This window comes from Oncorhynchus mykiss, chromosome 20 (genome assembly GCF_057628025.1).
Source record: "Oncorhynchus mykiss isolate SJ-2025 chromosome 20, ASM5762802v1, whole genome shotgun sequence".
Taxonomy (NCBI): domain Eukaryota; kingdom Metazoa; phylum Chordata; class Actinopteri; order Salmoniformes; family Salmonidae; genus Oncorhynchus; species Oncorhynchus mykiss.
In genome coordinates, this window is record NC_143041.1 from 26,179,445 (window position 1) to 26,467,802 (window position 288,358).

At 43.1% G+C, this 288,358-nt stretch overlaps 6 protein-coding genes, 5 long non-coding RNA genes and 8 other non-coding genes across 32 annotated transcripts; all 19 read left to right on the top strand.

The window, feature by feature from the left end:
- The first annotated feature begins 6,097 nt into the window (after nt 1–6,097).
- LOC149974482 (eukaryotic peptide chain release factor GTP-binding subunit ERF3A-like) lies at nt 6,098–17,784 on the top strand. The gene is made up of 14 exons (XM_090211927.1): nt 6,098–6,532; nt 6,864–6,905; nt 8,372–8,641; nt 8,777–8,810; nt 8,987–9,064; nt 9,241–9,421; nt 9,796–9,950; nt 10,180–10,320; nt 10,559–10,652; nt 12,041–12,121; nt 12,501–12,674; nt 16,570–16,659; nt 16,809–16,977; nt 17,135–17,784. The coding sequence occupies exons 1-14, from the start codon at nt 6,334–6,336 to the stop codon at nt 17,185–17,187; spliced, it is 1,761 nt and encodes a 586-aa protein (XP_090068053.1). The 5' UTR covers nt 6,098–6,333; the 3' UTR covers nt 17,188–17,784.
- A 136-nt stretch (nt 17,785–17,920) lies between these two features.
- Nucleotides 17,921–27,445, top strand: LOC149974483 (ribosomal L1 domain-containing protein 1-like). 6 transcript variants are annotated; one of them, XM_090211931.1, is made up of 6 exons: nt 17,923–18,010; nt 18,523–18,887; nt 20,568–20,709; nt 25,991–26,092; nt 26,306–26,401; nt 26,827–27,445. In XM_090211931.1, exons 3-6 carry the CDS (start codon nt 20,636–20,638, stop codon nt 26,837–26,839), a joined length of 285 nt encoding a protein of 94 aa, XP_090068057.1. In that variant the 5' UTR covers nt 17,923–18,010; nt 18,523–18,887; nt 20,568–20,635; the 3' UTR covers nt 26,840–27,445. The 6 variants fall into 6 exon arrangements, with proteins under 6 accessions (XP_090068062.1, XP_090068057.1, XP_090068060.1 ...); XM_090211934.1 differs by lacking the exons at nt 25,991–26,092; nt 26,306–26,401; nt 26,827–27,445 and adding exons at nt 22,460–22,549; nt 22,765–22,860; nt 23,286–23,442; XM_090211932.1 differs by having other exon boundaries at nt 17,924–18,010; nt 18,523–18,652.
- Nucleotides 22,996–23,123, top strand: LOC149974484 (small nucleolar RNA ACA64). The gene has a single exon (XR_016489723.1). It is a non-coding gene; the product is annotated as a small nucleolar RNA ACA64 (small nucleolar RNA).
- Nucleotides 26,537–26,664, top strand: LOC149974485 (small nucleolar RNA ACA64). The gene has a single exon (XR_016489734.1). It is a non-coding gene; the product is annotated as a small nucleolar RNA ACA64 (small nucleolar RNA).
- Nucleotides 27,446–29,026: 1,581 nt separating the features above from the next.
- LOC149974486 (uncharacterized) lies at nt 29,027–31,341 on the top strand. Its single transcript, XR_016489239.1, has 4 exons — nt 29,027–29,093; nt 29,532–29,633; nt 29,847–29,942; nt 30,368–31,341. It is a non-coding gene; the product is annotated as an uncharacterized LOC149974486 (long non-coding RNA).
- Nucleotides 30,078–30,205, top strand: LOC149974487 (small nucleolar RNA ACA64). The gene has a single exon (XR_016489745.1). It is a non-coding gene; the product is annotated as a small nucleolar RNA ACA64 (small nucleolar RNA).
- A 1,226-nt stretch (nt 31,342–32,567) lies between the features above and the next one.
- On the top strand, nt 32,568–34,152 carry LOC149974488 (uncharacterized). Its single transcript, XR_016489241.1, has 4 exons — nt 32,568–32,634; nt 33,073–33,174; nt 33,388–33,483; nt 33,909–34,152. It is a non-coding gene; the product is annotated as an uncharacterized LOC149974488 (long non-coding RNA).
- On the top strand, nt 33,619–33,746 carry LOC149974489 (small nucleolar RNA ACA64). Its single transcript, XR_016489756.1, has one exon. It is a non-coding gene; the product is annotated as a small nucleolar RNA ACA64 (small nucleolar RNA).
- Nucleotides 34,153–36,108: 1,956 nt separating the features above from the next.
- LOC149974490 (uncharacterized) lies at nt 36,109–38,423 on the top strand. The gene is made up of 4 exons (XR_016489242.1): nt 36,109–36,175; nt 36,614–36,715; nt 36,929–37,024; nt 37,450–38,423. It is a non-coding gene; the product is annotated as an uncharacterized LOC149974490 (long non-coding RNA).
- Nucleotides 37,160–37,287, top strand: LOC149974491 (small nucleolar RNA ACA64). The gene has a single exon (XR_016489768.1). It is a non-coding gene; the product is annotated as a small nucleolar RNA ACA64 (small nucleolar RNA).
- Nucleotides 38,424–39,649: 1,226 nt separating the features above from the next.
- Nucleotides 39,650–41,234, top strand: LOC149974492 (uncharacterized). Its single transcript, XR_016489240.1, has 4 exons — nt 39,650–39,716; nt 40,155–40,256; nt 40,470–40,565; nt 40,991–41,234. It is a non-coding gene; the product is annotated as an uncharacterized LOC149974492 (long non-coding RNA).
- Nucleotides 40,701–40,828, top strand: LOC149974493 (small nucleolar RNA ACA64). Its single transcript, XR_016489776.1, has one exon. It is a non-coding gene; the product is annotated as a small nucleolar RNA ACA64 (small nucleolar RNA).
- A 1,956-nt stretch (nt 41,235–43,190) lies between the features above and the next one.
- Nucleotides 43,191–44,808, top strand: LOC149974494 (uncharacterized). Its single transcript, XR_016489238.1, has 4 exons — nt 43,191–43,257; nt 43,696–43,797; nt 44,011–44,106; nt 44,532–44,808. It is a non-coding gene; the product is annotated as an uncharacterized LOC149974494 (long non-coding RNA).
- Nucleotides 44,242–44,369, top strand: LOC149974495 (small nucleolar RNA ACA64). The gene has a single exon (XR_016489781.1). It is a non-coding gene; the product is annotated as a small nucleolar RNA ACA64 (small nucleolar RNA).
- Nucleotides 44,809–46,725: 1,917 nt separating the features above from the next.
- On the top strand, nt 46,726–54,192 carry LOC110513322 (ribosomal L1 domain-containing protein 1). Of its 4 annotated transcripts, none has more exons than XM_090211928.1 (7): nt 46,726–46,798; nt 47,237–47,338; nt 47,552–47,647; nt 48,073–48,204; nt 51,032–51,180; nt 52,719–53,471; nt 53,798–54,192. In XM_090211928.1, the coding sequence occupies exons 4-6, from the start codon at nt 48,193–48,195 to the stop codon at nt 52,936–52,938; spliced, it is 381 nt and encodes a 126-aa protein (XP_090068054.1). In that variant the 5' UTR covers nt 46,726–46,798; nt 47,237–47,338; nt 47,552–47,647; nt 48,073–48,192; the 3' UTR covers nt 52,939–53,471; nt 53,798–54,192. The 4 variants fall into 4 exon arrangements, 3 of the variants coding, with proteins under 3 accessions (XP_090068054.1, XP_090068056.1, XP_090068055.1); XM_090211929.1 differs by having other exon boundaries at nt 46,735–46,798; nt 53,352–53,471; XM_090211930.1 differs by having other exon boundaries at nt 46,734–46,798; nt 53,352–54,192.
- Nucleotides 47,783–47,910, top strand: LOC149974496 (small nucleolar RNA ACA64). The gene has a single exon (XR_016489792.1). It is a non-coding gene; the product is annotated as a small nucleolar RNA ACA64 (small nucleolar RNA).
- A 7,318-nt stretch (nt 54,193–61,510) lies between the features above and the next one.
- On the top strand, nt 61,511–62,858 carry LOC149974497 (uncharacterized). Its single transcript, XM_090211937.1, has 2 exons — nt 61,511–62,152; nt 62,586–62,858. Exon 1 carries the CDS (start codon nt 61,638–61,640, stop codon nt 62,142–62,144), a length of 507 nt encoding a protein of 168 aa, XP_090068063.1. The 5' UTR covers nt 61,511–61,637; the 3' UTR covers nt 62,145–62,152; nt 62,586–62,858.
- Nucleotides 62,859–66,977: 4,119 nt separating this feature from the next.
- On the top strand, nt 66,978–68,560 carry LOC149974498 (tumor necrosis factor receptor superfamily member 17-like). Its single transcript, XM_090212733.1, has 3 exons — nt 66,978–67,215; nt 67,493–67,636; nt 68,018–68,560. The coding sequence occupies exons 1-3, from the start codon at nt 67,098–67,100 to the stop codon at nt 68,311–68,313; spliced, it is 558 nt and encodes a 185-aa protein (XP_090068859.1). The 5' UTR covers nt 66,978–67,097; the 3' UTR covers nt 68,314–68,560.
- Nucleotides 68,464–199,596, top strand: LOC110499160 (sorting nexin-29). 6 transcript variants are annotated; one of them, XR_016489449.1, is made up of 22 exons: nt 68,464–68,924; nt 69,615–69,679; nt 71,342–71,394; nt 71,528–71,652; nt 75,527–75,707; nt 75,815–75,885; nt 76,354–76,623; nt 76,792–76,886; nt 76,995–77,161; nt 77,303–77,397; nt 77,762–77,816; nt 79,146–79,230; nt 80,914–80,977; nt 81,168–81,296; nt 85,563–85,651; nt 148,355–148,461; nt 163,121–163,237; nt 164,135–164,190; nt 167,292–167,373; nt 183,236–183,376; nt 192,103–192,242; nt 197,911–199,596. XR_016489449.1 is itself a non-coding variant. In XM_090212732.1 (22 exons), the coding sequence occupies exons 1-22, from the start codon at nt 68,918–68,920 to the stop codon at nt 198,038–198,040; spliced, it is 2,328 nt and encodes a 775-aa protein (XP_090068858.1). In that variant the 5' UTR covers nt 68,464–68,917; the 3' UTR covers nt 198,041–199,596. The 6 variants fall into 6 exon arrangements, 2 of the variants coding, with proteins under 2 accessions (XP_090068858.1, XP_036811879.1); XM_090212732.1 differs by having other exon boundaries at nt 79,146–79,234; XR_016489446.1 differs by having other exon boundaries at nt 76,792–77,161; nt 79,146–79,347.
- The last annotated feature ends 88,762 nt before the right edge of the window (nt 199,597–288,358 follow it).

Consider the following 288,358-nt stretch of genomic DNA (forward strand, 5'->3'; position numbering starts at 1 on the left):
CATAACATTATGCAGCCACCACTATGCTTGAAAAGGAGTGGTACTCAGTAATGTGTTGTATTCACAAGAGGCTACTGATGTCACGGTCGTCGTAAGGAGGAGACCAAAGAGCAGCGTGATATGCGTACATACTTCTTTAGTTAAAGAAAGAACACTGAACAAACTTAACAAAACGTGAAGCTAATATGGCTAGTGCAGACAGGCAACTAAACATAGAATAACAACCCACAAAATACCCAAGGAATATGGCTACCTAAATATGGTCCCCAATCAGAGACAACAATAAACAGCTACCTCTGATTGAGAACCAATCTAGGCAACCATAGACATATAAACACCTAGACTAGAAAAACCCCTAGACAATACAAAAACTAAACAAACCACCCTTGTCACATCCTGACCTAACCAAAATAATAAAGAAAACAAAGATAACTAAGGTCAGGGCATGACAACTGAGGGGAGGACATCTCATAATAATGGCTGGAATGGAGTGAATAGAATGGAATGGTATCAAACAGATGTTTCATGAGTTTGATTACCATTCCAATCATTCTGTTCCAGCCATTACTATGAGCCCGTCCTCCCCAATTAAGGTACCACCAACCTGCTGTGGTTGTAATGGATTTGCCCCAAACATAACACTTTGTGTTCAGGACAAATGTTTTATTGTTTTACCACATTTGTTGCAGTATTACTTTAGTGCCTTGTTGCAAACAGGATGCATGTTTTTTTTGTGTTTTTTTTTGTTCTGTACAGGCTTCCTTCTTTTCACTCTCATTTAGGTTAGTATTGTGGAGTAACTATGTTGTTGATACATCCTCAGTTTTCTCCTATCACAGCCATTAAAGTCACCATTGGCCTCGTGAAATCCCTGAGCGGTTTCCTTCCTTTCCAGCAACTGATTTAGGAAGGACACCTGTATCTTTGTAGTGCCTGGGTGTATTGAAACACCATCCCACGAGTTATTAATAACTTCACCATGTTCAAAGGGATATTCAATGTCTGCTTTATTATTATTTTTTACCCATCTACTAATAGGTTCCATTCTTTGCAAGGTGCTTTAAAAAAAATCTATCTACCAATAGGTGTTGTTCTATCCAAGGCATTGAGAGAACCTCCCTGGTCTTTGTGAATCTGGATTTGAAATTCATTGCTCAACTGAGGGACCTTACAGATAATTGTATGTGTGGGGTACAGAGATGAGGTAGTCATTGAAAAACAGTGTTAAACACTATATTTTACACAGAGTGAGTCCATGCAACTTAAGTTTAAACTTGAACTTATTTAGGCTTGCCATAAAAAGGGGTTGAATACTTATTATATATTTATTTTTTATCAGTGTATATATATATATATATATATATATATATATATATATATATATATATATATATATTATATACAGTACCAGTCAAAAGATTGGACACACCTACTCATTCCAGGATTTTTCTTTATTTTTAATATGAATACATCAAAACTATGAAATAACACATATGGAATAATGTAGTAAACAAAAAAGTGTTAAACAAATCAGAATATATATTTTCTATTTGAGATTCTTCAAAGTAGCCACCATTTGCCTTGATGACAGCTTTGCACACTCTCAGCATTCTTTCAACCAGTTTCACCTGGAATGCTTTTCCAACAGTCTTGAAGGAGTTTCCACATATGCTGAGCACTTTTAGGCTGCTTTTCTGTCACTCTGCGGTCCAACTCATCCCAAACCATCTCAATTGGGTTGAGTTCGGTGATTGTGGAGGCCAGGTCATCAGATGCAGCACTCCATCACTCTCCTTCTTGGTCACTCTCCCCCACAACCACACATGCTGAGATCATCTGTTTGCCTACTCTGCATCTTACAAAGACACAGCGGTCATTTGGACTCATCAGACCAAAGGACAGATTTACATCGCTCTAATGTCCATTGCCTGTGTTTCTTGGCCCAAGCAACTCTCTTATTATTGGTGTCCTTTAGTAGTGGTTTATTTGCAGCAGTGATAGACACAGTCTCCTCTGAACAGTTGATGTTTAATGTGTCTGTTACTTGAACTCTGTGAAGCATTTATTTGTGCTGCTATTTCTGAGGCTGGTAACTCTCACAAACTTATCCTCTGCAGCAGAGGTAACTGTGTTTTCCTTTCCTGTTGTGGTTCTCATGAGAGCCAGTTTCATCATAGCGCTTGATGGTTTTTGCGACTGCACTTGAATAAATTGATGGGGTCAACTTGGGGTCATGATAGGGGCTGCACCAAATGATTGATGTAGTTTAATAATTGATTATGCATATGTTGTATTAATGGAAGGGGCAAGGGCTATAAGACCTCTCCCCCACTACATTTATAGGGTCCTGGACTACAGATTAGCAATATATACAGTGCCTTGCGAAAGTATTCGGCCCCCTTGAACTTTGCGACCTTTTGCCACATTTCAGGCTTCAAACATAAAGATATAAAACTGTATTTTTTTGTGAAGAATCAACAACAAGTGGGACACAATCATGAAGTGGAACGACATTTATTGGATATTTCAAACTTTTTTAACAAATCAAAAACTGAAAAATTGGGCGTGCAAAATTATTCAGCCCCCTTAAGTTAATACTTTGTAGCGCCACCTTTTGCTGCGATTACAGCTGTAAGTCGCTTGGGGTATGTCTCTATCAGTTTTGCACATCGAGAGACTGACATTTTTTACCATTCCTCCTTGCAAAACAGCTCGAGCTCAGTGAGGTTGGATGGAGAGCATTTGTGAACAGCAGTTTTCAGTTCTTTCCACAGATTCTCGATTTGATTCAGGTCTGGACTTTGACTTGGCCATTCTAACACCTGGATATGTTTATTTTTGAACCATTCCATTGTAGATTTTGCTTTATGTTTTGGATCATTGTCTTGTTGGAAGACAAATCTCCGTCCCAGTCTCAGGTCTTTTGCAGACTCCATCAGGTTTTCTTCCAGAATGGTCCTGTATTTGGCTCCATCCATCTTCCCATTCATTTTTAACCATCTTCCCTGTCCCTGCTGAAGAAAAGCAGGCCCAAACCATGATGCTGCTACCACCATGTTTGACAGTGGGGATGGTGTGGCCAGCTGTGTTACTTTTACGCCAAACATAAAGTTTTGCATTGTTGCCAAAAAGTTCAATTTTGGTTTCATCTGACCAGAGCACCTTCTTCCACATGTTTGGTGTGTCTCCCAGGTGGCTTGTGGCAAACTTTAAACTACACTTTTTATGGATATCTTTAAGAAATGGCTTTCTTCTTGCCACTCTTCCATAAAGGCCAGATTTGTGCAATATACGACTGATTGTTGTCCTATGGACAGAGTCTCCCACCTCAGCTGTAGATCTCTGCAGTTCATCCAGAGTGATCATGGGCCTCTTAGCTGCATCTCTGATCAGTCTTCTCCTTGTATGAGCTGAAAGTTTAGAGGGACGGCCAGGTCTTGGTAGATTTGCAGTGGTCTGATACTCCTTCCATTTCAATATTAGCACTTGCACAGTGCTCCTTGGGATGTTTAAAGCTTGGGAAATCTTTTTGTATCCAAATCCGGCTTTAAACTTCTTCACAACAGTATCTCGGACCTGCCTGATGTGTTCCTTGTTCTTCATGATGCTCTCTGCGCTTTTAACGAACCTCTGAGACTATCACAGTGCAGGTGCATTTATACGGAGACTTGATTACACACAGGTGGATTGTATTTATCATCATTAGTCATTTAGGTCAACATTGGATCATTCAGAGATCCTCACTGAACTTCTGGAGAGAGTTTGCTGCACTGAAAGTAAAGGGGCTGAATAATTTTGCACGCCCAATTTTTCAGTTTTTGATTTGTTAAAAAAGTTTGAAATATCCAATAAATGTCGTTCCACTTCATGACTGTGTCCCACTTGTTGTTGATTCTTCACAAAAAAATACAATTTTATATCTTTATGTTTGAAGCCTGAAATGTGGCAAAAGGTCGCAAAGTTCAAGGGGGCCGAATACTTTCGCAAGGCACTGTGTATGCATTATAAGGTTTAATATTGTTACACAGTTCTTTTCTAGTCTCTGCCTCTTATAAGAAACGGTCTGAGAGATGTGTGAGTTATTGCAGCCAAAACAGGGTGTCTGTGAGAAAGCACCTCAAGGCAAAAATGAGATTCATAGACACAGAACCCTGCAGGGGAGTGAAGGAGATAAGAGACAAGTCAGACACACCACTGTAAGCCACACAGGAGTGGAAAATTACTGCTGAGCCCTTAGAAAATACTGGAACTATTGTTCTCTCCTGCAAGTTTGTATAATTGTATATGCATGGGTTTGGTCTGATGAGTAGAAGGTGTTGACGTAGACAGTTTCATCACTAGGGGTTGACTGCAAGCATATTAAAGCAACTTGGACCTTTCCTATTTTGCAGAACTTACTCTGAAACATGCGTGCTATGTTCCCGTTGTCAACTTCTGTCTGCAATTGCATTAATAAAAGGTTTGATTGATATACTTAAATATATTGTCTGATTGCTGATTTCACCAATAAGCAAATTACTGACAAGGAACAAGGAACATTCCCCAACAAAATTGTCAAAGTTCTTGAAATTTTCTGAATTGACTGACTTTCATGTCTTAAAGTAATGATTGACTGTTATTACTCTTTGCTTATTTGAGCTTTTCTTGCCATAATGGACTTAGCCCTATTTGCTAAGAGACCATCTTCAAATAGGGCTATCTTCTGTATACCACCTCTACCTTGTCACAACACAACTAATTGGCTCAAACGCATTAAGATGGAAAGAAATACTGTAATTGAACTTTTAACAAGGCACACCTGTTAATCGAAATGCATTCTAGATGACTACCTTATGAAGCTGGTTGAGAGAATGCCAAGCGAGTGCAAAACTGTCATCATGGCAAAGGGTGGCTACTTTGAAGGATCTCAAATCGCAAATATATTTTGATTTGTTTAACACTTTTTTGGTTACTACATGATTCCATGTGTATTATTTCATAGTTTTGATGTCTTCACTATTATTCTACAATGTAAAGAAAAATCCTTGAATGAGTACTGTAGGTGTGTCCAAACTTTTGACTGGTATGGTATACATATCTTTTTAAAGTGTATTTTCCTTTATTATTTTCCATTTACCCTACCACCCTTCCCAGAATTGGAGTAAACTAATGAACATCAAAACATAGTCTTCTGCTTTCCGATTATACATACTATATACATTTTACGTACAATCTATTTTACAATAATATTTCTCTACCCTCAACGTCTATTTCCGATGTCCATCCAGTTTGATCCATCTATTTGCCATATATTTTTTAACTGGGCTGTTTCACAAAAGTTCTGAACCTATACACATATTACAGACACAGTATATTTTACATTAGTAATCTTGTTGTTTTTAGTCCCACCATTCGGTCCATTCAACCCCTCCCATCTATTTCTTAACACCATCCATTTTGGATTTCCATTTGCCATATTTTTTTCAACTGTGCTGTGATGCTTCACAAAAGTTCTGAAGCTTTGTATTCTCATAGTTTCTACAGATTGTAAAATTAAAAATGTAAATGTTTGCTAAAATTATTATATTTTTGATCGATTGACTATGACTTTTGAAATCACCCAGTATTGCTATCTGCAGAGTTAGCGCCAGGTAAATGTTGCAATTCTTCAGCCATTCCTGGACCTTTGACCAAAAACAAGCTACATATGGACAGTACCAAAATAAATGATATAATGACACTGTCTCTTCTGTTGAATAATTATTGACTCAATACATTTAAACTTTTATTCATTTATTTGAAAAAAAATCGAAAAACATAAATCACCTTTGACATTATGGGCTATTGTGTGTAGGCCAGCGGAGAAAAAAAAATCTCAATTTGATCCATTTTAAATACAGGCTGGAACACAACAAAATGTGAGAAACTTCAAGGGGTGTGAATACTTTCTGAAGGCACTGTATATAACTTGTTTAAATTATTTGTTTAATAAAGTAAAGGATGTCTACACATGCTCTGATTATTATACTGTTATTAATTTTCATATTTACTGGTATACTGAGTCTAAAGAGAAAACGACGAAAAGCTTTATATTCAACCCCACCTTCCAGAATGCATTGTTCTGTAGTTGCAGGGGTCGCCCCCTCGAGTGGTCCTCCTAGCGGTTAATTCTGGAACTGTAGGTTCACGTCTCTCCCTCTCTCGTCGGTCTTGCCTCCGTGCGTGACACCGGCGCACCATATGCCTCCCAAAACAAGACACAGTGAATAAGTAGCAAGATAACATAGCTAACGGACATCAAACCAGCTGCATTATTCACAGTCAAGCTAGCTAGCTATCTTAGCTAACTGTGCCATGGACCCGCGAGACACAGCACCAGATTCGTGGGAGCAGGAGGAGGATGTTAAGGCCCGAGCTACCGCGGGGCTCCAGTCCGCTCTCGCCGCTCTCAGCGTCAATGCCAAGCCATTTATCCCGAATGTCGACGCGGCGGTGTTTGTGCCGACTTTCCTTCAAAGTAGCCCTACGGAAATCTCCAATTCCGATGGTCACGGTAGGTCAGTGCGTGCTTGTGGTGGAGTGTTGGATTAACGAGATGTTGACAGCTGCTGTTATTGCCAGGGGTTAACCAAGTTAGCCAAATAGATAGCTAGCTTGAGTTTGTAGCTAGCAAGCTCACTGGGCTAGTGTTGTAGCTATGATATTGCTCAACACTAATGTGACAGCTTTGACATGATGGTGCAAATTTTACAACTTGGCCTACTGCTCATAATGCTATAATTATTGTTAAGCCATCACCCGTACTTAATCTGATATGGTGATTCCTAAAAGCTCCAATGTCCATATAATGCCAATGATGAATGCAACAACTTGTCTCTTCACAGGTGCTGAGCCAGTTGCCAGCATGGAGGTTTTAGAAACAGTTGGTATGTTTTGTGTCTATTACTATATTATTATGTAATTAAAAAATTTTCACACTCTGCCTTGTACTTCACACAATGTTATTGTTTGGACAATCACAGACAGTATCAGATTTGTTTGTTGAAGGTGTGTATCACAGGTGTTTTTTTTTTTAAAGGCCTTAGGTATTTTTACCTGTAGAAGGTTGCCTTGCCAACTCCCACCCAACTAATACCAGAAGCAATTACAAATGTCCTTCAGTCAGTATTGTTTACCTTGCATTCATTCAGAAATTGAAACGTCTCTTCAGGCCTACTGTTCACTAGGAGGTAGCCTATGCCTGAAGGCCAGCTCTGGGAGACATGACAAGGTCCAACTGGGAAGGTTGTGCATGTAGGGAGTGGGAGCTACTCCCTACATGCACATCTATAGCATGATGCAACATCACAGGCCTATGCTTAAAATAGACTAGTACACTGGATCATGTGGAAACAGATAGAAAATATGTTGTTAGACTGGTATAACCAAATGGGGCACAGTCCAGTTCTTGATTTTTCAGGGAACGTTTCTGTAGAAATGTACTATGTTGACCAGCCGTATATGTGCTGAGGTCAGGTGTTTACATTTGGCAAGAGAGCACTGCCACTGTGCACATCTACTCAGGTTACATTGGCCTGATTTATCTGTTAGTGTGACACCTGGCTGCAACTGCAGCCTGCAAGAGAGAGAGAAGACATGATGGGAAGGGAGTTCTGAGTGATTGGTGAAGTTACCTTGTGGGTTTATATTTCAGAACAAAGATGCCAACGTTTTCTGTGGTATTGCATGCATGCTTCTCCGAGCAGTTGTCATCATCATGACTATTCTCCAATGCTGATTGTGAATGACAAGCGTTGATAAGAGAACAGGCATTGTACATGATCGGTCAGATGTTTAATTTCATGGATAAGGAGGTGCAGGCCTCGTTTTTATGCTGCTATGGGAAGAGTTTTTGTACACGCTAATCTACTGATTTGATTAGCAGGTTTCTACATTTGCATCAGTGCTAGATGCACTTTAATTTCTTTAAAGAATGAATTTAATTTGTTCAATATAAGGTTAGCTAGCTATCACTACTATCACTGCAACGCTATATCACTATTAAATAATTATATTGAACATCCATGGCATAGGTGACAACTATGCAATAAATGTGTAATAAGCCAATTTCATTGTTATATTGTGTGAGGCCAAAGAGCATTGTTTGAAGAGAACAGCCAATCACTGTACTCTCCAGCACACAGTTTAGATGCTCCCAGATTCTCCATCAAAACCCTGAGGAAAAAAAACCTCATCTGAACAGTGTGCCGGTACTCTCCTTTCTGTTCACAAGCGATCTCATATACCCATAATGCACCTGTGAAATCTGCTGGCTGTGCGGACTACCTTAAACAAAAGAGAATTGTTTCATGGTTTACATCAGTGGTAACCGAGTGCCGTTTGTGTCGTTTAGCTCCGGTGGAGAACGGAGGAGGGACAGAAGCAGACATGGCGGTGGAGGTGGAGACGTGGGAGCAGAAAGAGGAGTCCGGGGAAGGAGAACCAGGAGGAGGAGGAGCCTTGGGAGGAGAGGGAGGTTCCAGTGAAGAGGCACAGGGAAGGGAGGAAGTAGAGATGATGGAGGAGGAAGAAGAGGAGGAGTTGCCCGTGCTAAAAGTAATCCCGCTCCCACCAAATGCCCCGAAGAAGGAGCATGTCAATGTGGTGTTCATCGGTCATGTGGGTCCGTCCCTATTGTATACTATTACCTCATGGTTTTCTTTCGTACATTGTTTGTTCTCCCTGGGCACAGGGAAATGGCTCTTAGAAATTGCCTGTGTGTTCATTTGGATTGAGGATTATTTTTTATTTTTTTCAGATGCTGGTAAATCAACTATTGGGGGACAGATCATGTGAGTAATAACATGGTTATCAATAACTATGCCTACATTCAGGTTACTGAAGATGGCTTATCATTTTCTTCTACAGTATGATAACCATTGCTATTAATGCCATGGCTACCTAAAAAATAAAATGTTTTCCTATATTTATCAGATCAGACAATGTCTGTTTTTCTTTCTTATCATAGGTATTTGACAGGTATGGTGGAGAAAAGAACCCTGGAGAAATATGAAAGAGAAGCAAAAGAAAAAAACAGAGAAACATGGTGAGCTTACCTTCTGTTGTGACTAGATTCAGTTATGTGTATGATTGAAAATAATACAAAATAATTCTGAAAAAGTTTGCATATTACTTTTTCATCTTGGTACGACATGAGAAAATATGGTAGCCTGTTTTTAATCATACATTTTAGGCACTCAGATTAGTTTTTCTGCTCCCCAGGTACCTGTCCTGGGCACTGGACACTAACCAGGAGGAGAGAGACAAGGGGAAGACGGTGGAGGTGGGGAGAGCCTACTTTGAGACAGAGAAAAAGCACTTTACTATCCTGGATGCCCCCGGCCACAAAAGCTTTGTCCCCAACATGATTGGTGGTGCATCACAGGCTGACTTGGCAGTGCTGGTGAGTTTTCCCAAACAATGCTTAGCAGAAGGCATTGTATTGTTCACTTTTCATATCTGCTGGGTCAAGGCAAAACAGACCCATGTGTCCCTGTTAGTTAGGTAGTTGGAAAGTTGCCATTATCAAATCATAGTTTATTGGTCGCGTACAAGTTGACTGGGCCTGCATTATTTTTATAAATAGATTTTTTTTATGAGAAGAAGAGGACTGACTTACTTTATAATGAGAGGGTAGATTCTAACATGCATTTTAGTTTTGAAAACGACACTAGATAATGACAGACAGTATGTACAGTACATTATGGTGTACCCTAGTTGTTTATCAGTATCTTCTGCACCCTATGCTAGTCTAACGTAACCCTATGTTGTGGTCAGGTGATCTCGGCCAGAAAAGGAGAGTTTGAGACAGGCTTTGAGAAGGGAGGCCAGACGCGGGAGCACGCCATGCTAGCCAAGACGGCTGGAGTCAAGCACCTCATCATCCTCGTCAACAAGATGGATGACCCCACCGTCAACTGGAGCTTGGAAAGGTGACTCAGTACAATGTACCGACATGCATCTTATATATAATTTATATTTAAAGCCAAATGCAGAATCTACAGTATCCCATCCAATGTGTTCATTGACCCTCATGCTGCATGGCTGGTTATGACAGACAGTCATAGAATAGGAAAGAGATTGTGTTCCTCAATTAGTCAACATTGTAACATTGATATTTAACTCAGTAAAATAACCCATCCTCCTCCCTCTCCACTACAGGTATGAGGAATGTAAAGAGAAATTAGTGCCATTTCTGAAGAAGGTGGGCTTCAACCCAAAGAAGGACATCTACTTCATGCCTTGCTCTGGGCTAACGGGAGCCAACTTGAAGGACCCCATAGAGGAGTGCACGTGGTACACGTAAGTCAACCCCCATTCTGTTCTCTGCCAAAAGTACATGAAAGTCAATCGCTTTGTGGGTGCTGAGTGACGGTTGCTTGTCAAGTCTTCATTTTCATATCAGTCCATCAAATCAATGTAGCTCTGCTAACTTTTCTGAAGCTATAAAAGTTCTCTATTCCCACAATAATTTAAAATCCATAATATGTAGTATTAGAAAATATAATAATTTATTGTCCTAATTATTCTTTGTTACAAGGGGGTTGCCATTCATCCCACACCTAGACAGCCTGCCAAGCTTCAACAGAATCACAGACGGCCCCGTCAGATTACCCATCGTAGACAAATACAAGGTGAGTGCAACGGCTGTCATGAGTTATCCCAGTTACATATCTCTAGCTCTGTATTGCACTTAACAGCATAGCTAGCATACATTTGAATCAAGTCAGGCCATTTTATTCTGTAGTAATTAATAATCCATTATTATCTCAGAGTTTGCCAACGTTTTATGAAATTACTTCCAAAAGATAACGATAACGCAGGACTATGCAGCTGCTACACCACACACACACACACACACACACACACACACACACACACACACTCTGGCCTTCCAACATCAGCGTGTCCTTCCAAGTCCTCCCTACTGTAGCCAAGGACTGCAGAGCACAGCCATTTTCTCCACAAGACAATTTAGCTTTCTGGCACCGGTGTCATCAGTGCGTGGGTGTGTTTTGGAACATGTTAGAAGGCAGGGAACGTGATGGAATTAAGATATTGTATAGCTGTCTCAGCAGGTTTTCTACACACATACACACTGCAGGGTGTTATGAAACCCAGGAGCTCTAACTAGGTCTTCTATTCAGTTGATATAATGGAATTATGGTCCAGTTAATTGGGGGATGGTTAGATTGTTAGACTAGCTGGCAGTGGGCCTGTTCTAACTTCACTACAGTACAGTAGAACAGGGGGTCAACAGCTTAGTGCTAGGACACTGAAGATATGGCATCTTAGGTGGTAGCATAAAAAGGAAAGGAACCAAAAACTTTCTGGCTTTTTAACAACCATTTTAATCTCCCAGCTGGAATCCATTTTAGTTTTAATTTCATTCATTCATTCATTCATTCAATATCAAGGTGATCTTGCAAACTCCAGTGTCCTTCCTAACCCTTAGGACCAATCTGTTGATGTGCCTTAGAGCAAGGCACTTAACCCTAATTGCTCCAGGGTCACTGTTGTTAATGGCAGACCCTGGCCGTGACCCCACTCTCTGAGGGTGTCTCAGGGGGAGTTGGGGTATACAAAAATCAAATTTTGAAATAGGACAAGTATAAGCACCCACCAAATTATTAACACCTCTTAGATGGGAGCAGAGGATGAGAACAGGGAAAAAAGGATGTAATGTAATAATACCATTTTCTTTAACTGATAGTAAGTACCCTTGTGGTAGCCGGAATGGCTCGTAGGAACAGGAGCCTCCTGTTTCTGTAGCATGAGGCAGCTTGATGTACAACACCCCCTGGAGAGGACGCGGGTCTATTGCAGGTTCTTCTCCCTAAACTATCTCGCTGAGTGCAAAGCAGAGACGGATCGGGTCCCATTTTTACAGTCTTTTGTATGACTCGGCCAGGGATAGAACTCACAACCTTCCAATCTCAGGGAGGACACTATAACCACAAGGCCACTGACTTGAACTGATAGCTTAACCTTTAACCTGGTCTTGGTTGTGCTCTTTGCTCAGGATATGGGCACGGTGATCCTGGGGAAGCTGGAGTCTGGTTCCATTGCCAAAGCCCAGCAGCTGGTCATGATGCCTAACAGGGTAAGGCTCTCCATAGGTCATTCATCTGTCCTGCTCCTGGAGAGTATACATTACACAAGTGTACAGCAGCCCCTTTCACAATTTACATCTACTTTTTACTAACTTGGCAGATGCTGCGCAGAAGAACCTCTGCTAAATAATTAAAATGTAAATTGTGAAAGGGACTCCAGACTTCCGACATTAAAATGCACATCTGTTTATGATTCTCCAACATGTTCGCACCTGTGTTAAAGGCGTTACTTCAGGTTCTAATGATTATATTTCCCTTCCCAGACCCAGTTTATCTTGCCATTTAAGGATACTAATATAATACTTGATGTATAACATATACTGTATATATAGCACTATGATACATGTGATGTGTTATCCCTACCCCCAGCACACAGTGGAGGTGCTGAGCCTGCTGTCTGATGAGGTGGAGACAGATGAAGCTGTTCCTGGGGAGAACCTGAAGCTAAGGCTGAAGGGCATCGAGGAAGAGGAGATTCTGCCTGGCTTCATCCTCTGTAATGCTGAGAACCTCTGCCACTCCGGACGCACCTTTGATGCCCAGGTAGCCTACGCTCCTTAGGACAGGTCTAAGGTCCTCTGTAGCTTGGTCGGTAGAGCATGGCGCTTGCAATGCCAGTATAGAATTTGATTTGTTATAGTGGGTTCCATCCCCGGGACCACCCGTACGTACAATGTACAGTGTATGCACGCATGACTGTAAGTCGCTTTGGATAAGAGTTTGCTATATAAATGGCATATATTATTATTGTCTAGGATCATCTTAAGAAGATACGCTGCATTATAGAAATGCTAAATGATAGTGATACTAGGCAGGGTTGGGGAGTAACTGATTACATGTAATCTGATTACAAAACCCCCCAAACTAATCAGTTACGTTACCGGCAAAAATATTGTCAGATTACAGATACTTTTGAAAAACTAGTTAATTACTTATTGGACTACTTTTGAATTCAGAAAGAATGTTTGCGGAAAAATACGTTATGACCAAAGTTCCCTCTAAACTGCGGGTGTGCCCACAGAGAGAAGCATGAAATTGAACTTCACAACTTTTTAGAGCAGTGGTCACCGACTGGTCGATTTCCAAAAACCCAAAGATAAAGCCTTGTGTTCTTATAAAAAAAATGGTCTCGGGCTGTTGGCTGTAGGTGCACCCGATTCAGCTGCCCTGCGCTCCAGGTAGGCGAACTGTTTCGATTTTGAACAATTTCCTTTGTCTGAAGGTACAAACTCTGCCTTTCCGGTAGGCCCAGAGAGCAAATCAAGTGCACAATAGCTGTACCGCTGGCCAATCGGATGGCTCAGATGACCGTGTCTGCTGGAACGTAGCACACATAAAAGAAAGCTACAGCAAAGTTAATACTGTGAGATTTCAAAATGTTTAAAACCATGACTAGAGAGAGACTGTCAATGAATACAGCAAAGAACTGCTGTTTTTATGACTTCATGTTTAAGTTCTTACGCAGAACTGTCAACTTTGTATAGCAGCACACCACTTTTATAAGCAATAAAATGTGCGTTCTTCTTATTTCCACTCAGCGCAACAACAAGCACTGCAGCAGTAATGAATGAGCTGGAAAGTGTATGTATAGGCTTGCGTTGTTATTATTAGTTGCTTGGGTCTTTCTTATTTATATTTAATTGTTAAAAAAACAAACATATATATATATATATATATATATATATATATACACACACACAGTTAAAGTCGTTAGTTTACATTAGTTAGTTTACAACTTAGGTTGGAGTCATTAAAACTCGTTTTTCAACCACTCCACAAATTTCTTGTTAACAAACTATAGTTTTGGCATGTCGGTTAGGACATCTATGTGCATGACACAAGTCATTTTTCCAACAATTGTTTACAGACAGATTATTTCATTTATAATTCACTGTATCACAATTCCAGTGGGTCAGAAGTTTACATACCTTAAGTTGACTGCGCCTTTAAACAGCTTGGAAAATTCCAGAAAATGATGTCATGACTTTAGAAGCTTCTGATAGGCTAATTGAAAATAATTTGAGTCAATTGGAGGTGTACCTGTGGATGTATTTCAAGGCCTACCTCAAACTCAGTGCCTCTTTGCTTGACATCTCTTTGCTTGAAAATCAAAAGAAATCAGCCAAGACCTCAGACACAAATTGTAGACCTCCACAAGTCTGGTTTATCCGTGGGAGCAATTTTGAAACGCCTGAAGGTACCTTGTTCATCTGCACAAACAATAGAATGCAAGTATAAACACCATACTGCTCAGGAATGAGACAAGTTCTGTCTCCTAGAGATTAATGTATTTTGGTGCGAAAAGTGCAAATCAATTCCCGAACAATAGCAAAGGACCTTGTGAAGATGCTGGAGGAAACAGGTACAAAAGTATCTATATCCACAGTAAAACAAGTCCTATATCGACATAACCTGAAAGGCCGCTCAGCAAGGAAGATGCCACTGCTCCAAAACCGCCATATAAAAGCCAGACTACGGTTTGCAACTGCACATGGGGACAAAGATCGTACTTTGTGGAGAAATGTCCTCTGGTCTGATGAAACAAAAATAGAACTGTTTGGCCATAATGACCATTGTTGTGTTTGGAGGAAAAAGGGGGATGCTTGCAAGCCGAAGAACACCATCCCAACCGTAAAGCATGGAGGTGGCAGCATCATGTTGTTGGGGTGCTTTGCTGCAGGAGGCACTGGGGCACTTCACAAAATAGATGGCATCATGAGGAAAGAAAATGATGTGGATATATTGAAGCAACATCGCAAGACATCAGTCAGGAAGTTAAAGCTTGGTTGCAAGTGGGTCTTCCAAATGGACAATGACCCCAAGCATACTTCCAAAGTTGTGGTAAAATGGCTTAAGGACAACAAAGTCAAGGTATTGGAGTGGCCATCACAAATCCCTGACCTCAATTCCATAGAAAATTTGTGGCAGAACTGAAAAAGCGTGTGCGAGCCAGGAGGCCTACAAACCTGACTCAGTTACAGCAGCTCCGTCAGGAGGAATGGGCCAAAATTCATCCAACTTATTGTGGGAAGCTTGTGGAAGGCCACCTGAAACGTTTGACCCAGGTTAAACAATTGAAAGGCAATGCTACCAAATACTAATTGAGTGTATACTTCTGACCCACTGGGAATGTGAATAAATAAATAAAAGCTGAAATAAATCATTCTCTCTACTCATATTCTGACATTTAACATTCTTAAAATAAAGTGGTGATCCTAACTGACCTAAGACAGGGAATTGTTACTAGGATTAAATGTCAGGAATTGTGAAAAACTGAGTTTAAATGTATTTGTCTAAGGTGTATGTAAAATTCCGACCTCAACTGTGTGCTGTGCGCATTGTTTAACGGTTATGGTATGAAGGTTTGGCTTGGAGAGTTGTTGTTGCCTGATCACAGACAGATGTTGTGTTGTGCACTGAAGTAAACAAGCGAAGGGAAAATGTGAAAGTAGGAGAGTGAGTAGATGCGAGAAGGAATTATACCACAAGCAACGTGATGATGCTGTTTGTATGTGGCTGCAATGAAAGTGAACTTTGTGTGCGGATGATCAGGGGTGTATTCATGCTGCCGATTCTGTTGAAAAAATATTTAGTAAATGGAAGCAAACTAAACGAAATGGGGATAGACTTACCTGAATTTGTCCAATAGTAACTCTTGTTTTGGCAACAGTTTGGACTAATGATTATACCCTAGATCAGCTAGATGCAGGCAAGAGTGTGCAAGGCGGTATTGACAGTGTCACTGTCTGTCACCTTGATTACTCCAATTTGTCTCTCATGTGCACCTACGTTATATATATATATATATATATATATATATATATATATATATATATATATATATATATATATACTTTAATTTGTAGGCTGTTGTAGCATCCTCATAATGGGTATAGGGAAAATTTGACTATCATGTAGTAACCTTAACCTATCGATGTTACATTGAGCTGGGTGAATGGAAAATGAATGACAGTCATCAATATGCTTTAATAGAAATAAGGCCATGCTCATTAAAAAAAGTTTCCTCCCTAATCTTAAATGGCACCAACCGCCACTGGTTTAAAAACATATTTTATGACTTTTTGGCTGTGCCAGCTAGTGACCGCTCTGCAGAGCTGCCTCCAGAAGAAGATTAATGACGTAAAATGTTAACCTACTGATGACACACCAAATGTGTTTGATGGATTATTTTTGTCTTCTAATGTCTCTTAAGGGAGATGTAATCCAAAAAGTAACTGAAAGTAATAAGACTATGGTACTGAGCTTGGGTAATCCAAAAGTTACATTACTGATTACAATTTTGGACAGGTAACCCTAATGGTTTACAGTTACAAAGTAACCTATCCAACCTTAATGCTAGATTGAGCTGACTAAATATGTAAACTCCAGTACTTACACCTCTGCTAATTTCTCTACCGTTTTTTTACTTTGTTTTTAGATCGTCATCATTGAGCATAAATCCATAATCTGCCCAGGTTACAACGCAGTCCTACACATCCACACCTGTATTGAAGAAGTACAAATCACAGTGAGTTACTAAATTACATTAGCTTGTTTACATCTCCTAACCTGACCGGGTCTCTATCCAATTATAGTTTGCCAACCACAGGTATCTTCTCTGTCAGTGAATAATGCTCATTAGTAAATAAACTGTTTTTAATTAAATTCTCTCATCAGGCCTTAATTTGTCTAGTGGACAAGAAGACAGGTGAGAAGAGCAAGACACGACCTCGCTTTGTCAAACAGGACCAGGTGTGCATCGCCCGGCTTCGGTGTGCCGGAACCATCTGCCTGGAGACCTTCAAAGACTTCCCACAGATGGGGAGGTTCACCCTACGAGATGAAGGTAGTGTGCCTGTGTGTCTGTTCCTGTGATATTGTTTTTCCCCATTTATTGTTTCTATTGATGAATATGAAGAAGCTTCTACTTGATATATTAGAAAACTATTGCCAAATGGAATACTAACTCATTTTTATAACTATGTAATTGCCTCCCTTTTCAGGCAAAACCATTGCTATTGGCAAAGTGCTGAAGCTGGTACCAGAGAAGGACTAATGTGAACCAGCATGGAATCCTGGGACAGTTGTCATGACAGAGGAAGCTGCTGACGCCGACTTAGCCAGCCACCCCCTCTTACATACCACTCTCTCCTGAAGAGTATGAGGAAGAGAAGGAGGAGGAGAACAAATCAAGTTTGAAAATAAAGAAGAAACTGTAAAAAGTGACTGAATCAGTTTTTATGATGAACAATATTAAAGAAAGACAAGTCCAGTGTGTCAGCTTTCTCATATTGAGAGCTCAGCTATGCCACTAATGTAGCCGCTACCCTTTCCTAAGCCAACCTCACTCTGCGCTGGTCCACCTTTTGTTTTGGAAATGGGAATGTATGCAGTGTTACTTTGTTTGGAAAGGAAGGGACTGGCGTTGCATCCGGTTGCATCACTTTGGACCAGAGTTAGCTAGTTATACCCATTCAAATCCAAAATATTATACCAAAATGTTAATATTTTGGTTGTAGACATCCCCATACCAAATCCTATCTGGTATGTTCACACACACAATCAAACAAACATGGTTCCTGTTGTGATCATGTGTTGTCACGTTACCAACAACAATGAAAATAAAGTATCAAACTGAGGAATAAAAGTAAAAGCTCTGTTTATTCTCAATTTCTTAAAATGTTCATTTAGCCTATTTGAATCTTGTATGTAGAAAGAAGTGTGGAGAAATTGTCCACAAACTTCTTGCAAATAAAGTTGGGATGTTTCAATTTCAAGAGTGACGTAACGCAATCGATTTGCGCATGCGCAGCCTGGAAAAACGTGAAGAAAGAAGTATGGCAGACAAACCGGAGGATTTGCTTCTGGACCGGGTGCAGGTAATGTTTTAACGCAACTTTCATAAGGGCTTCTTCGAAAATAGTATAGTTGTTATTTGCGTGCTAGGAAAAGTGGGGGTGATATCAGTTGGTTATATTGTGTAAACCACCTTTCTTTGGAGTTAGCAACTCGCTGGCTAGCAAGCTAGGTTGCTTGTGCATTAGGATAGTACGACACGAGGCAAGTCACTCAGTTATTTTATGTATCTCAACGAGGAACACTGTGAATATATTATCAAGGATAAAAGTTGTACACCCCCCTCAATTGGTTATCTTGGTGAAAGTGCCGTTGTAGCGACCCTTCTCAACTCTGACTTGTAACGTCGTTAGGCGCAAAGTGAAAAAGTTGTAACTAGTTAAAGTTAGCTAGCGTTTCTGCGTTAGCTTTCTCAGCAGAGCTAATGAGACTGGTTATTTGCATTTGATAGATCTATTTGCACAAAATAACCGAAATATGAATTTGTCATGTTGGAGATTTTCTAAACACGTTCTCATTGTATTGCTATGTAAAGAAGGCTGTTAAGAGCACTGCAGGCTTTCCTGAAGACCAAATCCACCCCAGACTCTGCTCCTGGACGAGAGTCAACACCTCTCCCTCTTAACACTATGGAAGATCCTCAAGCAGATCCAGACCATCCCCGTGTGAGTCCCTTTGTCCACACAGTACAGAGCAACATGGCTACATAATACAAGAATATCTATGGAAACAGTGTCTATGGAAAAAGTGTGTTTCTCCAGCAACACACTATTCTGGAGTATAGGTGGTGAAGCTGTTGTACTAATCACAAGTCACTCAGCCCCTTGCCTCATGGCATCTACACCAGAGATGACCCCTGACCAGATCCAACAGTTCTGCAAGAAGGAGAGGGGGGTCGAGGTATTTCTAAATACTAAAATTGTATTTATACAAGGCTTTTCTAGACACTAAAAGTGCTTACCTTATCCTCCAATCGGGGATGCATGCTAGTCACCTTCTGGCGAAATTCGCTGTTTTGAATCCAAAATAGGATACCTATGTGATCCAATGAGAAAAGGGGGGGCTTTATTGAGTGATGCGCAATACTGGCTGTATCCAAGGCTCGACCAATCGTTCACATAACAGAATGCAGCATGTGACTGAAGAAAGAAGAGACAACCAATTTGCTAGTTAAAGCATCAGCGTGCACTCTGGAAAGACAGAGGGAGGGTGGAAAGGCAGTTTGCCAGTTACAGCAGTGCATCCCCTGAATGATATCAAACAGGTAGGTGAGAAGTCTGACCACGGCGGCGAGAAGGTGTTGCTGTAACCGAAAAACAACTGGCATTTGGAAAGTTTGAGGTGGGGGAGAAAGTGTGGTGGAACAAGTGTTATTATTATTGTTAAGCATCTTGCTAGCTGGATCGATTTCTCCGTTAGCTAGCTATAGTATTAACTAGTATACGACTCCTGGCTGTTCCTGAAGTTATAAGACGTTAGTTGATTACTGGATCCTGGCAATATGTGTGAAATGTTCCCTCAAAAGTATGTGGTTTGTTTTCAGGATGAGAGAATTAGGCGAAAATGAGGCATTGCTTGTTAAACAAGTGTATTAGTAGCCGGGGGCTTTAATGCAGGGAAACTTAAATCAGTTCTACCAAATCGCTATCAACATGTTAAATGTGCAACCAGAGGGGAAAAAATTATAGATCACCTGTACTCCACACACAGAGACGCGTACAAAGCTCGCCCTCCATTTGGTAAATCCGACTCTATCCTCCTGATTCCTACTTACAAGCAAAAGTTAAAGCAGGAAGTACCATTTTTTTTCATTAAAAAAATGGTCAGATGAAGCAGATGATAAACTACAGGACTGTTTTGCTATCACAGACTGGAACATGTTCCGGGATTCTTCCAATGACATTGAGGAATACACCACATCAGTCACTGGCTTTATCAATAAGTGCATTGAGGACGTCGTCCCAACAGTGACTGTACGTACATAGCCCAACCAGAAGCCATGGATTACAGGCAACATTCCCACTGTGCTAAAGGGTAAAGTTGCCGCTTTCAAGGAGTGGGACTCTAACCCGGAAGCTTACAAGAAATGCTGCTATGCCCTCCGACGAACCATTAAACAGGCAAAGCGTCAATACAGGGCTAAGAATGGTCCACACACACCTTCTCACTATTGGTTAGTCTGTAAGTAAGCATTTCACTGTAAGGTCTACCTACACCTGTTGTATTCGGCGCACGTGACATATAAACTTTAATTTGATTTATTCAGGGATGAAGTGGAGATGGGCCTGGTTAAGCTTAAGCTGGATGCCACTATAGAAATGAATGGAACACCACACTTTTTCAATAAAACGTGGTATGCCAGATGTACTCTGCCCGAAAGAGATCAATTATGCCAGCAAAGGGTATCTTGCTCTGCTGGCACATTGTAGAACAGATGTCCACAGGCAGAAAGTATTCAATGTAATGTGTAGCCCAAAGATATTGATTTTTGTGTTGAATTTGACCGTAACGTGTGTAAGGGGGGGTTATTTTTTACACGAGACACAACTCATCCAGGCATATCCCTTTGTCTTTCTTTAGGTGATCCTTTACAAGACACTGAGTACAAGCCCTTTGAAGCCGAACGACGGCTGCTGGGGAACTTTGACATGTTTCTTTCAGACGACCGCTTTCGCCGCCTGCTGTCCTCGCACATCGGCAAGCACTTCTACGAGAGAAAGAAGTAAGCTTGTAAATATTGTTGGTTGATCACCTTGCCTATTTTAGTCAAATGAAATCTATTTAAAGACTCATTTTTGCACTGGTTCGGAACCTGGTTCACTCTCAGTATGAATTTTGGTTTAACTCCATTGCTATATGAAACTCATTCCAGTGAGGCAGGGGAGTGGCATCCTTTTTTTGCTGTCTCCCTGTTCACTCTCTGGGAACATCAACATAGCCCCTAGTGCTGTTCCCTGGTTTTGAAATACATGTCCTCTTATACAGTTGGAAGTCGGAAGTTTACATACACCATAGCCAAATACATTTAATCCTAGTAAAAATTCCCTGTCTTAGGTCACCACTTTATTTGAAGAATGTGAAATGTCAGAATGATAGTGGTTTATTTCTTTCATCACAGTCCCAGTGGTTCAGAAGTTTACATACACTCAATTAGTATTTGGTAGCATTGCCTTTCAATTGTTTAACTTGGGTCAAATGTTTCGGGTAGCCTTCCACAAGCTTCCCACAATAAGTTGGGCGAATTTTGGCCCATTCCTCCTGACAGAGCTGCTGTAACTGAGTCAGGTTTGTAGGCCTCCTTGCTCACACATATTTTTTCTATAGGATTGAGGTCAGGGCTTTCTGATGGCCACTCCAATACCTTGACTTTGAGTCCTTAAGCCATATTGCCACAACTTTGGAAGTATGCTTGGGGTCATTGTCCATTTGGAAGACTCATTTGCGACCAAGCTTTAACTTCCTGACTGATGTCTTGAGACGTTGCTTCAATATATCCACATCATTTTCCTCCCTCATGGTGCCATATATTTTGAACAGTTCTATTTTTGTTTGATCAGACCAGAGGACATCTCTCCAAAAAGTACGATCTTTGTCCCCATGTGCAGTTGCAAACCGTAGTCTGGCTTTTTTATGGTGGTTTTGGAGCAGTGGCTTCTTCCTTGCTGAGCGGCCTTTCCTGTTGTCGAAATATAATTAGTTTTACTGTGGATATAGATACTTTTGTACCTGTTTCCTCCAGCATCTTCAAAAGATCCTTTGCTGCTGTTCTGGGATTGATTTGCACCAAAGTACGTTCATCTCTTGGAGACAGAACGGGTCTCCTTCCTGAGCGGTATGACGGCTGCGTGGTCCCATGGTGTTTATGCTTGCTTACTATTGTTTGTACAGATGAACGTGGTACCTTCAGGTGTTTGGAAATTGCTCCCAAGGATGAACCAGATTTGTGGAGGTCTACAATTGTTTTTCTGAGGTCTTGGCCGATTTATTTTGATTTTCCCATGATGTCAAGCAAAGAGGCACTGATTTTGAAGGTAGGCCTTGAAATACATCCACAGGTACACCTCCAATTGACTCAAATGATATCAGTTAGTCTATCAGAAGCTTCTAAAGCCATGACATCATTTTCTGGAATTTTCCAAGCTGTTGAAAGGCACAGTCAACTTAGTGTATGTGAACTTCTGACCCACTGGAATTGTGATACAATGAATTATAAGTGAAATAATCTGTCTGTAAACAATTGTTGGAAAAATTACTTGTCATGCTAGATGTCCTAACCGACTTGCCAAAACTATAGTTTGTTCACAAGACATTTGTGGAGTGGTTGAAAAATGAGTTTTAATGACTCCAACCTAAGTGTATGCAAACTTCCGACTTCACCTGTAAGTTTAAATGTGCCTTTAAGCTAGCCCTTACAGAGTTCTAATCTAATGGAGTTTACATTTTTTTTTTTTTTTTAAATCTCCCCTGCTTAGGGAGCCTTTGTCATTGAACCTGCAGAGCAAGAAGCTGGCCTTGGACATCCAGGGAACAACAACCTCCATTTCTAAGAAAGGCTGCTACTGGTGAGGCCTGCTCTCTGACTTAGTCAGTAAGTGCGCCTCAGCAAACCCTGTCCTTGTTGGACATGGGCAATGATGGTGCCATAGTGACTCAAAATATATCCTGACAGATCTCCCTCTCTCTTGGAGCCTGTCTCTGTAACTGACACACAAGGGCAATTAATGCACATTCATTTATATACACATTGCCTCCTGTAAAATGTTATTGTTTGTTTTAGCATGGCTTATGTGGCCCACTCTGGGATGGCTGCAGATGAAATAACAGAGAATATTGATTCAGCTGTCAGCACCATTGTGACAAAACTACGGGTTAGGTGAGTTTACTGCCAGGATGTCTTCCTGATCTCCCTAATCAATTGTACCCCGTCAACACCGATATTTACACTTTTATTATACGTTAAATGGTCAGGTATACTCAATGTTTATTAATGCTAAAGAAATGTGTGGGCCCAGTCTGAAAATCACCTTTGATATCTCTATTGTCTGGGGTGAGATTACAGGGCCTATAGTACTGTGGTACGTTAAGCTTATTGCCTGCTCTGTATAGCAGTGTGATTAAACCCATGTGCCTACAATCCTGACAAAGAAAGGCCTTTAACAAGTGGCCGCAATCTGAGTGATACGATACACAGGGTAGAAATGGCCGTAACATTGAAAATGTTTTCTTCACAGAAATAGTTTTGACCTGAATGTATGAGTCTTTGTGTTCTTTGAGTATAAAGTGTTGTCTCTTTTGCAGAAAGGACCGTTGATAAAGGTCATCCACTTGAAAAGCCAATCAGTGCCTCTGCCCATCTACACCTCTAACCTGAGTAACCTGACCCTTATAGATGAAACACAGAAACAGACCCGCGCAGCCATGGATGCCAAGGTAGGACTGCTACACACAAATGCTTGTAAATTGCTTTGGAAGATTATATTATTTGATCAATGATCTATTTTTGTCAAATTAAAGGACTCGTCTTTGCACTGGTTCGGAACCTGTTTTACACTCTATTAATTTTGGTTTAAATCCAGTGCTATATGAAACCCATTCCAGTGAGTCAGGGGAGCGGTCTCCATTTAGTGCTGTCTCCCTGTTCACTCTCTGTGAACATCAACATAGCTCTTAGTGCCACATATGGACTATTGAGGTCAATTGCAGACCTCTCTATTATTTACATGCATATGTACATGCATGCAGTACCAGTAAAAGTTTTGACACACCTACTAAAGGTTAAATAAACCTAAAGGGTTTCTTTATTTTTTACTATTTTATACATTGTAGAACAATAGTGAAGACATAAACTATGAAATAACACATGGAATCATGTTGTAACCAAATGTTAATTAAAACTTCTTGACGCTACCCATCCCTGTCGCAGGATCATTTTAGTCAGCAGCTGCTGAATAGCATAGCGCCACAGTCAAATAATATTACTAGAAAATATTCATATTCATGAAATCACAAGTGAAATATATTGAAACACAGCTTAGCCTTTTGTTAATCACCCTGTCGTCTCAGATTTTGAAATTATTCTTTACAGCCAAAGCAAGACAAGCATTTGTGTAAGTTTATCGATAGCATAGCATTATGCCTAGCTAGCAGCAGGCAACCTGGTCACAAAAATCAGAAAAGCAATCTAATTCAATCGTTTACCTTTGATGAGCTTCGGATGTTTTCACTCACGAGACTCCTAGTTAGATAGCAAATGTTCATTTTTTTCCAAAAAATATTGTTTTTGTAGCCGAAATAACTCTGTTAGTTCTTCACGTTTGGCTGAGAATTCGACCGGAAATTGCGGTCACGACAACGGCAAAAAATATTCCAAATTAGCTCCATAATATCGACAGAAACATGGCAAAACGTTGTTTATAATCAATCCTCAAGGTGTTTTTCAAATATCTATTCGATAATATATCAACCGGGACAGCTGTATTTTCCGTAAGACCGGGAGGAAAAATAGCTACCTCTGTCTATTACACAATAATTACTCTGAGAGCCCTCAGCCGGACACTTACGCAATGTAGTCGTTTACACTCATTCTTCAACATAAAGGCGTGAAACTACGTCAAAATGCTGTAGACACCTTGGGGAATACGTAGAAAAAGGAATCTGGTTGATAGCCCATTCACTGCTCAATAGGGACGCATCAGAACGCAGAGCTTTCAAAACATGAGTCACTTCCCGATTGGATTTTTCTCAGGCTTTCGCCTGCAATATCAGTTCTGTTATAATTTTGGCCCATTCCTCCTGACAGAGCTGCTGTAACTGAGTCAGGTTTGTAGGCCTCCTTGCTCACACATATTTTTTCTATAGGATTGAGGTCAGGGCTTTCTGATGGCCACTCCAATACCTTGACTTTGAGTCCTTAAGCCATATTGCCACAACTTTGGAAGTATGCTTGGGGTCATTGTCCATTTGGAAGACTCATTTGCGACCAAGCTTTAACTTCCTGACTGATGTCTTGAGACGTTGCTTCAATATATCCACATCATTTTCCTCCCTCATGGTGCCATATATTTTGAACAGTTCTATTTTTGTTTGATCAGACCAGAGGACATCTCTCCAAAAAGTACGATCTTTGTCCCCATGTGCAGTTGCAAACCGTAGTCTGGCTTTTTTATGGTGGTTTTGGAGCAGTGGCTTCTTCCTTGCTGAGCGGCCTTTCCTGTTGTCGAAATATAATTAGTTTTACTGTGGATATAGATACTTTTGTACCTGTTTCCTCCAGCATCTTCAAAAGATCCTTTGCTGCTGTTCTGGGATTGATTTGCACCAAAGTACGTTCATCTCTTGGAGACAGAACGGGTCTCCTTCCTGAGCGGTATGACGGCTGCGTGGTCCCATGGTGTTTATGCTTGCTTACTATTGTTTGTACAGATGAACGTGGTACCTTCAGGTGTTTGGAAATTGCTCCCAAGGATGAACCAGATTTGTGGAGGTCTACAATTGTTTTTCTGAGGTCTTGGCCGATTTATTTTAATTTTCCCATGATGTCAAGCAAAGAGGCACTGATTTTGAAGGTAGGCCTTGAAATACATCCACAGGTACACCTCCAATTGACTCAAATGATATCAGTTAGTCTATCAGAAGCTTCTAAAGCCATGACATCATTTTCTGGAATTTTCCAAGCTGTTGAAAGGCACAGTCAACTTAGTGTATGTGAACTTCTGACCCACTGGAATTGTGATACAATGAATTATAAGTGAAATAATCTGTCTGTAAACAATTGTTGGAAAAATTACTTGTCATGCTAGATGTCCTAACCGACTTGCCAAAACTATAGTTTGTTCACAAGACATTTGTGGAGTGGTTGAAAAATGAGTTTTAATGACTCCAACCTAAGTGTATGTAAACTTCCGACTTCACCTGTAAGTTTAAATGTGCCTTTAAGCTAGCCCTTACAGAGTTCTAATCTAATGGAGTTTACATTTTTTTTTTTTTAAATCTCCCCTGCTTAGGGAGCCTTTGTCATTGAACCTGCAGAGCAAGAAGCTGGCCTTGGACATCCAGAGAACCATCCAGGGAACAACAACCTCCATTTCTAAGAAAGGCTGCTACTGGTGAGGCCTGCTCTCTGACTTAGTCAGTAAGTGCGCCTCAGCAAACCCTGTCCTTGTTGGACATGGGCAATGATGGTGCCATAGTGACTCAAAATATATCCTGACAGATCTCCCTCTCTCTTGGAGCCTGTCTCTGTAACTGACACACAAGGGCAATTAATGCACATTCATTTATATACACATTGCCTCCTGTAAAATGTTAGTTTGTTTTAGCATGGCTTATGTGGCCCACTCTGGGATGGCTGCAGATGAAATAACAGAGAATATTGATTCAGCTGTCAGCACCATTGTGACAAAACTACGGGTTAGGTGAGTTTACTGCCAGGATGTCTTCCTGATCTCCCTAATCAATTGTACCCCGTCAACACCGATATTTACACTTTTATTATACGTTAAATGGTCAGGTATACTCAATGTTTATTAATGCTAAAGAAATGTGTGGGCCCAGTCTGAAAATCACCTTTGATATCTCTATTGTCTGGGGTGAGATTACAGGGCCTATAGTACTGTGGTACGTTAAGCTTATTGCCTGCTCTGTATAGCAGTGTGATTAAACCCATGTGCCTACAATCCTGACAAAGAAAGGCCTTTAACAAGTGGCCGCAATCTGAGTGATACGATACACAGGGTAGAAATGGCCGTAACATTGAAAATGTTTTCTTCACAGAAATAGTTTTGACCTGAATGTATGAGTCTTTGTGTTCTTTGAGTATAAAGTGTTGTCTCTTTTGCAGAAAGGACCGTTGATAAAGGTCATCCACTTGAAAAGCCAATCAGTGCCTCTGCCCATCTACACCTCTAACCTGAGTAACCTGACCCTTATAGATGAAACACAGAAACAGACCCGCGCAGCCATGGATGCCAAGGTAGGACTGCTACACACAAATGCTTGTAAATTGCTTTGGAAGATTATATTATTTGATCAATGATCTATTTTTGTCAAATTAAAGGACTCGTCTTTGCACTGGTTCGGAACCTGTTTTACACTCTATTAATTTTGGTTTAAATCCAGTGCTATATGAAACCCATTCCAGTGAGTCAGGGGAGCGGTCTCCATTTAGTGCTGTCTCCCTGTTCACTCTCTGTGAACATCAACATAGCTCTTAGTGCCACATATGGACTATTGAGGTCAATTGCAGACCTCTCTATTATTTACATGCATATGTACATGCATGCAGTACCAGTAAAAGTTTTGACACACCTACTAAAGGTTAAATAAACCTAAAGGGTTTCTTTATTTTTTACTATTTTATACATTGTAGAACAATAGTGAAGACATAAACTATGAAATAACACATGGAATCATGTTGTAACCAAATGTTAATTAAAACTTCTTGACGCTACCCATCCCTGTCGCAGGATCATTTTAGTCAGCAGCTGCTGAATAGCATAGCGCCACAGTCAAATAATATTACTAGAAAATATTCATATTCATGAAATCACAAGTGAAATATATTGAAACACAGCTTAGCCTTTTGTTAATCACCCTGTCGTCTCAGATTTTGAAATTATTCTTTACAGCCAAAGCAAGACAAGCATTTGTGTAAGTTTATCGATAGCATAGCATTATGCCTAGCTAGCAGCAGGCAACCTGGTCACAAAAATCAGAAAAGCAATCTAATTCAATCGTTTACCTTTGATGAGCTTCGGATGTTTTCACTCACGAGACTCCTAGTTAGATAGCAAATGTTCATTTTTTTCCAAAAAATATTGTTTTTGTAGCCGAAATAACTCTGTTAGTTCTTCACGTTTGGCTGAGAATTCGACCGGAAATTGCGGTCACGACAACGGCAAAAAATATTCCAAATTAGCTCCATAATATCGACAGAAACATGGCAAAACGTTGTTTATAATCAATCCTCAAGGTGTTTTTCAAATATCTATTCGATAATATATCAACCGGGACAGCTGTATTTTCCGTAAGACCGGGAGGAAAAATAGCTACCTCTGTCTATTACACAATAATTACTCTGAGAGCCCTCAGCCGGACACTTACGCAATGTAGTCGTTTACACTCATTCTTCAACATAAAGGTGTGAAACTACGTCAAAATGCTGTAGACACCTTGGGGAATACGTAGAAAAAGGAATCTGGTTGATAGCCCATTCACTGCTCAATAGGGACGCATCAGAACGCAGAGCTTTCAAAACATGAGTCACTTCCCGATTGGATTTTTCTCAGGCTTTCGCCTGCAATATCAGTTCTGTTATAATTTTGGCCCATTCCTCCTGACAGAGCTGCTGTAACTGAGTCAGGTTTGTAGGCCTCCTTGCTCACACATATTTTTTCTATAGGATTGAGGTCAGGGCTTTCTGATGGCCACTCCAATACCTTGACTTTGAGTCCTTAAGCCATATTGCCACAACTTTGGAAGTATGCTTGGGGTCATTGTCCATTTGGAAGACTCATTTGCGACCAAGCTTTAACTTCCTGACTGATGTCTTGAGACGTTGCTTCAATATATCCACATCATTTTCCTCCCTCATGGTGCCATATATTTTGAACAGTTCTATTTTTGTTTGATCAGACCAGAGGACATCTCTCCAAAAAGTACGATCTTTGTCCCCATGTGCAGTTGCAAACCGTAGTCTGGCTTTTTTATGGTGGTTTTGGAGCAGTGGCTTCTTCCTTGCTGAGCGGCCTTTCCTGTTGTCGAAATATAATTAGTTTTACTGTGGATATAGATACTTTTGTACCTGTTTCCTCCAGCATCTTCAAAAGATCCTTTGCTGCTGTTCTGGGATTGATTTGCACCAAAGTACGTTCATCTCTTGGAGACAGAACGGGTCTCCTTCCTGAGCGGTATGACGGCTGCGTGGTCCCATGGTGTTTATGCTTGCTTACTATTGTTTGTACAGATGAACGTGGTACCTTCAGGTGTTTGGAAATTGCTCCCAAGGATGAACCAGATTTGTGGAGGTCTACAATTGTTTTTCTGAGGTCTTGGCCGATTTATTTTAATTTTCCCATGATGTCAAGCAAAGAGGCACTGATTTTGAAGGTAGGCCTTGAAATACATCCACAGGTACACCTCCAATTGACTCAAATGATATCAGTTAGTCTATCAGAAGCTTCTAAAGCCATGACATCATTTTCTGGAATTTTCCAAGCTGTTGAAAGGCACAGTCAACTTAGTGTATGTGAACTTCTGACCCACTGGAATTGTGATACAATGAATTATAAGTGAAATAATCTGTCTGTAAACAATTGTTGGAAAAATTACTTGTCATGCTAGATGTCCTAACCGACTTGCCAAAACTATAGTTTGTTCACAAGACATTTGTGGAGTGGTTGAAAAATGAGTTTTAATGACTCCAACCTAAGTGTATGTAAACTTCCGACTTCACCTGTAAGTTTAAATGTGCCTTTAAGCTAGCCCTTACAGAGTTCTAATCTAATGGAGTTTACATTTTTTTTTTTTTAAATCTCCCCTGCTTAGGGAGCCTTTGTCATTGAACCTGCAGAGCAAGAAGCTGGCCTTGGACATCCAGAGAACCATCCAGGGAACAACAACCTCCATTTCTAAGAAAGGCTGCTACTGGTGAGGCCTGCTCTCTGACTTAGTCAGTAAGTGCGCCTCAGCAAACCCTGTCCTTGTTGGACATGGGCAATGATGGTGCCATAGTGACTCAAAATATATCCTGACAGATCTCCCTCTCTCTTGGAGCCTGTCTCTGTAACTGACACACAAGGGCAATTAATGCACATTCATTTATATACACATTGCCTCCTGTAAAATGTTAGTTTGTTTTAGCATGGCTTATGTGGCCCACTCTGGGATGGCTGCAGATGAAATAACAGAGAATATTGATTCAGCTGTCAGCACCATTGTGACAAAACTACGGGTTAGGTGAGTTTACTGCCAGGATGTCTTCCTGATCTCCCTAATCAATTGTACCCCGTCAACACCGATATTTACACTTTTATTATACGTTAAATGGTCAGGTATACTCAATGTTTATTAATGCTAAAGAAATGTGTGGGCCCAGTCTGAAAATCACCTTTGATATCTCTATTGTCTGGGGTGAGATTACAGGGCCTATAGTACTGTGGTACGTTAAGCTTATTGCCTGCTCTGTATAGCAGTGTGATTAAACCCATGTGCCTACAATCCTGACAAAGAAAGGCCTTTAACAAGTGGCCGCAATCTGAGTGATACGATACACAGGGTAGAAATGGCCGTAACATTGAAAATGTTTTCTTCACAGAAATAGTTTTGACCTGAATGTATGAGTCTTTGTGTTCTTTGAGTATAAAGTGTTGTCTCTTTTGCAGAAAGGACCGTTGATAAAGGTCATCCACTTGAAAAGCCAATCAGTGCCTCTGCCCATCTACACCTCTAACCTGAGTAACCTGACCCTTATAGATGAAACACAGAAACAGACCCGCGCAGCCATGGATGCCAAGGTAGGACTGCTACACACAAATGCTTGTAAATTGCTTTGGAAGATTATATTATTTGATCAATGATCTATTTTTGTCAAATTAAAGGACTCGTCTTTGCACTGGTTCGGAACCTGTTTTACACTCTATTAATTTTGGTTTAAATCCAGTGCTATATGAAACCCATTCCAGTGAGTCAGGGGAGCGGTCTCCATTTAGTGCTGTCTCCCTGTTCACTCTCTGTGAACATCAACATAGCTCTTAGTGCCACATATGGACTATTGAGGTCAATTGCAGACCTCTCTATTATTTACATGCATATGTACATGCATGCAGTACCAGTAAAAGTTTTGACACACCTACTAAAGGTTAAATAAACCTAAAGGGTTTCTTTATTTTTTACTATTTTATACATTGTAGAACAATAGTGAAGACATAAACTATGAAATAACACATGGAATCATGTTGTAACCAAATGTTAATTAAAACTTCTTGACGCTACCCATCCCTGTCGCAGGATCATTTTAGTCAGCAGCTGCTGAATAGCATAGCGCCACAGTCAAATAATATTACTAGAAAATATTCATATTCATGAAATCACAAGTGAAATATATTGAAACACAGCTTAGCCTTTTGTTAATCACCCTGTCGTCTCAGATTTTGAAATTATTCTTTACAGCCAAAGCAAGACAAGCATTTGTGTAAGTTTATCGATAGCATAGCATTATGCCTAGCTAGCAGCAGGCAACCTGGTCACAAAAATCAGAAAAGCAATCTAATTCAATCGTTTACCTTTGATGAGCTTCGGATGTTTTCACTCACGAGACTCCTAGTTAGATAGCAAATGTTCATTTTTTTCCAAAAAATATTGTTTTTGTAGCCGAAATAACTCTGTTAGTTCTTCACGTTTGGCTGAGAATTCGACCGGAAATTGCGGTCACGACAACGGCAAAAAATATTCCAAATTAGCTCCATAATATCGACAGAAACATGGCAAAACGTTGTTTATAATCAATCCTCAAGGTGTTTTTCAAATATCTATTCGATAATATATCAACCGGGACAGCTGTATTTTCCGTAAGACCGGGAGGAAAAATAGCTACCTCTGTCTATTACACAATAATTACTCTGAGAGCCCTCAGCCGGACACTTACGCAATGTAGTCGTTTACACTCATTCTTCAACATAAAGGCGTGAAACTACGTCAAAATGCTGTAGACACCTTGGGGAATACGTAGAAAAAGGAATCTGGTTGATAGCCCATTCACTGCTCAATAGGGACGCATCAGAACGCAGAGCTTTCAAAACATGAGTCACTTCCCGATTGGATTTTTCTCAGGCTTTCGCCTGCAATATCAGTTCTGTTATAATTTTGGCCCATTCCTCCTGACAGAGCTGCTGTAACTGAGTCAGGTTTGTAGGCCTCCTTGCTCACACATATTTTTTCTATAGGATTGAGGTCAGGGCTTTCTGATGGCCACTCCAATACCTTGACTTTGAGTCCTTAAGCCATATTGCCACAACTTTGGAAGTATGCTTGGGGTCATTGTCCATTTGGAAGACTCATTTGCGACCAAGCTTTAACTTCCTGACTGATGTCTTGAGACGTTGCTTCAATATATCCACATCATTTTCCTCCCTCATGGTGCCATATATTTTGAACAGTTCTATTTTTGTTTGATCAGACCAGAGGACATCTCTCCAAAAAGTACGATCTTTGTCCCCATGTGCAGTTGCAAACCGTAGTCTGGCTTTTTTATGGTGGTTTTGGAGCAGTGGCTTCTTCCTTGCTGAGCGGCCTTTCCTGTTGTCGAAATATAATTAGTTTTACTGTGGATATAGATACTTTTGTACCTGTTTCCTCCAGCATCTTCAAAAGATCCTTTGCTGCTGTTCTGGGATTGATTTGCACCAAAGTACGTTCATCTCTTGGAGACAGAACGGGTCTCCTTCCTGAGCGGTATGACGGCTGCGTGGTCCCATGGTGTTTATGCTTGCTTACTATTGTTTGTACAGATGAACGTGGTACCTTCAGGTGTTTGGAAATTGCTCCCAAGGATGAACCAGATTTGTGGAGGTCTACAATTGTTTTTCTGAGGTCTTGGCCGATTTATTTTAATTTTCCCATGATGTCAAGCAAAGAGGCACTGATTTTGAAGGTAGGCCTTGAAATACATCCACAGGTACACCTCCAATTGACTCAAATGATATCAGTTAGTCTATCAGAAGCTTCTAAAGCCATGACATCATTTTCTGGAATTTTCCAAGCTGTTGAAAGGCACAGTCAACTTAGTGTATGTGAACTTCTGACCCACTGGAATTGTGATACAATGAATTATAAGTGAAATAATCTGTCTGTAAACAATTGTTGGAAAAATTACTTGTCATGCTAGATGTCCTAACCGACTTGCCAAAACTATAGTTTGTTCACAAGACATTTGTGGAGTGGTTGAAAAATGAGTTTTAATGACTCCAACCTAAGTGTATGTAAACTTCCGACTTCACCTGTAAGTTTAAATGTGCCTTTAAGCTAGCCCTTACAGAGTTCTAATCTAATGGAGTTTACATTTTTTTTTTTTTAAATCTCCCCTGCTTAGGGAGCCTTTGTCATTGAACCTGCAGAGCAAGAAGCTGGCCTTGGACATCCAGAGAACCATCCAGGGAACAACAACCTCCATTTCTAAGAAAGGCTGCTACTGGTGAGGCCTGCTCTCTGACTTAGTCAGTAAGTGCGCCTCAGCAAACCCTGTCCTTGTTGGACATGGGCAATGATGGTGCCATAGTGACTCAAAATATATCCTGACAGATCTCCCTCTCTCTTGGAGCCTGTCTCTGTAACTGACACACAAGGGCAATTAATGCACATTCATTTATATACACATTGCCTCCTGTAAAATGTTAGTTTGTTTTAGCATGGCTTATGTGGCCCACTCTGGGATGGCTGCAGATGAAATAACAGAGAATATTGATTCAGCTGTCAGCACCATTGTGACAAAACTACGGGTTAGGTGAGTTTACTGCCAGGATGTCTTCCTGATCTCCCTAATCAATTGTACCCCGTCAACACCGATATTTACACTTTTATTATACGTTAAATGGTCAGGTATACTCAATGTTTATTAATGCTAAAGAAATGTGTGGGCCCAGTCTGAAAATCACCTTTGATATCTCTATTGTCTGGGGTGAGATTACAGGGCCTATAGTACTGTGGTACGTTAAGCTTATTGCCTGCTCTGTATAGCAGTGTGATTAAACCCATGTGCCTACAATCCTGACAAAGAAAGGCCTTTAACAAGTGGCCGCAATCTGAGTGATACGATACACAGGGTAGAAATGGCCGTAACATTGAAAATGTTTTCTTCACAGAAATAGTTTTGACCTGAATGTATGAGTCTTTGTGTTCTTTGAGTATAAAGTGTTGTCTCTTTTGCAGAAAGGACCGTTGATAAAGGTCATCCACTTGAAAAGCCAATCAGTGCCTCTGCCCATCTACACCTCTAACCTGAGTAACCTGACCCTTATAGATGAAACACAGAAACAGACCCGCGCAGCCATGGATGCCAAGGTAGGACTGCTACACACAAATGCTTGTAAATTGCTTTGGAAGATTATATTATTTGATCAATGATCTATTTTTGTCAAATTAAAGGACTCGTCTTTGCACTGGTTCGGAACCTGTTTTACACTCTATTAATTTTGGTTTAAATCCAGTGCTATATGAAACCCATTCCAGTGAGTCAGGGGAGCGGTCTCCATTTAGTGCTGTCTCCCTGTTCACTCTCTGTGAACATCAACATAGCTCTTAGTGCCACATATGGACTATTGAGGTCAATTGCAGACCTCTCTATTATTTACATGCATATGTACATGCATGCAGTACCAGTAAAAGTTTTGACACACCTACTAAAGGTTAAATAAACCTAAAGGGTTTCTTTATTTTTTACTATTTTATACATTGTAGAACAATAGTGAAGACATAAACTATGAAATAACACATGGAATCATGTTGTAACCAAATGTTAATTAAAACTTCTTGACGCTACCCATCCCTGTCGCAGGATCATTTTAGTCAGCAGCTGCTGAATAGCATAGCGCCACAGTCAAATAATATTACTAGAAAATATTCATATTCATGAAATCACAAGTGAAATATATTGAAACACAGCTTAGCCTTTTGTTAATCACCCTGTCGTCTCAGATTTTGAAATTATTCTTTACAGCCAAAGCAAGACAAGCATTTGTGTAAGTTTATCGATAGCATAGCATTATGCCTAGCTAGCAGCAGGCAACCTGGTCACAAAAATCAGAAAAGCAATCTAATTCAATCGTTTACCTTTGATGAGCTTCGGATGTTTTCACTCACGAGACTCCTAGTTAGATAGCAAATGTTCATTTTTTTCCAAAAAATATTGTTTTTGTAGCCGAAATAACTCTGTTAGTTCTTCACGTTTGGCTGAGAATTCGACCGGAAATTGCGGTCACGACAACGGCAAAAAATATTCCAAATTAGCTCCATAATATCGACAGAAACATGGCAAAACGTTGTTTATAATCAATCCTCAAGGTGTTTTTCAAATATCTATTCGATAATATATCAACCGGGACAGCTGTATTTTCCGTAAGACCGGGAGGAAAAATAGCTACCTCTGTCTATTACACAATAATTACTCTGAGAGCCCTCAGCCGGACACTTACGCAATGTAGTCGTTTACACTCATTCTTCAACATAAAGGCGTGAAACTACGTCAAAATGCTGTAGACACCTTGGGGAATACGTAGAAAAAGGAATCTGGTTGATAGCCCATTCACTGCTCAATAGGGACGCATCAGAACGCAGAGCTTTCAAAACATGAGTCACTTCCCGATTGGATTTTTCTCAGGCTTTCGCCTGCAATATCAGTTCTGTTATAATTTTGGCCCATTCCTCCTGACAGAGCTGCTGTAACTGAGTCAGGTTTGTAGGCCTCCTTGCTCACACATATTTTTTCTATAGGATTGAGGTCAGGGCTTTCTGATGGCCACTCCAATACCTTGACTTTGAGTCCTTAAGCCATATTGCCACAACTTTGGAAGTATGCTTGGGGTCATTGTCCATTTGGAAGACTCATTTGCGACCAAGCTTTAACTTCCTGACTGATGTCTTGAGACGTTGCTTCAATATATCCACATCATTTTCCTCCCTCATGGTGCCATATATTTTGAACAGTTCTATTTTTGTTTGATCAGACCAGAGGACATCTCTCCAAAAAGTACGATCTTTGTCCCCATGTGCAGTTGCAAACCGTAGTCTGGCTTTTTTATGGTGGTTTTGGAGCAGTGGCTTCTTCCTTGCTGAGCGGCCTTTCCTGTTGTCGAAATATAATTAGTTTTACTGTGGATATAGATACTTTTGTACCTGTTTCCTCCAGCATCTTCAAAAGATCCTTTGCTGCTGTTCTGGGATTGATTTGCACCAAAGTACGTTCATCTCTTGGAGACAGAACGGGTCTCCTTCCTGAGCGGTATGACGGCTGCGTGGTCCCATGGTGTTTATGCTTGCTTACTATTGTTTGTACAGATGAACGTGGTACCTTCAGGTGTTTGGAAATTGCTCCCAAGGATGAACCAGATTTGTGGAGGTCTACAATTGTTTTTCTGAGGTCTTGGCCGATTTATTTTAATTTTCCCATGATGTCAAGCAAAGAGGCACTGATTTTGAAGGTAGGCCTTGAAATACATCCACAGGTACACCTCCAATTGACTCAAATGATATCAGTTAGTCTATCAGAAGCTTCTAAAGCCATGACATCATTTTCTGGAATTTTCCAAGCTGTTGAAAGGCACAGTCAACTTAGTGTATGTGAACTTCTGACCCACTGGAATTGTGATACAATGAATTATAAGTGAAATAATCTGTCTGTAAACAATTGTTGGAAAAATTACTTGTCATGCTAGATGTCCTAACCGACTTGCCAAAACTATAGTTTGTTCACAAGACATTTGTGGAGTGGTTGAAAAATGAGTTTTAATGACTCCAACCTAAGTGTATGTAAACTTCCGACTTCACCTGTAAGTTTAAATGTGCCTTTAAGCTAGCCCTTACAGAGTTCTAATCTAATGGAGTTTACATTTTTTTTTTTTTAAATCTCCCCTGCTTAGGGAGCCTTTGTCATTGAACCTGCAGAGCAAGAAGCTGGCCTTGGACATCCAGAGAACCATCCAGGGAACAACAACCTCCATTTCTAAGAAAGGCTGCTACTGGTGAGGCCTGCTCTCTGACTTAGTCAGTAAGTGCGCCTCAGCAAACCCTGTCCTTGTTGGACATGGGCAATGATGGTGCCATAGTGACTCAAAATATATCCTGACAGATCTCCCTCTCTCTTGGAGCCTGTCTCTGTAACTGACACACAAGGGCAATTAATGCACATTCATTTATATACACATTGCCTCCTGTAAAATGTTAGTTTGTTTTAGCATGGCTTATGTGGCCCACTCTGGGATGGCTGCAGATGAAATAACAGAGAATATTGATTCAGCTGTCAGCACCATTGTGACAAAACTACGGGTTAGGTGAGTTTACTGCCAGGATGTCTTCCTGATCTCCCTAATCAATTGTACCCCGTCAACACCGATATTTACACTTTTATTATACGTTAAATGGTCAGGTATACTCAATGTTTATTAATGCTAAAGAAATGTGTGGGCCCAGTCTGAAAATCACCTTTGATATCTCTATTGTCTGGGGTGAGATTACAGGGCCTATAGTACTGTGGTACGTTAAGCTTATTGCCTGCTCTGTATAGCAGTGTGATTAAACCCATGTGCCTACAATCCTGACAAAGAAAGGCCTTTAACAAGTGGCCGCAATCTGAGTGATACGATACACAGGGTAGAAATGGCCGTAACATTGAAAATGTTTTCTTCACAGAAATAGTTTTGACCTGAATGTATGAGTCTTTGTGTTCTTTGAGTATAAAGTGTTGTCTCTTTTGCAGAAAGGACCGTTGATAAAGGTCATCCACTTGAAAAGCCAATCAGTGCCTCTGCCCATCTACACCTCTAACCTGAGTAACCTGACCCTTATAGATGAAACACAGAAACAGACCCGCGCAGCCATGGATGCCAAGGTAGGACTGCTACACACAAATGCTTGTAAATTGCTTTGGAAGATTATATTATTTGATCAATGATCTATTTTTGTCAAATTAAAGGACTCGTCTTTGCACTGGTTCGGAACCTGTTTTACACTCTATTAATTTTGGTTTAAATCCAGTGCTATATGAAACCCATTCCAGTGAGTCAGGGGAGCGGTCTCCATTTAGTGCTGTCTCCCTGTTCACTCTCTGTGAACATCAACATAGCTCTTAGTGCCACATATGGACTATTGAGGTCAATTGCAGACCTCTCTATTATTTACATGCATATGTACATGCATGCAGTACCAGTAAAAGTTTTGACACACCTACTAAAGGTTAAATAAACCTAAAGGGTTTCTTTATTTTTTACTATTTTATACATTGTAGAACAATAGTGAAGACATAAACTATGAAATAACACATGGAATCATGTTGTAACCAAATGTTAATTAAAACTTCTTGACGCTACCCATCCCTGTCGCAGGATCATTTTAGTCAGCAGCTGCTGAATAGCATAGCGCCACAGTCAAATAATATTACTAGAAAATATTCATATTCATGAAATCACAAGTGAAATATATTGAAACACAGCTTAGCCTTTTGTTAATCACCCTGTCGTCTCAGATTTTGAAATTATTCTTTACAGCCAAAGCAAGACAAGCATTTGTGTAAGTTTATCGATAGCATAGCATTATGCCTAGCTAGCAGCAGGCAACCTGGTCACAAAAATCAGAAAAGCAATCTAATTCAATCGTTTACCTTTGATGAGCTTCGGATGTTTTCACTCACGAGACTCCTAGTTAGATAGCAAATGTTCATTTTTTTCCAAAAAATATTGTTTTTGTAGCCGAAATAACTCTGTTAGTTCTTCACGTTTGGCTGAGAATTCGACCGGAAATTGCGGTCACGACAACGGCAAAAAATATTCCAAATTAGCTCCATAATATCGACAGAAACATGGCAAAACGTTGTTTATAATCAATCCTCAAGGTGTTTTTCAAATATCTATTCGATAATATATCAACCGGGACAGCTGTATTTTCCGTAAGACCGGGAGGAAAAATAGCTACCTCTGTCTATTACACAATAATTACTCTGAGAGCCCTCAGCCGGACACTTACGCAATGTAGTCGTTTACACTCATTCTTCAACATAAAGGCGTGAAACTACGTCAAAATGCTGTAGACACCTTGGGGAATACGTAGAAAAAGGAATCTGGTTGATAGCCCATTCACTGCTCAATAGGGACGCATCAGAACGCAGAGCTTTCAAAACATGAGTCACTTCCCGATTGGATTTTTCTCAGGCTTTCGCCTGCAATATCAGTTCTGTTATAATTTTGGCCCATTCCTCCTGACAGAGCTGCTGTAACTGAGTCAGGTTTGTAGGCCTCCTTGCTCACACATATTTTTTCTATAGGATTGAGGTCAGGGCTTTCTGATGGCCACTCCAATACCTTGACTTTGAGTCCTTAAGCCATATTGCCACAACTTTGGAAGTATGCTTGGGGTCATTGTCCATTTGGAAGACTCATTTGCGACCAAGCTTTAACTTCCTGACTGATGTCTTGAGACGTTGCTTCAATATATCCACATCATTTTCCTCCCTCATGGTGCCATATATTTTGAACAGTTCTATTTTTGTTTGATCAGACCAGAGGACATCTCTCCAAAAAGTACGATCTTTGTCCCCATGTGCAGTTGCAAACCGTAGTCTGGCTTTTTTATGGTGGTTTTGGAGCAGTGGCTTCTTCCTTGCTGAGCGGCCTTTCCTGTTGTCGAAATATAATTAGTTTTACTGTGGATATAGATACTTTTGTACCTGTTTCCTCCAGCATCTTCAAAAGATCCTTTGCTGCTGTTCTGGGATTGATTTGCACCAAAGTACGTTCATCTCTTGGAGACAGAACGGGTCTCCTTCCTGAGCGGTATGACGGCTGCGTGGTCCCATGGTGTTTATGCTTGCTTACTATTGTTTGTACAGATGAACGTGGTACCTTCAGGTGTTTGGAAATTGCTCCCAAGGATGAACCAGATTTGTGGAGGTCTACAATTGTTTTTCTGAGGTCTTGGCCGATTTATTTTAATTTTCCCATGATGTCAAGCAAAGAGGCACTGATTTTGAAGGTAGGCCTTGAAATACATCCACAGGTACACCTCCAATTGACTCAAATGATATCAGTTAGTCTATCAGAAGCTTCTAAAGCCATGACATCATTTTCTGGAATTTTCCAAGCTGTTGAAAGGCACAGTCAACTTAGTGTATGTGAACTTCTGACCCACTGGAATTGTGATACAATGAATTATAAGTGAAATAATCTGTCTGTAAACAATTGTTGGAAAAATTACTTGTCATGCTAGATGTCCTAACCGACTTGCCAAAACTATAGTTTGTTCACAAGACATTTGTGGAGTGGTTGAAAAATGAGTTTTAATGACTCCAACCTAAGTGTATGTAAACTTCCGACTTCACCTGTAAGTTTAAATGTGCCTTTAAGCTAGCCCTTACAGAGTTCTAATCTAATGGAGTTTACATTTTTTTTTTTTTAAATCTCCCCTGCTTAGGGAGCCTTTGTCATTGAACCTGCAGAGCAAGAAGCTGGCCTTGGACATCCAGAGAACCATCCAGGGAACAACAACCTCCATTTCTAAGAAAGGCTGCTACTGGTGAGGCCTGCTCTCTGACTTAGTCAGTAAGTGCGCCTCAGCAAACCCTGTCCTTGTTGGACATGGGCAATGATGGTGCCATAGTGACTCAAAATATATCCTGACAGATCTCCCTCTCTCTTGGAGCCTGTCTCTGTAACTGACACACAAGGGCAATTAATGCACATTCATTTATATACACATTGCCTCCTGTAAAATGTTAGTTTGTTTTAGCATGGCTTATGTGGCCCACTCTGGGATGGCTGCAGATGAAATAACAGAGAATATTGATTCAGCTGTCAGCACCATTGTGACAAAACTACGGGTTAGGTGAGTTTACTGCCAGGATGTCTTCCTGATCTCCCTAATCAATTGTACCCCGTCAACACCGATATTTACACTTTTATTATACGTTAAATGGTCAGGTATACTCAATGTTTATTAATGCTAAAGAAATGTGTGGGCCCAGTCTGAAAATCACCTTTGATATCTCTATTGTCTGGGGTGAGATTACAGGGCCTATAGTACTGTGGTACGTTAAGCTTATTGCCTGCTCTGTATAGCAGTGTGATTAAACCCATGTGCCTACAATCCTGACAAAGAAAGGCCTTTAACAAGTGGCCGCAATCTGAGTGATACGATACACAGGGTAGAAATGGCCGTAACATTGAAAATGTTTTCTTCACAGAAATAGTTTTGACCTGAATGTATGAGTCTTTGTGTTCTTTGAGTATAAAGTGTTGTCTCTTTTGCAGAAAGGACCGTTGATAAAGGTCATCCACTTGAAAAGCCAATCAGTGCCTCTGCCCATCTACACCTCTAACCTGAGTAACCTGACCCTTATAGATGAAACACAGAAACAGACCCGCGCAGCCATGGATGCCAAGGTAGGACTGCTACACACAAATGCTTGTAAATTGCTTTGGAAGATTATATTATTTGATCAATGATCTATTTTTGTCAAATTAAAGGACTCGTCTTTGCACTGGTTCGGAACCTGTTTTACACTCTATTAATTTTGGTTTAAATCCAGTGCTATATGAAACCCATTCCAGTGAGTCAGGGGAGCGGTCTCCATTTAGTGCTGTCTCCCTGTTCACTCTCTGTGAACATCAACATAGCTCTTAGTGCCACATATGGACTATTGAGGTCAATTGCAGACCTCTCTATTATTTACATGCATATGTACATGCATGCAGTACCAGTAAAAGTTTTGACACACCTACTAAAGGTTAAATAAACCTAAAGGGTTTCTTTATTTTTTACTATTTTATACATTGTAGAACAATAGTGAAGACATAAACTATGAAATAACACATGGAATCATGTTGTAACCAAATGTTAATTAAAACTTCTTGACGCTACCCATCCCTGTCGCAGGATCATTTTAGTCAGCAGCTGCTGAATAGCATAGCGCCACAGTCAAATAATATTACTAGAAAATATTCATATTCATGAAATCACAAGTGAAATATATTGAAACACAGCTTAGCCTTTTGTTAATCACCCTGTCGTCTCAGATTTTGAAATTATTCTTTACAGCCAAAGCAAGACAAGCATTTGTGTAAGTTTATCGATAGCATAGCATTATGCCTAGCTAGCAGCAGGCAACCTGGTCACAAAAATCAGAAAAGCAATCTAATTCAATCGTTTACCTTTGATGAGCTTCGGATGTTTTCACTCACGAGACTCCTAGTTAGATAGCAAATGTTCATTTTTTTCCAAAAAATATTGTTTTTGTAGCCGAAATAACTCTGTTAGTTCTTCACGTTTGGCTGAGAATTCGACCGGAAATTGCGGTCACGACAACGGCAAAAAATATTCCAAATTAGCTCCATAATATCGACAGAAACATGGCAAAACGTTGTTTATAATCAATCCTCAAGGTGTTTTTCAAATATCTATTCGATAATATATCAACCGGGACAGCTGTATTTTCCGTAAGACCGGGAGGAAAAATAGCTACCTCTGTCTATTACACAATAATTACTCTGAGAGCCCTCAGCCGGACACTTACGCAATGTAGTCGTTTACACTCATTCTTCAACATAAAGGCGTGAAACTACGTCAAAATGCTGTAGACACCTTGGGGAATACGTAGAAAAAGGAATCTGGTTGATAGCCCATTCACTGCTCAATAGGGACGCATCAGAACGCAGAGCTTTCAAAACATGAGTCACTTCCCGATTGGATTTTTCTCAGGCTTTCGCCTGCAATATCAGTTCTGTTATAATTTTGGCCCATTCCTCCTGACAGAGCTGCTGTAACTGAGTCAGGTTTGTAGGCCTCCTTGCTCACACATATTTTTTCTATAGGATTGAGGTCAGGGCTTTCTGATGGCCACTCCAATACCTTGACTTTGAGTCCTTAAGCCATATTGCCACAACTTTGGAAGTATGCTTGGGGTCATTGTCCATTTGGAAGACTCATTTGCGACCAAGCTTTAACTTCCTGACTGATGTCTTGAGACGTTGCTTCAATATATCCACATCATTTTCCTCCCTCATGGTGCCATATATTTTGAACAGTTCTATTTTTGTTTGATCAGACCAGAGGACATCTCTCCAAAAAGTACGATCTTTGTCCCCATGTGCAGTTGCAAACCGTAGTCTGGCTTTTTTATGGTGGTTTTGGAGCAGTGGCTTCTTCCTTGCTGAGCGGCCTTTCCTGTTGTCGAAATATAATTAGTTTTACTGTGGATATAGATACTTTTGTACCTGTTTCCTCCAGCATCTTCAAAAGATCCTTTGCTGCTGTTCTGGGATTGATTTGCACCAAAGTACGTTCATCTCTTGGAGACAGAACGGGTCTCCTTCCTGAGCGGTATGACGGCTGCGTGGTCCCATGGTGTTTATGCTTGCTTACTATTGTTTGTACAGATGAACGTGGTACCTTCAGGTGTTTGGAAATTGCTCCCAAGGATGAACCAGATTTGTGGAGGTCTACAATTGTTTTTCTGAGGTCTTGGCCGATTTATTTTAATTTTCCCATGATGTCAAGCAAAGAGGCACTGATTTTGAAGGTAGGCCTTGAAATACATCCACAGGTACACCTCCAATTGACTCAAATGATATCAGTTAGTCTATCAGAAGCTTCTAAAGCCATGACATCATTTTCTGGAATTTTCCAAGCTGTTGAAAGGCACAGTCAACTTAGTGTATGTGAACTTCTGACCCACTGGAATTGTGATACAATGAATTATAAGTGAAATAATCTGTCTGTAAACAATTGTTGGAAAAATTACTTGTCATGCTAGATGTCCTAACCGACTTGCCAAAACTATAGTTTGTTCACAAGACATTTGTGGAGTGGTTGAAAAATGAGTTTTAATGACTCCAACCTAAGTGTATGTAAACTTCCGACTTCACCTGTAAGTTTAAATGTGCCTTTAAGCTAGCCCTTACAGAGTTCTAATCTAATGGAGTTTACATTTTTTTTTTTTTAAATCTCCCCTGCTTAGGGAGCCTTTGTCATTGAACCTGCAGAGCAAGAAGCTGGCCTTGGACATCCAGAGAACCATCCAGGGAACAACAACCTCCATTTCTAAGAAAGGCTGCTACTGGTGAGGCCTGCTCTCTGACTTAGTCAGTAAGTGCGCCTCAGCAAACCCTGTCCTTGTTGGACATGGGCAATGATGGTGCCATAGTGACTCAAAATATATCCTGACAGATCTCCCTCTCTCTTGGAGCCTGTCTCTGTAACTGACACACAAGGGCAATTAATGCACATTCATTTATATACACATTGCCTCCTGTAAAATGTTAGTTTGTTTTAGCATGGCTTATGTGGCCCACTCTGGGATGGCTGCAGATGAAATAACAGAGAATATTGATTCAGCTGTCAGCACCATTGTGACAAAACTACGGGTTAGGTGAGTTTACTGCCAGGATGTCTTCCTGATCTCCCTAATCAATTGTACCCCGTCAACACCGATATTTACACTTTTATTATACGTTAAATGGTCAGGTATACTCAATGTTTATTAATGCTAAAGAAATGTGTGGGCCCAGTCTGAAAATCACCTTTGATATCTCTATTGTCTGGGGTGAGATTACAGGGCCTATAGTACTGTGGTACGTTAAGCTTATTGCCTGCTCTGTATAGCAGTGTGATTAAACCCATGTGCCTACAATCCTGACAAAGAAAGGCCTTTAACAAGTGGCCGCAATCTGAGTGATACGATACACAGGGTAGAAATGGCCGTAACATTGAAAATGTTTTCTTCACAGAAATAGTTTTGACCTGAATGTATGAGTCTTTGTGTTCTTTGAGTATAAAGTGTTGTCTCTTTTGCAGAAAGGACCGTTGATAAAGGTCATCCACTTGAAAAGCCAATCAGTGCCTCTGCCCATCTACACCTCTAACCTGAGTAACCTGACCCTTATAGATGAAACACAGAAACAGACCCGCGCAGCCATGGATGCCAAGGTAGGACTGCTACACACAAATGCTTGTAAATTGCTTTGGAAGATTATATTATTTGATCAATGATCTATTTTTGTCAAATTAAAGGACTCGTCTTTGCACTGGTTCGGAACCTGTTTTACACTCTATTAATTTTGGTTTAAATCCAGTGCTATATGAAACCCATTCCAGTGAGTCAGGGGAGCGGTCTCCATTTAGTGCTGTCTCCCTGTTCACTCTCTGTGAACATCAACATAGCTCTTAGTGCCACATATGGACTATTGAGGTCAATTGCAGACCTCTCTATTATTTACATGCATATGTACATGCATGCAGTACCAGTAAAAGTTTTGACACACCTACTAAAGGTTAAATAAACCTAAAGGGTTTCTTTATTTTTTACTATTTTATACATTGTAGAACAATAGTGAAGACATAAACTATGAAATAACACATGGAATCATGTTGTAACCAAATGTTAATTAAAACTTCTTGACGCTACCCATCCCTGTCGCAGGATCATTTTAGTCAGCAGCTGCTGAATAGCATAGCGCCACAGTCAAATAATATTACTAGAAAATATTCATATTCATGAAATCACAAGTGAAATATATTGAAACACAGCTTAGCCTTTTGTTAATCACCCTGTCGTCTCAGATTTTGAAATTATTCTTTACAGCCAAAGCAAGACAAGCATTTGTGTAAGTTTATCGATAGCATAGCATTATGCCTAGCTAGCAGCAGGCAACCTGGTCACAAAAATCAGAAAAGCAATCTAATTCAATCGTTTACCTTTGATGAGCTTCGGATGTTTTCACTCACGAGACTCCTAGTTAGATAGCAAATGTTCATTTTTTTCCAAAAAATATTGTTTTTGTAGCCGAAATAACTCTGTTAGTTCTTCACGTTTGGCTGAGAATTCGACCGGAAATTGCGGTCACGACAACGGCAAAAAATATTCCAAATTAGCTCCATAATATCGACAGAAACATGGCAAAACGTTGTTTATAATCAATCCTCAAGGTGTTTTTCAAATATCTATTCGATAATATATCAACCGGGACAGCTGTATTTTCCGTAAGACCGGGAGGAAAAATAGCTACCTCTGTCTATTACACAATAATTACTCTGAGAGCCCTCAGCCGGACACTTACGCAATGTAGTCGTTTACACTCATTCTTCAACATAAAGGCGTGAAACTACGTCAAAATGCTGTAGACACCTTGGGGAATACGTAGAAAAAGGAATCTGGTTGATAGCCCATTCACTGCTCAATAGGGACGCATCAGAACGCAGAGCTTTCAAAACATGAGTCACTTCCCGATTGGATTTTTCTCAGGCTTTCGCCTGCAATATCAGTTCTGTTATAATTTTGGCCCATTCCTCCTGACAGAGCTGCTGTAACTGAGTCAGGTTTGTAGGCCTCCTTGCTCACACATATTTTTTCTATAGGATTGAGGTCAGGGCTTTCTGATGGCCACTCCAATACCTTGACTTTGAGTCCTTAAGCCATATTGCCACAACTTTGGAAGTATGCTTGGGGTCATTGTCCATTTGGAAGACTCATTTGCGACCAAGCTTTAACTTCCTGACTGATGTCTTGAGACGTTGCTTCAATATATCCACATCATTTTCCTCCCTCATGGTGCCATATATTTTGAACAGTTCTATTTTTGTTTGATCAGACCAGAGGACATCTCTCCAAAAAGTACGATCTTTGTCCCCATGTGCAGTTGCAAACCGTAGTCTGGCTTTTTTATGGTGGTTTTGGAGCAGTGGCTTCTTCCTTGCTGAGCGGCCTTTCCTGTTGTCGAAATATAATTAGTTTTACTGTGGATATAGATACTTTTGTACCTGTTTCCTCCAGCATCTTCAAAAGATCCTTTGCTGCTGTTCTGGGATTGATTTGCACCAAAGTACGTTCATCTCTTGGAGACAGAACGGGTCTCCTTCCTGAGCGGTATGACGGCTGCGTGGTCCCATGGTGTTTATGCTTGCTTACTATTGTTTGTACAGATGAACGTGGTACCTTCAGGTGTTTGGAAATTGCTCCCAAGGATGAACCAGATTTGTGGAGGTCTACAATTGTTTTTCTGAGGTCTTGGCCGATTTATTTTAATTTTCCCATGATGTCAAGCAAAGAGGCACTGATTTTGAAGGTAGGCCTTGAAATACATCCACAGGTACACCTCCAATTGACTCAAATGATATCAGTTAGTCTATCAGAAGCTTCTAAAGCCATGACATCATTTTCTGGAATTTTCCAAGCTGTTGAAAGGCACAGTCAACTTAGTGTATGTGAACTTCTGACCCACTGGAATTGTGATACAATGAATTATAAGTGAAATAATCTGTCTGTAAACAATTGTTGGAAAAATTACTTGTCATGCTAGATGTCCTAACCGACTTGCCAAAACTATAGTTTGTTCACAAGACATTTGTGGAGTGGTTGAAAAATGAGTTTTAATGACTCCAACCTAAGTGTATGTAAACTTCCGACTTCACCTGTAAGTTTAAATGTGCCTTTAAGCTAGCCCTTACAGAGTTCTAATCTAATGGAGTTTACATTTTTTTTTTTTTAAATCTCCCCTGCTTAGGGAGCCTTTGTCATTGAACCTGCAGAGCAAGAAGCTGGCCTTGGACATCCAGAGAACCATCCAGGGAACAACAACCTCCATTTCTAAGAAAGGCTGCTACTGGTGAGGCCTGCTCTCTGACTTAGTCAGTAAGTGCGCCTCAGCAAACCCTGTCCTTGTTGGACATGGGCAATGATGGTGCCATAGTGACTCAAAATATATCCTGACAGATCTCCCTCTCTCTTGGAGCCTGTCTCTGTAACTGACACACAAGGGCAATTAATGCACATTCATTTATATACACATTGCCTCCTGTAAAATGTTAGTTTGTTTTAGCATGGCTTATGTGGCCCACTCTGGGATGGCTGCAGATGAAATAACAGAGAATATTGATTCAGCTGTCAGCACCATTGTGACAAAACTACGGGTTAGGTGAGTTTACTGCCAGGATGTCTTCCTGATCTCCCTAATCAATTGTACCCCGTCAACACCGATATTTACACTTTTATTATACGTTAAATGGTCAGGTATACTCAATGTTTATTAATGCTAAAGAAATGTGTGGGCCCAGTCTGAAAATCACCTTTGATATCTCTATTGTCTGGGGTGAGATTACAGGGCCTATAGTACTGTGGTACGTTAAGCTTATTGCCTGCTCTGTATAGCAGTGTGATTAAACCCATGTGCCTACAATCCTGACAAAGAAAGGCCTTTAACAAGTGGCCGCAATCTGAGTGATACGATACACAGGGTAGAAATGGCCGTAACATTGAAAATGTTTTCTTCACAGAAATAGTTTTGACCTGAATGTATGAGTCTTTGTGTTCTTTGAGTATAAAGTGTTGTCTCTTTTGCAGAAAGGACCGTTGATAAAGGTCATCCACTTGAAAAGCCAATCAGTGCCTCTGCCCATCTACACCTCTAACCTGAGTAACCTGACCCTTATAGATGAAACACAGAAACAGACCCGCGCAGCCATGGATGCCAAGGTAGGACTGCTACACACAAATGCTTGTAAATTGCTTTGGAAGATTATATTATTTGATCAATGATCTATTTTTGTCAAATTAAAGGACTCGTCTTTGCACTGGTTCGGAACCTGTTTTACACTCTATTAATTTTGGTTTAAATCCAGTGCTATATGAAACCCATTCCAGTGAGTCAGGGGAGCGGTCTCCATTTAGTGCTGTCTCCCTGTTCACTCTCTGTGAACATCAACATAGCTCTTAGTGCCACATATGGACTATTGAGGTCAATTGCAGACCTCTCTATTATTTACATGCATATGTACATGCATGCAGTACCAGTAAAAGTTTTGACACACCTACTAAAGGTTAAATAAACCTAAAGGGTTTCTTTATTTTTTACTATTTTATACATTGTAGAACAATAGTGAAGACATAAACTATGAAATAACACACATGGAATCATGTTGTAACCAAATGTTAATTAAAACTTCTTGACGCTACCCATCCCTGTCGCAGGATCATTTTAGTCAGCAGCTGCTGAATAGCATAGCGCCACAGTCAAATAATATTACTAGAAAATATTCATATTCATGAAATCACAAGTGAAATATATTGAAACACAGCTTAGCCTTTTGTTAATCACCCTGTCGTCTCAGATTTTGAAATTATTCTTTACAGCCAAAGCAAGACAAGCATTTGTGTAAGTTTATCGATAGCATAGCATTATGCCTAGCTAGCAGCAGGCAACCTGGTCACAAAAATCAGAAAAGCAATCTAATTCAATCGTTTACCTTTGATGAGCTTCGGATGTTTTCACTCACGAGACTCCTAGTTAGATAGCAAATGTTCATTTTTTTCCAAAAAATATTGTTTTTGTAGCCGAAATAACTCTGTTAGTTCTTCACGTTTGGCTGAGAATTCGACCGGAAATTGCGGTCACGACAACGGCAAAAAATATTCCAAATTAGCTCCATAATATCGACAGAAACATGGCAAAACGTTGTTTATAATCAATCCTCAAGGTGTTTTTCAAATATCTATTCGATAATATATCAACCGGGACAGCTGTATTTTCCGTAAGACCGGGAGGAAAAATAGCTACCTCTGTCTATTACACAATAATTACTCTGAGAGCCCTCAGCCGGACACTTACGCAATGTAGTCGTTTACACTCATTCTTCAACATAAAGGCGTGAAACTACGTCAAAATGCTGTAGACACCTTGGGGAATACGTAGAAAAAGGAATCTGGTTGATAGCCCATTCACTGCTCAATAGGGACGCATCAGAACGCAGAGCTTTCAAAACATGAGTCACTTCCCGATTGGATTTTTCTCAGGCTTTCGCCTGCAATATCAGTTCTGTTATACTCGCAGACAATATTTTTACAGTTTTGGAAACTTTAGAGTGTGTTCTATCCTAAGCTGTGAATAATATGCATATTCTAGCATCTTGTCCTGACAAAATAGCCCGTTTTACTTTGGGAACGTTATTTTTCCAAAAATGAAAATAGTGCCCCCTAGTTTCAACAGGTTTTAAACAAATGAAAATATTTTCTATTTGAGATTCTTCCAAGTAGCCACCCTTTGCTTTGACAGCTTTGCACATTCTTGACATTCTCTCAACCAGCTTCATGAGGTGGAATGCATTTCAATTAACAGCTGTGCCTTCTTAAAGCTTAAGTTGTGGAATTTCTTTCCTTAATGCATTTGAGCCGATCAGTTGTGTTGTGACACGGTAGGGGTGGTATACAGAAGGTAGCAGCCCTATTTGGTAAAAGACCCAAGTTCATATTATGGCAAGACCAGCTCAAATAAGCAAAGAGAAACGACAGTCCATCAATACTTTAAAACATGAAGGTCAGTCAATATGGAACATTTCATGAACTTTGAAAGTATCTTCAAGTGCAGTCGCTGTGATGAAACTGGCTCTCATGGGGACTGGAACGGAAGACCCAAGACCCATCTGCTGCATAGGATAAGTTCGTGAGAGTTAACTGCACCTCAGATTGCTGCCCAAATAAATACTTCAGAGTTCATGTAACAGATACATCTCAACATCAACTGTTCAAATTGCTGCAAAGAAACCACTACTAAAGGGCACCAATAAGAAGAGACTTTCTTGGGCCAAGAAACACGAGCAATGGAAATCCTTTGGCCAGTCCAAATAGGAGATTTTTAGTTCCAACCACCATGTCTTTGTGATGCAGAGTAGGTGAATGGATCTCCGCGTGTCGTTCCCCTCGGGAGGCATGGACGAGGAGGCGTGAGGTGCTTTGCTGTTTGCTGTTTTGAATCCAAAATAGGATACCTATGTGATACATATACGTACTACCTCAATAAGCCTGACTAACCGGTGTCTGTATATAGCCTTGCTACTCTTATTTTCAAATGTCTTCTTACTGTTTTATTTCTTTACTTACCTACACACACACACACCTTCTCACTATTGGTTAGTCTGTAAGTAAGCATTTCACTGTAAGGTCTACCTACATCTGTTGTATTCGGCGCGCGTGACAAACTTTAATTTGATTTATTCAGGGATGAAGTGGAGATGGGCCTGGCTTAAGCTGCATGCCACTATAGAAATGAATGGAACACCACACTTTTTCAATAAAACGTGGTATGCCAGATGTACTCTGCCCGAAAGAGATCAATTATGCCAGCAAAGGGTATCTTGCTCTGCTGGCACATTGTAGAACAGATGTCCACAGGCAGAAAGTATTCAATGTAATGTGTAGCCCAAAGATATTGATTTTTGTGTTGAATTTGACCGTAACGTGTGTAAGGGGGGGTTATTTTTTACACGAGACACAACTCATCCAGGCATATCCCTTTGTCTTTCTTTAGGTGATCCTTTACAAGACACTGAGGACTGAGTACAAGCCCTTTGAAGCCGAACGACGGCTGCTGGGGAACTTTGACATGTTTCTTTCAGACGACCGCTTTCGCCGCCTGCTGTCCTCGCACATCGGCAAGCACTTCTACGAGAGAAAGAAGTAAGCTTGTAAATATTGTTGGTTGATCACCTTGCCTATTTTAGTCAAATGAAATCTATTTAAAGACTCATTTTTGCACTGGTTCGGAACCTGGTTCACTCTCAGTATGAATTTTGGTTTAACTCCATTGCTATATGAAACTCATTCCAGTGAGGCAGGGGAGTGGCATCCTTTTTTTGTTGTCTCCCTGTTCACTCTCTGGGAACATCAACATAGCCCCTAGTGCTGTTCCCTGGTTTTGAAATACATGTCCTCTTATACAGTTGGAAGTCGGAAGTTTACATACACCATAGCCAAATACATTTAATCCTAGTAGAAATTCCCTGTCTTAGGTCACCACTTTATTTGAAGAATGTGAAATGTCAGAATGATAGTGGTTTATTTCTTTCATCACAGTCCCAGTGGTTCAGAAGTTTACATACACTCAATTAGTATTTGGTAGCATTGCCTTTCAATTGTTTAACTTGGGTCAAATGTTTTGGGTAGCCTTCCACAAGCTTCCCACAATAAGTTGGGCGAATTTTGGCCCATTCCTTCTGACAGAGCTGCTGTAACTGAGTCAGGTTTGTAGGCCTCCTTGCTCACACATATTTTTTCTATAGGATTGAGGTCAGGGCTTTCTGATGGCCACTCCAATACCTTGACTTTGAGTCCTTAAGCCATATTGCCACAACTTTGGAAGTATGCTTGGGGTCATTGTCCATTTGGAAGACTCATTTGCGACCAAGCTTTAACTTCCTGACTGATGTCTTGAGACGTTGCTTCAATATATCCACATCATTTTCCTCCCTCATGGTGCCATATATTTTGAACAGTTCTATTTTTGTTTGATCAGACCAGAGGACATCTCTCCAAAAAGTACGATCTTTGTCCCCATGTGCAGTTGCAAACCGTAGTCTGGCTTTTTTATGGTGGTTTTGGAGCAGTGGCTTCTTCCTTGCTGAGCGGCCTTTCCTGTTGTCGAAATATAATTAGTTTTACTGTGGATATAGATACTTTTGTACCTGTTTCCTCCAGCATATTCAAAAGATCCTTTGCTGCTGTTCTGGGATTGATTTGCACCAAAGTACGTTCATCTCTTGGAGACAGAACGGGTCTCCTTCCTGAGCGGTATGACGGCTGCGTGGTCCCATGGTGTTTATGCTTGCTTACTATTGTTTGTACAGATGAACGTGGTACCTTCAGGTGTTTGGAAATTGCTCCCAAGGATGAACCAGATTTGTGGAGGTCTACAATTGTTTTTCTGAGGTCTTGGCCGATTTATTTTAATTTTCCCATGATGTCAAGCAAAGAGGCACTGATTTTGAAGGTAGGCCTTGAAATACATCCACAGGTACACCTCCAATTGACTCAAATGATATCAGTTAGTCTATCAGAAGCTTCTAAAGCCATGACATCATTTTCTGGAATTTTCCAAGCTGTTGAAAGGCACAGTCAACTTAGTGTATGTGAACTTCTGACCCACTGGAATTGTGATACAATGAATTATAAGTGAAATAATCTGTCTGTAAACAATTGTTGGAATCTGCCCTGCTTAGGGAGCCTTTGTCATTGAACCTGCAGAGCAAGAAGCTGGTGATACTGTGTGATTTATTTAGAATTCAAGGCACACTTAACCAGCATGGCTACCACAGCATTCTGCAGCGATACGTCATCCCATCTGGTTTGGGTTTAGCGGGTCATTTGTATTTTCAACAAGACAATGACCCAACACACCTCCAGGCTGTGTACGGGCAATTTGACGTAGAAGGAGAGTGATGGTGCTGCATCAGATTACCTGGCCTCACAATCACCTGAACTCAACCCAATTGAGATGGTTTGGGATGAGTTGGACTTCAGAGTGAAGGAAAAGCAGCCAACAAGTGCTCAGCAAATATGGGAACTCTAAGACTGTTGGAAAAGCATTCCAGGTGAAGCTGGTTGAGAGAATGCCAAGAGTGTGCAAGGCTGTCAAGGCAAATGGTGGCTACTTAGAAGAATCTAAAATGTATTTTGATTTAAGTGTTTGTGTTACTACATGATCCCATATGTTTTATTGATTTGATGTCTAGTAAAGATAAAGAAAAACCCTCGAATGAGTAGGGGTCCAAACTTTTGACTGGTACTTTGTGTATATAAACATGCGAGAGCTGGATCTCATCAATACCTGTGTCTTGTTTATGAAATTTCAGAAAAATGCGCGGAAACAGAAGTCTGCAAAGAAAGAACAGAAGTCTACAGAAAAAAACTCTGGTGCTGACAGGGAGGAAGAGGTTCCCATAGTAATGCCAAGGAAAAAGGCTAAAGTGGAGGTCTGTACCCCGCTAGTGTCAAACCAAATGCATTTAAATATTATTAGTTCATCAATTAACTATTTTTGTCAAATAACATTTTTCAAAGGACTCTGTGCACTGGTTTGGAACTTGTTTCACTCTCCTTATGAATTTTGGTTTAAATCCAATGCTATATGAAACTTATTCCAATGAGGCAGGGGAGCGGTGTCCCTTTTATGGTGTTTCCCTGTTCACTCTCTGGGAACACTGCCCCCCCAGTGGAAGTTAATTGACCGACCTCTGTCTCTACAGAAAGACTCCTCTCAGTACTGTGCAAATTGTTTTCTTCTCTCTGATCCGCGTAGAAGCCGACCAAGAAGGGACTTGTGAAGGTACCCAAACCAACAGGAGGAAAGGTATAAAATAAAAAATGACCAAGAAGGCTGCAAAAATACCCTCACAAAATATGAAAAGAGAAGTACCTAAATTTGAATGTCTGTTTGTCAACTCAGTGGAACACAACTCTCCTTTCTCTCCTCATTGCTACCTGTGTATTACTCCCCCCTTCTCTAAATGGAACTCTGACTTCATTATACTGATATAAAAAGGACTGGTTCTAAATGTATATATACTGTCAATGTTAATTGATCCAAGGACAAACTCGTGTGTTGCAAATCTTTGTCTGCCCCATAAAAGGGTCTTGTTCAAAATCATCTTTTGTATAAGCCCAACTTGTAAATTAAAATATTACCACAAAGTATATTTCATGTCTTTGTTATCCACAATGGCATTGTTTTCTATTAGCGCTACTCATTTTCAGCCGGCTACTTTCTCCACTTCATATTAACTAGGCTCCTTTTCATTTAAGTTTCAAGTTGCTAGTCCCTTGAGTTCTCTCCCGTTAGAATGAAGGATATTCATCTTCTAGCGATCTATTGCTAGGATAGGCGCCAGTCACAAAGCGAGCGATGACTGGGAAACTGTCCCGCCATCCGGTACAATTTGAGTGCTGCACTGTGGTTGGTTGCAGTCAAATTTCTTTACACAGAGGGAGAGGATGCTTGGGAATTTGCACTTCCCATCTAATGCGAGTGGGAATGATGAGTCAATCCACTCAGCCTGATTTAGAATTTTGGCACATACATTTCTTTAGTGTTAACCCAGTGGTGGGCCGTCAGGGCCAGCAAGGCCTTCTCTGCTGGCCTAAACATCATCAGAATATAATTTTTTTTTAAATATATTTTCCCACAAATATGTATTAAATTATTCCCCAGAGTAAGAGTTATACTCTTCATAGCTTTCCTCTTGGTTGCACTGCTTCCAGCCCCAGGTTGAGATTTGGAGGGCTGTTCTTTATTAGATCTTTTATCCAATCATATTCAGCCATCATGTGTTGCCAGGGGTCTAAAATCTGCCCTCAGGCCTTCAGAATCAACAGTGCGGGCGCTTGTATCTTAAAGTGAATGGAAATTAAAATTTAGTGTCAACCAATCAGCTTTAGTTGGCTATTGTACGCCTGCTGGCTGGCTCCAGTGTTACACAGGAGCCAGCTAGCAGGCGTAGTGCGTGCACGTCTTTTGATTGGATTACCAATATTGAGAGGCAGGTCCTATGGGCAGGTCTATGCAGAACTAGGAAACTGAATTTGATTAACAAATTAATTTGTGTACTACTAAGCTGTTTTCAACCCACAATGACGGAAGGAGGAGAAGATATCGATTTGGTCGAGGATATAATTATAACGCCATTCTCAAGACGAACTTTTCAAGAAAAGTTAGACATTGTAAGGAGAGGTCGCCCGACGCTACAAAGCCTGTCACAGGCGGGAAAGTAGTTTGTTCGCCACTTTCAAAGTTCCAACTACTAGCGCTATCAATGGCTCACAGGCTCAGAAGCACTGCAAACTGTACTGCTGGGAATGCATATTATTACAATTGAGCGAGAGAGGCGCAGGTTCAGTCAAATCTACGATGACACAGCGCGCATCTCAAGTTCACCCAGCGCACGCAGAGGCCCAGAACAAGGAGACCCTCGCACATACTACCAACAACTCCACAGCAATATTCTGGACAACATTCTTTGCCAGATACAAAACAGGTTTCAACACCACGAAAAATGAATGTTTCTCTCCCTCCTGGACCCCCAGCACTTTCAGACCTAACGGAAAAAAATCCCGCAAACAGCCTTCTCCAGCTTAACAGAGTCACGGAACACTGTTCGACCTATCCAAGCTAAAAACAGAACTGACTAATGTATGCTATGACTGATTTTGAAGGGAAAAGTCCCTCTGATCTCGATTTCCTTAAGCAGAAAAATCTGAATGAGGACATGGGGCAACTTTACACATTGGCATGTGTGACAGTGACTATCCCTGTGTCCATGGCTTCTGTCATGGTCATTCTCGGCCTTAAAGCGAATCAAAACATATTCCAGAAATGCTACTGGACAGACTCGGCTTTCAGCATTAGCCTCCATGTCGATAGAAAAGGACTTATTGGTGCAACTAAAACGCACAGATAGACTGTACAACAGAGTCATTGAAGTCTTCTTGAGGAAAGAAAGGAGGATGGATTTTGTGTTCAAATAATCAGTCTTTGGTGAGTAGGCATACAATGCATTTTATTTTTTAAATGTGTATGTATGTTTCGCATTTTGTTAATATTAAATAGCCTATGTTGCAAATTATTTGTTTACTTTTATTTTCAGTGAATAGTTGTCTTTATCATCACGGTGAAACTGCTTTGGGTGCGACAATGCGCTGTTTAGTGAACACACTGTATTTAAAAAATGTTGGATTTAAAGCTCAAAGTTTGTGGACCAGAAATGGATAGAAGAAGAATATTAATATAACTCTGTTGCACTCGACTATGTTCTTGCCTATTAGTTGAACTGTACTGTATTGTACTCTTCCCCTGCAATTCTCTGAATAAAAATGTCCATTTTAAGGTGACGCAACGCCTGGTTATACTGCGTTTCTGTCTAAGTGTATAGTGTCTAGAGCCATGGCATCATAATGATGGTAATAAGAGGTGGATTAATTCAGGTTGGACTGTGTAGGACCTCACTGAAGGCCCAGGCCCACGGCACGCCACTGTGTTAACCTCTCCGGGATATGTAGGACTGTAGCGTCCCACCTAGCCAACATCCAGTGAAAATGCAGAGCGCTGAATTCAAAATTTGTTTTCCTCAGCCATCCACACGCAATACCCCACAATGAGTGTAAACATGTTTGTAGAAATTTCAGTGACTGTATTGAATGAAATCTACATTTAGAACAAATTCTTATTTACAATGACGGCCTACCCCGAACGACACTGGGCCAATTGTGCGCCGCCCTATTGGACTCCCAATCACGGCCGGTTGTGCTACAGCCTGGAATTGAACCAGGATCTAGTGACACCTCTTGCACTGAGATGCAGTGCCTTAGACCACTGTGCCACTTGGGAGCCCCGAGTGGCGGTGAACATTAATCTTCAAGTCTTTCCACTGATTTTCAATGTTAAGCCTGGGCTTTGGCTGGACCACTCAAGGACTTTCACATTCTTGTTCAGAAGTCTGTTTGGGGTCATTGTCCTGTTGGAATGTAATTATTTGCCCAGGTCCAAGGTTGTTTGCATTGAAGCAGGTTCTCCTCAAGGATTTGCCTTTATTTGGCTCCATTCATTGTTCCCTCTATCCTTACCAATCTCCCAGTCCCTGGTGCTGAAAAGCATCCCCATAACATGTTGCTACCACGACCATGCTTCACTGTAGGGTGGTGTTTGAAGGGTGATGAGGTGCGCCTTGTTTTTTCCAGACATGGTGCTTTTCATTCAAGCCAAAGAGTTCAATTTGCCTCATCAGATCACAATCTTTTGCCTTATCAGTCTTTCACGTGCAGTTTTGTGAACTCCAGGTGTGCTGTCGTGTCTTTTTTTCAGGAGTAGTTTCAGTCTGGCCACTTCCATAAAGCCCAGATTTGTGAAGTGCTGTAGAGACGGTTGTCATTCTGGTAGGTTTTCTCATCTCAGCCAAGGAACTGTTATTGGTCACCTCCCTGACCAAGGGCCATGCCAGGTTGCACAGTTGGGTTGGACAGCCAGCTGTAGGCAGTCTGGGTAGTTCATTTTTCCATCTCCCAATTATTGTTTATATGCCTCATCACAATTCTCTCATGTTATAATCATAATCATAATCATAATAATCATACGACTCCAAGTTGTAGTGACGTCTCAATGATGATTAAAGGAAATTGGATGAATCTGGGCTCAATTTGGAGTGTCGTAGCAAAGGGGTGTGAATGCTTATGTAAATGAGATTTCAGTATTTAATTTAATACATTTGCAAACATCTTTTCACTGTATGGGGCATTATGTGTAGATTAGAATGAAATTTAACACATTTAATTCCAGCTGTAAAATAACAATGTTGAGGTAAGTCAAGGAGTAGTCTGTAACTACTTTTCTGAATGCACTATATATCCCTTTGCCATTCATTAAACCGAACCTTTGATGTTGGAGTTTGCCAGACAGTGACTGGTTTCGTCAGTCAGTGTAGCCTACCGAATCGCATCAGTGAGAGCCGTTAATTTGGCTCCCTAATTTGCGTAGGCAATTGGTAGGCTTTTAGCAATTATCTGCAGATAAATTATGAAAACATTTGATGAAGATGGTAAATCATCACTGCAAGAACAACAGGTAATGGAGAGCTGTGTTCGACTCATATAATATTAGGGCCCTCGCGGAATCCAGTCATTAACAGAATTCAACAATATTCATATGTATTGACCTTACTAGGGAATCAACTAAACGCATTGAAATGTATTTGTTTAATCATAAGACATGAACAGAATGAAGCAGTTTGTATTTCCTGCAACTTGCTGAAGCGGCAACGTCGGTGTGTGTGTGGTGCATGCGTCTACCACTTTGGATAGCCGTTAGTGATTATGCTAATGAAAACGGTCTTCTGGTAGATGGAAAGGCCTTCTCAATTATATGTTAGGCTAATTTGTAGTTATATTTTCTTCAATCCAGTGGGTATTTGTTTTGCAAACTCTACCATCGTGTGTGCTACAAAAATACTGTTCAACAACAGCCTCTTGCTAGGTGTGCGTTTAAATTAAAAGGTAACTACATCCAAAATTAATTTCTCAGATTTCTTCCCAGACCTCAAGTGGTTTAAGCATTGTTGTGTTGTGGACTTAGAACTTCCACTTTGGTTGTTTTTATATTAAAATGTGATTTTGCCAGCGAAGACCTGGAAAAACAAAACAGAAAATTGGGAAGACGAAACGGAATCAGGCAACAAAACGTTTGATAGGGCCCTAACTAATGATGATTATTAATTTAGTCTATGTAAAATTAGAAATATATAATATTTAAGATTAATATAACCAGTTTTTTATTTTATTTGATTCAACCTTAATTTATGTTTCACGATAAGGACTATTAATTATTTTTTTAATACAATACATAATTTGAAGAACACATTGTGGCCATTCATGTTTTGTATTACAATTGTAAATAAGATCAGCTCAAAGAGAAGATGGGTTTAATGTTCTTACCTAGTAAATAATCCTGATCATATAGGCCTAGACCAATGGTCACCAATCAGTCGATCGAGATCTCCGAGGCTTTCCTAGTCGATCACCAAACATTTTTACAAAAAAAAACAAAGCCAGGCTTTCCTATTGTATGTATTTGTTTCCTGCTGTTGGCGATAGTTGCACTTGATTCAACAGCCCTACTGTCGGGGAAGGTAAAGTGTTCCATCGAATTAACATGAATTGAAAGAGAACTATAGTGAACAGAAATAATGCAGTGTTACTTGAGTTCCCCATCAGCTGGAAGACAGTATGTCCCCTTTTCTCTGTGGTGGGAGGGAGAGCGGAGGGACGGTAAATCGGGTGAGAGGCAGCCTCACTGCTGCTTTCTCCCTCCCCTCAGACTGACCATCAGATGCAGGCAATCAGTCCAGTAAAATACAAAAATAAGCTATTTATTATGCTCACTCAGCTGTGCCTCAAAAGTAATATTACTAATTACAATTGCTCTATTACTAGTGTAATATACCTACAATTTTGAAATAATTTCAAAATGGTCTGAGAAGAACAATATTGGCAGGGCAATTCAAGCTTAGACAATATGCATTGATAATGTATTGGGCATATAGCCTACTACAAACCTCATTGCTACAGAACAATTTTTAATAAGTTGATGTTGCATAGGCTTACATTTTATAAAGTAATGTTTAAAAAAATGCTTGCATTTTGACTCAAAGTGATCTTTACTCGGAAAAGGTTGACCTTTGGCCTAGATGATATCCAAAACAACTAACAATACACTGAATTCATACATTTTTATTCATTTAAATTGTCTTTCTACATAATACCACAACCAATCTGGAAGGTAAACTTTATAAAGTACCCAATCATTTCACTGTATTTCTGATGATAGAATATAAGGCATTAGTATGTACCGGAGGCCACCAAAATAGAGCTCCTTTAGCCAAAAATGTCAGACCGGGGAAGACAGGCTTTTTTCTATTTGGCTGGCAACTCCTACTTGTGGAGACCACTGCAATGGGCTCACTGTTAATTTTTATGTAATGAATAAATAAGGTTTTTATGTAATATAAACCCATTAAATTAGGCAATATCTGTCTGTACAGGTATTGTGTGGTTTTGGTTCACCTCCGATGCGTCAGCCTTGAGTGATGTTTTACCATGGTAAACACTGTCCAAATACAATAGACTGTTTGGTATTAGATGACAAGGCTATTGTTGATGAGATCATAACATGGTTGTGCAGCTGCTCCCTGATCCTTACAGGCCATGTTTGCCTTTCTAATATCACAGACTGGGTTGTTCACTATAGTGCTCTTTTAAGTGCAATGTCTAACATTGATTTCTAAGTATAATTTCTGTAATATCCATTTGAAGCGAAGTAATGTATTTGTTCAGCACTGTTTTCACATGAATGTAAAAGCTGCCGGAGTTAGCTAGCAAGTTTTGACAATACACGCCTACAGGTGCTCCACTTCTGTCTAGTATTGAACTACCCCTCCCTATTTGATGTGGGTGTGGTTAACTGGGTGGAAATAGATGGGATGAGGGGAGTGGGGTTTTAGGAAACAACAGAGCAGTCATCAGTAGGGAGGTTGTAGTTGGTAAGCATTAGAAATCTTATATTGCAGAAGAAAAAGTATACATGTTAATGCAAGTTAGTTGCCGTTGTCCAAGAGGTCATGAAGTGAAACACAAATTGGGTCTCCAAAATATAAATCTATTTCACATTGAGGAACAATTGCAGTTTAGTAAGGGCAGCTTTTCACTCGAGCACCTGATTTGGACAAAACAGTCATCACATCATCATTATGAGGATGGCATCATCAGAAGAGCTTCCACGAACAGAGGATTCTGTGAGGAGAGTCCCGTGTCCAGAACTTGACCCCAATACTCCAGAACCACCTCGCTGGGCCTACATACACAAACCTATCATCGTCATGGTGATGGGAGCCCTGATGCTGGGCGCTGGTGCGGTGCTGATTCTCCTCCACTCGTCTGGTGTGACAGACACCCCCCATGCCACTGCCCCGGTCTGCCTGTCCATTGGAATGATGTTTGTAGTGGTAGGGCTGGTCTGGATACCCATCCTGAAGGAAAAGCAGAGACGTATGGGGCTGGGGGCCAGGAGCACAAGCAGGTCCCTCAGCAGTGTGTGATGGAAAGGGTAAGGGGTGATCCATTCTTCAGACATTCTGTAGGACATTTGGTTTAGTGTGGTTGGAATCCTAATTTTGTCTTTTAAATAATATAGACTTTTAATTTTTATTTATTAGAGACACTTGGATGTTTTTGGATAACAGGTTATACTGTCATTTACTGACTAATTTATTTTTCACAAGGGCACTTCAGAAAGGACCATTCTTTTGCCTTTTTAAGAAGCACCTTAAAATTATTTCTAAATATCTGATAAAGTATCATCAAAGAAGATCATGTCTCGTAAAGCTGTACTAAAAACCCAAGGTGAATGTACTTTGAACAATTGTACTGTGTGCTCTCAGTATGTTGCGTCCCTGTGACTGTGCGCTGCGTTCTCCAACAGTCCAAAGGCGCGTCATCGCACATCACCTTGTGTCCGCACCGGAGTCGGCACTTTTGGAAATTACATTACTTTCTGGACTTCAAATTACTTTTTGAAAAGGAAATATTGCACTTCCGTTACCATGGCGCAAATACAAGAAAGGCAAGTGGAGGTCGCGGAGAGGAGATATCAGGGAGTTGGTCGCTGTAAATGTGCCTTTTGGTTTGCGGTGAGCCACGACGTAGTTGGAGTGTTTATATTGCTGACCGGGGTGTTTGCAGACATATTCTGCCACGACTTGTTCATCTATGCAGGGGCTGTCATCATCTTCCTCAGTCTCATCTGGTGGGTGTTCTGGTTCTCGGGGAACATCGAGGTGCCACCTGAGGAACTGGAGGATGACGTTGGCTTGGTCAAACTAAAGAACAAAGGGATCAGCGGTGTTGTCCAGAAGGTTTCCAACCGTCTCACTAACGGAATTAGGAACTCATTCCGAAGGAACGGGAGGGTCAAGGGAGAGGGGCCCCGAACAACGGATGGAAATGTTACCTCTAACCAGCAGCAAGCCCCTGTCACTCTTTCCATTATTTATCAGAACACAACAGAAGCTTCATCTACTGAACTTACCAGACAGACATTGACAATATGACTTTACAGGTAATTTCGTTTCAAATGTAACTACTGGCAACATCGTAATAATAATGTTCTGTTATAAGCCCATAATAGACATTTTTTTTAACTGAATCATAATGTAATGTTTCGGATAAGCAGGCAAAATAAGCCTATATTTGCCTCACTGGTAATGATTAAACAACATCAAGGTCACTGGAAAGAGTCCAAATGTCTCCCTATCTGCTATCTTGTAGATAAAATGGCAGACTTTGTACCGTGCATAAGTGGTATATGATCATTTTGCTGATAATGGTGCCAAAAAATGTGCACATGCAAATTTATTTTCATATGTTTTGATTAGGTATAATTGTTGCATTAATCCTTACAAATGCTCCTCAAAATAATTAGACCTTTTTAGGAAAGAATAGAATCCCTTTTAATTATTTAGTATACTAATGTTATTTTTTCCCCAATGCAGGTTCAGAGCATTTTCTCTGGATTCAAGAGCAGTCTGCAGGAACCTGAAGATGTATTGCACACTGTGACTGTACCAACAAAGTAGCTGATTAGAGTAATGAGATTGATTGCACTCAGACGCTATATAATTGTTCATAACATGGCATTTGATAATGTCATTGTAAATATAACACTATTTTGTACAATAACATATCTCTGCATTTATTTCTAAAGTCATATTTTGTGAATTGCTTATAAACTATTTATAGCCAAATAAAATGTACAACAGATCAAAGTTTGTCACATGCACAGGATACAGCAGGTGCAAACGGAACAGTGAAATGCTTACTTGCAAGCTCTCTTCCACAATGCAGTCAAATATAAATATCAATATATACTGAGTGTTCAAAACATATACATTAAGAACTCTCCATGACATGGACTAAGTAGGTGAAAACTATGATCCCTTATTAATGTTACTTGTTAAATCCACTTCAATCAGTGTAGATGAAGGGGAGGAGACGGGTTAAAGAAGGCCTTGAGACGGGTTAAAGAATTGCCTTGAGAGACAATTGAGACATGGATTGTGTGTGCCATTCAGAGGGTGAATGGGCAAGACAAAAGTTTTAAGTGCCTTTGAACAGGGTAGGAGGTGTCAAGCCAGGCACATTGGTTTGTGTCAAGAACTGCAACGCTGCTGGGTTTTTCACACTCAACAGTTTCTTGTGTGTATCAACACTCACTGATATATCCATCATGTTTGTCAACATTTCTCAAGCTTTTGACATTTTGGTTGAAATTGATTGACAGCAATATTCACACTTTGTCTCTGATTTTTTAAGCAGATTTAAGTCAGGACTGAGACTGGACCATTTTTTATTTGTAGTTATCCACATATTCTAAGTCGGAGCCGTCCAGAGTAGTGACGGGCGGGCAGTGATCGGTTGAAGAGCATGCATTTAGTTTTACTTGCATTTAAGAGCAGTTGGAGGCCACGGAAGGAGAGTTGTATGGCATTGAAGCTCGTCTGGAGGTTAGTTAACACAGTGTCCAAAGAGGGGCCAGAAGTATACAGAATGGTGTCGTTTGCTTAGAGGTGGATCAGAGAATCACCAGCAGCAAGAGCGACATCATTGATGATTACAGAGAAGAGAGTCGGCCCGAGAATTTAACCCTGTGGCACACCCATAGAGACTGCCAGAGGTCCGGATAACAGGCCCTCTGATTTGACACACTGAACTCTATCAGAGAAGTAGTTACCGGGTTTGCGATCCACTTGAATCAAAATGCAACACTTCAAAATGTCCAAATGTAGCTACATGTCTTCTACAAATTGTACTCTAACCAGTGATGAACACATTATTCCCAGATTCAGTGTGTTTGTTTTAGCTGTGTTAGTTCTTATAGTCTGACTAAGAGTACATATATATATATACCTCTCGCCTGACAAATCTTCAAGGGCCCCCAGTTCACCAGTACTTTTTTTATACTTCATATCACTGTAATCTGTTTCCAGGTCATGTGACTGTACCTGCTTCAGTCTTGATGGTGAATCCTGCAGCCTGCTTGATGGCAGACAAACAGATCACCCTACAGGGGGGATACAAACACAAGCATTACAATACATAACACATTTTCACACACAAAACATCAGTAAATCATATCAGTTTTAAAATAATATAATCGCCCTGTGGCACCCCCATAGACTGCCAGAGGTCTGGACAGCAGGCCCTCCAATTTGACACACTGAACTCTATCAGAGAAGTAGTTGGTGAACCAGGCGAGGCAATCATTTGAGAAACCAAGGCTGTTGAGTCTGCCAATAAGAATGTGGTGATTGACAGAGTCGAAATCCTTTGCCAGGTCGATGAATACGGCTGCAGAGTAATGTCTCTTATCGATGGCGGTTATGATAACTTTTAGGACCTTGAGCGTGGCTGAGGTGCACCCATGACCAGCTCTGAAACCAGATTGCATAGTGGAGAAGGTACGGTGGGATTCTAAATGGTCGGTGATGTTTAACTTGGCTTTCGAAGACCTTAGAAAGGCAAGGTAGGATAGATATAGGTCTGTAGCAGTTTGGGTCTAGAGTGTCTCCCCCTTTGAAGAGGGGGATGACTGTGGCAGCTTTCCAATCTTTGGGAATCTCAGACAATATGAAAGTGAGGTCGAACAGGCTAGTGATAGGAGTTGCAACAATTTCGGCAGATCATTTTAGAAAAAGAGGGTCCAGATTGTCTAGCCTGGCTGATTTGTAGGGGTCCAGATTTCGCAGCCCTTTCAGAACATCAACTATCTGGATTTGGGTGAAGGAGAAATAGGGGAGGCTTGGGCGAGTTGCTGTGGGGGGTGCATGGCTGTTGAACAGGGTAGGGGTAGCCAGGTGGAAAGCAAAAATGCTTATTGAAATTCTCAATTATAGTGGATTTATCGGTGGTGATAGTGTTTCCTAGCCTCAGTGCAGTGGGCAGCTGGGAGGAGGTGCTCTTATTCTCCATGGACTTTACAGTGTCCCAGAACTTTGATACAGGATGCAAATTTCTGCTTGAAAAAGCTAGCCTTAGCTTTCCTAACTGCCTGTGTATATTGGTTCCTAACTTCCCTGAAAAGTTATTCAATGCTAATGCAGAACGCCACAGGATGTTTTTGTGTTGGTCAAGGGCTGGAGAAAACCATGGGCTATATCTGTTCCTGATTCTAAATATTTTGAAAGGGGCATGCTTATTCAAGATGGTGAGGAAGGCATTTTTAAAGAATGACTAGGCATCCTCTTCTGACGGGATGAGGTCAATATCCTTCCAGGATACCCGGGCCAGGTTGATTAGAAAGGCCTGCTTGCTGAAGTGTTTTAGGGAGCGTTTGACAGTGATGAGGGGTGGTCGTTTGACCGCGGACCCATTACGGATGCAGGCAATGAGGCAGTGATCTCTGAGATCTTGGTTGAAAACAGCAGAGGTGTATTTGGAGGGCAAGTTGGGTAGGATGATATCAATGAGGGTGCCCGTGTTTACGGATTTGAGGTTGTACCTGTTGGGTTCATTGATAATTTGTGTGAGATTGAGGGCATCAAGCTTAGATTGTATGATGGCCGGGGTGTTAAGCATGTCCCAATTTAGGTCACCTAGCAGCAATGCTCAACAACCAATTTGACAAAACTTAAAGAAGTTTGAAAAAAATAATGGGAAAATGTTGCACAATCCAGGTGTGGAAAACTCTTAGAGACTCACAGCTGTAATCGCTGCCAAAGGGGATTGAATACCTACACTAATATATATATTAGTGTTTTATTTTTCATATATGTATTTTTTACATATGTTAGAATTAAACTTTGTCACACGAGTATCTTGTGTAGATTGTTGACAAAAAAATGACAATTAAATCTATTTCAATCCCACTTTGTAACACCACACACTTTGGAAAAAATCTATGGGTGTGAATACTTTCTGAAGGTATATATATGTATATATATAACCAGGTAGGCCAGTTGAGAACCAGTTTTAATTTACAAATGCGACCTGGCCAAGATAAAGCAGAGCAGTGCGACACAAACAACAATATAGAGTTACACATGGAATAAAGAAAAGTACAGTCAATAACACAATAGAAAAATCTATATACAGTGTGTGCAAAGGAGGTAGGATAAGGGAGGTAAGGCAATAAATAGGCCATAGTGGAGAAATAAATTACAATATAGCAATTCAACACTGGAGTGATAGATGTGCAGAAGATTGATGTGCAAGTAGAGATACTGGGTTGCAAAGAAGCATTTTTTTATTTATTAATGACAATATCGGGATGAGGTAGTTGGGTGGGCTATGTACAAGTGCAATGATCTGTAAGCTGCTCTGACAGCTGATGCTTAAAGTTAGAGAGGAAGATATATTTTTATTTATTTTTTATTTCACCTTTATTTAACCAGGTAAGCTAGTTGAGAACAAGTTCTCATTTACAACTGCGACCTGGCCAAGATAAACGCATAGGAATTCAACACATACAACAACACAGAGTTACACATGGAATAAACAAAACATAGTCGATAATACAGTAGAACAAAAGAAAACAAAGTCTATATACAGTGAGTGCAAATGAGGTAAGATGAGAGAGTTAAGGCTATAAATAGGCCATGGTGGCAAAGTAATTACAATATAGCAATTTAAACACTGGAATGGTAGATGTGCAGAAGATGAATGTGCAAGTAGAGATACTGGAGGGTGCAAAGGGGCAAGATACATTAATACTGTATGGGGATGAGGTAGGTAGATAGATGGGCTGGTACTCAGTGTATTTACCTACTTTCTGTGGTGAATAACACCCTCGTGCTGTGGGTATAGTTCCTCTCTCGTTCTGAAATCTCACCAGTCTCTGTGTAGCAGAGGGATTTCCCCTACATTACACATTATTTACATATTATGTATTCTCTTTTAAAACCAGAACCACATAACTGCCCAGTCAATCTCAGTCACTGAAACTGGAAAGTACACCATTTTAGCATCTATTTCAGATCTTATTCTTGATTGTCTTATACTGTATTGCTATGTCAGAAGGACAGTGTGGACTGGGATACTACTATGATGGGCTAGTCGAGGAGTGTAAACAATGCTATTTACGATGCAATTCACCACCCAGAGTTTGCACAACATACTGTACTCAATGTAAGTACAATACTGTTTTAACATTTCAAACTTTTGATCATTTGAGTTCTGAAATTATAATGCAGCTGTATATGAATAAACATGATTGTATTTGTTATTGTTATAGAATATCTTTAAGCATTGTTATAAATATTGGCATCTGAATTGTTATGTGAGACATTGTATTCTTAGTCCTTATACTCAAGCGAAGGAGGCATAGACAAATGAAGCTGGCCCAGTGAATCTGTAGGATAAGTACGAGCATTACGGACATATGTTTTTCTGTTAACCTGTCCAGCATCAGAGAGCAAAGCCCCAGAGCCGTTCAACATTCGTCTGACCCTGGTCTGGCTGTTTGTGTTCCTGTGTGCTTTTACTACTCTCCTGCTGCTGCTGCAGGTACTGAGGAAGAAGACATGCAGACGTTTCCCAAGGAACAAATGTAAGATAAAACACAAAGAAGCATAGGGAGGTGGTATGTGGTTATATAGTGATGGTCTGTTATCAGCAGACAAATTACCGTATCTGCCTGTCAGTCATAATATGACAACGCTTGCTTCACCTTTCATATGATGGGAAATTATTATACAGTGATTCGCTGTTAGTAGCAGGCACACAGGTTACGTCTATCTGTCACAATATGTGACCATGCTTCCACATCTGATTGGTGATTGATTCACTCATTTGTGATGAATGGAAATTCCCCTCCATGAATGATAAGTCAAATGTAAAAAATGCATATCCTTGTGACTATACCCAATACATTGCCTACCCCTATATCTCTATCATACAGTATGTAACTCACGTCAATGTTATCCCCCAGTATCACGACTACAGGAAGCAGAGTGTCCTGGGACTGAGAGGGTCTCTGATGATTTCCCTGAGCAGACAGTGGTTATCATGGGACAGGACAGCTTGACGAGTGGAGCTGGAGCCATGGTTCTCCAGGAGGGAACAAACTGCCAGACTCCCGACTGCAACTCCAACCTGCCTGTTCCTTCCACTGAGGAGGGTACCACCATACTGGTCACAACCAAGACAGTACAGATCTTTAACCACACAGATGACATTACAGAGGGAAAGACATTGGGGTTGTGGAGGTCTGGCTTTGCAGCTTGACGTCTCTATTCCCCCCCCCCCCCCCCCCCCACACACACACACTGCTTGCCATAGAAAGTGAAAACTATCAATGAATGTGTTTGAAAACAAGTGAATGTTTAACAGAGATTATATTAATGAACTACAGATCCCACTACCCCCTACCCTATCATATGACAACAGTGTGTCTGGTCATGTGACCGGCAGTGCCGACGATGTTTCGCTTTGCAGGCAGTAGCACAATAAATGTATTTTATTACAATTTAAAGATTATCCAGAGCTACGACAGTCCAGTCACTGAAACTACAAGTGCTTATGGGTTTGTAAATCAAACATTTGATCTACAAATGTGACTCGGTTTAACTCTTATAGCGATAGTGATAAACGGCTACTCGCAGGCCTCTGTAGTTCCAGCCGACATGCGCAACAGTGGGCCAAGGACCCCGGTTGTGTTGATTGGAAGAAGGGAGTGCAACATCATGGAAGTAGTTCTCTCTGCCTCCCAGGGTTCGGTTCGTACAGAATAGCAATATAATTCTGGATTTCCACCATGTCGAACCGAAGAGCTATGAACTAGTTTACTTGTGGTGTGTCAACAACAACACTAACGACTCGGACTGACAGCATGAACGGTGAGTTGTAGCTAGAAACAAAATCACTTTTTGTTCCACCATCACCAATTGAAATGGCTTTGGTTTATTACAGGAATTTTGTATGTTTTGTGCACATATAGGCCTATTAAAGCAATGCGGTTTAGAATGAAGGACAACGCATCATTCTCATAATGAGTTCAGGCAGGCGTAAAGGATAGATAATGACACTTCCCGCGGGTATCTTGAATCTCCTCATGCAAATCGAATGATGGCTTGACTGGATGACATCCTAGTAGTCATGAATAAACGTTGATACATCAAAGAGAAACCCCTCTAACCATATTAGACCTTTTTTGTTATTGCTCCTGAGTCCTGCCCAACCTCATCTAGCCCATTACTTTCTCCAAGGTCGTGCTTTCTTAGCAAACTGCATGTATTTGTTGGTGAATACTTATTATAACAACCTTTTCTTGTTATTATAGTATCTCCAAAATGTGTTATGTCACTTTCCTACAAATAAATATATTTGACCAAATCATATTCTTCTTTGTGGAACACATCATTGTATACATTTCTGATAAGCTTGATGAAATAGTTGTACAGCTCTGTGATTTAGCCAGAGATTACTTGTCCATTATGCAGGCTAGTCACTCTTAGGCCAGAAGTCTGAGATGAGATTACCAAACTGACAGATGGTCTATTTTGTATGATCGCCCTCCTCCTTTCCAGGCCCTCAGCAGAATGACGCAAAGAGACAACACCTGCTAGAGAGGCTGCTGGACGCTGTCAAACAGGTGAATGGTAATCTCGTTTAACCCAGAACAGAAGTCTTGCATAATTGGTCAGCTGCTCGATTAAGTTCTGGGTCCATACATGTTAAGAGAAGAGATTTAATGAGGAGTGGAACCAGAACGAGGAGCTCCACTTTCTCTCTGCAAGTTACCGGCTAAATGTCCCCTTCCGAAATTCGAAAGATGTTAACACCTGCAAAATCGTGATTTGTCCAAATAACCAGTGATGGAAAAACCCAAACATTGGAACTACTACAGATCCCACGCATCCCATTCCTTCCCGACAGATTCTATGGTTACGGTACCAGTTATGTTTACGTAGGTCTGTCCACCAGAGATTAGGTGAGGGGTCACAACAATCATAACAACAATCATCAGCAACATTTATACCTCAATGTATGTGTCATAACAGGTTATGTTAGCTGCACTGTACATGTCATAACAGGTTACGTTAGCTGCACTGTACATGTCATAACAGGTTATGTTAGCTGCACTGTACATGTCATAACAGGTTATGTTAGCTGCACTGTATGTGTCATAACAGGTTATGTTAGCTGCACTGTACGTGTCATAACAGGTTATGTTAGCTGCACTGTACGTGTCATAACAGGTTATGTTAGCTGCACTGTACGCGACATAACAGGTTATGTTAGCTGCACTGTACGTGTCATAACAGGTTATGTTAGCTGCACTGTACGTGTCATAACAGGTTATGTTAGCTGCACTGTACGTGTCATAACAGGTTATGTTAGCTGCACTGTACGCGACATAACAGGTTATGTTAGCTGCACTGTACATGTCATAACAGGTTATGTTAGCTGCACTGTACATGTCATAACAGGTTGTTAGCTGCACTGTACGTGTCATAACAGGTTATGTTAGCTGCACTGTACGTGTCATAACAGGTTATGTTAGCTGCACTGTACATGTCATAACAGGTTGTTAGCTGCACTGTACGTGTCATAACAGGTTATGTTAGCTGCACTGTACATGTCATAACAGGTTATGTTAGCTGCACTGTACATGTCATAACAGGTTGTTAGCTGCACTGTACGTGTCATAACAGGTTATGTTAGCTGCACTGTACATGTCATAACAGGTTATGTTAGCTGCACTGTACATGTCATAACAGGTTATGTTAGCTGCACTGTACATGTCATAACAGGTTGTTAGCTGCACTGTACGTGTCATAACAGGTTATGTTAGCTGCACTGTACATGTCATAACAGGTTATGTTAGCTGCACTGTACGTGAAAGGACAGGTTATGATAGCTGCCCTGTATGTGAAAGGACAGGTTATGTTAGCTGCACTGTACGTGAAAGGACAGGTTATGATAGCTGCCCTGTACGTGAAAGGACAGGTTATGTTAGCCGTCCTATTGCCCTCCTCTACTATGGATAATCTCCACTGAAGAGGAGTGCATTACAGCTGTGTTCAAATTAGTCATGTAATCATAAACTCATAATGATGTGCTTTCAGTGTAATTACAGTGAATTTATCCACTCTCTACAGTTTATAAGGCATAATACTGTGCACATTGTGTTGTTTCTCAACCTGGTTTGATGTTGTGGACTTTAGCTGGCAGGCTACCATTGAGGAAGTAAAAGTGTTGCATCATAGTTATTTTGCTAGCCATGTCATCTTCATTCTTCATGTCTGTTCAGTGCCAAATCCGCTTTGGAGGAAGAAAGGAGATCGCCTCAGATTTAGACAGCAGGTACCAATGTGCTTTATTATTTTAAAACTGATATGATTTACTGTTGTTTTGTGTGTGAATGTGTAATGCGTTTTATGTATAATGTGCGTGTGTGTGATGTATTGTAATGCTTGTGTTTGTATCTCCCCTGTAGGGTGATCTGTTTGTGTGCCCAGTTTGAGGCTGTCCTCCAGCATGGCCTGAGGAAGAGTAAAGGACTGGCTCTCACTGCTGCTGCCATCAAGCAGGCCGCAGGATTCACCACCAAGACTGAAGCAGGTACAGTCACATGACCTGGAAACAGATTACAGTGATATGAAGTATAAAAAAAGTTTTTCCAGGAAGTACTGGTAACCATTATCTGCACTGGGGGCCCTTCAGGGGCCCTTGAAGATTTTGGTCAGGCGAGAGGTATATATATATGTACTCTTAGTCAGACTATAAGAACCAACACAGCTAAAACAAACACACTGAATCTGGGAATAATGTGTTCATCACTGGTTAGAGTACAATTTGTAGAAGACATGTAGCTACATTTTGAAGTTTGCATTTTGATTAAAGTGGATCGCAAACCTGGTAACTACTTCTCTGATAGAGTTCAGTGTGTCAAATCGGAGGGCCTGTTGTACGGACCTCTGGCAGTCAAACAGGGTTCAATTCTCAGGCCGACTTTCTTCTCTGTATACATCAATGATGTTGCTCTTGGTGCTGGTGATTCTCTGATCCACCTCTACGGAGACGACACCATTCTGTATACTTCTGGCCCTCTTTGGACACTGTGTTAACTAACCTCCAGACGAGCTTCAATGCCGTGGCCTCCAACTGCTCTTAAATGCAAGTAAAACTAAATGCATGCTATTCAATCGATCACTGCCCGCCCGTCCAGCATCACTACTCTGGACGGCTCTGACTTAGAATACGTGGACAACTACAAATTCCTAGGTGTCTGGTTAGACTGTAAACTCTCCTTCCAGACTCCCATTAAGCATCTCCAATCCAAAATTAAATCTAGGATCAGCTTCCTATTTCGCAACAAAGCATCCTTCACTCATGCTGCCAAACATACCCTTGTAAAACTGACCATCCTATCGATCCTCGACTTCGGCGATGTCATCTATAAAATAGCCTCCAACACTCTACTCAACAAATTGGATGCAGTCTATCACAGTGCCATCCGTTTTGTCACCAAATCCCCATACACTGCGACCTGTACGCTCTCGTTGGTTGGCCCTCGCTTCATACTCGTCACCAAACCCACTGGCTACAGGTTATCTACAAGTCTCTGCTAGGTAAAGCCCCGCCTTATCTCAGCTCACTGGTCACCATAGCAGCACCCACTCGTAGCACCCACTCGCTCCAGCAGGTATATCTCACTGGTCACCCCCAAAGCCAATACCTACTTTGGTCTCCTTTCCTTCCAGTTCTCTGCTGCCAATGACTGGAACAAACTGCAAAAATCACTGAATCTGGAGTCTCATACCTCCCTCACTAGCTTTAAGCACCAGCTGTCAGAGTAGCACACAGATCACTGCACCTGTACATAGATGGGCTGTTTACAGATGGGCTATCTACCTACCTCATCCCCATACTGTATTTATTTATTTATCTTGCTCCTTTGCAGCCCAGTATCTCTACTTGCACATCTACCATTCCAGTGTTTAATTGCTATATTGTAATTACTTCACTACCATGGCCTATTTATTGTCTTAACTCCCTTATCTTACCTCATTTGCACTCACTGTATATAGACTTTTTGTTTTCTTTTTTTCTACTGTATTATTGACTGTATGTTTTGTTTATTCCATGTGTAACTCTGTGTTGTTGTATGTGTCTAATTGCTATGCTTTATCTTGGCCAGGTCACAGTTGCAAATGAGAACTAGTTCTCAACTAGCCTACCTGGTTAAATAAAGGTGTTCTCAACTAGCCTACCTGGTTAAATAACGGTGAAATTAATAAAAGAAAGTGTAAAGCAGCACTTTTTATGTTAATCACTTCTTGATATCACACTGAAATCAATAGAATGGGGGCGAACATTTGTGGTGTAGGGCAGTTTAAACAAACATTATTCAAAGGCCACACGGAATAACCTATACATGTTTGGTCAGATGAGAACTTGTATAAGGCTTATATCTATATGTTGAGATGGCGGGAGGCTGCCATCATGGAAAAGGGAACAAACCACTTTTTCTGTTAGGTAACGTCAGCAAATCACGACCCGCCATAGGATATAAACAGTGACAACGGTTGGCTGCTATTTAAGTGGTAATTTGACTGTAAAATCAGTGTATTGGTGTGTGGCCAGCAACTTATATAGCGATACCGCCCCAAACTATTTGTGCCATTTGAGAAATAAATGTATAGCTGCGTTGTAAGTCCTGCGACCCCCAGTGAGTGTGACAAAAATGAACAGTACAAAGCCATAGATATTGATCTGTTTTAAGCAACTGATATTGTGTTGACTATAAACTTTTTTTGAAGGATGTGTAATTCCCCCGAATTACCATGTGGCAAAACGTCAGCTTGTGTAGTGTAGTAATGCATACTGTCCAGATCATGGAAAGTAACATAATATACATTCATTCGATATGGCAAAAATAATTCAATATCTTCATTTAGGATGATAGCAAATGGCGCAAACGCTCTGATTTTTTTTCAATATTCACATATTTCTCACTAGTTTAACCATTTTAGAGATTTAAAAAATGCTCTTAATTTAACTGGGGGACTCATTCATTCGACTTCCCTAGTAACAGCTTAATATTAGTAGAGTTCAAAAGCTACTTGCACTCAAACCGTGAAAAGGAATAACCAAAGGAGGCCAAGATGCTAAAATAATATACTTCATTTAATCGATGCTCGAAAGAATAGAAAGGGTACAAGTGCAAGGTGCTATAAAAACAAGAAAAGGAGCATACCTAATATTAGCCTAGGAAACTGGAGACCTGAGAATACTTTATACTCACCTCAGTAGGAGATAACGGCTGTGATGAGTGTCTACTCTCCACGCAGGAAACAGATGCTGTAGGACGACTGAGAGAGAAACCAGGTGCAGATACTGTCTGTGAAACCAGAGGGTTATGCAACAGATTTAGTCAAAAATGACAAGAAAGAAAATTCTCTCTCTTTCTGAGGGCAGCCCAGCACCTGTTGTGGTTTCTTAAAAGAAGCAGTGGTAAAATTCAGACAGATAATTCTGGCTGAACAAGTTGTAAAAGAGGTGTCCGTGGACCAGATGTTGTTAGGGCTGTCAAACGATTCAAACATTTCACGATTAATCGCAAATTCTGAATTTGCTCAAAGTAAACTGTAATTTAAGATGTTTCATACAAAGATCATCTTTAATTTGTCTAAAGCAACGGTTAGCAACATTTGGTAAAGTGAGAAGGCACACTAACCTCAATGTCAACTAGTTTTTTACATTGCATTGTTGTTTTTAGACATAGGTTATGTATTTAGGAAATTACAAAACTTCAAGTTTCTAGATCATTTTTGACTTCATTGGGCCTCTCCATTAGCCCTTCCTGTCCCAGTTAACAAAGCTTTGGTGATGATGGAGAGAGAACTCTGGGACACAGCTACCATACTGAGTGTTTAATAAGTCCAGTGCTGCGGAGTGAAATAGGCTGTTGTATTACACATTGTTCTAAGGCCATATGGTAATGCTATGCTAAAGAGAGACCTCCATCGCAGTTATTCACACTAATTATCAAGAACGTGAAAACTTACAGCGAACAGACTTTCAAACTGTCTTGCAAGTTGGGTGTTATATAAAGAGTGAAAACTGTTGGCCAATAGGTGATGTGTTGGGTGACTCTATCTGGGGAGTTGTTGAGGTCTTGAGAACAAATAGGAAAAGGAGGAAGGTGTGAACATGGCTAATTAGTCAGTGGATGAATATGATGGTTTAGAACTGTGATTACTTAGACAATCTTTAAGCTTTTACTGGCTGCTGTCTGACCTTTTGATCTCTGACCTTTGACATGGCCATTCAGAAGCTTCAGTTGGTAAGACATGGCTTTAATTGTGTAGAAATGAGTTCAAATTCTAGCTGTGTTAGAGGATATAGATTTTGGGAGTAGCAAGCAGTGGACATTCACTTTCTTTTTGGTGCATCTCTCTTTCTTTCTCTTTCTCTCTCTTCTCTCTCTCAGAGCTGACGTTCTGGCTCTATGTGAAGGAGCATCTGAACCGCCATGAGCTGCAGCGGTTCTACTCCCTGAGACACATCTCCTCTGAGCTGGGCCGTGGCCGCGCCTGGCTCCGCTGTGCCCTCAACGAACACTCACTAGAACGCTACCTACACATGCTGCTCGCAGACGGCATACGCCTCGGGTGAGAGTGTGTGTCTGTTTGTATGTTTGTATTTATCTCAGGTCTGTGTGTGGGTGTGGAGTCTGGACCTTTCTTGCCAGTATATCTTATTTCTTTGTGTTTTCTAGTACTTTCTATGAAGACTGGGCGTTTATTCTGGATGAGGAGCGAGCCAGCATGCTGCCCACCATGGCTGCAGGTGAGAGCATGACTCGGATTCCTGTGGTGAAACACATTCATGTCTCTACCATTCAGAGAGCTACTTTGCAGTAAGCCATGAGTCACAGTTGAGTCACTTACTCCCTGTGTGATATGCAGTCAGTGGTGTAGTGGAGGGTGAACGCACTGTTTACTCAGCTTTTTGGTATTTTGCGTAAGCGTTTACCCACCAATACGGGGAGATGCATTGAAAGTATAGGGAGTGTTATACTTAGTGTTATACTTATATACTTATGTTATACTTATCACCGCGACCTGCAATCTGAGTTTACCCACCTACTGTGTCTAGTGCAGTGCTGATGGATTTGGATTTATGTAGCACTTTTCCAATTCTCAGGGAGCTTTACATTGTTAGTTGGGGAGAACCAACTCACGTTATCCACTACCATTAGTGCTGTGTGAACGACTAGTAACTAGACCTTCTCCTCTCTCTCCACCCTTCACACAGGACTAAACTCCATCCTGTTTGCCATCAACATCGACAACACAGACCTGAACGGTGTGCCCCGGGCGGGCGGCTCCTCCTCCTCCGTGAGCCACCTCCTGAAGGAGTCCACCCAGGGCATAGGGAGCCTATGGAAGGAGTCCACCCAGGGGGTGAGCACTCTGCTCAGGGAGATCAGCACCGTCACCGCTGTGGTGCCAGGCTTCACCCCTACCCACTGCCCCGACGGATCATCAGACCCACTGCCTGTCCTGCCACGCAGCGCCTCCGCAGGTAGGGAGGAGAAATTACAATCAACTCAGACACTGAGGGGGACAGTGCATATAAACTATTATTTATATTCAGTTCTATTCATATTATTACATATTATTATTACTAAGGAATAATACGCCAACAAACATAGAGAGCAAACTGACAACGTGTTTTCTCTCTCCTCTCCAGACTCTGGCCTGAGGAAGGAGCGACGGAGGAAAAAGAAAATCACCAACATCATCTCCTTCGACGACCTGGATGGGGGAGCGGAGGACGAGGAAGAGGTGGGGGGGGGGACTGTCACCCTCAGGAAGAGCACCACTGCTCCTCAGGTCAGTCTGGAGGAGGGTATTTACCCACTGGAGTCCTCCTTCTCCCTCTCGCCTCTCCAGAATGGGCTGCCCGATCCTGGGATAGTCAGCTGGGCCGGGTCTCCTCCTTTCTCCAGAGCTCTGCCTGACACCAAGATTATTGATAATGATGATGAGGAGGAGGAAGAGGTATACAAGAGTAGGCCACAGCCACAAAGCCCCTTTCATAACACGGCCAACGCTGACCAGTGAGTAACCATGGAGACTAAGGATTATACATCATCTAGCACTTTCTTAACGATACAATAAGCAGGGAGAGAAACTCCTAATCAAGAATTGATATAAACAGGTGTACTTTATCTGTGTTGTAACGTGTGTGTCTGTTACAGAGTGTCAACGTGGGGCGCCCTGCAGGCCATAACTGATAATGACAGTTCAGACATCCTCATTCCTGTGGCCTCCAGCCACTCCTACGCTCAGCCAGGTGAGGCTCCTCTCCTCTACAGCAGTGTTTCTCAACCCAGTCCTCTGAGCCCAACAGTCATTTCTTACATAACCACAGAATTTTGGTTATAATGTGATGGTTCAAATGTGTTCATTTTTGGGGATAGTTTCTATAGCAACAGCAGACTGGTGTTAAAAGAGAATAGTGGGCGAGGTTGCTTAGTGATAAAGCTCATGAGAAAACTGAAGTGTAAATTTACTAAGCTTTTGTAGAATATGGAAAGCATTAAACCCAGACAGATACGTCAGCATTGAGGTACTTTCTCTCTCTCTCATTGTTTTTCACTTTCATTTTGTTTCAATCGGCTCAGTGAAAGATACGGTTGCATTTCCTGTACAAACAGATTCCACAGGTCCAGTCAGCGACTACGAGACGACCAGATCCCAGCTACAGTTCAAGTAAGTTGTCAGTCCATTTTACATAAGCATCATCTTAACAAGGGTGGGAGGAAAATTGCACTCAGATCAATAATTTTGAGTTCAAAGCTCATCACTAAGCTAAGGACCCTGGGACTAAACACCTCCCTCTGCAACTGGATCCTGGACTTCCTGATGGGCCGCCCCCAGGTGCTAAGGGTAGGTAACACCATATCCGCCACGCTGATCCTCAACACGGGTCCCCTCAGGGGTGCGTGCCCAGTCCCCTCCTGTACTCTCTGTTCACTGACTGCACGGCCTGGCACGACTCCAACACCATCATTAAGTTTGCAGATGACACAACAGTGATAGGTCTGATCACCGACAACAACGAGACAGCCTATAGAGAGGAGGTCAGAGACCTGGCCGTGTGGTGCCAGGACAAGAACCTCTCCCTCAACATGATCAAGACAAAGGAGATGATTGTGGACTGAAGGAAAAGGAGGACCGAGCACGCCCCCATTCTCATCGATGGGGCTGTAGTGGAGCAGGTTGAGAGCTTCAAATTCCTTGGCGTCCACATCACCAACAAACTTACATGGTCCAAGCACACCAAGACAGTCGTGAAGAGAGCACGACAAAACCTATTCCGGCTCAGGAGACATGGGTCCTCAGATCCTCAAAAGGTTTTACAGCTACACAATCGAGAACATGGTTGCATCACTGCCTGGTATGGCAAGTGCCTTGCGGCCTCCGACCGCAAGGCACTACAGAGGGTAGTGCGTACGGCCCAGTACATCGGCCCAGTACATCACCGGGGCCAAGCTTCCTGCCATCCAGGACCTCTGTACCAGGCGGTGTCAGAAGAAAGCCCTAAAAATGGTCTAAGACTCCAGCCACCTAGTCATAGACTGTTCTCTCTACTACAGCATGGCAAGCGGTTCCGGAGCGCCGAGCCTAGGTCCAAGAGGCTTTGAAACAGCTTCTACCCCCAAGCCACAAGACACCTGAACATCTGATCAACTGGCTACCCAGACTATTTGCATTGTCCCCATACTCCTCCCCACTCTTCTACACTGCTGCTACTCTCTGTTATTATCTGTGCATTGTCACTTTAATAACTCTACCTACATGTACATATTACCTCAATTACCTCGACTAACCGGTGCCTCACTATTGTTATTTTACTGCTTCTCTTTAATTATTTGTAACTTTTATTTTTTGGGGGTCTTTTCTTAAAACTGCATTGTTGGTTAAGGGCTTGTAAGTAAGCCTGTCACTGTTGTATTTGGCGCATGTGACAAATAACATTGGATTTGAGTTATTGGATGGAGATATATACGTAACCTCTCTCTGTCTGTGGTGTTACAGCTTGGAGCCCAGCCCGCCGGTCCAGAATGCACCTCTCTCCAGTGTACTGTCCAGTGCCACCCCTGGTCTACCAGAGTCAATGACAGTGGGTGTGTGTGGTATACTGTACATGTGTTTGGTAATAAGAAGGGAATCCTGTATGATGATCATTTGGGCTGCAGGTAGCCTAGTGGTTACAGCGTTGGACTAGTAAAACCGAAAGGTAAAAATCTGTTGTTCTGCCCCTGAACTAGGCAGTTAACCCACTGTTCCTAGGCTGTCATTGAAAACAAGAATTTGTCCTTAACTGACTTAGTTAAATAAAGGTAAAAAAAATAAGAATAATCCCTTATTCAACCAGGTGATGGCACTGCTGAGTCAGTAAGCCTCTGTGTACTCTAACGGCAGCCTACAGTTTACTGTAACAAAGGATGATATGAGTGAAACAGAACGGTACACTCAGAAAAGCATGTCTTACTTGATAGATTTCATTTCTGTAAACAACACACACCATTAATTGACATTTCGTCCGCTCTACTGTCTTTCAAAACTTCCTGGAATGTAAAATGCCCTGATCCAGTCAACAGTTTACACACTGTCTGTTTTCCACTCCAGAACGTGATTTGCGTAATTTCCTAAAGCTTAGCAGAGGGTAGCTCGGCTGATGCTCATATTGATGCTGTTTCCTGTGTGTGGAACACACTAAGCCTGTAATGTGAGTTAGGGCAGGGGATCTGAGTGGGGCGGCACATCTAGACCCACAGGCACATCTATGGTCATGACTCACGTCTATAGTCGAACACTCACAGATTAGGGGCTCTCAAAAGAAGAGAGCTGTGTGTGTGTATTTGTGTTTGTGTGCTTTTGTGTTTGTGTGTACAGATAGAGAACATTGTGTGCAGTAAAAAAACAAAAAACATAATGGAGTCTGCCGTTTAACTGGATCTGTAATGGGAACCATTGTCCAAATCCATACACTGCCTGCATCACACACAAACCCACATACGCACAAGCACACACACACAGTTGTAGTGCAACAGAGGGGCGCCTCTCTATAAAGCTCCTTAATGGATTGCTGGTGCTAGCTTCCTGTGGTGAACGCATGGTTGTTGTAAATGTCACACCTATTTCTGGAGCACTGATGTAGAATTGGGAGCTCCAGATATAATGGGGCTCTCCTCTACCTTCTTCTTCATCATCCTCCTCTTCACCTCCTCAACCAGGCACTTTGGGTTGTAAAACCTACTTTTTGAAATGCGTCTGGGGCCAAAACGAGCTCCACTTCTTTGCGCTTCCCTGCTGTTAATGTAGCCAAGAGCTGATCTGCATTATTCATTTGCTTTTAATTGAGTAAATACTTTGGTATTCATAAGGCTGCCGTATCTTGGCCCTTTTTCCATAGACCTACTTCTCTCAGTGCAGTGCTATATATTAGCCTATATCCATCATGTGACTAGAGAGCTGTGCTGTGACTATGGTGCTAAAGTGTGTTTGTATCTGGGCAAAGGTAGTATATTAGTAGCCTGGCTGGTCCCATGCTCTATGTTCTGGAGCTAACTCATGTGTAGTCATGACAACGACAGAAGAGTTGGCTACAGGCAGCACAGTACAGTATGGAACCAGGTTAGTATTTAGGTATCAGTCAGCTCCGCTAATGATGAGACTTAAATATGAGCCGAGCAAAAGAAATGTGAACAGTTAACACTTGTACAGAGATATATATCAATTTGTTTGGGTCTGTGTTTTGTTTGTCTCAGTGTTGTTAACGGTCTCTGTCCTCTGTCCACAGTGGAGCTCCGCCAGGCCATAGTGGCCATGATGAACAGGAAGGATGAGCTAGATGAACTGAACATGTGAGATCCTCTCTGCTAATGTTGGTGGGATGAGTTGATCTTTAATGTGAAAAATCAAGGGGAATTAAGAGCTATGTATGTATGTGGGTTTTCTGAGAGTTGTGAGCAGACTGTGAATGCCAGTGTTCTGTGTGTGTGTGTGTGACTGTATGCTAACAGTATTGTGCTGTTGTGTCCTCCGGGGCTCCAGGTCCCTGCGCAGCCTGCTGGATGGGGAGATGGAGCACTCTGCTGGGCTGAGACAGGAGACAGACGCCTTGAGGAGACGCCTGGATGAGCTGGAGGAGAGACACACAGCCAAGGTCCAGGCTCTGGGCAGGTGGGTACCAGATCGCTGGTGGTTGTTGTTCCCAGTGGCAGCTTCCCATGGCTACAGTAGGAATATTGGTGGTTAGAGACAGACAAACCCACACTCACTGGAAACAGTCTTTAGAGGTTCAATATGTGTGTTTTTAAGTGTTGAGTATGCTGCAATGTGCACTTTTTACATTTGAGTGGTTTAGTCTTTCCACTCCTCTATGCCTTCAAGACAAACTGGAAACTCCAGCCACTCAAACTCAAGTGCTATCCTCCACCCAAATCTGGCCTGATCTGATCAATAGTAGCTAAAAATACTGGCGCTGGTAAGTAAGCCCTTCCTGTGTTTGTGTCTAACAAAGCCCAGTGGACATGAGCTGGGCTGAGCTGCTCTCATAGAGGTACCCATATTGATTCAGCACAGTGAGAGGAGTGGGTACTGGACTGGTTAAGACGTGGGCCACACACTGACTGAGGCAGTGCTTCTGACGTGCATTCTGAAAGTATTCAGACCCCTTGACCTTTTCCACATTTTGTTACATTACAGCCTCATTCTAAAATGCAACAAAAAAAATCCTCATCAATCTACCCACAATACCCCATAATGAGAAAATACAAAATAAAAAAAATATTTACATAAGTATTCAGACCCTTTGCTATGAGACTCGCAATTGAGCTCAGGTGCTTCCTGTTTCCATTGATCATCCTTGAGATGTTTCTACAACTTGATTGGAGTCCACCTGTGGTAAATTCAATTGATTGGACATGAAAGCCACACACCTGTCTATATAAGGTCCCACAGTTGACAGTACATGTCAGAGCAAAAACCAAGCCAAGAGGTCAAAGGAATTGTCCGTAGAGCTCCGAGACAGGACTGTCGAGGCACAGATCTAGGGATGGGTACCAAAACATTTCTGAAGCATTGAAGGTCCTCAAGAACACAGTGACCTGAGCAATCGGGGGAGAAGGGCCTTGGTCAAGGAGGTGACCAAGAACCCGATGGTCACTCTGTCAGAGCTCTAGAGTTCCTCTGTGAAAATGGGAGACCCTTCCAGAAGGACAACCATCTCTGCAGCACTCCACTAATCAGACCTTTATGGTTGAGTGGCCAGACGGAAGCCACTCAGTAAAAGGCACATGACAGTCCACTTGGAGTTTGACAAAAGGCACCTAAAGACTCAGACCATGAGAAATAAGATTCTCTGGTCTGATGAAACCAAGATGGAACTCTTTGGCCTGAATGCTAAGCGTCACATCTGGAGGAAACCTGGCACCATCCCTACGGTGAAGCATGGTGGTGGTGGCAGCATCATGCTGTGGGGATGTTTTTCAGCGGCAGGGACTGGGAGACTAGTCTGGATCGAGGGAAAGATGAACGGAGCAAAGTACAGAGAAACCCTTGATGAAAACCTGCTCCAGAGCGCTCAGGACCTCAGACTGGACACCTTCCAACAGGACAACCACCCAAGGCGCACAGCCAAGACAACGCAGGAGTGGCTTCGGGACAAGTCTCTGAATGTCCTTGAGTGGCCCAGTCGGAGCCCAGACTTGAACCTGATCTAACATCTCTGGAGGGACGCTCCCCATCCAACCTGACAGAGCTTGAGAGGATCTGCAGAGAAGAATGGGAGAAACTCCCCAAATGCAGGTGTGCCAAGCTTGTAGCGTCATACCCAAGACGACTTAAGGCTGTAATCGCTGTGAAAGGTGCTTCAACAAAGTACTGAGTAAAGGGTCTGAATGCTTATGTAAATGTAATACTTCAGTTTAGTATAAATGTGCAAAAATTTCTAAAAACCTCATTTTTGCTTTGTCATTATGGGCTATTGTGTGTAGATTGATGAGGGGAAAAAACAATTTAATACATGTTAGAATAAGGCTGTAACGTAACAAAATGTGGAGAAAGTCAAGGGGTCTGCATACTTTCCGAATGTACGGTATGTAACACTGACTGACTGAGGCACATGTTTGCACGCACGGACACATACACACATGCAGGAAATCCTATTCCCTACCAGCATGGAGCTCCGGCCAGTCTCCCAGTGACGTTAGCAGAGCAGAAACTAGAACTCACACAGGCTGGCGGGTAGGCAGGCAGCCAGGAGAGAGGGGGCCTGGCCAAGGAGAAAGTGGTCCTCCTCTCTGTTTGGTGGGTGGTTAGAAGAAACCCACTGAGAGAAGACTAAAGAGGTTGTGAGTTTTTCTTATTGTCATTCAGCGTTTCCTGAAGGTTGTTGGGAATGGGGTATTTTGATGTACTGTAAAGACAACACCTAAGGTTTGGGCGGTTTTACTGTAGTTGTTGAGAGGATTTTAGTTGTTTTGCTGCTTTGTGAAGTCAATTATCCAGCTGTCTCAAGGGGCTACTGTACAGTTGAAGTTCTCCCACTTTGAACAATCTTCTACTGTACACTGTCTGCCTAACTTTACTGTGCTGTGGGCATTGAGGAAGAATGTTTATGAAAGGAAAACCAAAGTACATGTTTGAAGCATTGTTTGCAGAGCATATAAATAAGTGGTTCTCAAACATCTCAGTGAATCCCCTGAACTAAGTCACCTGATTCATCTAGTCAAGTGCTTGATGATTAGTTGACCATTTGTATCAGGTGTGCCATCTGTGGAATCGTTAAAATACATTGAACGAGAGGTTTGCGAACCCCTGCTCTAAATTGCTCTTAAACATCCTTTATTTTGGCTTTGTTTTGTTTTATCCTCTGAGTGTATTACTGTAATGTTTTCTCTAACTGGAGCAGCTTTATAGCATATGTTTTTTTTTATTTTTTAAGCTGTCCAATCCAAATAAAACCTCTGTGACCTCTATCCCAGAAGCCCTCAGTAGAGGTCACAGGAAGTTGTGTTGCATCTCTTCCTGCCTCTCACTCTCTCTGATATCTGGGCTTTTCCTCACCCCGTCTGAGACTCACTCCACTGATCCAATTTCACTAATGGGTTTAGAGAGCGTCCATTTAGACAGAGAGCTTTTTAGGCGGAATACCCTCCATGTTAAACGCCCTCAACGACACGTGCCAGTTGTATAATACACAGGAAGGTCAGTGCTGTAGGATGCCTTTGAAACTTTCAGGGACACTTGCACCGTAATGTACAATGATGAACCCATATAAAAACATTCTACAGTTCCAGGGAATTGAATTTGGTCAGATACTGTGGATTTGGGTGGGGTTTGTGTAATAACACAGCCTCTACATTATCCTCATAGGATGTTCTCTACGTTGTCTTTCCTTTTATATGACTTTACAGTAGAACAGACAGTGATAAACTACATAGACCCTCTTATTATATAGATATACCTGTCTGTCAATATGGAATTTCTCTCTGTTTCTACCTCTGGTTCTGTGTCTTTAGTTGCATCATTGTATCTCTACCTCTAGATGTAGAGGAGATGCGTGTTTCAGTCCAGTTCCTCAGGCGTCGGGTTCCTGAGCGAGCCATTTATAGTTTATATATCCTGCAGTACACACCCTGCAGTCAGCCTCTATCTCTCCAATGTAACATTAGACATGTACAGGAGGCGTGTGTGTGTGGGCTTACACACACAAAGCGGACCTGTGTGTATGTGAGACGGGCTTACATGAGTTAAAGCCAACCTGTGTGTTTGTGTGTGACTGTTAACCTGCCTATGACTCAGCAGGAGGGCACATTCTGAGAGATCGATGAGACGCACCTGAGCCGTGGAATCCCCTCCCTCGCCTCCGGAATGCCAGACCATTTATTACCTTTAATTAAATGGCAGCGGAATTGTGTCTCGGCTCGCCGACTCTGATAACAACGGCCCAATCGTCCCTCCGAGAGCTCGTCAGCCGGCTTTCAGAGATCTCCCATCCCGAGTGTCCTTTGTAGGGGTAAAATGGGATGCGATAAGCAGGGTACAAAGAGCAGGGGAGAAAGGCAGGTAGTTATTATTTACAGCACTGTAATTCTCTTAGATTCTGAATGATTTCCCCTCAAACCAACAGTAATCATCCGCACAGGCCCTGTAAGAACATATACCACTACACACCTTTTCTGAACATACACACACACACACACACACTTGCACCACCCTTGTGCACAGTCTCCAGTGACAGTAAGCAATCACAGAAAACCTGTAGGGCTGCATGTATAATCCAGCTCCAGAGATGGGCTGGGATTTACAAGGCTGTAAACCCGCCACAGACACAGAAACCAACACAGTTACTGTTCCTGTCTGTGTACTGTTCCAGTCTGCTGCTCTCTCTGCATGGGCCTAGGCCTTGATTCTCTGTTTGTGTGTGTGTGTGTGTGTCTGCAGGGAGAACGAGGTCCTCAAGGTCCAGCTGAAGAAATACGTGGGAGCTGTCCAGATGCTGAAGAGAGAGGGGAGCCAAGGAAACGACACTGGTAAGACCACACACACACTCTATCTCAACACTATCCAGGCGGTATCATAACCGGCCGTGATTGGGAGTCCCATCGTCATCTGGGTTAGGGTTTGGCCAGGGCAGGCCGTCATTGTAAATAAGAATTTGTTTCTTAACTGACTTGCCTAGTTAAATAAAGTTGAAATAAAATAAATACATGTATCTAAACAGGGCAGGATAAATATCTTCTCTTTTGCCTGACAAGGTCAGTGTTGCGTCACCACTCAAGGACGTCATTGGATAATAAGCCTGGTTTGAGATATGCCTCTGTGATACGTAATTCGTTTCCCTCCTTTTGTTACTTAGTCATTTTTGGGAATTTGGATAAAAGTTACTTTCTCTCATGTTGCCTGGGGATAAATCCACGCTGTGCAAAGGGTACAGAGATAAGACTGTTATATCAAAGGGAAACAAAATCAACATGGCAGATTATGTAGGGAGACAGAATGCCTAATGACATTTTGGGAGGAGAGACGGTGGTTATCAGTACTTTTCTCGGGTCCTGTCGACACTGGTATCTCTGGTATCTCCCTTCTACAGAGACAGGGATTCTCCTCAGGCACTGTGTGGGACACCCGTAAGGCACAAGGATGCCTAGGATATCGGCCAATTTAAAACGTGACTTGTGTTTTGAGAATTGTGATGTAATGTGCTTGTGGATGTTCAGCATTGTTGGGTTGTTTTTTAAGTGTTTCATATCAGGATCATTGCTTTTGTGTAAGTATCAAATATATAAATAATTTTTATATTTGTTGAAATAAATCATGTTTTTAGTTGAAAAAGGTGACTTGGCTTCTGCCACTTGTTAAGGGGAAGCATGCACACAATAGTTAGAAAAATATCCCAGACACACAGCATCTCATCTCTCAGGTCTCAGCAATTATGTAGTAGTCAGACTCGTCAAATCTCCAACATGGATGTTTGTCTAAAGTGACACGTGGAGCAATGCTCTGGGACACTGACAATGTGTAATAATGAATTGGCTTCCGGAAGGCTGTAGAATCCTGACTGAGGTTCCTTTTCGACACTAATCAAGGGCCTCCGCACAGCCGCCGCCTGATGAATTACCCACAATCCTCCTCAGCCTTTCATGGTCCCCAGTGGAGTCTGGCCCAACAGTGTACATAGTGACGCTCTTGATATAAATATCCCAATTTGGCTTTTCCCTTGTTCTCTTTCGCTTTCTTCTCTCCCTCGCTCTCTCTCTCTCTCTCTCTCTCTCTCTCTCAAATCAAATTAATTTTCAGCAGATGTCACAAAGTGCTATACAGAAAACCCCAGCCTAAAACCCCAACCTGCAAGCAATGCAGATGTAGAATCACGGTGGCTAGGAAAAACTCCCTAGAAAGGTAGGAACCTAGCAAGTAACCTAGAGAGGAATCAGGTTCTGAGGGGTGGCCAGTCCTCTTCTGGCTGTGCTGGTTGGAGATTATAAGAGTACATGGCCATTAAGGCCAGATTGTTCTTTAAGATAACCAGCAGGGTCAAATAGTAATCACAGTGATTGTAGAGGGTGCAACAGGTCAGTACCTCGGTAGTAAATGTCTGTTAGCTTTTCATAGCCGAGCTTTCAGAGATCGAGACAGCAGGTGCGGTAGAGAGAGAGAGAGTCGAAAACAGCAGGTCCGGGACAAGTTAGCACGTCCGGTGAACAGGTCAGGGTTCCATAGCCGCAGGCAGAACAGTTAAAACTGGAGCAGTAGCACGACCAGACTGGGGACAGCCAGGAGTCATCAGGCCAGGTAGTCCTGAAGCATGGTCCTAGGGCTCAGGTCCTCTGAGTGGGGAGAACCTCGCTCTCGTTCTCCATCTCTGTAGAAGTGTAGAACACAGGCATACTGAATCCCCTTTTGCGTATAAGTCAAAATAATTTCCCCCCTGCATCCCTTCTGTCTCTATTGCTAATGATGTGCCATACTCCATCAGGCTTTGGTGTTGAGTTACAGCTGAAAGAGTTGAGAGGGGAAACAATGAAATTGATGCACAAGCGCTACAATACAGGCTTTGTTTCATGTCCTGTCAACACTGTTCACCTGATCATCGCGCAGCCTTTTGAAACTCCTTTAATGATGCAGCTCAATCCAGATGTCATCTTTTGAACGCAGCTCAGGCATAGACAGGCTACTGACAACCCATCTGAAACAGCTTTCCTCTCGTTAAACTCGACGCTGTTTTCTCTTCCCCCCTCCTGACGTCTCGTCTATCCACGTTTGTTTGGATTCTCCCCAGCTGTCGCCGTAGATTGTGTGTGTCACGGTGTCTGTATGTTATTGCTGTGTGGCTGACTGACTGACAGCGGCGTGAAGGGAAGGCATGCCACATTGTTCCCATGTGGCGTGTATCATTATTTGTGGTTATGGGATGAGACAGATTGTATGGGATGATTAGTACGGTGTATATAGTCAACTAATATGTCTCTCAGTCTTTAGGAAGCTCTTAGAGAATACCCTAGAGCCACTGGCATAGTCGTGCTGTACAGTAGTTCACAGTAAGCTGTGAATTCTCTTGGGAACCTTCACAAAGTATTCACACCCTTCACTTTTTTATTTTGTTGTTTTACAGCCTGAATATTACATTTAGTTGTTTTTGTCCCTGGCCTTTCACACAATACGCCATAATGTCAAAGTGGAATAGTGTTTTGAGAATTGCTTTGGTACAAATGAATTAAAAATGAAAAGCTGAAGTGTCTTGGGTCAATAAGTATTCAAACCCTTTGTTATGGCAAGCCTAATTGTATGTGTGGGGCACATGAGTAAAAATGTGCTTAACAAGTCACGTAATAAGTTGCATTGGCTCACTCTGTGTGCATTAATAGTGTTTAACATAATTTTTTAATGACTGCCTCATGTCTGTGCCCCACACATACAATTATCGGTAAGGTCTCTGTCGAGCAGTGAATTTCAAACACAAATTCAACCACAAAGACCAGGGAGTGTTTTCCAGTGGCTTGCAAAGAAGGACACCTATTAGTAGAAAAAAAGCAGGCATTGAATATCCCTTTAAGCAGGTAAAGCTCTTCTTTTCTTTTTTTTGTTGAATTTTACCCCTTTTTCTCCCCAATTTCATGGTATCCAATTGTTATAGTAGCTACTATCTTGTCTCTTCGCTACAACTCCCGTACGGGCTCGGGAGAGACGAAGGTTGAATGTCATGCGTCCTCCGATACACAACCCAACCAGCCGCACTGCTTCTTAACACAGCGCGCATCCAACCCGGAAGCCAGCCGCACCAATGTGTCGGAGGCTACACCGTGCACCTGGCAACCTTGGTTAGCGCGCACTGCGCCCGGTCCGCCACAGGAGTCGCTGGTGCGCGATGAGACAAGGGCATCCCTACCGACCAAGCCCTCCCTAACCCGGACGACGCTAGGCCAATTGTGCGTCGCCCCACGGACCTCCCGGTCGCGGCCGGTTACGACAGAGCCTGGGCGCGATGGCACAGCTGGCACAGCTGGCGCTGCAGTACAGCGCCCTTAACCACTGCGCCACCCGGGAGGCCTGCATGGTAAAGCTCTTAATTAACACTTTGGATTGTGTATCAATACAACCAGTACCTACAAGGATACAGGTGTCCTTTCTAACTCAGTTGCTGGAGAGGAAGGAAACCGCTCAGGGATTTCACCATGAGGCCAATGGTGACTTTAAAACAGTTACACAGTTTAATGGCTGTGATAGGAGAAAACTGAGGATGGATCAACATTGTAGTTACTCCACAATACTAACCTAATTGACAGAGTGAAAAGACTGAATACAAATATTCCAAAACATGCATCCTGTTTGCAACAAGGCACTTAAGTAATACTGCAAAAAAAATACAATGTGTAATGTTTGGGGCAAATCCGATACAACACATTACTGAGTACCACTCTCAATATTTTCAATTATAGTGGTGGCTGCATCATGTTATGGGTATGCTTGTGATCTGGGGAGTTTTTCAGGATAACAAATACATGTAATGGAGCTAAGCACAGGCAAAATCCTAAAGGAAAACCTGCTTCAGTCTGCTTTCCACCAGACACTGGAAGATTAATTTACCTTTCAGCAGGACAATAACATAAAACACATTGTCAAATCTACACTGGAGTTGCTTACCAAGAAGACAGTGAGTAGCTTGAAAATCTACTTGAAAATCTATGGCAAGACCTGATTTTGTTTAGCAATGATCAACAACCAATTTGACAGAGCTAGAAGAGTTTTGAAAAGAATAATGTGCAAATGTTGCACAATCCAGGTGTGGAAAGCTCTTAGAGACTCACCCAGAAAGACTCACATCTGTAATTGCTGCCAAATGAGGTTCTAACATATATTGACTTAGGGGGTTGCATAGTTATCTAATCAAGATATGAGTATTTTATTATTCCAGATGTTTTACTTTCTGAGGACACTGTACTTCCATTTCCGAGCATGCAATACATATGAACATTTTCTATACAGATTGTTTAGCTAAACTCGCTGTAGGCTTGAGATATGCATCAATTTAGCAGTGGTTCCCCATATTTCAAGTATTAAAATCCAATGAAGTAAGCGAAATCCGAGTACGAATAAACCAATGAAACACTGGCCACAGAGGCATGATATGAGGGTCAACTTTCTCTGTCCCAAGGTAACGATTCAACCTTCTTCATTTCATCTTTGTGATTCTCTCCTTCCAGTATCTGTTTACATTTAAGGTATTAATCTCAAACGCATATTATTTCTTCTTCTCCTAAATTAGATTTAGGCGCTCTCTGACCCCTGCTAGATTCATCTGTGCTGGAGCGTCTCACTTCATACGCTTTAATACCTCCATTTATAAGAAGCCCTCGACAGGTGGGATTAATCTCAGTTCAGAAAACAGATTACGACGGCAGTTAAAAACGAATCAACACACAAAGTGACGTTGCTTCTCATGCTCCTTTGACAGACAGACAAGCTACTTAATGAAGGAAGCAACCAGTAGCATTTTTCACCTACGTGACTCAGGCCGCCAGAGATATGTTACTAATTCATTACACACACACACACACACACTGTCATATCTATCAGACCTTCCACGCCGTAGGGTCATTGGTGTGTGTGTGTGTGTACGCGCCCGCACATGTGTAATGGTGTTTATTGTGTTTGTGTTGACCAATGTCAGTTCCTGGGGGTTGACATGGGATGAGTGTTTATTAAACAGATGGTGTGTGTAAGGGAGATTGGGGTTTGTGCCACCACCATGGAGCCTCTTAATGAAACAGAACTGTGTGTGTGTGCGTGCGTATTAATTTATTTTGCTTGAATAGAGAGGCTCGTTTATTAAACCAGAAAGTGTGTGTTGGTGTGTGAGAGGCTCTTTATTAACCAGCCGGTGTGTGTTTACCTGGGTGGAGAGGTGTTACAGAGACAGGTTGGCCAAGGTGTTCAGCTGAAGGGGACCGGGTGGGGCAGCAGGTCTCATCACCTGAGCTGTACAGTGTTAATGAACATTTTAATCAACGACCGCATGCCAGAGATGGTTCAGTGTCATTATGTACTGTAGCCTCCCACCTGGCCAATCTTCATGAGGGGGAGATGATAGGGCAAGAAAAGGGAGAGTAGACGGGGTGAAGTGGGAGATGAGGGGGTGGTTGAGGGTGGCGGGGAGAGTAAGAGGGGACAGGGCCTCAGGCTGCTACAGGGCATCAGGTGAAATACCTGGAGGAGACCTCCAAGATGCACCTCTCTTCTATGTCTCCCGTGGTGTTTATCAGCTAGACCTATCCTTCCAACACCTGGTCCCCTATGCACGCATGAACACACACTTGCATGGATGCGCACACACACACACACACACACAGTCAGTAAGGGATTACATCTGGCTCCAGTCTGGGGAACCTGTGTTGTATTAACAGGGTAGCCAGTCATTTACTGCATGACTGCCCAGCCTGATAACCATTTGATATTCAGCATGCAGAGGAGAGGAGTGCCAAACACTGTTCAGATGAAAGGATGGGGAAAATGTGGTGTGGGCACGTAGGCTGTTCTTTACTAAACTTGTTTTGTCATTGTCACAAAGTCACTGGGTGGAGTAGCTGCGTGTGTCTGTGTGTGTGACTCTGGGAGGGAACTCATTCTAACTGTGTTTGTGTGTGTGACCTGGAGCTGGGTGATATTGACAGAAATCACAACAAATTTACTGAATTATCACACTAACAATAAATGGAATGATATGTTCATAACATTTAATGTGCACCACAGTCATTTTTTAAATATTACCCTTTAAACTACTACTACTATTTTGAATGTTGTAGCTATCAATTGTTAACCATCACAAATATTAGCAAATGTTTCATTTCAAACTTCATATTTTTCTATTAGGGCCCTATAGGTTATTTATCATAATGAACTATATCAGCAAAATGTCCACAATAAGTTGTCAGTATTGATAATTTTAGGTTTATCGTCCCAGCTCTACTGTGTACTCTGAGTGTGTGTTTTATAATCACACCAACAGCTGTATGTGTCAGCCACCTGCCGTTACTCAGATTAAACTCAACTTCAGAGGGCCTGCGCAGCACCGCTGCAAAACACTGTGGCAGCTCGCAAGATGGGCGGGGCTTAGGGATGTCACAGAGACTTCAGAGGCGCTGGGCAGTGACCATAATCAAAGTTAATCGGTGATCTCCCAGGGATACAGAGATAGGTGATAATGAAATCAAGGAGACACCCTGCTGCCAGCAACGGTTTGGGTCTCACTGTGCGTAACTTTCAGATGCACCTGTACTACCATTACTGTACCCCAGTTCCACCTCGCAAAGTTTGCATTTCCTTCTCATTTAACTACTCAAAGTACAGGACTTTCCAACTGTTGGCGATGACGTAGTGGTGGAGAGTCGACTCCAAAATAATTGATTCCTCGACTCCTTACACATCGACTCCCGGTGTCGACTCCCATTTCTGAATATCAAGATTAGATTATTAGTGAAGAGAACGAGCATGAAGAGCAAGCTCGAGTCTGTATCACATTAGTGGAAACCAAATTTGTTCTCAGGGCAGGCCTGCTGGTTTTGACTAGCAGAAGTAACTTTTTGTAGCCGGTTAAGAGAACTTACACAGTAGGTTAGGATAATTATCGTGGCAGGTTGGGAGTATTAGGTTAAGGTTAGGAAAGGGTTAGATAAAATTATCCCCGAGCAACACGACAACCAGCTCTGCCCTGAGAACTGTCTTGATTTCCACTAATGCGATGCTGCCAGGGCGAGGGAGAGAGAGAAGGGGACAGGCAAACTGTGGTGCGCATACACTACTGGTCAAAAGTTTTAGAACACCTACTCATTCAAGGGATTTTCTTTATTTTTACTGTTTTCTAGATTGTAGAATAATAGTGAAGACATCAAAACTATGAAATAACACATATGGAATCATGTAGTTATTTTATATTTGAGATTCTTCAAATAGCCACCCTTTGCCTTGATTACAGCTTTGCCCACTCTTGCCCCCCCCCCCCCCCCCCCCATGCAAGTGTAATTAAATGAGCAGTTAGCATTTGATTAAAGCTGTGATTAAATGTGATTCATCATGTGTATCATCATAATCTGATGATATGGAACATGCGGTACATGTTACGCTACACACCAAATATAGGCTACATCTGCTGGCTCTTGCGCTTGATGTTCCATATTTCTATGTATTACGATTCCATTGTATCAATCAGATTAGTGTTTTGTTGTTCAAAGAGCTCTTTGAACTTGTTCATGAATTTTTCAAACCTGACGTTTTGTTATGGTGTTATCAGCTGAATCAGTTTTAATTGAGTGTGTTGTTTGATAGCCTGGCGTCGAGCCACGCTCTTTGGTTTAGAAGTCGTGAAGGGTTGGATTAGAGCAGATTTCTCATCAGAACGGGGAGAATTCTGTTTCTCCGTTGAACTTGATTCTATTTTGCACAATGTTCAGGGCCTTACAGAATATCTGGAAACCTTTGTGTCATATAACGGGGATTAGGTGTGAACTACTAACGACTGTGAACCCAAATAAGGAAGGTATTTGTAAAGCGTTATACTTCTATCAAATTAGTTGTCAAATGAAAGATAAGAGTCTATATTTTGGAAGAATGAAGGCATAGATATATTTTTCAACTATTTTCCATCTTAAAAATGAGGCATAAGTAAAGGCTTTGATTTCTGGAAAAGCAGATGGAGAAGGGATTTTAGAAAAAACATATACTAGAAAAAGTCTTAGGGCATCAGAAATACAGTCGTGGTCAAAAGTTGAGAATGACACAAATATACATTTTCACAAAGTCTGATGCCTCAGTTTGTTTGATGGCAATTTGCTTATACTCCAGAATGAAGAGTGATCAGATGAATTCCAATGAATTGCAAAGTCCCTCCCCCAAACATTTCCACTGCATTTCAGCCCTGCCACAAAAGGCCTAAGAACACAGCCATGAATAAAGAATAGTACCAACACATCCTCCGAGAGCAACTTCTCCCAACCATCCAGGAACAGTTTGGTACCGAACAATGCCTTTTCCAGCATGATGGAGCACCTTGCCCTAAGGCAAAAGTGATAACTAAGTGGCTCGGGGAACAAAACATCGATATTTTGGGCCCATGGCCAGGAAACTCCCCAGACCTTAATCCCATTGAGAACTTGTGGTCAATCCTCAGGAGGTGGGTGGACAAACAAAAACCCACAAATTCTGATAAACTCCAAGCATTGATTATGCAAGAATGGGCTGCCATCAGTCTGGATGTGGCCCAGAAGTTTATTGACAGCATGCCAGGGTGGATGGCAGAGGTCTTGAAAAAGAAGGGTCAACACAGCATCAACTTCATGTAATTGTCAATAAAAGCCATTGACACTTATGAAATGCATGTAATTATACTTCAGTATTCTATACTAACATCTGACAAAAATATCTAAAGACACTAAGGCAGCAGACTTTGAAAATGTATATTTGTGTCATTCTCAAAACTTTTGGCCACGACTGTACATCAAAAGACAAGAATGTTGACGTAAAGGTCAAGGCTGACTGCGACAGAGCCTGGACTCGAACCAGGATCTGTAGTGGCACAGCTAGCACTGCGATGCAGTCCCTTAGACCACTGCGCCTCTCGGGAGGCCCTGTGTTTTTATGTTTTGTAGTAAAACAGATATAGGAAAATAAGTTTGATCAATCATCAACTAATTAGTAGACAATTAGTAGCCATCTTTCTCTCTCTTTGCCTCTCTCTCACATTCCAGTTAATGTCACCTTTCCCAGCTTTTACTGACACCTACATGAGTCCCCTCTGCTTCCATTTACTGTAACCAGTATCCTCACCCACTGAGCACTGGCCAACACCGGACGTCATTGAAATTTGGTCAGTCCACCCTGGCGGACCGGAATAGACCAAATCTGAACCTCTTATAGATGTGTTTCACAAGTTTGGATAGTACAGTACGGTGAGTACAGTACAATACAGTAGTAGAGTACAATACAGGTCAGTACAGTAAAGAAAAGTAGATTATAGTACAGTAGAGCAGGTCCCCAAACTGTGGCATTTTTGGGGTTGGAACTCAGTCCGGCTTTCAACTTACTCTTGAAAGTTGTAATAGTAGAATTCACTAATAGAATCCTTCTGTCATGTCAGTCATTGCATACCTTCGAGTTATTTATTTGTCCAGATGAAGCGCATGTTTTTTTAGCCCATAGAACAAAATCTAATGTAACTTAAATATCACATGGATACACATTAGACATGGCAAAATGTATAGAAATGCAAGAACATGAGCTGTAAAACTGCAAATGGTCTCTGCACCTCATGGCAAAATGTATAGAAATGCAGGAAATACGGTTTTAAACCTGCAACATTTTCTCTCTGTCAACAAGTGGGGTGTAAACAGTTTGTCTCATGAACAGTGCTTGTGCCCATAGGGGTTCCCCAATGCTGGAAGGGGGGCCTGAGTAAAAAAGTTTGGGAACCCCTGCAGTAGAGTACAGTATAATGTACTGTACTGAACTCTACTGTGCTGATCTCTGCTCTACTCTGCACTGTCCAAACTTGTGAAACATGTGGAGAATGACATTCATATCCATAATTATGCATCTCTGTGTCGTATAGATCAGGGACCCATGATGTAATTCCGTTACTGGGTGTAAATCCACTTCACATACTGTAGTTCAATAACCAAAATATACTTTTTCAATCTCAAGGTGTCATGTAATAGCTGACACCCCATTCTTTTCTGCAGACATCTTTGAATCTTAATACAGAGCAGATATTGTGAGTCTTTGGAAAATTGACTCGCATAAGAACCTGAGGTAGATTGTATGCTAATTCAGCTACTGAAGATCACATCTGCACAGTTCTTCCACTAAATTAGTTTTTGTAAATTTTTCTGTGGAAATTGTTCAAAGTAGTCATTGTACATAGAGCTGTATGGTTTGTTAAAATTTGAAATGAGTGTTTTTTTTGTTTGTCATACGTTTTTAAAGTGAAAAAAAAAAAGAGTAAAAGTGTAATTCCATTACAGTGGAATTGTCCATATGTTTATAACATGCCAGGCATAGTGAAAAGCACAGGTGAGTTTTGCTTCAAGTCCTAAAGCATTACTTTAAATAGGACGGAAATCAAATCTCTGATTGAAATATTGAACACTGGAAACTGGCCCATGAAATCCCTGTCCTCCGTTCGAAATCGTCTGTAATGGTAGTTGTAGGGAGATGAAATGTTATTTATGTTGGATTGTCTTTAGGCCGACCTCTTGACCTGATTTAACAGGCTGGATTTGAGTAATGGGCCTCTGGAGATTCTCACATGAGAGGGAGAGAGAGAAGTAGCAGTGGAAGTAGCCGAGTAGAGGGAGAGAACAAAGAGGGAGAGGGAACAAAGAGGAGAATGAGATAAGTACAGTATACCTGGAGTTTTAGCTGTGGCAAAAGAAACGTTCCTTTCATCCTCGCAGGTAGAGAAGTTTGAATGCGAGTGCTCTTCTTTGTGTTAGTCTGAATATGAAACACAGTGTTAGGGAATGTTGGGGCTGCTGTTGACACCTGCACAACACTTCCTGGAACTTCATTGGCTAATGAGCGTGTGGCTGCCAACACAACAAGGCAGGAAATATTAAAGGCTGCTGTTGGAAACCAGGATCTTAATATAGATTTGTAATCAACAGATCAGCAGAGATGATTTAACAGACATGTTAAAGTAAATACTGAGACAGATAATCAACTGACTATCTGGGATATGTCAAAGTAGCCTAAATACTCAGGCGTTTATCAACAGAATAGCTGGGTAGATTTCACGTCTGTCAAAGTAAATAGGCAACTGTACTTTCCATACAGTGGTTATTAGACAGCTTCTTTCACTGTCATCCTATCTAGAATGGTAGAGAATTTCTAATCAATGTACTATAATGGTAGAAGAGAAGGTAGCAGTAATCATCATTATGCTAACATAATTGTCTCTCTCTAATATCTAATGGAAGTTTAATTTCCACCATAATTGTCTGCCCTCCTGATTTAAATCAGATATTCACAGGGGTGTTTGTTAACCATAGTTGCTTAATAAAGTTGCTGCTTGTATCTTTTCTTTCCTAGTAGTGTCTGGATGCATGTGTGACATATTAACGTTTCTTCTCCCACCTAGATAATGCATGGATCGCTCCTTCCTACCCATCCTGACTGCTCTGCTATATCTTTAACCCATAGATGGCAGTGTTTCCATGACTCCATATGAGCCCTGTCCTGTATGGTGAGGGGTGTGAACCTGGGGAGCAGAGCAGACAGGCCCTGACAGCTCTCCCTAATGTAGATTTACCATAATGTCCTTGTAGGAAATGAGATGTACAGTGTTAAATAGTTTGGAAAGACATTTGACACATCTTGCGCCGCTGCCTGCGATGACCTTGCTGTAGAACCACAGACCAAAACGCTTCAGACTGCCTTTGAGTAATGACGCTAATGATTGGGACCAGAAAATTCATCCTTTTCTCTATCTGGCACCTCTGATTTTAACCTGTTGATAAGTTGGCTTTGGTCTAACTGGACAGAAACGACTATATAGTAATATTTCCTTTAACTGTTCACCCCGACCCGCCTCTGTGCTTCTTCCCTCTCTGGTCTCTCAATTAATACTTCCTTTGTTCCTGTAGCCATAGAGAGGCAGCGATCTGTTTTATTTTTATCCGCACAAAGAGGGGAGGCCGAAAAGGTTTTATTTTTAAAAGGAGATGTCATTCTCTGTTGAGGACTGTTAACTTTAAAATGGTCCTTGCTGCGGTGCTGTCAGAATTTACGCGTCTCTTTGTGATGTAACGGACTGATGACGGCTAACTGAAGTTTTAGGAAAGTTGTTCCAGCAGGTCGCATCAAATCATCAGACAGGATGTTTAGGTTCAGTAAGTAACAACTCGTATGAGATGAGGACATTCATTAGTAGTCAGCGATTCTCACCTGCAGCGAGGCATAACACACACACAACCACACACACATACAGTGCCAGGATTTTTTATGAATTTATTTGCAAATTATGGTGGAAAATAAGTATTTGGTCAATAACAGAAGTTTCTCAATACTTTGTTATATACCCTTTGTTGGCAATGACAGAGGTCAAACGTTTTCTGTACGTCTTCACAAGGTTTTCACACACTGTTGCTGGTATTTTGGCCCATTCCTCCATGCAGATCTCCTCTAGAGCAGTGATGTTTTGGGGCTGTTGCTGGGCGACACAGACTTTCAACTCCCTCCAAAGATTTTCTATGGGGTTGAGATCTGGAGACTGGCTAGGCCACTCCAGGACCTTGAAATGCTTCTTACAAAGCCACTCCTTCGTTGCCCGGGCGGTGTGTTTGGGATCATTGTCATGCTGAAAGACCCAGCCACGTTTCATCTTCAATGCCCTTGCTGATGGAAGGAGGATTTCACTCAAAATCTCAAGATACATGGCCCCATTAATTCTTTCCTTTACACGGATCAGTCGTCCTGGTCCCTTTGCAGAAAAACAGCCCCAAAGCATGATGTTTCCACCCCCATGCTTCACAGTAGGTATGGTGTTCTTTGGATGCAACTCAGCATTCTTTGTCCTCCAAACACGACAAGTTGAGTTTTTACCAAAAAGTTATATTTTGGTTTCATCTGAACAATATGATATTCTCCCAATCTTCTTCTGGATCATCCAAATGCTCTCTAGCAAACTTCAGACGGGCCTGGACATGTACTGGCTTAAGCAGGGGGACACGTCTGGCACTGCAGGATTTGAGTCCCTGGCGGCGTAGTGTGTTACTGATGGTAGGCTTTGTTACTTTGGTCTCAGCTCTCTGCAGGTCATTCACTAGGTCCCCCCGTGTGGTTCTGGGATTTTTGCTCACCGTTTTTGTGATCATTTTGACCCCACGGGGTGAGATCTTGCGTGGAGCCCCAGATTGAGGGAGATTATCAGTGGTCTTGTATGTCTTCCATTTCCTAATAATTGCTCCCACAGTTGATTTCTTCAAACCAAGCTGCTTACCTATTGCAGATTCAGTCTTCCCAGCCTGGTGCAGGTCTACAATTTTGTTTCTGGTGTCCTTTGACAGCTCTTTGGTCTTGGCCATCATTAAAAATCCTACAATGTGATTTTCTGGATTTTTTTTCTCATTTTGTTTGTCATAGGCGAAGTGTACCTATGATGAAAATTACAGGCCTCATCTTTTTAAGTGGGAGAACTTGCACAATTGGTGGCTGACTAAATACTTTTTTGCCCCACTGTATTCACCCCCTTTGCTATGAAACATTTAAATAAGATATGGTGCCAATTATTACCAATTACCAATTATCTTCAGAAGTAACAATTAGTTAAATAAAGTCCACCTGTGTGCAATCTAAGTGCCACATGATCTGTCACATGATCTCAGTATATATACACCTGTTCTGAAAGGCCCCAGACCACCAAGCAAGCGGCACCATGAAGACCAAGAAGCTCTCCAAACAGGTCAGGGACAAGGTTGTGGAGAAGTACAGATCAGGGTTGGGTTATAAAAAAATATCAGAAACTTTGAACATCCCACGGAGCACCATTTAAATCCATTATTAAAAAATTGAAAGAATATTGTACCACAACAAACCTGCAAAGAGAGGGCCGCCCACCAAAATTCACGGACCAGGCAAGGAGGGCACGAATCAGAGACCCGGAAGGAACTGCAAAGCTCCACAGCAGAGATTGGAGTATCTGTCATAGGATCACTTTAAGTCGTACTCTCCACAGAGCTGGGCTTTACGGAAGAGTGGCCAGAAAAAAAGCCATTGCTTAAAGAAAAAAATAATCAAACATGTTTGGTGTTCGCCAAAAGGCATGTGGGAGAATCTCCAAACATATGGAAGAAGGTACTCTGGTCAGATGAGACTGAAATTTAGCTTTTTGGCCATCAAGGAAAGCGCTATGTCTGGCACGAATTCAACACTTCATCACCCCAAGAATACCATCCGATGAAAAACATTGGATGTTTTTCATCGGGCAGGGACTGGGAAACTGGTCAGAATGGAATGAATGATGGATAGCGCTAAATACAGGGAAATTCTTGAGGGAAACCTGTTTCAGTCTTCCAGAGATTTGAGACTGGGACGGAGGACAATGACCCTAAGCATACTGCTAAAGCAACACTCGAGGAGTTTAAATGGAAACATGTAAATGTCATGGACTGGCCTAGTCAAAGCCCAGACCTCAATCCAATTGAGAATCTGTGGTATGAATGAAATATTTCTGTACACCAGCGGAACCCATCCTACTTGAAGGAGCTGGAGCAGTTTTGCCTTGAACAATGGGCAAGAATCCCAGTGGCTCGATGTGCCAAGCTTATAGAGACATACCCCAAGAGACTTGCAGCTGTAATTGCTGCAAAAGGTATGGATGTATGGACTTTGGAGGGGTGAATGGTTATGCACACTCAAGTTTTCTGTTTTTTTGTCTTATTTCTGGTTTGTTTCACCCCCCAAAATTGTGCATCTTCAAAGTGGTAGGCATGTTGTGTAAATCAAATGACACAAACCCCCCAAAATCTATTTTAATTCCAGGTTGTAAGGCAACAAAATAGGAACAATGGTAAGGGGGTGAATACTTTCGCAAGCCACTGTACATCCAAACACACGCACACCGCTCTCCGAGGGTGTCTCAGGGAGAGTTGCGATATGCAGAAAGCACATTTCCAGTTCACACATGAGTATTAATACACACTTGAAATAGGACAAAAATAAGCACCCACCAAATTATTATTATTATTATTTGAAGTGTGTGTTTTTAATGCCCAGAGAGTGACAGGAAAGGTCTTCCGTCAAACGGTGTGTGTTTTTGAGAGAGACTCCTTGTTCTCATAATAGCCTAGTGATAACATCAAAATATCACAAAGCCCTCTGCCAGCACTAACAGCAATCATCTCTCTCTCCCCTCCCTGACTCTCTTTCTCTCTCTCTCCATGTGCCACTCTCTTCCCCCCCTTCTCTCGGTCTCTCATCTCCATCTCTCTCTCCATGTGCCTCTCTCTTCCCCCCTTCTCTCTAAAAATAGGAAATGTCTAAATTACACTTGCTAATAGGATGCGGCGGCAGCTTTTTCTCTCTCCTTGTCTTCAGTCTAATTCTGCATCAGGGACAGAGCACATTTCACTTGATACCAAATGAAAGGCTTTTTCTTATCGACTGTTAAAAGAAGAGTGATGAGGGAATGGGAGGAGTGTCTGAACTTCAGTTGGGGGGTAGAGAGAGTGGTTTATAGAGCGAGAGGAAGTGTGCTATATACAGCCAGATCCTCTTTTCCTTTTATCTTCTCCTTTACTGTAGTGGATGTCCCTCCATCATCTTTAAACAGATAATAGTTAATACTCCCCTCTGCCTCTAGAACTCCCCTCTGCCTCTAGAACTCCCCTCTGCCTCTAGACTAAATACCAGGACAAGCCTCAATCCCAGTCACAATCGACTGTTAAAATGTAATACAATACACACCAGGCAACTCTGGGCTTCCTTTAGTTTCCTACAATGCAATGTACTTATGTTCTGAAAGCTTTTTATTGTCTGCAGAATGTTGTCTGGTTCTTCTCCTATCAAAATACATTGTAGATGCACAGTAAAGTTAAATCATGGTACACTGTAGCCTAGATTGTGTTACTGGAAATCATGTTTGTGCATTCAGCCTTTCATTTGTTAGAAAACACATTTCATGTTGTGTATAGTACAAAACAAACAACATGACTATCATAGCATCCACGCACACCATATTCATAGGATCAATCACCAACCTCATAGTCCTCAGCTATCTCTGTGTGTATTGTGGGAATCCATGTGTCTGATGTTGGAGCTCAGTAATGATCTTCAAATCAAATTTTATTTGTCACATGCGCCGAATACAACAGGTGTACTGTAGACCTGACAGTGAAATATTTACTTACAAACCCAACACTAGATATGATATGCAGACACTCTTGGAAGAAAATGTAACTTAAATGGAAAATGTGTTTGTCATTAAAAACCAACACATTGTTCTGGAGAGTCCCCTGCTGATTATAGACCCATAGGTTTAAAATTTGGGACAATAAAATAATAACACAGCATACTAAGCAATAGAATGGGAAGACTTGATACATACAGTGCCTTGCGAAAGTATTCGGCCCCCTTGAACTTTGCGACCTTTTGCCACATTTCAGGCTTCAAACATAAAGATATAAAACTGTATTTTTTTGTGAAGAATCAACAACAAGTGGGACACAATCATGAAGTGGAACGACATTTATTGGATATTTCAAACTTTTTTAACAAATCAAAAACTGAAAAATTGGGCGTGCAAAATTATTCAGCCCCCTTAAGTTAATACTTTGTAGCTCCACCTTTTGCTGCGATTACAGCTGTAAGTCGCTTGGGGTATGTCTCTATCAGTTTTGCACATCGAGAGACTGAATTTTTTTCCCATTCCTCCTTGCAAAACAGCTCGAGCTCAGTGAGGTTGGATGGAGAGCATTTGTGAACAGCAGTTTTCAGTTCTTTCCACAGATTCTCGATTGGATTCAGGTCTGGACTTTGACTTGGCCATTCTAACACCTGGATATGTTTATTTTTGAACCATTCCATTGTAGATTTTGCTTTATGTTTTGGATCATTGTTTTGTTGGAAGACAAATCTCCGTCCCAGTCTCAGGTCTTTTGCAGACTCCATCAGGTTTTCTTCCAGAATGGTCCTGTATTTGGCTCCATCCATCTTCCCATCAATTTTAACCATCTTCCCTGTCCCTGCTGAAGAAAAGCAGGCCCAAACCATGATGCTGCCACCACCATGTTTGACAGTGGGGATGGTGTGTTCAGCTGTGTTGCTTTTACGCCAAACATAACGTTTTGCATTGTTGCCAAAAAGTTCAATTTTGGTTTCATCTGACCAGAGCACCTTCTTCCACATGTTTGGTGTGTCTCCCAGGTGGCTTGTGGCAAACTTTAAACAACACTTTTTATGGATATCTTTAAGAAATGGCTTTCTTCTTGCCACTCTTCCATAAAGGCCAGATTTGTGCAATATACGACTGATTGTTGTCCTATGGACAGAGTCTCCCACCTCAGCTGTAGATCTCTGCAGTTCATCCAGAGTGATCATGGGCCTCTTGGCTGCATCTCTGATCAGTCTTCTCCTTGTATGAGCTGAAAGTTTAGAGGGACGGCCAGGTCTTGGTAGATTTGCAGTGGTCTGATACTCCTTCCATTTCAATATTATCGCTTGCACAGTGCTCTTTGGGCTGTTTAAAGCTTGGGAAATATTTTTGTATCCAAATCATGCTTTAAACTTCTTCACAACAGTATCTCGGACCTGCCTGGTGTGTTCCTTGTTCTTCATGATGCTCTCTGCGCTTTCAACGGACCTCTGAGACTATCACAGTGCAGGTGCATTTATACGGAGACTTGATTACACACAGGTGGATTGTATTTATCATCATTAGTCATTTAGGTCAACATTGGATCATTCAGAGATCCTCACTGAACTTCTGGAGAGAGTTTGCTGCACTGAAAGTAAAGGGGCTGAATAATTTTGCACGCCCAATTTTTCAGTTTTTGATTTGTTAAAAAAGTTTGAAATATCCAATAAATGTTGTTCCACTTCATGATTGTGTCCCACTTGTTGTTGATTCTTCACAAAAAAATACAGTTTTATATCTTTATGTTTGAAGCCTGAAATATGGCAAAAGGTCGCAAAGTTCAAGGGGGCCGAATACTTTCGCAAGGCACTGTATCAATCAAACAGGGTTGATTTTAAAATAGACACAAACAAATACTAGAACATGTTTCAGTTTAATACAATATGCAGTAACAATAGATTTATCAGTAATGGCTGTCAATGCCGAAAAGGCTTTTCACCATCTTGAATGGTCTTTTCTATTCAAAACTTTGGAAGCTTTCAACTTTCCAGTTGAAATAATAAATGTAATAAGGATATTGTATAGATGTCCTAAAGCAAAAATATACAAAAATAATACATTATCTGATGAAATTGCTTTAGAAAGGGGCACAAGACAGGGATGTCCCCTCTTCCCCCCTCCTGTTTGCACGCACTGGTAATTGAACTGCTTGCAGAAAGAAAAAACGTAACCGGTATGAGTAATAGTGAACATGAATATAAACCCAAATGATTTGCAGATGATCTCCTGGAACACCTGACCAATATTGAAAACTCAATGCCCCCTTTGCTAAAATTGTTTTCAGGATACTCAATCTCAGGATATAAAAATAACGTGGGAAAAAATGAAATAATGGCAATAGGAATAAGAAAAATAATAACTCACGATCTACAGCAATCCTTTAAGTGGACCACAAAAAATATTAAATACTTTGGATGCTTAATAAGTGACAACAAATATATAAAAGATCTCAACCATTTCAATGGAGATCGAATTAAATTAAATAATCTTCCAGTAAATAATACAGGTAGAATAAACCTCTTTAGAATGAAATGGCTGCCAAAGTCTTGGTATTTATTTTCAGTAATACCCATTACCCCACTGAAAACATTATTTAGAAAAGTATACTCAATCGTAAGACTTTTTATATGGGCAAATAAAACTCATAGAATAAAAAGGAGTCTGAGGAGGGTTTTAACCTGCCAGACTTGGAATTGTGTCAACTCGCTACCCAAGGCTTTTACTTACGACATATAGTTCAATTCACTAAAGAGGAACAATGGGTACATATTGAAGATGCGCATGCTCATCCCCAGCATCTTTTTATGTGTCTATTTACAAAGGATAAACCTAAGAACATTTAACAACTTCATAGTTAACCTTTCTGATCTCCCCATCCCGGATCCGGGTTCGTGAATACAGACTCAAGCTCATTACCATAACGCAACGTTAACTATTCATGAAAATCGCAAATGAAATGAAATAAATATGCTAGCTCTCAAGCTTAGCCTTTTGTTAACAACACTGTCATCTCAGATTTTCAAAATATGCTTCTCAACCATTGCAAAACAAGCATTTGTGTAACAGTATTGATGGCTAACGTAGCATTTAGCATTAACATTCAGCTGGCAACATTTACACAAAAAAACAGAAAAGCATTCAAAAAAATCATTTACCTTTGAAGAACTTCAGATGTTTTCAATGAGGAGACTCTCAGATAGCAAATGTTCAGTTTTTCCTGAAAGATTATTTGTTTAGGACAAATCGCTCCGTTTTCTGCGTCACGTTTAGCTATGAAAAAAACCCTGTATCCAGGATTGTGTAAATCTATCAGCAAGCTCATTAGCATAACACAACGTTAACTATTTATGAAAATCGCAAATGAAATGAAATAAATATGCCATCTCTCAAGCTTAGCCTTTTGTAAACAACACTGTCATCTCAGATTTTCAAAATATGCTTCTCAACCATAGGAAAACAATAATTTGTGTAAAAGTAGCTAGCTAGAGTTAGCATTTCGCGTTAGCATTTAGCGTTAGCATTAGCGTTAGCATCCAGCACGCAACATTAACAAAACATAAAAGCCTTCAAATAAAATCATTTACCTTTGAAGAACTTCTGATGTTTTCAATGAGGATACTCTCAGTTAGATAGCAGATGCTCAGTTTTTCCAAAAAGATTCCTTGTGTATTAGAAATAGCTCCGTTTTATACATCACATTTGGCCACCAAAAAAAATCCATAAATTCAGTCCTCAAAACGCAAACTTTTTTCCAAATTAACTCCATAATATCGACTGAAAACATGGCAAACGTTGTTTAGAATCAATCATCAAGGTGTTTTTCACATATCTCTTCATTGATACATCGTTCTTGGACACATGCTTTCTCCCCTGAATCAAATGGTAAAGTGGAAGCAGCTGGCAATTGCGCACCGAATTCGACGCAGGACACCAGGCGGACACCTGGGAAATGTAGTCTCTTATGGTCAATCTTCCAATGATATGCCTACAAATACGTCACAATGCTGCTAAGACCTTGGGCGAACGACAGAAAGTGTAGGCTCATTCGTTGCGCAATCACAGCCATATAAGGAGAGAATGGAAAACAGAGCTTCAGAAATTCTGCTAATTCCTGGGTGATGCATCATCTTGGTTTCGCCTGTAGAATGAGTTCTGGGGCACTTACAGACAAAATCTTTGCAGATTCTGAAACTTCAGAGTGTTTTCTTTCCAAAACTGTCAAGAATATGCATAGTCGAGCATCTTTTCGTGACAAAATATCGCGCTTAAAACGGGAACGTTTTTTATCCAAAAATGAAATAGCGCCCCTAGAGCTCTAACAGGTTAAGAACACTTTAACAATATGGAAGAAAATGAAACGTATTCTACAAGAACCAATATGACTCAAAAAATGAAAAAAGCAACACCTCAAAGCACAATGCCTCTCCCCCATGTGACCTACTTGTTGTGTTTATGTACTGACATGTACAGTGCATTCGGAAAGTATTCAGACGCCTTCACTTTTTCCACATTTTTTTAACGTTACAGCTTTATTCTAAAATTGATTCAATTGTTTGCTTTTTTCCCTCAATCTACACACAATACCCCATAATGACTAAGCAAAAACAGGTTTTTAGAAATGTTTGCAAATTATTTACAAATAAACAAACTAAAATCACATTTAATTTACATAAGTATTGAGACCCTTTACTCAGTACTTTGTTGAAACACCTTTGGCAGTGTTTACAGCCTCAAATCTTCTTGGGTATGACTCTACAAGCTTGGCACACCTGTATTTGGGAATTTCTCCCATTCTTCTCTGCAGATCCTCTCAAGTTCTCTGCTGCCTGTGACTGTAACGAATTGCAAAAATCACTGAAGTTGGAGACTTTTATCTCCCTCATGTTGATGATTAACTACAGGAGAGTGAGACCAAATCATGGACGCTGGACAGAGTGGATTTCAGTTGTAACAAAAAGGCAGTTTATTGAGTCAAAAGATATCTTGTCCTGCAGTTTAACGTGCACGGACCTATTCATATAGCTCAGAAGGAGTTAGCTGAAAAGGGACCTAGACAAAGGTTGCAGCAGATTTTATACATGGAATAATTTAGGTGGAGTCTTGTCGTGTTGGTCTTCTGACTGGTCCCGAAGAGTTGGAGGCGGGCCTGCTCCAGCCAGAGCAGGAGCCCCATTGGTGCACAGCAGAGTCCTCTGCTCTTGGCACCCGACCAGTAGAGGGGGGAGTAAGGTGTGTGTGTGTCCAGGAGTCGTGAGATAAGGGGAACTGAAACTGGCAGTTTATGGCTGGGGCTAGGGTGCTTCCTGTTTGGACAGGGGTGCGTGCAATGACTTGAGTCAGGCGGCTTAATATATGTGCTTGATATATGAGCTATGTATATGAATATGTGTATATATGACACTCACCAACTTCAAACATCTGCCATCTGAGCAGCTAACCGATCGCTGCAGCTGTACATAGTCTATCGGTAAATAGCCCACCCAATTTTACCTACCTCATCCCCATACTGTTTTTATTTATTTACTTTTCTGCTCTTTTGCCCACCAATATCTCTACCTGTACATGACCATCTGATCATTTATCACTCCAGTGTTAATCTGCAAAATTGTAACTATTCGCCTACCTCCTCATGCCTTTTGCACACAATGTATATAGACTCTTTTTTTCCTACTGTGTTATTGACTTGTTAATTGTTTACTCCATGTGTAACTCTGTGTTGTCTGTTCACACTGCTATGCTTTATATTGGCCAGGTCGCAGTTGCAAATGAGAACTTGTTCTCAACTAGCCTACCTGGTTAAATAAAGGTGAAATAAAATTTTAAAATTTAAAAAAGCTCTGCCAGGTTGGATGGGGAGCGTCGCTGCACAGCTATGTTCAGGTCTCTCCAGAGATGTTCGATCGGGTTCAAGTACGGGCTCTTGCTGGGCCACTCAAGGACATTGAGTCTTGTCCGAAAGCCGCTCCTGCTTTGTCTTGGCTGAGTGCTTAGGGTCGTTGTCCTGTTGGAAGGTAAACCTTCGCCCCAGTCTGAAGTCCTGAGGTTTTCATCAAGGATCGCTCTACTTTGCTCCGTTCATCTTTCCCTCAAGCCTGACTAGTCTCCCAGTCCCCGCTGCTTAAAAACATCCCCACAGCATGATGCTGCCACCACCATGCTTCACCGTAGGGATGGTGCCAGGTTTCCAGAGAATCATTTTAGAATAAGGCTGTAACGTAACAAAATGTGGAACAAGGGAAGGGGTTTGAATACTTAATGCACTGTATGTGTAGCTGATAGATACACACACACACACGTTAATGTTTTTAAATGTTTAGTACATTGTAAAGTATTTTGTCTGTAATGTATATTTCGTTATGTGTCGGACCCTGTTAAGGACCAGCTGTCGCCTTCGGCTAATGGGGATTCTAATAGATTAAATCAAGTCAAACTTCCTAAAAACACAACCTTATGGAACAATCCTTGGATAGCTTTTCAGAATTCACAGATAGATTGGTCCACATGGAAAACTAAAGGCATAGATACTGTAAATTACTTGGTAACAGGAAATGCATTTATTCCATGACAGAATTAAAAAGTCATTTTGGACTGACACATATAGATAGTTTCAAATACATCCAACTTAAAAGTTACATATCACAAAATGTTGATTTGAAATGTTTAGGGCATCAAAGCATAAATTACATTTAATGAAAATGTACGCTTAATCCAGTATAAACTTATGTATAGAATGTATTATACAAGAGACAAAATTCTACAGCACAATGGCAGAATCATGTCTTAAGTGTAAAATGGATAATGACTCAATCAATGCTTTCTGGGAATGCTATCAAGTCTGGAAGTTGTGGGCGGAGCTAGAAAGTTCTCTGTCAGAAGTATTACAATTTATACATACTTTTAATCCGTCCGTCTGCATATTTCAAGACTTGGAATATGGGGGTGTAGTGAGATACCCAATTGGCTGGATGATTCTCTTCTCACTCATTTAGAAAAAAATGTATATGAAAAACTTGGAAAGTTAATCAATCCGCCTTCATTAACATATTAGAAAAATCTAATGATTTACTATTGAAATATGATGGGCAATCATGCAGACACTAGGGATGGGGGTGTGAGCATGCTGGAAATTGTTGTTTGTATATAGAGTGGGGAAAAAAATACAAAAATGTAATATTATACAAAAAATATTTTTAAAAAGACATTGTTTAAAGCCATATTCAGGGTGCTTGATCAATCACCTGCCATCGTAATCCCATGCCTCCCTAGTCTTCATCCTCTTTTTGTACAGTTTGAGACGAGTCTACTCTGCATTTAAGGTTGAAGCACCACGACAGCATTTGTCTTCAGTACTAGACGGAGGAATTAATGATTTGACCCACTTTAACATTTGTCGTTAGTCATCTGCTGCCTTGAATTAAATTATGGCGGAGAAGCAAATTTATTGCCTGTGTGATCCTCTCTCTCGTGGGCAGGGCCAGCCGCCCTTTCCACAGAGTCAAGACTATTAACAAAATAACCAAAACGCAGTTAGATTGACTTTTGAAAATGGCAGTCAATTAACGATGCAGCGTCTGCGAGCATCGCAAAGCGGGGAGGGGAATCTACAGTGATCGCACTCTGATGAAGAATGCAGTTTGTCGCTAATGAGAGAGGCAGTTTATTTCTGTGAAGCTGGCCGTTCAGTCATTGTCTAAGTGGAAAGAGCTAATCATTCTGGGTCATCGCTGTTCGAACCGTTATTGATGATGTCGTTGTCACCAGTGACCTCAAGACCCCTTTCCATAGCGTCAAGTAGGTTAACACAATAACCAAAACGCAATTTGGTTGACTTTTCAGTCAATTAGCAACGCTGCAGTGAACATCGTAAAGCGGGAAGGGCGAATATACGGCGTTGGCTGTCTGACGAAGAAGCAGCTTGTTGCTAATGAGAAAGGCCGGTCGTTCACTTATTGTTGATGTGACGAGAGGAAAGCATGCTGGGTCATCGCTGTCAGAACCATTATTGATGATGTCTTTGTTGTTGTTGTCATCAGTGACCTCTTCAAGACCTCATTGGTCAATAAATTAACCTTTTGTGTTTGAACAGGAGCAAAGGTCTTTTCACGCCATCTGATCTGTTAGACATGTCCTTATTAGATTAAAGTTAGCTCAGCTGTTTATGCTAGTATTTAGCTCCGTGAGTTAGCCATTAGATCTCAGTCTTCACATCAGAAAATCTCAAAATTGTCCCTATTCCCCAGTGCACCAGGGAATAAGGTGGCACTTGAGATTGTTATTAATAATCTCGGAAACCCAGAACTAAAATTGTGCGTAATTACCTCAGATGCTTGATCAAGTTCTGGGTGGAGATATTAAGAGAAAGATACAAACACAATTTGTGCAGTCTCAAACCCCCTAAACGTAAATTCTCTGTACCTTTCAGGCAAATCTATGGGCCAAATGTCCCCTCCCCCCACCTGCGAATGATCATTGACAAAAAAAAATCAATGTACCGGAACAAAGTACTTTGTTAATCGTTGCCTCCCACAGTCTGTTGACAGGTGCTTCCATTTTATTTTTAATTTAACCTTTATTTAAGTAGGCAAGTCAGTTAAGAACAAATTCTTATTTACAATGACGGCCTAGGAACAGTGGGTTAACTGCCTTGTTCAGGGGCAGAACGACAGATTTTTACCTTGTCAGTTCGGGGATTTGATCTAGAAACCTTTTGGTTACTGGCCCAATGCTCGAACCACTAGGCTACCTGCCACCCCTATGTGTCTGTTCACAAGAGATTATATCAGCATCAGAGATCATCAGTACAAGCTGTGTCCTTTATCTCAGTACAATATAGAAGCTGTAATATCAATACAATATAGAATCTGTGTCTTGACACTATATAAACGAGTCATCCCGCAGTGTTTGTGATTGTACCCTGATGAAGACAGCTTGGCTGTCGAAACGTTGGTAAATTACATGTTTTGCATCTGAGCTCCTAGAGTGTGCGGCTCTCCTTTATTTTAAAGTTTTCTACTCCGCTTGCCAGCACCTCTCCTAAATAGGTGTGCGTTTCTTTTTTTTCTTCTAAACGGAATCTAAAACAAAAATCCAGAAAATCACATATGTATGATTTTTAAGTAATTCATTTGCATTTTATTGCATGACATAAGTATTGGATCACCTACCAACCAGTAAGAATTCCGGCTCTCACAGACCTGTTAGTTTTTCTTTAAGAAGCCCTCCTGTTCTCCACTCATTACCTGTATTAACTGCACCTGTTTGAACTCGTTACCTGTATAAAAGACACCTGTCCACACACTCAATCAAACAGACTCCAACCTCTCCACAATAGCCAAGACCAGAGAGCTGTGTAAGGACATCAGGGGTAAAATTGTAGACCTGCACAAGGCCGGAATGGGCTACAGGACAATAGACAAGCAGCTTGGTGAGAAGGCAACAACTGTTGGCGCAATTATTAGAAAATGGAAGAAGTTCAAGATGACGGTCAATCACCCTCGGTCTGGGGCTCCATGCAAGATCTCACCTCGTGGGGCATCAATGATCATGAGGAAGGTAAGGGATCAGCCCAGAACTACACAGCAGGACCTGGTCAATGACCTGAAGAGAGCTGGGACCACAGTCTCAAAGAAAACCATTAGTAACACACTACGCCATCATGGATTAAAATCCTGCAGCGCACGCAAGGTCCCCCTGCTCAAGCCAGCGCATGTCCAAGCCCGTCTGAAGTTTGTCAATGACCATCTGGATGATCCAGAGGAGGAATGGGAGAAGGTCATGTGGTCTGATGAGACAAAACTATAACTTTTTGGTCTAAACTCCACTCGCCGTGTTTGGAGGAAGAAGAAGGATGAGTACAACCCCAAGAACACCATCCAACCGTGAAGCATGGAGGTGGAAACATCATTATTTGGGGATGCTTTTCTGCAAACGGGACAGGACGACTGCAACGTATTGTGGGGAGGATGGATGGGGCCATGTATCGTGAGATCTTGGCCAACAACCTCCTTCCCTCAGTAAGAGCATTGAAGATGGGTTGTGGCTGGGTCTTCCAGCATGACAACGACCCGAAACACACAGCCAGGGCAACTAAGGAGTGGCTCTGTAAGAAGCATCTCAAGGTCCTGGAGTGGCCTAGCCAGTCTCCAGACCTGAACCCAATAGAAAATCTTTGGAGGGAGCTGAAAGTCCGTATTGCCCAGCGACAGCCCCGAAACCTGAAGGATCTGGAGAAGGTCTGTATGGAGGAGTGGGCCAAAATCCCTGCTGCAGTGTGTGCAAACCTGGTCAAGAACTACAGGAAACGTATGATCTCTGTAATTGCAAACAAAGGTTTCTGTACCAAATATTAAGTTCTGCTTTTCTGATGTATCAAATACTTATGTCATGCAATAAAATGCAAATTAATTACTTAAAAATCATACAATGTGATTTTCTGGATTTTGTTTTAGATTCCGTCTCTCACAGTTGAAGTGTACCTATGATAAAAAATTACAGACCTCTACATGCTTTGTAAGTAGGAAAACCTGCAAAATCGGCAGTGTATCAAATACTTGTTCTCCCTACTGTATGTAAGGTCCCTCAGTCAAGTATTGAATTTCAAGCACAGATTCAACTACAAAGACCAGGGAGCTTTTCGAAAGCCTCATGAAGAAGGGCAGTGAACTTTTAGACACACTGTTGTCCTTTTTTTGTATGTTTTTGTTCCTTTTTCACCAAAAGGTACGCTTTATTGATCATGTTTTGGTTACTGTTGATACAACAGTAGCTAAGATGGGGGGAGAAGTCTCTTCATAATAAAGTGTTATTCTGCCTTTACAACACTATCAACAAGGCAGGTCCTACAGTCCCTAGTTTTATCGCACCTGGACTACTGTCCAGTCCTGCGGTCAGGTGCAACAGAGGGACTTACAATTGGCTCAGAACAGGGCATCACAGCTGGCCCCTAAATGTACACGGCAAGCTAATATTAATAATATGCATGTCAGTCTCTCATGGCTCAAAGTGGAGTAGAGATTGACTTCATCATTGCTTGTTTTTGTAAGAAGTGTTGACAAGGTGAATGCACCGAGCTGTCTGTTAAAACTAGTTGCACACAGCTCGGACACCCATGCATACCCCAGAAGACATGCCACCACTTAGTATAATCAGGGGTGTAAGTGCTGCTGGAACGCACTGGAGCAATAAATCAATGTCTCACAAGATCACTTAATGAATGATTAATTAGTATTCTGCATAACAGCCTGAATGTAATAGCATACTATAATTTTCATGTAAGACCCCAAAAAGTGAGGTAGGCCTAATTTGATGTTTACGGGTATTAAATATAAAAACATTTTATTCAAGTCAATGTGTGTAGACATCCATTTGGATGATGCCTCTTTATGCATATAAAATGATATTATTCAACAGGCTACTGTGCAAACATTGATTGAGCAATTATGTAATTGTATGCGCTCTGGCACCTAAAAAAATGGCCCTACACCACTGTGTATAATCGGTTAAATCTCAATGGCACTATAGCTACACATCTTGGTTTAGACTTTGACTTACTTTGTGTAAAGGCTGGTCATAAAAGTATTTTGTTATAATGGGTTACTTGTCTCTCTGCTGAACATAATATATTCCTATTGGGGTGAGGGGTGGACTGAGAAGCTCAGTTCTGGTGACTTTTTAAAGGGACATCCTACTCCAAAATGAATGAAAGTATATTGACACCATCTAAAATATAATTTCCACATCCAGAATGAGCCCAATAACACATAGGTAAAATGATTTGTTAAAATTATTTTTTTTACATATTGGGCCAATGCATGGTCCATGTTTTCAGGTATGCTATTAGCAATAAACATTATCAGCTGTAGCCTGGCTGAGGCAGCAAAGTGCAAATAAATAGGCTGACGCGTGGGGTTGCCTATCTGCATTTACCCCATTGGGCTAATCATCAGCCATATCCCAAATCTTTTAAATAGTTATCATCCTACTAATGAATTTGATGTCCCAAAAAACTAGCAAAAACACTGAATATAACAGTAATAATGTATCATGTATAATGTAGGATAATGTATCTGTTAGGGTAACTTGAGAACTCACCACCCGGCCTGTACTTACCTGCCTGTACTTCTCACAGAAAACACTTCATGTCACATTTTCCGCCTAACACTTTCCTTGGTTGCCACTACTCTTGGTCAACTAAAAATATGATTTTGTCTTATCACAATCTTTTAACCTCTCTGGGATATGTGGGACGCTAGCGTCCAACCTGGCCAAAAGCCAGGGAAAATGCAGAGCGCCAAATTCAAATAAACTACTATAAAAATCAAACGAACCGGCGATGGTCTTGTAGCCCATTCCAGCCTTGTGTAGGTCTACAATCTTGTCCCTGACATCCTTGGAGAGCTCTTTGGTCTTGGCCATGGTGGAGAGTTTGGAATCTGATTGATTGATTGCTTCTGTGGACAGGTGTCTTATATAAAGGTAACACACTGAGATTAGGAGAACTCCCTTTAAGAGTGTGCTCCTAATCTCAGCTCGTTACCTATATGAAAGACACTTGGGAGCCAGAAATCTTTCTGATTGAGAGGGGCCTAAATACTTATTTCCCTCATTAAAATGCAAATCAATTTATAACATTTTTGACATGCGTTTTTCTGGATTGTTTTGTTGTTATTCTGTCTCGCACTGTTCAAATAAACTGTTCAAATAAACCATTAAAATTATAAACTGATAATTTCTTTGTCAGTGGGCAAACATACAAAATCAGCAGGGGATCAAATTCTCTTTTCCCTCACTATAAATATAGGACAAAACACACATCACAACAAGAGACAACACTACATAAAGAGAGACCTAAGACAGCAACATAGCAAGGCAGCAACACAACATGGTACAAACATTATTGGGCACAGACAACAACACAAAGGGCAAGAAGGTAGAGACCACAATACATCACACAAAGCAACCTCAACTGTCAGTAAGAGTGGCTGTGATTGAGTCTTTGAATGAAGAGTTTGAGTGTTTCTTGAAGCTCGTTCCAGTCGATTGAGAAGGTTACTTCTGGGGACTTTTTAAAATGACATTCTACTCCAAAATGCATGAAAATGTAATTACGTTGACACCATCTGAAATATAACTGATGCACGCCACTGCACTGTAGGGAGACGATGAGGAGCAAGCAGTTGCTGTGCATTCGTGACTCATTTATGCCACTTCTCACTCTGTTAGCTACAAATATACATGGTAACTTGTCACTGACCATTTTTTTTGTTGATACCCCTACAAGAGGTAGAACAAAACACAACCATGTTTTTTCACATATGTCTCCCATTTATGAAATGGATGGTTGTGTAAAAATATTTCACTGCAAAAGTGCTTAAATTGATAGATAATGTGACACACCTCTAAACTCTAAAGTGCAGAGTAATGCCTGGCTGGAGGGAAAATGGACCACAAACTCAAGTAACCCAATATTGCAAGCTCTGATATGGCTAAAATGTAGAATACAATTAGTCAATTGTATGCCCTTCATACACAACCAAACATCATTAGGATATCTTAATGCATCTTGGAAATATAGACCTGTAAATGCAGAGATACAATAGGCGGTAATATCAACTATGAATATTTTTGAAGAATGTAAGCTTTACTTTTTGGTAGCTGATTAATAGGCAACTTTCCAACTCAAATTTGCTCTCATTCAGTGCTGTATGGTCCTGTCTGACAAAAATGCATACAGTTACACATTGACGTTGTGGCTATTGTAATTGGCTCTAAGGAAAACAAGTGGGTTCAGACATCGAAATAAAATGTTTTGGGGTCCAACGTTCCTTGAAGGATTTTGCATCTTTAGCCCGTTCTCTTACAATTTAGTCAGGGGGCCACCACAGATTATCTTTGAGGCTACCCTGGATTTTGCCTCAAATCCAAAATGGCCACCATAATACCATTTGATGGTTGTCAAATTACAAGTAAATATACATTTTGTAGATTAGTCATTTTTTCAGACTAGTCATTTTGGACAAGCTGCAGCGACAAGGGCAGTATCCTTCATGAATGACTGGCAGGGTATTCAGGGCTATGTGGTGGTCAGTTTCCATTTCTATCTCAGTTTGGTGCAGGCACTCAGCAGATGCAGCTGGCATTCCAGTTTACTAGCTGGAATGTTATTGCAGCCAGAATGATGCTGGGGAAGTTTCACATTTTTAGTCATATGTACAGGATACACATGGTATACACTGTCCAACTAAATGCTTACTTGCAGGTTCCATCTCGAAATGCAACATCAATAAGAAATAATACAAGATAAGAAGACAAACATAAAGTAAATGGCTCAGTAGAATAGAATATTGAATTAATAATTATTTTTATGTAAGTATAATACAGGAAGGCACAATACAGTGCCTTGCGAAAGTATTCGGCCCCCTTGAACTTTGCGACCTTTTGCCACATTTCAGGCTTCAAACATAAAGATATAAAACTGTATTTTTTTGTGAAGAATCAACAACAAGTGGGACGCAATCATGAAGTGGAACGACATTTATTGGATATTTCAAACTTTTTTAACAAATCAAAAACTGAAAAATTGGGCCTGCAAAATTATTCAGCCCCCTTAAGTTAATACTTTGTAGCGCCACCTTTTGCTGCGATTACAGCTGAAGTCGCTTGGGGTATGTCTCTATCAGTTTTGCACATCGAGAGACTGACATTTTTTCCCATTCCTCCTTGCAAAACAGCTCGAGCTCAGTGAGGTTGGATGGAGAGCATTTGTGAACAGCAGTTTTCAGTTCTTTCCACAGATTCTCGATTGGATTCAGGTCTGGACTTTGACTTGGCCATTCTAACACCTGGATATTTTTCAGTTTTTGATTTGTTAAAAAAGTTTGAAATATCCAATAAATGTCGTTCCACTTCATGATTGTGTCCCACTTGTTGATTCTTCACAAAAAAATACATTTGATTTATGTTATGTTTGAAGCCTGAAATGTGGCAAAAGGTCGCAAAGTTCAAGGGGGCCGAATACTTTCGCAAGGCACTGTATATTGGATACTCCAGTAGTGGCATGGTTGGTTTTCTGGTTGTGAAGGAGAGTATGTGAAAGGGCTGTTACAAACAGGCCTTCCTTTAGATCTTTACAAAACCTAATTGACATGTGTGATCTGTGTGTTTTATGTTGAATGTAGCAAAATATCCTGCAGGTCACATATCCTACATATTTCTTTATATTCCTTTGGAAGTGGGTAGTTGTCTTTGATTCCGGTCTGGGTCAGGCCCAGTAGGAGATGAGGAAAGTGACAGAACCTGTGAGGGTGACCTCAGGTTACCTAGAGGTGACTTACAGTGTAGGTCATAGACTACGACTATGAATTGTTGTTTATGAGTGGTGGTGGTGCCCAAAGACCACTATCAGGAGGTTGGTGGCAGCTTAATTGGGGAGAACGCACTCGTGGTAATGGCTGGAGCGGAATCAGTGTGATGATATCAAACACATGGTTTCCAGCATGAGCGCTCATGGGTGGTAGCAAAATAGGTACATATGAGGGCAATGCACACCAGCACTTTCCAGATGACATTTTAGTTGCTGAATGGCCTCCTGACATGTGGAAGTCTAGTTCCATGGTGTCTGTATTTATTAACTGCCAGAGGTGGAACTGATGGTGGAGTGAGCCTATTGAGGACAGTTCTGGGAGAATCAGGATGACATTGACATTGGAGGTGTGTTGGTTCAATGTGGTGAGCACCTGTCTTATGAGCTAGTCATCATATGTGGTTGCATCCTCCCTATACACCATAATGTCACCATAGCCTCGTATACACCTTGCATTAACATGTGAGTATTGTGATCTGATCAACATAATCCAATCACTATCTGATAAAGGTTTGTCGCATCTATACATTGTATTAAAAATGTGCCCCTATCCGTCCACTGTGTATGCATCTGGATATTAAATTACTTCACCAATAGAGCAGCTTGCAATGGAGCGGATAAGTGATTTCATCTTCATAGGAAAGTCGTTAGTAAGAGCAAATTGTATTTTCCCGTAACAGCATGGTTTAGTCATAATGAAAGATAAACACACACTGCTGCCAGTCACATTGTAGGGCGTGAGATGCAACTGAAATGTTGCGGGTGAGGAGAGAGGGAGTAAGGATGGCGGAAGCTTGGCTTGAAGTGCTGGGCATCTTGCTATGACATGCATTATCTGAGTTAGGCCTACAGTTATACCTACAGAGGAGTAGCTTCTATCGGGGAACTTTTAATGTCTTTGAAATTCTGAGGTGGTTTAACGTTGGACCAGAGCAAATGTTAGGTAGCTTGTGTGTGCAGAGCAGCACTATAAATAAAAACACATCTTACCTTTTTGTAGTTAATAAATCCAATATGAAACGTGACAACTATCGTATCCTTAACTAGCATTGAAAAAGTTTACCCATTCTTTTAAACGTTTCTCCCTAATTTCTGAATCATTGTTGTAACGTCATCGGTAGGCTCCAGTAACCTATGCTTCAAAGGGGAAGGGCAGGTAGCCTACACACACCCTCTGGCAAACATTTCCAGATGGCAGGCAAACGCTGGAATACGTTTCTGAGGGCTTTGCATAGGCGCTTTGCCGCGATTGTTGTGGGACTGGAAAAAAATGCTGGAACGTCAAAGAATGTTATTAACCGGATCCAACACTTTTAAAATAATGGTTATATTCCAGAACAGTACTGATCACTTTTGTTTCCGGTTCGGTCCCTAAAATAATTACATTTAATTTTCTCCAGTTTTCGTTTCTGTTCCCTCATCCGGTTCCAACTCTTATGTGTAACTGTATGCATTTTTGTCAGGCAGGAACATACAGCAATGAATGAGAGCAGATTTGACTTGTAAAGTTATCTAATAATAATCAGATACCAAAAAGTAAAACTTACATTCATCATACATATTCATACAGTGCCTTGCGAAAGTATTCGGCCCCCTTGAACTTTGCGACCTTTTGCCACATTTCAGGCTTCAAACATAAAGATATAAAACTGTATTTTTTTGTAAAGAATCAACAACAAGTGGGACACAATCATGAAGTGGAACGACATTTATTGGATATTTCAAACTTTTTTAACGAATCAAAAACTGAAAAATTGGGCGTGCAAAATTATTCAGCCCCCTTAAGTTAATACTTTGTAGCGCCACCTTTTGCTGCGATTACAGCTGTAAGTCGCTTGGGGTATGTCTCTATCAGTTTTGCACATCGAGAGACTGAAATGTTTTCCCATTCCTCCTTGCAAAACAGCTCGACCTCAGTGAGGTTGGATGGAGAGCATTTGTGAACAGCAGTTTTCAGTTCTTTCCACAGATTCTCGATTGGATTCAGGTCTGGACTTTGACTTGGCCATTCTAACACCTGGATATGTTTATTTTTGAACCATTCCATTGTAGATTTTGCTTTATGTTTTGGATCATTGTCTTGTTGGAAGACAAATCTCCGTCCCAGTCTCAGGTCTTTTGCAGACTCCTTCAGGTTTTCTTCCAGAATGGTCCTGTATTTGGCTCCATCCATCTTCCCATCAATTTTAACCATCTTCCCTGTCCCTGCTGAAGAAAAGCAGGCCCAAACCATGATGCTGCCACCACCATGTTTGACAGTGGGTATGGTGTGTTCAGGGTGATGAGCTGTGTTGCTTTTAAACTTAAAACGACACTTTTTATGGATATCTTTAAGAAATGGCTTTCTTCTTGCCACTCTTCCATAAAAGCCAGATTTGTGCAATATACGACTGATTGTTGTCCTATGGACAGAGTCTCCCACCTCAGCTGTAGATCTCTGCAGTTCATCCAGAGTGATCATGGGCCTCTTGGCTGCATCTCTGATCAGTCTTCTCCTTGTATGAGCTGAAAGTTTAGAGGGACGGCCAGGTCTTGGTAGATTTGCAGTGGTCTGATACTCCTTCCATTTCAATATTATCGCTTGCACAGTGCTCCTTGGGATGTTTAAAGCTTGGGAAATCTTTTTGTATCCAAATCCGGCTTTAAACTTCTTCACAACAGTATCTCGGACCTGCCTGGTGTGTTCCTTGTTCTTCATGATGCTCTCTGCGCTTTTAACGGACCTCTGAGACTATCACAGTGCAGGTGCATTTATACGGAGACTTGATTACACACAGGTGGATTGTATTTATCATCATTAGTCATTTGCACGCCCAATTTTTCAGTTTTTGATTTGTTAAAAAAGTTTGAAATATCCAATAAATGTCGTTCCACTTCATGATTGTGTCCCACTTGTTGTTGATTCTTCACAAAAAAATACAGTTTTATATCTTTATGTTTGAAGCCTGAAATGTGGCAAAAGGTTGCAAAGTTCAAGGGGGCCGAATACTTTCGCAAGGCACTGTAGTTGATATTTCCGCCTATTGTATCTTTGTTTAATATGTACATGTAGTTAGGGGTAAAGTGACTATGCATAGATAATTAACAGTGAGTAGCAGCAGTGTAAAAACAAAAGGGGGGTGTCAATGTAAATTGTCCGGGGTGGCCAGTTGATTAATTGTTCAGCAGTGTTATGGCTTGAGGGTAGAAGCTGTTAAGGAGCCTTTTGGACCTAGACTTGGCGCTCCGGTACCGCTTGCCGTGCGGTAGCAGAGTGAACAGTCTATGACTTGGGTGACTGGAGTCTTTGACAATTTTTTGGGCCTTTCTCTGACACCGCCTAGTATATAGGTACTGGGCTGTACGGACTACCCTCTGTAGCGCCTTACGGTCGGAAGCCGAGCAGTTGCCATACCAGGCGGTGATAAAACTGGTCAGGATGCTCTTGATTGTGCAGCTGTAAAACTTTTTGAGGATCTGGGGATCCATGCAAAATCGAGAGAGAGAGATTAACATGCTGAACACACCGCCTGCGTTGCGAGCATTTTAAAATAAATGTACACATAAACTCAGCAAGAAAAGAAACGTCCCTTTTTCAGGACCTTGTCTTTCAATGATAATTCGTAAAAATCCAAATAACTTCACAGATCATTGTAAAGGGTTTAAACACTTGCTTGTTCAATGAACCATAAACAATTAATGAACATGCACCTGTGGAACGGTCGTTAAGACACTAACAGCTAACAGATGGTAGGCAATTAAGGTCACAGTTATTAAAACGTAGGACACTAAAGAGGCTTTTCTACTGACTCTGAAAAACACCAAAGGAAAGATGCCCAGGGTCCCTGCTCATCTGCGTGAACGTGCCTTAGGCACGCTGCAAGGAGGCATGAGGACTGCAGACGTGGCCAGGGCAATAAATTGCAATGTCCATACTGTGAGACGCCTAAGAGTGCTACAGGGAGACAGGACGGACAGCTGATCGTCCTCGCAGCGGCAGACCACGCGTAACAACACCTGCACAGGATCGGTACATCCCAACATCACACCTGCGGGACAGGTACAGGATGGCAACAAAGTTAACCAAGAACGCACAATACCTCCGTCAGTGCTCAGACTGTCCACAATAGGCTTAGAGAGGCTGTACTGAGGGCTTGTAGGCCTGTTGTGAGGCAGGTCCTCACCAGACATCACCGGCAACAATGTTGCCTATGGGCACAAACCCACCGTCGCTGGATCAGACAGGACTGGCAAAAAGTGCTCTTCACTGACGAGTCGCGGTTTTGTCTCACCAGGGGTGATGGTCGGATTCGCGTTTATCGTCGAAGGAATGAACGTTACACCGAAGCCTGTACTCTGCAGCAGGATCAATTTGGAGGTGGAGGGTCCGTCATGGTCTGGGGCGGTCACAGCATCATCGGACTGAGCTTGTTGTCATTGCAGGCAATCTCAATCTCAACGACATCCTCTTCCCTCATGTGGTACCCTTCCTGCAGGCTCATCCTAACATGACCCTCCAGCATGACAATGCCACCAGCCATACTGCTCGTTCTGTGCATGATTTCCTGCAAGACAGGAATGTCAGTGTTCTGCCATGGGCAGCGAAGAGCCCGGATCTCAATCCCATTGAATACGTCTGGGACCTGTTGGATCGGAGGGTAAGGGCTAGGGCCATTCCCCCTAGAAATGTCTGGGAACTTGCAGGTGCCTTGGTGGAAAAGTGGGGTAACATCTCACAGCAAGAACTGGCAAATCTGGTGCAGTCCATGAGGAGGAGATGCACTGCAGTACTTAATGCAGCTACTTTTGATTTTGTCCCCCCCCCCCCCCCCCCCCCCCCCCCTTTGTTCAGGGACACATTCAATTTCTGTTAGTTACATGTCTGTGGAACTTGTTCAGTTTATGTCTGTTGTTGAATCTTGTTATGTTCATACAAATCTTTACAAGTTTGCTTAAAATAAACGCAGTTAACAGTGAGAGGACGTTTCTTTTTTGCTGAGTTTACATGTTATTCAATCATTGCACCTACACTGCTCACACGCGTCAACGAGTGTCTGAGTAGCCAGGTGCTAAAATAGAACTTGGTTCTATTTCTGATGCTTAACGCGCTGAAAGTCCCACCTCTCCCATCTCCTCATTGGTTTTTAGGAGCATATACCCACGTGGGTGATTGAAAGATGAACTGAGGTCCATACTCCAGTCCAGTAGGTGGTGGTAATGCACCTTAAAGTTGAAGGAGGAGAGATTACTAGAAACAAATTCGGGTTACCCTTTTATCTGTGGATTAATTGTCAGAGTAGAGAACCTTCTGCATTTCAAGTAAAATAACAACCCAATGTTTATATCCCAGGACAAATTAGCTAGCAACAGCAAGCTAGCTAGCTATATTACCATACATGTTTAATGCTTTTTGACCTGTCCCCAAATTAATATAGTTGGTTCAGAGTTTGTTTTCATATTTCAAACTGCGTGTCCTGATCTTGTCCTGGTGTGGGTGGACAAAATCAACATGCACGCGGATGCACGTGATTGGTCTGGTCAGCATGTAACTCCTCTTTAATAGGTTGCAGCAGCATGAGCCCTGATGTTTTCCAATAGAGACATTTTTGTTTCAAAGTTTTTTAAATAATTGCTTTGATCTTGAAAATAATGAGGTTTTCTTTATTCTCTAAAACAGTACAAACACAGTCACATTCACACATGCAAGCACACATGCACACACACACACACACTGGAATGGTATCAACACACATTGACAAAACACACATGTAAACACACAAAACATAGAAGCACATCTAACATCTCTCTCAGTCCCAGTGCGGTAAACAAGTGAAGAATAGGAGATCATTATTGTGTCAGGTATTTACTTCAAATGCATATGTAATTATTCACACAGGCACAATAATAAGGATTTTAAATAGCAGCCTCCACATCGCTATGTAACTAAATATATTCAGTATCCTCAAATGTACAACTCAAAAGAATCCAAACTCTATTTCAGATACGCCTCCAAATAGAATATGCATACTCTAGCTTTGACTTATAAAACCAAATTCAATTGCTTTTCATTGGTTTTTCATAGGAGCCACAATCATAGATTTCTCAGTTTTCTCAAGACATGAATCATTTTACAACTCCTTGATTTTCAGATTGGTTTGAGGTTTCTCATCTGTACCTGAGAAAATGAGTTGATAATGCAGAAAACTGCTGAGCAGTTTCAGTAGTGCAGCGCCTCTGAAAAAAAGACATACTATGTTCTCTATTACTGGGAACCATTTTACTACAGAGACATTGGTACTTCGGATACCTATAATATCCAATTTACCACTGCCAGGATTGTGTGACATAGCGATGGTACCTAATTTCCCCACGTAGGCACTTGCAGTAGTGAAGCACCACTTTTAGAGAAAGGGTGGCGGTTGCATTGACCATGCTCATCATTTCTCTATCTGAATTAAACCAAGTGGGTCAGCTACTTCTCACATCATCTTTTTGTAGGACAGGTAGCCAGTCCGTCAGTGTGGAAAGTGATCTATTCACACAAGTAAATGGCCTCTACGTTATGCACTGGGTAGTTATGTAGGAAACACTATTTATCCCATTCCCCTTATAGTACATTTACCCCTAGTCGCAAAACTCCTAATCAGTTTCCCTAAGGCTGAGATAGATGAAGGATAGGGCCAGCCGCCAGACAGAGTGTAGAGCAATGCTAGATGGTGGAGCTTCACACCCATGACAGCCGTCATGATAAATGGCCCCGGCTGGACATTATGACTGCCTCTTTATCTGAAGCACCACCGCAACGCATTCATATTTTACCGCAAACACTACGGCAGAAGTGAACTCTTTCCTGTGCTATTCTTTCGTCTGCGCTACAATACGTTGAGCTACTCGTGGAAGCTGTGACGCGAGCTGTAGCCTATTGTGTGATTGAGTCTATTATTAAAGAATGTGAAAAACTTTATGTTTACTGCGTTTCATTAAATCATTTATGACTGACTATACAGTACATTCGGAAAGTATTCAGACCCCTTGACTTTTTTCCCATTTTGTTATGTTCCAGCCTTATTCTAAAATTGATTAAATAATACATTTTCCTCATTAATCTACACACAATACCCCATGACAAAGCAAAAACAGGTTGTTAGACAGTTTTGCAAATGTATTATAAATAAAAAACAGATAACTTAAGTATTCAGACCCTTCGCTATGAGACTCGAAATGGAGTTCAGGTGCATCCTGTTTCCACTGATCATCCTTGAGATGTTTCTACAACTTAATTGGAGTCCAACTGTGTTAAATTCAATTGATGGAACATGATTTGAAAAGAAACACACGTTTCAAAGTTGGCAGCGCATGTCAGAGCAAAAACCAAGCCATGAGGTCAAAGTAATGGTCCGTAGAGCTCCGAGACAGGAATGTATCGAGGCACAGATCTGGGGAAGGGTACCAAAAAATGTCTTCAGCATTGAAGGTCCCCAAGAACACAGTGGCCTCTATCATTCTTAAATGGAAGAAGTTTGGAACCAGCAACACTCATCCTGAGCTGGCCGCCCGGCCAAACTGAGCAATCTGGGGAGAAGGGCCTTGGTCTGGGAGGTGACCAATGGGAGAAACTTCCATAAGGACAATCATCCCTGCAGCACTCCACATATAAGGCCTTTATGGTAGAGTGGCCAGACGGAAGCCACTCCTCAGTAAAAGGCACATTACAACCCACTTGGAGTTTGCCAAAAGGCACCTAAAGGACTCTAGGACCATGAGAAACAAGATTCTCTGGTCTGATGAATCTAACATTTTGGCCTGAATGCCAAGCATCCCGTCTGGAGGAGACCTGGCACCATCCCTACGGTGAAGCATGGTGGCAGCATCATGCTGTGGGGATGTTTTTCAGAGGCAGGGACTGGGAGACTAGTCAGGATCAAGGGAAAGATGAACGAAAAAAAGTACAGAGAGATCCTTGGGTGAAAACCTGCTCAGGACCTCAGACTTGGGTAGCCCAGTAACCGAAAAGTTGCTAGATCAAATCCCCGAGCTGATAAGGTAAAAAATAAATCTGTCGTTCTGCCCCTGAACTTGGCAGTTAACCCACTGTTCCTAAGCCGTCATTGTAAATAAGAATTTGTTCTTAGCTGACTTGCCTAGTTAAATAAAGGTTAAATAAAAATAATAAAAGACTGGGGCGAAGGTTCACCTTCCAACAGGACAACAATCCTTAGCACAAAGCCAAGACAGCGCAGGCTTCGGGACAAGTCTCTGGATGTTCTTAAGTGCCCCAGCCAGAACCCAGACTTCTCTAAAGAGACCTGAAAATAGCTGTGAAGCGACGCGCCCCATCCAACCTGACAGCACTTGAGAGGATCTGCAGAGAAGAATGGAAGAAACTCCCCAAATACAGTTGTGCCAAGCTTGTAGCATCATACCCAAGAAGACTTGAGGCTGTAATAGCTGCCAAAGGTGCTTCAACAAAGTACTTAGTAAAGGGTCTGAATTCTTATGTAAATGTAATATTTGATTTTTATTTTTTTTGTCTGTGTCTATATACCTGTTTTTGCTTTGTTATTATGGGGTATTGTGTGAGGGGGGAAACAATGTACTCCGTTTTAGAATAAGGCTGTAAGGTAACAAAATGTGGAAAAAGTCAAGGGGTCTGAATACTTTCCGAATGCATTGTATATCTAGTTTCTAGAAAGTAAACTGAACGCAACATGCAATCATTTCAAAGATTTTACTGAGTTACAGTTATAAGGAAATCCATCAATTGAAATAAATTCTTTAGGCCCTAATCTATGGATTTCACATGACTGTGAATACAGATATGCATCTGTTGGCCACAAAAGGTAGGGGTGTAGATCAGAAAACCAGTCATTAACTTTTGTGACTGAAATTTGACTCATGCAGCTCAACACCTCCTTCACATAGAGTTGATCAGGCTGTTGATTGTGGCCTGTAGAATGTTGTCCCATTCCTCTTCAATGGCTGTACGCAGTTGCTGGATATTGCCGGACACTGGAACATGCTATCATACACGTGGATCCAGAGCATCCAAAACATGCGCAATGGGTGACATGTCTGAGGATGAACTGGGACATTTTCAACTTCCAGGAAATGTGTATAAATCCTTGCAACATGGGGCTGTGCATTATCATGCTGAAACATGAGGTGATGGCGGCGATTGAATAGCACGACAATGGGCCACAGGATCTCATAATGGTATCTCTGTGCCTTCAAATTGCCTTCAATAAAATGAAATTGTCTGCCCATAACATAACCCCACCACCATCATGGGGCACTCTGTTTACAACGTTGACATCAGCAAACCGCTCGCCCACATGACACCACACACGTGGTCTGCGGTTGTGAGGACGGTTGGACGTACTTTTCAAATTCTCTGGCAACAGCTCTAGTGGACATTCCTGCAGTCAGCATGCCAATTGCATGCTCCCTCAAAACGTGAGACATCTGTGGCATTTTGTTGTGTGACAAAACGGCACATTTTAGAGTTGTCACGCCTACTCAGCACTACGCGCTCCTGTCACCTTCATTACGCACTCCTGTTTCCCTCGTCACACACATCATCGATTAATTTGACTCACCTGGACTCAATCACCTGCTTTCATTACCTCCCCTACTGTATATCTGTCTGTTCCCGAGGTTGTTCCCCGATTCGGCATTATTGTCGTCATGTCATTTTGTTCCCCCTGTTCTAACGCTGTTCCTGTTCTGTCACTTATACGTTCATTAAATGTTAAACTCCCTGTACCTGCTACTCATCTCCAGCATCGGTTCTAACAGAATGCTGAAGTCATAATTTGAAGAATCAGGGAGCACTAGCTTTTTGGTCTTGATGGTGATGTCGGGTCCGGGGCCGAACCAGGGGGGTGCCTCAGCTGGCTCGTGGGGCTTCCGCGCCCTAACTGTCTCGAGAGGTTTCCTTGCCCCGGTTGGCTCGGCAGGCTCCCATCCCACGTCATTCCTCAGCGGGATCGTCAGGGTTTTACGCATCAGCCGGATCATCAGGCTCCCACGTCACAGCCGGCTTGTCAGGCTCCCTGTCCCAACGGGATCATCAGGATTCACACCTCAACCGGATCATCAGGCTCCCACGCCTTGGCCGGCCCGTCAGGCTTACCCGTGTGGGACACTGGGTGGCGCCCTGGGGGGGGGGGGTACTGTCACGCCTGCTCCCGCTCTCCCTCCCAGCACTACTCATTCCTGCCACCATTATTACGCACACCTGTTTCCCTCGTCACGGCATCAGCGACTCAATCACCTGCTTTCATTACCTCCCATATATCTGTCTGTTCCCGAGGTTGTTCCCTGCTTCAGCATTATTGTCGTCATGTTGTTTTTTTGCCCCTGTTCCGACGCTGTTCCAGTTCTGTCACTTGTCCGTTCATTAAATGTTCAACTCCCTGTACCTGCTTCTCATCTCCAGCGTCGGTTCTTACGAGAGTGGCCTTTTATTGTCCCCAGCACAAGGTGCACCTGTGTAACTATCATGCTATTTAATCAGCTTCTTGATATGCCACACCTATCAGGTGGATGGATTATCTTGGCAAAGGAAAATGCTCACTTACAGGAGTGTAAAGAAATTTAGTGCGCAAAACTTTGAGAGAAGATTTTTGTGAGGATGGAAAATCAAGTATTTTATTTCACCTCAAGAAACACTTTACATATTGCGTTTATGTTTTTGTTCAGCATATTTTCATTTTAAAGAATGTGTTTTGGTGTTATTTAGTTTTTACACCGTCCATTAACATCAACCATTCACTATAAAACATTTATTTATCCACAAGAAAAGCATAGCAAAATACAACAAATGTTACGGTGCGTGAATGAGGACCCAAAAGCGAATTAACGTAAACAGAGCTTCTTTAATAACAAAACAAAACGTAGGCTCAGATGGACCGGCAGGTTCCGACAGGACAGGACAAGGTTGCAGCAAACATGACGATAGTCTGGTTCAGGCATGAACAACACAAACAAGAATCCGACAAAGACAGGAGCAGAAACAGAGAGAGATATAGAGGACTAATCAGAGGGAAAAAGGGAACAGGTGGGAAAAGGGGTGACGAGGTAGTTAGGAGGAGACAAGGCACAGCTGGGGAAAAGAGGGGGAGAAAAGGTAACCTAACAACGACCAGCAGAGGGAGACAGGGTGAAGGGAAAGGACAGAAACAAGACACAACATGACAGTACATGACAGTACCCCCCCACTCACCGAGCGTCTCCTGGCGCACTCGAGGAGGAAACCTGGCGGCAACGGAGGAAATCATCGATCAGCGCACGGTCCAGCACGTCCCGAGAGGGAACCCAACTCCTCTCCTCAGGACCGTACCCCTCCCAATCTACTAGGTACTGATGACCACGGCCCGGAGGACGCATGTCCAAAATCCTACGGACCCTGTAGATGGGTGCGCCCTCGACAAGGATGGGGGGGGGGGGGGGGAGACGAGCGGGGGCGCGAAGAACGGGCTTGATACAGGAGACATGGAAGACCGGGTGGACGCGACGAAGGTATCGAGGAAGAAGAAGTCGAACTGCGACAGGATTAATGACCTGAGAAATACGGAACGGACCAATGAACCGCGGGGTCAACTTGCGAGAAGTGGTCTTAAGGGGAAGGTTCTGAGTGGAGAGCCAAACTCTCTGACCGCGACAATATCTAGGACTCTTAGTTCTACGCTTATTAGCAGCCCTCACAGTCTGCGCCCTATAACGGCAAAGTGCAGACCTGACCCTCTTCCAGGTGCGCTCGCAACGTTGGACAAAAGCCTGAGCGGAGGGGACGCTGGACTCGGCGAACTGAGATGAGAACAGCGGAGGCTGGTACCCGAGGCTACTCTGAAAAGGAGATAGCCCGGTCGCAGACGAAGGAAGCGAGTTGTGGGCGTATTCTGCCCAGGGGAGCTGTTCTGACCAAGACGCAGGGTTGCGAAAAGAAAGACTGCGTAAGATGCGACCAATAGTCTGATTGGCCCGTTCTGCTTGACCGTTAGACTGGGGGTGAAAGCCGGAAGAGAGACTGACGGAAGCCCCAATCAAACGGCAAAACTCCCTCCAAAATTGAGACGTGAATTGCGGACCTCTGTCCGAAACGACGTCTGACGGAAGGCCATGAATTCTGAAAACATTCTTGATGATGATTTGTGCCGTCTCTTTAGCAGAAGGAAGCTTAGCAAGGGGAATAAAATGAGCCGCCTTAGAGAACCTGTCGACAACCGTAAGAATAACAGTCTTCCCCGCTGACGAAGGCAGTCCGGTGACAAAATCTAAGGCGATGTGAGACCACGGTCGAGAGGGAATGGGAAGCGGCCTGAGACGGCCGGCAGGAGGAGAGTTACCGGACTTAGTCTGCGCGCAGACCGAACAAGCAGCCACGAAGCGACGCGTGTCATGCTCCCGGGTGGGCCACCAAAAGCGCTGGCGAATGGAAGCAAGCGTACCCCGAACGCCAGGGTGGCCGGCTAACTTGGCAGAGTGAGCCCACTGAAGAACGGCCAGACGAGTAGGAACGGGAACGAAAAGAAGGTTCCTGGGACAAGCGCGCGGCGACGGAGTTTGAGTGAGTGCTTGCTTTACCTGCCTCTCAATTCCCCAGACAGTCAACCCGACAACACGCCCCTCAGGGAGAATCCCCTCGGGGTCAGTGGAGGCTACTGAAGAACTGAAGAGACGAGATAAAGCATCAGGCTTGGTGTTCTTAGAGCCCGGACGATAAGAAATCACGAACTCGAAACGAGCGAAAAACAGCGCCCAGCGCGCCTGACGCGCATTAAGTCGTTTGGCAGAACGGATGTACTCAAGGTTCCTATGGTCAGTCCAAACGACAAAAGGAACGGTCGCCCCCTCCAACCACTGTCGCCATTCGCCTAGGGCTAAGCGGATGGCGAGCAGTTCGCGGTTTCCCACATCATAGTTACGTTCCGACGGCGACAGGCGATGAGAAAAATACGCGCAAGGGTGGACCTTGTCGTCAGAGAAGGAGCGCTGAGAAAGAATGGCTCCCACGCCCACCTCTGACGCGTCAACCTCGACAATGAACTGTCTAGAGACGTCAGGTGTAACAAGGATAGGTGCGGATGTAAAACGATTCTTGAGGAGATCAAAAGCTCCCTGGGCGGAAACGGACCACTTAAAGCACGTCTTGACAGAAGTAAGGGCTGTGAGAGGGGCTGCCACCTGACCGAAATTACGGATGAAACGACGATAGAAGTTCGCGAAGCCGAGAAAGCGCTGCAACTCGACACGTGACTTAGGGACGGGCCAATCAATGACAGCTTGGACCTTAGCGGGATCCATCTTAATGCCTTCAGCGGAAATAACAGAACCGAGAAATGTGACGGAGGAGGCATGAAAAGAGCACTTCTCAGCCTTCACAAAAAGACAATTCTCTAAAAGGCGCTGGAGGACACGTCGAACGTGCTGAACATGAATCTGGAGTGACGGTGAAAAAATCAGGATATCGTCAAGGTAAACGAAAACAAAGATGTTCAGCATGTCTCTCAGGACATCATTGACTAATGCCTGAAAGACAGCTGGAGCGTTAGCGAGGCCGAAAGGAAGAACCCGGTATTCAAAGTGCCCTAACGGAGTGTTAAACGCCGTCTTCCACTCGTCCCCCTCCTTGATGCGCACGAGATGGTAAGCGTTACGAAGGTCCAACTTAGTGAAAAACCTGGCTCCCTGCAGGATCTCGAAGGCTGAAGACATAAGAGGAAGCGGATAACGATTCTTCACTGTTATGTCATTCAGCCCTCGATAATCTATGCAGGGGCGCAGGGACCCGTCCTTCTTCTTAACAAAAAAAAACCCCGCTCCGGCGGGAGAGGAGGAGGGGACTATGGTACCGGCGGCAAGAGCTACAGACAAATAATCTTCGAGAGCCTTACGTTCGGGAGCCGACAGAGAGTATAGTCTACCCCGGGGGGGAGTGGTTCCCGGAAGGAGATCAATACTACAATCATACGACCGGTGTGGAGGAAGAGAGGTGGCCCTGGACCGACTGAACACCGTGCGCAGATCGTGATATTCCTCCGGCACCCCTGTCAAATCACCAGGCTCCTCCTGTGAAGAAGAGACAGAGGAAACAGGAGGGATAGCAGACATTAAACATTTCACATGACAAGAGACGTTCCAGGAGAGGATAGAATTACTAGACCAATTAATGGAAGGATTATGACAAACTAGCCAGGGATGGCCCAAAACAACAGGTGTAAAAGGTGAACGAAAAATTAAAAAAGAAATGGTTTCGCTATGATTACCAGAAAGAGTGAGGGTTAAAGGTAGCGTCTCACGCTGAATCCTGGGGAGAGGACTACCATCCAGGGCGAACAAGGCCGTGGACTCCCTTAACTGTCTGAGAGGAATGTCATGTTCCCGAGCCCAGGTCTCGTCCATAAAACAGCCCTCCGCCCCAGAGTCTATTAAGGCACTGCAGGAAGCTGACGAACCGGTCCAGCGTAGATGGACCGACAAGGTAGTGCAGGATCTTGAAGGAGAGACAGGAGTAGTAGCGCTCACCAGTAGCCCTCCGCTTACTGATGAGCTCTGGCTTTTACTGGACATGAAGTGACAAAATGACCAGCAGAACCGCAATAGAGACAGAGGCGGTTGGTGATTCTCCGTTCCCTCTCCTTAGTCGAGATGCGGATACCTCCCAGCTGCATAGGCTCAGCACCCGAGCCGGCAGAGGAAGATGGTAGTGATGCGGAGAGGGGGGCAACGGAGAACGCGAGCTCCTTTCCACGAGCTCGGTGACGAAGATCAACCCGTCGCTCAATGCGAATAGCGAGTTCAATCAAGGAATCCACGCTGGAAGGAACCTCCCGGGAGAGAATCTCATCCTTTACCTCTGCGCGGAGACCCTCCAGAAAACGAGCGAGCAAAGCCGGCTCGTTCCAGCCACTGGAGGCAGCAAGAGTGCGAAACTCAATAGAGTAGTCTGTTATGGATCGATTACCCTGACATAGGGAAGACAGGGCCCTGGAAGCCTCCTCCCCAAAAACAGATCGATCAAAAACCCGTATCATCTCCTCCTTAAAGTCCTGATACTGGTTAGTACACTCAGCCCTTGCCTCCCAGATTGCCGTGCCCCACTCACGAGCCCGTCCAGTAAGGAGAGATATGACGTAGGCGACACGAGCAGTGCTCCTGGAGTAAGTGTTGGGCTGGAGAGAAAACACAATATCACACTGGGTGAGGAACGAGCGGCATTCAGTGGGCTCCCCAGAGTAACACGGCGGGTTATTGATTCTGGGCTCCGGAGATTCGAAAGCCCTGGAAGTGGCCGGTGGATCGAGGCGGAGATGGTGAACCTGTTCTGTGAGGTTGGAGACTTGGGTGGCCAGGGTCTCAACGGCATGCCGAGCAGCAGACAATTCCTGCTTGTGTCTGCCTAGCATCGCTCCCTGGATCTCGACGGCTGAGTGGAGAGGATCCGAAGTCGCTGGGTCCATTCTTGGTCGGATTCTTCTGTTACGGTGCGTGAATGAGGACCCAAAAGCGAATTAACGTAAACAGAGCTTCTTTAATAACAAAACAAAACGTAGGCTCAGATGGACCGGCAGGTTCCGACAGGACAGGACAAGGTTGCAGCAAACATGACGATAGTCTGGTTCAGGCATGAACAACACAAACAAGAATCCGACAAAGACAGGAGCAGAAACAGAGAGAGAGATATAGAGGACTAATCAGAGGGAAAAAGGGAACAGGTGGGAAAAGGGGTGACGAGGTAGTTAGGAGGAGACAAGGCACAGCTGGGGAAAAGAGGGGGAGAAAAGGTAACCTAACAACGACCAGCAGAGGGAGACAGGGTGAAGGGAAAGGACAGAAACAAGACACAACATGACAGTACATGACAACAAATGCATCCAACCTTCTCCCCAACCCATGTTCCCTGAAAGTTTAGTTAGGAGCTCCTCGAGTTGACATTCTGGGCGCTGAAAGAACCGGGTATCCAGCAGGTCATTGAAGCATTCACCTACATCAGCTGGTGAGACGAATGCGAGCGAGCCGAGCTTCTTGATCTCTTGGGCGTAATCAATGTCGCTCAGGTACTTTTGTCGAGAAGCATTTGTACTTTTCGATAAATGGCCTGTTTCATGTGAAAGGAGCAACCCTGGTTGTGGGTCCCAGGAAACACCTTCATGAAGGCTTTAAAAGCCACCGTCTCAAAGTCAGTCATGATGGAGTCTGGTTTCAGGTCGGGCATTTCAGGCTCTTCAGCTCCACAACTGCATGAGCGTATGTTCCCTAAAAATATAAAATATATCATGTTAGACTGCATGTTTAGGCCTACATTTTGTATTGTTTTAGTTTTTTACGAAGATACCTCAGTCTTACTGGGCAGCAAAATGAAGACCCGTGAATGGTGTACACCTGGCTGAACAAAGGATGGGTTGTCTTGAATGTTCCATCTGCAAACCAGTCCTTTGCGTCACATAGATACTCCAAGTTGCGCGTGGTTGTAAAGATCAGAATTCTGTCTGCTGGAGGAGCAGCTCTCTGTTGTAGCCCTGATAGCTGTCAGGGATGACGAGTTCAGAGAGGGATGCTGCGTTGTTGTTTTGTCAGTGGCTCTGCACCAACTTCTTCATGTTTTTCAGAGAGGGCATTTCTCCACAAATAGACTCAGGCAAGCTAAATGTGTAAATGTCCACAACTTGGTCGGTTTCTTTCTTGGTCTCCAGGCTTCTCTCCTTTAGGCCATTCATCACATTTTGGATCCGAATTCGAGCATTGTCTGGGATGTGGTTGTATTCTCCAGATAACTTGGTGATAACCCCACCAGTGAACGTTATGCGACCTCTGCATTATGCGACTGTAACAGTGCAACTTTAGACCGTCCCCTCGCCCATATCCGGGTGCGAACCAGGGACCCTCTGCACACATCAACAACAGTCACCCACGAAGCATCCTTACCCATCGCTCCACAAAAGCCGCGGCCCTTGCAGAGCAAGGGGAACCACTACTTCAAGGTCTCAGAGCAAGTGACGTCACCGATTGAAACGCTGTTTAGCGCGTACCACCGCTAACTAGCTAGCCATTTCACATCCGTTACACGACCTCGGCGTTATGCGGCCTCGGCGACCTCATATTTGGTGCTCTTCCAGAAGGACTCGTTCACGTCTGTAGGTGTAGCCTTCATACGCCAGGATATTTTATCCACTCACAGAGAGGATCAATTCAGATTACGAGTGTTTAATAGTCACATGTACAGGGTTGCAGGTGTGATTGTCACTGTACCCTGCAATCTTAGGTTTAAAGCTCCAACATGCAGGACGAAGTGAAATAAAATAATGAAAATGGTAATAAAAAACTTGATAAATAGCACTATATACATAATAACAACAGTGGCAGTGATGAATAAATAAAGCCTGCAGTATAGGTAATAGTCTGCCCATATGAACATGTTTATTTTAGGCCATATAAAGAACAGCTAGACATGATTTAAGGAAAAGCAGTAAACAGACACAACGTTGTTTCACATTCTTTAATAAAAACTCAAACAGTTGGCTGCACAGTTTTCCTGCCAAATAGGCCTACAAGGAAACTCAACACATCTGAATGAAGTAGGTTGCGCGAGGGGGTCGCTGCTGAGTACCTTCCACGAACATTTTGGCTCAACAAAAATACACGTAAGCCGCTTTTATCACAGTTTCTCACCCAGACAACCCCGCCAGGCGAAGTCTCTCTCTCTCCCCCCTCATTAACACTCAGCACTAATTAATTGAAAGGCACTTTACATTTTCCCCCAACACCACAACATGTAAGCACTGCACACACAGAAAAATAAATCGGTGTGCTCCTCTTTACCTGGGGAGTGATTGGTTGTGAGATGTCCTCCCAGGATGAAAACAAACTAATAATGCCAACATTTCCCTTTGGGCTTTGGAAATTGCTTTGAAAATTGTGTGAGATTGGCTGGGAAAGTTTGTATTTTGACAGGGGTATTTGACATGGCTGGGTTGAATGAATTAACAAGTACTGTGTGTTTGTGTGTGTGTGTACACATTTTACTGTACTTGTGAGTACCAAAAGCCCTCATAAGAATAGTAAACCAACTAAAATTCAGAGAAATTAGAACATTTTGCAGATCCCCACTTGTAAAAAAACTATTCTAGGCTTAGAGGATAATTTTTTATTTAACCTTTATTTAACCAGGCAAGTCAGTTAAAAACAAATTCACAATCTTGGCCTACTTCGGCTGGGCTGAATCACTGCCGGATGTGATACAGCCTGGATTTGAACCAGGTACTATAGTGACGCCTCTTCCACTGTGCCACTCGGGAGCCCTCGGGAGGTTAGGGTTAGTTTTTATAGTAATCAATTGTTGGTCCCCAAAAAGTCCTCACAGGAATTAAAAGACGTGTGTGCTTCAAATCGACTTGCATTTGTCACATGCACTGAATACAGCAGCAGCACCTTACCGTGAAATGTTTACTTACAAGCCCTTAACCAACAACGCAGTTCAAGAAATAGAGTTAAGAAAATATTTACTAAATAAACTAAAGTAAAAAAATAAAAATAACACTAGAAAATGACAATAACAATAACGGTACAGAGTCAATGTGCGCTGGTACAGGTTATTCGAGGTAATTTGTAATGTGACTATGCATAGATAATAAACAGCGAGTAGCAGCAGTGTAAAAACAAAGGGGGGTCAATGTAAATAGTCCGGGTGACGCTTAGCTATGATTTGGACTCTTATTTTAACTGAACAATTAGAAATCCAGTGTCACCTAGAGGTGTGTGTGCTGCCTGTGTGTAACCGATGTGAAATGGCTAGCTTGTTAGCGGTGGTGCGCGCTAATAGCGTTTCAATCGGGTGACGTCACCCTTGCTCAGCAAGGGCCGTGGCTTTTGTGGCGCGATGGGTAAGTATGGTTCGTGGGTGACTGTTGTTGATGTGTGCAGAGGGTCCCTGGTACGAGCCCGGGGCGAGGGGACGGAAGTTAAACTGTTACATGTCTACCAACTGACATTACTTATCAGTATGCGCTGGTCAGCCACATCCAAACACTTCGATTGCTCTCATCAGATCATGTTAAATGGTCTTTTCCACAGGTTGTTGTTTTAACAGAGAAGGAAAAAGTCTAGGTGGACTTTTTGTCCTGTTTTAGTTGGTGAGGTGTGTGTGCGCGGTGTGAAGTGTTTGGTATGCGATTTCACGCCTGTGGATCGGATTCGCCTGTTCCTGTAATTTGGGGCCATCAGTGCAGACACAGTCTCACTCCGATGGACCGATAAAACAAACACACACCCTGTTGTCTGGAGGAGAGATACAGGAAGCAGCAGACAGTGTGTGATGGGACTATGAAAGGAGGTTGCTTTGATTACCACATTTTAATTAACCACTCCTGCCTTCTCCCTTGTGGATCTGCAAAGTATGTAATGTCTACTTTCTTCTGTTATGGTTCTATATATATGTGTGTGTGTGTGTGTGTGTGTATGTTTGTCCTTGTCTTTCTGCACTAAACCTTCAGGAACGTGTATCGGCCCCTCAATAGTCTTATTGAGTGATTCTTAGAAGACGTATAAATTGCCGCTGAAGACTGTAGTAATACATTTTACCATGCTTCAGTACACCCACTGTGAAAGTGAAACCATTTCAAGAGAAAAGCTATTTCTGATGGCTGTTACCTACACGTTAGTCTCCACATCATTGCACATAAAAAAGGGCTTGTTGTGAAAAAGACTGGATGCGAATATTATTTCTACATTATTTAGACGGCTTCCCCTGTTTAACGCTTACGGCTGAGCAGGAGGAATCACAGCTAAAGAGCCTTTCCTGGGAAGCCTTACATACACACGGGCACGCAACACAAACACTCATGTGCGTACGTAACACACACACCTACAGACGGACAGACACACATGGACGTACGCAGTCACGGACGGACGTAACTCTCTCTCTCTCTCTCACACACACACACACACACACACACACACACACACACACACACACACACATAGCTGTGAGTTCCTGTTTAGTTTGGAACTCCCCTCCCTATTAGGGGTTCTGTTTGTATGATGGATATACAGTGGGGCAAATTTTTTTTATTTAGTCAGCCACCAATTGTGCAAGTTCTCCCACTTAAAAGGATGAGAGAGGCCTGTAATTTTCATCATAGGTACATTTCAACTACGACAGACAAAATGAGGGGGAAAAATACAGAAAATCACATTGTAGGATTTTATATGAATTTATTTGCAAATTATGGTGGAAAATAAGTATTTGGTCACCTACAAACAAGCAAGATTTCTGGCTCTCACAGACCTGTAACTTCTTCTTTAAGAGGCTCCTCTGTCCTCCACTCGTTACCTGTATTAATGGCACCTGTTTGAACTTGTTATCAGTATAAAAGACACCTGTCCACAACCTCAAACAGTCACACTCTAAACTTCACTATGGCCAAGAGCTGTCAAAGGACACCAGAAACAAAATTGTAGACCTGCACCAGGCTGGGAAGACTGAATCTGCAATAGGTAAGCAGCTTGGTTTGAAGAAATCAACTGTGGGAGCAAATATTAGGAAATGGAAGACATACAAAACCACTGATAATCTCCCTCAATCTGGGGCTCCACGCAAGATCACACCCCGTGGGGTCAAAATGATCACATGAACGGTGAGCAAAAATCCCAGAACCACACGGGGGGACCTAGTGAATGACCTGCAGAGAGCTGGGACCAAAGTAACAAAGCCTACCATCAGTAACACACTACGCCGCCAGGGACTCAAATCCTGCAGTGCCAGACGTGTCCCCCTGCTTAAGCCATGTCCAGGCCCGTCTGAAGTTTGCTAGAGAGCATTTGGATGATCCAGAAGAAGATTGGGAGAATGTCATATGGTCAGATGAAACCAAAATAGAACATTTTGGTAAAAACTCAACTCGTCGTGTTTGGAGGACAAAGAATGCTGAGTTGCATCCAAAGAACAGCATACCTACTGTGAAGCATGGGGGTGGAAACATCATGCTTTGGGGCTGTTTTTCTGCAAAGGGACCAGGACGACTGATCCGTGTAAAGGAAAGAATTAATGGGGCCATGTATCGTGAGATTTTGAGTGAAAACCTCCTTCCATCAGCAAGGGCAATGAAGATGAAACGTGGCTGGGTCTTTCAGCATGACAATGATCCCAAACACCGCCCGGGCAACGAAGGAGTGGCTTCGTAAGAAGCATTTCAAGGTCCTGGAGTGGCCTCACTGCTCTAGAGGAGATCTACATGGAGGAATGGGCCAAAATACCAGCAACAGTGTGTGAAAACCTTGTGAAGACTTACAGAAAACATTTGACCTCTGTCATTGCCAACAAAGGATATATAAGAAAGTATTTAGATAAACTTTTGTTATTGACCAAATACTTACTTTCCACCATAATTTGCAAATAAATTCATAACAAATCCTACAATGTGATTTTCTGGATTATTTTTTCTAATTTTGTCTGTCATAGTTGAAGTGTACCTATGTTGAAAATTACAGGCCTCTCTCATCTTTTTAAGTGGGAGAACTTGCACAATTGGGGCTGACTAAATACTTTTTTGCCCCACTGTATAAGGAGGTGGGCATCTAACCTCGGTGGCAGCTCTGGTTCTGGATGCCGCCCCCCTTCCTTACACTGAGTCCGCTCTTGTATCACTGAACCATGGATCATCGTCAGAGGCTCTGGACTGCGGATCCTCGCCGTAGGCCCCGGGCTGGGGACCCTCGCTGCGTGGATCATCGGCGGATGTTCTGGACCGGGGACCGTCGCTGGAGACCCTGGACTGGGGCCCATTGCTGGAGACCCCGGACTGGGGCCCATTGCTGGATACCCCGGACTGTGGCCCGTTGCTGGATACCCCGGACTGTGGCCCGTCGTTTTAGGTTCCGGACTGTGGCCCGTCGTTGGAGGTTCCGGACTGTGGCCCGTCGTTGGAGGTTCCGGACTGTGGCCCGTCGTTGGAGGTTCCGGACTCTGGCCCGTCGTTGGAGGTTCTGGACTGTGGCCCGTCGTTGGAGGTTCCGGACTGTGGCCCGTCGTTGGAGGTTCCGGACTGTGGCCCGTCGTTGGAGGTTCCGGACTGTGGCCCGCCGTTGGAGGTTCCGGACTGTGGCCCGCCGTTGGAGGTTCCGGACTGTGGCCCGTCGTTGGAGGTTCCGGACTGTGGCCCGTCGTTGGAGGTTCCGGTCTGGGTACTGTCGCCTTACACTCTGGACTGGGTACTGTCGCCGGACGCTCTGGACTGCCGAGGCGCACTGTAGGCCTGGTGCGTGGTGCCGGGACTGGTGGTACCGGGCTGAGGACACGCACCTCAGGGCGAGTGCGGGGAGGAGGCACAGGATACACTGGACCGTGGAGACGCATTGGAGAGCTAGATACGTCCTGGCTGGATGACACCATGCGCATCTCTGCATAACACGGTGCCTGACCAGTTACACGCTCCCCACGGTGAGCACGAGGAGTTGGCTCAGGTCTCCTACCTGACTCAGCCAATCTCCTCGTGTGCCCCTCCCATAACGAGGAGACCAAGGCGCAGCGTGATTAGAATACATTCTTCTTTATTTACACGAAGAACACTAAACAAAACAACAAAACGAATGTGAAGCTATAAGACACGAGTGCTGACAGGCAACTACACATAGACAATACAAAAACTAAACCAACCACCCTCGTCACACCCTGACCTAACCAAAATAGAGCATTGTACCAGTTTAAGTGGTTCATGGTTGTGTTAATGAAGGTTGAGCACCTCTTTTGTCCACTTGCAGTCCTGCAATCTTTGTAAGAGTTGGTGACAAAGAGTTGCATTTGAAAGAGGTTACTGTGCATTTTACAGCCAACTACTGTCATTACATAGAAGCTTTGTGATGATAACTTGTAAAAACACTTCACAAGGAAGTCATTCTCTGCTGTGAGAACATTTGGTACTCAGCCCTGCCTGGGATTTGAATTCACAGCCTCAACTTCTCCTAACGGTTGGCACAAATACAACATATTTTAGACTGTACCCCAAAGTATGTTAATGAGCACCCCGGCCCCAAAAGCCCCACCTACATTTCAAAGCGCATTGACGATTGTACCTTATTAAAAATATTGTGTAGAAATGTACCATTATACTAGGCTATCTGTATACATTTGATATTTTTGTACCCCAGGCAACAACAGTGTACCTTAACTGTACCATAGTTTTTGAGATTGTGTGGATATACTGTATGTTCTTGGTTATAAATATGTACAGTGGATTCGGAAATTATTCAGACCCCTTGCCTTTTCCCACATGTTGTGTTACAGCCCTTTTCTTAAATGGATTCAAAATAATAATAACCTCATAAATCTACACACAATAGCCCATAATGACAAAGCAAAAACTTGTACATTTTTTTAATTGTGCAAATGTATTACAAATGTAAAACTGAAATATAACATTTACATAAGTATTCAGACCCTTTAAGTACTTAGTTGAAGCACCTTTGGCAGCGATTACAGCCTCGAGTCTTCTTGGGTATAACGCTACAAGCTTGGCACACCTGTATTTGGGGAGTTCCTCACATTCTTCTCTGCAGATCCTCTCAAGCTCTGTCAGGTTGGATGGGGAGCGTCGCTGTACAGCTATTTTCAGGTCTCTCCAGAGATGTTCAATCGGTTTCAAGTCCGGACTCTGGCTGGGCCACTCAAGGACATTCAGAGAATTTTCCCGAAGCCACTCCTGCTTTGTCTTGGCTGTGTGCTTAGGGTCGTTGTCCTGTTAGACTGGGGCGAACATACACCTTCCGAGGTCCTGAGAGCTCTGGAGTAGGTTTTCATCAATGATCTCTCTGTACTTTGCTCCGTTCATCTTTCCCTCGATCCTGACAAGTCTCCCAGTCCCTGCCGCTGAAAAACATTCCCACATCATGATTCTGCCACCACCATGCTTCACCGTAGGAATGGTGCCAGGTTTCCTCCAGACGTGACGCTTGGCATTCAGGCCAAAGAGTTCCATCTTAGTTTCATCAGACCAGATAATCTTGTTTCTCATGGTCTGAGAGACTTTAGGTGCCTTTAGGCAAACTCCAAGCAGGCTGTCATGTGCCTTTTACAGAGAAGTAGCTTCTGTTTGGCCACTCCGCCTGATTGGTGGAGTGCTGCAGAGATGGTTGTCCTTCTGGAAGGTTCTTCCATCTCCACAGAGGAACTCTGGAGCTCTGTCCGAGTGAATATTTGGTTCTTGGTCACCTTCCAAAGGCCCTTCTCCCCCAATTGCTCAGTTTGGCCGGGCCGCCAGCTTTGTCATTATGGGGTATTGTGTATGGAAAACAGCCCCAGACCATTATTCCTCCTCCACCAAACTTTACAGTTGTCACCATGCATTGGGGCAGGTAGCGTTCTCCTGGCATCCGCCAAACCCAGATTCGTCCGTCGGACTGCAAGATGGTGAAGTGTGTGTCATCACTCTAGAGAACGTGTTTCCACTGCTCGGGTCCAATGGTGGTGAACTTTACACTGCTCCAGCCAAAGTTTGGCATATGCTCATGGTGATCTTAGGCTTGTGTGCGGCTGCTCAGCCATGGAAACCCATTTCATGAAGCTCCCGACAAACAGTTATTGTGCTGATGTTGCTTCCAGAGGTAGTTTGGAACTTGGTAGTGAGTGTTGCAACCAAGAACAGACCATTTTTACACACTTCAGCACTTGGGGATTCCATTCTTTGAGCTTTTGTGGCCTTCCTCTTCACGGCTGAGCCGTTGTTGCCCCTAGACGTTTCCACTTCACAATAACAGCACTTACAGTTGACCGTGGCAGCTCTAGCAGGGCAGAAATTTTATGAACTGTTGGAAAGGCTGTGTGCTCGATTTATTCACCTGTCAGCAGCGGGTGTAGCTGACATAGCCAAATACACTCATTTGAAGGGGTGTCCACATACCTTTTGTATATATAGTGTACTTATCCTGTAAAATTAAAATAGCTTACTTGCTACTGAGTTGCTGTTAAAATACAGAACATATCTTAATTAACAAGTATACTGTATTCAGAATACAGTTGCATAATATCATTTTACAGCAATAACTAATTCAGTTGTAAAAATACAGTAAGTTTTATATTTACTGTAAAAAAAATAAACGTGTGTTCCATAAGCACATCTGAAGTATCCTATACGAATAACTGTAATTGCAAGTGAGGCGTGATGAGAATTTACAGGACGATCCAAAAAGTATCCAATTGCATTGCGATTGACTGTAAATATACAGCAAAACATCAGTATCATAAAATGTACAGCAATTGCGTACAGTGTAGCTTTCTATGCTTTGTAAGCACAACTTAAAGCATTAGTTGAAGCATATTGATTTGACTAAAAGTATGAAGTTCACTATACTAAATTGAAGTAACTTTAGATTAAGTTAACTCAACATGGAATCCAGATTAGACTTGTTTTCAAATTTCAAGGCAGCAGGATAACACACTTTTATGTTGACTCAACAAATCTTTTTTTTTTAACAATGACCAATTTCAGTATGTTTCAGTTAAGTTGACTTTGGAAAATGAGCTGAAACAACTAAAAGGCAAAAGAAGTGTTTACAGTGTACACACGCACGTACACTGAGCCATTCACTATGTCTTCGGTGTTTTATTATTAAGGCCCTATGGCCGTGACAGGGAACAGAAATCCAAGTGGAAGAGAAACTCTGAGCTGAGGTAACTTGGGAATGTACTGTCAGCAGTTTTAATGACAAAGGCAGTCTGTGAGTGTATGTGTGTGAGGGGATATACAGGCTATTGGTAGTGAAAGATAAGCCTTAGGATTGCTGTGGCAGAGAGCTGTGTGCTGCTGGCTGGGGTGATAATGACCCTATCACGCCTGTTGACTCTCTCTGGATGACTGGGTGGCAAATCTTCTCTACGATTGTGTGTGTGTGTGTGTGTGTGTGTGTGTGTGTGTGTGTAGTGGGGAAGATATTTTGAAACTTTCTTGCTGTTCTAGCCCAACTTTGTACTACTAGTCTTCGCATCCTGCATTGGTGTAAACTGGTGTAGACTGGGGAGGTGTGTGTAGACTCAGGAGGTGTGTGTAGACTCGGGAGGTGTGTGTAGACTCGGGAGGTGTGTGTAGACTGGGGAGGTGTGTGTAGACTGGGGAGGTGTGTGTAGACTGGGGAGGTGTGTGTAGACTGGGGGGGGGGTGTGTAGACTGGGGAGGTGTGTGAAGACTGGTGAGGTGTGTGTAGACTCAGGAGGTGTGTGTAGACTGGGGAGGTGTGTGTAGACTCAGGAGGTGTGTGTAAACTGGGGAGATGTGTGTAGACTGGGGAGATGTGTGTAGACTGGGGAGATGTGTGTAGACTGGGGAGGTGTGTGTAGACTGGGGAGGTGTGTGTCAACTCAGGAGGTGTGTGTAGACTGTGGAGGTGTGTGTAGACTGGGGAGGTGTGTGTAGACAGACTGGGGAGGTGTGTGTAGACAGACTGGGGAGGTGTGTGTAGACAGACTGGGGAGGTGTGTGTAGACTGGGGAGGTGTGTGTAGACAGACTGGGGAGGTGTGTGTAGACAGACTGGGGAGGTGTGTGTAGACAGACTGGGGAGGTGTGTGTAGACAGACTGGGGAGGTGTGTGTAGACTGTGGAGGTGTGTGTAGACTCGGGAGGTGTGTGTAGACTGGGGAGGTGTGTGAAGACTGGGGAGGTGTGTGTAGACTCAGGAGGTGTGTGTAGACTGGGGAGGTGTGTGTAGACTGGGGAGGTGTGTGTAGACTGGGGAGGTGTGTGTAGACTGGGGAGTTGTGTGTAGACAGACTGGGGAGGTGTGTGTAGACTCAGGAGGTGTGTGCAGACTGGGGAGGTGTGTGTAGACAGACTGGGGAGGTGTGTGTAGACTGGGGAGATGTGTGTAGACTGGGGAGGTGTGTGTAGACTGGGGAGATGTGTGTAGACTCAAGAGGTGTGTGTAGACTGGGGAGGTGTGTGTAGACTCAGGAGGTGTGTGTAGACTGGGGAGGTGTGTGTAGACTGGGGAGGTGTGTGTAGACTGGGGAGTTGTGTGTAGACAGACTGGGGAGGTGTGTGTAGACTCAGGAGGTGTGTGCAGACTGGGGAGGTGTGTGTAGACAGACTGGGGAGGTGTGTGTAGACTGGGGAGATGTGTGTAGACTGGGGAGGTGTGTGTAGACTGGGGAGATGTGTGTAGACTCAAGAGGTGTGTGTAGACTGGGGAGGTGTGTGTAGACAGGGGAGGTGTGTGTAGACAGACTGGGGAGGTGTGTGTCGACTCAGGAGGTGTGTAGACTGGGGAGGAGGTGTGTGTAGACTGGGGAGGTGTGTGTAGACTGGGGAGGTGTGTGTAGACTGGGGAGGTGTGTGTAGACTGGGGAAGTGTGTGTCGACTCAGGAGGTGTGTGTAGACTGGGGAGGAGGTGTGTGTAGACTGTGGAGGTGTGTGTAGACTGTGGAGGTGTGTGTAGACTGGGGAGGTGTGTGTAGACAGACTGGGGAGATGTGTAGACAGACTGGGGAGGAGGTGTGTGTAGACTGGGGAGGTGTGTGTAGACAGGGGAGGTGTGTGTAGACAGACTGGGGAGGTGTGTGTCGACTCAGGAGATGTGTGTAGACTGGGGAGGAGGTGTGTGTAGACTGGGGAGGTGTGTGTAGACTGGGGAGGAGGTGTGTGTAGACTGGGGAGGTGTGTGTAGACAGACTGGGGAGATGTGTGTAGACTGGGGAGGTGTGTGTCGACTCAGGAGGTGTGTGTAGACTGGGGAGGAGGTGTGTGTAGACTGTGGAGGTGTGTGTAGACTGTGGAGGTGTGTGTAGACTGTGGAGGTGTGTGTAGACTGGGGAGGTGTGTGTAGACAGACTGTGGAGATGTGTAGACAGACTGGGGAGGAGGTGTGTGTAGACTGGGGAGGTGTGTGTAGACTGGGGAGGAGGTGTGTGTAGACTGGGGAGGTGTGTGTAGACTGGGGAGGAGGTGTGTGTAGATTGTGGAGGTGTGTGTAGACTGTGGAGGTGTGTGTAGACTGGGGAGGTGTGTGTAGACTGGGGAGGTGTGTGTAGACAGACTGGGGAGATGTGTGTAGACTGGGGAGAAGTGTGTAGACAGACTGGGGAGGAGGTGTGTGTAGACTGGGGAGGTGTGTGTAGACAGGGGAGGTGTGTGTAGACAGACTGGGGAGGTGTGTGTCGACTCAGGAGATGTGTGTAGACTGGGGAGGAGGTGTGTGTAGACTGGGGAGGTGTGTGTAGACTGGGGAGGTGTGTGTCGACTCAGGAGATGTGTTTAGACTGGGGAGGAGGTGTGTGTAGACTGTGGAGGTGTGTGTAGACTGTGGAGGTGTGTGTAGACTGGGGAGGTGTGTGTAGACTGGGGAGGTGTGTGTAGACAGACTGGGGAGATGTGTGTAGACTGGGGAGAAGTGTGTAGACAGACTGAAGAGGTGTGTGTAGACTGGGGAGGTGTGTGTAGACTGGGGAGGTGTGTGTAGACTGGGGAGGTGTGTGTAGACTGGGGAGGTGTGTGTAGACAGACTGGGGAGAAGTGTGTAGACAGACTGGGGAGAAGTGTGTAGACAGACTGGGGAGAAGTGTGTAGACAGACTGGGGAGGAGGTGTGTGTAGACTGGGGAGGTGTGTGTAGACTGGGGAGGTGTGTGTAGACTCAGGAGGTGTGTGTAGACTCAGGAGGTGTGTGTAGACTGGGGAGGTGTGTGTAGACTGGGGAGGTGTGTATCGACTCAGGAGGTGTGTGTCGACTCAGGAGGTGTGTGTAGACTGGGGAGGAGGTGTGTAGACTGTGGAGATGTGTGTGTAGACTCAGGATGTGTGTGTAGACTGGGGAGGTGTGTGTAGACTCAGGATGTGTGTGTAGACTCGGGAGGTGTGTGTAGACTCAGGAGGTGTGTGTAGACTGGGGAGGTGTGTGTAGACTGGGGAGGTGTGTGTAGACTGGGGAGGTGTGTGTAGACTCAGGAGGTGTGTGTAGACTGTGGAGGTGTGTGTAGGCTGGGGAGGTGTGTGTAGACTGGGGAGGTGTGTGTAGACTCAGGAGGTGTGTGTAGACTGGGGAGGTGTGTGTAGACTGGGGAGATGTGTATGTGTGCGTGTTGAAAGGGTTGATTGACTTTGTCCTCCTCACCGTCCTCTTATCAGGGCTGTATCACTCAGACTCTCAGCAGCAGGCTGTGCTTTTTGCCTCTGGACCAGCAATCATTTTCCTAAATCAATATCTGCCCCTGCGAGACCAGACACACACTGCCCTTTATCACTGTTAGGACTGAGAGATTTGGACAGTTTCTCTTCAAATTCAACCAAAACCCACATCTGTTATTTTAAGTGAGTTATTATTCTTTATTTTCTGAGATGTTTGTTTGTGTATTGGGCACGTGTGTGTGTGTGTTTTCTGCCATCATTTTTGTGTGTGTTTGTGTTATCTAACCTAATGTGGGACCTTATATATAAAGGTGTTAAGGGAGAAATGATCCATCTCTCCCTGTAGGAGCCACCGCTCCTCCAAGACCCTCTAGTCTACTTCTGTTGTTCTCCCTCCTATAACTAGATTACACCATGTTTATAGCTGACGTGGAACCGCTGTAGGCCCGTATTGATGACGTTAGCCAGCTAGAACTAGTAGTGATGAACCACAGTTTTAGGAGTATGTGGGGAGAGCCAAGCAGTGTGTCAGTTTGATACAATAGTCTGAAGTTTTGAGAAACAATCTTTTTTTTTTATGTGAATCTCGGTGCAAAAAGACAGTAATTAGAGAAAATGGTTGTCATAACAACAATGTTTACTTGTTTACTTCCCCTGGTACATACAGTGGGTTTAGTACCTTAGAGAGGATGCTGTTTTAAAAGCTTTCCAGGAAGTAACCGCTCTGCTCTCTGACCCATGCCTCCAACAGACAATTAGAGCTGTGTGAAAAAAAACGTCCCATCAAACAGTTGTTGGTTTTTACTTTAACTACCGACAAGACAATACTCCTCTGCATAATAATCCACTGATAATAGTGTGTGTGTGTTTGTTTATTGTTGCCCCAGGCATATCAAACACTTGTTATTATTAATATTACTCATTATGTTGGGAAGCAAGTAGCATAGTGGTTAGAGCGTTTAGCCAGGAACCAGAAGGTAGCTAGCTCGAATCCCTGAGCCGACACGTTGAAAAAAAGTTGATGTGCCCTTGAGCAAGGCACTTAGTCCTAATTGCTCCTGGGTCACTGTTGTTAATGGCAGACCCTGGCCGGGACCCCTCTTTCCGGGGATGTCTCAGAGGGCGTTAGAATTTGTGCAAAAAACACATTTCCATTTCACACATGCATATCATACACACTTGTACATGTGACAAACAGGACAAATATAAACACCCATCAAATTATTATTATTATTATTCCCCAAGTAATTGTTTGCCTCTCTCTCTCCCTCCTCTCTCCCTCCTCTCTCCCCTCTCTCTCTCTCCTCTCTCTCTCCCCCTTTCTCCCACCTCTCTCTCCCCTCTCTCTCCCTCCTCTCTCCCTCCCTCCTCTCTCTCCCCCCTCTCTCTCTCTCTCTCCCTCCTCTCTCCCTCCTCTCTCCCCCTCTCTCTCTCTCCTCTCTCTCCCCCCTCTCTCTCCAACTCTCTCCCACCTCTCTCTCCCCTCTCTCTCCCTCCTCTCTCTCTCCCTCCTCTCTCTCCCCACTCTCCCTCCTCTCTCTCCCCTCTCTCTCTCCCCCTCTCTCTCTCCTCTCTCTCCCCCTCTCTCTCTCCTCTCTCTCCCCCTCTCTCTCTCCCTCTCTCTCTCTCCCCACTCTCCCTCCTCTCTCTCCCCTCTCTCTCTCTCCTCTCTCTCTCCCTCTCTCTCTCCCCACTCTCCCTCCTCTCTCTCCCCTCTCTCTCTCTCCCCACTCTCCCTCCTCTCTCTCCCCTCTCTCTCTCTCCCCACTCTCCCTCCTCTCTCTCTCCCCATCTCTCTCCCCTCTCTCCCTCCTCTCCTCTCTCCTCTCTCTCTCTTTCTCTCTCTCTCTCTCCTCTCTCTCTCCCCTCTCGCCTCCCCCCTCTCTCTCCAGTTCTCCCCATGGTGAGGAACTGTGATGATCCCACTCCAGCCCCTCAGAGCAGGTCTATGGATGATGTTGAGGAGCTGGCTGCCAGCTATGAACGCAAACTCATAGAGGTGGGTACTACTGGCTGGCTCCGTCTTACCCTGACCAGTACTTAGGCAGCTGAGAAGGCTGCATTTCATTCCAGAAAGTAGCTTTCTCCCTTATACCCTCATTCACTCCCTTTTATGGAGCTGATGGAGAGATCATGGATTTCTATGCATATGGCAGCAACTAGTTAGAGCTCAAATGTTTATTCTATTCTACTGAGCCATTTACTTTATGTTTGTCTTCTTATCTTTTGTTATTTCTCGTTGTTGCATTATCGAGAAGGAACCTGCAAGTAAGCTTTTCGTTGGAAGGTGTATACCATGTGTATCCTGTACATACGACTAATGCAACTTAAAACTATCTACCCAGTCAAGTATTCAAACAGTCATGGAGATTGTAGGCAGCTGATGCACAGTTCCAACTCTGTTTTTACACATGACGATGATGCAGTCACTCAGAGACAGAGCCAGGGAGTGGGTGGTTCTGGGAGTTCTTGGCATGCTGGTTAACTACTGACCAACCAACGGTGTGGCACTCTGTGCTGAGAGACAATGACATCAGCAAACCCCGGGAACACCGCCCGCCTCTATTTTAATGAGGTTGCAGTCAATTATTCATAAGTGTTTTAAATTTCTTTAATAAGAAATAATTCTGTTTGTGTTTGGGAAAACTGTCATTTGACTTATTTGTGCATTTATCTATGTCTTTTTTTATTGTGTTTACTTAATGATGCGTTCATTTGCTTGCCTGTCAGTCTCAATAGGGCTTTCCTAAACGTGCTGAGACGGGTACTGCCCTTTTCCCTTTAAATCTCAGTTCAACGCTGCGACAACTTTATTTAAATGTACTGGCAGACAGTGTACATTTTTCTTTTGTCCTCCACATGATGTTACTATCTGGTTTGCCTGTTTATGTTCTCTCTGAAGTCATGGAAACATGCAGATGTTTAGACTACAGCAGTTTGGCTAGTACTGTTGGCTGTTGCTATTGACAATGGCTTTTACTGGTGGCCACAGTGAAATAGTTTGAACGTATAGGAGATTTGCTTTCATTAGGAATATGTAATAACCACGTGTGTAACCACAGTTCTTTATAAGCAAGTTCAGAGATGTGATATGAGATAGTATAATATGGTAAGATACTATTATGGAATGTAGTAGTCTTTTTGTGGAGGACGAGATTGATATGTGTTTGAGGGTGTTTGTTCTACAATGAGATTTGGGTGTTTGAGGGTCTGTGTGTGTTCTACAGTGAGGTGTGTGCGTGTGTGTGTGTGTATAACAGTGAGATATGGGTGTTTGAGGGTCTGTGTGTGTTCTACAGTGAGGTGTGTGTGTGTGTGTGTGTGTGTGTGTGTGTGTGTGTGTGTGTATATAACAGTGAGATATGGGTGTTTGAGGGTCTGTGTGTGTTCTACAGTGAGGTGTGTGTGTGTGTGTGTGTGTGTGTATATAACAGTGAGATATGGGTCGGGGACTCCTGTGGGATCTCTGGATCTTCCTTTTGATCTGTTCTCTCATTAATTATCCAACAGCAGAAACACCACAGCAATTACTAACAGGCTTTGTTTCTGTTCAATTTAGAAAAGACTCACAATAATAGCAGCCTACGCCTGGAAACATGTTCCACTGTAGCCATTCCTATATTGATCTTAAAAATGGAAGAGATGGATGGACTAAATAATGCTCAACAAATTGCCAATTTGTGTGTGGGTGTGCATGTGCGTGCGCGTGCCTGTGTGTGTCCTTGCATGCGTGCCAATCTGAGTGGACAGCTTAGTCCTCTACCCGCCCCTCCTCCTTCCCCACCACCCGTCTCCCTGCTCATGTCACTTCCTGTTTGTGGAGACTGCTGGGTAAAGTGAGTCAGTGAGAGAGCGACAGTGTGCACCCAGACACTGACACCAATCTCCCCCCTCTCGTTCCTCCATTCCTCCCTTGCTTTCACATTCACCCCCCTCTCTCATGCTACCGCTCTGAGGGAAAGCTAAGCCTGTCGTCTCCTCTTTCCACTTCTCTCTGTTCTCTCTCTTCAGACTCGTTTCACATCCAATTACTTGTGTTAGATAGCAGGTCAGCTATGGTGGCCGTTTCTGCTTAGGCTGGGACTTCTCTGTACAGGTTCCCAGCTCAGCACAGCAACTCTGCTCGCCTCACACTAACTGCTGCTCACCTCACACTACTGTCAGCCTAGGGAGAGAGAGAGAGGGGAGGAAGCGAGAGAGAGGGGGAGGGAGGGGAGGAAGGGAGAGAGAGAGAGGGAGGGGTGGAAGGGAGAGAGAGGGGGAGAGAGGGGAGGAAGGGAGAGAGAGAGAGGGAGGGGAGGAAGGGAGAGAGAGAGGGGGAGGGGAGGAAGGGAGAGAGGGGGGGGAGGGGAGGAAGGGAGAGAGAGAGGGGGAGGGGAGGAAGAGAGAGAGAGAGAGAGAGGGAAGGGAGGAAGGGAGAGAGAGAGGGGGAGGGGAGGAAGAGAGAGAGAGAGAGAGAGGGAGGGGAGGAAGAGAGAGAGAGAGGGAGGGGAGGAAGGGAGAGAGAGAGAGAGAGAGGGAGGGATGGAGGGAGGGGAGGAAGAGAGAGGGAGGGATGGATGGAGGGAGGGGAGGAAGAGAGAGGGAGGGAGGGAGGGAGAGAGAGAGAGAGAGGGAGGGGAGGAAGGGTATGGGAGAAAGGGGGATGGAGGGAGAGAACTGCCAGGATTACCTGCATCACAACAGGGCCATATAGAACTGTCATATGGCCCTCAAATAGAGGCTGACAACTGATTTTACTGTTAAGTTAGTTTGTAGCTGCTGCTCACCTCACACTACTGTCAGCCTAGGGAGAGAGAGAGAGGGAGGGGAGGAAGAGAGAGAGAGAGAGACAGAGAGAGAGAGAGAGAGGAAGGGAGACAGATCGAGGGGATGGAGGGCGGGAGGGGGGGAAGACAGGGAGGGAGGGAGGGAGGGAGGGAGGGAGGGAAAGAGAGAGGGGAGGAAGGGAGAGAGGGAGGGGAGGAAGGGAGAGAGGGAGGGAGGGAGAGAGAGAGAGAGAGAGAGAGAGGGAGGGGAGGAAGGGAGAGAGAGGGGAGGAAGGGAGAGAGAGAGAGGGAGGGGAGGAAGGGAGAGAGAGAGAAGGAGGGGAGGAGGGGAGAGAGAGAGAGGGAGGGGAGGAAGAGAGAGAGAGAGGGAGGGGAGGAAGGGAGAGAGAGGGAGGGTAGGAAGGGAGAGAGGGATGGAGGGAGGGAGGGGAGAGAGAGAGGGATGGAGGGTAGGGAGGGAGGGGAGGAAGGGAGAGAGAGGGAGGGGAGGAAGAGAGAGGGAGGGAGGGAGGGAGGGGAGGAAGAGAGAGAGGGAGGGAGGGAGGGAGGGAGGGAAAGAGAGAGAGAGAGAGAGAGAGGGAGGGAGGGGAGGAAGGGAGAGAGGGAGGGGAGGAAGGGATAGAGCGAGGGAGGGAGGGAGAGAGAGAGAGAGAGAGGGAGGGGAGGAAGGGAGAGAGAGGGGAGGAAGGGAGAGAGAGAGAGGGAGGGGAGGAAGGGAGAGAGAGAGAGGGAGGGGAGGAGGGGAGAGAGAGAGAGGGAGGGGAGGAAGAGAGAGAGAGGGAGGGGAGGAAGGGAGAGAGAGGGAGGGTAGGAAGGGAGAGAGGGATGGAGGGAGGGAGGGAGGGAGGGGAGGAAGGGAGAGAGAGAGAGAGAGGGATGGAGGGTAGGGAGGGAGGGGAGGAAGAGAGGGAGGGAGGGAGGGAGAGAGAGAGAGAGGGAGGGAGGGGAGGAAGGGAGAGAGAGGGAGGGGAGGAAGAGAGATGGAGGGAGGGGAGGAAGGGAGAGAGAGGGAGATATGGATGGAGGGTAGGGAGGGAGGGGAGGAGGAGATGGAGGGAGGGAGGGAGGGAGAGAGAGAGAGAGGGAGGGAGGGGAGGAAGGGAGAGGGAGGGAACTGCCAGGATTACCTGCATCACAACAGGGCCATATAGAACTGTCATATGGCCCTCAAATAGAGGCTGACAACTGATTTTACTGTTAAGTTAGTTTGTAGCTGCTGCTCACCTCACACTACTGTCAGCCTAGGGAGAGAGAGAGAGGGAGGGGAGGAAGAGAGAGAGAGAGAGAGAGAGAGGAAGGGAGACAGAGGGAGGGGATGGAGGGAGGGAGGGGAGGAAGGGAGAGAGAGAGAGGGATGGAGGGTAGGGAGGGAGGGGAGGAAGAGAGAGAGGGAGGGAGGAAGGGAGAGGGAGGGAGGGAGGAAGAGAGAGAGGGAGGGAGGGTATGGGAGAAAGGGGGATGGAGGGAGAGAACTGCCAGGATTACCTGCATCACAACAGGGCCATATAGAACTGTCATATGGCCCTCAAATAGAGGCTGACAACTGATTTTACTGTTAAGTTAGTTTGTAGCTGCTGCTCACCTCACACTACTGTCAGCCTAGGGAGAGAGAGAGAGGGAGGGGAGGAAGAGAGAGAGAGGGAGGGAGGGTATGGGAGAAAGGGGGATGGAGGGAGAGAACTGCCAGGATTACCTGCATCACAACAGGGCCATATAGAACTGTCATATGGCCCTCAAATAGAGGCTGACAACTGATTTTACTGTTAAGTTAGTTTGTAGCTGCTGCTCACCTCACACTACTGTCAGCCTAGGGAGAGAGAGAGAGGGAGGGGAGGAAGAGAGAGAGAGGGAGGGAGGGTATGGGAGAAAGGGGGATGGAGGGAGAGAACTGCCAGGATTACCTGCATCACAACAGGGCCATATAGAACTGTCATATGGCCCTCAAATAGAGGCTGACAACTGATTTTACTGTTAAGTTAGTTTGTAGCTGCTGCTCACCTCACACTACTGTCAGCCTAGGGAGAGAGAGAGAGGGAGGGGAGGAAGAGAGAGAGAGGGAGGGAGGGTATGGGAGAAAGGGGGATGGAGGGAGAGAACTGCCAGGATTACCTGCATCACAACAGGGCCATATAGAACTGTCATATGGCCCTCAAATAGAGGCTGACAACTGATTTTACTGTTAAGTTAGTTTGTAGCTGCTGCTCACCTCACACTACTGTCAGCCTAGGGAGAGAGAGAGAGGGAGGGGAGGAAGAGAGAGAGAGGGAGGGAGGGTATGGGAGAAAGGGGGATGGAGGGAGAGAACTGCCAGGATTACCTGCATCACAACAGGGCCATATAGAACTGTCATATGGCCCTCAAATAGAGGCTGACAACTGATTTTACTGTTAAGTTAGTTTGTAGCTGCTGCTCACCTCACACTACTGTCAGCCTAGGGAGAGAGAGAGAGGGAGGGGAGGAAGAGAGAGAGAGGGAGGGAGGGTATGGGAGAAAGGGGGATGGAGGGAGAGAACTGCCAGGATTACCTGCATCACAACAGGGCCATATAGAACTGTCATATGGCCCTGAAATAGAGGCTGACAACTGATTTTACTGTTAAGTTAGTTTGTAGCTGCTGCTCACCTCACACTACTGTCAGCCTAGGGAGAGAGAGAGAGGGAGGGGAGGAAGAGAGAGAGAGGGAGGGAGGGTATGGGAGAAAGGGGGATGGAGGGAGAGAACTGCCAGGATTACCTGCATCACAACAGGGCCATATAGAACTGTCATATGGCCCTCAAATAGAGGCTGACAACTGATTTTACTGTTAAGTTAGTTTGTAGCTGCTGCTCACCTCACACTACTGTCAGCCTAGGGAGAGAGAGAGAGGGAGGGGAGGAAGAGGGAGGGAGGGTATGGGAGAAAGGGGGATGGAGGGAGAGAACTGCCAGGATTACCTGCATCACAACAGGGCCATATAGAACTGTCATATGGCCCTCAAATAGAGGCTGACAACTGATTTTACTGTTAAGTTAGTTTGTAGCTGCTGCTCACCTCACACTACTGTCAGCCTAGGGAGAGAGAGAGAGGGAGGGGAGGAAGAGAGAGAGAGGGAGGGAGGGTATGGGAGAAAGGGGGATGGAGGGAGAGAACTGCCAGGATTACCTGCATCACAACAGGGCCATATAGAACTGTCATATGGCCCTGAAATAGAGGCTGACAACTGATTTTACTGTTAAGTTAGTTTGTAGCTGCTGCTCACCTCACACTACTGTCAGCCTAGGGAGAGAGAGAGAGGGAGGGGAGGAAGAGAGAGAGAGGGAGGGAGGGTATGGGAGAAAGGGGGATGGAGGGAGAGAACTGCCAGGATTACCTGCATCACAACAGGGCCATATAGAACTGTCATATGGCCCTGAAATAGAGGCTGACAACTGATTTTACTGTTAAGTTAGTTTGTAGCTGCTGCTCACCTCACACTACTGTCAGCCTAGGGAGAGAGAGAGAGGGAGGGGAGGAAGAGAGAGAGAGGGAGGGAGGGTATGGGAGAAAGGGGGATGGAGGGAGAGAACTGCCAGGATTACCTGCATCACAACAGGGCCATATAGAACTGTCATATGGCCCTGAAATAGAGGCTGACAACTGATTTTACTGTTAAGTTAGTTTGTAGCTGCTGCTCACCTCACACTACTGTCAGCCTAGGGAGAGAGAGAGAGGGAGGGGAGGATAAGAGAGAGAGGGAGGGAGGGAGGGTATGGGAGAAAGGGGGATGGAGGGAGAGAACTGCCAGGATTACCTGGATCACAACAGGGCCATATAGAACTGTCATATGGCCCTGAAATAGAGGCTGACAACTGATTTTACTGTTAAGTTAGTTTGTAGCTGCTGCTCACCTCACACTACTGTCAGCCTAGGGAGAGAGAGAGAGGGAGGGGAGGAAGAGAGAGAGAGGGAGGGAGGGTATGGGAGAAAGGGGGATGGAGGGAGAGAACTGCCAGGATTACCTGCATCACAACAGGGCCATATAGAACTGTCATATGGCCCTGAAATAGAGGCTGACAACTGATTTTACTGTTAAGTTAGTTTGTAGCTGCTGCTCACCTCACACTACTGTCAGCCTAGGGAGAGAGAGAGAGGGAGGGGAGGAAGAGAGAGAGAGGGAGGGAGGGTATGGGAGAAAGGGGGATGGAGGGAGAGAACTGCCAGGATTACCTGCATCACAACAGGGCCATATAGAACTGTCATATGGCCCTGAAATAGAGGCTGACAACTGATTTTACTGTTAAGTTAGTTTGTAGCTGCTGCTCACCTCACACTACTGTCAGCCTAGGGAGAGAGAGAGAGGGAGGGGAGGAAGAGAGAGAGAGGGAGGGAGGGTATGGGAGAAAGGGGGATGGAGGGAGAGAACTGCCAGGATTACCTGCATCACAACAGGGCCATATAGAACTGTCATATGGCCCTGAAATAGAGGCTGACAACTGATTTTACTGTTAAGTTAGTTTGTAGCTGCTGCTCACCTCACACTACTGTCAGCCTAGAGAGAGAGAGAGAGGGAGGGGAGGAAGAGAGAGAGAGGGAGGGAGGGTATGGGAGAAAGGGGGATGGAGGGAGAGAACTGCCAGGATTACCTGCATCACAACAGGGCCATATAGAACTGTCATATGGCCCTGAAATAGAGGCTGACAACTGATTTTACTGTTAAGTTAGTTTGTAGCTGCTGCTCACCTCACACTACTGTCAGCCTAGGGAGAGAGAGAGAGGGAGGGGAGGAAGAGAGAGAGAGGGAGGGAGGGTATGGGAGAAAGGGGGATGGAGGGAGAGAACTGCCAGGATTACCTGCATCACAACAGGGCCATATAGAACTGTCATATGGCCCTCAAATAGAGGCTGACAACTGATTTTACTGTTAAGTTAGTTTGTAGCTGCTGCTCACCTCACACTACTGTCAGCCTAGGGAGAGAGAGAGAGGGAGGGGAGGAAGAGAGAGAGAGGGAGGGAGGGTATGGGAGAAAGGGGGATGGAGGGAGAGAACTGCCAGGATTACCTGCATCACAACAGGGCCATATAGAACTGTCATATGGCCCTGAAATAGAGGCTGACAACTGATTTTACTGTTAAGTTAGTTTGTAGCTGCTGCTCACCTCACACTACTGTCAGCCTAGGGAGAGAGAGAGAGGGAGGGGAGGAAGAGAGAGAGAGGGAGGGAGGGTATGGGAGAAAGGGGGATGGAGGGAGAGAACTGCCAGGATTACCTGCATCACAACAGGGCCATATAGAACTGTCATATGGCCCTCAAATAGAGGCTGACAACTGATTTTACTGTTAAGTTAGTTTGTAGCTGCTGCTCACCTCACACTACTGTCAGCCTAGGGAGAGAGAGAGAGGGAGGGGAGGAAGAGGGAGGGAGGGTATGGGAGAAAGGGGGATGGAGGGAGAGAACTGCCAGGATTACCTGCATCACAACAGGGCCATATAGAACTGTCATATGGCCCTCAAATAGAGGCTGACAACTGATTTTACTGTTAAGTTAGTTTGTAGCTGCTGCTCACCTCACACTACTGTCAGCCTAGGGAGAGAGAGAGAGGGAGGGGAGGAAGAGAGAGAGAGGGAGGGAGGGTATGGGAGAAAGGGGGATGGAGGGAGAGAACTGCCAGGATTACCTGCATCACAACAGGGCCATATAGAACTGTCATATGGCCCTGAAATAGAGGCTGACAACTGATTTTACTGTTAAGTTAGTTTGTAGCTGCTGCTCACCTCACACTACTGTCAGCCTAGGGAGAGAGAGAGAGGGAGGGGAGGAAGAGAGAGAGAGGGAGGGAGGGTATGGGAGAAAGGGGGATGGAGGGAGAGAACTGCCAGGATTACCTGCATCACAACAGGGCCATATAGAACTGTCATATGGCCCTGAAATAGAGGCTGACAACTGATTTTACTGTTAAGTTAGTTTGTAGCTGCTGCTCACCTCACACTACTGTCAGCCTAGGGAGAGAGAGAGAGGGAGGGGAGGAAGAGAGAGAGAGGGAGGGAGGGTATGGGAGAAAGGGGGATGGAGGGAGAGAACTGCCAGGATTACCTGCATCACAACAGGGCCATATAGAACTGTCATATGGCCCTGAAATAGAGGCTGACAACTGATTTTACTGTTAAGTTAGTTTGTAGCTGCTGCTCACCTCACACTACTGTCAGCCTAGGGAGAGAGAGAGAGGGAGGGGAGGATAAGAGAGAGAGGGAGGGAGGGAGGGTATGGGAGAAAGGGGGATGGAGGGAGAGAACTGCCAGGATTACCTGGATCACAACAGGGCCATATAGAACTGTCATATGGCCCTGAAATAGAGGCTGACAACTGATTTTACTGTTAAGTTAGTTTGTAGCTGCTGCTCACCTCACACTACTGTCAGCCTAGGGAGAGAGAGAGAGGGAGGGGAGGAAGAGAGAGAGAGGGAGGGAGGGTATGGGAGAAAGGGGGATGGAGGGAGAGAACTGCCAGGATTACCTGCATCACAACAGGGCCATATAGAACTGTCATATGGCCCTGAAATAGAGGCTGACAACTGATTTTACTGTTAAGTTAGTTTGTAGCTGCTGCTCACCTCACACTACTGTCAGCCTAGGGAGAGAGAGAGAGGGAGGGGAGGAAGAGAGAGAGAGGGAGGGAGGGTATGGGAGAAAGGGGGATGGAGGGAGAGAACTGCCAGGATTACCTGCATCACAACAGGGCCATATAGAACTGTCATATGGCCCTGAAATAGAGGCTGACAACTGATTTTACTGTTAAGTTAGTTTGTAGCTGCTGCTCACCTCACACTACTGTCAGCCTAGGGAGAGAGAGAGAGGGAGGGGAGGAAGAGAGAGAGAGGGAGGGAGGGTATGGGAGAAAGGGGGATGGAGGGAGAGAACTGCCAGGATTACCTGCATCACAACAGGGCCATATAGAACTGTCATATGGCCCTGAAATAGAGGCTGACAACTGATTTTACTGTTAAGTTAGTTTGTAGCTGCTGCTCACCTCACACTACTGTCAGCCTAGAGAGAGAGAGAGAGGGAGGGGAGGAAGAGAGAGAGAGGGAGGGAGGGTATGGGAGAAAGGGGGATGGAGGGAGAGAACTGCCAGGATTACCTGCATCACAACAGGGCCATATAGAACTGTCATATGGCCCTGAAATAGAGGCTGACAACTGATTTTACTGTTAAGTTAGTTTGTAGCTGCTGCTCACCTCACACTACTGTCAGCCTAGGGAGAGAGAGAGAGGGAGGGGAGGAAGAGAGAGAGAGGGAGGGAGGGTATGGGAGAAAGGGGGATGGAGGGAGAGAACTGCCAGGATTACCTGCATCACAACAGGGCCATATAGAACTGTCATATGGCCCTGAAATAGAGGCTGACAACTGATTTTACTGTTAAGTTAGTTTGTAGCTGCTGCTCACCTCACACTACTGTCAGCCTAGGGAGAGAGAGAGAGGGAGGGGAGGAAGAGAGAGAGAGGGAGGGAGGGTATGGGAGAAAGGGGGATGGAGGGAGAGAACTGCCAGGATTACCTGCATCACAACAGGGCCATATAGAACTGTCATATGGCCCTGAAATAGAGGCTGACAACTGATTTTACTGTTAAGTTAGTTTGTAGCTGCTGCTCACCTCACACTACTGTCAGCCTAGGGAGAGAGAGAGAGGGAGGGGAGGAAGAGAGAGAGAGGGAGGGAGGGTATGGGAGAAAGGGGGATGGAGGGAGAGAACTGCCAGGATTACCTGCATCACAACAGGGCCATATAGAACTGTCATATGGCCCTGAAATAGAGGCTGACAACTGATTTTACTGTTAAGTTAGTTTGTAGCTGCTGCTCACCTCACACTACTGTCAGCCTAGGGAGAGAGAGAGAGGGAGGGGAGGAAGAGAGAGAGAGGGAGGGAGGGTATGGGAGAAAGGGGGATGGAGGGAGAGAACTGCCAGGATTACCTGCATCACAACAGGGCCATATAGAACTGTCATATGGCCCTGAAATAGAGGCTGACAACTGATTTTACTGTTAAGTTAGTTTGTAGCTGCTGCTCACCTCACACTACTGTCAGCCTAGGGAGAGAGAGAGAGGGAGGGGAGGAAGAGAGAGAGAGGGAGGGAGGGTATGGGAGAAAGGGGGATGGAGGGAGAGAACTGCCAGGATTACCTGCATCACAACAGGGCCATATAGAACTGTCATATGGCCCTGAAATAGAGGCTGACAACTGATTTTACTGTTAAGTTAGTTTGTAGCTGCTGCTCACCTCACACTACTGTCAGCCTAGGGAGAGAGAGAGAGGGAGGGGAGGAAGAGAGAGAGAGGGAGGGAGGGTATGGGAGAAAGGGGGATGGAGGGAGAGAACTGCCAGGATTACCTGCATCACAACAGGGCCATATAGAACTGTCATATGGCCCTCAAATAGAGGCTGACAACTGATTTTACTGTTAAGTTAGTTTGTAGCTGCTGCTCACCTCACACTACTGTCAGCCTAGGGAGAGAGAGAGAGGGAGGGGAGGAAGAGAGAGAGAGGGAGGGAGGGTATGGGAGAAAGGGGGATGGAGGGAGAGAACTGCCAGGATTACCTGCATCACAACAGGGCCATATAGAACTGTCATATGGCCCTCAAATAGAGGCTGACAACTGATTTTACTGTTAAGTTAGTTTGTAGCTGCTGCTCACCTCACACTACTGTCAGCCTAGGGAGAGAGAGAGAGGGAGGGGAGGAAGAGAGAGAGAGGGAGGGAGGGTATGGGAGAAAGGGGGATGGAGGGAGAGAACTGCCAGGATTACCTGCATCACAACAGGGCCATATAGAACTGTCATATGGCCCTCAAATAGAGGCTGACAACTGATTTTACTGTTAAGTTAGTTTGTAGCTGCTGCTCACCTCACACTACTGTCAGCCTAGGGAGAGAGAGAAAGGGAGGGGAGGAAGAGAGAGAGAGGGAGGGAGGGTATGGGAGAAAGGGGGATGGAGGGAGAGAACTGCCAGGATTACCTGCATCACAACAGGGCCATATAGAACTGTCATATGGCCCTCAAATAGAGGCTGACAACTGATTTTACTGTTAAGTTAGTTTGTAGCTGCTGCTCACCTCACACTACTGTCAGCCTAGGGAGAGAGAGAGAGGGAGGGGAGGAAGAGAGAGAGAGGGAGGGAGGGTATGGGAGAAAGGGGGATGGAGGGAGAGAACTGCCAGGATTACCTGCATCACAACAGGGCCATATAGAACTGTCATATGGCCCTGAAATAGAGGCTGACAACTGATTTTACTGTTAAGTCAGTTTGTAGCTGCTGCTCACCTCACACTACTGTCAGCCTAGGGAGAGAGAGAGAGGGAGGGGAGGAAGAGAGAGAGAGGGAGGGAGGGTATGGGAGAAAGGGGGATGGAGGGAGAGAACTGCCAGGATTACCTGCATCACAACAGGGCCATATAGAACTGTCATATGGCCCTGAAATAGAGGCTGACAACTGATTTTACTGTTAAGTTAGTTTGTAGGTCCTGAATAACTTACCATAAACCAAAACTAACTGCTATCAATAAAATGCTTTGCTATTTCAGAAAGTTTTAATGGAAAAGCTGAAATAGAAAATGGACAACTTTTCTAAATTGCAACCCAGTTAAACATTGAATGAATGAATGTGGTGACTTGGTCTTGTCTTCCCGACCAGCGCTGCATGGTGAGTAATGAGGTTGAAACCGCATGTGCACTCCTGGCCTGTTTAACTGAATTGGGAGGGTTCGCAAGTGGCTGTGACTGACTGAAATGACATATGCAAATCAGCAGGCGCGGCCACAGAATAACAAACTGATTAGCTCCCTCTCACTGAGAATTAATTGGGTTCCTTCACGCTTCAAATTAATTTCTTTTTTTAATGTCCTATTTGAAAGTTACGGCACAAATAAATAGAGGTGATGAATGGATTGGGTTTTCCAGAATGATCCGATGTTCCATCAGTGAGTTCTGTTGTTCCGACTTGGTAGCTAAGAACCTTTCTGTTGTGCTGTTTAGTGTTCCTGTCACGCCCTGACCATAGAGAGCCCTCGGTTCTCTATGGTGTTTAGGTCAGAGTGTGACTAGGGGGGGGGGGGGGGGGTGTTCTAGTCATTGATTTTCTATGTGGCTGGGTTGTATGGTTCCCTATTAGAGGCAGCTGGTAATCGTTGTCTCTAATTGGGGATCATATTTAGGAAGCCCTTTCTCCCACCTGCTCTGTGGGATATTGTTGTGTGTGTGTGTGTGTGTGTGTGTGTGTGTGTGTGTGTGTGTGTGTGTGTGTGTGTGTGTGTGTGTGTGTGTGTGTGTGTGTGTGTGTGTGTGTGTGTGTGTGTGTGTGTGTGTGTGTGTGTGTGTGTGTGTGTGTGTGTGTGTGTGTGTGTGTGTGTGTGTGTGTGTGCGCCACCACTGGTGTCACGTTTTCGTTGTTGGTTTATTGTTTTTGTTTGACGTTTTCACCCTAATAAAGATGTGTAACTCTACACACGCTGCGCCTTGGTCCGTCTATCGTCACGACCGTGACAGTTCCCCACAGGGAGGCTGTCAAAGGTGATGCGGCACTGTTGGGCCTCGCTAGTGCTGTTGGTACTCCAAATGCCAGCTGAGTCGTGCGGGCACGTGTGAGGGTGCACATGCACACGCGTGTGTGTGTGCGTACCTGTGTTTGTGTGGGTGGGTGGGTGTGTTTGTACCTGTGTGTGTGTGTGCGTACCTGTGTTTGTGTGGGTGGGTGGGTGGGTGTGTTTGTACCTGTGTGTGTGTGTGCGTACCTGTGTTTGTGTGGGTGGGTGGGTGTGTTTGTACCTGTGTGTGTGTGCGTACCTGTGTTTGTGTGGGTGGGTGGGTGTGTTCACATCGTTCAACACGCCCGTTGTCTCTCCCGGTCTCTGTAGAGTTAGACAACTTCTAGGAAGCTGCAGGTTAACTCCTGAGATGGGGAAGGTGAATGTTGAGTGCATTTCAAAGCAGAAGCAGTGGAAGCAGGAGTGTTTTGATGGGGCTGCCTTCAAAGATGTCAAGTTCTGCATTTTAATGTCCAAATCTCTCTACCTGATCCTGAGGTCACTGTGTTTGAATTCATTCATCTGAAGTCTGGAAAGTTAAAAACAACTGTATTTATTAATAGTGACCTAGAAACCTAGGTGAATGTTGAAATGTTAGCTAACTATGAGATAATTATAGCCAAGCTGGAAAACTATAACAAAGGAAAACTTGGTTTCCTCACCTCTCCCCGATGCCATGTTGAGGTTATTTTTCAACTTTGTGCTATAAGATAATAATTGTCTTCATTATTCCTTGCTTTTTAACTACTATAATTATATCTCTCCCTCATAATAACAGACAAAGAGCTTTCTTAAAATAACCATTCTTAAACTAGCCTGGTACTGAAGTGAATTCCTTGGTAGTTTTCAAAAAACCAACAACCAGGCTAAAACATTCTGTCTCACTTTCAAATGAGACTCTATGATGTCTTATTTAAACCCAGTGTGTTTGAGGTGGTATACTCTGTGTATTAGGGTCAGTGACGGCTACAAAAATTACAGAATTCACCGGTCATACCCAGACGTCCCTTTCCTCAATCTACCCTGACACCTGATGTCCCCAGACAAATGAATGCATGTCACAACTATCTGGCTGTCTCTGTTTGTGACATGCTGGTGGCAGAATCCTATCACCCTGTCCAGGTCTGTTATGGACACTGACAGCTGATGTCGTGAGCAGCCTGGACTCAACCACCCTGTGTGTGTGTGCACATCCGATTAGCTGATTGGCCAAACTGTCAATCTTACGGTTCCACTGTGTATCATTGTTGACTTGTTCTTGGAGTCTGTTGTTTCAGTTCATATACAGCTGCAAGGATCATGTGTGTGTTCCAAACTGTAACTAACCCTGTGTGTATTTGTGTGTGTGTGTTTATACCAGGTGGCTGAAATGCATGGCGAGCTGATAGAGTTCAATGAGCGTCTGTACCGTTCTCTGATGGCCAAGGACCACCTCATCAACCAAATGAAACAGGAACTCATTGATCTCAGAGGACCTGTGAGTTACCCTCTACAGAGACACATTGCCTGCATACACACACTCACACACACACCCATGGGAGATTGCCGGCCACTCGGTAACAAATCAACTACCCCAGGCTACCTCTTATCCCAGAGCTCCAGCCATCATCTGCTGGCCCAGCTTTGGCCGCACACTGGCTGGCTGACCAGGCAAGCTGTATGTGTGGTTCTCTGGTCCCTGGGGCTGGAGCAGGAGGGGAGTAGAGGAGATGTGGCCCCCTCTTTCCCAGCCCTGTGGCCCTGTCTCTGGGGTGTGAGAGCCCTACTTCATCCTCTCTACATCAGACCATTTTGTTCTATTAATAGACAGTCCACACATTGAAAATGAAAGACAAAAGGCTGTTGAAGCACACACACACACATAAACACAGCCCCCGCCACACACACACACAAAGAATTACCCCTGCATGTGTCCCTGGGCTGTGGGGGGATTTGAGGAGAAGACAGATTATAGGAATGGATCCCTTACAGCCACGCTTGGTAATAGTGTCCAACTCTGCCGCTCCCTCCTATCCAGGGATTAACAACAACAAGAGGCCCTATGGTGTCACGCACTACACTATGAGTTCAATTGTTATTTTTTTGTGTGTACAGGACGTTGATGTGAGAGTGGTGGTGATGGGATGGGGGGGATGGGCAGAGTACAGTAATGTCACAGTGCTCTGCTCCACTGGTCACACAGAAAGACGCCCTCTCCCTCAGGATCTACCCAACCCTGCTGCTCAGACACAGAGGGTTGTGTAAAGTAGAAATGGATGAAAGGTAGCTGACATAGTAACGCAGTGACATTTTGTATAAACAGTGACATTTTGCTGTTTCTCTTGCTCTCTCTCTCTCTCTCGCTCCTTCTTCCTCTCCTTACTTTTGAATAAAGGTTCCTGGTGACCTGAGCCAGACTTCTGACGACCCCAGCCTATCAGATTTTGAGACGTAAGCACCTTCTATCTCCCCATATCTACATCTACAGTATATCTCTTATCGCATGAGCAGTGTCTGTCTATCTCTACTATAAACAGTGCTTTCGGAAAGTATTCAGACCCCAATCGGAGGGCCTTGTTCAGGGAGGTGACCAAGAACATGATGGGCACTCTGACAGCGCTCTAGAGTTCCTCTCTGGAGATGCGAGAACCTTACAGAAGGACGAGTGGCCAGACAGAAACCACTCCTCAGTAAAATGCACATGACAGCCCGCTTGGAGTTTGCCAAAAGGCACCTAAAGACTCTCAGACCATGAGAAACAAGTCTGATGAAACTAAGATCGAACTCTTTGGCCTGAATGCCAAGCGTCATGTCTGTAGGAAACCTGGCATCATCCCTACGGTGAAGCATGGTGGTGGCAGTATCATGTTGTGGGGATGTTTTTCAGGGACTGGGAGGCTAGTCAATGCTCGTCAGGATCGAGGGAAAAATGAACAGAGCAAAGTACAGAGAGATCCTTGATGAAAACCTGCTCCAGAGTGCTCAGGACCTCAGACTGGGGGCGAAGATTCACCTTCCAACAGGACAACGACCCTAAGCACACAGCCAAGACAACGCAGGAGTGGCTTCGGGACAAATCTCTGAATGTCCTTGAGTTTCCCAGCCAGAGCCCAGACTTGAAGCCCTTCAAACATCTCTGGAGAGACCTCCTCTGGAGAGGATCTGCAGAGAAGAATGGGAGAAACTCCCCAAATACAGGTGTGCCAAGCTTGTAGCGTCATACCCAAGAAGACTCTAGGCTGTAATCACTGCCAAAAGTGCTTCAACAAAGTACTGAGTAAAGGGTCTGAATACTTATGTAAATGTAATATTTAAGTTAGATTTTTTTTGCTGAATAAATTAGCAAAAATGTCTAAAAACCTGTTTTTGCTTTGTCTGGGGTATTGTGTGTAGATGGATGAAGGAAAAAAAACAACAATTTAATACATTTTAGAATAAGGCTGTAACAACAACATGTGGAAAAAGTCATGCACTGTATATGTATATGTGTATCTCTGACACCACGGCTCAGCTCTGTCATTATCATGTGTATCTTTATCACCTCAGGTGAGGGAAGGTAGGTGACCGTTTTCAGACATCTCTGAAAATATCCTTCTTCCTCTCTCGCTGCTGCTCTCTACCTCTACCTCTCTGTTTGAAAATCTGTGACATTAAGTGAGAATGACAGTCTTTAAAATCAGGGGAGGACAACCCCAGCCCTGTAGATCCCCAGTCATAAGACACTAACCCATTTTCATGGTAAGCTATATACTCTGTATATTGTAAACATACATTACTGTATACAAAATATTGTCCCTGATATAGACTGACCAGGTGAATCCAGGTGGAAGCTATGATCCCTTATTGATGTCACTTGTTAAATCCATTTCAATCAGTGTAGATGAAGGGGAAGATTTTTAAGCATTGAGACAATTGAGACATGGATGGTGTGTGTGCCATTCAGAGGGTGAATGGGCAAAATAAAAGATTTAAGTGCTTTTGAATGGGGTAGTAGGTGCCAGGTGCACCGGTTTGAGTGTCAAGAACTGCAACGCTGCTGGGTTTTTCACACTCAACAGGTTCCTGTGTGCATCTTTTTAGCTTTGCTTTTCCTTAGCGTGCTTTTTAGTCGTTCACTTTTTTTCCGTTATTTTGTTTTTTTGTCTTATGTTTCTTGTAAATAGTTCAGCTTTTATTTTCATTGTTTTTATTAGTTATTTTCCTGTGAAGCACATTGCATGTCTGAAATGTGCTGTATAATTAAAGCTTGATTTGATTTGAATGTCCACCACCCAAAGGACATCCAGCCAACTTGACATGACCGTGGGAAGCATTGGAGTCAACATGGGCCAGTATCCCTGTGGAACGCTTTCAAAACCTTGTAGAGTCCATTCCTCCAAGAACTGAGGCTGTTCTGAGGGCAAAAGGGGGTACAGAAGGTGTTCCTAGTGTTCTGTACATGCAGTGTATATACAGGTGTTGTACTAACTGCTAATAGAACCTGGCTAGTACTTTATGATAACTACTTTATTGAGGAAAAAGGTAGTTAAAATGCAACTGTGACATGTGGCTGTCTCACCCAGCTATCTTAAGATGGAATGCACAAACTCTTAGTCGCTCTGGATAAGAGCATCCGCTAATGACTAAAATGTAGAATTTAAAAAAAATATATATATTTTTAAATGGCTATTTGTAAAGAAAGCCTGTTGACACTAGCTCTTCTGGTCCAGGGATGACCCCTGTCGTCTCATTAGGAGAGGAGTGGTTTAAAACAGAGTTGAACCAAGGTGGTCACCCACTTGACCAGTTTCCTCATGTCCTCGTTAGCGCCGGGGAAAAGAGAACACTGTGCAACCTTTGTGAGGGAGGAGGGAGGGAGGCTGTGTCACTGTGCTGTTTAAATCAGTTATGTCTCTTATTAAACACAGAGAACAGGGGTAGAGGACTAGAGGGCTGTAACACCTGACTATTACTGGGTGCCTGAATGGCAGCCTATTCCCTATATAGTCCACCACCTTCAACCAGTACCCATAGGGCTCTGGTCAAAAGTAGTGTACTATATAGGGATAGTGTGCGATTTTGAACACACCCTGGGTGTCTGAAACACTGTGTTCCAGCAAGATGGTAGTAATATCCTCTGGTGGGAGGTAGTGAGGAGCAGAGGTCAAACCACATACAGGTTCACATTTTATCTCCCTTTGGGTTCTTTCCATTTCCCTAATGAAAGGTCTCCTCCTGGAGTTTTTATGTAGGTAGCCATTTTTTCATGGTTTAATACTCTCTTTGCCTGACGACTCATCCTGAATTGAATTCCGCTGCTCTGTCGATTTCCCCATGCATTCATCGTGGAGAAGAAACGCTAGTGGCCGTGGTGGTATGGATGGGTAGCCTGGCAAATACCGTAGTGGTTCTGATTTCTGCTTCCTGACAACGTGATCTTCATATAAGCGTAGTAGTAGTGAATTCTATTGAAGACTCTCTCTTTAATGTCGTAGTATATTTTATGAATGACAGCTTTCCTGCGACGAATACTACAGTATCTATAACCCTTACTGTGTATTCCTCTCCCGCAGGGCTCACCGTGCTCTCATCAATGTCTGGATTCCCTCTGTGTTTCTGCAAGGACGCGCTTCTAACGCCTACCATGTATACCAGGTAACACCAGATCCTAGTCTAATAAACAAACACAAATTGTATTTGCAGGTCAAGACATCCTCATTTTCTGGTATCCCATTTTTGTGTTTGGTTGTTGAATGGAGTAACTAGTAAAGACTAACACCCAGCATATGCCCTGGCCTCGGTAACTGCTTTTTATTGTACCTCGCACGTTGACTAGGCGTGAAACCTCAGGTCTCTCACTGTGTCGCCTTCCTTCCTGTTCTCCCTTGAGGGGGTATGTGTCACTGCCCTGCTCGGTTCCACTCTCCTCTGTCAGGATGAGGAGCCACAGTGTAGCGAGGTGAAACCAGAAATGATGGGACACGACAGGTGACACAACCTCAGCAGAGAGATAGTTGAGCGTGATTGGCTGGCTCCCGGACTGAACTATGTACTGCTCTTGTATCTCTGCCACTGCAGTGTGGTGCGAAGACATCACACGCACCCCTGGACAGGATAGTAGAGGCCTGGGCAGTGCCTCCAGATGTTAACCCTGATAAGTAGTGACAGGAGGCTGGTATTGGAGAGTAAAAGGTTATGGCTGATAAGACATCAATGATCCAATTGGTACAGAAAGGAATCAGAGGTCATTCAAGGTTTTGCTGGGAAGTTCAGTTGACGGATTTAGCATTGAACTTCTATATTCTAGTTAAATGGTTACGTAAATATTTTTCATTGGTTTAATGACACCTGTTTTTACTAGCACTTTGAAACTATTGCTTTGTCTAGCCTCAGACAATGGCTGTATCCTGTATAGGCTTTTGTGCCTTTGTGGTGTGTTCTCAGGGGTCTATTTGTCTTCTAGATCCCTACGGAAACATTACTATTGTTCTTAATAGACTAGATAGATGAGAACGGTTTGCCATTGTTGGCTGTGTGTGAAAGGCACTTTCTATCTTCCTCTCCAAGGCTTAAAAACAGACGTGATGGGTCACTCATGCCAAAACATTGGAGCTGTATGCGGGATATATGAGAATAGGTATTTCTCATACAGAAGGTCCACACCCCTGTTCTTAAATAGCATTTGAAATAGAGACTACCGGTATTATAGAAATTGAGTTCTAGAATGTGTTAAAAAAAAAATGTAATGTTCCCATTTCCAACCAGCCAACCAGGTGACAGCAACCCTCGGCCATTCATTCCAAACATCCTGTTCCTGTACTGTTCCAATAACAGCAGGGCCTAAAAACCAGCACCACCCAGCAGAACACAACATCAGAATCACACAGCTCCGTTTCACTCTCTGCTGAACTGAAAATGATGGAGAGGGGAGAGAAGATAAATAGAGAGAGAGAAAAGTGAGAGAGAAATGGGAGCCAGAGAAGCGTGGCATTCTTCTCTGCCACTAGATTACAGGGCATTTATTGAGCAGGCAAATTGCTTGTTCTCCATTCTGTCTTTGCCTTTCTCAAAAGCCACTTTTCTTCTCCGTTTAAAATGACTCAATGTAGACAGAACAAGGCCTGGGATGCCCATAGAGAGAGGGAGGTTGTGACGGTTCTCACTATTATCACTCCTGTTTTGTTCTCCCCAGATGAGCTCTCCGTCTCTCCCCTACTCTCTCCCTCTCTCCCCCCTCCTTTCATGAGACTATAACGGCAGTTGGAAATGATTGTTGCATTCTCATACGATACCAACAAGAAGTTATTATAGAAATGTGTGTCATGGAAAAAATAAGAAAAATGGCTTTTCTCTTCTCCCTCAGAGTAACAAGTAAAATAATAACAGAACTGAAGAGCCCTTCATTTGCCAGGTGGAGATGACGGATGCACTTTGGCATGTTGTGGTGATAACATTCCTTCCCTCTAAACGTCTCTTGACAGAACCAACATATCAAATCCACTTACATTCCCAGCGTAGCTAAAATAAATATATATATCTTCTAGAGTAGACTAATTGCTTAAAGGAAAGTAAAAGCAATGTTATGATTCATGGGAAAAGTCTTTGCTTAGTTGAGCCCACACACTGTACACAGATTTATTTTACCTCTTGTGTGCTGATGCCAAGTGAAGCCCTGTACTCAAGATGAGCCCCGGCACACAGAATGTACTGTTTTTTTTATTTTTTAAATGAGTGATTCCCTTTGATCAGTAAAAAGAAACTGAGCCAATCGCTTCCACACAAAGTCAGGCCTGCTGCAAACTTTCCCATATTTTTATAACACTAATGAGATTTGATAACTGCTTTTCTCTCTCTCTCTCTGTCTCTCTCTCTCTCGCTCTCTCATTTTCAATTCCAAATATTCCGGGATACCTGAGACTACTGTAGTTTCTCAGAGGAAAGCTGAGTGTGTGTGAGGGTGATTTGAAAGCGAGTCACAGACACACTAATCGAGCATTCAATAGGCATTATATAAGCTACCTTTGGCTTCCTGTTGGAGCCAAGCCCTTGAACATGCACATACTCGAAATAGAAATCAGCTATAACAATGAATAATTGAGTCGTCCTCGTTGACATGCTTCCAACGTGTGCTGTTCCCATCACATAGATCCCATAGGTCCCATTCCCCAGAGGTGCACTGTGGGAAAAGTGCTAATGATGATAATCTCTATATTGCATGCAGTTGACTTCACAACGCGCTGGGAGGATTCATACAATGGAGTGGTGGACAGTTTACGTAGTTCAGTCTGCAAACTCTTTGTGTATGTGCGTGTGTCTTTTGCCAAAGCCTGAGACTGCATCTCATTGGCTTCTTTGCCTATGCAAATGAGGGATATCATATCCAAAAGTAGACCAGAGCCCATTATTAATCTGATTCCTAATTGAGATGATGATCAAGACTGTAAAGATTATGGTAATGGGGGCCCTTGATTATCGACCTGGTGGTAGTTGTTTGTGGTGGATGTTGATTACTATGATGATGGTTGTTTCTAGTTGCATCGATTCGTCATAAATTGGATCTCCACTGTAAAAGACACAGATCGCTTTAGTTAGATTTCCATCTGTAGAAGAGCATGTTAGGCCAGTCAGAGAACTGAGAACACGTTGTACGATCTGCAAATATATTTGGAAGGAAATAACCATCAAATAACTCCGATATACAAAGATAATAACGGCAATTCAGAGAAGATGATGTTAAGGCTGGAAGGTGACAGGAAATTGCCCAACTTTCTCTCTTGGTAATTTAAATCAGAATTGCAGCGGCTCTAGATTGCGGAGCCTTGCTAGGCTGTTTGATCTTTGTCTTGTGAGGGGCTAGTAGTGGAATCTCCAATGCCGTACCTCAGAGTCCGAGTCAACTCAAGCCATTAATTTACTATAGTTCCTGGAAACACTATGGGGCTGTCTCTCTAACCTCCTCCACGTCTACCATCTAATTCTCTCTCTTTCTCTCTCTTTCTCTCTCGTTTATCCATTTTCTCATTCCCTCGCTTTGCCACTTCCTGCCATACTCATTAGAGCAATGCTACGAACCCGACTTGTGACTTATTCATTCAGGAGAGAGAGGAGGTGGGGGAGAGGATAAGATGGAAGAAAGAGAGAGAGAGAGAGGGTGGGAGAGAGAGAGAGAGAGTAAGACAAAAGTGAGTGAGTATCAGTATTTTCACTGGCGTTTGAATGCAAAGTTGTCCCTGGCACAAGAGTGACAGTGTTCATCTATCTGTCTATCATCACATAGCTCCTTGTTTTATCAGAGCTTGTAACAAAACGCTGTAATCCATCTATGAAGGTTATGACAACGAGAAGGTTGTACAGTTTAAATGCAGAATGGCTGAGGTTATGCAGAAATTAGCTTGGTAGCTCGGAATGAGCTTGGAGGATTGTAGGCTGCATGTGATGAGGATGCATAGTCAAGTCAAGGTGATCCTAGCTTTCTCCTGCTGCTCTTGAACAAACTATGTGCTGTAATCATAAAACTGTTTACCATTATGGTAGATTTACCTCAGGTTCTTCCAGAGGTAAACATATTCAAGTACTTAATCTGTACCACTGATAATAAACAACAACATGTTGCTCTCCAATCATTAGTCAACAACATCACTGTTCATTTAGCGACCTCCAAATCCTTGTCTCTGGATGGAAAGGAGAAATGTGAGGTACATTGTAGGAGTGGCTTTTACAAGTGACCTTCCTAGTGTTTTTAGAAGTTCACAGCCCAATCATAAACAAACCTTCGCTTCCTGGGGAGAGCAGGAGTGTGTGGCGGGGTGAGATGGACTTTAGTGCACAGATAAACATCTCACATTTTATCGGTCTACCTGGAGTATTAATACATGGGTGATGTAGTTCTCAGTGTTCTGTAACTCTGTTAATGTTCCAGAACTCAAACTTCAAGGGTATAATTTGATACCCTTGAAGACCCTTGCTGCCCTCAACTTTTAAGGGTATATGACTGAGAACATATTGATGTCTACAAATGATGCGACAAAAGTAATCCATACTAATCTACTCACATCATATGTCAAAGTATTTGAGTTGTACATCTAATCTTGCAAAAATAAAGTAACAAAATATTTATCTGTCTGTCTGTCTGTCTGTCTGTCTGTCTGTCTGTCTGTCTGTCTGTCTGTCTGTGTCTGTGTGTGTGTGTGTGTGTGTGTGTGTGTGTGCGCACACAACCTTCTCTCCCATCAGTTGTGTAAAGCAGGATTTGTGTATGCATGTTCGATCTCGTTAAGGTCAAGTCTGGGTCGTAGCTCGTAGGTCAGAGTATTGTACATGTACCAAGGATGTAATTTAGAGTTATGTGTCAACTACATTTATGTGTTGTACACATGAAGATGAAATATTTATCCACTCCAGAGAGCCAGAGGTTAGAGTGTGCACTAATGACGGTGTGTGTGCCCTGGTTAGCTAACTGCTCTGTCACTCATGATGTTACAACAGGCCTCACAGTGATTTTATGTTTGAATAGTATGTATATTAATGAATCACAAACCAGTGGGTCATTTTGCAAACTCATTCAGCAGGATGACTAGACAGATTATGGTTTGAGAATGATGTGAGATGATACTATGATCATATTTAAAAAATGTCTATTGCTAGTAGAGGTCGACCGATTATGATTTTTAAAAGCAGATATCGATTATTGGAGGAATAAAAAAGCCGATGCCGATTAATCGGCTGTTTTAAAAAAATGTATTTGTAATAATGATAATTACAACAATACTGAATTAACACTTATTTTAACTTAATATAATACATCAATAAAATCAATTTAGCCTCAAATAAATAATGAAACATCTTCAATTTGGTTTAAATAATGCAAAAACAAAGTGTTGGAGAAGAAAGTAAAAGTGCAATATGTGCCATGTAAGAAAGCTAAAGTTTAAGTTCCTTGCTCAGAACATGAGAAAGCTATGATGAAAGCTGGTATGAAAGCTGGTGGTTCCTTTTAACATGAGTCTTCAATATTCCCAGGTAAGAAGCTTTAGGTTGTAGTTATTATAGGGCTCTCTATACCATTTGTATTTCATATACCTTTGACTATTGGATGTTCTTATGGGCACTTTACTATTGCCAGTGTAACAGTATAGCTTCCGTCCCTCTCCTCGCTCCTACCTGGGCTCGAACCAGGAACACATCGACAACAGCCACCCTCGAAGCATCGTTACCCATGCAGAGCAAGGAGCGAGTGATGTTTGAAACGCTATTAGCGCGCACCCCGCTAACTAGCTAGCCATTTCACATCGGTTACACGAGCCTATTCTCGGGAGTTGATAGGCTTGAAGTCATAAACAGCAGAGCTGCTGGCAAAACGCACGAAAGTGCTGTTTGAATGAATGCTTATGAGCCTGCTAGTGCCTGCCATCGCTCAGTCAGACTGCTCTATCAAATCATAGACTTAATTATAACATAATAACACACAGAAATGCGAGGTCATTAATATGGTCAAATCCGGAAACTATCATCTCGAAAACAAGACGTTTATTCTTTCGGTGAAATACGGAACCGTTCCGTATTTTATCTAACGGGTGGCATCAATAAGTCTAAATATTACTGTTACATTGCACAACCTTCAATGCACAGAATTATGTCAGAATTATGTAAAATTCTGGCAAATTAGTTCGCAATGAGCCAGGCGGCCCAAACTGCTGCATGCATATACCCTGACTCTGCGTGCAATGAACGCAAGAGAAGTGACACAATTTCACCTGGTTAATATTGCCTGCTAACCTGTATTTCTTTTAGCTAAATATGCAGGTTTAAAAATATATACTTCTGTATATTGATTTTAAGAAAGGCATTGATGTTTATGGTTAGGTACACGTTGGAGCAACAACAGTCCTTTTTCGCCAATGAGCACTGCATCGATTATATGCAACACAGGACACGCTAGATGAACTAGTAATATCATCAACCATGTGTAGTTAACTAGTGATTATGATTGATTGATTGTTTTTTATAAGATAAGTTTAATGCTAGCTAGCAACTTACCTTGGCTTCTTACTGCATTCGCGTAACAGGCAGTCTCCTCGTGAGGCAGGTGGTTAGAGCGTTGGACTAGTTAACCGTAAGGTTGCAAGATTGAATACCTGAGCTGACAAGGTAAAAATCTGTCGTTCTGCCCCTGAACCAGGCGTTAACCCACTGTTCCTAGGCCGTCATTGTAAATAAGAATGTGTTCTTAACTGACTTGCCTACTTAAATAAAGATTAAATAAATAAAATCTGCAAAATCGGCGTCCAAAATTACCGATTTCCGATTGTTATGAAAACTTGAAATCGGCCCTAATTAAATCGGCCATTCCAATTAATTGGTCGACCTCTAATTGCTAGTATTATTAGTCACCTCTGTTATTATGATGATTGTGGTAAGGATACTAGTTCATGGCAAGAGGCTATTTTACTTAAACAGATTCAATGACACTGGGAAGGGTATCGCTTCCTCCCTCCAACACACACACACACACACACACACACACACACACACACACACACACACACACACACACACAGAGAGTGTACAGCCGATAAATCTTCTGCTGAATATTTTTTATGGAAAATTTCTCTCCTTATACGCTCTTATCACTCCTCGTCCTCCTCCTTTTCTGCAGTCCTCCAAATGGATTATATTTTCTGCCTAATTTGGCAAATGTTGTGTCCCAGAGTGGACAGAGAAATAAAGAGCGAGAGATGGAGGGTAGGAGAGAGGGAACGAGGGAGGGATGACATAAGCACTACTGTTCCGCTGCATGTACTCTGCTTCACTATATCTCTGTCTCACACAGCCCTGAACAAACTGTGGTGCTTCAAAATCACGTTTTATTGTCATTTGCACAAGTACAGTGAAATGCCTTTCTGGCCAGCTCTTTCCCAACAATGCAGTAATAAATATCAGTAGTAAACATATTATACTATAAAATAAAGTAAAGTAGAACAGAAACATAGGAGAAATAGAACACGAGTACCATATTTAAAATGTGTGGTGGGGTTAGAGGGGTAAGGTGACTAGGCATCAGGATGTATGATAAACAGAGTAGCAGCAGCGTGATGCGTGACACACATGATGATTGTGCGTGCGTTATTTAAAGGGGGAGATCAAGCTGATCCTAACTGTTTCAGGCCGATTTCCATTTTGCCCTGTTTATCAAAAGTGTTGGAAAAACATGTCAATAATCAACTGACTGGCTGGTTTCCGCTCAGGTTATGTCACTGCGACCTTAAATGTCCTAAATGATGTCATCACTGCCCTTGATTCTAAGCAATGTTGTGCTGCTATTTTTATTGACTTGGCCTAAGCTTTTGATACAGTAGACCATTCCTTTCTTGTGGTTCGTCTAAGGAGTATTGGTGTATCTGAGGGGTCTTTGACCTGGTTTGCTAATTACCTCAAAGAGTGCAGTGTATAAAGTCAGAGCATCTGCTGTCTCAGCCACAGCCTGTCACCCAGGGAGTACCCCAAGGCTTGAGCCTAGGCCTCACGCTCTTCTCAATTTACATCAACAACACAGCTCAGGCAGTAGGAAGCTCTCTCATCCATTTATATGCCGATGATACAATCTGGCCCCTAAATGCTCTACAACAAAGCTTTCTTAGTGTCCAACAAGCTTTCTCTTCCCTTAACCTTGTTCTGAATACCTCTAAATTAAAGGTCATGTAGTTCGGTAAGAAGAATCCCCCCCCTACCTCTGAGGGTTTATAGCTTGAGGTAGTCACCTCATACAAGTACTTGGGACGATGGCTAGACGGTACACTGTCCTTCTCTCAGCACATATCTAAGGTACATAATATATATACATACATAATATACCTTATACATAAGGTTAAATCTAGACTTGGTTTCCTTTATCATAATCGCTCCTCTTTCACCCCAGGACCATCCTACCCATGCTAGTTTACTCGACGCCAGACCCACTGGTTGATGCTTATTTATAAAACCCTCTTAGGCCTCACTCCCCCCCCCCCTATCTGAGATATCTACTGCAGCCCTCATCCTTCACGTACAACACCCATTCTGCCAGTCACGTTCTGTTAAAGGTCCCCAAAGCGCACACATCCCTGAGTCGCTTGTCTTTTCAGGTCGCTGCAGCTAGCGACTGGAACGATCCGCAATTTTTTGTTGTTGTTGAGCTGGACAGTTTCATCTCCATGTCTTCATTTAAAGACTCCATTATGGACACTCTTACTGACAGTTGTGGCTGCTTCACGTGATGTATTGTTGTCTCAACTTTTTGCCCTTTGTGCCGTTGTCTGTGCCCAATAATGTTTGTACCCTGTTTTGTGCTGCTACCATGTCGTGTTGCTACTGTGTTGTTGTCATGTGTTGCTGCCATGCTGTGTTGTTGTCTTAGGTCTCTCTTTATGTGGTTATGGTGTCTCTTGTCATAATGTGTTTTGTCCTACTTTTTTTCTTCTTTTAAACCCAGCTCCTGTCCCAGCAGGAGGCTTTCTGCCTCTTCTTGGTAGGATGCCATTGTAATAGGATTTGGTTCTTAATTGACTTGCCTAGTTAAATAAAGGTGAAATCAAATTTAAATGTTTGCAAGTGTGCGTGTGTAGAGTCAGTAGGAATGTGTGTTAGCAAAGTAAGTGTGTGTGTGTTGGAGTCTGTGTGAGTGATTGTGTGGAGTCCTCTACATAGTCAGTGCAAAAATCGAAATAACTTTGCATTAGTCTAGATTAATGATCAAGGTTGTTTTTCACATTCATATTTCATATCTCCATATTATCCTTCTCTCTGGGCTTTGTTGTAACTTCATGTTTACTTTCATGGCTGAGGCTAAAGTATAACAGGCCACTGTTACTACGGGCCAACTACTGTAGGTGACCTGACCAGGAAAAGTCTGGCACCTAGAAGTTCGAGGCAGGTGATGAATACAGCTGAATGTTCTTTAAATCAAGGACAAGATCATATGAGCAATATAACTTATAATACAGCCTTCTTTCAAAGTGGCTTAGCTGGAGAACAGAATTTCCCAAATATCCTTTATTTCTATGGTTTCAATGCTATTGTTAGAGATGAGCACACAAACTGTACATGCAACATCTTAATACAACATCGGTCCACCTAGTAGTGCTTCTAATTTAACTCATTATGGTGAAACTAACATCCCCACTGCCTGATCCTTTGTCTGCCATTTTGTGCCGTCTGTACGGTAGTTGCAGTGTTTTCCCATTATGAGGAGAGAGGGCGTCCTGATCCTTTGTCTGCCATTTTGTGCCGTCGGCTAGGCTATCAGACCAGACCGTATCTCATAGTTACGTACTTCAGAGCGAGAGAGAAAGGGAACTGGGTGGCTAGACAAAAGTACAAACGTACATGATGTAGCAAATGTACTAGATAATCCAATAGATATATAAACAATAGATGAGCTGGCTGAATAATATATTACACATTACACAGATGGGACCAGGCTACAAGAGTAAAGGGTGTGCTTCTAACACTGTGGCTGATTGAAGTATAACATCTTGAGTCATACTGTGCTGCAGCTCTCATAAGAGCAACATCTACATGTTGTTCAGAGAGGTTTTTTGGGCATGTCTCTCAAGATTTTGCAAACCATTTACACTATTGAATGAAAAGTGCTAACTTTCAGATTGCCCAGAATCATCTCATCATGGGTGTCTGCTTAAGTGAGCTAAGCACCTCGGATCCCCTCTCTAAAACGTCTGTCTGTCTGCCTGTCTGCCTGTCTGACTGCCTCCCTGCCTGCCTGCGCTCCTTTCAATGAACTGATCTGTCTCTGTCTGTCTGTCTGCCTGCCTGCCTGCCTGACCCCCTGCCTGCCTGCCTGCCTGCGCTCCTTTCAATGAACTGATCTGTCTCGGTCTGTCTGTCTGTCTTTGCCTCCCTCCTTTTGATGAACTGATCTGTCTCTGTCTGTCTGTCTTTGCCTCCCTCCTTTTGATGAACTGATCTGTCTCTGTCTGTCTGTCTTTGCCTCCCTCCTTTTGATGAACTGATCTGTCTCTGTCTGTCTGTCTTTGCCTCCCTCCTTTTGATGAACTGATCTGTCTCGGTCTGTCTGTCTGTCTTTGCCTCCCTCCTTTCAATGAACTGATCTGTCTCGGTCTGTCTGTCTGTCTTTGCCTCCCTCCTTTTGATGAACTGATCTGTCTCGGTCTGTCTGTCTGTCTTTGCCTCCCTCCTTTTGATGAACTGATCTGTCTCGGTCTGTCTGTCTGTCTTTGCCTCCCTCCTTTTGATGAACTGATCTGTCTCTGTCTGTCTGTCTTTGCCTCCCTCCTTTTGATGAACTGATCTGTCTCTGTCTGTCTGTCTTTGCCTCCCTCCTTTTGATGAACTGATCTGTCTCTGTCTGTCTTTGCCTCCCTCCTTTTGATGAACTGATCTGTCTCTGTCTGTCTGTCTGTCTTTGCCTCCCTCCTTTTGATGAACTGATCTGTCTCTGTCAGGCAGTGCAATAATGAGCAGTTGTAAATGCCACTGTTGTTGTTGTAAATGACAGACTGGGAGAGGAAATGCTATCTGGCTGATGATGAATCACTCACTGCTCCTTTCAATAGCCTTGTTAGTCTACAATAATACATGAGCTGCCTGTTCAGGCTATATCAAAGAGATGGCGAGAGCACAAGTAAAATAGTGCTAACTTGCAGTTATCTATCTTGTTCGTGTTGAAGGGTAAAGCTTTGAATTTAATTTGACCCCCTACATTTATGTTGTTTTTATGCTTCTCTTCTCTGTACCAGGGGCTCTGTACTAGGGGCTGCAACCCTTGAAGACAATTGGAGAGCTGAGAAAATTGATTTATTTTGACTGAAAGATTAGTCAACAATATTCTGGAAAGTTTCAGAAACACTGTTTAAATATATTTTTACTCTCCATATATACAACAACAAAAAACATGTCACCATAATTTGCACACAATTTTATGACAGTTTGAAATTCATTCATGACAATGTATTTTGTGAATTATAAGCTTGTTACTTTCGCTGTACAAAAAACTCTCTGACTAGTTCAAATATAACATAATCAGAATAGTTTGGACCTGACCCTTTTAATGCAGAACGTGAGTGTTGGATTTTTGCAAATATTTTGTGAAAGATTATGAAATAATTAATTTGCTATTACTGAGGAGGAAACAATAGCTGCTCTGTGAATGATGTTGCCTTAAATGCGTATGGTAATGAGCAAGCCCAACGTGGATGTCTGTGTGTGTATAGTGTGTCTGTATATGTGTGATTGCATATGTCTTTATGTGTGTGTGTGTACAGTGATCCTGTGCATTTATGAATGCCAATCAAATCAAACTTGATTTGCCACATGCGCTGAATACAACAAGTGTAGACTTTACAGTGAAATACTTACTTCAAGCCCTTAACCAACAGTGTAGACTTTACAGTGAAATACTTACTTACAAGCCCTTAACCAACAGTGTAGACTTTACAGTGAAATACTTACTTACAAGCCCTTAACCAACAGTGTAGACTTTACAGTGAAATACTTACTTCAAGCCCTTAACCAACAGTGTAGACTTTACAGTGAAATACTTACTTCAAGCCCTTAACCAACAGTGTAGACTTTACAGTGAAATACTTACTTCAAGCCCTTAACCAACAGTGTAGACTTTACAGTGAAATGCTTACTTACAAGCCCTTAACCAACAGTGTAGACTTTACAGTGAAATACTTACTTCAAGCCCTTAACCAACAGTGTAGACTTTACAGTGAAATGCTTACTTACAAGCCCTTAACCAACAGTGTAGACTTTACAGTGAAATACTTACTTCAAGCCCTTAACCAACAGTGTAGACTTTACAGTGAAATGCTTACTTACAAGCCCTTAACCAACAGTGTAGACTTTACAGTGAAATACTTACTTCAAGCCCTTAACCAACAGTGTAGACTTTACAGTGAAATACTTACTTCAAGCCCTTAACCAACAGTGTAGACTTTACAGTGAAATACTTACTTACAAGCCCTTAACCAACAGTGTAGACTTTACAGTGAAATACTTACTTCAAGCCCTTAACCAACAGTGTAGACTTTACAGTGAAATACTTACTTACAAGCCCTTAACCAACAGTGTAGACTTTACAGTGAAATACTTACTTCAAGCCCTTAACCAACAGTGTAGACTTTACAGTGAAATACTTACTTACAAGCCCTTAACCAACAGTGTAGACTTTACAGTGAAATACTTACTTACAAGCCCTTAACCAACAGTGTAGACTTTACAGTGAAATACTTACTTCAAGCCCTTAACCAACAGTGTAGACTTTACAGTGAAATACTTACTTCAAGCCCTTAACCAACAGTGTAGACTTTACAGTGAAATACTTACTTCAAGCCCTTAACCAACAGTGTAGACTTTACAGTGAAATACTTACTTACAAGCCCTTAACCAACAGTGTAGACTTTACAGTGAAATACTTACTTACAAGCCCTTAACCAACAGTACGTTTCAAGAAGAAGAAAATATTTACCAAGTAGACTAAAATAAACAGTAACACAACAAGAATAACGAGGCTATGTACAGGGGGCACCGGTACCGAGTCAGTGTGGAGGCTATGTACAGGGGGTACCGGTACAGAGTCAATGTGGAGGCTATATACAGGGGGTACCGGTACAGAGTCAATGTGGAGGCTATGTACAGGGGGCACCGGTACCGAGTCAGTGTGGAGGCTATGTACAGGGGGCACCGGTACCGAGTCAGTGTGGAGGCTATGTACAGGGGGCACCGGTACCGAGTCAGTGTGGAGGCTATGTACAGGGGGCACCGGTACCGAGTCAGTGTGGAGGCTATGTACAGGGGGCACCGGTACCGAGTCAGTATGGAGGCTATGTACAGGGGGCACCGGTACCGAGTCAGTGTGGAGGCTATATACAGGGGGTACCGGTACAGAGTCAATGTGGAGGCTATATACAGGGGGTACCGGTACAGAGTCAATGTGGAGGCTATATACAGGGGGTACCGGTACAGAGTCAATGTGGAGGCTATGTACAGGGGGCACCGGTACCGAGTCAGTGTGAAGGCTATGTACAGGGGGCACCGGTACCGAGTCAGTGTGGAGGCTATGTACAGGGGGTACCGGTACAGAGTCAATGTGGAGGCTATATACAGGGGGTACCGGTACAGAGTCAATGTGGAGGCTATATACAGGGGGTACCGGTACAGAGTCAATGTGGAGGCTATATACAGGGGGTACCGGTACAGAGTCAATGTGGAGGTTATATACAGGGGGTACCGGTACAGAGTCAGTGTGGAGGTTATATACAGGGGGTACCGGTACAGAGTCAATGTGGAGGTTATATACAGGGGGTACCGGTACCGAGTCAATGTGGAGGCTATATACAGGGGGCACCGGTACAGAGTCAGTGTGGAGGCTATATATACAGGGGGCACCGGTAGCGAGTCAGTGTGGAGGCTATATACAGGGGGCACCGGTACCGAGTCAGTGTGGAGGTTATATACAGGGGGTACCGGTACAGAGTCAGTGTGAAGGCTATGTACAGGGGGCACCGGTACCGAGTCAGTGTGAAGGCTATGTACAGGGGGCACGGGTACCGAGTCAGTGTGAAGGCTATATACAGGGGGCACCGGTACCGAGTCAGTGTGAAGGCTATATACAGGGGGCACCGGTACCGAGTCAGTGTGAAGGCTATGTACAGGGGGCACCGGTACCGAGTCAGTGTGGAGGCTATGTACAGGGGGCACCGGTACCGAGTCAGTGTGGAGGCTATGTACAGGGGGCACCGGTACCGAGTCAGTGTGAAGGCTATATACAGGGGGCACCGGTACCGAGTCAGTGTGGAGGCTATGTACAGGGGGCACCGGTAGCGAGTCAGTGTGCAGGGTACAGGCTAGTTGGGGTAATCTGTACATGTAAGTGGGGGCAAAGTGGCTATGCATAGATAATAAACAAACAGCGAGTAGCAGCAGTGTACAAGAGTGGGGTCACGTGTCAATGTAAATTGTCCGGTGGCGATTTTTATGAATTGTTCATCAGTCTAATGGCTTGGGGGTAGAAGCTGTTGAGGAGCCTTTTGGACCTAGACTTGGCGCTCCGGTACCACTTGCCGTGCGGTAGCAGAGGAAGTCTATAACTTGGGTGACTGGAGTCTTTGACAATTTTATGGTCTTTCCTCTGACACCGCCTATTATATAGGTCCTGGGTTGCAGGACGCTTGGCCCCAGTGATGTACTGGGCCGTATACACTACCCTCTGTAGCGCCTTACTGTCGGATGCAGAGCAGTTGCCATACCAGGCGGGGATGCAACTGGTCAGGATGCTCTCGATGGTGCAGCTGTAGAAACTTTTGAGGATGTGGGGGCCAATGCCAAATCTTTTCAGTCTCCTGAGGGAGAAAAGGTGTTGTCATGCCCTCTTCACCACTGTCTTTGTATGTTTGGAACATGATAGTTTGTTGGTGATGTGGACACCAAGAACTTGAAACTCTCGACCCGCTCCACTTTGCGTGTGCATGAATACAGTGCGTGTGTGTGTGTGTATGAGTGAGAGAGAATACATTGTGTGTGTGCGCACACACGACTACTGTGTGTGATTGTGCCAGAGGGCAGTTTTCCAAGAGTACTGGTCTTATTGTGGGGTGTGAGGACTTTAATGTTGGCGCAGGTTGGCCAGCCCTCCCCAGGGCCTCAGTGTCCACCCACCCATCCACCCTAACGCTTTGATCACAGACACAAACACACATACATACACACGCATGCCACACACACACATACATACACACACACTTGAAAACTACAATTACGAACAAACAACAGGTTCATCTAAGCTTCAGGCTGTTTAAAATGCTGCCTTTGTTGTTTTCTCTTCATTTCTCTCTGCTCTACAGCATGTCCCTCACCTTCTCCATACTTGCACACTTTCCGGAGAAAGGTTTTCAAAAAGTTCACAGAAAGTACTGTACTGTACGAGGAAGTACAGAGGTGATAAAGTGATTGCTTGTCACCTCAGATAGATAGGACAACTGAACCCCGGTAGACAGGACCAGTCTGTGCCTCTATAGCTTTGGGATGGGAAGTCTGTTAATTCTAGCGCTACGTTGCACCGCCGTTGTGACACTGTTCTCCAGCTAGGCTTGAGGGAGAGACTATGACGCGTGAAAATGGCATCTCTGTTCTATCCTCGTCTTTCTTTTCCTCCATTTGAAAATAACATCTCTCGCTCTCTCTCCTCGAGTTGTAATTGGCCCTCTTATCCTCCCTTCACAATCCCCAGTGTCTGCCTGCCACAGACCATCAGCAGCTGAACAAAGGAATCCAACGCTCTCCTTTAATGATGCATGAAAATAGCAGTGCACAGGCAGAGAGTGGCCTACTATGTTTTACTGCCATATTGAGAATAGATAGCCTTATTGAGACATTATGGTTGGCTAATTTCCTCCTCTGTAGACTGTGAGCGGTTTTGTAAGAGCAGGATTTGTACCACAGCTATTCTGATTGTGTCGTGGTTTGTGTTGTTGTTGTTTGCGTCTTACCTGTTCCGTAGGTGTACATCCGTATCCTAGACAACGAGTGGAATGTCTACAGACGCTACACGGAATTCCGGACGCTCCACAACCACTTACGCTCACAATTCCCGCAAGTCGGCACCTTCAACTTCCCACCCAAGAAAGCCATAGGGAACAAGGTATGTACGGTCGGAGAAATCGTTGCCTTTTTGATGTAATCCGGTTTTTACTGTTGGTCACCCTCCTTCAATGTTGTTTTAAATGACCTGTAGTCAGATGTATTGAATGTAAATGCATTGTTAAGTCATATATTGTGGTCACTTGTCCATCACTTTAATCAACAGGCTTGGATGTTAGTTACAGTAGCCCCGGGGCAACATTACCTCCCTCTCTCTGTCTTCGTCTCTCCACCGCTCTCTCCTTCCTCCCTCTCGTTTCAGCTCCAGAGGGAAGGAGTCTGTTTAAGTCTCTGAGTAGAGTTGAGGGGGCTGTGAGTGCTTTTGTTACAGAAGTTGTAGAGTAACTTTGACATGGAAACACAAAGGAGTGCACTAGGCCTGGGGGCAGAGTTTAAAACTAGATAGTGTGAGAGGGTGTTTGGAGCTGACAGTAAAGACGTAGGGACAGAAGGTTCATATAGAGACAGGATTGCGTGTGTGTGTGTGTGTGTGTGTGTGTGTGTGTGTGTGTGTGTGTGTGTGTGTGTGTGTGTGTGTGTGTGCGTGTGCGTGTGTGTGTGTACATGGGTAGCTGTGCGTAAGCATTTGTGTGTGTAATCAGTGAACCTGCTTACCTGGGGTATGGGCTGTCATGTCACTTTTAATCTCATCATTGTTTCCTCTGATTCTCTCTCCTTCCCTCCCTCTATCCTCTCAGAAGGAACACTTTGTACAGACAAGGCTTAGTTCTTCTCCCTCAGGTGAAGCGTGGTGCGCTGGCAAAAAGCCTCCCCCTCTGTCTATCTGATCTCCTCTGACAGAGATGCTGTTATGGAGATGTGTTGTTTAACAGCACTGTAGTCAAACAGATAAACTGTTCTCTTTATTTCACTCACTGGGGACGTACAATATGTTCAGTTTGCTCTCTCTTCATTCAACACAGCATCGTTGGAGCTCGGAAATATGGAATATCTCCACTGTATATATTCTAAAGGTAGACGCTGGGGCTTACATGTTGGAGAGATGTATAGCTAATCTTATAGCTGTATAGCTAATCTTGTCAGTTGGCTACAGCAAGGGATATGAAGGGAGCTAATTCTAATAGCCACAATACCCATAGGATGTATCTGCGTTAGCTTGCAGGATCGGGTGTACAGAATGGAATACAGGTAGTGTTGTGTGGTGACATTTTAATACATCTCAGTTTTGTGATGTCAAGCACCATAACTACCAGTGTATGTAAGAATCACAGCTCAATGTATTACCACGGCAACATTATCTGAGCATTACTCGGCCTCCTGCTGTCGCTGAGAATCTCCTAACTGCATTGACATAGCATCACAAACACACACACACACACACACACACACACACACACACCTGCTACTGACAGCCCCAAAACAGCTGATTTGTCAAGGGCTCGGCTGGCAAAACACGCTAAATGTTCCCGAGCGCACCTGTCACATCCGTCCTGATGGACACCATTGCCATGCCTGCGGAAGGAAGAATGATGACATCAAAGGCTGCGACTGTCTGTCTGCTCTGCTCTGCACCCGCTTCCCAGAGTTCAACTGTCAGGGTTTCTCATCTCAGATTCACAGAGAATTCTTATTGCTTTGATGGAGGTTTTTCCTGTCTCTCTCTGCGTCTTTCCTACCCATGTTCCTTTCATTTGGATCAAATCAGTCAATTGCTGCTTTCCTCTTCCTCCCCTGCTGGGCTGCTTCGTAGAGGCAGTGTTAGGGGGTTCCACCAAATCAGAGCGCTGTTCGAGACTACGGAACTGTGTACTGTACTACTCTCATCATTTTTGAAACAATATTTGATCTTTCTGATAACAAGATCGTTATGATCTGTAATATCACAGAACTTGGAGGGCTGTTAACTTGGAGGGCTGGCGTTTCACCTTGAGCGACAGAACAGGAGAGCTAAGTGAATAATTAACCAGTAAACGTGGAATCATTTATGAATCTTATATGTGGTCTTCACATGTAACATTCAATATGCATGTCTAATGCCTTTAATGAGGGCAAAGAGACATTGTGGAGGTCTTGTATGAACATTCCTGAGTTACTTGTGATCTTTTATGCATCAGTTGCACGGCGGTTTGTGTGTATAAACGTTTTCATAGGAGCGGTCTTTGAGGAGGAGTTTCTTTGCGTGCCATAATCATAAGTCAATGTGGCGGCCCGATTTCTGTTCTACAGTATCTCGCTGATGTTTTTGTATTTTAGTCTACACTTCCTGTTTGTGACATTAGTTACAAAACAAAGTTAACTATCTTTATAGTTGGCATCTCTTTGTTTATATTATGTATCTTCCAAGCTAAAAATGGTGTGTTTGTGTCATGGCTTGATTGTTGTACCCCTACGGACGATACGTTTCTATTCGCTAAACCCGTCACAAGCTTTGCATTTGAGTTCCATTGCAAACAACTCCTTTGAACCTCACAAATCTGTTCATGCCCTACCCATGATCCTTTGCTGGAGCTGTGTTGGCCTACTTTGAGCTCTCGTCGCTTTGCTTCCTTCCTCTGTCAGGACTACTCACGTGTGTATCACCGCTCGGAATGGGCATGGCCTTGCTTTTGGGTTGCTAGACGTTCTTGTTAAATGCCCACCTATCCTCCCCTACCAACCTCCCTCCTATCGTTTCTGTTTTAAGAAACCTACTGTCTTAATCTGTGATTGAAATTTTTGCCTGTCACAAATTTCCAATAAGATATTTGTGTCTATTTTACAACAATCTGTGATACTGAGTTGGTCATACTGTTCCCTCTGATCTTGAGATTTGTCCTCTGTCTCACTGACTGTGTGGTTCACTTGTGTCGCCATCCTCTCAATGTCTGTACACACACGTGGATAGACATGCCCGTGTGTATCTGTCTGAGTTGCCTTGTAAATTGATGTAACATGCCTCATAGCGCACAGGTGTAGCCAGTGGCAATCCTATCTATAGCAATATCTCCCTGTGTCTGTGCCTTCAGTGTTGTGTTGATATCCATGTCTACCCGAGTGTGTCCCTGTCTTATAGTGAGTTAAATCACAGTAACATGCCTCATATACAGTAGCAGACAGGTGAACGCTGGTGGGATAAGACTAGTTCATGTCTTTATATGTGTACATATAAACATACACCTCCATAGTCATCTCTGTGTTGATGTCTATGTGTGGGGAGTGTATGTGAGTCCCTGTCGTATAGTGAGATGTACTATAGTAAAATTAGTCATCTGGAACAGACAGGTTAGAGACGGTGGCAAACAAAGAACAAACTATCTGTTTCTCTACGCCACTGTCATACGCGTGTGTGCGTCCGTCTGTCCGTCAGTGGGCTGTAGCAGGTTTGCCTTGAAACAGCAGGCGAGGATGGTAGCTATACAGTGCCTTGCGAAAGTATTCGGCCCCCTTGAACTTTGCGACCTTTTGCCACATTTCAGGCTTCAAACATAAAGATATAAAACTTTATTTTTTTTGTGAAGAATCAACAACAAGTGGGACACAATCATGAAGTGGAACGACATTTATTGGATATTTCAAACTTTTTTAACAAATCAAAAACTGAAAAATTGGGCGTGCAAAATTATTCAGCCCCTTTACTTTCAGTGCAGCAAACTCTCTCCCGAAGTTCAGTGAGGATCTCTGAATGATCCAATGTTGACCTAAATGACTAATGAAGATAAATACAATCCACCTGTGTGTAATCAAGTCTCCGTATAAATGCACCTGCACTGTGATAGTCTCTGAGGTCCGTTAAAAGCGCAGAGAGCATCATGAAGAACAAGGAACACACCAGGCAGGTCCGAGATACTGTTGTGAAGAAGTTTAAAGCCGGATTTGGATACAAAAAGATTTCCCAAGCTTTAAACATCCCAAGGAGCACTGTGCAAGCGATAATATTGAAATGGAATGAGTATCAGACCACTGCAAATCTACCAAGACCTGGCCGTCCCTCTAAACTTTCAGCTCATACAAGGAGAAGACTGATCAGAGATGCAGCCAAGAGGCCCATGATCACTCTGGATGAACTGCAGAGATCTACAGCTGAGGTGGGAGATTCTGTCCATAGGACAACAATCAGTCGTATATTGCACAAATCTGGCCTTTATGGAAGAGTGGCAAGAAGAAAGCCATTTCTTAAAGATATCCATAAAAAGTGTTGTTTAAAGTTTGCCACAAGCCACCTGGGAGACACACCAAACATGTGGAAGAAGGTGCTCTGGTCAGATGAAACCAAAATTGAACTTTTTGGCAACAATGCAAAACGTTATGTTTGGCGTAAAAGCAACACAGCTCATCACCCTGAACACACCATCCCCACTGTCAAACATGGTGGTGGCAGCATCATGGTTTGGGCCTGCTTTTCTTCAGCACGGACAGGGAAGATGGTTAAAATTGATGGGAAGATGGATGGAGCCAAATACAGGACCATTCTGGAAGAAAACCTGATGGAGTCTGCAAAAGACCTGAGACTGGGACGGAGATTTGTCTTCCAACAAGACAATGATCCAAAACATAAAGCAAAATCTACAATGGAATGGTTCAAAAATAAACATATCCAGGTGTTAGAATGGCCAAGTCAAAGTCCAGACCTGAATCCAATCGAGAATCTGTGGAAAGAACTGAAAACTGCTGTTCACAAATGCTCTCCATCCAACCTCACTGAGCTCGAGCTGTTTTGCAAGGAGCTGATAAACTGATAGAGACATACCCCAGGCGACTTACAGCTGTAATCGCAGCAAAAGGTGGCGCTACAAATATTAACTTAAGGGGGCTGAATAATTTTGCACGCCCAATGTTTCAGTTTTTGATTTGTTAAAAAAGTTTGAAATATCCAATAAATGTCGTTCCACTTCATGATTGTGTCCCACTTGTTGTTGATTTTTCACAAAAAAATACAGTTTTATATCTTTATGTTTGAAGCCTGAAATGTGGCAAAAGGTCGCAAAGTTCAAGGGGGCCGAATACTTTCGCAAGGCACTGTAAGTAGAGCTGTACAACAAAATTGTCAGTGTTCGTATCCAAGGTGTAAGCAGTTTTGATGTTGATGTGGCATTACTTTGTAACTGAAGACCAGCTGTTGTTCATATCTTTTAATATACTGTTCAATCGGGGTGTCGCCTGTGTTTGTTTTACTAACCAGAGTTGAGTGTGATGATGTCACTCAATGTAGAGTAAAACACTCAAAAACATTTAAAACCATGCCCATTATTATCATATTTACCAGCATGCACTGCTGCAGGTGAATACAACTCAGGAGTTTCAGACCACTGTCTTTGGCAGAAACTAGGCCATCAAAGTAACACCTTATGATAGATATATATACAGTACCAGTCAAAAGTTTGGACAAACCTACTCATTCAATGGTTTTTCTTTATTTTTACTATTTTCTAAGTTGTAGAACAATAGTGAAGATATCCAAACTACAATATCACATATGGAATCATGTAGTAACCAAAAAAGTGTTCAAATCAAAATAGGGGCCTCCCGGGTGGCTCAGTGGTCTAAGGCACTGCAGCTAGCTGCACCAGAGACTCTGGGTTCGAGCCCAGGCTCTGTCGCAGCCGGCCGTGACCGGGAGGTCCGTGGGGCGACGCACAATTGGCCTAGCGTTGTCCGGGTTAGGGAGGGTTTGGCCGGTAGGCATATCCTTGTCTCATCGCGCACAAGCGACTCCTGTGGCAGGCTGGGCGCAGTGCACGCTGACCAGGTCGCTAGATGCACGGTGGTGCGGCTGGCTTCCGGGTTGGATGCGCGCTGTGTTAAGAAGCAGTGCGGCTTGGTTGGGTTGTGTTTCGGAGGACGCATGGCTCTCGACCTTTGTCTCTCCCGAGCCCGTACGGGAGTTGTAGCGATGAGACAAGACAGTAACTACTAATATTTGGATACCACGAAATTGGGGAGAAAAAGGGGGTACTTTTAAAAAAAAAATCAAAATAGATTTTTGATTCTTTGCCTTGATGACAGCTTGGCATTCTCTCAACCAGCTTCATGAGGTAGTCACCTGGAATACATTGCCTTGTTAATTTGTGGAATTTCTTTCCTTCTTAATGCATTTCAGCCAACCAGTTGTGTACAAGGTAGGAGTGGTATACAGAAGATAGCCCTATTTACTGCAAGGAAACCACTACTAAAGGACATCAATAATAAGAAGAGACTGGCTTGGGCCAAGAAACATGAGCAATGGCCATTAGAATAGTGAAACTCTGTCCTTTAGTCTGATGAGTCCATAGTAGGTGAATGGGTGATCTCCATATGTGTGGTTCCCACCGTGAAGCATGGAGGACGAGGTGTGGGTGTGCTATGCTGTTGACACTGTCAGTGATTTATTTACAATTCAGGCTGTAGTGGAGCAGTTTGAGAGCTTCAAGTTCCTTGGCGTCCACATCACCAACAAACTTACATGGTCCAAGCCCACCAAGACAGCCGTGAAGAGAGCACGACAAAGCCTATTCCCCCTCAGGAGACTGAAAAGATTTGGCATGGGTCCTCAGATCCTCAAAAGGCTCTACAGCTGCACCATCGAGAGCATCCTGACGGGTTGCATCACTGCCTGGGATGGCAACTGCTCGGCCTCCGACCGCAAGGCACTACAGAGGGTGGTGCATATGGCCCAGTACATCACTGGGGCCAAGCTTCCTGCCATCCAGGACCTCTATACCAGGCGGTTTCAGAGGAAGGCCCTAAAAATTGTCAGAGACTCTAATCACCCTATTCATAGACTGCTCTCTCTGCTACAGCACGTCAAGCGATACCGGAGCGCCAAGTCTAGGTCCAAAAGGCTTCTTAACAGCTTCTACCTCCAAGCCATAAGACTCCTGAACAGCTAATCAAAGGGCTACCCTGACTCCTCTTTTACGCTGCTGCTACTTTTTGTTTATTATCTATGCATAGTCACTTTAGCTCTACCTTAATGTACATATTACCTCAACTACCTCGACTAACTGGTGCCCCAGCACATTGACTCTGTACCGGTACCCCCTGTACATAGCCTCGCTATTGTTATTTTACTGCTGCTGTTTAATTATTTGTTTCTTTTATTTTCTATATTTTACTTATTTATTCTTTACTAAATACTTTGTTTTTCTTCAGACTTATTAAAGCATTGTTGGTGAGCATTTCACTGTAAGGTCTACGTATTCTGCGCATGTGACAGAATTTGATTTACTATATATATATATATATATAAAATGTTTTGTCCTAAAGTGTTTTATTTGAATGATAACACAATTACTTAAGCACTCACTCACATTAACTTAAGTGAATGAATGCAACAACCGTGTCTGTCTAACAAACATAGCCAATGGTGGTAACTCTACAATTAACTGTTAACTGGAAAGACAGACAGCTAGAAAAAGTAGGAGACTGTGTTATGAGAATTTTGTTATCAATGTTCATAAACTTCAATTAATCTTGGTCACGAAAGTCAGAAAAGCAATAGATTAAATTGCTTACCTTTGATGATATTCAGATGTTTGCACTCCCAGTTAATAAATGTTAATAAATGTTCCTTTTGTTCCATAAAGATTATTTTTATATCCAAAATACCTCCATTTGTTTGGCGCATTATGTTCAGAAATCCACAGGCTCGAGCGGTCACGACATCGCAGACAAAAATTCCAAAAAGTATTCATAATGTCCACAGAAACATGTCAAATGTTTTTTATAATCAATCCTCAGGTTGTTTTTAAAATAAATAATTGATAATATATCAACCGGGACAGTCACTTTTTCAATAGGAGAGGGAGAGACAATGGCTGCCCCACTCTGTTGCGCAAGCAAAACTCTGCGAACACCCAGCTATCCACTGACGCGATGTTATCTTTCTCGCTCATTTTTCTAAATAAAAGCCTGAAACTATGTCTAAAGACGGTTGACACCTTGAGAAAGCCATAGGAAAAGGAATCTGGTTGATATCCCTTTAAATGGAGGCAAAGCATCCAATGGAACAGAGAGCTTTCAGGAAAACCAGCACAACCTGGTTTGATTTTGTTCAGGTTTTCGCCTGCAATATCAGTTCTGTTATCCTCACAGACAATATTTAGACAGTTTTGGAAACTTTAGAGTGTTTTCTATCCTAATTATATGCATATTCTAGTTTCTGCGCCTGAGAATTAGGCAGTTTCAAATGGGTACGTTTTTTAGCCAAAAACTAAAATCCTGCCCCCTGTACTCAAGAAGTTAAATTCACGGTATTTTTGAACACCATAGCAGTGTACCTTTCACACTGAGTTGTAAAATGTGAATGCCACTGGTGTTGAAAAGTATCAGTTGGACAACACTCAGAGTTGTCGTCACCTACTGTAATAGTATCTACACCATTGGAGTAAGGAAAAGGACACTATGACAGTGTTAAAAGAGCAACGCTTTGAAAAGTGTTAATTTAACATTTTTCTGATGGTTCTTATATATAAACTTCAAAAGTGTTACATTGTACACCCACAGTTTTCAATTGATTGATTGGAATTTTGACATCCACAGAGCATAGGGGCTAGAGACAAGGACTGAGAGAGGCACAGTGTGTCACTGAGTGAGAGTGAGAGAGACAGAGAAAAGGAGGTGTTACATTTCCATGCAAACAAACCATTAAATGAGACATGGCAGCTGGGACCTTATCTAATCTGACAGCTGGCATCATTCTCCACCCACTTACCCTACACACTTATCTATAACTCCTACCTGTACTTTCCCTCTCATTCTGTATGGTACAGTTTTAATGTCTCCCTTGCCTCTGTCCTCTCTTCTCCTTAGGATGCCAAGTTTGTAGAGGAGCGTAGGAAACAGCTCCAGTCGTACCTGAGGATGGTGTTGAACAAGCTGATCCAGACCCTGCCAGAGTTCTCTGCTAAACCCACCAAGGAGACCCTGCTGCAGCTGCTGCCCTTCTGCCAGTGAGTGACCCCACTCTGTGTGTGTGTGTGTGTGTGTGTGTGTGTCTGTGTGTGTGTGTGTACATGCGTCAGAGTGTGCCATGTCAGATGGGAAAAACACGCATTTCACAAAGTACTTCATAATAATACATTTCCTGACACATCTGTGTGCGTGTGCGATAGATAATGCAAATTGTTTTGTGAACACCTTGAAAGTGACTTCTTGTGCCAGCTCAGTCATAGCATCCAGTCATTTCCTGCATCATTCACACCAATTGAGGCTGTGACCACTCGGTGAGCACGACCAATCACAGATCCCAACAAGAATTCTGTCCTGTAGCAGCTGATAGTCATAACACAGAGGTTCTAAAACTCTGAGATAAAATTATCAAATAAAATTTGATTTGTCACATGCGCCGAATACAACAGGTTGTAGACCTTACTGTGAAATACTAACTTACAAGCCCTTAACCAACAATGCAGTTAAGAAAATAGAGTTAAGAAAATATTTACTAAATAAACTAAAGTAAAAAAATAACAAATTATGAGGGGTACCGATTCCGAGTCAATGTTCGGTGGTACATGTTAGTCGAGGTAATTTGTACATGTAGGTAGGGGTAAAGTGACTATGCATAGATAATAAACAGCGAGTAGCAGCAGTGTAAAAACAAAGGGTGGGTGGGTGTCAATACAAATAGTCCGGGTGGAAATTTGATTAATTGTTCAGCAGTCTTATGGCTTGGGGGTAGAAGCTGGTAAGGCCTTTTGGACCTAGAATTGGCACTCCGGTACCGCTTGCCATGCGGTAGCAGAGAGAACAGCCTATGACTCTGGTGACTGGAGTCTTTGACCACCTATTTATTATATAGGTCCTGGATGGCAGGAAGCTTGGCCCCAGTGATGTACTGGGCTGTACGCACTACCCTCTGGATGTTGAGCAGTTGCCATACCAGGAGGTGATGCAACCAGTTAGGATGCTCTCAATGGTGCAGCTGTAGAACTTTTTGAGGATCTGGGGACCCATGCCAAATCTTTTCAGTCTCCTGAGGGGGGAAAGGTGTTGTCGTGCCCTCTTCACGACTTTCTTGGTGTGTTTGGACCATGATATTTTGTTGGTGATGTGGACACCAAGGAACTTAAAACTCTCAACCCGCTCCATTACAGCCCCGTCGATGTCAATGGGGGCGTGTTCGGCCATCCTTTTCCTGTAGTCCATGATAATATCCTTTGTCTTGCTCACATTGAGGGAGAGGTTGTTGTCCTGTCACCACACTGCCAGGTCTCTGACCTCCTTCCTATAGGCTGTCTCATCGTTGTTGGTGATCAGGCCTGGTTGACTTGTGTCATCTGCAAACTTAATGATGGTGTTTGATTCATGCCTGGCCACACAGTTGTGGGTGAACAGGGAGTACAGGAGGGGACTAAGCACGCACCCCTAAGGGGCCCCTGTGTTGAGGATTAGAGTGGCAGATGTTTTGTTGCCTACCCTTACCACCTGGGGGGCGGGCCGTCAGGAAGTCCAGGATCCAGTTGCAGAGGGAGGTGTCTTGTCCCTGGGTCCATAGCTTAGTGATGAGCTTTGTGGGCACTATGTTGAACGCTGAGCTGTAGTCAATAAACAGCATTCGCACATAGGTGTTCCTTTTCTCCAGGTGGGAAAGGGCAGTGTGGAGTATGATTGAGATTGAGTCTTCTGTGGATCTGTTGGGGCTGTATGCGAATTGAAGTGGGTCTAGGGTTTCCGGGATGATGGTGTTTGATGTGAGCCATGACCAGCCTTTCAAAGCACTTAATTTTTTTATAAGCGTCCGGATTACTGTCCCGCTCCTTGAAAGCGGCAGCTCTAGCATTTAGCTTGGTGTGGATGTTGCCTGTTATACATGACTTCTGGTTGGGAAATGTACGTACGGTCACTGTGGGGGGAACGTCATCGATGCACTTGTAGATGAAGCTGGTGACTGAGGTGGTATATTCCCCAATGCCATTTGATGAATCCTGGAACATATTCCAGTCTGTGCTAGGAAAACAGTCCTGTAGCGTAGCATCCGCATCGTCTGACCACTTCCTTATTAAGCGATTAACTGGTACTTCCTGCTTCACTTTTTGCTTGTAAGCAGGAATCAGAAGGGTAGAATTATGGTCAGATTTTCCAAATGGAGGGTGAGGGAGAGTTTTGTACGCGTCTCTGTGTGTGGAGTGAAGATGGTCTAGAGTTTTTTTCCCCTTTAGTTGCACATTTGACATGCTGGTAGAAATGAGGTAAAACAGATTTAAGTTTCCCTGCATTAAAGTCCACAGCCACTAGGAGTGCCGCTTCTGGATGAGCATTTTCTTGTTTGCATATGGCCTCATACAGCTCGTTGAGTGCGGTCTTCGTGCAAGCGTCGGTTTGTGGTAGTAAATAGACGGCTACAAAAAATATAGATGAAAACTCTTGGTAGATAGTGTGGTCTACAGCTTATCATGAGGTACTCTACCTCAGGCGAGCAATACCTCGAGTCTACCTTAATATTAGACTTCATGCACCAGCTGTTATTGACAAATAGACACACACCCCCACCCCTCGTCTTACTAGACTGTTTTTTTCCCCCGATGCACGGAAAACCCTGCCAACTGTATATTATCCGTGTCATCGTTCAGCCACGACTCAGTAATACGATATTACAGTTTTTAACCTGTTGCGACGAGCAATCCCGTATCCGGGAGCGTAATTAAAGCCCCAAGCTCATTACCATAACGCAACGTTAACTATTCATGAAAATCGCAAAGGAAATTAAATAAATATATTGGCTCACAAGCTTAGCCTTTTGTTAACAACACTGTCATCTCAGATTTTCAAAAAATGCTTTTCAACCATAGCTACACAAGCATTTGTGTAAGAGTATTGATAGCTAGCATAGCATTAAGCCTAGCATTCAGCAGGCAATATTTTCACAAAAACAAGAAAAGCATTCAAATAAAATAATTTACCTTTGAAGAACTTCGGATGTTTTCAATGAGGAGACTCTCAGTTAGATAGCAAATGTTCAGTTTTTCCAAAAAGATTATTTGTGTAGGAGAAATCGCTCCGTTTTGTTCATCACGTTTGGCTGAGAAAACCCCCCGAAAATTCAGTCATTACAACGCAAACTTTTTTCCAAATTAACTCCATAATATCGACAGAAACATGGCAAACGTTGTTTAGAATCAATCCTCAAGGTGTTTTTCACATATCTATTCGATGATAAGTCACTCGTGGCAGTTTGGTTTCTCCTCTGTTCAAAATGGAAAAATGCGCGCACCTGGAGATTACTCAATAGTTTAGACGGAGGACACAGAGCGGACACCTGGTAATTGTAGTCTCTTATGGTCAATTTTCCAATGATATGCCTACAAATACGTCACAATGCTGCAAACACCTTGGGGAAACGACAGAAAGTGTAGGCTCTCTCCTTGCGCATTCACAGCCATATAAGGAGACATTGGAACACAGCGCCTCAAAAATCTGGCTCACTTCCTGTATGAAATTTCATCTTGGTTTCGCCTGTAGCATTAGTTCTGTGGCACTCACAGACAATATCTTTGCAGTTTTGGAAACGTCAGAGTGTTTTCTTTCCAAAGCTGTCAATTATATGCATAGTTGAGCATCTTTCCGTGACAAAATATCTTGTTTAAAACAGGAACGTTTTTCATCCAAAAATGAAATACTGCCCCCAGAGGTTCAAGAGGTTAATGTCCTGTTGGTATGATAGTCTCGAACGGAGCTCATCCAGGTTATTCTCCAGTAATTGCACGTTGGTATCAAGTATGAAGGTAAGACCCAGATGCAGAACACGTCAAAAAAAACAATAGTTTAATGATCCAATAGGGGCAGACAATAGACAGGTCAAGGCAGGCAGGTGTCAGGAAACCAGAGGTGAGGCAACGGTACCGGACGGGAGGCAGGCTCAGGATAAGCAGCGGTCAAAAATCCAGTGGGGGTCAAAGGTACAGGTTGGTAGTGTGAGGGGAAAATGATGTATTCACTTTATTTGTTGGACATGTAACAATGATTTACTTAACGAACAGTAAGACATGTCTGTCCTGCTAATGCTGAGTGTTATGGTGTCCACTCTAGCTTCCTGCATCTAGTCTGGGTGTCGTGGACATTGATTGACCTGGTGATAAAACCGACAGCTGGCATTCCAGTGACAGGATGTGGGGTGATTGTGACTAGAGAGGTGTAGAACAAAGGCCTCAGTGGTTCTCAGACATCCTGGCATCTAGGAAATTAGGCCAGAGTTGGGGGTTAAGATAACGCCAGGGGCAGATAAAGACAGGATGATCCCAAACTATATGGGAAGGGTGGAGCCAGCCATGGTTGAAGCATTTTTAGGTTTGGTATATAAAGACACAGTATTCTCTGTATGGTTCAAGAACTCGGTCCGACAGTCAAGACTTCTGGGCTGACGGCTTCATTATGTGAATAATTAATCAATATTAAATAAAGATGATTGTTTGAAGAAATGACCAAGTCTCTCTCAGTACTGAATTTCCACAACATTCTTGGCAACGAGGAGGTGATCTGCAACTTCACCTGTTGACCGCTCCTGAAGATCTGGGTAAACTGTGCACAGGAGATCAGAAATTGAGATCTCAGGGTGATTCATGTTTATTATTGAGCAGCTGGACCTGCCTATGATCTGAGAGGTAGCGGTCACCTGTGGATACCAGTACTGAATTTGAATTTCCACGACAGTAGGCAGGCTCAGGGTCAGGCAGAGTGGTCAGGCAGGCGAGGGTCAAAATCAGGAGGGCGAGAAAAGAGAGACTGGGAAAAAGCAGGAGCTGAGAAACAAAACGCTGGTTGACTTGACAAACAAGACGAACTGGGAACGGACAAACAGAGAACATGGCATAATGGGGAAGATGGGCGATACCTGGAGGGGGGTGGAGACAATCACAAGGACAAGTGAAACAGATCAGGGTGTGACAGTTGGCTAATAGAATGGATGGTAGAGGCGGGTTACCCACTCGCCGACTAATTCTCACAAGGCATCCTGATCTCCGCCCCATGTATTTCTTTATTTTCTTCATGTGAATGACGGGGGTTTGGGCCTTGTCTGGGAACATTATATCCTTTGAGTCTGACTCATAAAAAATCATCTTTGTCCAGTTTGAGGTGAGTAATCGCTGTTCTGATATCCAGAAGCTCTTTTCGGTCTTAGTAGACGGTAGCATCAACAAAATAAACAAATGCGAAAAAAACACACAAAATAGCACAATTGGTTAGGAGCCCGTAAAACGGCAGCCATCCCCTCTGGTGCCATTCTTCTGCTGAATAAAGATCTGAGTTGATGATATCTACATTAACAGTAGAGCTGTCTTAGCATTGATGACTCATCCAAAATGGTGACCTTTCTTTTATGAATGACTGAGTGGGCACCTGGTTAGGACGAGGGCTTAGATGAAGAGAGAGATTAGAACCTGATTCTTCAAAAGCTTCACTTGTCATCACTCCTTTCTTGGGAGGTGACTCGGTCTCACCTCATCCCAAAAGTGTCGCCCTTAGTGTCAGCAGCCAGCACGTTCTGCCGAAAATGGCACATTCACAGGAACACAGTTCAAGTTCCAGCCTCAAGTTCTGGTTGGTGCCAAGAATAAAATAAAAAGTGGCATTACTAACCTCTGGTTTCCTTTGCTGAATTCTTGACCTTTTGTCTCCTCCCAGGGACACACCAGTGGCCAGCGAGGGGAGCAGTAAGACAGCCCGGTCCAAAGCCTCGTCACGCTTCCCCAGACTGGGTTGCAACCGCAACCAGGAGGGCCGCAACCCAGAGCCCCAGAGCGGCGACCTCTAACCTCTACCCTCTACACTCTGACTTTTTACCTTTTCTTTGATTTGCTGATACTGAGGGGTACTTCCTGCTCCTGGACTAACTCAGAGCCTGAGACAGAGACGGACAATGGAGGTTATGGAAGGGAGAGGCAACAGCAGGGCTTTTTATCCTCTATTTCTGAGAACCCCAGAGGCTAACTATGCCTGCTCTCCTGAACGGAGGATTCACTCAAAGACCACACATGGACTAACTGGGCCTCGGACAAACATTAAAACAAGATGGGAGGACTGTTTCCTGATTTTACTCAGTTTTGTAGTGAAACTGTATCATGGTCATGGTACCTACAGTGTTTTCTAGCTTTTTTTGCATTGAGGTGTGGGGACAGAGAAAAGTGTTCTTCAAACAAAACTAACAGGTGTTTTCTTGGTCAATGTCAGAATTTGGATGCTATTTTTTTATTTTGACATCATCCTTTTACCTAACATTAACCAAGGCAATGAGCATTCATCTTTTATATTTATTTTGCCAATCTGTTACCATACGATAATGTGCACAATTGCATATTCCCTCACACAATTTTAGGACTTTTAATACAAATATTACTGCTGGACTGATTATCCAGACGTCCCAATGATTGTGGACTGAATGTGACTTAGCAGGAGACTTAACAGTAAATAGATCATAGATGAATGTCTTACAGTTGGGTAACACTTGAAGAGAAGCCGCTTGATCAAGTGCATGAAAAGTCATTTACAGATGCAGTTTGTACACTGCTTTAACTTGTATGAAATAGAAATCCTAAATACATACATATTACTCAAGTATAGAGATTACTTCGGGGGAAAAAATAAGAGATTGCATGTGGTGGAAGTTGTTCTTGTGACCGCCCCCCAGTCAGCTGTCCAATCAGAACTGTTAAAATGAGATTTAAACAGGAAGATGCAGATGATAACGCACTGGGGAAGACTGCAAATCAGTATGCACACATCAATAATAGGAGCAAATGATGAAATGATTACCAATCTTATTTTGAAGCACAAATATAAAATATTAATGATAAACAACAAATTTATTTTTTGTTCATTCACCCAGACAAACAGCACTGCTGTTACATATTGTTTGTTAAACTTGGAATGGAGAAACAGGACCCTGGTTCTATTCATAACAAAGCACTTCTATTGATCTAGCTGTTCTTTCTACTCAGACATTAAGTGATGTTGTCGTAGCCACTTCTACAGGACCGCTACTAAGGTTCATTTACTGTTTGTGTCTCATGGCTAGGACCAGGAGTTTTTCCCCAGATCATGTGACCTGACCAGGAGAAACTCTGGACCCTAGTTGTAGGCTGTAACTAGAGCCTAGAGTGTTTCCTGGTCATTTCACGACTAGAGCCCAACGTGTTGCCCTATCAGGTCACATGGTCAGGAGAAAGAAAAACTCCTGGCCCTCCACAACACTCCTGTCTTTGGAGGGCTTCTCTTGTACCTTCTGTCCTACCTTTTAGCCTAACAGTCTGCCTTAAAAAACAGTGGCACAGAGAGACTAATGAATAAAGGGGTTCATACTGTACACACATACCAATGGTGTTGTTATTGTGGTATTCTACATATGGAAGTCCAAAGCAGGAACGAATCTGTGACAATATTGGTTCTTGATGATTCATTAAGGGCATGAACATTATGTAAATTAATTGGATCAATGTATTTTTGGGGGCGTATTTTATTAGGATCCCCATTAGCTGTTGCAAAAGCAGCAGCAACTCTTCCTGGGGTCCACACAAAACATGAAACATGACATAATACAGAACAGTAACAGACAAGAACAGCTCAAGGACAGAACTACATCCATTTTTAAACAGAAAGGCACATGTAGCCTACACATCAATACATACACACAAACTATCTAGGTCAAATGTCTTGCCTAGTTAAATAAAGGCTAGATAAAGACATCAACATATATACAGTCTGTTGAGTGCCTTCAGAAAGTATTCACACCCTTTGACTTTTTCCCCATTTTGATGTGTTATAAAGCAGGATTAAAATCGATTTCATTGTAATTTTTTGTCAACAATCTACACAAAATACTCGAATGGTGAAAGTGGAAGAAAAATTATATATTTTTTTATGATATGAAAAATAAACACTAATATATCTTAATGAAATAAGTATTCAACCCCCTGAGTCAATACATGTTAGAATCAGCTTTGGCAGTCCTTAACGATTACAAGCGTACCCATAACATGCTGCAGCCACCACCACTATGCTTGAAAATATGGAGAGTGGTGCTCAGCAATGTGTTGTATTGGATTTGTCCCAAACATAACACTTTGTATTCAGGACATAAAGTCAATTGCTTTGCCACATTTTTTGCAGTATTACTTTAGGCCTTGTTGCAAACAGGATGCATGTTTTTGAATATCTTTCCTTCCTTTCCACTCTGTCATTTAGGTTAGTATTGTGGAGTACCTACACTGTTGTAGATCCATCCTCAGTTTTCTCCTATCACAGCCATTAAACTTTGTATGTTTTTTAAAGTCACCATTCGCCTCATGGTGAAATCCCTGAGTGGTTTCCTTCCTCTCCGGCAACTGAGTTAAAAAGGATGCCTGTATCTTTGTAGTGACTGGGTGTATTAATACACCATCCAAAGTTTAATTAATAACTTCATGCTCGATTCAATGTCTGCTTCTATTTATTTATTTTATCTACCAATAGGTGCCTTCTTTGCGAGGCATTGGAAAACCTCCCTGGTCTTTGTGGTTGAATTTGTGTTTGAAAATAACTGCTCGACTGAGGGACTTTACAGATACAGTGCCTTGACTAACATTGGAACCCTTGGTAAATATGAGTAAAACTGGCAGTGAAATGTTTTTCTTTATTGTTTATTAAATCAAACCTTTAATTAAAGTAAAATAATTGAAAGAAAAAATTAATTCTTATCATAAAACAAATATTTTTCTTAAATATACAGTGGAAGTCGGAAGTTTACATGCACCTCAGCCAAATACATTTAAACTCAGTTTTTCACAATTCCTGACATTTAATCCTTGTAAAAATCACTACTTTATTTTAAGAATGTGAAATGTCAGAATAATAGTAGAGAGAATGATTTATTTCAGCTTTTATTTATTTTATCACATTCCCAATGGGTCAGAAATTTACATACCCTCAATTAGTATTTATCCATTATTTTACCAGGTAAGTTGACTGAGAACACGTTCTCATTTGCAGCAACGACCTGGGGAAAAGTTACAGGGGAGAGGAGGGGGATGAATGAGCCAATTGTAAACTGGGGATTATTAGGTGACCGTGATGGTTCGAGGGCCAGATTGGGAATTTAGCCAGGACACCAGTTTAACATCCCATCCAAAAGACAGCACCCTACACAGGGCAGTGTCCCCAATCACTGCCCTGGGGCATTGGGATATTTCTTTTTTTTTTTTTAGACCAGAGGAAAGAGTGCCTCCTACTGGCCCTCCAACACCACTTCCAACAGCATCTGGTCTCCCATCCAGGTACTGACCAGGACCAACCCTGCTTAGCTTCAGAAGCGAACCAGCAGTGGGATGCAGGGTGGTATTTGATAGTATTGCCTTTTAATTGTTTAACTGGGGTCAAATGTTTTGGGTAACCTTCCACAAGCTTCCCACAATAAGTTGGGTGAATTTTGACCCATTCCTCCTTACAGAGCTGGTGTAACTGAGTCAGGTTTGTAGGCCTCCTTGCTTGCATGCGCTTTTTCAGTTCTGCCCACAAATGTTCTATAGGATTGAGGTCAGGGCTTTGTGATGGCCACTCCGATACCTTGACTTTGTTGTCCTTAAGCCATTTTGCCACAACTTTGGAAGTATGCTTGGGGTCATTGTCCATTTGGAAGACCCATTTGTGACCAAGCTTTAAATTCCTGACTGATGTCTTGAGATGTTGCTTCAATATATCCACATAATTTTATTTCCTCTTGATGCCATCTATTTTGTGAAGTGCACCAGTCCCTCCTGCAGCAAAGCATCCCCACAACATGATGCTGCCACCCCTGTGCTTCACGGTTGGGATGATGTTCTTCGGCTTGCAAGCCTCCCCCTTTTTCCTCCAAACATAATGATGGTCATTATGGCCAAACAGTTCTATTTTTGTTTCATCAGACCAGAGGACATTTCTCCAAAAAGTACGATCTTTGTCCCCATGTGCAGTTGCAAACCGTATTCTGACTTTTTTAAGGCGTTTTTTTAGCAATGGCTTCTTCCTTGCTGAGCGGCCTTTCAGGTTATGTCGATGTAGGACTCGTTTTTACTGTGGATATAGATACTTTTGTACCGGTTTCCTCCAGCATCTTCACAAGGTCCTTTGCTGTTGTTCTGGGATTGATTTGCACTTTTCGTACCAAAGTACGTTCATCTCTAGGAGACAGAACGCGTCTCCTTCCTGAGCGGTATGACGGCTGCGTGGCCCCATGGTGTTTATACTTGCATACTATTGTTTGTATAGATGAACGTGGTACCTTCAGGCATTTGGAAATTGTTCCCAAGGTAGAACCAGACGTAATTTTTTTTCGGAGGTCTTGGCTGATTTCTTTTGATTTTCCCATGATGTCAAGCAAAGAGGCACTGAGTTTGAAGGTAGGCCTTGAAATACATCCACAGCTACACCTCCAATTGACTCAAATGATGTCAATTAGCCTATCAGAAGCTTCTAAAGCCATGACATTTTCTGGAATTTTCCAAGCTGTTTAAAGGCACAGTCAACTTAGTGTATTGTAAACTTCTGACCAACTGGAATTGTGATAGTGAATTATGAGTGAAATAATCTGTCTATAAACAATTGTTTGAAAAATGACTTGTGTCATGCACAAAGTAGATGTCCTAACCGACTTGCCAAAACTATAGTTCGTTAATTAATAAGAAATTTGTGGAGTGGTTGAAAAACAAGTTTTAAATACTCCAATCTAAGTGTCTGTAAACTTCTGACTTCAACTGTATGTGTGCCACAATTATTGGCATCCCTTCATTCAATACTTTGTGCAACCTCCCTTTGCCAAGATAACAGCTCTGAGTCTTCTCCTATAATTCGTAATGAGGTTGGAGAACACATGGCAAGGGATCTGAGACCATTCCTCCATGCAGAATCTCGCCAAATCCTTCAGATTCCCAAGGTCTACGCTTGTTTACTCTCCTCTTCAACTCATCCCACAGGTTTTCTATGGGGTTTAGGTCAGGGGACTGGGATGGCCATGGCAAAACCTTGATTCCGTGGTCAGTGAACCATTTTTATGTTGATTATGAGTGCTTTGGGTCATTGTCCTGCTAGAAGATCTAACCACGGCCCAGTTTAAGCTTCCGAGCAGAGGTAGTCAGGTTTTGATTTAATATCTGCTGGTACTTGATGGAGTCCAGGATACCATGTATCCTAGCAATTTGTCCAGGGCCGTTAGAAGAAAAAGAGCCCCACAACATCAAAGATCAACCACCATACTTCACAGTGGGGATGAGGTACTTTTCTATTTTTCTGTCTACGCCAAATCTACCTCTGGTGTTTGTTTCCAAAAATATCTATTTTGGTCTTATCTGACCATAGAACCCAATCACATTGAAAGTTCCACGTTTGGAAAACTGTAGGCGCTTGAATTTGTTGCCATAAAAAACAAAGACTTTTGATCGTAGTTTTGGAGACTCTCTGACTAACATCTACAATTCTACAGCTGTGATCCTTTGAGATTTTTTGGACACTGGAACCATCCTCCTAACTGTGCGCGGGGTCGATTTAGACACACGTCCTCTTCCAGGACGATTGTTAACATCTCAAGTAGCTTTAAACTTCTGAATTATTGCCCTGATAGTGGAAATGGGAATTTTCAACCGTTGAACTATTTTCTTACAGCCATTTCCTGATTTGTGCAGCTCAACAACCTTATTTCCCACATCATTACTGTATTCTTGGTTCTTTCCCATAGTGATGGATGACTATGGGAACTTGGCCTGTGTGTCACCTCATATTTATACCCCAGTGAAAAAGGCCTGTGTGTCACCTCATATTTATACCCCAGTGAAAAAGGCCTGTGTGTCACCTCATATTTATACCCCAGTGAAAAAGGCCTGTGTGTCACCTCATATTTATACCCCAGTGAAAAAGGCCTGTGTGTCACCTCATATTTATACCCCAGTGAAAAAGGCCTGTGTGTCACCTCATATTTATACCCCAGTGAAAAAGGCCTGTGTGTCACCTCATATTTATACCCCAGTGAAAAAGGAAGTCATGGTTTACCACTTAAGTTTCCCTAATCACTTGGGTGAACTTAAGAATTTTAGAGTGCTAATAATTGTGGCACACGTTTCGAAGAAAGATATTTATTTCACATAAATTTTTTTCTATCATTTTACTTCAATTCAAGGTTTGATTTTTGTGAATATTTTTAAAGAAAGACCAAGAGGATAAACAGCAAATATATGCATAAACAGCCTGTTTTGCTCATATTTACTAAGGGTGACAATATTAGTGGAGGGCATTGTAATTGTATTTGTGGGGTACAGAGATTAGGTATTTATTCAAAAATCATGTTAAACACTAGTATTACACACAGAGTGAGTCCATGCAACTTATTATATGACTTGTGACTTTCTGATCCCTGATCTGACTTGTTTCAATACGCAGGTCAATATCCCCGATCTGACTTGTTTCAATACGCAGTTCATATCCCTGATCTTACCTGTTTCAATACGCTGGTCAATATCCCTGTTCTGACCTGTTTCAATACGCAGTTCATATCCCTGATCTTACCTGTTTCAATACGCAGTTCATATCCCTGATCTTACCTGTTTCAATACGCAGTTCATATCCCTGATCTTACCTGTGCACATAGCGATCTCTTGCTTTTAGTTAGGTTGTACATAATATACACTACATAACCAAAGGTATTTGGACACCTTTTCATCAAAAATCTCATTCCAAAATCATGGGTATTAATGTGGAGTTGGTCCCCCCTTTGCTGCCATAACAGCCTCCTCTCTTCTGGGAAGGCATTCCACTAGATGTTGGAACATTGCTACAGGAATGTGCTTCCATTCAGCTACAAGAGCTTTAGTGAGGTCTGGCACTGATGTTGGGCAATTAGGCCTGGCTCGCAGTTGGTGTTCCAATTCATACCAAAGGTGTTAGATGGGATTGAGGTCAGGGCTCTATGCAGGCCAGTCAAGTTCTTCTACAGCGATCGCGACAAACCATTTCTGTATGGACCTCGCTTTGTGCACGGCGGCATTGTCATGCTGAAACAGGAAAGGACTTTCCCCAAACTGTTGCCACAAAGTTGGAAGTACAGAATAGTTTAGAATGTCATTGTATGTGGTTGTGTTAAGATTTCCCTTCACTGGAACTAACGGGCCTAGCCCAAACCATCAGTTGCCTATGCTCTCATATGGAGAGATCCCATTGAAAAACTTTTCTTGCTATTCTGGCAATTGGCATATCCAACAGTCTCACCATACATGCTTCCATCTCACCTCACACGGTTCCCAGCCCGTGTGCCTAGTTATTGTCAGTATAGGCGCAAACTTGTGGATACCTAAAAAAATTACATCCTGCTCTGTTAGGGTTTTTGAGATACCTGTTAGCAACCCACACTCCTGCTGAATAGTCCAGAACAGGAGACACGCATGTCTGACACAGTTTGAAATACGTGGCGAAACCAATATCTTTGAGTGTTTTTTGTTTTTCATATACCTCCCCAAAGAGCTCTATTTACTGAGTTGGCCAGGGGAAATGTGCCGTTCATCAAAATAAAGACCCAGATATTTTTAATTGCCAGTAAACTCAAGCATTTCTTCACCAAAACAGAAAAACACTTAGTACCTCTTACTACCTGGTTCAAAATGCATTATCTGTACATAATAACATCTTCTGCAGGTCTTGTTCAGTTTCTGCCATCCCAATAATGAGGTTTAATTTAGGTTTAATGTGTAAGAAAATGTAAACAACAATACAGATAAATAAAAAAAGACAGTACAGGTGCAACAGCTTCTATCCCCAGGCCATCAGACTGTTAAACAGCCACCATTAGACGACCTCCCCCCAGTCCCCCCAGTCCTTTGTCCTACTCTGCCCCTTAGTCAATGTCACTAGTTGGCTACCACCAGCCACTCTACCCTGACCTTAGGGACTGCTGACCTATGTACATAGTCATTGAACACTGGTCACTTTAATAATGTTTAAATACTATTTACAGTTGAAGTCGGAAGTTTGCATACACCTTTACCAAATACATTTAAACTCAGTTTTTCACAATTCCTGACATTTAATCCTAATAAAAATTCCCTGTCAGCTTCTACCCCCAGGCCATAAGATCATCTAGTCAAATGGCTACCCAGACTATTCACATTGCCCTCCCCCTCCCCTCTCCACATCACTGCCACTATCTGTTGTCATCTATGCATAGTCACTTTAATTAACTCTACCTACATGTACGTACTACCTCAACTAACCGGTGCCCCTGCACATTGACTCTGTACCGGCTTCCCCTGTATATGTTATTTTTTTTCTGCTCCTCTTTAATTACTTGCTACCTTTTATCTCTTATTCTTATCTGTATTTTTTTTAAACTGCACTGTCGGTTAGGGGCTCGTAAGTAAGCATTTCACTGTAAGGTCTACTACACCTGTTGTATTCGGTGCGTGTGTCTAATAAAATGTTATTTGAAATGTATTATTATGTGCTTGTTTGACATTCACTGCATTGATTGATAAGAACTAGGCACATAAGCATTTCCTTGCACCCACCATGACACATACTAACTGTGTACGCCACCAATGTCATTTGTGTTGTTTTACAGGGTTAGCCATAGTAGGACGGCCCCCCTGGAGCGAAATAGAGTTAAGCGTGTTGCTGGAGTTGACTGGTTGTCACACCCTGGTCAAAGTATTTTGTGTTTATCTTTATTTATTTGGTCAGGCCAGGGTGTGGCATGGGTTTTTGTATGTGGTGTGTTTGTATGGGGATTGTAGCTAGTGGGGTGTTCTAGCTAAGTCTATGGCTGTCTGAAGTGGTTCTCAATCAGAGGCAGGTGTTTATCGTTGTCTCTGATTGGGAACCATATTTAGGCAGCCATATTCTTTGAGTTTGTTGTGGGTGATTGTCCTTAGTGTCCTTAGTGTTAGTTTGCACCAGTTTAGGCTGTTTCGGTTTTCATTACGTTTATTATTTTACACTGTTTGTATTTAGATTCGTGTTGCTATAGTCTCAATAAACATGGATCGTAATCTACACGCCGCATTTTGGTCCGACTCTCCTTCTCATACGGAAAACCGTTACAGAATCACCCACCTCAAAGGGACCAAGCAGCGTGTCAACAGGCAAGAACAGCCCAAAGTGGAGTACAGTATGGACTATACTTCTTGGGAGGAGATAGACAGGTGGGCGGTCGACCCAGGGAGAGTGCCGGAGCCCGCCTGGGATTCGATGGAGCAGTGCGCGGAAGGATATAGGAGAATGGAGTTTGCGAAGCAAGCAAGGCGGCGCGGACGGAGGCCCCATAGTCAGCCCAAAAAAATTCTTGGGGGGGGGCTCAGGGAGAGTGTGGCAGAGTCAGGAGCCAGACCTGAGCCAACTCTCCCTGTTTATCGTGAGGAGCCAAGGAGGAGACCAGAACCAGAGCCGGTGTTGGAGGTGAGCGAAACAGAGACTGTGAAGGAGTTAATGGGGAAATTGGAGGAGAGAGAAATGAGGGAGTTGCTGTGTTGGTGTTTTAAACATGGAATTCGCCCGACGGAGCGTGTCGGGGATTTGATGGCACCTGGGTCAGCGCTCCATACTCGTCCTGAGGTGCGTGTTAGTCGGCTGGTGAAGATGGTGCCAGTCTCACGTACCAGGCCTCCTGTGCACCTCCCTAGCCTTGCACGTCCTGTGCCAGCACCGCTCTCAAGATCTCCAGTACGCCTTCACGGTCTAACCCATCCTGTGCCACCTCCACACCCCAGCCCTCCGGTAGCAGCTCCCCGCACCAGGCTTCCTGTGCGTGTCCTCGGCCCAGTACCACCAGTGCCAGCACCACGCATCAGGCCTACAGTGCGCCTCGCCTGTCTAGCGCTGTCGGAGCCCTCCTCCTCTCCAGCGCTGTCGGAGTCTCCCGCCTGTTTAGCGCTGTTAGAGCCTTCCTTCTCTACAGCGCTGCCGGAGTCTCCCGCCTGTTCAGAACTGCCAGTTAGCATAGAGCTGCCAGTTAGCATAGAGCTGCCAGTTAGCATAGAGCTGCCAGTTAGCATAGAGCTGCCAGTTAGCATAGAGCTGCCAGTCTGCAAGGAGCTGCCAGTCTGCAAGGAGCTGCCAGTCTGCAAGGAGCCGCCAGAGCTGCCAGTCTGCAGGATGCCGCCAGAGCTGCCAGTCTGCAAGGAGCCGCCAGAGCTGCCAGTCTGCAAGGAGCCGCCAGAGCTGCCAGTCTGCAAGGAGCCGCCAGAGCTGCCAGTCTGCAAGGAGCCGCCAGAGCTGCCAGTCAGCATGGAGCAGCCAGGGCCGCCAGTCAGCAAGGAGCAGCCAGGGCCGCCAGTCAGCATGGAGCAGCCAGGGCCGCCAGTCAGCATGGAGCAGCCAGGGCCGCCAGTCAGCATGGAGCAGCCAGGGCCGCCAGTCAGCATGGAGCAGCCAGTCAGCATGGAGCAGCCAGTCGACCAGACTCTCCCAGATCTGCCAGTCGACCAGACTCTCCCAGATCTGCCAGTCGACCAGACTCTCCCAGATCTGCCAGTCGACCAGACTCTCCCAGATCTGCCAGTCGACCAGACTCTCCCAGATCTGCCAGTCGACCAGACTCTCCCAGATCTGCCAGTCGACCAGACTCTCCCAGATCTGCCAGTCGACCAGACTCTCCCAGATCTGCCAGTCGACCAGACTCTCCCAGATCTGCCAGTCGACCAGACTCTCCCAGATCTGCCAGTCGACCAGACTCTCCCAGATCTGCCAGTCGACCAGACTCTCCCAGATCTGCCAGTCGACCAGACTCTCCCAGATCTGCCAGTCGACCAGACTCTTCCAGATCTGCCAGTCGACCAGACTCTTCCAGATCTGCCAGTCGACCAGGATCTGCCAGTCAGCCAGGATCTGCCAGTCAGCCAGGATCTGCCGAAACCGCCAGCCAGCCAGGATCTGGTAGATTCGTCAACCTGCCTGAGCTTCCTCTCACTCCTGAGCTTCCTCTCACTCCTGAGCTTCCTCTCACTCCTGAGCTTCCCCTCAGTCCCGAGCTGCCTCAGTCCCGAGCTGCCCCTCAGTCCCGATCTGCTCCTCAGTCCAGTGGGGTTCTGGGTGAGGACTACTAGGCCATGGTCGGCGGCGAGGGTGGACTATCCAGGGACGCGAGGAGAAGGGACTAAGACATTGATTGAGTGGGGTCCACGTCCCGCGCCGGAGCCGCCACCATGGACAGACGCCCACCCGGACCCTCCCTATTGTTTTGAGGTGCGTTCGGGAGTCCGCACCTTAGGGGGGGGGTTCTGTCACACCCTGGTCAAAGTATTTTGTGTTTATCTTTATTTATTTGGTCAGGCCAGGGTGTGGCATGGGTTTTTGTATGTGGTGTGTTTGTATGGGGATTGTAGCTAGTGGGGTGTTCTAGCTAAGTCTATGGCTGTCTGAAGTGGTTCTCAATCAGAGGCAGGTGTTTATCGTTGTCTCTGATTGGGAACCATATTTAGGCAGCCATATTCTTTGAGTTTGTTGTGGGTGATTGTCCTTAGTGTCCTTAGTGTTAGTTTGCACCAGTTTAGGCTGTTTCGGTTTTCATTACGTTTATTATTTTACACTGTTTGTATTTAGATTCGTGTTGCTATAGTCTCAATAAACATGGATCGTAATCTACACGCCGCATTTTGGTCCGACTCTCCTTCTCATACGGAAAACCGTTACACTGGTATTCAAACCTTTTGGTTACTGGCCCAAGGCTCTAACCGCTAGGCTACCTGGATGGATCAACACACTATGAATGTTACATCTGTATATAAGTTCTACTGCTGGCTCTTTAACATCAGTTATACATCGCCGTAAGTCTTTATTTATTCCCTCCTGCACTTTTGTTTACTAACACACTCCGGAATATCCCGGGGTGGGTTCGGTCGATGAAGACGAGCACGAGTGTGTGCTAAATGTGCATTGTCTGTTGACCAGAAAATTGTGTACATGCCTAGTTAGGATGGGGATGAGTGCTCGCGGTTATGTTCGACAGAGTACACACTTGCTCACTTACAGCTGAGCGGATACAGGCCAAACACACTAAGCATTTACACAGAGATTATATTTACCGTTTCAGGTGTACTGTAGGGCATTGACTTTCAATCGACATTATATATACAGTGTTTATGCATAGCAATAAATACAATAGGCCTATTGAGGTCCCTTTTTACCACAGGAATATAAGACGGTCCTTAAAGTATAGTTCTCTCTCTCATTGAAGTGATGGTCCAGTATGTTGGGATAGGACTGTATATCATTACCATGCTTTTACCTTTGTATCTGAAGGACATGAAGGCAACAGCGACCTTACTTAAGATGAGGTCACAGCATAAACAGATCTTTACTAACACAAAGACTGGTTATGCTTTATATACAGTTATACAGTAGTAGGCCACAGTCATTTGAATACCGGAAGGCATGGCTTTCATTTCTACATTGACATGAAAGGTAAGAAAATAGAAGAATGTATAGTTTGTGAACTTAATGATTGGGAAATGGGGAATCTCAGAAGCTTGGAATCTATGGCTAGGGATTATGCATGAATCTTAGTGGGGATTCTAGTGGAATATTATGATGATGTCATTCATTACCTGACAATTGCTGCTTCCCCATCTGATCACAGCTGTGCAGGTCTGTGCAAGCAGCCTGTATACAGTAGCTGCTCACTGGCGTGATCGCCACCTATTCATCTAGTTGGAAAACTACGTTTCCCTAAATTTGATAATACTCTACTGTTCTTCTTCTCGCTAGACTCAAAGGCAGCATCACATGACCTTTTGGTTACTACACAAAATAAGTCAAGATGGCGCCGGAGGGGAGGGCTACCGTCTTATCAGCTCTTAACCAACCATGCTATTTTTTTCTTATTTTTTCCGCGTTGTTCGTAACTCGTTTTGAACATAAGAGACGATAGCAGCAACATTATGTCCGAAAAGATCTTCTGGACATCAGAACTGGAATTACTCACCTCAAATTGGATGAGGAGTTCTTCTTCTATGAGTCAGACGCAAGGGATATACTACAGACACGAGACCAGGCTCAGATCCCCGGGATTCACTGGAAAAGGAAACATAGGTTTTGCAGAAAGAGATCAGGATGCCTTGTGAGATCAGGCGACGAGTGGCTAATCTGCCCTTGCCTTCGTTCTGCTGGCTAACTCTCAATCGCTGGAAAATAAATAGGTTGAACTGAAAGCACGTATATCCTACCAACGGGACATTAAAAACGGTAATATCTTATGTCTCACCAAGTCATGGGTGAATGACGACATTAAGAAGATACAGCTCGCGGGTTATACATTATCAGTAGGACAGAACAGCAGCCTCTGGTAAGACACGGGGCAGGGGCAAATATATATTTGTAAACAATAGCTGGTGCACGATATCTAAGGAAGTCTCAAGGTTTTGCTCGCCTGAGGTAGAGTATCTCATGATAAGCTGTAGACCACACTATCTACCTAGAGAGTGTTTCTGTATTTTTCGAAGCTGACTACATACCACCAGGGACAGACGCTGGCACTAAAACCGCACTCAATGAGCTGTATTCCAATATAAGCTAAGAGGAAAATGCTCATCCAGAGGTGGCGGTCTAGTGACCGGAGACTTTAATGCAGGGAAACTTAAATCAGTTTTACCTCATTTCTATCAGCATGTCACGTGTGCAACCAGAGGGAAAAACATTATAGACCACCTTTACTCCACACACAGAGACACGTACAAAGCTCTCCCTTGATCTTCATTTGGCAAATCTGACCATAACTCTGCTTACAAAAGAAATATAGCAGGAAGCACCAGTGACTCGGTCTATAAAAAAGTGGTCAGATGAAGCAGATGCTAAACTACTGGATTGTTTTGCTAGCACAGACTGGAATATGTTCCGGGATTCTTCCGATGGTACACCACATCAGTCACTGGCTTTATCAATAAGTGCATTGAGGGGGCCTCCCGAGTGGGGCAGTGGTCTAAGGCTGCTGTGCCATAGAGATTCTGGGTTCGAGTCCAGGCTCTGTCACATCCGGCCGCGGGTCGGCGCACAATTGGCCCAGCGTCGTCCGGGTTAGTGGAGGGTTTGGCCGGCAGGGATATCCTTGTCTCATCGCGCACTAGTGACTCCTGTGGCGGGCCGGGCGCAGTGCACGCTGACACGGTCGCCAGGTGTATGGTGTTTCCTCTGACATATTTGTGTGGCTGGCTTCCAGGTTGGATGGGAATTGTGTCAAGAAGCAGTGCGGCTTGGCTGGGTTGTGTTTCGGATGATGCATGGCTCTCGACTTTCACCTCTCCCGAGTCCGTACAGGAGTTGCAGCGATGAGACAAGATTGTAACTACTACCAATTGGATACCACGAAATTGGGGAGAAAAAAGGCGTGAAAAATGTAAATAAAATTTAAAATTAAAAAAGATAAGTGCATCGAGGACGTCGTCCCCACAGTGACTGCATGTACATACCCCAACCAGAAGCCATGGATTACAGGCAACATACACACTGAGCTAAAGGGTAGAGCTGTCGCTTTCAAGGAGTGGGACTCTAACCCCGAAGCTTATAAGAATTTCCACTATGCCCTCCTACAAACCATCAAACAGGCAAAGCGTCAATACAGGGCTAAGATCGAATCGTACTACACTGCTCCGACACTCGTCGGATGTGGCAGGGCTTGCAAATTATCACAGACCAGAAAGGGAAGGACAGCCGAGAGCTGCCCAGTGACACAAGCCTACCAGACTAGCTAAATAACTTCTATGCTCGCTTCGTGGCAAGTAACACTGAAACATGCATGAGAGCATCAACTGTTCCGGACGACTGTATGATCACACTCTCCGCAGCTGATGTGCCTTGCAAAAGGCACATCTTGGCGTTTTTCCTCTTTTGTTGCATTACAACCTGTAATTTAAATGGATTTTTATTTGGATTTCATGTAATGGACATACACAAAATAGTCCAAATTGGTGAAGTGAAATGAAAAAAGTAACTTGTTTCAAAAAATTATAAAAAATAAAAACGGAGAAGTGGTGCGTGCTTACAGTTGAAGTCAGAGGTTTACATACACCTTAGCCAAATACATTTAAACTCAGCCATTCACAATTCCTGACATTTAATCCTAGTTAAAAATCCCTGTCTTAGGTCAGTTAGGATCACCACTTTTTTTTTTAAATATGAAATGTCAGAATAATAGTAGAGAGAATGATTTCTTTCAGCTTTTATTTCTTTAATCACATTCCCAATGGGTCAGAAGTTTACATACACTCAATTAGTATTTGGTAACATTGGTTTTCAATTGTTTAACTGGAGTCAAACGTTTCAGGTTGGCTTCCATAAACTTCCCACAATAAGTTGGGTCAATTTTGGCCCACTCCTCCTGACAGAGCTGCTGTAACTGAGTCAGGTTTGTAGGCCTCCTTGCTTGCACACACTTTTTCAGTTCTGCCCACAAATGTTCTCTAGGGTTGAGGTCAGGGCTTTGTGGTGGGCACTCCAATACCTTGACTTTGTTGTCCTTAAGCCATTATGTTACAACTTTGGAAGTTTGCTAGGGGTCATTGTCCATTTGGAAGACCCATTTGCGACCAAGCTTTAACTTCCTGACTAATGTCGGGAGATGTTGCTTCAATATATCCACATAATTTTCCTTCCTCCTCATGATGCCATCTATTTTGTGAAGTGTACCAGTCCCTCCTGCAGCAAAGCATCCCACAACATGATGCTGTCACCCCCTTGCTTCACGGTTGGGATGGTGTTCTTCGGCTTGCAAGCCTCCCCTTCTTCCCCCGAACATAATGATGGTCATTATGGCCAAACAGTTCTCTTTTTGTTTCATGAGACCAGAGGACATTTCTCCAAAAAGTACGATATTTGTCCCTATGTGCAGTTGCACACTGTAGTCAGGCTTTTTAATGGCGGTTTTTGAGCATTGGCTTCTTCCTTGCTGAGCGGCTTTTCAGGTTATGTTGATATAGGACTCGTTTTACTGTGGATATAGATACTTTTGTACCTGTTTCCTCCAGCATCTTCACAAGGTCCTTTGCTGTTGTTCTGGGATTGATTTGGTACCTACAAGCATTTGGAAATTGCTCCCAAGGATGAACCAGACTTGTGGAGGTCTACAATTTATTTTCTGAGGTCTTGGCTGATTTCTTTTGATTTTTCCATGATGTCAAGTAAAGAGTGACTGAGTTTGGAGGTAGGCCTTGAAATACATCCACACGTACACCTCCAATTGTTAAAGACAGTCAACTTAGTGTATTGTAAACTTCTGACCCACTGGAATTGTGATGCAGTGAATTACAGTGCCTGGCGAAAGACCTGAATCCAATCGAGAATCTGTGGAAAGAACTGAAAACTGCTGTTCACAAATGCTCTCCATCCAACCTCACTGAGCTCGAGCTGTTTTGCAAGGAGGAATGGGAAAAAATGTCAGTCTCTCGATGTGCAAAACTGATAGAGACATACCCCAAGCGACTTACAGCTGTAATCGCAGCAAAAGGTGGCGCTACAAAGTATTAACTTAAGGGGGCTGAACAATTTTGCACGCCCAATTTTTCAGTTTTTGATTTGTTAAAAAAGTTTGAAATATCCAATAAATGTCGTTCTACTTCATGATTGTGTCCCACTTGTTGTTGATTCTTCACAAAAAAATACAGTTTTATATCTTTATGTTTGAAGCCTGAAATGTGGCAAAAGGTCGCAAAGTTCAAGGGGGCCGAATACTTTCGCAAGGCACTGTATAAGTGAAATAATATGTCTATAAACAATTGTTTGAAAAATTACTTACATTTACAAATTAGATGTCCTAACCAACTTGCCAAAACTATAGATTGTTAACAAGACATTTGTGGAGTGGTTGAAAAATGAGTTTTAATGACTCCAACCTAGGTGTATGTAAACTTCCGACTTCAACTCTGTTATATTTTCTGTATGGTAGAGTGAGTTACACACACACACACACACACACACACACACACACACACACACACACGTTAGATGCTCTGACAATTTCAGCACCACTGGAGTAGACAGCCAGGAGCACTGAGCCAGGGCTCACCTCAGAACACAACCAATTAGGCTTCATTGGTCATTGTCTCTATACCCATAAAATAATGCAAAGCTGTATATCGATTAATAACAATTAGATTCGCAAAAGCCAGTAGCCTAATGATATTAAGAATCACAGATACATCTAAAAGATCCATTGCATTGAAGTAAAAATCAAATGCCTAAACTATACATTACATAAAACTTCTAGCCAAACAACCAGTAGGCTTACATGAGCAAAAGCCAATGAATAAATCAGATCGTAGCTTACCATTTAGAGGAGCTGCAGCCTCTTCGATGCTGTGTTAAACCTCATAAGAAGTTTCTGATTCCATTCTCCTTCCTGGCTTCTCAAATGCAAGCTGGACAAGCTGGGCTTTTCGTTGATGAAACATGTACTGAGTTCAGAGTCTGTGTTCTTCAAGGTGGAGAAGGAATTTTCGCACATTGCTGTAGATGCCCCAAAATGTTTATTCATGTTTCAGTGCCAACAGCACAGTCGGCATTGCTGACAGAGGCCCGCCGTATCTTTGAGGAACACTGAGTGGGGTTCATTTGTTGTTGCTGACTGTGGTTGCGATTTCACTTTGCAAGAATGTGCCACAATAAACTCTGCTTCATCTGCTTCAGTTTAGGTTCGATTCAACACGTCGTCAGGTGCTAGTGGTTGGGGTAAAAGAGGCGCAGGTGCTTGTTATGATGTTACCCTCCTGCTGCTGGTGGTGCTAGGCCCTGGCTCTTCTCGATCTTGTTGGTCAGCAGGCGGTGTGGGGGATGGGTAGGTATTACATTTTATGCTACAGTAGGCTCCTCGACCTCTGTGGTCGGGCTTGCTGCATGCTGTTCCGTGAGCTTGGTATCGCTCTCAACATGGTGGTCCTCCGTTCTTTTGCTCTTGGCAGTGCCCAGCCATTTTGGGATATCCTTGCTGATCAAAGCTTAGCCAACTAGCTATACATATTCATTGCGCCACTACCAAAACTTAACGAAGCTACCATATTATTTAATGGGCTCCCGAGTGGCGCAGCGGTTTAAGGCACTGCATCTCAGTGCTAGAGGCATTACTACAGACCCTGGTTTGATTCCTGTCTGTATCACAACCGGCCAAAATTGGGAGTCCCATGGGGCGGCGCACAATTGGTCCAGCGTCGTCCAGGTTAGGGTTTGGCCGGGGTAGGCCGTCATTGTAAATAAGAATGTGTTCTTAACAACTTTTTTTCATCTGTGAGGAAAAAAAAATCGGTCCTGGGTTCCAATGAGTTTCCTAAACAAGGTAGCCTAATGAAGGCAGTACCTTATGACATTGCATGGCTACAGTAGGTTCCCAAACAGAATATATATATTTTTAAACTACTAAATATTACATTATTACTCTTATTATTATTCTTTTAAATTCTTTATGCTTTGTCAAGTTGGATGTAGACCATTACTAGACAACCATTTTCAGATATTGTCATAGATTTTCAAGCAGATTTACATCAAAACTGTAACTCGTCCTCTCAGGAACATTCTCTGTCTTCTTGGTAAGCAACTCCAGTGTAGATTTGGCCTTGTGTTTTAGGTTAATGTCCTGTTGAAAGGTGAATTAATCTCCCAGTGTCTGGAGAAAAGCAGACTAAACCAGATTCTATTTTTTATCCTGAAAAACTCTGCAGTCAATAACGATTAAAAGCATACCCATATGCAGCCTTCACTATGCTTGCAAATAATGAAGAGTGGTACTCAACAATATATTGGATTGGATTTGCCCCAAACATAACACTTTGTGTTCAGGACAAAAAGTGAATTGCTTTCCCACATTTTTGCAGTATTTCTTTCGTGCCTTGTTGGAATATATTGTATCTGTACAGGCTTCCTTTTTTTCACTCTGTCAATTAGGTTAGTATTGTGGAGTAACTACAATGTCGTTGATCCATCCTCAGTTTTCTCCTATCACAGCCATTCAACTCTGTAACTATTTTAAAGTCACCATTGGCCTCATGGTGAAATCCCTGAGCGGTTTCCTTCCTCTCTGACAACTGAGTTAGGAAGGACGCCTGTATCTTTGTAGTGACTGGTTGTATTAAAACACTATCCAAAGTGTAATTAATACCTTCACCATGCTCAAAGGGATATTTACCCATCTACCAATAGGTGCCCTTCTTTGCGAGGCATTGGAAACCCCCCCCTGGTCTTTGTGGTTGAATCTGTGTTTGAAATTCACTGCTCGACTGATGGACCTTACAGATAAATGTGTGTGTGGGGTACAGAGATGAGGTAGTCATTCAAAAATCATGGTAAACACTATTATTGTGCAGAGTGAGTCCATGAGACGTATTATGTAACTTGTTAAGCACATTTTTACTTCTGAACTTATTTAAGCTTGTCATAACAAAGAGGTTCAATACTTTTGACTCAAGACATTTCAGCGTTTCATTTTTTATTCATTTGCAAACATTTCAATAAATATAATTCCACTTTGACATTATGGCTCATTGTGTGTAGACCAGTGACAAAACAAAAACTCTATATAATCAATTCTAAATTCAGGCTTGTAACACAACAAAATGTGGGAAAAGTCAAGGGGTTTGAATACTCTCTGAACCTCACTGTATATAGAGCCATAACTGCATGGATTCTCTTCTATCTCATATTTCTCAAGTGAACAGCAAACCTGGTTTAAAAAAACCCAGATAAAGCAACACCTCATGGTGCAATGCCTCTCCCCTATATGACCTAGATAAGGTGTCATTTTGGACTTAGCCTCAGACTCCCTGGCTCTAGATAATTGCCAGTACCTCCTCAATCCATTGCTCCTACTGGGCTACTACACCTCACACACCTCACAAAGCTCAAAGATTTAACAATAGGCCCAGTGGCTATTTTGATCAAGCCTCCACCTTTGATCTAACCCTTTCGAAAATTCTGTGGAGCTGCTGTCGTCTACGAGGGGCAGGCATCTGCACAGATAAGGCTCTACCTTTGCCCTTCCAGTCTCCAAAGTGACCTTTTGGGTGGTGGCATAATTTCCCCCCAAAATATTGATTTATATAAATATTTTGTCATCGTTGTTCGGAAACCCACTGCCTGCAAGTTGTTGTGACATTGTCAAGTTCAAACCCCACCCTGCCCGTTTGTTGTGACATTGTCAAGTTCAAACCCCACCCTGCCAGTTTGTTGTGACATTGTCAAGTTCAAACCCCACCCTGCCCGTTTGTTGTGACATTGTCAAGTTCAAACCCCACCCTGCCCGTTTGTTGTGACATTGTCAAGTTCAAACCCCACCCTGCCCGTTTGTTGTGACATTGTCAAGTTCAAATCCCACCCTGCCCGTTTGTTGCGCCTGTTGATCTGAAGTGTATGGGGCTCGTTTGCGCCCAGTGGTGCCTGTTTCCCAATCTGCCCTTTATGGAGATTGGGTGAACACTGTATCCATACACATTCCAACAGTTTGAGAGCTGCGGCCACCGGTCGAGTGTGTGTAGGTAGCTAAATCATCATCAATATTCGTTCTGGTTGGCTTATACATGCTGCAGAGAGAGGCAGAAACGACCCCTCAACTCCACCCCTTCTTCAATCGAGAGTTGCCCATGTGTGTCAGGGCAGCAGCAACACAGGTAGACTACATTCTAGCTTACCTTCATAGTAAAATATCCACACAAGCCACTAGCCAGCCAGCCAATCATTAAATGCATCAGTAAAATAAATAGAGCTAGCTAGCTGATTTACATCAATCATCAACATCAATGATCAGCTGATAGCCCACCCTCTTTTCCCAATGTCAATAATGTGTTTAGGAGGCACTGTAACTAGCGGGGTCTGTGGGGGGAAGCTAAGTGAACTCGTATCGTTAGCTGAGCTGCTTGTAGAACTGTAGGACTCCACCTCTCTTTCCAGCCTGTGTCAAGATGTGGGGGTATAGTACTGTGGAACTGTAGCTCTCCAGTTGATCACAACCACAGAAATGTGCTCTTGTCACAGTGCAGGGTGATTGAAATCTCCACCATTGTGTCAAGGAGGAAGCCGGTCTCGGAACCTAATTGGACAGTTAATCTCATCAAGTTGGGTGTGATGGCAGGAACTGATACCCTGAGACAGGAGGGAGGGAAGAGAAATGGGGAAGGATTCGGACCACAACAAGACATTGGCCCAGATATTGAAATGCAATAAACACACTTTAACACAGTTACATCTGTTATGTTCCTTCACCATTCCAGTTCTATAACTTGATGTGGCGGCAGGTACAGTAGCCTAGCTGTTAGAGAGGCGAGCCAGCAGCCGGAGGGTTGCCCATTCGAATCCTGGGTCTGATGGGAAAAATCTGGTGGGAAGGGAGCTGGCAACCGGAGCGTTGCTGGTTTCAAATCCTGTATGCCATTGCCTGCCGTTGTATCCTTGAGCAAGTCACTTAACCTGTATGTGTTGGGATGAAGCAGAAGTCAGATTTCAGTTGGACCTTGTGTTCAACTGGCAAATAAAATGATCTTAATCTTAATAAAGTCAGTGCAGATGAAGGAAAGAGGACATGAGGCCGTATTGTAATGCATCCTTAAACACACACACACACACACACACACACACACACACACACACACACACACACACACACACACACACACACACACAACTATAGGACAATAAGCCAGTCCTTAAAGTGTAGTTTTCTCTCGCTGACGTGGTCGCCCAGTATGGTGGTATAGGACTGAATATCATTACCATGCTTTTACCTATGTATCTGAAGGACATGAAAGAAACAGTGTCCTTAGTTAAGATGAGCATTTCCAGCAAATGCCAGATCGGCAGGTCCATTTTTAGCCAAGTAGGCCTGTCTGACTTGTTTGTTTTGCGCAAAATTGTCATTATCTGGCTAATATGAGGGCCTCAAGGAATAAAATGGGCTGGTGTGGGGGCCTCAAGGTATAAAATGGGCTGGTGTGGGGGCCTCAAGGTATAAAATGGGCTGGTGTGGGGGCCTCAAGGTATAAAATGGGCTGGTGTGGGGGCCTCAAGGTATAAAATGGGCTGGTGTGGGGGCCTCAAGGTATAAAATGGGCTGGTGTGGGGGCCTCAAGGTATAAAATGGGCTGGTGTGGGGGCCTCAAGGTATAAAGTGGGCTGGTGTGAGGGCCTCAAGGTATACAATGGGCTGGTGTGGGGGCCTCAAGGTATAAAATGGGCTGGTGTGGGGGCCTCAAGGTATAAAATGGGCTGGTGTGAGGGCCTCAAGGTATACAATGGGCTGGTGTGGGGGCCTCAAGGTATAAAATGGGCTGGTGTGGGGGCCTCAAGGAAAAAAACTGTCCTGTGTGTTAGAAATGCCGGAGCCGATTTTTGGTCGCAGTCCGCCCCTGTCACTGAGGCCAGGGTTCAATCCGATCAGTGGTAGTCCGTGTTAGGCCACCAAACTCATTGGTTCTGTTTTGGCGGTGTCGGAGGTGGAACTGTGTTAGAGCTGTCATTTCATTGTCACGAAACCACACCCATCCTTATAGCCTATATCATATTAGATACAGTACATACTCCCACATTAGAAGTTCAGAATGGCATATAAAGTGTAGCCTCTATCGATGAGAAATACAATTTAACGTAATTAATTCAACTGAATAAATAGCCTAATCGAGGTCTAGACTACAACATCAAACATTCCAGTGTTTGAACTTGTAATGCAGCTGCATTGAATAGCTACTCATGTCCACAATAGGTGAGGAGCCACTTGTGGATTTGACAGCACTAACGCAGTTACACCTCCGAACTCGCCGGCTATAATACGGGCTACTGCTGATCAGATTGAATCCTGGCCTCAGTCTTCTAAACATCCTCTGTCATCCACACTTATGCTGTGTATTTATTCCGGCCCAGCGGAGTATTCACTAGCTAGTAGGTTTCAAGGCAGACTTACTGCCAAGGTGGATTCATCTTATTGCTATAAAGGGCAATTCCGCCACTTTTCAACATGCGCTGTTTTCACATATGTTGACACTGGTATTGTGCTGGAGGTAATGAAAATGAGGTTGAAAAGGGGTGAAATTGCCCTTAAAGCATCAAGGTCAGCTCCATTTGTTCTGTGTTGAGATGCTGGGTCCTTCAGAGGACTGCCATATAGGAGAGATGATGACTGGTGAGATCACAGAGGTTGATTCATTCACCTATGTTTCTGTGACCCACTGACTGTCATTCTATGGACTGATGTTCTTACACCGAAATACATTTCAATGTCCATTTGACTGTCAAATAGGTAACTACTGAATGAGTAATGAGTAGTGTGTGTATTGAATCTTTAGTTTTCATAGCATTCTGTGACTGATATTTCATATAGAAATGATACACTGTCATTAAGACCAGCTTTTTATTGTTCTCAAAACATGTTGAAGGGATAGTTAGCTAACGATAATTGACTAAAGTTACCAGAATCATCTATGGTAACTTGGGTCATTTATATTTGAATAACTTCTTTAAAAATGTATTCACATATAGTATAAAATGTTTTTATATGTGTCCACATTGTCCATCAGTTTCTAGTGCATATGGTTCAAGAGAAAATAGATGTTGTCTTATAAAATTCCAAAATAAAAAGCTACCAAAAATCTGGTAGTTTACTGGTAAACTTCACACGTTTCCAGTAATATACCCTCCCTTTGCAACCCTAGGGATAGTTAACCACAAAATCAAACTTTGTCAGGTGTGTTCATATCTCAAAAATGCCATTTAAGTCAAGTTGAGTTCATATTCCACGCCATGTGTTGCTGTGCTACCTCTCAGGAACACTTGTTTTATCACTCCACCTTGTTTTCTCCCTGAAGTTAGTCCTCACTCTGTAAATATGCCACTGAATGTAAAGTATGCAATCAACAGGTGTAATCGACAGCTATATTCACACGCATGATTTGCCAAGTTTGGGTTTGTGGAGACTGTACATTTCTCTGCAGGTTGCATTTGGATTATTCCCCCGTACAGTAACACATCTACCTGTTAGACTTCCCACCCGCGCGTTATGTTCTGTCCTCACTCATACGTTGCGTGTGTCTTTGTATGTGTGTGTGCGTATGTCTGTGTTTGTGTCTCTAATTGCCTTTCAGTACCTCAGCACTCATGAGTGCTGCTATTTTTATTTCCTGCAACATCACACCATCTCAGGCCTGCTCATAGCAATGCAGATTCACAGGAACACTTCTTAACCTCACTGCCCTGTGTTTGAAAATAAACACAAAACATTGGACTAATATAAAATGTTGCAAATCATGTAGAATGGTTTTGACAGGGAAAATAGGCTTATTCGGGTAGAATGGCTTGGGAAGGATACATATTGCATATGTTGGCATATCGTAGACACACCACCCCTTCCAACTACCCTTCTCAAGGCCTGCAGTTGTCAGTAGTGTTGGGGAGTAGTGAATTACATGTGGATCAACTAGTAATTTAACTATATTTTGCAGTAGCTTGGTGGTAGTTGAACTAAATTCAGATGTTGGTAGTGTTTTGAGTAGTTAATTACTATTTTGCCATGTAGCTAACTACTGTAACTACACACTAGTGTTTTTGTCAAAATAGAATATTGGTGATGGAGGTAAGAATTTCCTTTCATTTTCAGCATAAAACTGGCCTTATTTTCACTTGAAACATTGTTGTGTTTAATAGGTCAATTCCACATTCTGTTAAAGTCTGTTCTTGTTATTTGTAGGGTATGACATTTCAGAATTTGAGAATTAATCACAAAGTTGTTTGGATGTAATGACAACTTTAGTTCAGTAAACTATATTTTTCTTAAGGGTAGCTTTAGTGTAGCTTAACTTCTTCCAGTTTGAAGTAATTGGAACTGTAGCTTGGTAAACTATATTTTCAGAGTATCTTCCCCAACACTGGTTGTCAGTCTGTCTGTCTGACAGACGGTTAGGTTAGACCCTGTGGATGAAGTAAGGAGGTAATAGAAGCAGCTGGGGAAAGTCTCAGACATTGACATTGCCCACCCACAAAGCACCTTGACTGGCTGAGTGTAATCAGGCTCCTTTGTGCTGCCGACCCCAGACCCCAGAGCTCAGAGAGACAACACCTCCCTGCCCGAGCAAGGACACTACTGCACAGAGGGGATTGGAGAGCGAGAGGGAGAAAGAGGGGAGGTTGTTAGGTCTAAAATAGACTGTAAAGTAAAAAGGTGGGCAACGGCAGATGAGAATGTTCACTTCTTCGGGATCGGTGTCCCTTCCACGGGACGGTTGAGCTAACGTAGGCTAATGCGATTAGCATGAGGTTGTAAGTAACAAAAGCATTTCCCAGGACATAGACATATCTGATATTGGTAGAACGCTTACATTCTTGTTAATCTAACTGCACTGTCCAATTTACAGTAGATATTACAGTGAAATAATACCATACTATTGTTTGAGGAGAGTGCACAATTTTGAACATGAAGGTTATTAATAAACAAATTAGGCACTCTTGGGCAGTCTTGAGACAGTTTTTGAACAGAAATGCAATAGTTCATTGGATCAGTCAAAATTGTTGCACATACACTGCTGCCATCTAGTGGCCAGAATCTAAATCGCACCTGGGCTGGAATAATACATTATGGCCTTTCTCTTGCATTTCAAAGACGATGGACAAAACAATACAAAAGAACAGTTGGTTTTGTCTTTGTACTTTCTTTGACGAGATCTATTGTGTTATATTCTCGTACATTATTTTCACAGTCCCACAAACTTTAAAGTGTTTCCTTTACAATGGTACCAAGAATATGCATATCCTTGCTTCAGAACCTGAGCTACAGGCAGTTAGATTTGGGTATGTCATTTTAGGCGAAAATTGATGTGTGTGTGTCTGTGTGCAAGCGCTTGAGAGTGTGTGTGACCAAGATTTCACTTAGCCTCATAATATCACCAGTGTGACTGTGGCTGTGCTTCTCACATAATTGGAGAGAACTAATTATTGTAGAAACTTGGGACTAATGCCCCATGTATATAGATAGAATACTGTGTATGTACAGTGCCTTGCGAAAGTATTCGGCCCCCTTGAACTTTGCGACCTTTTGCCACATTTCAGGCTTCAAACATAAAGATATAAAACTGTATTTTTTTGTGAAGAATCAACAACAAGTGGGACACAATCATGAAGTGGAACGACATTTATTGGATATTTCAAACTTTTTTAACAAATCAAAAACTGAAAAATTGGGCGTGCAAAATTATTCAGCCCCCTTAAGTTAATACTTTGTAGCGCCACCTTTTGCTGCGATTACAGCTGTAAGTCGCTTGGGGTATGTCTCTATCAGTTTTGCACATCGAGAGACTGACATTTTTTCCCATTCCTCCTTGCAAAACAGCTCGAGCTCAGTGAGGTTGGATGGAGAGCATTTGTGAACAGCAGTTTTCAGTTCTTTCCACAGATTCTCGATTGGATTCAGGTCTGGACTTTGACTTGGCCATTCTAACACCTGGATATGTTTATTTTCGAACCATTCCATTGTAGATTTTGCTTTATGTTTTGGATCATTGTCTTGTTGGAAGTCAAATCTCCGTCCCAGTCTCAGGTCTTTTGCAGACTCCATCAGGTTTTCTTCCAGAATGGTCCTGTATTTGGCTCCAAACCATCTTCCCATCAATTTTAACCATCTTCCCTGTCCCTGCTGAAGAAAAGCAGGCCCAAACCATGATGCTGCCACCACCATGTTTGACAGTGGGGATGGTGTGTTCAGCTGTGTTGCTTTTACGCCAAACATAACGTTTTGCATTGTTGCCAAAAAGTTCAATTTTGGTTTCATCTGACCAGAGCACCTTCTTCCACATGTTTGGTGTGTCTCCCAGGTGGCTTGTGGCAAACTTTAAACAACACTTTTTATGGATAGCTTTAAGAAATGGCTTTCTTCTTGCCACTCTTCCATAAAGGCGAGATTTGTGCAATATACGACTGATTGTTGTCCTATGGACAGAGTCTCCCACCTCAGCTGTAGATCTCTGCAGTTCATCCAGAGTGATCATGGGCCTCTTGGCTGCATCTCTGATCAGTCTTCTCCTTGTATGAGCTGAAAGTTTAGAGGGACGGCCAGGTCTTGGTAGATTTGCAGTGGTCTGATACTCCTTTCATTTCAATATTATCGCTTGCACAGTGCTCCTTGGGATGTTTAAAGCTTGGGAAATCTTTTTGTATCCAAATCCGGCTTTAAACTTCTTCACAACAGTATCTCGGACCTGCCTGGTGTGTTCCTTGTTCTTCATGATGCTCTCTGTGCTTTTAACGGACCTCTGAGACTATCACAGTGCAGGTGCATTTATACGGAGACTTGATTACACACAGGTGGATTGTATTTATCATCATTAGTCATTTAGGTCAACATTGGATAATTCAGAGATCCTCACTGAACTTCTGGAGAGAGTTTGCTGCACTGAAAGTAAAGGGGCTGAATAATTTTGCACGCCCAATTTTTCAGTTTTTGATTTGTTAAAAAAGTTTGAAATATCCAATAAATGTCGATCCACATCATGATTGTGTCCCACTTGTTGTTGATTCTTCACAAAAAAATACAGTTTTATATCTTTATGTTTGAAGCCTGAAATGTGGCAAAAGGTCGCAAAGTTCAAGGGGGCCGAATACTTTCGCAAGGCACTGTATATACTGTATTCTTGACGTTCAGTGCTTTCGGAAATTATTCAGACGCCTTCACTTTTTCCACATTTTTGTTAGATTATGGCTTTATTCTAAAATGGATTAAATAAATATAAATCCTCATCAATCTACACACAATACCCCAGAATGACATGGCGAAACAGATTTTAAAAAAACGAAATATCTTATTTACATAAGTATTCAGACTCTTTGCTATGAGAGTCAACAATGAGCTCAGGTGCATCTTGTTTCCATTGATACAACTTGATTTTAGTCCACCTGTGGTAAATTCAATTGATTGGACATGATTTGGAAAGGCACACACCTGTCTATATAAGGTCCCACAGTTGAGAGTGCATGTCAGCCCAAAAACCAAGCCATGAGGTCGAAGGAATCGTCCGTAGAGCTCCGAGACAGGATTGTGTCAAGGCACAGATCTGGGGAAGGGTACCAAAAAATGTCTGCTGCATTGAAGGTCCCCAAGAACACAGTGGGGCCTCCATCATTCTTGGGGCTCCCGAGTGGCGCAGCGGTCGAAGGCTTTGCATCTCAGTGCTAGAGGCATCACTACAGACCCTGGTTCGATTCCAGGCTCTATCACAACTGGCCATGATTGGGAGTCCCATAGGGCGGCGCACAATTGGCCCAGCGGTTTGGCCGGGGTAGGGTTTGGGGTTTGGCCGGGGTAGGCAGTCATTGTAAATAAGAATTTGTTCTTAACTGACTTGCCTAGTTAAATAAAGGTTACATAAAAAAATATATATAAATAAAAAAATCAGGACTCCTCCTAGAGCTGGCTGCCGACCAAACTGAGCAATCGGGGGAGAAGGGCCTTGGTCTGGCAGGTCATCAAGAACCCGATGGCCACTCTGACAGAGCTTCAGAGTTCCTCTGTGGAGATGGGAGAATCTTCCAGAAGGACAACCATCTCTACAGCACTCCACCAATCAGGCCTTTATGGTAGAGTGGCCAGACGGACGTCACTCCTCAGTAAAAGGCACATGAGAGCCCGCTTGGAGTTTGCCAAAAGGCACCTAAAGGACTCCGACCATGAAAAGCAAGATTCTCTGTTCTGATGAAATCAAGATTGAAGACTTTGGCCTGAATGTCAAGCGTCACATCTGGAGGAAACCAGTCACCGCTCATCACCTGGCCAATACCATCCCTGCGGTGAAGCATGGTGGTGGCAGCATAATGCTGTGGGGATGTTTTTCAGCGTCAGGGACTGGGAGACAAGTCAGGTTCAATGGAAAGATGAATGAGGCAAGGTACAGAGAGATCCTTGATCCTTGATGAACCTGCTCCAGAGCGCTCAGGACCTCAGGCTGGGGCAAAGGTTCACCTTCCAACAGGACAACAACCTTAAGCACACAGCCAAGACAACGCAGGAGTGGCTTTGGGACAAGTATCTGAATGTCCTTGAGTGGCCCAGCCAGAGACCAGACTTGAACACGATCTAACATCTCTGGAGAAACCTGAACATAGCTGTGCAGTGACGCTCCCCATCCAACCTGACAGAACTTGAGAACATCTGCAGAGAAGATTGGGAGAAATTCCCCAAATACAGGTGTGCCAAGCTTGTAGCATCAATCTCAAGAAGACTCAAGGCTGTAATTGCTGTCAAGGGTGCTTCAACAAAGTACTGAGTAATTGGTCTGAATACTTACAGTATGTAAATGTGATATTTCAGTAGGTTTTTATATTTATTTTTTGCAAAAATTTCTAAACCTGTTTTTGCTTTGTCATTATGGGTTATTTTGTGTAGATTGATGAGTGGGGAAAAAAACGATTTAATCCATTTTAGAATAAGGCTGTAACGTAACAAAATGTTGAAAAAGTGAGGGGGTCTGAATACTTTCCGAATGCATTGTAGCTCATCCTAAGATACCTAATGTATTGCTGTACATACCATTTTCTTTTCCAAACGATATACTGTGTGTCTATACACACCACATATTTATATTCTGGATGTATTCATATTCTGGTCTATACTCACCATGCATTTATATTCTGGATTATCACACATGCTCACTCTAATATATCTACTTGGATTGTTATTTCTTGATTTCTTGTTGTGCTGACATTTGATTTTATTATTTACGTATTTTGTATTGTATTTGCGAGACATTCTACTGCACTGTCGAAGCTAGTAACATAAGCGTTTTTGCTGCGCTGGCGATAACACCTGCAGATCTGTGTATGTGACCAATAAACTTTGATTTGATTGTCACAACTCCTCTGATAACATAAGCTTCCATGCATGAACCTGGGTGTTCCCCGGTATAACTAGGACTCCAGTGGTGCTGTTGTTCTGCTGCTGTAGTCCCCTGTGTGTGTGTGTGTGTGTGTGTGTGTGTGTGTGTGTGTGTGTGTGTGTGTGTGTGTGTGTGTGTGTGTGTGTGTGTGTGTGTGTGTGTGTGTGCGGGTGTATGTCTACATTCCGTGCATACCTCTGTGTGCATGCAGTTTCAGTGTGTGTATGTGTGTGATTGTGTGTTTGAGAGTGTGTATCCATCCTTTTGCTCCCAGTGGGTCCCAGGCAGCTGGGAGACCTATTGTTCAGTGAGTAGTTTATGCATGGTGAGAGAAGAGGAAACGATGCAGAGCTAGGGCTGCTTTGTTAGGGATTTGCCTGGTTCCTGTGCTCCGCTCTGCTCTAGTGTGGCTGTTTGGCAGCACGCCCCTCTACAGCTCTAGCTACAGGGTATTACATAACGCTCAGGGCTCCATGTCTCCCACTGTCTGTTCTGGAGAGCATCCATTTCACAGGCCACAGGGTGGATACAGCTCTCAGCACCACAGCTGCCTACTGCACTCACACACTATAACTGTATGGGGAGCAATGGGTATTGCCATTGTATGCTGTGGAAGTCTATGGGAAGAACAGGTTGAACCTATTTTGTCTGACAGTCTGTCTCTCTGTCTGTCCATAGGTCTGCCTTGTGTATATGATTCATTATTAGGGAGCTTTTAACTCAATATAACCCCGTCCCCACGGTAACCAGGCCTTTTATTTCATTGTACTGTACATCACCATAGCAACTTAGATGTTCAATTTCATCTTTGCTTTTTTCAAAAATATCACGGAATAAAGGCAAACACAGGAGTTCTGTTTGAAAACAATCACCAGAGTCAACTGCAGAATCGAAACATTCCCTAAAATACACAACAAACATACAGTGAACTTTATTGCATTACTGTAATATATATAACACCTGAATCTACAAACTCTCAAACAGCATCTCTCTGCCTCTGAAGACGTTATATAAATTACTTTTTGCATGAATAAAATCCGGGGGTGAGGTCTCAGAAACAGACACAACTGAAAGATCGACACACTGTATATGTTTCTCCGCACTTGAAACCCCATACGGGAGACTGATGTCGCTAATTTCCATACATGTACATTGACGTCTAATGGCAGTGTGTGTGTGTGTGTGCGTGCGTATGTGTGTGTGCGTGCGTGTGTAGTTCTGTGTGTGTGTGTGTGTGTGTGTGTGTGCGTGTGTGTGTGCGTGTGTGTGTGTGTGTGTAGTTCTGTGTGTGTGTGTGCGTGCATGCGTGTGTTTGTGTGTGTGTGTGTGTGTGTGTAGTTCTGTGTGTGTGTGTGCGTGTGTGTGTGTGTGCGTGTGTGTGTGTGTGTGCGTGCGTGTGTAGTTCTGTGTGTGGTGTATTGGGGTTGTGCGGCAGAGCATCATGGTGTTCTATCATCATGAACGGCAGAAAAGGATTTCAGACGGACGTCAGAGCGGGAAAACGATGTGAATCAAAAGTGACAAATATACAGTGAATAAAGGAAAGGACAGTTATTCAACTGTGAAAAATAACTGGAATTAAAAACTGCTAAATGAGGGAACTTTAGGATAAAAAATCAGTAAGTGAAGTGAATGAAGATCACGTGACTGAGGAAAATATTGCCACGGTTGAACACAATATTAAAGTGAGTGACGAAAAATATCTGGAATTGTTGGAAACAGTGGACAGTTTGATGAAAGTATTGAATGTTTTGTTCTTGCGAATTACATTTTGTGTAATGGGGTTCAAGACATTTAATTCACTACGCAGCCTACTGCAGGCAGACAGGCCAGGTAATAAGATGTGTGGGGATATTGTGGAAATACTTAAAGGACACTTTTCACCAAAACCACTAGTTATTTCTGAAAGGTTTAGGTTCCATACAAGAAATCATGAAGAGGGAAAATCAGTGACAGTGTTTGCTTCTGCGTTAATGCACTGGGAGTTTAACGATGCTCTAAATTACACCATTAGAGACAGACTTGTATGTGGGCTGCGGAGTGAATGTACACAAAAGAGACTATTGACTGAAAGTAATCTGAGCTTGGCAAAAGCCATTGAAGTCAGCGTGTCCATTGAACTAGCTGCTAGTTCATCAGGAAAAGTGCACAGAGTTGCAACTGAAAATCAGAGAATAGGAAATCAAGGCACATGCTTCCACTTTGGCAAGGCGTGACTTCCGGCTTCTTCTACATGCTGGCGTAAGGACATAGATTGTGGTAAAAAAGGGCCACATCGAGCTAGCCAGCAGCAACAAAATGACCTCTGAGAAAACGTCAGACTGATAACAAGAAAGAGACATTTCAACCAGAGAAAAAGAGACATTCACGCTGTTGAGAAAGAGAACACAGAGGTGAGTTATGCTACCAGATCTTGAGTGGATTGCCAGGAGTACAATGCTACCCGGATGACATCCTCGTAACTGAAAAAGGTTAAGAAGACCATCTCCAGAACATGCATGCTACCTTATAGAGACTGAAGGACTAAGGGCTGCAATTTCATAAGGACTCCGTTGAAAGTCAAGGCTATCTTGGACGCTCCAGCTATCTTGCACACCAACAACGTTCTTTCCTGGGGTTAGTTACTAAGGAAACAATCCTGAAATCGAAGGCACTGACACACTTCGACCCGTCATTGCCCATCCAACTCACTTGTGATGCTAGTCCATATGGTGTGGGAGCACCTGTGGCCCATATTGAGCCTTCCAGTGAAGAGAAGCTGATCCCTTTTGCATTGAGGACATTGAACAAAGCAGAAAGTAACTACACACAGATAGAATGGGAAGCCCTAGGCATTGTTTTTCGGAGTGCATTCACTAGTATCTGTACGGGAGGAATTTCACCCTTCTTACAGATCATTGTCCGCTGACCAGCATCTTTGTGGCTGTGTACTGGAATTCCGTCACTTGCTGCAATTGGAATGAAAAGGTGGGCTTTGTAGTTGTCAGCACACACCTACAATATTGAGTAGCACAAGTCAGAACTGGTCTGAAATGCAGATGGACCTTCCAGGTTACCACTAGCTGTGGTCAAGCCAAAGTCATGCCAAGTGGACATCCTCTATTTCAGACAAGTGGAAAACACACCAGTCACTTCAACACAAGTGCGGAGAAACACCAGGAATGACCCAGGGTTTCTGAAGCGATGGACATTATCATCAAAGATAAAGTCGCAGGAGATGCTCCGGAACTGAAAACCTGTCAGTACAGTCCGGTTGTCTGTTGTGGGGGAGGAGAGTTATCAATCCGCCTTTGCTAAAGAAACCAGTGTTGCAACAGCTACACTCAGGTCATTGTGGAATGGTGCACATGAAGGAAATCACACATAGCTACTTCTGGTGGCTTGGATTGGATGAAAGCATTAAGGAGACGCAAAAACATGTTCCTCATATCAGAAGGTTTGCAACGTACCTCAACTTGCACTTCTTCATCCGTGGGATTGGCTGGAGGAGGCATGGCAACGCACACACATCGAATTCACATTCGAAGACAGAATGTTTATCTTGGTCGTGAATGCTCCAAGTGGACAGAGGTTGTCATCATGAGGTCAACTACTGCAGAGAAGACTATCGGAAAGCTTGGATAAGGTTTTAGTCAGTTCTGATCACCACTGCAACTCATTAACAGGCTGCAGCTAGTGTCCAAAGAAATGGCCACATTCCTACAGGGGAATGGCGTACAGCACACCAGGTCCGCACCGTATCATCCATCTACCAACGGGCTTGCGGAGAAGTTCGTACAGAACATGAAACATGCCTTGAAGGGTCTCAGGGTCAAGGGACACAGCTTCCTGCTAGCCAACTGGAACACACCTCATGCAATCACCAACGCTTCGCTACACATGAAAGGAGAGCTACGCACAAGCTTCGACTTACTCAAACAGATCAAGAGTCAAGTCAAATGTCATGAACTGCGAACGAAGTACAGAGCTTTCAATCCTGGAGAAAGTGGGTTCCTGCTACAGTCATTGCTCAGACTGGCCCTGTGTACTACACTGTCCAGACTGCATAGGACGTCAACTGGAAAAGACAGACAGATCAGTTACTACTGAGTAAAGCCACACCGACAGAACCAACAGTCGTGAGTGGTCAGAAATGTTACTGGGTGATACCCTGACCCAGCAGTCATCACCTAGGGGCTCACAGTCACCTTCTCAGGACTGTTGTTAAAAATGGGGACAATTTAACTAGGAGGAGAGGAGATATCGTGTATTGGAGTTGTGCAGTTGAGCATCATGGGAGTTATATGTGTTGAGATGAACGCGTCCATTATAAATTGCTGAACTAATTCCTGTCTCCCGTCACATCATTATTGAATTCTTATGAAGACGTGGTTATGAAACCCACGAGACATAACACAGCGTGTGTATCAGTGTTTCAGTGTGTCAGTGTTTGAGTGTGTCAGTGTTTGAGCGTGTCAGTGTTTCAGTGTTTCAGTGTGTCAGTGTTTCAGTGTGTCAGTGTGTCAGTGTGTCAGTGTTTCAGTGTGTCAGTGTTTCAGTGTGTCAGTGTGTCAGTGTTTCAGTGTGTCAGTGTGTCAGTGTTTCAGTGTGTCAGTGTGTCAGTGTTTGAGTGTGTCAGTGTTTGAGTGTGTCAGTGTTTCAGTGTTTCAGTGTGTCAGTGTTTCAGTGTGTCAGTGTGTCAGTGTTTCAGTGTGTCAGTGTTTCAGTGTGTCAGTGTGTCAGTGTTTCAGTGTGTCAGTGTGTCAGTGTTTCAGTGTGTCAGTGTTTCAGTGTGTCAGTGTTTCAGTGTGTCAGTGTGTCAGTGTTTCAGTGTGTCAGTGTGTCAGTGTTTCAGTGTGTCAGTGTTTCAGTGTGTCCGTGTGTCAGTGTTTCAGTGTTTCAGTGTGTCAGTGTTTCAGTGTGTCAGTGTTTCAGTGTGTCAGTGTGTCAGTGTGTCAATGTTTCAGTGTTTCAGTGTGTCAGTGTTTCAGTGTGTCAGTGTGTCAGTGTTTCAGTGTGTCAGTGTTTCAGTGTGTCAGTGTGTCAGTGTGTCAGTGTTTCAGTGTGTCAGTGTGTCAGTGTTTTAGTGTGTCAGTGTGTCAGTGTGTCAGTGTTTCAGTGTTTCAGTTAGTGGGTAAACGCCGTCTTTTGCCCCACCCCAAATAAATGAAAATCTGATAAATAAAATTGGCACCGGCCAATTGTTCAAAGAATATAAATAATCCCATTGCGAAATAATGCATTTTAGCCTATTCATTGATTGAAATACCAGTTGATGTAGTGCGAGAGATGCTGCCGCAGCTCATCAATCAAGGCTGGTCACTAGAAACAGACATCGATTTCGGTTGTTTGAAAAGGTCCTGAGGATGTTGATATATATGCCGACCTCAGTGCTCATACCCCCCAAAAAATAACCGATGGCACAGCAATGGGCTCAAACTCACAACGCGAGAACGCGCTGCTTAGACCACTGCGCCATGGCAGTTCACAATTGTCTAGCAAGCAGGGAGAGTACTTGATGATACTAAATGGAAACAGCATTTTTTTTTGACAATATTTTAATTGTATGCTTTCGGCTTGATCAAAAAGCAGTTTGTTGCTGCTGGTGTGAAACATGTGCTTTAATAAGCCCAATCATTGCACAACAATTATAAAGGCAACCGCGTGTAAAAAAAACAACAAACAAAAAAAACACCAATCGCCACAATTAAGAAGAGCTACTATTTTAATTTTCAACTAGTAATTGATGTGAGCTTCCCATTCATCATTCAAGTGTATAGGCAACTAGGTAGGCTTCAGCATGTCACACACCACTTTGCACTTAGCTTCCATTTTGAAAACATACCTAATTGTTTAAAACCTGAACGTTTTACTGCGTATTATGAGGCATGTCTTACCTAGCTTCAAAATAGCCTAGCCCAAATCTAACCAAAAAACACATTATTTTGCAAAGGTCTACAGTAGCCTCAACAGCACTCTGTAGGGTAGCACCATCATGTAGCCAGAGGACAGTTAGCTTCCGTCCTCCTCTGGGTACATTGACTTCAATACAAAACCAACATCAGAGCTCTTGCAGAATGAACTGACATGGTGTCCACCCAATCAAAGATTCAGAGAATTAATGTAGTACTGAAAGCATAAGCTACAGCTAGCTAGCACTGCAGTGCATAAAATGTGGTTGAGTAGTTGCGATTGAGTAGAAGCGAAGGGAAGAGGTGAGAGGAGGAGAGTGCATAGATGTGAGGATGCAACGTGGCTTCTATGAAAGTGAACTGTGTTTACACGAGATCATGGGGTGTATTCATTCTGCTGATTTAGTTGAAAAACATTTCTTAAACGGAAGTAAATGGAACATAACGGGAATAAACATACCTGAATTTGTCCAATATAAACTCTTGTTTGCAACTGTTGGACTAATGATGACACACTATATCAGCAAGATGCAGGTAAGAGTGTGCAAAGCGGTATTGAATGTCATTGTCTGTCCATGTGTCAATGCCTGTCACCTCAAATTTGTCTCTCTACCTGTGTGCACCTACATTGTAAACTTTCCTTCGTAGGCTAGGTTGTAGCAACCTCATGATGGGTATAGGGAAAATTTGAGTATCATGTAGAAGCCTAAACCTATCGCTGTTCCAATGAACTGGGTGAATGGAATATGACTGACAGTCATCCAATATGCTGTAATAGAAATAAGGTCATGCTCATGAAAAAAAGGCGATATTAGCAACCCATGCTAGTTGTTGCATATTTAAATATCCCCTCTGTCCCATGAAACCGCTCACAATATTTTTTTTCCAGCTAATTGCATTAAAAACTTCTTGGCGCACCCATCCCGTTAGCGGGATCATTTTCGTCAACATCCGCTGAATTGCAGAGCGCCAAATTCAAATGAAATTACTAAAAATATTCCATTTTCATGAAATCACAAGCGCAATATAGCAAAACACAGCTTAGCTTGTTGTTAATCCACCTGGTGTGTCAGATTTCAAAAAAGCTTTACAGCAAAAGCTATCCAAGCGTTTATGTTAGGATATCTCTCTCAGCAGAGAAAACATTACAAACAGCTAGCAGCAAAGTAGATTGGTCACGAAAGTCAGAAAAGCAATAAAATGAATCGCTTACCTTTGATGATCTTCGGATGTTTGCACTCACGAGACTCCCAGTTACACAATAAATGTTCCTTTTGTTCCGTAAAGATAATTTTATATCCAAAATACCTCCATTTGGTTGGCACGTTTTGTTCAGAAATCCACAGGCTCGAGCGGTCACGACGGGGCAGACGACAATTCCAAATAGTATCCGTAAAGTTCGTAGAAACATTTCAAACGTTTTTTATAATCAATCCTAATATTTCAACCGGACCATAGCTTTTTCAATAGGAGAGAGAGAGAAAATGTCTGCTCCAAGCTGTTGCGCATGCAAAACTCTGCTGGCACCCAGCCATCCACTAACGCGATGTGATCATTCTCGCTAATTTTTCAGAATAAAAGCTTGAAACTATGTCTAAAGACTGTTCACACCATGTGGAAGCCATAGGGAAAGAAATCTGGTTGATATCCCTTTAAATGGAGGGAAGGCATGCAATGGAACAAGTAGATTCGTTTCTCTTAGGCACTTCCTTCTTGGATTTTCCTCAGGTTTTCGCCTGCAATATCAGTTCTGTTATACTCACAGACAATATTTTATTTTTATTATTATTTTGCCAATAATGATGCTATTTAAAGGGGTACCGGTACTGAGTCAATGTGCAGGGATACAGGTTAGCAGAGGTAATTTGTACATGTAGGTAGTGGTAAAGTGACTATGCATAAACTGCAAGTAGCAGCAGTGTAAAAACAAAGGGAGTGGGGGGGGGGGGGGGGGTTATGCAAATAGTCCGGGTGGCCATTTGATTAATTGTTCAGCATTGTTATGGCTTGGGGTAAAAGCTGCTAAGGAGCCTTTTGGACCTAGACTTGGCACTCTGGTACCGCTTGCCTTGTGGTAGCAGCAAGAACAGACTATGACTTGGGTGATTGGAGTCTTTGACAATTTTTTGGGCCTTCCTCTGACTAATTACACCCTACCGTATATCTGCTAGATGCAGGCAAGAGTGTGCATTGCTGAGCTTAGAATGTGAAAAAATACATATAATTTATCAACATTTTAAGCTAAATGTTCTGTTCTGTTGCATGAGCCTCATTGGTTTAAAAACATGGAATGTAGCCTAAGCCTACTGGTTGTATGAATTTGGGATCTATCATCCCACAACTGTCCCAGCCTGTTTGGAATAGGCTATTTCTTTCTCACACAGAATGACAAAGTGACCAATAGAATAGGTAAACTTTTCTACTATGGGGGATAGTAGATTGACATAGACTAGGGATTTTGCTATTCGTTGCTACAGACACCCTGGTTCGAATCCAGGCTGTATCACAACCGGCCATGATTCCCATAGGCTGGCTCACAGTTGGCCCGACGTCGTCAGGGTTTGCCCGGTGTAGGCCGTCATTGTAAATAAGAATTTGTTCTTAACTGAATTGCCTAGTTAACCCTCCTGTTATGTTCGTTTCATGTTAATTATTCTGAGTTCCCGGTCCAAAATGACCGCCCCCTTATTGCTGATTATAAATCCATAATAATACATATATTATCATCTAATGTTGTGTTAGATCTTTTTAGCAACTTAAGTTCTTGTGAACATTACAAGTTTTGAACTTCTATTTGCTATTTATGGCATGTAGGCCTCATTAACCTGAGCTCATACAACTCGTTTTTGAGTAAAAAAAGCATAATGTATGGATTATTTTGACTTTATCAAATACTCAGATGAAACATATTGTGCTGTTTATCACAGAATACTTTGTGTCAAAGTTAAACAAGGACTCTCTCCTCCTCACCAGTGTCATGGTCAAAGATATGATTAAGAGCCTCACATACAGAATATAGTTTGGTCATTGTGCAGAATGAATGAATTGTGAGCAAGGCCTCAAAAAAGCGTTATATACCAGAGCTGCGAGAAAAGTTCTATATATTGTTGAAACAATGTTGGAATTGTTTGTGAAAATGCCAACAGGTGTGGTTCCCTTGGGGGAAAGATTCTATTGGGGAAAGGTTCCCGTGGCAGTTTCCATGGAAACCAAAAAGGGGAGTGAGGTATGTGTGCGTGCGTGCATATGTGTGCGCTCAAACACACATGCATATGGGGGTCTGGGAGAGGAAGGGTGTCCATCTGATGAATGGGCATTGTGACTGAACTCAATTTTATACACTAATTGTCATCTCACTCATTCATTTCTAACAACCGGTCATTTTTGGCCGGGAACATGAAAATCATCAAAATGTATTTTGTGTGTTCAGATGCCCTGTGTGGACAAAGTCATGGAACCTTATGTCAATCAGATAAAATGAACTACAATTTCAGAGAGAAAACTTGTAAAAGGTCCAATTTGACCGGGAACACAGCAGGAGGGTTAATAAAGGTTCAAGAAAGAAAAATAATAATAAGCTGCGTGTGGGTTTCAAGTTTGAGGAAGCAAATATTCACCCTAAAAATGCAACTTTATGATAAAGCATGCATCTTCGTTTTTGCAGACTTATCTAAAATAACCTACTATTCCTAATGTGATGATTAGTTTGGATAGTCGTAATTTAGGCTAATAATATAACTCAATCACTGTTCTCAATGCAGCGTGTAGTGGCGTAGATTAGGCAAAGGCTTTGGGCTATATCAGATAGCATACATTTCTTCTTTGCACAGGAAAATGTTGGCCTTTCATAAACTAATTCTACTTAAGCAATAATGCACAAGGGGCTGTGGTATTTGGTCAATATACCACGGCTAAGGGCTGTATCCAGGCACTCCGCTTTGGGTCGTGCGTAAGAACAGCCCTTAGCCGTGGTATGTTGGCCATATACAACAAACCCCTGAGGTGCCTTATTGCTATTATATACTGGTTACCAATGTAATTGGAGCAGTAAAACGTGGAATATGATCTGATATACCACAGCTGTCAGCCAATCAGCATTCAGGGCTCGAACCACCCAGTTAATAATACACTTTATATGATAGGAGACATTAACAGAATCTTTTTTAATATGACAAAAATTACAGGGTAGCCTGCTCTGCTGACACTGACCAACAGACCAATAAAAACCACGTTGTCTGATCCATATATTAGGCCTACCAAAATGGGAGACAAATACAACCTGGAGGTGGAAATTATTGTACAAAAACAAAATAAAGTGGCACTGACCCAAAACACAGTGAATATGCCCACTCACTGGGTTTATAGCCGATGTTCTCTAACGGTGCCAATAAGATGTTACTTTTCGCTCAATTAATTTGAGAATTTTGATAACTAAAAGACAGATTGGAGTCTTTGCATTGTCTTCTATTTACAGCAATAGCTATTTCGCTTTCCCAACAGTTTTTCTGTGATTGCATTTTTAAACATTGCAATATGCCTGGCTGGGTCTGTCGCTGCTTTTCACTGACAGTCGCAACGCAACAATAACGCATTTGGTATTCGTCCCTGAGGACAAATCATGCTTTCTGGTGTAGTAGCCTATTTTGAATTATTTTATTTATTTCTGTATAGACAAGAGTAACCTATTTAGGATATATAATTTTGGCAATTTAATTCAATTGAATTAAGGGAAAGCTTCCCCTAGCGTTAAGGATGTATTCTGACAGCTTCAAATTGCTCATTGGAATTCGGTGAGAATGATGCACGCAGTTGCATGCGGGTTGCATGTTCTGTTAAAATGAATTATCATGAACAAAATGTGATTTCTGGCATTCTGAACACTGTGGGTGGACGTCCTAATCAGGTTGCGCAACCAATGCATATGGATCTGGTACATTTGTTAAATGTCCTGTAATTTAAAATGCGCGGGTAAATTGTCCGGAGCCACATTTTCCAAAAGGAAACACTAGTGTGTGTGTATAGTATAAAAAGCAGGACGAAGTTGTTGTTCATCTAAAGTGCTTTTACTGATTAGAATTATTGAAAATTACGCTTTGGTTTGTTCAACCTATTATATTCACTTTGTCTGAAATCAAATAACAAATTCGACAGATCAATGTGGTTTTCTTTATTGAAAGAAAGCGTTTAAATTGCTTTCAACACCTGACAGCTCAGGTCATTGACAGTGGTGATTTTAGCATGTAAATCTTGATGGGGCAAAAAAAAATTGGGTGGGTGTGCAAGCCAGCAAAGCCACTACGCTACACAATCCAATACAACACTAAACAATACAGTAATTGCACTATAGCGGTGACAAACGGTGCCCACAAACGGTTATGGCCTACATAAAGCTGTCCCAACAGCAGAGTCCCAACACCTTATCTCCGCTAATCCTGTCTGTCTGTTAGATCCTTGTCTGGCAGCGAAACAGTTCATTCAGTCTCATTTACTCCCTTTTAAAAAACATAGCTGATATGGCTGATTTGCTTAACAAATGTGGTTTCTACTGACAATTGAGATGAACAGACTATGGTATAAGGGGACGGCAAGCGGATAAGAGGCAATCCGTAATTTCGATTAAGACATGAATGAGCGAGCTAGGACAGACGTCATCAATTTAACTATTTGGTCAGCACCTTTGAAATGTACAGTGACAGAATTCAGAACATTGGCCGTTCTTAGTGTTCTCCCTGTACACCAAGTCAGAACCGTGGGATAAATAAAGGGGGCATATAAGCAGACAATGAAAGCTTATAGATTTCGATGATTACACTTCTCTAAAATAGGCTATAGGCTACATGTGCACCACCAAGTCAGAACAGTAGGCAAAATTAAGAGGGGAAAATAGACCAAATTATTAGAGTGAGGTACATGGGCTACTAACAGCTTACTACACAACATACACGTAGTATTAATTTCTTAGCTACCATATACATATCTCCCTGGCATATTACCTAATTTATGCAGCAGCATACAAGACATTTTTGGACTCAACTTGTTGTACTGTGCTCACTTGAACAGCAAGGTGGCATGGCGGTCCTTTGTGGGAAAATTTGTCATCAAACTTTGTCATCAAAGTCTGGCATTCTCTGATTCCCAGTTCCCAGTTTCAAGACAACTGGGAACTAAAAAAAAACAAGGTTGAATCATGACGATGTCGGTGATCTTCAGGTCGTAGTTCAAGAAAGAGGTCAGAGTTCCCAATTTACAATTCCGAGTTGGATGACTGTTCAAAATGTATTTTCCCAGTTGTCTTGAACTTACTGTGGTCAGATTTCCCATTTCCAAGTTAACAGTTGTTTTGAGCGCGGCAGAAATCTTGCTGGATTGACAGCATGGCCAATGTTGAATGTTTATAATTTTAAGCTTGGAAAATAGACCCTTACTCCCAGACTTGGGACCACACAACCACTACACTGAATAGCAGTCTAGTGATTGCTTTGCAATGTTTGCAGTTAGCCACTGATTCCTTCCAAACCACTCAACTATAAGTTTTATCTATAATTTATCTTTATTATTTCTCTTCATATGACAAGGATTAAAAAGGATTTGCCAGTAGATTGTCAACTTTATTCATGATGATGACTGCTAGCTAAGATTTTGAAAGTCCAATCAAAGCTACTGTAGATATAATTTGATTTGATGTAATTTTATCTGTGGCCAATGACCTTGAGCTTTCTTGGGCACTTCTAATGTAACTCTATGGCAGCACCCAAGGGGCTTGAATTTTCAAGCTCTACCCTTAGATTTGATAGTGACTTAGTGTCCCCATGAGTAACAGAACACTGAGCCAATCACAGCGCAACTAGAGAGCATTACCAACTCCTACACTTTGTATTTTCCTCTGGCTGCCCCACCACCACAGAAAGCACCGAGCAAGGCTGAAACACCTGCATTTTGGAGCTGCCTTACTCAAGAAAGCAAAAAAGAGACCATGTTGTATGCAGCTTTATTAACTCAGTGATTTGTTATTTATTTTTACATTGTTTGCAAACTGATATGTGACGTGCATTAATGCCAAAATAACATGCAAAACAGGCAACCCCCCCCAAAAAAACTAATGAGTATTATTTTTATTTTTTGTTTTTTTTAGCTAAAAATGTGGGGCTCAAAACAGGTGTGACAGTTGCCACTGGTAATTGAATAGTAGTGACGCTACGTTTGATACCGGAGCTCAGAGACATGAGTTCGAAATCGCTAAGCAGCTAAATCCGAAGCAGTGTGCCAATGCGTGTATGACTTTATCAGAAGTACATCATCAAAGACATCTGAAGCTTAATTTAATCACATGATTTTTTTAAACCGTGTTGCAAAATGCGAGATCCACCATGGAGGAGGAGGTGTGATGCTGTTGGGGTGATTTGCTTGTGACACTGTCTGTGATTTATTTAGAATTCAAGGCACACTTAACCAGCATGGCTACCACAGCATTCTAAAACGATGTGCCATCCCATCTGGTTTTTCTCTTAGTTGGACTATCATTTGTTTTTCAACACGACAGTGACCCAACACACCTTCAGGCTGTGTAAGGGCTATTTGACTAAGAAGGAGAGTGATCGATCGACCTGGCCTCCACAATCACCCGACTTCAACCCAATTGAGATGGTTTGGGATAAGTTGGACCGCAGACTGAAGGAAAAGCAGCCAACAAGTGCTCAGCATATGTAGGAACTCCTTCAAGACTGCTGGAAAAGCATTCCAGGTGAAGCTGGTTGAGAGAATGCCAAGAGTGTGCAAAGCTTTCATCAAGGCAAAGGATGGCTACTTTGAAGACTCTAAAATATAAAATATATTTTCATTTGTTTAACACTTTTTTGGTTACTACATTGTGTTATTTCATAGTTTTGATGTCTTCACTATTATTATACATTGTAGAAAATAGTAAAAATGAAGAAAAACCCTGTAATGAATAGGTGTGTCCAAACTTTTGACTGGTACTGTAGGTTTGGTAGTACAGTTGGTATTGAATCATATATTTGGTTTTGGTATTTGATATTGAATCATATATTTGGTTTCAATAAATGTAATATTTTTCAATTGATAAAACCTCATTTAGGGGCAAGTGGGATAAGCTGAGCAATTTTTTTTACATTCAGCATCTCCATCGAGGGGAAATATAGTATTATTTTTAACAAAGATATCTACATATATTATTTCAGGATGTTGTGTTTCCCTGGGAGTAACCCGAATTCATGACATTTTTTAAAATGTAGCTTGTGGTATCTTGTGGTATCTTGGTATCTTGACATGTCATACCCATGGTATGGGGTAAATTAAGCCACTTACCCATTTCTATACCGAATGAAATATGACCACTACCCTTTCAAAACCATTTCTATCTTTATTTCACAAACACAATTCAACACAATTCAACACAACCACTTTTTAGTCTTTTAATAATTTTAAGCATCTTTTAACACAGACTTAACACCTTACAAAAACATTGTACTTTTTAAAAAACACTTTAAAAATTATACATTCTAAAAACATTTAACAAGACTAGGCCAACGAAAGAGAATATAGACATAACATTTAAAACTATCAAATCTAAAAACATTTAACAAGACTAGGCCAACGAAAGAGAATACATACATAACATTTAACATTTAAATGTAACATTTACAAACACTCCCAGCTGACGGAACCCCCCTATAGGCTCTGGGCGTGTGCACGGCGCACTGGGTAGGCTACAAACTAATTGAAAGTATTAACTGTAAAATATCATATTTGAAGGAGGATTAGTTTTTTTGGAAGTAGTACATTTGACAGATGTTAAAATCTGTCTCATATCCCAGTGATAATGCCTTGCATTATGCCTGGGAGGCGTCAACTTGCCATTGGCTCAACCATTGGCTCAAACATTAACTCAACTTACCCCAAGTCAAACATTTTGACTATATTAGCCCACACAGCTACAAGGATGCACTTTCATGCTAGGTTTAGGACCTCATATTGAAGATTATGGAGACCCCAACTGATGTACAGAACAATCTTAAAATGATGTACTTTGGTTTAGATACAAGCATCATGAAACCTCTAACACAGTAAATTCATTTGACTTCATGAAAACCGCTTTTTGAATTTAACTTGCTTACCACTTTTTCAATGTGGTTTCTTTCTTTACAGACTCCATGAAATGATGACCGCTTCCTAAACATTTGGTCAAATTATACATTTTGTGTATGGTTTCCTAGAAACAAGGTTGGCTCAACTAGAGGTCGACCAATTATAATTTTTCAACGCGATACCAATTATTGGAGGACCAAAAAAAGTAGATACCGATTAATCGGGCGATTTTTTACATTTATTTGTAATAATGACATTTACAACAATACTGAATGAACACTTATTTTAACTTAATATAATACATCAATAAAATCAATTTAGTCTCAAATAAATAATGAAACATGTTCAATTTGGTTTAAATATTGCAAAAACAAAGTGTTGGAGAAGAAAGTAAAAGTGCAATATATGCCATGTAAAAAAGCTAATGTTTAAGTTCCTTGCTCAGAACATGAGAACATATGAAAGCTGGTGGTTCCTTTTAACATGAGTCTTCAATATTCCCAGGTAAGAAGTTTTAGGTTGTAGTTATTATAGGAATTATAGGACTATTTCTCTCTATACGATTTTTATTTCATATACCTTTGACTATTGGATGTTCTTATAGGCATTTTAGTATTGCCAGTGTAACAGTATAGCTTCCGTCCCTCTCCTCGCCCCTACCTGGGCTCGAACCAGGAACACATCGACAACAGCCACCCTCGAAGCATCGTTACCCATTCAGAGCAAGGGGAATAACTACTCCAAGTCTCAGAGCGAGTGACGTTTGAAACGCTATTAGTGCGCACCCCACTAACTAGCTAGCCATTTTACATCGGTTACACCAGCCTAATCTCGGGAGTTGATAGGCTTGAAGTCATAAACAGCGCAATGCTTGAAGCACAACGAAGAGCTGCTGGCAAAACGCACAAAAGTGCTGTTTGAATGAATGCTTACGAGCCTGCTGGTGCCTACCATCGCTCAGTCAGACTGCAAATCATAGACTTAATTATAACATAATAACACACAGAAATACGAGCCTTAGGTCATTAATATGGTCGAATCCGGAAACTATCATCTCGAAAACAAAACGTTTATTCTTTCAGTGAAATACGGAACCGTTCCGTATTTTATCTAACGGGTGGCAACCCTAAGTCTAAATATTTCTGTTACATTGCACAACATTCAATGTTATGTCATAATTACGTAAAATTATGGCAAATTAGGTCGCAGCAAGCCAGGCGGCCCAAACTGCATATACCCTGACTCTGCGTGCAATGAACGCAAGAGAAGTGACACAATTTCACCTGGTTAATATTGCCTGCTAACCTGTATTTCTTTTAGGTAAATATGCAGGTTTAAAAATATATACTTCTGTGTATTGATTTTAAGAATGGCATTGATGTTTATGGTTAGGTACACATTGGAGCAACGACAGTCCTTTTTCGCGAATACGCACCACATCGATTATATGCAACACAGGACACGCTAGATAAACTAGTAATATCATCAACCATGTGTAGTTATAACTATTGATTAAGATTCATTGATTGTTTATTATAAGATAAGTTTAATGCTAGCTAGCGACTTACCTTGGCTTACTCCATTCGCGTAACAGGCAGGCTCCTCGTGGAGTGCAATGAGAGGCAGGTGGTTAGAGCGTTGGACTAGTTAACTGTAAGGTTGCAAGATTGAATCCCTGAGCTGACAAGGTAAAAAATCTGTCGTTCTGCCCCTGAACAAGGCAGTTAACCCACCGTTCCTAGGCCGTCATTGAAAATAAGAATGTGTTCTTAACTGACTTGCCTAGTTAAATAAAAAAAACACACAAAAAACACACAGAAAATTGGCCAAATCGGTGTCCAAAAATACAGATTTCCGGTTATGAAAACTAGAAATCTGCCCCAATTAATCGTCCATTCTGATTAATCGGTCGACCTCTAGGGTCAACATACCCTTTTGGCTCAACTTACACCACTTATAACCAGTTTAAGTTTTTTTGTTGTTGGTTGATCCAGAGTTATCTTTTTACAGTGTAGTGAGCTATACCGTAGGTTCTGTTTCCATATAAACACAGCATAGTGTAGATGAGCATCATACTGTATATCCCCATCTGCCTGATGAGCACAGAGGTTAATGTGAATCATGGGGTGTTAGAGACAACATGGGTCCATCAATATAGCTGTGTTCCAGATGGCAATCTATTCCCTATATAGTTCACTACCTTTGAACAGGACCCTGGGCACTATACAGGGAATAGGGTGCCTGATGTATGTCCTGATCCAGGACAGGATCGGACCATGTTTCTCTTTCACCCTGACTTTTTATTTAAACTGTATAATTTTATTTAACTAGGCAAGTCAGTTAATGTAACGAGTGTGCTGAGAGTCGGGAACAAGTTCAGGGAGCGAGTGACTTAATAAATAAACAAAACATAATAAAAAACAAGAAACATGAACAACACACAGACATGAAACAGAAACAGAAAAAATAACACCTGGGGAAGGAACCAAAGGGAGTGACAAATATAGGGAAGGTAATCAGGGAGGTGATGGGGTCCAGGTGAGACTGATGACGCACAGGTGCGAGTAACGATGGTGACAGGTGTGCACCATAACGAGTAGCCTGGTGACCTAGAGGCCGGAGAGGGAGCACACGTGACAGTACCCCCTCCCGACACACGGCTTCAGCTGCGGGACGCCGACCAAAATGACGATCCCGGGGATCAGGAGCGGACCGGGCACCTCTGCTGAGGCACGGGAAACCTGTCAGTCCGGCTGAGACACGGGAGCATGGCGACCTAGAGCGCCGGAGAGAGAGCATACGTGACGATACCCCTCCCCGACGCGTTCGGCTCCAGCCGCAGGATGCCAACCAAAGGGACGATCCCTTGGGGAAGTAACCAAAGGGAGTGACATATATAGGGAAGGTAATCAGGGAAGTGATGGAGTCCAGGTGAGTCAGATGATGCGCAGGTGTGTGTAACAATGTGATAGGTGTGCGCCATAACAAGCAGCCTGGTGACCTAGAGGACGAAGAGGGAGCACACGTGCCAGTTAAGAACAAATTCTTATTTACGATGGCCTACCAAAAGGCAAAAGGCCTCCTGCTGGGGCAGGGGTCTGGGATTAAAAATAAAAAATAAATACATTATAAATATAGGACAAAACACACATCACAACAAGAGAAACAACACATAAAGAGAGAACAACAACATAGCAAGGCAGCAACACATAGCAACACAACATTTCAACAACATGGTAGCAGCACAAAACATGGTACAAACATTATTGGGCACAGACAAAAGCACAAAGGCCAAGAAGGTAGAGACAACAATACATCACACAAAGCAGCCACAGTCTTTGAATTAAGAGATTGAGATAAAACTGTCCAGTTTGAGTGTTTGTTGCAGCTCGTTCCAGTCGATGTCCCAGGGATGTGTGTGCTTTGAGGACCTTTATCATAATGTGACTGGCAAAATGGGTGTTGTATGAGGATGAGGGCTGCAGTAGATATCTCAGATGGGGGCGGGGGGAGTGAGGCCTAAGAGGGTTTTATAAATAAGCATCAACCAGTGGGTCTTGCGACGGGTATACAGAAATGACCAGTTTACAGAGGCATATAGAGTGCAGTGATGTGTTCTATAAGGAGCATTGGTGGCAAATCTGATGGCCGAATGGTAAAGAACATCTAGCCGCTCGAGAGCACCCTTACCTGCCGATCTATAAATGATGTCTCCGTAATCTAGCATGGGTAGGATGGTCATCTGAGTCAGGGTTAGTTTGGCAGCTGGGGTTGAAAGAGGAGCGATTACGATTGAGGAAACCAAGCCTAGATTTAACTTTAGCCTGCAGCTTTGAAATGTGCTGAGAGAAGGACAGTGCACCGTCTAGCTATACTCCCAAGTACTTGTATGAGGTGACTACCTCAAGCTCTAAACCCTCAGAGGTAGTAATCACACCTGTGGGAAGAGGGACATTCTTCTTACCAAACCACATGACCTTTGTTTTGAAGGTGTTCAGAACAAGGTTATGGGTAGAGAAAGCTTGTTGGACACTAAGAAAGCTTTGTTGTAGAGCATTTAACACTAAATCCAGGGAGGGCCCAGCTTTGTATAAGATTATATAATCTGCATATAAATGGATGAGATAGCTTCCTACTCCCTGAGCTATGTTGTTGATGTAAATTGAGAATAGCATGGGGCCTAGGATCGAGCCTTGGGGTACTCCCTCGGTGACAGGCAGTGGCTGAGACAGCAGATTTTCTTACTTTATACACTGCACTCTTTGAGAGAGGTAGTTAGTAAACCAGCCCAAAGACCCATCAGAGACACTAATACTCCTTAGCCGGCCCACAAGAATCAAAAGCTATGGCAAGTCAATAAAAATAGCAGCATAATATTGCTTAGAATCAAGGGCAATGGTGACACCATTGAGGACCTTTGAGGTTGCCGTGACACATCCATAACTTGAGCGGAAACCATATTGCATACCCGAGAGACTACTATAGACAACAAGAAAGCTAGTCAGTTGATTATTGACATGTTTTTCCAACACTTTTGATAGACAGGACAAAATAGAAATAGACCTAATAAGGTCCTGCTCTGAAGAGTATAGCCCAGCTGGGACACAGCTATGTTTATCTAAACCAGGGGTTCAGCAGGGGGGTAGGGGAGGGAGAGAGGGGGAAGGAAAGAGAGAGAAATGGAGGGAGAGCGAGAGCGAGAGAGAGAAATTATGGAATATGTCAAATTGTAGCAGAGGAATACATGACATTGATTGTTCTGCAACCACCTGAGATTTGGGTAAGATTGCTTCTTCCTTCCTGCCTGGTGTTGCAAAGATGGGAGCAGCAGGCTCTTCCTATCTCTACCTTTAGATTTGTGGGTAAATGAGGTGATTACAGTATGTCACGATTCTGCTGATGGTCAGAGATATTCTAGGGGTGATACAATTCCCATGTTGTGATTTGCATTTGATAGTACAGCAGGATGCAGAATGAGAGGGACGCTTAGTGCATCTCAATGAAGTCTTTCCTATCCTTCATCTGCATAATGAGTGTAAATGTAGGAGAGGAAACAAGAAGAGGGAAAACACAAAACTGATTGTACTATCCTTATTTCCAGTGTATTACTCTCCAGCCTTGAGTATCTCTGGTCATGCCCTGCCTTGTTTCTGAAGAAGTGCTGGTAATCAGCTCCTTGCGCCCAGTAATTACAGATTTGTTGAGAGGAGGAGGGGTTTGTGTTGCGAAGGAGAACGCTACAGCAAATCTGTTGGCCTAATTAAGGGGATTTACAGTGCCTTGCAAAAAGTATTCATACCGCTGGCATTTTTCGTATTTTGTTGCATAACAACCTGTAATTTAAATAGATTTTTATTTGGATTTCATGTAATGGACATACACAAAATAGTCCAAATTGGTGAAATAAAATTACTTTTTAAAATTATTTTTTTAAACAGAAAAGTGGTGGGTGCATATGTATTCATCCCCTTTGCTATGAAGCCCGTAAATAAGATCTGGTGCAAACAATTACCTTCAGAAGTCACATAATTAGTTAATTAAAGTCCACATGTGTGCAATCAAAGTGTCACATTATCTGTCACATGATCTCAGTATATATACACCTGTTCTGAAAAGCCACAGAGTCTGCAACACCACTAAGCAAGCGGCACCATGAAGACCAAGGAGGTCTCCAAACAGTTCAGGGACAAAGTTGTGGAGAAGTACAGATCAGGGTTGGGTTATAAAAAAATATCAGAAACTTTGAACATCCCACGGAGCACCATTAAATCCATTATTAAAAATTTTTAAGAATATGGCACCACAACAAATCTGCCAAGAGAGGGCCGCCCACCAAAACTCATGGACCAGGCAAGGAGAGCATGAATCAGAGGCAACAAAGAGACCAAAGATAACCCTGAAGGAGCTGCAAAGCTCCACAGCAGAGATTGGAGTATCTGTCCATAGGACCAATTTAAGCCGTACACTCCACAGAGCTGTGCTTTACGGAAGAGTGGCCTGAAAAAAAGCCATTGCTTAAAGAAAAAAATAAGCAAACACATTTAGTGTTCGCCAAAAGACATGTGGGAGACTCCCCAAACATAGGGAAGAAGGTAATCTGGTCAGATGAGACTAAAATTGAGCTTTTTGGCCATCAAGGACATCACTATGTCTGGCGCAAACTCAACACCTCTCATCACCCAGAGAATACCATCCCCACAGTGAAGCATGGTGGTGGCAGCATCCTGCTATTGGGACGTTTTTCATCGACAGGGTCTGGGAAACTGGTCAGAATTGAAGGAATGATGAATAGTGCTAAATACAGGGACATTCTTGAGAGAAACCTGTTTCAGTCTTCCAGAGATTTGAGACTGGGAAGGAGGTTCACCTTCCAGCAGGACAATTACCCTAAGCATGCTGTTAAAGCAACACTCGAGTGGTTTAAGGGGAAACATTTAAATGCCTTGGAATGGCCTAGTCAAAGCCCAGACCTCAATCCAATTGAGAATCTGTGGTATGACTTAAAGATTGCTGTACACCAGCGGAACCCATTCAACTTGACGGAGCTGGAGCAGTTTTGTCTTGAATAATGGCAAGAAATCCCAGTGGCTAGATGTGCCAAGCTTATAAAGACATACCCCAAGAGACTTGCAGCTGTAATTGCTGGAAAAGGTGTCTCTACAAAGTATTGACTTTGGGGGGTTGAATAGTTATGCATACTCAAGTTCTTTTTTTTGTCTTATTTCTTGTTTGTTTCACAATAAAAAATATGTTCGCAATTTTAAAGTGGTAGGCATGCTGTGTAAATCAAATGATACAAACCCCCCAAAAATCCATTTTTATTCCAGGTTGTAAGGCAATAAAATAGGAAAAATGCAGAGGGGGGTGAATACTTTCGCAAGCCACTGTAATTTCTCACTGGCTCTCATATCGGGAGGGACCTTGGGGCTTTTTGTTTGGAGGATAGGGATGAATTCCCTTCATAGCTGAGAGTCTGAGACACTGGGTGTTGGGAGGGAGAACGTGAATGTGTGATGTTTCTACCAGAAATACATCTAAAATGTAATGTTTTTGTTATTCTGGTTTCCCCTGAAGTTTTAGGGTGTAAAATGTTTTAACAGTTTTAGGGAACTCTCTCTTGGCTGTGCAGCTGGGTTGTTGAGAGCTACAAAGATACAAAGGAAACTCACCCCAGATCAGTTGTGTGAGGACGTTGAACTCTCCATATAAATGAATGTTACTTTGAAAAAAGTGTTTTGTCTTGAGGGATGTCTCTTACTTTGGCCTTCTGTGACTGTTCAATAGATATACTCCTGTCATTATCTCAATGTTCTCTAGCCTCAGCCCCAGCTTCACAGTAGGAACATAAAGACTAATACATTTTCAGGCTAATAGCTCTTTTATTATCTGTAATCCAAAGACAAATGGATTCAATAAGCTGCCCAAATCTCTCTGTCTGTTTGTGCTATTCTCCCTCCTCTATTCAGAGCAGGATTTATTTGGGGACCTGCTTCATTGATTAAAATAAAAACGCTCAACTGTTGTGGTTTTTATGCTAATTTGTTGGAGTAAGTAACCAGGGATAGTGTGGTTGTTTCATGGAGATTAACACAATTTCATGAATATTTCCTCTTTAGGACATATTTATGAGGCTCTTTTTAGACGTTCCGTAGTCGTGTGGTGTGGTTTAGTATGTAATGCATAGTACAGTATGTTGGCACTATGAAACCGAATTGTGTGTAAAATATGGGTTTTTACACATTTGGGACTGAGTGATTACTGACTTGTGTGGGTGCTGGTGTGCGTGTGTTTGTCCCTGTCTGTGTATGTTAATTAAGACCTGAACATGTGCCAAAGCCCCACCATATCTCTGACAACCATCTGGGGAGTGTGCCGCTGTAACCATAATAACTAAATTCCAATTTCCCAGCCTGCCCTTTGTTTTTAGTGGGGGTCAAGTCTCTTATGCTAATTTGCTTGCCTGGCTGGTGAACGCTTGGTGCTCTGTGGTACAAACGGAGTGTGCCGTCAAGTTTAGGAGAGCAGGGCTGAGTCTAGCCTTTTGGGGGCCCTAAGCGAGATTTGGTTGGGGGGCCCCACTACCTTGCGCGCAAAACATTGAAGTGGCACCCCTCTAAGCTGTGTTTTTTTTTTTGTTCTTGCAGTTTTAAAGCACATTTTATGTAATTCTACACATTTTGCCATGGGGCGGAGAGAACATTTTGTTTTTCTTGTAATTCTTGTAATTATTCAAGCAGATCCGCTTTAGCCGACATCCGCATAGCAGATGTTTTGATGTTGTCAGAGGTGGAACTGCGTTAGAGTTCCTGGCAGCTCCTGGCATATGCCTAAACCAGACATTGCTATTGGCTGCACGGAGTCACATAAACAGAAATCACATGCAAGTTTGAGCGTGTGGCGGGTGTGGCTTCCTGACAATGATCATAAGAGCAGCAGCTCACTAATTTGACGGCTCCAACGCAGTTCCACCTTTGACACCGCCAAAACCTCCTCTATGCGGGTGTCTGCTCTTGCTGGTTAATGCCTGATCTGATTGAATATAGGCCTAACATAATCAATGGAGGCACCCTTGAGGTCAGGGCATGGGCAGGTGCCCTACGTGCCCGGTTGGTAATTCAGCCATGATTACTACAAGGTTTAGATAGCTGGCTAGACTAACTTACCTGGCAATCTAAAACATGTTAGCTGACATCGCTTAATTGAGTGAGATAACAAGAGGAAAACTGCTGAGGCACTATCGTGGGGCTTAGAAATTGCATCTTGTGTCTTCTACTGTTCTAACTCTCGACAGTAAGTTGAGACCCTGACTAAACCGACTGGAGGAGAGGACCCGGGGAGGAGAGGACCCGGAGAGGAGAGGAGCCGGGGAGGAGAGGACCCGGGGAGGAGAGGACGCGGAGAGTAGAGGAGCCGGGGAGGAGAGGAGGAGGAGAGGAGCCAGGTGGAGCGGGGCCAGGGAAGAGAGGAAAAAACACATTAATTTCACGTGAACACGTGATTTCGTGTGATCTCATGTGATCACGTGATTTAATGTGAAATTTATGTGTAATAAATATGACATCACGGGGATACAAAATCTCAACATGTGATAACATGTGTCATGTCAGCACATGTGAAAACACAACTCATGTGAAATAAATGTGACAACATGGGGAAGCAAAATTTCAACATGAACAGTGAAATTGAGGTGTTAAGGTTAAAGGACAGTATGATGCTGACTATTTGGGTCTCAACCTCGCTTTGGATATGAACTCACAACCTCTAGATTTGTAGTTATCTGAAGTTCCTGCTGTGCCACCAGACCTGTGGATGTTGTGGAGATTGGCTATATATTTATTGCCTAGAACACACTTCTGCACTTTGCTTGAAGTTGCAGTAAATATAAAGTAAATATATGTATATAAAAAATGATGGTGTTATTTCTATAAAATCACAGTATGCTGCTGTATTCTGATTTCAATTATTGTAAGATCTTGTACTGTGACCACAATTGGGACTAAGATTCAAATAGGATTTGAATCAAGAACCTCTTGGTTACTAGCAACCTGAAATATCCTGCTACAGTTCAGCTGCACCACACGATCTGTGAGTGTTTAAGAGCTATGGGCCACAGACTTACTGGCAAGAATGTATTTCTGCACTTCGCTAAAAGCTGCCCAGAATCAAGTAGTTAAATGTCCAATTATCACCACCAACATACCCTTAATTTAATGTAAAACTAACAGTGCTCAAGGACACTTGACATCATAGAATATACATTGATTATTTGAAATTGGAACCTTGGTTGGGAGTGTAGCGATGTTTCTGCAGTGCCACCAGGTTCATACTTACTACTTGAAAAGTATATTAACACACACTCAAAACATAATGGTATGGTTAATGAGCTGTACTGTAAATAGATATTGTGCATTTTACTGTAAGTTAATGGCAACTGCACTGAACAAAAATATAAATTCAACATGTGAAGTGTTGGTCCCATATTTCATGAGCTGAAATAAAAGATCCCTGAAATGTTCCATACATACAAAAAAGATTAGTTCTCTCAAATATTGTGCACAAATTTGTTTACATCCCTGTTAGTGAGAATTTCTCCTTTGCCAAGATAATCCATCCGCCTGACAGTACAGGTGTGGCATATCAAGAAGCAGGTTAAACAGCATGACCATTACACAGGTGCACCTTGTGCTTGTGACAATAAAAGTCCACTCTAAAATGTGCAGTTTTGTCACACAACACAATGCCACAGAAGTTTTGAGGGAGCGTGCAATTGGAATTCTGAATGCACGAATGTCCACCAGAGCAGTTGCCATGTAATGTTAATTTATCTACCATAAGGCACCTCCAACGTTGTTTTAGAGAATTTGGGAATGTGTACAACCGGCCTCGTTGTAACCGACTTCAATGGGCAAAGGCTCACCTTCTATGACCACTGGCATGCTTGAGAAGTGTGCTCTTCACGGATGAATCCCAGTTTCAACTGTATTAATCAGATGGCAGACGGCGGTGGGGTTATGGTATGGGCAGGCATAAGCTACAGACAACGGACACAAATGCATTTTATTGTTGGCAATTTGAATGCACAGATATACCATGATGAGATCCTGAGGCCCATTGTCGTGCCATTCATCCGCCGCCATCACCTTATGTTAGAGCATGATAGCGAAAGGCCCCATGTTGCAAGGATCTGTACACAATTCCTGGAAGCTGAAAATGGCCTAGTTCTTTCATGGCCTGCATACCCACCAGACATGTAACCCATTGAACAGGTTATGGATGCTCTGGATCGACATGTACGACAGTGTGTTCCAGGTCCCGACAATATCCAGCAACTTCGCACAGCCATTGAAAAGGAGTTGGACAACATTCGACAGGCCAAAATCAACAGCCTGATCAACTCTATACGAAGGAGATGTGTTGCATTGCATGAGGCAAATGCTGGTTACACCAGATACTGACTGGTTTTCTGATCCACACCCCTACCTTTTTTTAAGGTATCTGTGACCAACAGATGCACATCTGTATTCCCGGTCATGTGAAATCCATAGAGTAGGGCCTAATGAATGCATTTCAATTGACTGATTTCTTTATATGAACTGTAACTCAGTAAAATCTTTGAAATTGTTGGATGTTGCATTTAGATTTTTGTTCAGTGTAGTTGCCAGAAGTTGCTGTGAATTTGTAATTTCTTACCTGGAAACTTCTAGTTAGTAAGTTATTGTAAAATCCACAGTAACTTACTGGCAAAATGCTGCCATTATCAAACAGGACACTTTCTGCCACTAGCAATTCTTGGCAGTAACCTATTGTGCGATCACTGACTTTTCTGTTGAAACATGATTGAAACATGATTGAAACATGATTGAAACATGAAACATGATTGATAGCAGCAAGTAATGCAGCAGCATATCAGAAGATTGCAGGCGTGGCTTTCAGCTAACTCTTTTGGTCTCCAATGAGAGGGAATGTCATCCCTTTTAATTCGCTCTGTTGTATTCTGTTCATAAACACTGTAGTTGGAAGTTCTGTAGCCTTGTTAAACGCTGATATACGTGCATGTACTACAAAAGAGCCATACAATGTTTAATTTATAGCATGTTACTGTAAATAGCTACAGTAAATTACTGTGATTTCTTTTTAGTTTTAGTTTATGGTTCATGCAGCTTGTTCGTCATTAGCCAATCAGCATTTCTCAGCAATTTCAAAGCATGTAAATGCATCCAACTGGTATTTACTGTCACACCCAGATCTGTTTCACCTGTCTTGTGCTTGTCTCCACCCCCCACCAGGTGTCTCCCATTTCCCCGCATTATCCCCTGTGTACTTGTACCTGCGTTTTCTGTTGGTCTGTTGCCAGTTCGTCTTGTCAAGTCAAGTCTTACCAGCGTGTTTCCCGGTTTCCAGTATCTCTAGTTTCTGTTTTCTAGTTTTCCCGCTTCTGACCATTCTGCCTGCCCTGACCCATCTTAAGTAAGGATTCCAGACCTTGGCAGGACGCCATCCCCACGCTTTCAGTACATTGCTGGAGCAATTCTGCGGATTGTCTATTAGGCAGCCAGCCACAACAGTATCCTCCCAGACTCTCAGTAACCCCTCTGTCAACAGCGTGTCTCTCCAGCCCACCACGAGAACCCTGGTTACCTCCCCCAGAGCACTACGCTGGAGATTCAGGAACCTGTCGGGCGTTTCTCTCCCAGTGCTCCCTCAACATGAGCTCCAGCCTTCTTTTCCCTTGGCCCACTCGAAGATAGCATACCTTATAACGCTGATGTCCGGGAGGACATTCACCTGGGCTATGGCGGTGTGTGAGCAACAATCCATCATGTGCTTCATTCTGGAGGAGTTCATGGCGGAGGTAAAAAGGTGTTAGATTCTCCGTTGTCCGGGAGAGAGGCTGCTCGGAAGCTACTCCTACTATGCCAAGACTCCCGTAGTGTGGCAGGCTATGCGGTCGATTTCCGCATGTTAGCCGCCGAGAGTGCCTGGAAACCGGAATCCCTGTTCGACACGGTCCTTCATGGATTATTAGAAATGCTTTAAGGCGAAAGCATACCTTACGATTATTTGAGAACATCGCCCAGCAGACAAATCTTTACAAACAGTAACCAGCCAAGTAGAAGAGTTACACAAGTCAGAAATATAGATAACATTAATCACTTACCTTTGATGATCTTCATATGGTTGGATCTTCATATGGTTGCACTCAGAAGACATTCAATAAATGTTCCTTTTGTTCGATAAAGTCTCTCTTTATTTCCAAAAACCTCCGTTTTGTTTGCGCGTTTTCTTCAGTAATCCACAGGCTAAACGCAGTCACAACAGGCAGACAAAAAAATCCAAATTGTATCCGTAAAGTTCATAGAAACATGTCAAACGATTTTTATATTCAATCCTCAGGTTGTTGTAATATTTCAACCGGACAATAACGTTGTCAATATAAAAGGTAAACAAGAAAGGTACTCTCTCGGTCGCTCGCATGAAAAAGCTCTGTGACATGGCAGGGTCCACTCATTCCGACTGCTCTTACTCCCTCATTTTTCAGAATACAAGCCTAAAACAATTTCTAAATACTGTTGACATCTAGTGGAAGGCATAGGAACTGCAATTTGAGTCCTAAGTCAATGGATACTGTAATGGCATTCAATAGAAAACTACAAAACCAAAACAAATTCTACTTCCTGAATTGATTTTTCTCAGGTTTTCGCCTGCCAAATAAGTTCTGTTATACTAACAGGCACTATTTTAACAGTTTTGGAAACTTTAGAGTGTTTTCTATCCAAATCTACCAATTATATGCATATCCTATCTTCTGGCAGTTTAATTTGGGCACACTTTTCATCCAAAATTCCCAATCCCTACCCTAGAGAAGTTAAACCTCTGTCTCACAGCCCTTTGTCTTCTGACCCAGCCCTCATCGCTGAGTTCTGCCGCCGGCATCCGTGTCAACCAGGTATGTGCCCGGGTAGGAGGCCAGGTGGTGCCCCTAGAGAAGGGGAAGAACAGTCACACCCTGTCTTGTGGTATTTCTGTCCTGGGCCGGCAGGGTAGCCTAGTGGTTAGAGCTTTGGACTAGTAACCGGAAGGTTGCAAGTTCAAATCCCTGGCTAAACGCAATCTGTTGTTCTGCCCCTGAACAGGCAGTTCCTAGGCTGTCATTGAAAATAAGAATTTGTTCTTAACTGACTTGCCTAGTTAAATAAAAATTATAAAAAATAAATCTCCTCCCCCATCCAGGTGTTTCCCCATTATCCCCTGTGTAATTATACCAGCCTTTTCTGTTGGTCTGTTGCCATTTGGGTCTCATCCTGAGTCGTGTTATTTACAACTTCACAACTGGTAAATTCCCACCTTCCGCGTGAGTACAAACGCAGCATTAAATTGAATATATTTGGTCAAAAAATGGACCAATATACTACATTATCCACACATGTACCCTAAAAGGTATCACCCTCTATGTGACTTCCTATGCGTACCTCTGAACGGAGTCCTTATATGTACCTTTGACCTATTTGAACACCAGGAAAGAACACTGTACCGTAATGCAGTTGTCGGCACTCGCGTGTTTACACTTGATCTGATTGAATCAAGGTGTGAAGTGAAGTGAAGTGTCCCTGAGCACTGCTACTTTTTCGTTGGTGTTGTCAGAGAATCGCACAATTATTAACTTGATTCCGAGCAACTTTTAGCAAAGTACAGGAATACATTCTTGACAATGGTCAATCTCTGTCATGGCCACAGATCTGGTGTCAAAGCAGGAAATTCAGATTTGGTATTTAGTATTTGATTAGGATCCCCATTAGCTGTTGCAAAAGCAGCAGCTTCACCTTCTGGGGTCCACACAAAACATGAAACATGACATAATACAGAATAGACAAGAACAGAACTTCATCAATTTAAAAAATCAAATAAAAAGGCACACGTAGGCTACATATCAATACCAGTACATACACACAAACTATCTAGGTCAAATAGGAGAGAGACGTTGTGCCGTGAGGTGTTGCTTTATCTGTTTTTGAAACCAGGTTTGCTGTTCATTTGAGCAAAATGAGAAGGAACGGAGTACCATGCAATAATGGCTCTATATAATAGTGTACGCTTTCTTGAATTTGTTCTGGATTTGGGGACTGTGAAAAGACCCCTGTGGCATGTCTGGTGGGGTAAGTGTGTGTGTGTCAGAGCTTTGTGTAAATTGACTATGCAAACAATTTAGGATTTTCAACTAAATGTTTCTTATAAAAAGAAGTGATGCAGTCACTCTCCTCAACTCTTAGCCAAGAGAGACTGGTATCCAAGAGGTTGGAAGTTCAAATTCCAGTTGTGGTTGTGTCCCAAGAGTGCTAACCAATGTTGAGGTCGATTCCATTTAAGTTTCAGTCAATTCAGAAAGTAAACCAATTTTCCAGCATTGAAAATAATTAGAATTGGAATTTCTATGTACTTCCTGAATACAATTCGTTGTTGTATGTCTACTGACAAAATACAGTTCAGCTGTAGAAATACCTTAACAGTTGTTAGTAGTTACCGGCTACTTAGTAGCCGGTAACTTACTATAAATCAATGTATAGAAAAACACTAATACAGTATCCTATTACTGTAGAAATGTACCTTACAATTACTAACATTTCCCACAAAGTCAACAGCAATGGTGAACAGTGTAGTTTTATGTTATTACATGTTGAACCACCCGATTTCACATGTGAAAAGTGTTTTTGGAACACTTCATCTGAAAATATGGCCCAATGCTCTAACCACTAGGCTACCTGTCGCCCCGAAAATCATTTCACACGTGGAAACATGATTTTAGACCACTTCATGTGACATTTCATATGTGAAAACATGTTTTTGAAACTTCACGTTTTTCACATGTACAATTTCTTGTGTTTTTGCTGTTCAGCTAAAGTATGACCACACCTGGGAGTTGAACTCAGAACCTCTGGATTTGAGGTACACTGACCTTTCTGCTGCGCCACAAAGTCTGTAGTATTCTCATACACATTCAATACCAATAATACATCTCTGCTCTTAGCTAAAGCGTGTCATCTGCACTGCTATTTTAGTTATCAGATATTCTGACTATTTTCTCACCATTGATTATTATTTCAGCAATTTGATGGTTTTCTGTATAGTTGTCTAATATTGCGAGGTATATTATTTTGCTTTAATGTTACACTTGAATCACTATGATAAAATATAATTGTTTTTCTTTCGTATGTTTTCAACACAGTTAAGCTGTACTTTGAAGTCCAAAGTGTAGGAACACAGGTGAAATCAGTTATTGACACAGACATGGTGGCATAGCAGGATGATCAAAATCAAGTAAACCAAGAGTTCAAATCACATGTTGACTAACAATTACTGTTCAAATAAATATAGGGTACACAATGTGGTCAAATATGTAAGTTAAATCCACTATGTGTGTATCATAACTACTCATTTTTGTTTGTTAAAGTTCATGTGAAATATCACTTGAAGTGTTCCAAAAACGCATGGTTTCACATGATTTCACATGGTTTCACATGATTTCACATGTGAAAATCCACATCATCACATGTGAATTGTTCCAAAAACACATGTGTAAATGTCACGTGAAATCGTGACAATTTGACAGGAAACGAACATGAGGTATGTTTTCGGGGGCACGAGGTGGTTTAAAGGGGTTGAATCGGATCATCTATTGTAGAATACATTTGTTGCTGCGTGTTGTCGACTGCGTGGGATGTAGGGGGCTGCATACAAAGTGCTAACTCTCACTCCAGCATGCATACCAGAAATAAACTAAGTTTATGTTTTTATACATTGCGAGCAACACAGAGATAAATCAAATCAAAGTATTAATGACTTTTTAGAGCCTGAGAGAACCAATATTTGCTCCAATACACAATTGTATTTCACGTGTGCTTTTCAAAACATTAATTTGATATTCCTCACCAAACTGAATCACTGCAACTTTTGATTTGCAGTTGCCACAGCAACCAGAATGTCCAGCACTACGTGTTGCCTGTAAAGCCTAGGCTGTGGGTAATGGTTATGTAAGGATTAATCAATAAGGGGGTATGCATTACTGAAAATAATGAACGACGTGAAAGGTGTGTTCCATGGCTATAATTTAGCACACTTGCTGCTAGAAATCTGTGTTCAACATCCACTGAAGTAGCTAGCAGGTTTATTAGATAGCTACAGTAGTTGCTGTGGTAACCAAACAAACAGATTTACTAGTTTAGCTAACCAAACCAACAGTCCTAGCTTGACATTATGAACATCGAATTCAACAATGCCATTCATGTTTTCAAATCGACTTTTGCTGTCAAAATCAGTTTAAACATAGAAGATATAAGAATGAATTATAGCCATTGAATTGTACCGTGAAAATATACCCTGCGTTTTTTGGGAAATAGATTGCCCTTCAAACCAATCAGAAACAAGTATTTAACAATGCCATGGTATAAGATGACAATAACATAGGGCCAATATCAATCCCTATTCCTTACATAGTGTGCTACTTCTAACCAAAACAATAATGGCCCTTTTGCCAAAAGTGCACTTTATAGGGAGGGAATAGGATATTATTTGAGATTGAGCCACAGTAAATCACAAAAGAACTAGCTTGGCTAGCCAAAGACCAGTGTCCAGGACAGCAGCTGTAGAAAAGACTGCTAATGGCTGGTTGACAACTTGGAGATACTGTAGTTCCCTGGCTTCTCTCCCTGCATGTTGGCTTACATGATAAGCAGCAGTGTAATTTTGGGGGAGAATAGCACAACTCTCATATTACCAGTCATTACAGTTTAGGTAGTAACAATAACTGAAATAACGAGGTGGGCAGTGATCAGAACAGATGCCATTCACAAGTTTCTCCTCCTTTCTACTCCCCCCTTCCTTCCGCTCTCTCTCTCTCTCCCCCTCACCTCTCAGCTGATATACTCTATCTTTCCTAATATTGCATGGTAATTTATCAGAGCTGTGTAGAGCTGACTTGCAGACTGTGGGAATAACTGGTTTCTAAGGACAGAGGTCCTCACTTACCCTGGTGCAGTTGAAAAACACCACTGGCCATTTCTCCAACTGTACTGTACCTCTTTCCTGTAATCAACTCATTCTACATCCTGTAAGAGATTGTCCTCATTCATCTGAGGACTTCAGTCAGATATGGGAGTCATTTTTGAAAATGTTTTGAGTATTAAGATCTACTACACCTATCTCTTCCTCTCTCTCTACCTTTCTCACTCTCCTTTTCCTCTTGATTACTTTCTGTTTGTCTCTCAATCTCTGTCTGCCCCTCTCTCTCTCTCCCTCCCTTCCTTCCTTCCTTCCTCCCTCCCTCCCTCCCTCCCTCCCTGGCCCCCTCCCCTTCCCCATCTCTCTGTATCTCTCAGTGATTGTCATACATCTCCTGTATGTCTGGTTGATGATACTGCCCGTCTATCTGTCAATAAATCACTCTGCACTATAGATCAGAGCTCAGAGGAAAACCTCCCCTACACAGATAGTCTTGTCTGTTTCTGTCAATCACTAAACACACTCTGTCTCTCTGCCAGTTATCCAGCACTCCCACTTCATCCTCCTCCTCTCCTCTCTCCTCCACTACGCTGTGCCTTCCCTGCCGGCCTTCTCCAATGTCACCCCATGATGTCCCAGGGCAGATCGTTTCATGGACTGCCCCTCTAGCCATTTTATCTCTGTTATCCCATAACACCAACATCCCTGTTGTGCAACCATCTTGTTGTAAAAAAATTGAATTTGTATACCCCTGGATTCTGAGCACCCAGTTGCATACAATCAGTTCAAAGCTAAGTTAAATGGTTTATTACAGACACAGAGGTAGCCGGAGGTTCTGTGTGTACGGAGGAAGGAGCAGGGGACTCTTTTGGATTGGTCTGTGTCTCTGTATTAATTGTGATGGTGCTGTGTAGATTGTGGTGCTGGGGTGACTGTGGTGCAGGGGAGCAGAAGAACGTTAGCGCTGCTGGGTGTCATTGAGACATGCCAGCCCCAACAGACGTGCCAAATGGAGCAGAACAGCCGACCTGGCATTGCACCGCCGCCTTAGCCACACAGCCACATAGCGTTGCCTCAGTCGCACAGCCACCCAAAGAAAGGAGGGAGGCAGCGAGAGGACACGGTTAGAGGGAGGAACTGAGGAGGAAGGGAAGGAAGGAGCAGGGAGGCGACGAGGCAACGAGGCTGGGAATACATGGGGGGAATTGAAAAGAGGACAAGATGAAAGAGAGTTTGTGAGTGGGGAGTAGGTGAAAGGGGAAGCGGGGAGAGGAGACGGTGAGGAGAAGCTGGGAGGCAAAGGCGGTGTGGAGGAGGCAATGAGGCATGCAGCCATGTCAAGTATACCCGAAGGACCTTCTTCTCTTCTCTTCTCTTCTCTTCTCTTCTTGTTATGAGAAATTTGTTCTCAATGTTCATGAACTGAACTTCACTTAAAATACTCTGTCTGTTACTAAGAATTTGTAAGATTCTTATTGAAATGAAACATACAGAGGCCAGTCTACTCTAGTCAGCAAAGTGTATTTACGAGAGCGCTGCTGTGCATATACAAAAAACACTCCATTTATAATATATTCTCTTAACCTACGCACATACATACACACTAAACTTTGTATTCTCTCTTTTTCTCCTGGAGTCTCACCAAAGTTTATTACCACTCAGCTGACAGTTCCAGTCCCCTCCAGATACGGGAAACCTGGAGGGGCTCTCCCTGTCCTATCTCCCCAGAGTTATAGCCGGGTCTGTTCAAACACAGTTTAATGATCCACTTTGTTTTCTTTAGGCACACACATACCGTCCTTTCTTCCTAGGTATATGCTACATAACCTCTTTCTGATGGACTAACATTTTTTATCAATATAGAAAAACAGGATAGAATTCAGTTAGTTATAGTTCTATGTTAAATGTCTACATCATTTAGTCATCATTCATAAAAATCATAACACTTCTCTTCTCTTCTCTCCTCTTCTCTTCTCTAACTTCACTTGTGTTTTATTACTTATTTATTACGTATGTCCTCTCCTCCTCTGTCCTCTCATTTTGTCTCATAACCTCTCTTCAAATCCCTCAGTTCTCCTCCACTCCCTACTTCAAAGTACTACCGTGGAGACCTGAACAATTGGATCCAATATATTCCTGAATAAATGCTTTCCACGAGTTTGCTTGACGCATTTCAATGTTTCTGACATATTTTAAATGATTGATAAATCAACTTGCAACTGTTGCTTGCTGTGTTGTATAACATTTTGGAAGGTACCTCGGCTGTGCATTTTCTCCCCTGCCAGCAGCCAGCCATGTTTAGAGCCTTGTTAGAATGAAGTCTATAGATATTCAAATTACTAAATTCTTCTTGCTGAGCATCCATTCTCCATGAATTTTCTAGTTTAGTTTCTCATGTCTTGAAATGTGCTATTTGCGAGAAGGTGGTGTGAGATGGGGTGCTGTTCTATGTGTGTGTGTCTGTGTGTGTCTGTGTGTCTGTGTGTAGTCTCACCCAAGGAGAGGAGAGAGAGGAAGCTGTGCCTGTGTGAACCCTAGGCCTCCGACCTCCTGCTGAACACCATTCAGAGATCCATTCTCCTACCTGAACAATACCCAGCCCAGCTACCTAGCTTCCCATTTCACACGTGCTACAATGCTCCCATCTCGCGCAGCCAGCAAGGCTCTCCTCACATTCACACTCCATCTCCCAGCTCCTGAAACTTTACAATTCTCTCAGAAAGCAAATGCAAATTCATATTCGAAGCATTCCTGTCCCAGTGGCTGTGCAGATATCCTGGCATATTAACCATGGAGAGCACACTCAGAAAAGATCAGATGTGACAATTAATATGCATACAGCTTGGCAAATGACCATTTTAATTTATTTAGTGCTGTCTCTAGGGTTACATAGTTTGTTAATGCTGTATTACATGAAACATTCCATTAAAGAAATTACATAATTCCTCACATTTATTTGGATGAGCTGAGTCAGTCTGAGTGATAAGTAAATAAAGTGTTTCTGACTAATGGGATGCTAGTAACATGTTTGAGCTGATGTCAGGGGCGGTCTTGAAATCAAAGGGAGCGGTACCCTAGACCTCCTCCTCTGTCTGACAGAGTTTGATGCAACATGTGATTTTACATCAGTAATTGGACACCAGTATATCTTAATTGGCTGATTACACATGGTATTTAATCATGGCAGCTAGCAGTGATTGTGACCCAGTCATCGTGGCGATGGTAGAATAAGCAAGAAGCAAGCAACAAGACAGAAGAGAACAGCAACACAACAACAACAGGCAGAGAAAAAGAGAGAGGAATGTTTTAGCAAATGAAAACAAAGCACTCTTGGTCTTTTGAAGAGCCACACATAGGCGAGTACTTAATGATGCACATTAAAGAGGAGATTTATTAAGGAATGTGCAAAGGCCATTAGCTGGGGCTTTGATTTGTTCATCACAGCCACACTTCAATAAATATGGAAATAGCTTCTGCCCTTTTTGTGTCATGGAGGCACTGAGTGGAAAACTAGAATATAAGGTTATACACTAGATGGCCAAAAGTATGTGCTCTTTGAACATCTTATTCCAAAATCATGGGCATTAATATGGAGTTGGTCCCCCCTTTGGTGCTATAACACTGATGTTGGGCGATTAGGCCTGGCTCACAATCTGCGTTCCAATTCATTCCAAAGGTGTCCGATGGGGTTGAGGTCAGGACTCTGTGCAGGCCAGTCAAGTTCTTCCACACCAATCTCGACACACCATTTCTGTATGGACCTGTGTGCTCGATTTTATACACTGGTCAGCAACGGGTGTGGCTGAAATAACTGAATCCACAAATGTTAATGGGGTGTCCTCATACTTTAGTGTATTTAATGCTATGAGTTTTCCCAGACGAGTAGACAAACCAGAAAGAACTCCAAGCCCTAGTTGTAGTTGTTTTTTTATTACTATGAGGTTTCTAGTCATTTCAACTTCAAACTCAGCCTTATATAGATCTACAGAAAGCAATATTGATGTAGGCCAACACTAATTACAGGTTGAATATCATTCAATAATGGTTATTTATTGATACAAAACAACTTTTTTTTTAGCTTGCTAGATGTATTCACTCTCCCACTCCACCATTAAGTGAAGTATGCATTACTGCAGAATGCATAATGTTGTTTTTCTATCTGTCCAACGTTTCGAATATTCATGCATCTCATTGGAAAGCAGATGTAAAATAAGGTCATGGATTTATTGGACGTGTGTACATTCTCTCTCCTCTCCAGCTCTGCTCTCCTCTGCTCCTCAGAAGTGGAAGGAGAATTCATGTTTAAAGATTTCCTACCTTTCCTAACTCAAGTTCTGACAAGTCTAGTCAATTCTGCCGACTCACGTCAACTGTGCACCTAATTATAAAAGCTTCTAATTCTTTAGAGAACTGTGAGTTTGACAACCCTGCTTACAGGGCAGCTTAATTTCCACAGAAAACAGACCAAAATGTTATTTTGCATATTTTATCCTCTTTCAGCACCATGGACAGTTCCTATTGGCTTCTGTATGTGAGGTGTGAGTCATGTGAGGTGGGCGAAATGTCCTACATGGAGTGGAATTTCCTACGCTAGGGTTAGGTTTATGGTTAGTTAGGGTTAGGGTTATGGTTAGTTCGGGTTAGGGTTATGGTTAGTTAGGGTTAGGGTTTGTGTTATGTCTGAGGCTTGGGTTAGGGTTAGGTTGTGTGGCTGTAGATAGGGTTAGGCCTACAGGTGTTTATACGGACTAATTGTGGATTCAGAATTCTCTCAGTCATAACAAAACAATACAGATGCCATTAATAAACTACACTGAGTGTACAAATCATTAAGAACACCTGCTCTTTCCCTGACATAGACTGACCAGGTGAATCCAGGTGAAAGATATGATCCCTTACTGATGTCACTTGTTAAATCAACTTTAGCCAGTGTAGATGAAGGGGAGGATACAGGTTAAAGAAGGATTTTAAGCCTTGAGACAATTGAGACATGGATTGTGTGTGTGTGCCATTCAGAAGGTGAATGGGCAAGAAAAAAGTTTTAAGTCCCCTTTGAACAGGGTATGGTAGTAGGTGCCTGGCGCACCGGTTTGTGTCAAGAACTGCAACACTGCTGGGTTTTCACGCTCAACAGTTTCTCATGTGGATCAAGAATGGTCCACCACCCAATGGACATCCAGCCAACTTGACACAACTGTGGAAAGCTATGGAGTCAACATGGGCCAGCCTCCCTGTGGAACGCTTTCGACACCTTGTAGAGTCCATGTCCGACGAATTGAGGCTGTTCTGAGGGAAAAGGGGGGGGGGGGGTGCAACTCAATATTAGGAAGGTGTTCTTAATGTTTTGTACACTCAATACTCACACAAAGACCTACAGTACAGAGCAAGGTTGTGATCTATGGGACTATAAAGATGATATGTGAATGTAGAGCGAATTAAATGCCTCATTGATTATTATGGGCTTTACAAATGGCTGTCTGAATGTCAGCCTGTACATCTTTCAGCTTGATCTCTATGTATTGTAGTGGGATAACAAGGGACTTTTTCTTAGATACTTTATTTCCATCCCCAAAGACAGAGGAATAAACAATGCATGTTCTTGAATAGATATTAATATGTTATCATGTCTTTAGATACTGTTACGAACAAAGAAGCTACAGGTAACTGCCAAAATTAAAGAAAGGTGATGGCATAGATTCTACCAGTGTCTGAAACTCTATTGGAGGGATGCGACACCATTCTTCCACAAGAAATTCCATCATTTGGTGTTTTGTTGATGGTAATGGAAAATGCTGTCTCAGGTGTCGCTCCAAAATCTAACATAAGTGTTTAATTGGGTTGAGATCTGGTGACTGAAACACACACACACACACACACACACACACACACACACACACACACACACACACACACACACACACACACACACACACACACACACACACAGACACACACACACATACACACACACACACACACACACTCATCATCATCATCGTCTGATATTCATGAGAAGATGGCTCTGCAGTGGATAGTAGCCATCTTACGGGCTATTATTATACGCTGATCTTAACTTTTTTGGTACATAATATTTCCGGTGATTTTAATGCAAGGAAACTGAAATCTGTTTTCCTTTATTTTTACCAGCATGTCAATTTTGCAACTAGAGGGGACAAAACTCTAGATCACTTTTACTCAACACACAGAAATGACAAGGCTCTTCCTCACCCTCCCTTTCGCAAATCAGACCATAACTCTAAACTCCTGCTTTCGGCTTACAAGCAAAAACTCAAACAGGAAGTACCAGTGATGTGTTCAATACGGAAGTGGTCTGATGAAGCAGATGCTAAGCTACAGGACTGTTTCGCTAGCACAAACTAGAACATGTTCCGGGATTTGTCTGATAACATTGAGGAGTTTATCACATCAGCCACCGGATCCTTTAATAAGTGAATCGACAACGTTGTCCCTACAGTGACCGTACGTACATACCCCAACCAGAAGCCATGGATTACAGGCAACATCCGCACTGAGCTAAAAGTTAGAGCTTCCGCTGTCAAGGAGAGGGACGCTAATCCGGACGCTTATAAGAAATCCCGCTACGACCTCCGACGAGCTATCAAACAGGCAAAGCATCAATACAGGACTAAGATTGAATCCTACTATGCCAGCTCTGATGCTCTAAGGCTGTGACATGGCTGGCAAACTATCATGGATTATAAAGCGAAACCCAGCCACAAGCTGCCCAGCGACGCAAGCCTACCAAACCAGCTATGTTCACTTCAGGGCAAGCAACACTGAACCATGCATGAGAGCACCAGATGTTCCGGACAACTGTATGATGTTGCTCTCATAGCCTCATGTGAGCAAGACCTTTAAATAGGTTAACATTTGCAAGGCTGCGGGGCCAGACGGAATACCAGGATGTACACTCAGAGCATGCTCTGTCCAGCTGGCAAGTGTCTTCACTAACATATTCAACATATCCCTGACCCGGTCTGTAATACCAACTTGTTTCAAGCAGACCATCATAGTCCCCGTGCCCAAGAATACCAATGTAACCTGCCTAAATGGCTAGTGCCCAGTAGCACTCATATCTTTAGTTATGAAATGCTTTGAAAGGCTGGTCATGGCTCACATCAACACCATCATCCCAGACACCCTGGGCCCACTCCAATTTGCATACCATCACAACAGATGCACAGACGACACAATATCTATTGCACTCCACACTATCCTCACCCACTTGGACAAAAGGATTACCTATGTAAAAATGCTGTTCATTAACTACAGCTCAGCATTCAACACCATAGTCCCCTCCAAGCACATCACCAAGCTCAGGACCTTGGAACTGAACACCTCCCTCTGCAACTGGATCCTGGACTTCCTGATGGGCCGCCCGCAGGGGGTGAGGGTAGGCAACAACACATCTGCCACGCTGACCATCAACATAGCATCAAGTTCTTCTGTGTCCACATCATTAAGGAAGCAGACCTTTTCTGTAGTCAAATGACCAAATATCCCTCTAGTGGCCTCATGAGTGGAATGTTATTCATATTTTTCATAATTTCACAATTCATTAACATAATTGTGTTTCTATTAAAGGAATTTCACAATTCCTATATGTGTTCATTAACCAATTCAATTTAAATCACTTCTAAGAATTTGTAAGATCCTTATTTGCATAAAATGGACAGAGACCAGTCTACCAAAATTAGCCAATAGCATTTATTCTCGAGAGCGCTGCTCATAATACCATGTACATTAGTTTATATACCTCACATTTCGTCATAAATGTCTCTCCTCCTCTCAGATACAATGGCAATATAGTTCACAAGCCTTCCCACATTGTCTGCCACCTGTTAAACCATCTACTACTAGCCCAAGGTCTCTCCCCTCCCTGGGTAGAGACAGAATGTCCTGTAAGGAACACAACATTCCAGACGGTCTGACGATAGTCCTTGTTCTAATTCTTGATGAAAACTACACACATTACATTCAGTATTATGATTATAATAATATCCATATATCCATACAGTAACATAGTAGCATTCTGTTTAGTTATAGTTCTGATTTAAATGTATACATAATTTAGTCATTATTCATAAAAATCCCATCCAATGTTTCTATGTCAAACACTTTTGTTATATTTAAGTCTTCTATGATGTGTATAAAGTGTAATATTGGGTTGGGGTGAAAACTCTACATGTGACATGGTACATGTGTCTTCTTTTATTAGGACCATACCCATATGTGTGAGGTGTATACTTAAAAAAAAGAGTAAATGTGTTTAAGACTACCAAGAAACACTCTGTGTGACCCTGATTTAGCCCACTGCAGGAAACGGTTAACACGGTCCACACCCACAGAGTTGTGAAGAGGACATGACAGCACCTCTTCCCCCTCAGGAGGCTGAAAAGATTTGTCATGAGCACTCAGATCCTACACCATCGATAGCATCTTGACTGGCTGCATCACTGCTTGGTACAGCAACTGCATGGCACACGACCGCAAGGCTCTCCAGAGGGTCATAAGTATGGCCCAGTTTGTTACTGGGGCCGAGATCCCTGCCATCCAGGACCTCCAAGTGGTGTCAGGAGAAAGACCATAAAATTGTCATAGACTCCAGACACCCAAGCCATATACTGTTCGCTCTGCTACCGTACGGCAAGCGGTGCCAGTGCACCAAGTCTGGAACCAACAGGACCCTGAACAGCTTCTTCCCCCAAGCCATACGACTGCTGAACAAGAAAAAACAATTTCTCGTACTGACACCCTAACACATACACTTTGTTTGCAATACTTCCCCTACACTGACTCTATGCACACAAACTGGACTCTACCCACACACTCACACATACTTACACTGAAACCCCAACACACACACACTACATACGCCCACATACACATTACATGTGCGCACATGCATACTGACACCACACACACACACACACACACACACACACACACACACACACACACACACACTGCTGCTACTATCCATTTTCGATCCTCTTGCCTAGTCACTTTACCCCTACCTATATGTACAAAGCTACCTCAATTACCTCATACCTCTGCACATCAACTCGATACTGGTACTTTATTCACTGTGTTCATATATAGATTTTTCATTATCTTTCATTATCTGCATTGTTGAAAAATGACCCATAAGCAAGGATTTCACTGTTAGTCTACACCTATTGTTACCAAAGCATGTGACAAATAACATTTGATTTGATTTGCCATTTGATTTGATTCCCTTCAGCTGAGGAAAGCAATGTGGTGTGTAATAACGCCATTAATGCCAATACCCTCCGGAATGAGAACATATATATGGTCCCGAGGGACAGTGGCACACCGAGCATATTAAAGGAGAAGTAACGCAATATATGTGAACGCAGATGTTCCCATGTGTGCATCCAGGAGTGTAACTGTAATCAAATGAATCCAAACTGGGTCTGCGTTCTCTCTGTGAGAGTTATTTCAGTACTTTGATCAAATGCAAAACACAAGACAACACAGCCTTTTCTTTTGTTGTGAGGCGACTTATATGTAGGTTAGTTGTCATGTCAATGTGATGTCACCATGGAGTAGGCATTTGTATAGAATTGCACAGCGATAACATGCCTGACTAATTACATGAAACAAAAGAGGAATAGTTGTCTGCGCCCAAACCTTCTTTCCACTTTTACCCTTACATTAAACTATTCAACTTACATTAAACTATGACCATGAAAGGTGTAAGATAAACCAATTAAATCAATTATAATCATGCAACAGGCAAGCAACAACTGCACAAAAACACTTTTGTGACCAGTAGCTGGGTGTGGGTAAAAATCACTGGGGAAGCCAAGCCCCTCACAAATGCCATATTACAACCTGTGTTGTAATAATTGCATTGTTTGCTATATAGTCTGTTAGTTCATATGCCTTGCCACCATCATACATAGGCCTAAGGCCAAGACAATACGAAGACACAGTGGCAGAATAAATTCAACCACACCTTTGTTTCATCACAAAACCCGGAGAGCAACATCTGTCCGGTGAAGTCCACAAAACATATTGCAGGTAACAAACAGTTACATGACTTACAGCATGGTCAAGCAAGGTAATGTTTCTGACATTTTCGGACTGCTAAACAATTATTGATTTAGAACCACAGGGAGTTAGCGTAAGTCGCAAAGAAAACAGGAGCTGCCCCCACTATTCCAGCACCATTTCACCCTCAACAATTCAACGTAAGCAAATCGCCTATGCTAGTCTAATACAGTGACAACTGAAAGATACCCCCCAAAAATGTGTCCAATCAACTTAAGCTACATATGATTTGGCTGCCCATGGTTCTGATTTCTATGTGTGTGTGTGTGTGTGCGCGTGCATGCGTTCATGCAAATAGAAAAAACCCTACTTGTAGAGAAACGCCAATGTCATTCTCCCTTTCATGTTGACGAAATGGTCTCTGACTCCGTCATACAGCACACGATTTTTGGTTTTATTGTCCTAGGCTACCTGGCAAAAATGCTTGCTCGCTAGCCAAACTTCCTTTCATGGGCAACGATGAGCCAGCTAATTAACATTAGCCTACTACATCTAGTTACAAATTGAACTTCCATCCTCTCAGCTCAGGGCACAATGTATGAATTAATGGTTTGATCAGAATCACCGTTAAAATCATTGGCCAGTACTGAGAATTAAGTAAAATCGCAAGTCCAAATCGCTATCTCCATCCATGGATAATTTAGGAAAGGGCCAATTTTAGCTAGCCACCGGAGAACAACGACACAACAAGATGCAACAATTACGTTTTGATGTGATGTGATTGTTGTGAAGCCAAATCCAAACTGGCTTCACTTCACATTTTCTTTTGGTGCGCCAGGACCAGTCACAGTTGAGCTTATTCAGTTTAGCTCAACACTAATGGGCTATTTTTTAATACTTTTTTTATCAAGGGAGGCCACATACAGAGACAGAGGGGCACTGTTTCGCTTGCTCAGATGCTTTCTCTAGTGAGGTACATTCAGGATTTTGCAAATTGAAGGAAATTTATGAAACACAGAGAGACGAAAGATCAATTATTTTATGTCTTTTATTTTTTTACTAATTCATTTTTTTGGGAAAGCCTGGTTTCCCTTGGCATCCATGAATACACGCCACTGCTTGTGACATATAGTACCAGTCAAAAGTGGTACTCATTCAAGGGTTTTTCTTTATTTTTGCTGTTTTCTACATTGTAGAATAATAGTGAAGACATCAAAACTATGAAATAACACATTTGGAATCATGTAGTAACCAAAAAAGTGTTAAAGAAATCTAAATCTATTTTATATTCTTCAAAGTAGTCACCCTATGCCTTGATGACAGCTTTGCACACTCTTGGAATTCTCTCAACCAGCTTCACCTGGAATACTTTTCCAACAGTCTTGAAGGAGTTTCCACATATGCTGAGCAATTGTTGGCTGCTTTTGCTTCACTCTGCAGTCAGCTCTAGGAAGAGTTGGTGGTTCCAAACTTCTTCCATTTAAGAATGACGGAGGCCACTGTGTTCTTGGGGACCTTCAATCTTGCAGAAATGTGTTGGTACCCTTCCCCAGACCTGTGCCACGACACAATCTGGTCTCGGAGCTCTACGTTCCTTTGACCTCATGGCTTGGTTTTTGCTTTGACATGCACTGTCAATGGTGGGACCTTACAGTGCCTTGCGAAAGTATTCGGCCCCCTTGAACTTTGCGACCTTTTGCCACATTTCAGGCTTCAAACATAAAGATATAAAACTGTATTTTTTTGTAAAGAATCAACAACAAGTGGGACACAATCATGAAGTGGAACGACATTTATTGGATATTTCAAACTTTTTTAACAAATCAAAAACTGAAAAATTGGGCGTGCAAAATTATTCAGCCCCCTTAAGTTAATACTTTGTAGCGCCACCTTTTGCTGCGATTACAGCTGTAAGTCGCTTGGGGTATGTCTATATCAGTTTTGCACATCGAGAGACTGACATTTTTTCCCATTCCTCCTTGCAAAACAGCTCGAGCTCAGTGAGGTTGGATGGAGAGCATTTGTGAACAGCAGTTTTCAGTTCTTTCCACAGATTCTCGATTGGATTCAGGTCTGGACTTTGACTTGGCCATTCTAACACCTGGATATGTTTATTTTTGAACCATTCCATTGTAGATTTTGCTTTATGTTTTGGATCATTGTCTTGTTGGAAGACAAATCTCCGTCCCAGTCTCAGGTCTTTTGCAGACTCCATCAGGTTTTCTTCCAGAATGGTCCTGTATTTGGCTCCATCCATCTTCCCATCAATTTTAACCATCTTCCCTGTCCCTGCTGAAGAAAAGCAGGCCCAAACCATGATGCTGCCACCACCATGGTTGACAGTGGGGATGGTGTGTTCAGGGTGTTGCTTTTACGCCAAACATAACGTTTTGCATTGTTGCCAAAAAGTTCAATTTTGGTTTCATCTGACCAGAGAACCTTCTTCCACATGTTTGGTGTGTCTCCCAGGTGGCTTGTGGCAAACTTTAAATGGATATCTTTAAGAAATAGCTTTCTTCTTGCCACTCTTCCATAAAGGCCAGATTTGTGCAATATACGACTGATTGTTGTCCTATGGACAGAGTCTCCCACCTCAGCTGTAGATCTCTGCAGTTCATCCAGAGTGATCATGGGCCTCTTGGCTGCATCTCTGATCAGTCTTCTCCTTGTATGAGCTGAAAGTTTAGAGGGACGGCCAGGTCTTGGTAGATTTGCAGTGGGCTGATATTCCTTCCACTTCAATATTATCGCTTGCACAGTGCTCCTTGGGATGTTTAAAGCTTGGGAAATCTTTTTGTATCCAAATCCGGCTTTAAACTTCTTCACAACAGTATCTCGGACCTGTCTGGTGTGTTCCTTGTTCTTCATGATGCTCTCTGCGCTTTTAACGGACCTCTGAGACTATCACAGTGCAGGTGCATTTATACGGAGACTTGATTACACACAGGTGGATTGTATTTATCATCATTAGTCATTTAGGTCAACATTGGATCATTCAGAGATCCTCACTGAACTTCTGGAGAGAGTTTGCTGCACTGAAAGTAAAGGGGCTGAATAATTTTGCACGCCCAATTTTTCAGTTTTTGATTTGTTAAAAAAGTTTGAAATATCCAATAAATGTCGTTCCACTTCATGATTGTGTCCCACTTGTTGTTGATTCTTCACAAAAAAATACAGTTTTATATCTTTATGATTGAAGCCTGAAATGTGGCAAAAGGTTGCAAAGTTCAAGGGGGCCGAATACTTTCGCAAGGCACTGTATATAGACAGGTGTGTGCCTTTCCAAATCATATCCAATGTATTGAATTTACCACAGGTGGACTCCAATCACATTGTAGAAACATATCAAGGATGATCAATGGGAACAGTATGCACCTGAGCTCAATTTCAAGTCTCATAGCAAAGGGTTTGAATACTTATGTAAATAAGGTTTTTCTGTTTTTGTTTTTAAGAAATCTTTGTCATTACGGGGTATTGTGTGTAGATTGATGAGAAAAAAATAATAATTAATATGACCCAGGTGCAAATATCATCCATTTACTTAATCATTTCATGTTTGAATTCATAGCATTCTATGAAGCCTATGTGTTCATAGGGTCTATTAAGAATAACAATCCAGCAGGATTGTACTCCAGATTGTGTTTTAATCGATAACCGTGCCGATGTCTAATTGATGTCTGTCCTCTTGCAGAGTTGATGAGATATATGTCAATTAGAATTCCCCCTGCTATATTCCAGTAGTAACAAAGATAACAGCCCAGTCCACACTTTGTCCACTGTTCATTCATCTCACAGCTTCGGTCTAAATTCTCAACCCACCATCCGCCATTTGGGAACCACTGGTCAGCTATGTTTAGACAAAAGTATATACACAGTTGAAGTTGAAAGTTTACATACACTTAGGTTGGAGTCATTAAAACCCGTTTTTCAACCACTCCACAAATGTCTTGTTAACAAACTATAGTTTTGGCAAGTTGGTTAGGACATCTACTATGTGCATGACACAAGTACTTTTTCCAAAAATTGTTTACAGACAGATTATTTCACTATATCACAATTCCAGTGGGTCAGAAGTTTACATACACTAAGTGCCTTTAAACAGCTAGGCTTTAGAAGCTTCTGATAGGCTAATTGACATAATTTGGGTCAATTGGAGGTGTACCTGTGGATGTATTTCAAGGCCTATCATCAAAATCAGTGCCTCTTTGCTTGACATCATGGGGAAATCAAAAGAAATCAGCCAAAAATTTGTAGACCTCCACAAGTCTGGTTCATCCTGGGGAGCAAGTTCCAAATGCCTGAAGTTACCACGTTCATCTGTACAAACAATAGTACGCAAGTATAAACACCATGGGACCATGCAGCCATCATAACTCTCAGAAAGGAGATGCGTTCTGTCTCCTAGAGATGAATGTACTTCGGTGTGAAAAGCGCAAATCAATCCCAGAACAACAGCACAGGACCTTGTGAAGATGCTGGAGGAAACAGGTACAAAATTATCTATATCCATAGTAAAATGAGTCCTATATCAACATAACCTGAAAGGGCACTCAGTAAGGAAGAAGCCCCTGCTCCGAACCGCCATAAAAAAGCCAGACTATAGTTTGAAACTGCACAGTGGGACAAAGATCGTACTTTTTGGAGAAATGTCCTCTGGTCTGATGAAACAAAAATAGAACTGTTTGGCCATAATGACCATCGTTATGTTTGGAGGAAAAAGGGGAGGCTTGCAAGCCAAAGAACACCATCCCAACTGTGAAGCATGGGGCTGGCAGCATCATGTTGTGGGGGTGCTTTGCTGCAGGAGGGACTGGTGCGCTTCACAAAATAGATGGCATCATGAGGGAAGAAAATTATTTGGATATATTGAAGCATCATCTCAAGACATCAGTCAGGAAGTTAAAGATTGGTATTAAATGGGTCTTCCAAATGGACAATGACCCGAAGCAAAATTCTAAAGTTGTGGCAAAATGGCTTAAGGACAACAAAGTCAAGGTATTGGAGTGGCCATCACAAAGCCCTGACTTCAATCCCGTAGACAATTTGTAGGCAGAACTGAAAAAGTGTGTGCGAGCAAGGAGGCCTACACACCTGAGTCAGTTACACCAGCTCTGTCAGAAGGAACTGGCCAAAATTCACCCAACTTATTGTGGGAAGCTTGTGGAAGGCTACCCAAAATGTTTGACCCAAGTTAAACAATTTAAAGGCAATGCTACCAAATACTAATTGAGTGTATGTAAACCTCTGACCCACTGGGAATGTGATGAAAGAAATAATTGCTAACATAAATCATTCTCTCTACTATTATTCTGACATTTCACATTCTTAAAATAAAGTGGTGATCCTAACTGACCCAAGACATGGAATTTTTACGAGGATTAAATGTCAGGAATTTTGAAAAACTGAGTTTAAATGTATTTGGCTAAGGCGCATGTAAACTTCTGACTTCAACTGTAGCACAATCTCAAAGTCCTCTTGTGTACAATATGAATATGCTTTTCATGTTGAGATGAAGGAGAAATTGACTTCTTGGAGAACATCATAAAAGCAGGGGGACCAACTCAATGACTACACATTCCTTGCCATGCAAATAATCTCTCTAAAACCCTTTCTGTTCTTATTGATCAAAGGTCCAGCCAGTGATGAAAGAATGTCCATTGAAGTCAATTGATCTCACTGAGGGAATAGACTTGCACACTGGGGCTGTTTGAGAAGTCACTGACAGCGGCAACATACTTAATGCAGACAGCACTAATTTCAAATAATTGCAAATACACAGCTTTTTAATTTTTTTTTACTTCAATGAGTCTTTGCTGGGTTGTTAGAAGTCTGAAACCATGCAAGCCAAGTGTGAGAGAACTGAAGCTGTACATCTTCAGTGAAATTGGTTTTTAATGAACTTGTCTACTACCTATTTTAAGGCATCAACTCTATGGTTTCTCCCACTATCTGTGTTTTAGCATGTGTCATCATCATAAATCATTTAATGCCACCAGGACAGTATGCTTTATCTAAGAAACATAGTAGGGCCAAGAACATCAGGCTGATCATTTTATCCAATATTAATGTGTAAAATAAACCTGCAGTAATCACAGCTTTGGATCTTCAGTACTGAGATAACACTGAATTAACGAGAAATGTTATTCCACCACTAAATCCATCTTGCCTGTTGTCTGTTGAACCATAAGAAATACATTATCTTCAAAGGAACTTATTCTTCTTCAGGTACAATTGAAAGTGAGAGGAGATACTCTCACCTTAAATTAAATCCCACCCACCCGTGTGTGTGTGTGTGTGTGTGTGCGTGTGTGTGTGTGTGTGTGTGTGTGTGTGTGTGTGTGTGTGTGTGTGTGTGTGTGTGTGCGTGCGTGCCTGCGTGTGTGTGTGTCTGTGATCACTCAACGTCATGAAAGCCCTGTGTGAAAGGTGTAAAAACCTGAGTAAAAATTCATCATCCCTTTGACTTCTGTTTCAACTTTCTAACTTGACATATTGTATCAAAGAAGTGCAGCTGGAATACTAAAAAGACTGAGGTTTGACATCACAGCCCAAGTTTGAAAAAAAAACATATGCGAGCAAGTAAAAAAGATTACTTTTACTCACCCTATTTGCATACTAGTTGAACACCAATTCCATCCTCCTCTCTTTCATGTTGGCAAAACGGTCTATGGATCTGATATACTGTATGCTTTAAGTTTTTGTTGTCGTAGGCTATCTAGCTAAAATGCTTGCTAACCTAACTTCCTCGCATGGGCAACAACGAGCTAGCTAAGTCAGCTAGCTAGTTAACGTGAGCCTACTAGAATACAGGCTACATATTGAACTTCAATCGTCTCAGGCCAGTGGCACAATGCAGTTGAAGTCGGAAGTTTACATACACTTAGGTTGGAGTCATTAAAACTTGTTTTTCAACCACTCCACAAATGTCTTATTAACAAACTATAGTTTTAGCAAGTCGGTTAGGACATCTACTTTGTGCATGACACAAGTAATTTTTCCAACAATTGTTTACAGACAGATTATTTCACTCATCATTCACTCTATCACAATTCCAGTGGGTCAGAAGTTTACAAGTTTACTAAGTTGACTGTGCCTTTAAACAGCTCGGAAAATTCCAGAAAACGATGTCATGGCTTTAGAAGCTTCTGATAGGCTAATTGACATCATTTGAGTCAATTGGAGGTGTACCTGTGGATGTATTTCAAGGCCTCCCTTCAAACTCAGTGCCTCTTTGCTTGACATCATGGGAAAATCAAAAGAAATCCGCCAAGACCTCAGAAAAAAATTGTAGACCTCCACAAGTCTGGAGTAATTTCCAATTGACTGAAGGTACCACGTTCATCTATACAAACAATAGTACGTAAGTATAAACACCATGGGACCATGCAGCCGTCATAACGCTCAGAAAGGAGACGCGTTCTGTCTCCTAGAGATGAACGTACTTTGGTGCGAAAAGTGCAAATCAATCCCAGAACAACAGCAAAGGACCCTGTGAAGATGCTGGAGGAAACAGGTACAAAAGTATCTATATCCACAGTAAAACGAGTCCTATATTGACATAACCTGAAAGACCGGAAGAAGCCACTGCTTCAAAACCGCCATAAAAAAGCCAGACTATGGTTTGCAACTGCACATGCAACTGCACAAGATCGTACTTTTTGGAGAAATGTCCTCTGGTCTGATGAAACAAAAATAGAACTGTTTGGCCATAATGACCATTGTTATGTTTGGAGGAAAAAGGGGGAGCCATGCAAGCCAAAGAACACCATCCCAACCGTGAAGCACGGAGGTGGCAGCATCATGTTGTGGGGGTGCTTTGCTGCAGGAGGGACTGGTGTGCTTCACAAAATGGATGGCATCATGAGGGAAGAAAATTAAGTGGATATATTGAAGCAACGTCTCAAGACATCAGTCAGGAAGTTAAAGCTTGATTGCAAATGGGTCTTCCAAATGGACAATGACCCCAAGCATACTTCCAAAGTTGTGTCAAAATGCCTTAAGGACTCAAAGTCAAGGTATTGGAGTGGCCATCACAAAGCCCTGACCTCAATCCAATAGACAATTTGTGGGCAGAACTGAAAAAGTGTGTGAGAGCAAAGAGGCCTACACACCTGACTCAGTTACACCAGCTCTGTCAGGAGGAATGGGCCAAAATTCACCCAACTTATTGTGGGAAGCTTGTGGAAGGCTACCCAAAAAGTTTGACCCGAGTTAAACAATTTAAAGGCAATGCTACCATATACTATTTGAGTGTATGTGAACTTCTGACCCACTGGGAATGTGATGAAATAAATAAAAGCTGAAATAAATCACTCTACTAGGATTAAATGTCAGGAATTGTGAAAACTGAGTTTAAATGTATTTGGCTAAGGTGTATGTAAACTTCCGAATTCAACTGTATAAACATTTATGGTTAGACCAAAATTGCTCCTTATAATCATTGAACTGTACAGAAAATTAAATCAAAACCACAAATCCAAATCCCCATCTCCACTCATGGCTTAGGAAAGGGCTGATTTAGCAAGCTAGCTACTGCAGGACATCAACACAAGCAGACCAGAAACAGACACGTTTTTCTGACAATGTGTTGCTTTGGATTTGATTTGATTCAAATCCAAACTGGCCTCCCTCGGGGGGCATTTTGCTGCGCCAGGAAAACCCGCAGTTGAGCTCAGCTAAACGTTGATTGGCTAATTCTTTAATATTTTGTTTTATCAAGGGAAGCCAAAAGCTTGCTGGTGTCAATCAATCAAATGCTATGGTGCAACATGTTATACTCTTTTGTTCCAGACAGCATCAGATACATGGGCTACACATACTGAGACAGAGGGGCTCTGTTTCCCTGTCCAGACAGCATCAGATACATGGGCTACACATACTGAGACAGAGGGGCTCTGTTTCCTTGTCCAGACAGCATCAGATACATGGGCTACACATACTGAGACAGAAGGGCTCTGTTTCCCTGTCCAGACAGCATCAGATACATGGGCTACACATACTGAGACAGAAGGGCTCTGTTTCCCTGTCCAGACAGCATCAGATACATGGGCTACACATACTGAGACAGAGGGGCTCTGTTTCCCTGTCCAGACAGCATCAGATACATGGGCTACACATACTGAGACAGAAGGGCTCTGTTTCCCTGTCCAGACAGCATCAGATACATGGGCTACACATACTGAGACAGAAGGGCTCTGTTTCCCTGTCCAGACAGCATCAGATACATGGGCTACACATACTGAGACAGAGGGGCACTGTTTCCCTGTCCAGACAGCATCAGATACATGGGCTACACATACTGAGACAGAAGGGCTCTGTTTCCCTCACTCTGTTCATTTTTCTAGTGAGATTTCAGCTTCCGAATTGAAGGAAAATTATGAAAATACAGACAGATGAAAGATAAATAATTTAATCACTTTTATTTTTGTTTTAGTCAAATATTTTGGGAAGTCACTGTATCCCCCAGCACCGGAGCTCTGCAAGGATGCATGCTCTCACCCTACTCTACTCACTCTAACACTAATGACTGCAACTCCAAAAACACATCTGTCAAAATACTCAAGTTAAACTTCTGAGAGCGTGTAGATGTGTAAAGGAGATTCGGATTTGCCTCGCCTTGTGATTGTGTAGGTATTCAAACAACATACAAGGAAACTCCATATGTCAGACTTCCCCAACAGTCGAGCCTCTTTGTAATACTCACCTACTAAACTTTTTCTCTCGCCATTGTTTTCTGAGTTGTCGCTTGTACCCTTGGTTACAAGATGAGATGCTAGCTCCAGCTGTAGCCTCAGCAGGCCACACCGTAAAGATCTCTGTCTGCTCCTATGTCCATCTCATTTATTGTTCCATAGAACCCACTAGAATCCATAGAGCTAAATCTTGATCTATTTTTATGCTTAAACTGTGTATGCGAGAATGTTGATCCATCTTTGATTCAATGGAACAAAACACATTCCAGAAAGATTAGAGTAGCTTTGAGAGGATCCTGACATTTAGAATACTCACACTGAGGGATGGAATTCCATCAACATCTATAGAAAATCTTTTGTGCCATGATTTGAATGAAGAGAATGGACAGAATAAACACACGTCACTGGTAATGATCGGAATTTTTTCTTTTTTCTTTGACGTTTTACTGTAGTTTAAATAAATCAAGATTAGCGCAGGGATTAATCAATCTGCGAATCAATCTTTCCAAAAGGTCATCCTGATTTCTCTTCAAGGCTGATGATTTATTGTTTTATTAATTTTGTCTGTGGAGACTTCCCTCCTAAATCAAAAGCAGGATATGAGGTCTACTGGGTCCAGCCACGCAACTTCATCTGCTTCTAGCTTTAATCCTCCATGTGTAATAACTCCTCCAGCATATCAACACCACATTATTACATTGCAATCTGGAGTCTCCATCTAACGCTGCAGTTTTATCATTACGAAGCCTGCTGCCTCCACACACAACACTGATCGATGAAGGAGTAGAGGACAACCTGAAACTAATACATTCTCCTCTCTCTTACTATGGCAAATTACGAAATGCAATGCTGAAATAAGCTTTCACATTCTTTTTTTGTTTACTTGTAAATGTAGTGTTATTTTTCACACTGCGGAGCAGAAGCTGGTTCTAATTAATTAACAAACTGTCCTGGAAAAATAATAATCTGTCATTTTCATAACAGAGTGTTATGATTTAGATAAATCATCCTTTATTTAATGCTTTTGAAGATTTAGGGCAATTTATACGGTTGTGTGTGTGTGTGTGTGTGTGTGTGTGTGTGTGTGTGTGTGTGTGTGTGTGAAAAACTGGATTAAGCTGGAATACTGCCACTAATTATGTGCAGGGAGAAAATCCATGTGTTTATTAGCTTGTTGGAGTGAGATGGTATAAAATTTGTCTGGAGTAACAGAGTAATCCTTCATCCATCTCAGTGACTCCACTGGTGGTGGTGGCATTGCATCATTCATTACAGTGTAATCCAGTAATTACTGACGGTACTGTAGTTATGATGGAGGGATGGATAGAGGGGCCCTATTGGGTGTCATCACAGTCACAACAGTCCCATGTGGTTTGTTTAGTTATTGTAGATGAATCTGTACTGATGATGAAAACTTTGAGCCCTCTCTAGGCGGGAAGACTGATCCAACCTGACTGTGTCCTGCTGTGTCCAGTGACGTGAGGTTAGGCTCCTTCTGAAATGTCTCTCTATGTGGGCTCTGATCAAAAGTAGTCCACTATATGATATGTCATTTTAGACAATCCCTACGTAGGCCTCCTGTACTGTGTTGCTTGAATTAGAACAGTAACGGAGCTAGAGACAGAAAGTTAAGAGACTTAAAATAGTTTTAAACACATATCTTATGTACTTCCTTCACTTACCCTGTAATCTTTTTAAGGGGAAGGGATTATGATGATGAGTGAGTGAGTTTTATGATTTGGGAGTAGAGTAAATGGGTGCAGCATTGTGGATCATAGTTTTGAGGGGTTTATCCATGCTGAGATTTGATTGGCTATGGAGCCAAGCCCACACCCTGGTCTGTGTGTTATCCCAGTCTGTGGGCTTGTCAGCAGGCTGTGAAGCGTAACGTGATCCAGGTTTGCAGACAGATGTGACCGTTAGAGATGTGATGAGGAGTCATGTATTTTTTATCAGACCTCTCACTGAAAAGGTCATGTTTGAGTCAACAGCAGGGCTCATGATTATGTGAGTTAGACCAGCTTTGAACATAATAAAAGGACAAACGCATGTTAATATTGAATGTCAAACAGTTGGCTAAATGGCCAATAGGCTAAATGGACTAAATGGCCAAAAGTCAAACATCTCATTCCAAAATCATGGGCATTAACATGGAGTTGGTCCCCCCTTTGCTGCAATAACAGCCTCCACTCTTCTGGGAAGGCTTTCCACTAGATGTTAGAACATAGCTGAGGAGACCCGTTCAGCCACAAGACCATTAGTGAGGTCGGGTAATGATTTTGGGGGATTAGGCCTGGCTCGCAGTTGGCGTTCCAATTCACCCCAAAGGTGTTCGATGGAGTTGAGGTCAGGGTTCTGTGCAGGCCAGTCTTCCACTCTGGGGCATCCCAAGGGGCGCAGTGGTCTAAGGCACTGCATCGCAGTGCTATAGGCGTCACAACAGGCGTCACAACAGACCCAGGTTCAATCCCAGGCTGTGTTGCAGCTGGACAGGCAACCGGGAGACCCATGAGCGGCACACAATTGGCCCAGCATCGTCCGGGTTAGGGAGGGGTTTGGACGGCCGGGATGACCTTGTCCCATCACGCTCTAGCGACTCCTTGTGGCAGGCCGGGTGCATGCACGCTACTTTGGTCGCCAGTTGTACGGTGTTTCCTCCGACACATTGTTGCGGCTGGCTTCTGGGTTAAGCGAGCAGTGTGTAAAGAAGCAGTGCGGCTTGGCAGGGTCGTGTTTCGGAGGACGCATGGCTCCTGACCTTCACCTCTCCTGAGTCCGTACGGGAGTTGCAGCGATGGGAAAAGACTGTAACTACCAAATGGATCTGACAAAATTGGGGAGAAAAAGGGAGAAAAAATGTAAAAAATATTCTCAACAAATCATTTCTGTATGGACCTCGCTTTGTGCACAGGGGCATTGTCATGCTGAAACAGGAAGGGCCTTCCCCAAACTGTTGCCACAAAGTTGGAAGCACATAATCGTCTAGAATGTATGCTGTAGTGTTAAGATTTCCCTTCACTGGAACTAAGGGGCCTAGCCCGAACCATGAAAAACAGCCCAAGACCATTATTCCTCCTCCACCAAACTTTACAGTTACCTCTGTGCATTGGGGCAGGTAGAGTTCTCCTGGCATTGTGCCACTCCAGCCGACGCTTAACATTGAGCATGTTGATCTTAGGCTTGTGTGCGGCTGCTCGGCCATGGAAATCCATTTAATGAAGCTCCCGACAAACAGTTGTTGTGCTGACGTTGCTTCCAGAGGCAGTTTGGAACTCGGTGGTGAGTGTTGCAACCAAGGACAGACAATTTTTACACGCTACATTCTTCAGCTCTCGGCGGTCCCGCTCTGTGAACTTGTGCGGCCTACCACTTAGTGGCTGAGCCGTTGTTGTTCCTAGTAGTTTACACTTCACAATAATAGCACTTACAGTTGACCGGGGCAGCTCTAGCAGGGCAGAAATTTGACTAACTGACTTGTTGGAAAGGTGGCATCCTATGACAGTGCCATGTTGAAAGTCACTGAGCTCTTCAGTAAGGACATTGTACTGTCATTGTCATGTACTGTCATGTTGTGTCTTGTCTCTGTCCTTTCCCTTCACCCTGTCTCCCTCTGCTGGTCGTTGTTAGGTTACCTTTTCTCCCCCGCTTTCCCCCAGCTGTTCCTTGTCTCCTCTAACTACCCATTCACCCCGTTTCCCACCTGTTCCCTTTTTCCCTCTGATTAGGTCCCTATATCTCTCTCTGTTTCTGTTCCTGTCCTTGTCGGATTCTTGTTTGTTGTGTTTCATGCCTGAGCCAGACTATCGTCATGTTTGCTGTAACCTTGTCCTGTCCTGTCGGAATCTGCCGGTCTATCTGAGCCTACCTATGTTTGGTTATTAAAGAAGCTCTGTTTAAGTTAGTTCGCTTTTGGGTCCTCATTCACTCACCATAACAGAAGAATCCGACCAAGAATGGACCCAGCGACTTCGGATCCTCTCCACTCAGCCGTCGGGATCCAGGGAGCGATGCTAGGCAGACACGAGCAGGAAGTGTCTGCTGCTCGACATGCCGTTGAGACCCTGGCCACCCAAGTCTCCAACCTCACAGAACAGGTTCACCATCTCCGCCTCGATCCACCGGCCACTTCCAGGGCTTTCAAATCTCCGGAGCCCAGAATCAATAACCCGCCGTGTTACTCTGGGGAGCCCACTGAATGCCGCTCGTTCCTCACCCAGTGTGATATTGTGTTTTCTCTCCAGCCCAACACTTACTCCAGGAGCACTGCTCGTGTCGCCTACGTCATATCTCTCCTTATTGGACGGGCTCGTGAGTGGGGCACGGCAATCTGGGAGGCAAGGGCTGAGTGTACTAACCAGTATCAAGACTTTAAGGAGGAGATGATACGGGTTTTTGATCGATCTGTTTTTGGGGAGGAGGCTTCCAGGGCCCTGTCTTCCCTATGTCAAGGCAATCGATCCATAACAGACTACTCTATTGAGTTTCGCACTCTTGCTGTCTCCAGTGGCTGGAACGAGCCGGCCTTGCTCGCTCGTCTTCTGGAGGGTTTCCGCGCAGAGGTAAAGGATGAGATTCTCTCCCGGGAGGTTCCTTCCAGCGTGGATTCCTTGATTGAACTCGCTATTCGCATTGAGCGACGGGTTGATCTTCGTCACCGAGCTCGTGGAAAGGAGCTCGCGCTCTCCGTCGCCTCCCTCTCCGCATCACTACCATCTTCCTCTGCCGGCTCGGGTGCTGAGCCCATGCAGCTGGGAGGTATCCGCATCTCGACTAAGGAGAGGGAACGGAGAATCACCAACCGCCTCTGTCTCTATTGCGGTTCCGCTGGTCATTTTGTCACTTCATGTCCAGTAAAAGGCCAGAGCTCGTCAGTAAGCGGAGGGCTACTGGTGAGCGCTACTACTCCTGTCTCTCCTTCAAGATCCTGCACTACCTTGTCGGTCCATCTACGCTGGACCGGTTCGTCAGCTTCCTGCAGTGCCTTAATAGACTCTGGGGCGGAGGGCTGTTTTATGGACGAGACCTGGGCTCGGGAACATGACATTCCTCTCAGACAGTTAAAGGAGCCCACGGCCTTGTTCGCCCTGGATGGTAGTCCTCTCCCCAGGATTCAGCGTGAGACGCTACCTTTAACCCTCACTGTTTCTGGTAATCATAGTGAAACCATTTATTTTTTAATTTTTCGTTCACCTTTTACACCTGTTGTTTTGGGCCATCCCTGGCTAGTTTGTCATAATCCTTCCATTAATTGGTCTAGTAATTCTATCCTCTCCTGGAACGTCTCTTGTCATGTGAAATGTTTAATGTCTGCTATCCCTCCTGTTTCCTCTGTCTCTTCTTCACAGGAGGAGCCTGGTGATTTGACAGGGGTGCCGGAGGAATATCACGATCTGCGCACGGTGTTCAGTCGGTCCAGGGCCACCTCTCTTCCTCCACACCGGTCGTATGATTGTAGTATTGATCTCCTTCCGGGAACCACCCCCCCCCCGGGGTAGACTATACTCTCTGTCGGCTCCCGAACGTAAGGCTCTCGAAGATTATTTGTCTGTAGCTCTTGACGCCGGTACCATAGTCCCCTCCTCCTCTCCCGCCGGAGCGGGGTTTTTTTTTGTCAAGAAGAAGGACGGGTCTCTGCGCCCCTGCATAGATTATCGAGGGCTGAATGACATAACAGTGAAGAATCGTTATCCGCTTCCTCTTATGTCTTCAGCCTTCGAGATCCTGCAAGGAGCCAGGTTTTTCACTAAGTTGGACCTTCGTAACGCTTACCATCTTGTGCGCATCAGGGAGGGGGACGAGTGGAAGACGGCGTTTAACACTCCGTTAGGGCACTTTGAATACCGGGTTCTTCCTTTCGGCCTCGCTAACGCTCCAGCTGTCTTTCAGGCATTAGTCAATGATGTCCTGAGAGACATGCTGAACATCTTTGTTTTCGTTTACCTTGACGATATCCTGATTTTTTCACCGTCACTCCAGATTCATGTTCAGCACGTTCGACGTGTCCTCCAGCGCCTTTTAGAGAATTGTCTTTTGTGAAGGCTGAGAAGTGCACTTTTCATGCCTCCTCCGTCACATTTCTCGGTTCTGTTATTTCCGCTGAAGGCATTAAGATGGATCCCGCTAAGGTCCAAGCTGTCATTGATTGGCCCGTCCCTAAGTCACGCGTCGAGCTGCAGCGCTTTCTCGGCTTCGCGAACTTCTATCGTCGTTTCATCCGTAATTTCGGTCAGGTGGCAGCTCCTCTCACAGCCCTTACTTCTGTCAAGACGTGCTTTAAGTGGTCCGTTTCCGCCCAGGGAGCTTTTGATCTCCTCAAGAATCGTTTTACATCCGCTCCTATCCTTGTTACACCTGACGTCTCTAGACAGTTCGTTGTCGAGGTTGACGCGTCAGAGGTGGGCGTGGGAGCCATCCTTTCTCAGCGCTCCCTCTCGGACGACAAGGTCCACCCATGCGCGTATTTTTCTCATCGCCTGTCGCCGTCGGAACGTAACTATGATGTGGGTAACCGCGAACTGCTGGCCATCCGGTTAGCCCTAGGCGAATGGCGACAGTGGTTGGAGGGGGCGACCGTTCCTTTTGTCGTTTGGACTGACCATAGGAACCTTGAGTACATCCGTTCTGCCAAACGACTTAATGCGCGTCAGGCGCGTTGGGCGCTGTTTTTCGCTCGTTTCGAGTTCGTGATTTCTTATCGTCCGGGCTCTAAGAACACCAAGCCTGATGCTTTGTCTCGTCTCTTCAGTTCTTCAGTAGCCTCCACTGACCCCGAGGGGATTCTCCCTGAGGGGCGTGTTGTCGGGTTGACTGTCTGGGGAATTGAGAGGCAGGTAAAACAAGCGCTCACTCACACTCCGTCGCCGCGCGCTTGTCCTAGGAACCTTCTTTTCGTTCCCGTTCCTACTCGTCTGGCCGTTCTTCAGTGGGCTCACTCTGCCAAGTTAGCCGGCCACCCTGGCGTTCGGGGTACGCTTGCTTCCATTCGCCAGCGTTTTTGGTGGCCCACCCGGGAGCATGACACGCGTCGTTTCGTGGCTGCTTGTTCGGTCTGCGCGCAGACTAAGTCCGGTAACTCTCCTCCTGCCGGCCGTCTCAGGCCGCTTCCTATTCCCTCTCGACCGTGGTCTCACATCGCCTTAGATTTTGTCACCGGACTGCCTTCGTCAGCGGGGAAGACTGTTATTCTTACGGTTGTCGATAGGTTCTCTAAGGCGGCTCATTTCATTCCCCTTGCTAAGCTTCCTTCTGCTAAAGAGACGGCACAAATCATCATCGAGAATGTTTTCAGAATTCATGGCCTTCCGTCAGACGTCGTTTCGGACAGAGGTCCGCAATTCACGTCTCAATTTTGGAGGGAGTTTTGCCGTTTGATTGGGGCTTCCGTCAGTCTCTCTTCCGGCTTTCACCCCCAGTCTAACGGTCAAGCAGAACGGGCCAATCAGACTATTGGTCGCATCTTACGCAGTCTTTCTTTTCGTAACACTGCGTCTTGGTCAGAACAGCTCCCCTGGGCAGAATACGCCCACAACTCGCTTCCTTCGTCTGCGACCGGGCTATCTCCTTTTCAGAGTAGCCTCGGGTACCAGCCTCCGCTGTTCTCATCTCAGTTCGCCGAGTCCAGCGTCCCCTCCGCTCAGGCTTTTGTCCAACGTTGCGAGCGCACCTGGAAGAGGGTCAGGTCTGCACTTTGCCGTTATAGGACGCAGACTGTGAGGGCTGCTAATAAGCGTAGAACTAAGAGTCCTAGATATTGTCGCGGTCAGAGAGTTTGGCTCTCCACTCAGAACCTTCCCCTTAAGACGGCTTCTCGCAAGTTGACCCCGCGGTTCATTGGTCCGTTCCGTATTTCTCGGGTCATTAATCCTGTCGCAGTTCGACTTCTTCTTCCGCGATACCTTCGTCGCGTCCACCCGGTCTTCCATGTCTCCTGCATCAAGCCCGTCCTTCGCGCCCCCGCTCGTCTTCCCCCCCCCCCCCCCCATCCTTGTCGAGGGCGCACCCATCTACAGGGTCCGTAGAATTTTGGACATGCGTCCTCGGGGCCGTGGTCACCAGTACCTCG

Bases quoted from the DNA above. Each gene is read 5' to 3' on its own strand.
- LOC149974482 (XM_090211927.1), top strand. From the start codon at position 6,334: ATGGACCCGCGAGACACAGCACCAGATTCGTGGGAGCAGGAGGAGGAT. The intron at 9,065-9,240 runs GTGAGCTTACCT...TCTGCTCCCCAG, and splicing joins GAAAAAAACAGAGAAACATG to GTACCTGTCCTGGGCACTGG. The intron at 12,122-12,500 runs GTAAGGCTCTCC...CCCTACCCCCAG, and splicing joins TGGTCATGATGCCTAACAGG to CACACAGTGGAGGTGCTGAG.
- LOC149974483 (XM_090211931.1), top strand. From the start codon at position 20,636: ATGTTTCTTTCAGACGACCGCTTTCGCCGCCTGCTGTCCTCGCACATC. The intron at 20,710-25,990 runs GTAAGCTTGTAA...TCCCCTGCTTAG, and splicing joins CACTTCTACGAGAGAAAGAA to GGAGCCTTTGTCATTGAACC. The intron at 26,093-26,305 runs GTGAGGCCTGCT...AGTTTGTTTTAG, and splicing joins TCTAAGAAAGGCTGCTACTG to CATGGCTTATGTGGCCCACT.
- LOC110513322 (XM_090211928.1), top strand. The intron at 51,181-52,718 runs GTAAGCTTGTAA...TGCCCTGCTTAG, and splicing joins CACTTCTACGAGAGAAAGAA to GGAGCCTTTGTCATTGAACC.
- LOC149974497 (XM_090211937.1), top strand. From the start codon at position 61,638: ATGGCGCAAATACAAGAAAGGCAAGTGGAGGTCGCGGAGAGGAGATAT.
- LOC149974498 (XM_090212733.1), top strand. From the start codon at position 67,098: ATGTCAGAAGGACAGTGTGGACTGGGATACTACTATGATGGGCTAGTC. The intron at 67,216-67,492 runs GTAAGTACAATA...TAACCTGTCCAG, and splicing joins CACAACATACTGTACTCAAT to CATCAGAGAGCAAAGCCCCA. The intron at 67,637-68,017 runs GTAAGATAAAAC...GTTATCCCCCAG, and splicing joins ACGTTTCCCAAGGAACAAAT to TATCACGACTACAGGAAGCA.
- LOC110499160 (XM_036955984.2), top strand. The intron at 77,162-77,302 runs GTGAGTAACCAT...TGTCTGTTACAG, and splicing joins AACACGGCCAACGCTGACCA to AGTGTCAACGTGGGGCGCCC. The intron at 77,817-79,145 runs GTAAGTTGTCAG...GTGGTGTTACAG, and splicing joins AGATCCCAGCTACAGTTCAA to CTTGGAGCCCAGCCCGCCGG.